The sequence below is a fragment of the Numenius arquata genome, chromosome 1 (genome assembly GCF_964106895.1).
Source record: "Numenius arquata chromosome 1, bNumArq3.hap1.1, whole genome shotgun sequence".
Classification (NCBI taxonomy): domain Eukaryota; kingdom Metazoa; phylum Chordata; class Aves; order Charadriiformes; family Scolopacidae; genus Numenius; species Numenius arquata.
In genome coordinates this window covers 8,411,676-8,700,033 of record NC_133576.1, presented here as the reverse complement: position 1 = coordinate 8,700,033, position 288,358 = coordinate 8,411,676, and the positions used below count along the sequence as shown (strand labels likewise).

At 40.6% G+C, this 288,358-nt stretch overlaps 3 protein-coding genes across 5 annotated transcripts; 1 reads left to right on the top strand and 2 right to left on the bottom strand.

The window, feature by feature from the left end:
• The first annotated feature begins 20,034 nt into the window (after nt 1-20,034).
• MPPED1 (metallophosphoesterase domain containing 1) lies at nt 20,035-86,403 on the top strand. 3 transcript variants are annotated; one of them, XM_074147502.1, is made up of 7 exons: nt 20,035-20,152; nt 34,652-34,917; nt 40,090-40,275; nt 56,741-56,962; nt 75,210-75,325; nt 79,946-80,059; nt 83,651-86,402. In XM_074147502.1, exons 2-7 carry the CDS (start codon nt 34,766-34,768, stop codon nt 83,767-83,769), a joined length of 909 nt encoding a protein of 302 aa, XP_074003603.1. In that variant the 5' UTR covers nt 20,035-20,152; nt 34,652-34,765; the 3' UTR covers nt 83,770-86,402. The 3 variants fall into 3 exon arrangements, with proteins under 3 accessions (XP_074003603.1, XP_074003596.1, XP_074003612.1); XM_074147495.1 differs by lacking the exon at nt 20,035-20,152 and adding an exon at nt 20,589-20,756 and having other exon boundaries at nt 83,651-86,403; XM_074147511.1 differs by lacking the exon at nt 20,035-20,152 and having other exon boundaries at nt 34,658-34,917; nt 40,090-40,271; nt 56,737-56,962; nt 83,651-84,618.
• A 17,540-nt stretch (nt 86,404-103,943) lies between these two features.
• On the bottom strand, nt 103,944-221,547 carry EFCAB6 (EF-hand calcium binding domain 6). Its single transcript, XM_074157980.1, is given in 26 exon segments — nt 103,944-104,066; nt 106,483-106,632; nt 110,180-110,364; nt 111,205-111,382; nt 113,283-113,510; nt 116,917-116,957; nt 116,960-117,125; nt 127,713-127,908; nt 140,237-140,464; nt 142,058-142,119; nt 142,122-142,178; nt 143,211-143,307; nt 145,296-145,532; nt 145,807-146,039; nt 147,102-147,235; nt 148,494-148,598; nt 149,589-149,703; nt 156,173-156,338; nt 166,174-166,334; nt 168,761-168,924; nt 177,730-177,749; nt 182,884-183,032; nt 184,719-184,873; nt 187,807-187,925; nt 211,094-211,358; nt 221,118-221,547. Coding segments are annotated over 26 exon segments (4,164 nt in total).
• Nucleotides 221,548-228,824: 7,277 nt separating this feature from the next.
• On the bottom strand, nt 228,825-258,033 carry SULT4A1 (sulfotransferase family 4A member 1). Its single transcript, XM_074153276.1, has 7 exons — nt 257,756-258,033; nt 240,258-240,388; nt 238,764-238,844; nt 238,511-238,637; nt 235,096-235,190; nt 233,491-233,629; nt 228,825-228,937 (listed from the first exon to the last, which is right to left on the bottom strand). The coding sequence occupies exons 1-7, from the start codon at nt 257,922-257,924 to the stop codon at nt 228,825-228,827; spliced, it is 855 nt and encodes a 284-aa protein (XP_074009377.1). The 5' UTR covers nt 257,925-258,033.
• Between the last annotated feature and the right edge of the window lie 30,325 nt (nt 258,034-288,358).

Below are 288,358 nucleotides of genomic sequence, written 5' to 3'. Positions count from 1 at the left end.
CCTGTGGCTTCCTGAAGGAGCCTGTACCCGCGGGCCGCGGCCTGCTCCCTCGATCCGGGGGTTGCCGTCAGGGCACGGCCGCCGCTGGGGTCGCCCTTCCCCTTCACGTTGGTCGCAACGAGCCCAGAGGCGCCTGTCCGGAAGGGCCCACCTCCCCCGCTGCCGCCGACAAAACACGCGAAGGTGCCTTCGTGAGAAGCGCGGGGGCCGCTGGCGAAGGGTACGGGCGGCCTGGCACGGCCCGGCGGCCTAACGGCCTCGGGCTCTGCCGCCGGCGGCGGGCTGAGGGGAGCGCGGCGGCCCCCGCAGTGCGCCACCAGGGGGCGCCGCCGCCCGCCTCTCGCCTCAGCCCCGCGGCCGGGCCGGGCCGGGCCGGGCCGGGCCGGGGAGCCCGCGGCGTAAAAAAAGCTGCCGCGTTACCTCGAGTTTTGGGGTGAGGTTGTGGGTTTTGGTGTTTTTTCCTTTGTAAATCCTCACGGCGAGGCGGGAGGGGGCCTCCTCTGCCCCCGCACCGCGTAGGGCGAGCTGCCCGTTGGGGTCTTCCCGCCGGTAGAGGAGGAGCGATCCCTCTGCCTCCGTGGAGCATCCTCAGCTGTCACCAGAGATGAGAGTTTGTATTTGCAAGAGTTTTTTTACTTTTTCTCCACCCCGTTAAGGGTCAGAGTAAAACCAGGTATTTTCAGGACCTCACAGGAAATGCCTTCCAGTGCCCCTCTCCTGACTAAATATCTCGAAGAGCCTATTTAAAAAACAAAACAAAACCCAAAAAACCCCCCAAAAACCCCCCCAAAAAACCCCAACCCACCAAACAAAAAAAAACCCCAAAATCCCAAAAAACCCAAACAAAAAAAAACCCCAAAACCTAAACCAAACACAAACCAGTTTTGAGTGGAACTGTCTTAATCAAACACACTTTATTTACGTATTTTTCTTATTTCTACCTTGGTTCCAGGCATTAGGAAGAATGCATGAACGCTCACCGAGTCATCACCGTGGCACAGGAGACAAACAACTCTTTTGCTTCGAAAATAATTAAGAGTAGCTATTTCTAAATTCTGATTGAAACAGTTTTTTGTTTATATTTTAATGAAAAAAAACACCAAACCTGACATTTTGACACTTCAGTCTAAAAGAGGATTTCTGTGAAAACTACTAGCTTGCTTTGGAATAATAAAAGAATAATACATAGAAAAATGGAAAGGCTGATAAACAAAGCCTGCGAAGCAGATCCTTCATTTTTTTTTCCCCAAAGTGAAAATGGGGAGTACACTCGCTGAGTATTGATTTAAATGAAATTGCTTTTAATTTAATGAACAAAATTAGATTTTTTTGAAGCAGTTTTTAAATGGCAAATTTCTGGCCAGTTCTGTCAGTTTTGCTATATCTGTGATAGTCTGCAAATTTCTCAGTTTCAGGGAATGTTCCTTTATTTCTTAACACTTTTGAAAGTCTGTTTCTCTCTACCTAAATAAGAATGCATTAATTAGGGTTATGCTGAAGAGAGTGGTGGAATACGGGCTTCCAAGCTGTTTCTGTTTTAGCTCTATACGTTTCCATCCATAGGTTCACACATCTAAACATATAGATGTGTTCGGAGCAGTTAAGACTACATGGAGTTTCATTGAAACGGGCAGATTAAAAAGTCAGGGCTCCCACTTCACCTCTCTACTGGAATAAGTCTATGCTTCCATCTCCAGGTAGTGAAACATGCCTGTACCCACACTTGATCTCAGCATCGCTGCTTTTAATGACCTGAAGTGACTCTACATAGAGTAACCACTATATTCTACATAAAACTGTTTGGAATTTTTGTTCCAAACCTTCCCTGAAATAAAAAAAAATGGTATTTCAGAGAGAAAAACGGTGCCAGAAAACTGATTTTTCAGCACAATCCTAAAGAATTTTCCAAGAGGTTAAAACCACTGAGTTGAATGAGTTTCTTATCTTCCCCTATTCCTTTTAAATAAACACATACCTAAAACAAAAGAGTATCTGCCTAAAGGACGATATGAAAGAAAAAGCCTTACCTTTGATTTTCAAACGTTTAGAATTTCTATATTCAAACTACTCTCTGCAATCAAAGAAGCTGAAAACCAGCCATTTTTGAGGGGGGTGTAATGATGATTCCAGCAACAGTGGCTGGAGAAGCAAAAATCAACCGGGGTCCACCGAGTGAGCCCCTGCACAGGGTGCCCTGGGCTGGCAGCGGGACAAAGCCCACGATGGGCAACTTTGTTCATCACCAGCCATTTTGCACAGAGCGCTATACTGAGGGAGGTGGCCGTAACGCTTTTTGCTTTTTAGCTACCATTTGCTAAGCTACCCTCAAACTTTGTAGGTATTTATAAGTACCGTTGTTTTCAAGTGGGGCTGGGGACCTCTGCTCGGAAGAAATTAATACATTGTTTAATTTGGAGAGCATACTAAATCCCTTTTTTAGTTTATTACACTTCACTCCCCAGTGAAAGCAGCTCTGTCATTACAAGTAAGACTGCTTTGATATTTACCTGAGCGCAAAGAATGCCATTTCTCAATCTTACTAAAGAAGACAAGTAATAATTATGAGGGGGAACACTGTCTGAGGAATAAAGGATAATAACAAAGGCAGCATTGCATCTGTTGTTAAAATACTGAAATAAAATAAGACTAGGCTTGTGCCATCCCCTTTTCTTTTCCAAATGGTATGGATTTAAGGCTGATTAATCTCTTGGATGGCGTTATCACCAGCTTCTTTAAATGAATGTTCTTGCCAGGTCAGGTTTGGGAGATGAAAGGAATACAATTTATTTTTAAGTGTCTGTCACAACAAAGTTAAAATAACATGGGTACCTTTGTGTGCACCTTCTAGTGAATCATGCATCACACTCATCCACTGCCTCTGCTGAAATCTGTGGATGGAAAAGATGATACTTTTACTGGGGTCATGAGCTGTTGGGAGGGTAATTCCAGAGGAACACAGCATGTTTCAAGAGAATAAGGAACAGCGGAGGCAGCAGACCAGAACCCAAGCACTGGGTTTGTTACGTTCCAGGTACAAGGTAAACACAGAGTTACTCCTCTGTGACTCTGTTCACTCCTCATCCTGTGGCATAACTATTTTATCATAAATGCTTCGGAGGCAGACACTGTTCCTCCCCATGAGTACACAGAGTGCCTAGGATGGCAGAGTTTTACTATCAGCCTAGGCTTCTATGCTGTACTGTAATGCAAATAACAAATGAAAACCTTATTGTGCCTTCATACTAAAGACAGTGCCTCAAACACAATCATGATAAATGCAAAACAATATTTCTCATTTTACCTAGGTCTCTTTTTGTTCTGCCAAAACCACAAAGCAAGCAGGAAAGAAAAAGAAGGTAAAAATAGCACATTTAGTCTTGCATTCCTGGTAGGGCTTTGATGACAGCCACACACAGTGGATTATATATACTTCACTTCCCAGCTAATAACATGAACCATTCATTCCTTTCCAACAGACTATACATTCCAAAAATATTTCATGTATGTTTAATATACTGATTATTTCCTCCACCATGTTACTAAAGGCAAATTAAATATACCTAATAATCCCTTCCAGTTCTATAGTCCCTTTCATCCAAAGGTCCCAAAGCATACTACAGTTGTTAATTTGCCATGAAAAACACCCTGCCATGAAGCTGTGTGAATAAATGATTTTGGTAGCTGAATCCAATATACTTTTCGGTTTCAGTATGACCCACAGTAAAACTTTTGGCTTTAGGGAAAGGGAAAACATTCCTTTTCAAGTGAAAGGAAACATTCTGTTTGACCTGAAGTGTTTTATTTCTGGAAAATGAAAATTTCAAAAGAAGTGGCCAGATTAATAAGGAAAGTTGTTCAAATAAAATGGAGGCTATTATTTGCCCTTGCGCAGTCTAGTAGCTAGGACAGTTTTGGAGAAAAAGGAAAAATAAGATCCATATTCAAATCCCCGTTCTATTTAATAAATTATCTTTAGTTATGGCTTTTCCATGAAAGTGGAGAATCCATTGACTTCCCAAGAGTCAGGCATCAGAGGTATGAACTCAGGTTTGCCCCACAAATACGTTAGGTACAAGACAGAAGGTTTAAGGGCACATCTGAACATTGCTTAGAAGTCCTTTATGTTGCAACCCGAATCACTCAACTTCTCTTCTATTTAGATATATTTTGGCCTGTACCAGTAGTTTGTTTATTCCCCTTTTTCCTCCTCCCCCTAGAAAATGTTTTTGCAGGGGAAAAAAAATTCACTCTGTTTTATTCTTCATTTATTTCCTTTTTGGTCAAAGTAAATCAAGGCATAAGAAGATTGCATGACTTGAAACAAGTCACTAAACTCAGTGCGAGTTTTAACATCAACATCAGTGAAAGCTGGATGGCATCCAGAATCGCTTACTGGCAGACCCAAGACTAGACCCAGGAGTCCTCCCTTGCAGCCTTCTGCTGTGGCCTCGCTACAGCACAGATGCCTCAGCACAGTTGCAGAATTAACGGGTCTAGGTTTTGTTACACTTTCATTTGGATAGTGATAAGTACTATTCACTTTGTAGATGTTCTTTTATGTGGTTTAACAATGTGGGAAGCAATGAAATGAAATTAAGGATAGTAATTAGGAAAAATACAAACAAATACCAAATTAAGGAAGCTGGAAATTATTGCCTAATATACATACAGAATATAATACGAATTTTGTACACAAAGCCCCCAACTTTGTAAAATCTGCTGACTAAGCATCCCTTTAGTGGATTTAATTTTAGTATGTACCATGTATGCAGCATGTTTAATGACATCCTCTCTCAGATGCTACCACTTTGTGATTTAGGTGTCTTGAAGATTCATTTATCTTCTAGTTCTAGTTGCTCCAGATCCATAATCAGGGTCCTTCTATTAATCTGGACATGGTGCAAATGCTGAGAGAATCAGACCCTGCCCCGTGGAGCTTACATGGACACTGTAACTCCATCCTCTTGTTTTCTTCTTTAACCCCGAATTTTAAATACTTCTCTCGATACTGTCCATATTTAGACAAAGGTAGTTCTGTAATTCATTACATTCACAGTAAAATCCCAACAACACCAAGGTTACAATGTGTGCACAGACCTATGTTATGTTTTACAGTGTCTCATTACGAGTCATGTTTTGATAGTGTAATTACATTTTCGCTAAAGCCCTAACACAATCAGATATTGGAAAGATGTTTCTTTGCCACTGTCACTTCACCCACTTCAGAGAAATCACTAAAATCTTTTTACCTGCCACAGCTTTGGAAAGTTGCAGTTCACGGAGTTCTTGGCTTTGAAAGGATTTACATTAGTGAAACTAAGCGGAGATTCTTCCAACTTCCAGCTCTATTTCAACAGCTACCAGTTGTACTGCCCTGCACCCATTTTGCTTTGTGGTTTGAATAACGTCCAAATTTCCATGTCTCAAGTGAGTCTTTTTTTTAAAAAAAAAATATTTCTTTTTGTTTAGTCTTGCTTTTATAAAGTGCCCAACATTATTGCCAAATTGATTCAAACTGTGTGAGCCCTGGAGGACCTTAATAAGAGTGCCCAAGTTCTGTGTTTAGACATGTTATTAAAGCACCCCTATTTGCAAATTGGCCTGCCAGTGTATCAATGACCATGTGTTGAGTGCTTGCCACTGTACAAAATGCAGACACAGATGTGACCTCTGCCACCAGAGCTCTTTGTTCTTTCAACAAAAACAATAAAACTGAGAAAAGAAGTATCCAGCTTCTCCCTCCATACACACTGGTACAGAATTTTTTCAATTGCCTTGTGCTAAGTTACAAAATCCTCAAATCTACAAACTAGAAAGCAGCTCACATACATAATTTTATATGTTTAAAGGATACATGCACTAGTTTCTTTGCAGACCTATTGTGGCAGGTGATGGTCTTAACAACAACACAAAAGAGAGGGAAACCCCTGATGCCACCTATAATCTTATACCCATGTAAACTTAATCATGGCACTGCTTATATTAGAATGTGTTACAGCTAATAAAAGGTGTAGTAGGTGAGACAACACTACCAGCACTGACAGTGTGAGAAGATAAAGAGCTAGCTCTGCAACAATAAAACAGCTTGAGATTAATACTGTGCCTACAAACATTTGAAGCTTCTTTCTAGGGTTTTAACTTGTGCAAACATGTTCTCGGTGTGCACATGCACATCTGTCCCTCCCAGAGTACCCCTACAAGTCATTAACAGCTTTTAACCAAATTTGCCAGACAGCACGGGTTCCAAATTGAGTAACTGAATTCTTACAACATTAGTGAATTCAAGTGACCAGAACCCCTACAATTGCCTCTGCTGAGGAGAAGAATGTAATTTAGATTAAGGTACTTTTAGACATGAAGTACCCATGTGTGGGCAAGTGACCATACAAACATCTCAATCATGAAAAAAGTTTCAGTCAGAGATTGCTCTTCCTTAGGCACAATAGTCAGTGAATGACAAGATGTACATCTCTATAAAGCACCAGAGTAGTTTGGATATTTAAGGAATGGATTCTTTCCTTTGAACATTTAATATCACTAATGGCAAAGTTCAGAAGAAAGGAGAGGTTACTGTAGTGCATCTGAGGGGTAAACCAAGGGTAAGTGAGGCTGCAGGGCACAACATCCAGCACATGAGTTTGGTTAAAGGAAAGATAGCAGGGAAGAAGATGGTCCTTACCAGTTTGTAAAAGTAGGGCATTTGCTGGGTTCAACCTGATGGATATGTCAGCAGGCAGGTACCGAGTCTTGAAAGGTAAACAGTAATGAGTTTCTGCTTGGTGTGAAAAGCCAATGTAGTGCTTTAAAGTGGGGAGGGGAAAAGGGATTGGACTATGAGACTAGCATGCAAGGACTGTGGCTTCTAATGGTTTAGCTAGAATAAGTAAGGTTACTGTTATAAAAGCCAGAAGAGAGCAGATTGTAGTATCTATGACAAAAGATACAGCATGGCAAGGGCCACTATTTTAGCAAGAGAAGAAACCAATGTCATGTTTTGCAGAAATATTTGGCAGAGTGGGGAGGAGGAGGAATGAGGCGTCAGACCATGCTTCTCAAGTTGTGAACCCCTTGGACTAGTTTGGCTCCAGTTTGCTTGTTATCCTATCTCTGCATATAATATCACCTTTTGCATGATTAGCAAAAGCAGCTACATCACCTCTGCTTGAAGGGGAGAAAGTCAAGCATATGGCATCCCTCTCAGAAACAGGAAGGTGCTTAAAGATTCATTAATCGTCTAGAAATACTACCAAGCCTACCTTTGCTGGGGGGCAAAGGGCAGTTACAAGATTTTAGTTGCATGGGATGACTACGTTTATTCTATCAATACCAAGGAGGGAGGACAAAAATAAATTAATATAAAGGCAGAGAAAGATGAGAAATTCTCCCTCTATATCAAGAAAAGCGACACAAAAAGTAAAGTGGAGCTGAGAAGATTAATGCATGAAGCAGAAAAGGGACAGATATTTTAGAGTCAGCAAGAAAAGGTATCTTGGGGCCTCATTCTGAGAGAATTTTTGTAGGAAAGATGGACCAATATCTAGTGTGAGAGCAGTTTAAGCAAAGTAATGAGAGCCAAACAAACTTTTCAGTGAAACTGCAACACCGCAGGGAGGATTCCCCGTCCGTCTCTTCTTTGTTGAAGCCATTCTTTTAAGAAACAGTATTCTCACACCTGCCTGTGTGTTGTAACTCTGAAAAAAGGATGTGTGGTATTTTCTGTTTGAAGAAATACAGTTTTCAAGAGTCCAAAAGTGAGTGTAGTTAGCATTCTCCCTTGTAATACTATATAAATAAGGTTAGCTTACCCGCCTACACATAGTACATTTAACGTGTTGAAGACAAATTGACTCAATAAATTCTCTTGTCATAGAAAATAGTGAGAACAACATGTTGATGACATTGAAACAGTAAAAGATTGTATTCTAAATGTTCCAACATCTTTGACACATTATTTCTGAGGTTCTAACACCACTGGCATGAGATTCCTATTTTCTAAGCTCAATAGTATCATCTTTCATGCTTTTTCTTGGCACCACGAACAAAATGTTCCTACTGTGGACTTTCCACTGTGCTTGTCCCAATTCCTTAACTTTAGCGTGCAGGATTCACTTCTCCCTGTGTCACTTTATTTTTCCCCCTACTGTCCATTTGCAAATGATGAGATGACAGACTGGATCCATATGCTGAACAAAGGAGAGAAACTATTTTCTAAACCATCATAACTATTCTAGCAAGTAATGCATATGTGTTGTAACCCCTCTTACCTGCCGAGTCACAACTTTGGGCATTGCAGATTGTTCCAGTTAAGAGGAGAAACTGGTTGGTGAGGGAGTCAGCTATTTCTCTGATGCTATCCTGTTTGCCTGAACAGAAGAGGACTCAATAGCAGGAGACTGTCTCTGCTGACAATGCCAGTCATCTGACAGTTCAGCCCCAAACCCTCTCATTTGGCTTTCTGTTAGGACCATACTCCCAATACTTGTTCGTTTTGAGTACTTAGCTTTCTCTTTATTTTTCATACACACATACTGCATTCCCTTCAAAGGGATTCCAACTAAGATTCTGTGGCCAAATACTGTAAATTCCTGAACAGCTTCTTCTATCTTTGGTTCTGGACAATGAGCTTTGGATTGAAATCTCCATCACTTCTGTTGCAGTGTTTCACGAGGGAGCTTTACAGCTTCTTATCACTTAGTAGCAGTATAAGGCAGCAATTAGGATCAGATTCAAGGTAGCTCATAGCCACATCTTAGTTAACCTCACTTATTCACCACTGCAGCTCAGGACAGAAGGTTAACACCTATAAGTCACCCCCAAGAGGAAATAAAAATAAAAGACTCTTTATAGAAGATTCATTACAAATTATATAATTTTAAGCAGCTGTATCCTATCTTTCTATTAGGAGGTTTTCCAAGTGCTACTCCAAACCAATTGCACCTCATCGCATCTGTCTTTGGAGTTCTCCACTCCCCCCACAGATTTCTCTTCAGGCTACTTTCAGGCTAAGACCCCTTACAACAGGCCCCTGAAGACTGTTTGCTGTATGAGTGGAAATCGCTGGCTGAGGCACCCCACACATTGTGTCCTAATGGAGGGGGCTTGTTACTGAAACAGCTTTTGCAATTTCAAGATTGACAGGTATTCTCTCCATTTTTAGAACGAGAAAGGGAGGGGAATAATCTTAACCCTGGAAATGCTCTCAGTTGGACATGACAATTTATTTCCAAGACTGACCCCCAAACTATCTTCAGTGACACTGCTTGTGTTCACATCAGTTCTATGTAGGGTCCTATCCAAGGTCTACCCAGTTTAAGGTTTGCAGTCAGATCTGGCTCGAAAGCAAGATTTGCAGTTCAATGGAAATTTGAGGGGGCTTTTCAGATTTGATTTCAGTCCAAATCAAATCTAAGTGAGATATTTTCAGGAATTCTTCTGAACTGGAAGTTCCCCAAACTATTCAGCTGCTCAGTGATTATCACAGCTAAAATGAGCATTGACTTCACAAAGCAGTGATAGGGACTCAAACTCCCAGTTCCAAGTAGTTCCATCTGTGATTTGCTGTGTGGGGAGGACACGATAGTCTCCAAAGTTTGCCAGAAACTCAGGAACCGTCTTAGATCCAGTGAAACCGAACAGGGCTTGAGATGTTTCTAACAAATCATCTCTGTTTCAGGAGTGGCACTGTTGCTACTGAAAAAGTGTCATCTGCGGCACACTCTGCAGTCCTGATCTCTCCAGTTGTGAAACTCCAAGCTTCCTTTGAATCTCTCAGTGGGTATGTAAAGGGCTGGTGTACTCTGGGTCTTGTCCCAGCAGAGCACCCATACCCAAGAGCAGGGACGTACTCCTGGCTCACACGCTAGGAGCATCAGTAGTAGATAGTTCCATTTATCAGGGGTTGTCTTTAAATATATTCCAGCAAGCATAGGACACTTCAGTTTCTCCTTTTGGAATTAAAAACTTCTGAATGACCTCTACAAGAATGCCATGTAGAAGATTTCCAAAAGTCTCCAGCCCCCAACCAAGAGTGAGGAGCACTAGCCTACACTTCTACAAGTTTAAAAGGAGTACTAAATGCTAATTCTTGCCTCTTGTTGATAATGAAGCCAGCTGAACTGCCAGCATCCACTCTGAATTCCTCTACTATCTCCTCAGAAGTTGGTGCCCTGAGATGGAAGTTATTTGATAGATTTCCTATAGTTTCACAAATCTACAGAAACACTTTCGAGTCAAAATTTCTTCCCTTACCTGCGTATGACCCACCCCAAAAATTCCAAATATAATTAATCATCTCTGCTACAGCCTGCTCTATTTTGTGCCTGTAAGGAAGCACACAGGGCAGGACTATTCCCTAAAGGAAGGTGAGCCAAGGGGAATACTGGTGCCTCACTAGTCAGGGCCCATCCCACAGAACTCAAGGGATGTAGTAGGACAAACCCAGAGATCATGGCCAGGTCCAACCAAGAATCCAGATCTTAAGGCCATACCATGGTGATGAGGAAGGTCTCAGGGTAAGCTAGAAAGTCAGTCCATAGATCAGGGTTAAGATCAGGTCCAATGGTCACCAGAGAGGTCCACAGCAACAACCTGCAGTCCCAGGTCAAGCCAGGAAGTCAGCCCACGGGTTGAGATCCAGATCAAGAGGCAGCACAGCACTGCTATAACCCCTTGCTTCTCCAGCAAAGCTCAGGGAGAGATTGAAGGGCCAGGCTGAGCTAGATAGAGCTCCTGTGGCCATGACTGTGGGTGGAGGCTTCAGATGAGCCTGGTCAGGGTCATTAAGACCTAGTGCACTCAGGGCCCAGACAATGCCTTCCCAAGTAATCTTTATGCCATTTTGTGAACTAGTTCCAAAACCCCAAGCAAACAATAATGACTTGTCCTTATTAAAAAATATCAGAAATATCTGCTTAGCAAAATACTGCCCAACAGAGGCTTTCCCTGTCTCTTAACAGTTCCTAGCCACTTTTTCTACATCTATTTTGTAACTTATGCAAGAGAAATCATACCACTTTGCAACCCCTCAAATATCCAGCAGTTTTTAAATTACGACATTACACTGCAGTCTTCAATGGATCTATAGCCAGCTAATAAAGCTTATAATCTACTGCTTTCTTCCCATCTTTTATACAGAACTTGATCCTAAACCTCAAGCCATTCCACTGTGAGCAGAGTTTTCACTGAGGTATGCTAAGGGAGAGACTGTATTCCAGGATAGCTGTTGCCAGTATCACAATACTCTGTTACTGGGTTCTCTTTGTGGGAATCACTTGGTTTCTTGGGAATCCCTGTAGCTACTGTTCCACTGGATTTTCACTTCTGCGAGATACAGGAAGGGAGGAAACAGTTGCCTCTTCCCAAACATTCTCATTCCCCTGAACAATCAATTCTTCGCTCCTTGCTTGTTTAGAATTGCATTTGCAATCAACCCCACAATGAAGCTATCTGGACAAAACATCAATAGCAGTCAATGCTAAGCCTGACCCTGTGCTTTTGGGTTACTACAAAACCATAGCATCACCGTTATTCCAGTCTGCAGTTAGTGTAAGTAGCCCCTCTGGTTTTGAATCTGAACAACCACTGCCAGTTCGTTCCCATCACAAGCTTCTTTCCATACAAGTAGTTGTGAGCATGTTCTATAGTTTTAATCACTGGCAGAGCATACAATAATTTTTCCCAGGAGAGTTAGCATTGACTCTTAATAAACTGTCATCCTCTCAAGTCATTTACATTCCTGTATCAATACCCAGTCCATAAACACTAGCATCTGTGTCTAATTGAAAATGAGGTTTGAAGCCCTGGTCAGTTAACAGAGAAAAAGTCAGAAGAACCTTTTCATCTCTGAATACTAAATCACACACTGACTGCTGAAATAACATTCTTTTCCTACCCTTTTTATGCAAATATTATGTAATATTGTGAAACACAGAAATAAACCTCCTCTGGTAGGATTAAAATCCCACAAAACTGCACATCTGGGAGTCTCTGGGGAGCTGGCTGGTGTTCAAAGATCTTAAGAGTAGAATTTCCCTCCTCACTGTTCTGCGTGCCAGACCTAAATTCATTCTTTTAAACACAATTCCTATTGCTTTGGGTAGTTTCAGACCAGCAGCCTTGAGCAGATCGGAGCTGTTTGTAAATATATCTAATTTTGTTCAAAGATACTAGCATGTGCTCAGGGTTTTATCTAGGTGTAGTGAACAGGCCAGGAGAAACTCTGGACCAAAGCCTCCTCTGGTGGTCCCTCAAATGTAGCTGCCCACTATGAAAATCAAAGGCCATCACATTGAAATGCTGCAAACCTTGCTTGCAATAAAAGCCTTTTTTTCTCATCTTTAGGGCCAATTTCTATTGCCAAACTTTGCTTAATATTCAGTCTGAAAAAGCAGATTAAATTGTTACAGGGTCTGGGGAATCATCTATTCATGGTCACTCAGAGAAAGCCTTTTAAAGTGTTCAAGGTAGTTTCTACACAGGAATCAAATCTGCTATAATTTTTTTTTCTAACCAGAATTGTGCTTGATGCACAAGAACAGCTGACAGCTCAGTTATGCTCTTCTGATTTGTTTTCTCCATGGCTTTTGTGGCCTCTTCTTTCTTTGCTTGAAGGCAAAACCAGATGAGGTGGGTGTTTGAAGTGCCGGTTCTCCCTCTGGTGGCCTGGAGCTGGCTTGGAACACTACAGCCTCAGTCTTTGCTGAATCAAGGAGAAAATCACCAAAACCAAAAGGTCTTTTGGGCCATTTTGCAACTGCCTGTTTGAAGCAACAATACAATATCAGAACAATTCTAACAGAAAACTTCAAGTCCACCTCTTTAGTCTTCCTCCTATACACTATTCATTTACTCCAGTGGGTTTGCATTTACACATTTTACATACATCCCTTTTTTCCTTTTTACTGTACACTACATTAGCCACATTATCAAACGTATAAAAATTCACCCCTGCTCCAGATCTACTAGAAATATAACATGTGAGCTCCTGCTGTAAACTTTGCCTAAAAACTGGTTTCAGCCCAACGTTTCTTCCTCTGGAAGACTACCAGAATACTGAGCTGCATTTAGTGTTGCAGGACAGTTTGTTCACACTGGTAGATTACTTTCTCCACACTAACAGATCTTCAGAGAATTTGGCACAGGCTGGATTTATAAGGTACCACCTGTCAACTAACAGTCACTATTAGTCACCAAAATTGCACAAGCAGACAGGCTCATTTAGAGTCTGTTTAGCTGGGCTGGCCTAATAACTGTCATGTTTGAAGCTGTGTCTACTTTGGTCAGTCACCAAGCTCCCATTCTTGTTGCTCAAGTATATGCTGGGGATGGCCCTGGCTCTTCCATGCTTTCCCCATAGAGAAAGGGGATTCTCCATAAACAAGTGCCCCTTGTTTATGGAGAGCTGTGTATTTTCTTCTGTCTGAATTTAGTCAAACTATTTATTTGCGTTACTGTAAATTTACTTTGTCTTTTAAGCCAACTGTATTCATTTTATTGATAGCTTGAAAAATGAGGCAGGCTATTGTGCCAGCATGTATGCTAGCCTCAGAGCTGTGCTTACAGAGATCACGGCAGTGAGTTCTCAGCCTCCTTATGAGTGCTTGCTTCCTGTCCTAGAGCACTGCTGCAAGGAATGACAGGTTTATGGGTAAATTCCATTGCCTTTCTGAGGGGCCAGTAGTTTCTTTGCTTGCCTTGGTCCAGAGAAACATACATAAATTCATCTACTGACAATTTACCTACCCCCAAAATATTCAGTGGTATCTGTGCATTCTACAAGCCCCCACAGTCCTCTGCAAGTGAGGTGAGGACTCTGGTTTCTCCTTCTTCCTGACTCTTGGCTATCCTCTAGCCCCTACAGACTTTAAAACAAAGGCACAGAACTTCTTCAAAGGTCAGGATAATGTCATCTCTTGCTGGTCCATAAAGCGTGCAATTCCAGTCAAACTGTATGTTACGAACCACATCCTTTCTGTTCCTTACCCAGCTGTCCCCTGCCAGGGAGATAACAGATCATTTGAAGGAGAAGCTAATTATTCCCTTTATGCTTAAACCAAAGATGCAACAGAAGAGGAAACACTCGAGGCCTTTCACCAGGCTGCAACAGAGTGGTTACTCAGATGTTGGCCATATTAGCTTGCTGAAGGTCAAACAGTGCGGTCACTGTAGTGCTAGGAAAGGAAATGAAGACTCTCTACTTCTGTTTTTCTCTAAATGGCAGATACACACTTCCCCTACCTCTGAATTTCCTTGTCATGATGGGTTTATTTGACTGTATTGTGTGCTTCTGTGATTTAATTGTTATGTTATTAGGGTGAGTAAAATAAAGCTGCAGCTTTTCTTTTGCTGTATTAGTGCAGTTTAATTACATTTGGGAAAGGCGAAAAGGAGAGTGGGAGCTTGCCAACATTAATGCTGTCTGTCATTCACAGCCCATTGATGACAAGGAGTTGAAAGCTTGGCAGTTACTCTGGTAATCAGCAACCTGGCTGATGACGAATGGAAAAGATTATGTGAAATTTCCTGAAAGGGGGGAAAAAAGAGTTCTCCAAAGAAATAAAATACAAAACAAGAACAAAGGGCAAAAACCCCCGAACCCCAACTTCTAAATCCAACATTAAATCCTTTTTATAACGTTTACATGAAAGACACTACACGGAACAGTTGTAAGAAATGAAAAATTTCTACTAGTAAACTACGTTTCATGTCTATAAAAGGGAATCTGTATTCCTAGAATAGGAGCAGAAATATGTCCACTCGATTGTTGAAATGGACTTTTTCCCCTGAGCTGAAGGATACGTATCACTGGTTAAAAAAAAAAGGAATAGCTTTCATTGCTATAGATGGCATCTCAGTTATATTTTTTTAATTTTCACTAAAAAGAAGCTAATCTTTAGAGCTGTTTCCAGTATGTAACTCCAGATCTTTCAAAATACAAATACTTTCTGCTTTCTTTATTTACTCTTTTTAATACAGGAGAATGCAGACATTTCATCTTACTATTAGTAACACGGGCAACTGCTATTCAGGCTTTAGTTATCTGTTGCACTCCAGCCCCCAACACAGTAGTAATTGTCAAGAAAAACTCCAGTTAAATGAAACTGGGAACTACATCAGTGTTTAAGACAGAGAAATTCTACAGTAGCTATGTGGTTTTGCTGTCACCTGTACAATGGATGATTTGTGACTTTTCTCATTTGTCTTAATTAAAAGCTGCATATAATTCTGAAGCCATTTTTGGCATCTTTGGTGTGAAACAATGCTGGCTTGTCTGAGGTTTTGTCCTGTCGCTTTTCTGTTAGCTGCTGGATATAACTACTCAGTTTCACAATTCACATAATTGTGCTTTGGGATTCCAGACTTCGGCTTTTCATTTTGCTTGTGACGAGCAAATTAAAAGAAAGGCCCTATGGTATCTATAGTATTACTAGACCATAGCTTTAACAATAAGAAAAACCTGTACAATTGAACAATGTACAATTGTTTGCTCGGTATGCAAGCAATCGTGAGACTTTTGTCTCTTCTATTTTGTCAAACACAACATAATACAAGAAGGAAACATACGGCTTTTAATCATGATGTTAAGCAATTCAGGCAATTTAAAGTTTACCAGCAGGTAATGTTGACGATGCAGGACTGTGAATAGGGAATTTCTCTTTCACACTGTTGAACAGATACATCACTATGTGGCTTCAGGCTTTTTCCCCACAGGCAGAGTACCGCAGTTCCATATTTCATGAGGAGTTGGAGGGAACACCTCACCACAGTTGAAAGCAGATGACTGAGGTTTACTGGAAAATTACATGAGACTGATTTGATTGATACATTTAGTGTTAAGAACTAGCTTTGTATTTATTAGATTAAAAATATAATGCACGTTAGAGACTTCCTCCCCACTAAAGAAATGACAATGGGATATTAGTCATGCATCAGATCCAGTTTTAAATGTCTGTGGAAAAGATGTAATATTTAGGGTAAAAATTCTGTAGCACATTTTTTGTGTTAGCAGAGAAGTTCCGCTGCCCAAGTAACAGGTCTCTGCATGCTATACAATGAAGAGGTAAGGCTATTTTATAGACAAAGCTTCCTATGTACGTCATTCTCTCTATATGGTAATTATGCCCAGGAACATGATGTTTTGCTGTATTTTTCCAGGTTCTGTGGACATACAGCAATGCATCAGAGCTCATGTACGCTAACTCTGACTTGCATGCTATATGTGCAGGTGTCCTGGCTAAGACCACACTGAATGTATAGATCAGCCGCTACTTGCACACGTGCATTAAATCTGATCCCTCAGGAAAGCATCATAGGAGCATAAGTCAGACAAGTTTAGGAAGTATCGACTTCAGTGCTTATGTATAGACTAGCTCTGTGGTGCATGTGCAGGAAGTCTGACATGTCAAAGAAGCACAGAGGATGGGAACTGGATAACGTAAGAGAGGATGGATTGCAGATTTCAGAGCTATAGGCTGTCACTCAGCAGTGGTCTACTGCTCCTCGTCTGCAGTGACACTGCGCTGACAGAAATCTGCACAAACTCTTATCTGTAAAAATCAAACTGCTCGAGAATAAAAAATCTTAAAGTAGACGATCTGTTCACTTAATGGGTAGTTTTGAAGTACAGATCTAAATTAGACTACACATAAATGGTTGTCAACCACCAAAAAGCCAAATTAAGTACAAAAATTCAGCAGAAATAAAGTGATGCACTGTTATACATGATTATATTTATTACCCATTTCTGCCTTCCCCAGTGATCTGAACTTCAATTGCCAAACTACCTTTCACTTTAGATAAGGGGATCATTTCCTCCTCTATCACTTTACATTAATTTTCATCCATTGCTATGTAAGTGAAGGTTCACATAGAACACTTTGTGTCACCAAAACTAATTATTCAAAAAATAAGATACATAAGCTCTTCCACCTTAATATACATCCCTTAAAATACAATCCCTTGTATTTGTACGTTTGTATGGTTCTACCTTGTACAACCACGGGTAACTATTTAGGGGTTCCTTGCTTTGTTATACCATGAATTTGATCAAAATCTGATTACAAGTACTGTCCCAACAGGACAACATTATTCCACACTATTTTCCCCCAAATTCATTATTTTAAAAAAAATCAAACAACATTTTGCTGTTATCTTATCTGCATCTCTTCAATTTTACTTGATATTGTGGCTAACTTAGGTTTTCTACTTGCTGCCCTGTACTGAGGTGAATGAAGACAGTCAATCAAGAAAGAAGCTTGCTGCTGAAGTTTTGAAGGTGATGCCACTTGAACTGACTGGAGACACCGGCTAAGCAGATGGAACATGAGGTAACTCCTGCAGGAAAGCAATTTTTGAAAGCTGCAGTTTCTTCTGCAGGCAGGACGAGTATCTTCTTTGTTTCAATCCATTCAAGTAGTTCATAGAATCATGGAATCATAGAATCGTTAAGAGTTGGAAGGTTAAGAACTATTTAACTCAAAGCTGAAAAATCAACACAAGAGTGGAAAAAGTAAGATTGCCTATTTTCCTCTGTCAATCTACAACTAAACCTAAGTATGAGAGGATAAGATCTACTTTCTCCAAGATTGTGAAGAAGATGGCTACCAGAAGCTTCCAATTTAATTCTCATTCTACAGGTCATTATTCCAGTTGTTTCATAAAATATTTTAAAATGCAAACATGCTTTTGAAATGCATCAAGCATATTTAAGGTAGTCTTAATGAACAATTTAAAATGACCTCATGTAAATTTTAATTGAATGTCAGTTTTCATACAAGCAGAACTTGACGCAAATCATAAATAACTAACTAAAAACGTAAAGTACCATTCACTATTTTGTAACAATAAGGGGCAAGAAATTAATATTCTGAATAAAAGATTTTAAAGCTAAAATAGATTAATTCAGTGTGTAGAGCTACAATACCATCTCTTAGTTGCAAAATAGCCAGATTTTGTAATACTTGCAAATTTACGTTTACATGTTCACCAAAAAAGGAAAATTAATTTCTCTTCAGACAACTAAAATTTTAAAAATAAAAAGAAAATCTAAATGACCAAGATCAATTTCTCTGCTTGTTCTTTTAAGCAATAGTTAAAGGATTTACATCCAACCACACTTACACTACCTGGAACATTTGATCAACAATTTTTAATATTAAGGACAAAAATAAATAAGGATAACAGCACATTTGCTTCTTTTTTTTGGTAGGAATTTATTACTCATATTTCCCACGGGGAAACTACGCAGCCTCAAGATTTCCAAAAAAAGGTGCCTGTAATTACTTTTCTAAGCTTGTATTCATGCATCTGAATAAGTGAATTGATTGTGAATATGTTCTGCAGCTTCTAATAGGTCCTAACCATTAGGCTGATCAAAAAATTTTCAAGCACATTTATATTGTTGGAGAAATGCTGACATGTCAAAATGCAAACTTTCGAAATAAATACATGTTTTGCCAGTAAGAGAAACTGTGCGGGAGGGTTCTCAGGTCCTGTTTTCGGATTTCCGACACACAACCAGCCCAACCTTATCTCCATCTGCACGAAGAACAGATAATAGCTCAGTGGGTAGCTGAGGTATTCTCCCTCCCTGTGTGGAGGCCTGTGTTCAAGTTTGGCCTCTGCTTCGGTAATACACTGGCTATGGGGCCAGGCTGAGATGCATTCCTTCATTTCCTCCAGAAAATTTCCTAACGCCGTCTATTTCATTCTGACATAGAACAAACGTCCAAATGGTAATTTTCTTTTATAGAGTGGATATTTTCCAGCTCCGGATTTTTAAAAAGACTGTTTGATCAGTGATAAAGTCACCATGTGCACTAAAAGCAGATGTAACTCCACTAATTGTTGCTAGATACCCAGCACGGTAGGCGATACGGGAACAAGCGTGCAGGAATTAAAATCATTCTTGGAAGGATTTTAAAACATTTCATTTTAGAATTGCTTTACAATTGTGCAGTAAGGCCCCTTTCTATGTAATTTGCCTCTCCTCGACGTATGCATTTAACTCGCCTGCTCTCTACTCATAATATCATAGGAGTGTAATATTATATATTTATGATTCTATCATGGCCTGATTTTGAAGCACAGGGAAGCTGTGCATGCTCAGTGCCTCTGAGAAACACAACCAGGCGCTGGCAGGGAAGGGGCCTTCCCTCACGACACCCCCAACTTCCTCGCTGCCCTACCAGTACCTCACATCGGACCTCACCTCCGCGGGACGATCCCCCCGTCACCCCCCCCCCTACTCCCCGAGTCCTTCTCGCCCACCGCCACCACCTGCACTCGCTGAAGCGACGGCTACCGCTTTCTCCGGCCCCATGGCGCTGGCCGGAGAGGAACATTTCTGCCGCGGCGGGGAGGCGTGCTCCGGGCGTGGGGACAGCTGGCCCTGACCCCAACGGGCCGCGTAACGGTCGCCAACCCGCCTAACGGTCGCCGACCCGCCTAACGGCCGGTGCGGCGCGGCGCGGCCTGGCTGCAGGCAGGCACCCCTGGGAGCCCTCCGCCCAAACTTCCCCCTGGATCTCTTGAGAGGAGCAGGAGGGCGACCGGGCACGGGAAGCCGGGACCCCCTCCCCCCGCCCCGCCACGGGCCGCCGCGGAGTTCCTGCCTGCCCCCTGTACACACACGCGCTCCCCCGGGTGCTGCCTCAACTCTGCCCCGGGGCGAGCAGCCCCGCCAGCGGGCTACGGCGGGCCCCTCAGGCGGAGGGCCGGGGGGCGCAGCCTCCCCCTCCCGCCGGAGGCGGCCCTGCGCCGCCCCCCGCTGACCCCCAACCCGAGGCGGGAGGGCGCCAACCCGCGCCTCCGCCGCAGCGCGGGCCGGCAACGCGTCCCGGCCCCGGCCGGGGGCAATGGAGCACCAGCGGGGCCCCGTACCCGGCCGGGCCGCTCTGGCCGTGGCCCGGCCGCAGCCCCGGCAGCTCACCGCTCCAGCGGTGCCAGGGCACGGCCCGCCGGCGGGGCTCCCCGGCCGGGCGGAGAAGAGGGGAGGGCCGGCAGTGGGGGATTCCTGGCCCCCCAAAGGAGGTGGGGGAGGCGGGGGAAGGGGAAGCGGGGGGGGGGGGGGGGGGGAGGGGAGGCTGGGCTCCCGGAGAAGGAGACGATCGGTCGCACAAAATCCTGCATCTTCAAAGCAGCCCCGGCGGGCAGGGTAAGTATTTTGGGGGAGCCCCCACCCCCCGCCGCCCCACTGCCCCTGTGCAGGGATGGGGAGCGGCGGAGGGATGCGTGCGGCCGCCCCGGGCGGGGTCTCCCCGCCGGCTCGGGGCGGAGGGGGGATTGTGCGCAGGGCCCGTTCCCTGCCTGGTGCGGGATCCGTTGGAGGCGGCGAGGTTCAAGCCTCAGCGCTGCCTTCTCCGGCTGGGGACTGAGGAGACAGGGGGGATGGGTCTGCCTGCCTTGCTGTGCGAGGGTCTGAAACCCCCCCAGCCGCACCCCCCCCCCCCCCCCCCCCACCTACCCACCCCCAAGCGCGTCAGGGCTTTGGCTCTCCCAACCAAGGTTCCCCGTGCCTTCTCTTCGCTCCTTTAAAAAAAAAAAAAAAAAAAAAGATATATATATATATATGCCCCAAAGCTAGAGAGAGTGAGGCGGTCGGGGGGTGGGGGGTGGTTGGGGGGGAAGGGCTTCTCCGAGGAGCGGGAGAGAGGCGGAGGGAGAAGCCGCCGAGATCCTGGCAGCTCCCCTCGCTCTGCCTCCGTGCTGCTCTGCCGGCGCTCGCCTGCCGCCGGGCGTGAGGAAGGGGCTGTGCGGAGGTAAGGGCTGTCACCGCGCTCCCGGGGAAAGGAAGGGCTGCCGCTGCCCTGCCCGCCTTGCCAAGGGGTGAGAGCAGCAGCCCCCCCCCCCCCCCCCCTTCCCTCCCCCCGGCCCCACGCGTGTCCGGCCGCCTCCCCGCCAGCCGGCCGGCAAGTTACTTTGTTCGCAGAGTTCCCGCGGAGGAGACTGGGCTGCTGCGGACGGGCGGGCGAGCGAGCGAGCGAGCGAGCGAGCGGGCGGCCACCCCCGGGCGCCCGGTACCGCTCTCATCCCCCCCCGTGTTCAGGTGTCACCAGCCGCCGCCGGAGTCTTCTCGGGAGGGAAGCCCCCCACCCACCCCGCCCCCCCGAGGAAAATCCGTGTGCGCCTTCCCCGATAGCTTCCTTCCCCTCGGGTAGCCGGGGTGGTGGAAATGGAAGAACTTTCCTTTGTCGTAGGAGAGGATTTAGTGACCTCCAAAGTTTTGTTCCGGGAGGAAACCGTTCGATAAGTTTTTCAGGATTCCTGCTAATTTTCGTCCAATTTACTGCGCTGTTCTTTGGTATCCAGCACGCTCGGAGCAGTGGGGCAGAAAAAAAGAAAGATTTGGGACGTTTAGGTAGGGATTTCACTGCTTTTAATACATTGCTTTTTTAATAAGTGCCTTTTATATTTTGCACGTTCAGATGTGTAGTGCGGAATACAGTTATAAATGCATATACTTGCCTGTGGATAACACAGAGGATAAAGATGACAAACATGCAGAAACTAGACAGATTTTAAACATTCCGTTCTCTTTGGCGGAAGATCAATAGTTGAAGATTTCTGCTTACACAGTCTATACCTTGACAATACCATAATTAAGAGATCTGCTGATAATGTACGGTATTGATAGTCATTTCAACTTCTGTTAATGCTTAAGAAATTTAGTAGGTAATGTAGACTAATATAAAGGAGTTTTGGATATTCTGGATAAACTGATAACTAGGCAAGATTATTAAACTTTGTGATTGGCTCCTGATGAAGCTCCAGACTCTCCGTTTTTCAGAATAATATCAGATATTTAAAATACACGACTACATTTTAAAGATGCGTGTCTGAAATTTGACTACCAAAAAAGAGTATATCTTTTGAGATGACCAATTAAGGAATCATTATGTAATGGTAATCTGTGTTGCACCCGTTCGTAATAAATAGTTTCATGATGCCAGGCACTGTAAATTTTCTGGTAGTGTACTACACAAATAGGGGGAGTTAATTTCTATTTTACATATGGATTTTTTTGAAATCATTAATTGTAGTGGCTATCCCATGCATGATACATACATGAACTGATTGATATTAATTATGAGCTATGAAATTTTAATGGTATGTTTAAACAGTTTTAGCTTGGCTCTTCCAGTTTATTTCATTGTCTCAAGCTATCTGAGACAGAAGAATCTTAGAATTTCTTGCATGTACATTATTCCCTCCATCTCTTCTTTCCCTGCTTTCCTTTGGTCTAATTTAAAGCAGAGTAGCCGCTGAGAATACCTGTACATTTTCGTGTGAAGAAAAATGCCCATTTTAAAGATATACAAATCTTCTTGGTAGATGAGAGCAAACCCCTCATGCCCTGTATGAAAACATATTGAGCTCATATTAATAAGATATTGGTTGTGGTATTAGTTCGTGTTGCCAAACAACAAACATGAGAGAGTGCAAAGATAAAGCTGGTGCTCTGATCTTTGTTTAAACAGGTCATGGTTTTTATTTAATGCTGTGTGCTCATTACAGGAACTGTCAGCGGGAATGTAAAGCGGACTGGAGTTCTGATTTGGCATACATAGCCAATTCTGACATTGATGTTTCTGCTTTTTGAGTTAGTGGTTCATAGAATATAGTGTTGTTTGTGATCCTATTTATTTAATTGAATTTATTATATGGAATTAGAAAGAAATGTCTGTATAGTGTTCTTTCAGGAACCACATATGATCAGATCTGCCTCAGGTATAGCCCTCCTCACCTGAAGAGTTACACAGGAGTGCGCTCTTCTACATAGTAGAACATGTAGAGGCGTATAAAAAGGTTACTGTTTTATAAGTCAGCTACAATTCTGCCACTGAATTACAAGGAAAGAGACTCAAATCCCCTGAAACCAAGTAACTGCCTAGTCGATTATCCAGGCAGTTTCTTTTTTCAGGCATATGGAAACAATATCAAATAGTAAATAAAAAATTGCATTTATAATTGAGAATTTTAATATTTTTGTCCACACTTTTAATCTCAAATGATTAATAAACACAGTAAAAATAAATCAGTGCAGTCCATTTGATTCTTACTGAACCTTCCTTCAAAGAACTTAAGAGACGATGTGTAAGGTAATCTGAAGGAAAAGTCTTTTCACACATTTTTGTTACATTAAGACATATTAGAATATTACAATGTACACTCTGAACTCTCAGAATAAGACTAAGTGTAGTGCTGGAAACTTTTAATTTGGGTGTTCTGGATCATACACCAGTTTAGATTCTGTGATCATTGTCCGTAGGTAAATTGGGTCTGTGTGAGAGTGTCTGAGAGCCAAGTGGTCTCTAATTGTTATTTCTAACTTAAATACATATTTCTGTTTAATTCTGGATATTCTAGGTTATGTTTCAAAATATAAGCAAGGTTAGTAATTTAAGAGGGTCCTTTAAGGTCACTGGACTGTTACCTTTTGACTTCCTATTAGAAAGTAATCTTTTCATACTGATGTTATTACAAATAAAATATCGTGAATGTAATGCTTGGGCAAGGTTGCAGAAAGACAGTCCCATATAAGATCTATTGCAAAAAGGAGTAGAGCTAATATGGTAATGGCTATTCACCTGCTTCTGCAGTGGCCACCTCTGGAGGGTAAAGCAGTTCATTCTTTGTGACTGCTCACTGCTTGACCTCATTGTTGAAACTGTCAACAAGTGTGACAGCTTTGCCGTGATTTGATACGACAGTGGAAATTGTATTAGAATTAGTAAATAATCATTGCGGCATATATGTAGTAACTTGCAGTCATAACTGATTTGGGATTCATTTCACTAACCTAGATACAAAATGCTTAGCGTTTTCCATTCAGTCACTATTTAAAATGCCATTATTTACCATGGAAGTAAGATTGGGTTCATAATGTCATTTAAATATGTTGTATTGTGTGTGACTGTGGAGAGCCATATTAGTGTAACCAGGACTTGTCTTCTTTTTTACACAGATTTGGAGGTGTAGTACATATGTATAATATATTTCAATTGCAAGTATTTGCCCTTATTTATTATATATTTTTAATTTATACATTTCTTCTAAACCCAAGATTTACCACGTTTAGCATATATCAGTTTTTTGAAAGCTATTTTTCAGTGGCATGCCCTCTCAACCTTTTAAATTCAGTTCCTTTGCCATGTAGCCAGTCCAGCTTCCCTTGTGGCAGGTGAGGGTCTTGCCATTCAACCAAAGACTGAAGCCAGCAGAGCAGCTGTACAAGCAGCATACGAAGGAGACCGATGGTTGCTGATATTTTTGACTGTTTTTTCTCTGCCTTTTGCTAATTGGCTGTTTTGCTCAAGCTCCCTCTTTGCCAAGCTCTCGCAGTCGCATCACTTAGCTTAACGTGCTGCATAGCTCAGACATCCTGCATGCCACTTTATTTCTTATCACCTTTTCCCTCCTCTCACTAGCTCTATCATATCCCATCTTCTTTCTGCTTATGTCTTTTGTGACGCTAATCCCACTTATTTTTAACTTCTCCATAAAAGAAAATGGAAGGAACGTAGTGCTCTGCCATTCCACTCATCATTTCTCTGCGTTGCTGTATTATTTTTCTCCCGTATACTTTGTTGAGTTTCTGTAGACTGTAAGCAGTTTGGGGCAGAGACTCTCTGTCACTGCTGGTTGTACAGTGCCTCCCATAGTTTGCTGCTGAATTTCATTTGGTCTGTGGATACTCATATAATAATGAATAGTAATTCTAGGATTATTTCAACTTTGTGGGACAGCCTTTCTTCTGGTTCATTGGTAGTAAACAAAAAATTTCTTACTCAGTGCTTATCTTCAGTGTATTTCTGTTCTAAGGCATATCTCAGTTTTCCCCCCCACCACTTTGTCCCTAGTGTATTTTTTGGTAAAGTTCAAGATACCTTGCCTATTGAAGCAGGGGTGGGATGGATTAAAACTCAGCTAGTGCCAGTAGTTAACAATGCAGTAGCTTGAACAAGAACCAAAACAACAAAAAAATGTCTACTTCAACATGTTTTCAACACATTTCAGTGGAAACTTCAGATTTGGCAACACCAAAAAACCCGTTCTGGTTTCACCAGGTTGATTAGGTAAGAGAGAAGGGAAAAGAAAATCAAAAAATGTATAGTGGGTCCATTTCACTGCTTTGATACGTTCCTCCTAAGTGTTTTTTCATTTTGATTTCCCTTTGCTTTTCACCCCTGACCTGTTTGGCTTTGTTTTAGCATTTTTAGCATCACATGAAAATTTGTAGTTGGTCCAAATAAAATTTTCAAAAGAGTCCTTCAAGCAGCCAGCGAATTAGCTGATGTACAGTGCGTGCGGCTCGGAGTCACAGTTCGGAGGCAGCCAGCCCAGTCGCTGACCAACTATTCCTGTCACTTGGCACAGCCTGTGCCGTGTCTTGCAGTGTGACAGCTTCCACCTGAGCTGGCCTGGCTGCCATGGAGTACCGTGAGTGCACTCTCCTCAGCTCTTCTCCTGAATCCCGCTTCTTTTATGAGTAGCCTCTTCAGCTTCAGGGAGAGCAGTGATTTGAAGCATCCCTGCGTGAGAAAGGCGCTGTAGGACTGGATGCTTTGCTAATCGGTAGGATCCATTTTAGGTCTGAAGAATATCCAGAGGTGTTTGACTTGAAACGCTCCACCTCAGGACTGTGTGTCTGGGACTTCCCCTGCACTGTCTTTCCTCTCTTCTTCTTTGAAGGAATGGGTTTAGCTGCCTTTGTCTCCGTTTCCTGTGGACCGTTATAGGGGGGGCTCTTTGTGGACATGACTTTATGGGTAGGAGGAGTGAGTGGGCCAAACAACTGTTGAGTATTTTTAGCTCTTATCAGTTCTGGGCAGGATACCTGGAAAAATAAACAGAACAAACCCAGTGACTCCCTCCCTGAACATTAATCAGACGACATGAAGGATTTCAATGGGATGGATGAAGCTAAGTGAGTGAAAAGTGGAAACAACGAAATTAATGGGACAGTATATTTAATTTTCAAAGTTTTGTGTCTAAGAGAAAAAAATGTAGCTGTTAAGGATTTGCTTGATTAGTTTTATAATTTAACTTCAGGCCTTAATAGAAAAAGATATCCTGAACTCAGAAGTAGCATCACTATAAATATATTTACAGGAAGCTGTGTTCTGCATTCCAGCTTATATATATTTGTGTGCTGGTACTTTGGCATTTCATTCATCTTGAACTACAGGAATAGGTTGGCCACTTTTATTTTCCGATCTTGTTTATTGACATAGAGATCAACAACCTTTCAAGAGGTGTTAGTGTTAGATTTCTTTCTCAAATTGGACGAGAATATTGGCAATAGAAATTTCACAGACTTAACGCTGCTGGTGACCAACACTGACTTTAAATGCTTACATGAAAACTACTTGAACTGTCTACTAAAATAATCCTCTGCTCAGTGTTAGGCTTTGACATATTCTGATGTAATTGCGGTACCGGAGCGAACATGCTAAACCAGATGGGATGTATTCTGCCCTCAGATATGCATGAATGATCACATTGGTCAAATTCTGTATATTTATACACAATTTCCATTAAAATCGGTTTGACTAAAATATGTGTCGCAGGAAAGTGGGATTTTACCCAGCAGGACTTGTACAGATGTAGGCTAGGAAATGAGTGTGACACCACTTGTCACAAAAGAGTGAAGAAAAAGAACATTCTTCAGTTAAAAATGAAACCAAACTGTTTCTTAAATATATAATGTTTCAGTACTTACATAGTGTTCTTCTCAGTAAATAATATTTTAAGAGATTCAAGAGCTTAATCAGATGACGTTCCCAAATTGCAGGCTGAAATGTAGAATCAAATTCCCACAGCCCTAATTTACTCCTGTTGGAGTGTCCATTTTGGATCGTTTTCCCACATAACCTGTATTTTTAGTTATTTTCCCATAGAATGAGTATTATCATTTTGGGACTTGTAATTTGTCTTCTATGAATGTACACTCATGATTTTCAGTAATGTAGATTTTGAAATACTGCCAGAGATGAAGGCAAAATTTTAGAGTGAAGAATCAGTTTTCTGGCTTTTAGATATTTATTTAAAACTTCCTTCCCTAGAGGTAATTACTTAAATAGATTAGCTACCTCTGCAGATATTTAGGGATAAATACAGGTAATATTGAGCCAAACCAGTTTATTTTCAGGGAAGAGATTTAGTTTTACTTAAGAAAAATCTATCCATTTAAATGTTTTATCCAAATATGATAATATTTTATACATTTAGGCAAGATTGTATGTAGGATTACAATAATGCATTTAGCCTTGACAAATGTTCAGGCTATTTCTAAGTCTCAGAGTGTTGCGGTGTTTAAATCTAAAATGTATTGAATATATTGCAAAGTGGAAGTTTAAGGTGAAAACAAAGCAATATTATTAGGTTGTGTTTATTTTTAAAATGGAATAAATAAATGGTTATTTGTATGGATGAGAATTTGATTCAGAAAATGATACTGCTGAAAAGCCAAAATAAAATTAAATCTTCATAAATAGAATATTCAGTTACTTTAGTTTTCGGAACCTACATAGATAAATGAGAAAAAGTAATTTAAAATCATACAATCATCATTCAAAATAAGACTAGCTAAGAAGGTTTCTAAGTGGTAACCACTTTAAATATATACAGAATTAGATTTCATAGGCAAATGTGTAATTTTTTTGTGTCTTCTGGACTCATTCTTCTGTCTCTTTTTCTGAATGTCAGGTCAGAACTTTGGCATGTAGTAGGTACAGTATATTTTTGGAGGGAACTCTGCAGAAGTGGATGTTAGGGCATAGTTCCAAAAGACAGATAATTTATCTAATTTCCTACTTGATATGTCTATAATTTTTTTATGACAGTTAAAACTAACAAGTACGCTAGTGTTCTTTGTAAATAGAGTAATGAGAGAAACGTATATAATATTTGTGTTTGAGAGCAATGGAAGAAAGCTAATTTGAAGAAAAAAAAATTCAGTGAAGAATGTTTGACAGGTCATAATCAGCTAAGGAGAACAATGATGTGTTTTAGCATGGTGAGAAATAGCTTGGGGGATTTTGTTGGTTCTTTTTTGCTTCTAATGCAGGTTAAGGTAATGGTAATTAGAAATACAAGGTCTTATTTAAGTTGCTGAATTTTTTCATGTTACAAAGCGCATTGCTCAGTGCCTTGTAGATCTGCAGTTATCAAATATGTGATATATAATGATGAGGGACTGAAGTATTCATTGATAGGTGAAATAGGAGATTCTACACAGAAGCGGATAGATCTTGCATTTCTTCTCTTCGAAGTCAGTAAGATTTTGAGGCACACAAGTAACTCAGAACTGTGCCCCCTGGTTTTGGTTATATGGGTGGGAATAGCTCTGACTTCCAGGGAAAAGGTAGTGTCATGGAACTGAGTGTTATTTAACTGATAACAGTTAGCAAATTCAGATTTCCTGGCACAGAAAACCATCTCAGATGTATTTTAAAATGACTGCCCAAAGAGTCTCCTTAATAAATCAGGGGGATGGTATAACTTCTTTCAGCAGAAGCCGGTGAAGAGAGCAGAGACTGAAAAATGGGGCGCTTAAGATCTCTTTCAATTAAAGATACACCATAGGCAAAGGTTTTTGAAAATACTGTAGTGAAGCATATGTGCTTTAGTTACCAGATGTGGACTGTGAAATCCATGGTAAGAACCATGGTAAGGAGCCATATGTAAAGGTTTTATTCCCATTTTCAACCTTAAGAGAACTTTACAAACTTGCACAGTGACATACCTACATGCTATGACCGAGGAGCAGATGGAGCAGTGTATGTTGCCATCTCATGGTACTCACAGAATGGATCGGTTAAGCACATTCTGTTGTAGTTTTTTTTGGTTTTGGCGGAGATAAATCTGCATTACAAAACCTGCCCCCATTTGTACATCTATTTGCTGCTTAAACCCGGGGATTTCTTAACCTGTGTGGATATGAAGTTAGAGCCGCCCCTTGGCGGTGGTCTTGATGGTGGTGGCTTGAGGCAGAGAGGCGGCCAGGGCCGGGTGCCAGCCCTCTGCACGCTCGTCCAGTGCCAGGGATGGAGGGCTGCGGGCGTGAAGGCTGTCACCCTGGCATGTTTCACCAGGGCTAAACTGGCATTTAGAAAAACTAATAATGTGCTCAAATGCCGTACTGCTTCTGTAGCTGAAGTAGGGTGAGGTTTCCTAGCAGGATTTCTAGGTCACTGCATTGATCATGAAGAGCTCTGGGAAGTTTGTAAGGGTGGTAAACACCTGAAATGGCACCACAGGTTATGAGATTGTAATTCAGTTATTCTTGAGGAGTCTTTTGGTTTTTTAATGCTGTTGTGTAGTTCTCATTGGCACAGACTGCAGGTAGGTAAGGTCTTTGCTGTGGGAGAAAGGGGCTCATAAGTGCATATTTCGCTTCAATACGTTGCAGTTTTATTTGTTTATTTTTTAAATGCAATGGGAAATGTTTGTCCAGCAAATTGTATTCATTTAGGAAGCCTGATGATTCCATCAGTAGAAATGTGCATGATCGACCTTAAAATCTACAAGTGTCTCAATGACATGTGATGATGCTGCCTTCCCTTTAAGGTCCTCCTTTCTCAAGTGGGTCCAAACCAGTCTGGTAAGGGGAGACTCGGTGGTTTTGGTTTGCCAGGACTTGCATTCTGTTTCAGAAAATGAAGAGGAGGAAGAGGGGAGTGTATCCCTCTGGAAGAGCTTTCATCTGCAGAGTGGTTTGCCTGGCTCATCCTTTTCCACAGAATAATGCCTTTTTAGGATTATTTCAGTATTCATTTCCTGATGGCAGAACTGAACAAAGATAGCAGGCTAATTCCATTGATTGGCTTCTATCTGGAGTATCTGAAATGGGTATTTTAGACAGCAAAAAACCTTTAGCATTTTCAGCCTATTTCTCATAGTGAGCGATTGCCTTGCTGATTCCAGTATGTTCGCTTATCGCTTATAAGTCTATAACAAGCTTTTTGCAGGAGGGTTAAAACAAAAGTAGTAATTTGTGGTAATGAAGCCAGTCACTGGCGGTTATAGGAATGTTACTATGACAATTGGGACCATTGCTGCACAATACTCTGTAGCACTTTTTTAGGGTTTAAATAACGGGTTTACTTCCCCGGGTAAAGGATTACCTGACAGTTTATGAAGAGCACTGTAGTGCAGTGTAGGAGAAGACCTGAACCTTTGATGAAGCTCTTGGAAGGGCTTCTGGTTAACAGTATCCAAGGTTTGCACAAGAAGCAACTGTGTCACTATGTGGTCTATCACAAACTCTCACGTGCTACTTCAAGGTATTTTACTGCTGTTGTCTTACTTGCTTTCCCTGAAAAAATACAGCTTTGAAGTTTTATAGCTGCATGAAAACGCCTTTTTTTCATACTACATTTCATTTTTCATTCCTCCCCAAATCCCAGCTTGTCAGACTCGGAACAAAATCAACACTTTTTCTGTAGCTACCTCTTTGCCACCGATCTTGGTACTGCCTAAAGTCCCAGAATCCTCTTCTTTTTTTATGTTATCTCACTGTTATTAGTGCAAAATCTGGCAACTGCCTCTCTTCAACTCTTGCTGGGGCATGCTATTGCCACGTTGTGCTTCTTGACTACCAGATTTTTTGTAACCTAGTGAAGTTTATTGCTCAACAGATAACTCCTTCCCAGTTTTCTCTCTCTTTTTATAACTTCTTTTTTATTATCATCGTCAGTAATTCATCTTGATTTCTAATTATTATTTCAGTGACATCTGCTTGGGCCATGTTGTTTTCAAGTCTAGATTCAAATTTTTTTATTGCTGGAATAATTTTCAAGAAATCTTAGTGTTATTTTTAGTCTTGAGACAAAGGGTAGATGATGGAGGGAACCATGGGGACAATGGAGTGAGATATAGCAAGAATGGACATGAGAGTGAACTGAAGGATGAGCATAGAATAAAGCAGAATCTGTGAGTGAAAAAGCGAGATTAAAAGAAAACATTGGCTTGAAAATGGAAAAAAAGAGAAATCAGATGTATAGATAGGCTGGAAAATTCATGTAAAAGAGGGAAATAATTGTGCTGGCTATACAAGAAGGCTGTGAGATGAAAATACCAGAAATTTCAGGCTGAAAAAGTAAAAAAAATATTTGAGGACCTCATCAAAGTAGTTAAATATAAATCTGGGTTCAAGCACCTGCCTTGTCCACCTCAGGAGAGGTGTTGCAGTCCACATAGTTTATGGCCTGATGCAGAGCCTTCTGAAGACGATGGAGCAGTGTCCGTTGTACACAGTGGGCTTTGGGTCTGAGCTCTGGGAACATTTGAACACACGCTGGAGAAAGCAGCAGAAAAATAATGTATGGAGAACATTCCTGCCATCGGTAAGAAGATGGCTTAGCTGATTTAATAGCTTTTTCTCAGTCTGTGATTCTAACAGCCAGGTTTGTGATATTTATTTTAGTATTCATGTTCTTGCAGTCCTTTTTACATTTCTCTGTTTTTCCCTGGCAGACATCCCGCAGCTCCATAAGTCTGGGGGAAGAGGATGGTTAGCATGTTGTTGCTGTGGGGATTTGAGTCTTAATGCTCTGTGTTGTTAATGCTGGGCATATAATTTTAAAACTTGCATGCTATAGAAGCAGATAATTATTTCCCTGCTGCATTTTATCCTCTGGTTTGGGAAAGGAAGAAATTTCAGAATATTTAAAGAAAGAAAAAGTTACGATTTGGGGGACTATTGAAAATGGAAACAGAAACAGGGGAGTAATGGGTGTCAGTCTGGTTATCAGTCAAGCTGGAAAGAGACAGCTTGTTCTGTCGAACACCAAGAATGTTAGTAGTCAGCCAGCCACTTATGCAGGAAGAAAACCCTAGACTGAAAGGTAAGGTTCAAAGACATCTGTGTGTGTTTCTGAAATGAGCTTGAATTAAGCTTGCTTTTGAATTATGCTTACTGATTATGTGTGTTACATGTCTGATTTTTGTTTAGCACAGGCTATTCATATGGTTGCTAGTTATTTTATTTTTATTGCAGGATCTGGCTCTTTCTTTTCCAGTCTTGACTGCTTTTCATGTGTCCAGGGTTGACGTTGGTGATTGTCATTTGGCAGAAGGCTTAGTAGTGCTGTGGCATCTTTTTTTCTTTTTTTTTTTTTCCTTTTCTTTTTCCTTGCCTCAAATGAAATACGTTGTCTTCCCGTTTTCTACATGTTTATATGGTGAACTTCTTGCTGAATGCCTGTGGTCAGCATCATCTCAAGCTGGCCTAATAGTGTGATTCACACACTCTCCCATGTGCAAGGATTGATTCCTTTCTTAAAAGAACTCTTCAGCACTAAGAGGTGTATAAGCAGTGTGCTGCTGGCAGTGGTTTGTTTCTGTTTGCAAACAAATTTGTTCTTTTGAGTTACTTTGTGTTGGTAAGTGATTCTTTCCACTTACCCAGAAAGAGGAAGCAGAGCTTAAGAGTGGTTTTGGGGGTACCTGCATCCATCATACATCTGCTGTTTCTGCAGCAGATTTGATGTGTAACTTGAGAGAAGTCATAAAAGACAGGACTCAAAGAGGAGGGTGACAGAAGGCATTTCCTCAGCTGCTGTGAGTTCCTGGGAACTTATTAAGGCCAAAGGGAGATTCTAGGTCCCTGAGGCAGTGCCTTAACTTCTTCATAACTGCAGTTCAGTTGTGTATAAAGTGGGCATAGTCCCTGAATTATAAAATAAATGCTGTGTTTTTCAGGTAGTTTGAAATCCTTATGTAGAGCTGTGGAATTATAAATTATTAATCTTACTGGAGAGTGTTTCTAGAGGTCACCAGTTCTGATAGTTTCTTTCAAACAGAAGTAGGTTCACTTAGAACAGTTTGCCCCCTATAAAATCTCTGACCTTGCCTATTCAAACTTCTTTACAAATGCATCATTTAATATAGGAAGCTCCTCAGGGAGGGTTCTTCACATCTGCCGTCATAATTTCTTATTTCGTAAATGCAGCAATTTGTACTTGATTATTCTTACAAGGATCGTGCCTCCCATCCCTCCCCCTGCTCTGGCACATTCCTTTGTGCTGCTGCTTGTTCCGTAGCCTGAACGCGGCATCTGAGAGTGTTTAAAATCCCAAATCTTCTTTGTTGTTATTCTAGCATTTCCTTACTACTCAATTCGAGGGGAGGGCATGAAGGAATCTGCTCTTTTATTCTCAGACTGTTTTCCAGCGGGTTGTTAGTGACAGCAAGTTGTCATCATTTTACAGCCATTCAGCAAGTAACAAAACTGAGCTGAATCTCTCATTTCAGTTTCCTAAGGACAAGATTTCCCAAAACAAAAATGCACCACCACTTCTTGGAGCTCTTAACATCTGTAGTAGTTAAGCAAAGGACTGAAGCCCAGATTTTTAAAGATGCTTAGGTGCTTGACTGCACTAGAACTGAATTGGAGGGAAGTACCTGTAAATAGCTTTAAAAATCTGAGTGACTATGAAGACCTCCCTCATCCATCACTCTTGGCAGTGGTCCCTTCAGAATGGAAGTAAGGCACATCAGCAAGGTCACATAAAATACTTGCAGTCTTGCTTTCCAGAAACTGCACATACTAAGAAGATTGCTGCATTCTAGCATGGCTTTTCATGAAACACATCTTCTGAAGCAGATTACTTATATTCCCTAGAAGAAAAGAGCCCTTGCTTGCATGAAAGTAAATATTTAAGGCAGACAACTTTTAAAAAGGATGCAGGATTATACTGTAAAAATACCCACCTTTATAGCTTATAATCCATTTTTTATTAAAACTGGGAAATAAAAGTAAAATTCACATTTAAATTACTTTTTGCTGTTTCTAGGGGATACTCTTTGCATTCCACTTGGTTTCACTTTGCTGTTGCTCTGCCCATTTTCAGGCTGCTGTCCTAGGCTTGCGTAACCTTCAGGGAAAAATTTATTCCCAAACATAAAACCTGTATGGATTTTACTTTTTTAATATTTAGTAACATTTAACTCTGTGTTAGCCTTTGAATCACTTTCTTTTCCAGTGAATCCAGACTGTTGGACGAGTGCTGACTGAGAAGAGAGCGTGTTTGAAGAGGGTGTTTGTGTCAGGAGTTCCTTCAGTGGATACTATAAAACCAGGAGCAAGTGCGGAGAAGGCCGTTTGCTCTGTATCTTAGGATGTAAAGAACAACCACTTGCAATGCTTCCCCGTAATAAATGGCACAGACTTTCTGAAGAATTGGTTAAACTGGTTCTTGTTTAATTAACTCGCATTTTAATTGTGCACACCTGTATATATTAAATTTCAGGTTTGGTGGGGGAGGGTTTTGAATGAGGGTGGGGAACAAACATTCAGCAATGCAATAAAAAAAGAAAGTAAATGACTGTGTTGAAGAAACATTATTATTTGACATGCCATTCTGAAGAATGACTGCCTTGTCTGTTAGATTTGTATTAAATGTCTGAAATATTTTAGCAAGTTGCCCCTGTGTTCTTTAGTTAGTTTACTTCCACTCCCTGCTTCCCACCCCCAATGAAAGTACGTTCATCAAATTGCTGAGTTGGAAAGATTTGTGGTGAGTTCTTTGAGCTGTGTGTCTTCTTCCCTCCATATCCCCCTTTCGTGTTCATCTGATATTAAATAAAGTGAATTCCAAACAGGTTAACTGTCAAACAGTTATGCTCTGTCTCTTCGATCTGCTTTTAGGTTTTTCGGAGGGGAGTGTGCTGATGAGGTAAGGAGATGTCATGGTCTTCTTCCGTCGATGTAGGAAGATAGCAGATATGATTGCCTGAAAAAGCCGAACTACCCAGTGCAAGCATGGCTTTCTCCCAGTCGCACATTATGGCAGCTAGAAGGCATCAGCACAGTAGACTCATAATTGAAGTGGATGAGTACAGCTCCAACCCCACACAGGCTTTCACGTTCTACAACATTAACCAGGGACGTTTTCAGCCCCCACATGTGCAAATGTAAGTATTATAGTTTTGTTATTGCTCTAGCACAGCCTTCTGAATTGTTATTGCCTTGTCGATGTCGTATTTGATGGACCAGTCAAAAAGGATTCAAAGAGCACTGTTTTGCTGCCTTTCTAATAATAATTACTATAATGATACAAAATCAGTCCATTTGGAGAGTGTAAGTACTTTGTTAAAGAATGGGAGAAAGATCACTAGCATAACTTTAATACATAATACTTACATATTAAAAAGAGAAACAAACAACAAACAGTGGTAATAAAATAAGAGATGCTACAAGGATGATACTTTCTGCAATCTAAATAATGTTTGTTTGCATTTTGCACTTGCTTATTGATGTAAATAGCTGTTGAAAATACCAAGCCTATATCTGTACAACACATATTGTTTGGTTAGTTATATTACGGCTACATACAAGGGAAAAATCACTTCAATAAATAAAATAGTGTGGGCACCCATCCGACAACTTACTTCCATACTGATGTGCCGAGGATGCCAAGTGCTTAAAGAGTAATTAAAATAATGTGTTTGTTTCTGACTTCTTATATAATGACAACATCAGTAAAATTAACTGCTCTGAATGATTTACTTGTAATGTAAAGTGGAGAATTATAATTACAAAATGAAAACTGCCATAAAGTTTAAAGCCAGAAGAAAGAGCTAAACAGTAAAGCTATTACAAATAAATTAAGTATAAAATTCTACTGTAAAATATTTTTATAGGGAATAAAAATGTCTGCACCATTTTATTGTGTTTTTTAAAGAGAGAAGCAGCCTTATCTTTAGATCAGAAGGCTGGTTTTCGTTTTTTTAAAGGAAACTTTTTTTCCTTTTAGGAAGACCGAATAAATAATCAACTCATTCACATTTTTGGTATTTAATATGATTTGGTAATTTACAAACATAGGCCATTATTTCTTCAGTTAAAACACTCGGCAGTTATGACTGGTTGAATGCTATGTGTCTATTCAGTGAATGCTTTCATACATTCTTTGGCATGAATTAGATACTAGACTAAAAAAGTCTGAAAACTAACAGATATACCAGGGTGGTGATCAAACACTCAGGTTTTGGGGGCAGTGTATTAGCTTATGGTCTGTGTTGGGTGTTTTTAGGTACTATTGAAATGCAAACAGTAAAATGAGTTGAGTGTTAGCCCTGGAAAACATCTTTTGTTTATAGAGCTGGCAAATGGTAACAAAAGTACAAACAAACAAATGTGGGTTCAGAAATACTTTTACAAATGAAAATGCCAAATGCAGGTTGCTTTATTTATCGTGGCTTAGCCATTCTTTGTGAATATTCAGACAGTTCCTGGGCACTCATGAATTTGTTCACTGGTCTTAAAAGCTGAATGTTTTTAGTGGGCTGAAAATAAGTTATTTATTAGTATCCACTTGGTACTCAACAATATGCTGTTTAAACTTCTAACCAGTAACAAATCATATTACTGGAGGGCTTAGACAGTCAACCGGCTGATAGAAGTTCAGCATCTAAGCAAGTAGTTGAAAATAAGCTATCCTTAGAAAATGGTTCCTCAGAAGAGTTTAGCAATCTCTTATCAATGATTAATACTGCTGAAGAAGCTTGTGCAAATAGAAAAACAGGCTAAATCAATTGAAACATTTACCACAATCTGACCTATTCTTTCTCTTGGTACAGAAATTGTAAACAATGTTTCTGAATACTAGCAGGATTGCTTTTGCCCTCTACCACTGAATAGAATAATAACAAAGAAGGAAAAAGTAGACGTAAAAAGTGTAACAAAAGCACCTTTTATTCACATCACTGTTATGGGTGAAATCTTAGCCCTGCTTTAGTCCATGCAAGTTTTGTCATTAACTTCAGGGAGGTGAGGGCTTTGCCTTGTCTTTGTGTGTAGTTCAGAATACTACATTAGGGTTGTCGCAGGCATCATAAACACATTTCACATAGACCTGTTAACATTGAACTCGTAATAAACTACTTTAACCACAGGGGTTTTATTTGTGCTCTTTTTCTTCTGAATTCAATCTGGCAGCTCTTCCCTGGTATTCCATGCAGTTTTATATTTCTTATTTCGCTTTTTAGCACCCATAACATGCTGACAGCCCTTCCTAGCCCCATCTTAGCCTGGCATTCCTATGCTTATGAGATGATTGGGTTGCCACTGACAAGAAGGGTGGTAATTTCTAATAGTGTTTTCAAGTCCATCAGTTGTTTCTGGGAAGTTCCTGTCTTGCTCCTTTGTGAAACCACTGAAATCTAGTGTGTAAGCGAACCTCTATAAGTGTTTTTGCTCTGAAATTTTTTAACTTTGCCTTTCAGTTTCTCTGCAAGTTTTCATACTGCTTTCAAAGAAACCAAATTCATTTGCACAAAAATAATCAGCAGATCTTTACTCCTCTGCTCACGCTGCAAGCAGTGCATTGGGTGTTGGTGTGACAGCTGCTGTGGGAACGTGTTACACAAGAATATGGGGATCGAGCCTTCAGAAATTATTTCCAGTAATACAACTTAGATGCGTTTGTGAAACTTGACATATGTTTTTACCTATATCCGGCCCCAGTGTGTGCTTATCACGTCAATCTGAAAATCTGCATCTCATTTTTTTTTTTTTTTTTTTGTGTGTATTGATACCTTTTTCCCATGAAAATTCTCTGGCCCATTGCACAGGATTTAAAAGTTACACATACCTCAGCAACCAGGAAAATGCTGTCCACATCTTCCCTGTCCCCATCCAAACTAAGAAAAAGCACGTATATTATGTGCTGCATGGGTTGCCATGGTAAGTCTGTTGTTTTTTCCATTCAGCTTCAGAGGAGCAACATGTGAAATGCATGCTACTCCCCAACACCCAACTTACTGCTGTGCTGAGATTTAAAAGATTTCTGAAGGAGAAGAAGCACCTGCTTTAAAGGCTACCCTATCACAAAAAGTCAAAAAGTGGTATTTTAGACCAGTCCGTATCCTTATGTTGTGCCAGGGTAGTATGTGTAATTTAAAGCTGGCTTACTAATATGACCTGTAACTCACTTTGGGAAGTGCTGGGCAGGGAGAACAATAATCAGAAATTTGTTTACTGAACTGATGTTTAAACTTTTTAGCTTGAACGGCTGCAACAATAGCCAGCGTCAGCTCCCCATCATTTTTATTCAGCCATCCCAGTTAATTTTGAGGAGGAACTCCATGAGCTGAACACATTACACTTCACATAGCTTGCATCTTATGACAAGCCTCACTCACTAGTCTAAAACCCACCATTCACCATCCATATTCCTTTGCACCCCTGTTACCTCCACTCACCACCCACGGAACTCACTCTGTGGCAGCTCTCTTCCCTCCGAAACAAGCATTTTTAACACGCGATGGCAGTCATGCAGCTGCACTGTTTGAAGTTGTGACCTCCCATGCCTAACTCCCTCTGCATCTATCTCTTAATTTTGTCATCTGCCCTTCTACATGTGTCTATGGTCCTCCCGCAACACGCGTGCTCCCTCAGCCCTACACGCAGTGTTTGCAGCTGCTCTCGCTCAGGGTCCAAATGTTCCGCTCTTTGTCAGCCAAGTTTTACAATTTCCAGTACGTGCGTGCTTACATATCCCACTAGCATGTACATACTGCTGGGTATTCATTACATATGATTTGATCACAGCTGATTTTACTCCTTACCTCTTGTTTGGTTACTTTCTGCTCAAAAATTGGAACTTCAGAAAGATGACTACAAGGTACTTGTACTGAAAGGCTGTTTCTCCAGTACTGCCGTAAAACCCCCAACATTTCTTCATCCTAAAAAAGTATAGGAAAGATGGGTACAAAATAATTTGTTCATACTCTAGTTTTGTAGTTACATCGTATGTTTTAGAAAATGCTGAGAACTTTTTCTAGATTTAACAAGATTTGAATTTTTTAGATTTATTCTTCACTCTCTCAGTAATCTTGTGAAGTTCTTAAAAACACCTCAGTTTACCTGCCTATAAATTTCATAGAATTCTTCTTAGGGAAAAGATTGTGTGATTAAAGATTATTATCGTGTATCTTTCAAGACCCTGGTAAACAGGGGTAGTATTATTAATAGCAAAGACATCTAACTTTTTTTCTGAGCTTATATAAAAGTAAGCTGCTGAATTGAAGCACAGCCAGCAAGGCTTAGGAATATGTATTACATATTGCAACAGTGAACAAAACTAATTTTATTTGTCCTTTCAAAATAAATGTTGTAAAAGTAAAATAATTTGTAACAATTCTGTATATATCTCTGGTTTCTAGTGACATAAATATAACTCTTGCATCTCTGGCTCTTTGATTTTATTCCAGCAGAATTCCCTAACTGGAATAGCAGATAGGGTATAGCTGAATATAGGTACATTTGCATCTATATATCCGAACAAAATATGGATTGAGGGTAAAAAGATTGAGTTGAAAATAAGTATTCCTCATATAGCAGAGTGGTGTTCTCTGCTTTCCTCTTCTAAATTTTAAGTTAAGTCTCATCAAACTGGGTCAAATCTTTTCGTTTCCTCAGTTTTGAATACTGAGATTGGGCTCTGAACAATGCAGCCTCACCCCTCACAGCATCTGATTTCATTTAGTATAATTAAGCCCAGAAAGTTGCCACATTTGTCCTGACAATAGTCAGGCTTGAATGTACATTTACAGCTGTTGTCAGGAGAGTTCTTATCTTGCTTTGCATTAACACGCTGAAACATATCTCCAAAATGTGTTAATTAAATTTGCTGGAATTATATAACTTGCAGAAAAAAAGTTATAATTAGAAAAAATGCATTTAAATGTATTTATGTATCTAAAATAAATCTTTTCCCTGTGTACCGTGTAATAATATTTAAACAATGAAACGGGATAGTACTGTTCCTTTGAAAATGGCAATGCCTTTGATTTATTTGTAAGTATTTGTTTCAGAGTTACTGCCATAGTTCAATCTCTTTTCCTTAATCTCTTTAAATTAATCCATCTACCCAACAAATACTGAAAATGTTGCGATGTGAACATCAAGAATTTTTACACCTCCCATTAGTGTTAGTTTTGTTTTAATAAATCCCTTCCATCAGACAGATCTAGAAGTCTGTGTAGTCTTTTGTAAAGGTAAAAAATAGTATTAGAATTGCAAAACAGACACTAAGAAGTACATAAGTACTTTATAACCTTGTTATGATGCATTTCCTACAGGGTTGATCCAGTGCCCCATGATGCTCCCAAACCTCCAGGATATACACGATTTGTCTGTATTTCTGATACTCACTCAAGAACTGATCCTATCCAAATGCCATATGGAGATGTGTTAATACATGCTGGTGATTTTACTGAGCTGGGACTTCCTAGTGAAGTAAAAAAATTCAACGAGTGGCTAGGTAGGTATTGAATTCTGTGTGGATTTGAAAGTAAATTTGTTTACTGATTGTATCTGCCCCTTCTGCCTCCCAGTAAAAACCATCATGCACTCAGAAATGATGAATATTAATTTGGCTTTTAAATTTGAATGGCAATGAGCAGGAATCAGATTTTTTTTTCTTTTTTTTTACAAATATTTTTGCATTTTTCCAACTGAGCAAGTAAGATTTGTGAGACTATTCATCTGTTCTGCCTTCACACTCTCAAGTGTACATTAAGCAACTTCTTGGTGTTAGCAACAATTTAAGTCAGTAGGCCTTTAATGATTTACATAAAACCTCTTACATACATTGTTATGGCTTTGCTTCCCTGCAAAAAAAAAGTTGTTGTGACTGAAAACATTTGTCTGTTTAACCCCGGAGGCTCATAGTTTTTTTATCTGAGGCTCAGCTGCACCACAGTGATGAATTCCAAACAAAGCGAAACGTGTGCCCGTGGTTGCTGTCTTGGATGTAGCAGACCAGATGTAGATGCCTTCTGTAGGCAACTGTTGGCATTGGTAACTGAAATTCTGTTCCACTGGGCAAGAGAGTGGTGATTTACATGTGCTTCGGCAATGTTTTGTATATGCTAAAAAAAAAAGACAGTGAAAATTGGAAAGCATACGCTGTATCCAGACAAAACCCCTGATCGGTATTGTTCCTGCAGCAGTGTGGATACCTTAATTTTGAATAAAAACGGATTCTGGATTCTGATACTTCATTAGCCAACAAAAGAAAAAAAGGTGAGAGGAAAAGAAGGAGTTGAAGGGAGAAAGGACACAGTTTAAGGGTAACGGATTTCAGTTTTTAGGTTGATTTTCTTTCCTGTGGTTGATATTTTTGCATCTTTTCATGTCTTTTTTGCTACATATTACAGCATTCCACACTGGGAAGGCACAAAGCAGACAGATGCATGTAGGTTGAAATGGAATATAAAAAAAAGCCAGGACTTCACGACTTAAACAAATATTTACTAGCAAATAATTATTAGCAAGGCTGTTAAATATTTATTTGAGCTTGAGAACCCAATAATGTGTTCCACGTGGAACAATTGCATTGTTCTGTGAGTATTAAGGTAGGCACAGCACGTGGAAGTCACATACTCTGTTACAGTGCCCTCACCTCTGTCTCTGTACCCGAATGGAACAGGTTGGTTGTAAAACAGAAAGCAAATTTTAATCCTATTTTGTAGGTCTTTACCACGTATTATAATTATGTAGTGAAAATAGCATATAAAGATTATACAAACCATATGGTTATCGCTTCTAAATAATACCCATTTTATTTATCTGCTATTGAAGGAAGAAAAGTGCTTTGGGATATTGCTAGCAAGCAAGGATGGGGGCTGCAGACATTACTTGCCTGCGCAGTTTTTGTCTCCCTAGTTCTCCATCTGCCTCCCTGCTGGCCACAGCTGTACAGTGTTCTGAAGAAGTCCTTAAGCTGAAATCCTCTCAGTATGGTAGGGAGATTTCCCAGGGCATTTCTGTGATGGTCTTTTCATCATTTTTATTCCAAAAGGAGGCTTAATTTTCCGACTTTTCAGGCATGCGTCCAATTTCATGGTAGTGTGCGGTTTGGGAAAAGGTGATCTTTGTGATTTGAGTTATATTTTTGCAAAAGGATCTTTGAGATATGCAAATTCAGCAAGTTAAAGATTTTTTTTTTTTAGTTATTTGGCAACGTTAAAAAATGCAAAATTTAAATGATTTTTTTCTGGAAAATCCAACAGAAAAATAAAAATAATTTGGGGTCACTATATAGGTTTCATTCCACTAGCATTTAAAGTTTTTTTCCAGTTCAAAATTGTAAGCTTTTTTTTTAAATTACAGTCAGTGAAATTTCAAAATGGAAACCTTAGCTTTCTTTGAAAGGTTTTTTTGTTTTGTTTTGTTTTAAATGAGTGATTTACCAGCTCTTGAATACCATGAGTGTTTGCAAAATCTATAGTAAATGGTTGAATAGTTGTAAGTGTTCTCCTTGAGAAGAAGAAATTTCAAAAGTTTTTGATGATTGTCCGTTTTGTTGTGAAAGGCACTTGTCTCCAGCAGTTCTGATTTTTCTGTCTAGCTGCTTCCAATACCTGCCATGATTTTGCAACTCCCACAGCCGACCCAACCTTCTCCTCCTTCCTTGTCTTAACTTTTTACAAGTTTCTTTAGAAAGTAATTGACAGGCTCTGGCACAGACTTTTACATCCACTGTCATTCTTACCTGCTGCCACCAAATTTCCCTGCCCATTCCTTCATCCCGTAGCACAGGGCTCATCTTCCCACTTAGTTATTTTGCTCTGTGTCAAATCTGTGCCTTCTGCCGTTATTAGGCTATAACTTCATTTATGTCTTGGAATAAACACTAGAATGTTTGTTTGTTACACCTTCCCTTGATCTTAGCTTCCTCTTAGGCACTGGATCCATGTCCTACTCCTGCTTTTGCACCCTATATTTATGTGTAGCATTGATTCCTACCTTTTAGCTTTCTTTTCTGTCATACCCTCTTTAGTCTGCACCACTGTGGTCTATCAGCCTGTTTTGTCTTTTCAAGGGGCACTTCAGCAACTTTAGTTTTTATCTTCTGTTCTACATAAAATTTCTGTGCCTGTCTGATGCAAAGTATATTTTACATTAACATCATTAACTTCCATGGACCTTATGGTTATATTGAGCACATGCTCAAGTGTGGTGCTAATAGAGGCATGTTGGCTTGCTGAGTCATACCCTAAAATATGTTCTCTCTTTTTTGGGCTAGCTGTATGTGGGTACAAAGGAAGGCCTGTACCAGCTCAGATAATACATCTCTCTAGCCCAGTATTGTCTTTGAGTGTGGCTAGCAGTCCAAGGTGCTCTGCTTTGTCTGTCCCTTTAGTCACCTAGTTTTATACTTCTTATACTTCTTATACCTCTGGCCCCTAAAGCTCTCCACTTAATTTCATTTCACTTAGTTTTTTTGGTAATGAGTTGTTTACTTTCACTTTTCTTTTTCTCAAAGCCCTCTCCCTGCTTCCCAGGGAGGAATTTGAGGTTTTACTAGGGCTATGTTGATGCCTAACTCTATGGAGGAGATTAAATGCTGGTGATAACTGGATGTGCATATTTTCTCAGCTTTCTCTGGTAGGCAGTCCACGGACTTCTTGAGCCGCAGCATTACTTTGAATTTAATATATACATTTTTCTTCTCTGAGGTTTTTTTTATTGCCTTTTGGGTCTATGCAAATTTTGAGCACCAACACAATCTTGCATCACAGCTCCACAATGTGATAGGGATTGTGTGAAGAAATTTGCTTATTTTGAACCTGTCATCTACTAGTTTCATTTGTTATTTCCTAATACTGGCAGAGGCAAGTGAACAATTTCATTCTTAATTCTGCTTAAGAATTTATAGGCTCTTCCCGTATCTGCCCTTAGGATATTTTTCAGGCTGAAGACTGTTTAGAAGTCCTTAAACGCCTTTGATCATCTGTGTCACTCTTTGTACCTCTTTGTTCTATATCATTTTAAAAATGGTGAGACCAGAACTGCACATGATCTGAGCACACCACAGATTTATCCCCTGGCATGGTGAGATCTCCTAGTTTGTTCTCTTTTCCTTTCTAGTGCTGTGGATTATTCTGTTTTTGACTCTGACTGAAAAATGAGATGGCGTTTTCATAAAATTGCCGATTATAACTCTATGAACTCTTTCCTGAATGGTAATACCTAGTTCAGAACTCATCAGTGTGTATCTATAGTTGGTATATTTTTTCCAGCACTTGAATTATTCTGCATAAATTTATATTCAGTTTCATCTGTCCTCTTATTGCCCAGTCATGCAGTATCACGATGTACTTTTGCAAGTCAGATTTCTACTTTGCTACCCTTAGTCAGGGTAGCTTTGAAAAAGAAGGGAAAAAGGGATGAATAGTCAGTTTACAAAGCTTGCCAGTGGTGCCAACCTGGTCACTTCCCTCCCTTCTTGTCCCGAATTGACCCTTCTCCTGTTTTTATATTTTGTCTTCTTGGGTTTTTTACCTAGTTTCTTCTCTGACTGTAATTTTCTTCCAAATTTGAAAATTTTGGAGAATCAGAAAAAATGAAGTACAAAATATGTATTACAGTAAGGACAAATGGAAGGCCATGAGGCCAGTGAAGCTTTCTAATGACATTACAAGGATGCATGGTATGACAGCTTTGAACATATGCTAATTTTCCAGTATGTCCAGGAGATTTTAAGAGATCACTTTAAACATCTGGAAATAATTCGGGGAAATTGTTTCTAAATACATGGGCCTGTTGGAGCGGGCCCAGAGGAGGGCCACGAAAATGATCAGAGGGCTGGAGCACCTCTCCTATGAAGAAATGCTGAGAGAGTTGGGGTTGTTCCGCCTGGAGAGGAGGAGGCTCTGGGGAGACCTTATTGCGGCCTTTTAGTATATAAAGAGGGCTTATAAGAAAGATGAAGAAAGACTTTTGACCAGGGCCTGTAATGACAGGACAAGGGGCAGCAGTTTTTAACTGAAAGAAGGTAGATTTCAATTAGATATAAGGAAATAGTTTTTTACAATGAGGGTGGTGAGACACTGGAACAGGTTGCCCAGAGAGGTTGTGGATGCTCCATCATTGAAAATGTTCAAAATCAGGTTGGGTAGGGCTTTGAGCTATCTGATCTGGTGAAAAATGTTGCTGCCCATGGCAGGGGAACTACATGATCTTTAAAGGTCCCTTCCAACCCAAACCATTCTATTATGTAATCAAGGCTAGATAAGGTAGATTATATCATAAGATATATCAAGCACTATGCACTGTAGTTATCCTTGTCCTCAGCTATTTCATTATTTTTGTTTTTGTTATTTATTCCCTACCTGCATATAAATCAAATGTGTTGTAGGACAAATGCAAAGACACATGTCCTGCTTTAATGCATTCATCAAATGACTCCAAAACCATCTCTATTTTTTATCACCCATATTGTTGGCACTGGAAATTGCCTGCTTGGCTCAGTTGCCCTTGTAATTGCCTTTGCTCAAGTCTGTAACATCGTTTCCAAATTGTGTATGCTCCAGGATCCACTGTTACTTTGAGCTTCTGGGTTCCTTTCCTGGAAATTTAACTAAATAGCCGGTCTGTGATAGAAGTTGCAACACGCTTCCATATTCTGGCTTCTCTTCTGTGCGTGGATTGGAAAGATTACCTAAAGTAACACATTTTATAATATCCGTTGTTACATGTGTTTGCTTGAGATTTTCCAATGTCAAAGACAGTCTTCCTATTTGAAATTCAAGTTCAAGCTAAAGTTGAAATTAAAAAAAAAAAATAGGAGGTGGCTTTGCATTGTAGTGAAAAACAATAATTAGCTCTTCAGAGCACTTTCCTGAAAACGTTAATCTTACTTCCATATTGTGTACACACAAAAAAAATGGATTAAATAATTTGCCATGCACTTCAGGAATTGACCTGGGCAGATTCAGCTCAGAAGATAAAATTTTTATTTCAGATAAAAAATATTTTAGAGTGAAGATGCCTTCCCAGCTATTGTAACTAACACTACTAAAATCACCTGTTTCTAGTATTAGATTGTAGAACAAAACCAGCTAATTTTGGTCAATAAACGTCATCCCTACTTTTAAGTTTTTACTGAAAAATAAAAGATCTTCAGAAAAGACTGAAACACTAGGCTTAGCTTGGCTTTTGCTTTACTGTTCAATCTTGCAAAACGAAGTTAGTTACTTTTCTTCCTCTCTTAACAGGTATTCTATATTTTTTAGGTTCAACAATACTCACATTTAAATCAGATTAAAATTGTGTTGAAGAAAGAAAATCAGCCTCAGAGCAGCAAAAGAAATTAGAATTTATAAACTGTAGTCATGCCATTTTGACCATCGGTAATTACACTATTTTTATGTTAATGTAGAAACCCCTTGAAAGAAGTATTTAAGCACTAATTATCTATTTACAAAAGAATGGCTTTGGAAATGCAGTGAAAAACATTGAGCTGTGTAGGGATTTAGAACAGATGTCATTTTTAAAAGACTGGGCATACTAAAAAAAATGTTGGTTTTTATTGCATTTCTTAAATGTGTGATGGCTCAGATCCATTTGTACATCTAAGGCTCAGACCATACAGCACAGAACAGTGCACTGCAACACACTCTTCTGGTATTTCTCCAGTTCTGGGGAGTTAGTGTGTCCTGAAGATTTCTGAATGTTAACTGGCTGCTGAGAGCCTCAAGGAATTTTTAAGCTGCATCCCTGTACTGGGAAGATGACCCAGAACATCTGTTTTCCAGATATGCCTCCCATGCTAGAGGTGAGAAGTTGTGGAAGCTATAGGAGTGATAGGTGCTAAAGGATTTTTCCTTCATTCCCTCCTTCCAAACACATGTATGCTCTTGGGGGATTTCTTGCACTTTGTACAAATACCGAGGTTGCTTTTTTCCACTGATGGAGTGGAAAGTAGCCAAACATAAAGATTCTGAGTCTCTGGGATGACTCACCTAAAAACATCCTGTGATTTTCATAAATATTGAGATCCCTGACCCCCAAAATAAGCAAAAATACCCAGACTTATTCCAGACTAACAGACGAGCATAGCTTTAGGAAGGTGGTGCAGTCCAGAAGTGCAAAGAGCAACCAGGGAACTGAAAGATCTGGAATATGATTCTGTGAACTGTCATTGCCTCTGGTGGAGATACTTTAAAAAGCCTGAGGAAGACAGGCAACCAAATTCTAGTTGGTCCTCTTCAGATTTGACAGCCTCTTTATTGTTCCCCCTTGTAAAATTGTGAAAATGATACTTGATCCACCTAGCACATGACTGTGTTGAAGGATTAATTATTCTCAGTACAGCACTTTGAACACCTATTGCAAAGCACTATACACAAACATTAGACGTTATTAGTGCAGTGCACCTCGTACGGTGACATGACATGCAGCTCTTTGTAGCCTTCCCTTCCAGAAGGTGACAGCTGGGAGGTACTAAAAGCACCTTTGTGGGATCTGAAGATCTGGATAGGAATCTGTGTCAGTGTGCAGAGAGATCCATGTAGGAAGTCTAAAGTATTTTTTAATTGTTACTTTTTAATACAGTTCTCTATGTCCTTTGCTTTCATTGTCCCCAGATACCTGTTGTAAACCAAAACCAGAATATTCTAAAGGGCAGAAAAGCTGTTGTAGAAATTTATGTCCTCAGAAAGTTATATTATTCTATAACTATTCCAGGAAGTAAAAAAGAAAAAATATGAAAATGGACCCTGTGGCTTAGGTAGTTGGGGATTTTCAAACCTTTAATTGCCATAATCTAAGGGGACATATCAAAGGAAAGCTAAATCTAGGCAAACAGTCCAGTTGTACAATTTTCTAGGCGTCTGTTACTCATCACGAGTGGACAGAAGAGCTACATAATCTTCTGGTTTGACTCACTACAGCTACTCTAATGGCCTAGTTTGCAGCATGCATTGGGTTGGTTCTGCATAATTACAGGGTAATTAAATAAACCAGGGTAAAAGGAAAACACTTTTCCTTTAGAAGTAATTTGGGCCAATTATTATACATGTGTGTGGATGCGTATAAAACACAGTATATCAAAGAGCCTAAGTTGGACTATTACCAGTTATTTTTTATTTTGATTTGCCTTTATTTATTTTAAGAAATCCTGTTTTGCAAATATGAGCAGTATTGTATATGTTTGCTGTTTTAGTGTTTGATACAATTACTGGCTTTTATAACGCAAGAATGTCTAGAGCTAGCGGGTTACAGATGACTTAGGAGGGAGTGTTCATTTACAATGTTATTCCAGATTACACACCATACAAAAAGTATGTTAATGTGAATTTCCCAGACATCAGCCCCAGTGTTTAAACACAGAACTGTCAAAGAGATGCTAAAAAAGCAATCTGAGACAGTTATGCAGTCTTTTTACTATATCACTCACTGCTGTATTCTTAAAGGTTGAAATGAGAGGGAAAAAGCATTAAGTGGGCACTTATATGATTGCCACTGCTTTTAATGAATACTAAAAATTCTGCTCAGTACAATACCAGGAAGGAAGCACAGCACATCTGCTGGTACAAGTTTGCATTTATCTTGGTGAGGTTGCAAGTTGATAACAATTGTAAGCTGCAAAGAAGGTCACTGATTGATACAGATGCCTAACCTCTTAGTACAAGAGGAGCCTGGAGTATAAACATCATGCATTTGCCTTTGAATTATTTGCAGTGTTGATCTAATTTACAGAGAAGACGACTTGCTGATAGAACAGGATGAACATTTAAGCACACAGAATTCTACTTTGAACAAACTCAGATGCAGAGAAATAGCAAACAAAGGCACATTGTTCAGTGCTTTGCATTATGCAGTTTGTAGTTCAAGTAATGGTTCCCCAGCATTTCAAGTTATTTTGTAAAAATTATGTTCACCATAAAAAGGACCTACTGTAGTTTAGAAGTTAAGAATTGCTGTAATAATTTTGTAATTGGTGCATAAACATGCAAAAAATTAGATGTTCAGTTGATTTTCTTAATTAGTAATCTACAGTAATGAAAGGAATAAACAAAGCTGTTACTAGCTAAACAATATATATACTCTTAAAAACATTATGTTACCAGAACTACTATCAGATTCTTACACTAAGAAAACAAAGTTTCTTAGCGTTTGTTTGCTTAGTGTAAGAATCTGATAGTACTTTCTGAGGCAGGCTTGGCACAGCTGACAAAAACTACGTGTGTCTAGTTAAGAAGTTACTAAGTTGATAATCTTACCCTGGAGATATTCAAGGTCAGGCTTGATGAGGCTCTGAGCAATCAGATCTAGTTAAAGGTGTCCCTTCTTACTGCAGGGAGGTTGGACTAGATGACCTTGAAAGGTCCTTCCAACCCAACACATTCTATGATTCTATAATACCATCTGGCTATGTATAAACTGAATGTGATATCCCAGGCTTTTTGATAGTAGAATAATCTCAAAGAATAATAAGTTACATTGATTTAGGAGATCTAGGGCAGAATTCTTTGTGTGATGAGTTGTTCTGGAAACAGAACCACTGCTGCTTGACTTCTTGGGTTTTGTCTTATAGACCTTCTGTGGGTTCTTAGGTATCTCATAGGATGAGACCTAAGCTGTCTCATTCCTTTGAAGCCTGTCCTTCAGACTGGGCATTAGTCTACTTAGATGCTTTCAGGAAACTCAAGGGAACATAATTATCTTTGAGGCGTTTACTCCTCTGCTGAATATAGTGACTTTTGAATCTGTTGGCCAGTTTCAGAGGGATGTTGAGAGACGAGCATGCAGAAGTATAAAGCATCATACTTCTATGTTTTGTTTCTGTGAGAAAAAGATACCCATTGCTAAAACTGCTAAATTAAGTGCAAGATAATGTGTCTCCAGCACTTTCTGCATACAGGGGGAGATTACAAAAATGAAAGGAGAGGGAAAAATGAAGATCAACGATGTAGCAGAGAGGAAGGAGAAGGAAGGAAAAAATCTCTCATCCCATGTTAAGATAGAAGCTGAAAGAGTGGATGGTGGCTTGGAGCCCCATTCCAAAGTGGCAGAAAGCAAAAGTTGGATGTGGCCTGAATGAGAAAGCCCTGAAGCCCAGGACGCAACTGGAGCCAGTGTGTTTCTGACAGAATTTTGGTCTGTGAACATTTCTGTTGATTCCAAATCCAAATAGGATGAAGTGGCTAGAGGTTGGTTATGAAGAAAAATAATTTTAATTTCTTGCAAGTTAGACATTGTGGGAGGAAAAAAGCCCCACTTATTTTAGAATAAAAATGTGAAATTTTGCTTAGAAATGAAATTTTTATTCACCCCAAAATATTTTAAACTGACATTTTGCTTCATTTTGTTTCCTTGGTAATGTCAGAATCACTACATGAATTTCCAAATATATCCCATTCCATCGAAGCGGTATTTTAATAATTTTAATGCAGAAAACTGTTTAGGTAAAATTTTTCCAACCAATTCTAGTTCTAGCTCGTCTCCAGGTTATAGGGATATTTTAGAGGAAGCTTCTCAGGTGCCAAGAACAGGGGGATCCCTGGTCTTTTGGGCAAAACACTTGTTTTGGCTAATCAAAATAAAAGATCAGGAAAAAATATAGTTTTCCCCCAAATTCATAACTTTTCTGGGTTTTTTTTGTTTGAAAATACATCTTTGATTCCCATAGCATATGTTCTTGCATGTGTTTCTTGGCACTCCTGAAGGGCAGATCTATTTCTCACATGCTTGCTGCCTTAATTTTACTGGGGAATGAATTTTGTCCTGGGTGTGTGTGCAGAATTCCTGTGACAGCCATAAATTTTCTTTAATATCTTTTTATACATAGAGATTCTCTATTAATACTAAGTTTGCTACCTGCCCACCAGCAAAGCCATATGCTAGCATCAAATGTTAATTGGTTATCAGTTGGGTATTTAGTCCTACTCATCTGCTAAATGGATAGTACGAGAAACTTATACCAAAGTTAATGGAACATAATCTCTAGTCCTGTTAAATTGCTTGCCTACCATAGACTTGTTCCATTAGAATCACAACACAAAATGAGTTTTTAATTTCTTTCAGCATTGCAGGCAGTTTAAAATTCTTGTTTGTTTTCCAGTGGAAACTTACAGAAACCTAGAATCACACAGGGTGAAGAGGACTTCTGGAGGTCATTTTGCTCCTCTTCAAAGCAGATCTGTTTAGACCAGGCTGCTCAGAACCTTGTCCAGTTGAATTCTGAATATCTCCAAGGATGGAGATGTTACAGCTGCTCTGGGTGCATATTACACTTTTTGATCATCCTCATGGTAAAATTCTTTCCTTATACCATGTTCCCACTTGTGTCTGTTGCCTCTTGTCATATCTGTGTGCACTTCTGAGAAGAACCTAGCCCTGCCTTCTCTTTATCCTGAGATCAGGTAGTTGCAGACAGTAGTAAGGTCTTCCCTTCATCTTCTCTGGGCTGAACAGACTCAGATCTCAGCCTCCCCTCATATGCCACATTCCCCAACCATCTTGGCGTCCCTCTGCTGGACTTGCTTCAGTTTGTAAGTATTTTTCTTTTACTGAGGAACCCATAATTGGACACCACACTCCAGATGTGGTCTCATAAGCACTGCATAGACGAGAAGCATCACTCCCCTTGTTCAGCTGGTTTCACTGTTACTAATACAGGCCAGAATGTGGTTTGCTGTACCACAAAGACACACTGCTAAGTCTTGTTGACTTGTTGACTTCTAGGTGCAAGAGTTTGCATTTGTTTTTGATTAAGATTATGAGGTTCCTGTCAGCCCATTTTTCCAGCCTTTGGAGGTTCCTCCGAACAGCAGATGCCCTCCTTAGTGGGTCAGCAGATCCCTACCCCTAATTTGCTGTTGTCTGCAAATTTGCTGAAGATGCGCTCCATCAGATCATCCAGGCTGTTAGTAAATATGGGAAGCAATATTGGCCCCAACATCACGAGCTGAGGGATACCTCTAGTGACTGACTGCCAGGTGAGCTTTGTACCACTAGGCCTTTGAGCCCAGTATTCCAAGTGATATTCAACCCACCTTATCATCCATTATTGCCTCACCAATTTGGCTATAAGGATGCTGTGGGAGATGGTGTCAAAGGCTAAAATCAAGGCGAACAACATCCAGCACTCTCCCTTATCCACAGAGCCAGTCATCTTCTCATACAAGGTAATTACATTAGTCAGGTATGATTTACCCATGTTAAACCAATGGTGGCTGTTCCAAATCACTTTTCTGACCTTCTTGTGCTTGGAAAATTACTTTGTGGGAGATTTGTTCCGGAATTTTCCCAGACCTGATGTAAGGCTTGCTGATCTGTAGTTCCCAAGATTCCACTTCTTGCCTTTCTTGAGGATAGGTGGGACATTTGCCTTTTTCCAGCTATTGGGAACTTCTCCTATCCTTTTCAAAGGTGATAGACCTGTGATGATAGACACGTGATAGCCCTGTGTCCATCCATTGCAGCACTCCAGTCAGGTGAGCTATCCCACCATGTCTCCATAATCTCAAGAGATGTCATAGCTCTCCACTGTGCATGTAATTCTCTTTCCTTCTGGTTGTACCCCATGCTGTGCCTGAGAAGAGCCCCGGTGGGGCTCCTTTTAAATGGGTAATGCAAGAGCCTTTGTCATCCTGTTGTCCCCCAGCTGCTTCCTCACTGCCTCCATGCCTTCACTTCTCTTCACAGCATGACAACCTTTTGCCAACACACCTAATTTAAAACTCTTCCCACTATATTAGTGAACCTGTTGGCAAGGTCACTCTTGCCCCAGTGTGCCAGGGGAATGCCATCCCTGTGCAGCAGTCTTCATTCTTCAGAAAGGGTCCTGTGGTCACAGAAGCTGGAGCCCTGCTTGCAGCACCAGCCATGCAGCGTCGTGTTGACTATGGGATGTATCCACTCCCACCTGAGCAGTGAGACCCCTCACTGGGAGGACTGAGGAGGTACCACCAGGGCTGCATCCCCCTCACTGTTATCTCAGGGCTGTTAGTCAGCCTTGATACGCTCAAGGTCACTCTAGTGATGCCATTGGTGCCCACACGGATGAGCAGTCAGGGAACTTAATGTTTAGCATATGGCTATTTTGGAAAAGAAGAATTAAAAAAAAAAAAAAGGAAAACTTAGCAAATGAAAATTTTAGCCAGTGCCTTTACAAAGGCTTGTTTTCATGGAGTTTGTAAATGGAAGACAAAAGGAACCCACTGCAATGGGTACGTTGTAGCCACTGCTGTATTTGGTAGAAATCTTTCTTGGCAAAATGCAATTGTTATAAGAAGCCATGAAAACCTGCACGAGTGGGAGTTCAACATTCTCAGCTCAGTTTGTTTACCAAGGGACAAGAAATGTGCCTAGTGTCCTTTCTAGGAAGGACATTGAAGTGCTGGAGCATGTCCAGAGGAGAGCCACCAAGCTGGTGAGGGGTCTAGAGAACAAGTCATATGAGGAGAGGCTGAGGGAACTGGGCATGTTTAGTTTGGAGAAGAGGAGGCTGAGGGGGGGACCTCATTGCCCTCTACAACTACCTGAAAGGAGGTTGTAGAGAGGTGGGTGTTGGCCTCTTCTCCCAAGGGAATAATGGCAGGACCAGAGGAAATGGTGTAAAGTTGGGGCAGGGGAGGTTTAGATTAGGTATTAGGAAGAATGACTTTACTGAGAGAGTGGTCAGGCCCTGGAACAGCCTGCCCAGGGAGGTGGTGGAGTCACCATCCCTGGAGGTATTTAAGAAACGTGTAGACATGGCACTTCAGGGCGTGCTCTAGTGCCCGAGATTGTTGGTTTGTGTCTGTTTGTGGGTGGGGTGGGGTGTGGTTGTGGGCATTTGTTTTGGTTTGGTTTTGGTGTTGGTGTTCTGGGATTTTTTGGGTGTGGGTTTTTTTGGGGTTTTTTTGTTGGTTGGACTCGATTATCTCAAAGGTCCCATCCAACCAAAAATATTCTATGATTCTGTGATTCTGTGATTCTACCCAGCTTATCATTAGCACCCACTAGCAGATATGGGAATAAACTGGTCAACCTGGGAGTGTTTGAATTATCTCTGATCAAGAGCTGGTGGCACAAAAAATAATAGATGGGAAAGTGGTTGTTCTAAAGCTGTGGACACATGTAGAAACATAGCTATGTGCTCTTAGGGAGGTTTTGGTCCTAGCCAAGGACTGAACCAAGGCTACAAGTTGTGCAGTAGCCTGTGCCTAGGGATGGAAAAACATGTATTTGTGTTGGAAGGACACAATGAAATAGAAAATACAGAACAGTTTAAATCATAACATCTAAAAAGGAGAAGTAAGAAGTTGTAGGTCAGAAGTAGGAAAGAGTTGCTGCTTTAAGGTAGTTTTCAGGTAAATACTGATCAGATATTGCTAAAGTTTAGTGGATCTTAATGCTATAAAAGGCACTTGAAACATTCAGCATTTCTCAGTATCGTGCTGACACACCATGTTGGACTGTGGTCCTGCTGCAATAAGGTGGGGTTAGTCCCTCTGAGGCCCGTGGTAGGAGGACCATGCTTTAGTGCAAAGAGATGTTTAGCATTCAGTGTTGATTTCTGCATGTGGACTAGAGTGAGCATCGGTAAGTATGGATCACAGTGGAAGCAGGGAAGATGGGAAATGTGTAATCAGTATTGTGGTCTGATAGCTGAGGGGCTTTGTCTGTAGCCACTCAAGTGGCATCTTATACATATAGTTCATGACAGTGGTGCCCAGCCAAGAGCAAGGTTTCAAAGATTTATACCTAAGGTTGACTCTGCACTTCGAGAACACTTGAACTAAAGAGTTTAGCATGAACTAAAGAGTTTAGCATCTCTAGTATAGCATAGACTAAAGCCTTCTAAGGAACAAAGTTTAAACAAAATATTGTTAAAATTATATGCAAGCAGCAAAAAATACCCCTTATACACACACAAAAAAAAAAAGATTCAAAGGGTAAAGAGGGCTTGTGGAGACAAAGAGAGTTTTAGCAAGTTGCCACCTAGTATGGAATGAAAGGAAAAAACCTGAGCTGCAAACTCATCAAAAACACAGTTGTTAATTGAAAAGCTGACAGACCTGTAACTACAGCAGTGCTTCTGGCCGCCACTATAATAAATGTAACTGTACATTTAGAGTAATTTGCTAATTTGCCTAAGTAACACCCACAGACAGCAACATGACATAAATACATTAGTGAAAGCAACAACTATAACCAGCTCGTACAGGTTCTTGGCTGCTAGATGGATGGATCAGATGAGCTGGAAAAGATTTACAAAACAGAATAGAAATGGAATTGTTAACAATATTGTGGTATAGAGGATTTCTTTATTTTCCTATTTCCCAAGAATTCTTTAAGCCCTGTAGATGCCCATACATGTTGTAGCATGTAAGTAAGGTTTTCAACTTGTGTGTGTATGTGTGCACACACCCGGAAAACTTGTAGGTATGGTGTACACATCTGCAAAATGCTAAACATTTCAGAAGCAAAAATGAAAAAATTTACATCTCAAGTAGTCTTTCAGGTAAATAATTGAATCTCAACATTTAACTTGTAATTATAAATATCTGAAAAGAGTTTCTGTTAATAAATATTCTAAGGACACTTATGTGTTGGGTCCACAGGAAAGACTGGAACCTGTACAATCAATTTCCTAATACAGGTGTTAGAAGTGTCTGAAAATAATACTTCAGAGTTACCCATATCTTTTCATTTGGCAAATAATGAGTTCAGCCACGTGGCATCTCCTCTGGGCCAGCACTGTTCTCTGTCTTCTGTTTCCATAACTCTGGATCACGCCGTTGCATTTTATTCTTAAGTCCTACTCCTGCCAACTTTTGCCACTGCATACTGACTGGTGGTTTACATTCTTTAAATATCCTACTTCTAGGTTAGGCTTGGGGTCATCACTAAAGGTTTCTATGTTATCAACAATACATTTTTAAAATAAAAAAATGACAAGACTGCAGCTGTGCAAGGTGGGTCTCATTTTCAGTAAAATATTTCTTTCTGCTCCCAGTCTGCTGTTCTGACTGTCTTCATCCTGATGCAAATTAACAGTGCCGAAGCAAAGCTAATGAATGCAGCTTTGCACAGTTTCTGTCTTTGTTTCCTCTCAGATATACTTAGAAGGTTTCTATTGAGCCTTTTGAGGCAGGTGTTGCCTGCTCTCAAGGGCAGAATCCAGTTGATAACTAAATGTGGAGTCAGGTGGAAAGTTTCTGTTGCAGTACTGCTCTCAGGAAGAACCCTCATGTGTGGGCATATATATTCTTGCCTTCAGCAGGAGGTTGTTGTAAGGTTTTTCACTAAATACGGGTTGTAAAATATTCTTGAACATGAGTCATTTTAAATTATAGTCCACGGATCTAAGGAAGTCACTGAGAAAATGAAGCAGCAAAAAACATGGGTTAGAGGCAAACTGCGAGACTTCTCTGTGGGATGTGGAATTTTGACAGGTAAAGCCAATCCCTGTCTTGCTTGAAGGCTTGATCTTAATGTTAGGGCAAAGAGGGCAGCAGACCCCTTTGGCTGATCCAAGTTCTGAGTCTAAGACCTTCTCAGTAGTAGCTGATAAAGACCACAGCTCTGGGAGAAGAGAGCTGACATTATTTTATGAAGTGTTACGGCCGATCTTCTTTGAACCCTAATTTCTGTCAGAGAGTTATCATCCCTGTCACAGTAAGTGATACTTTCAGCACAAATGGCAATTAACTAGAAGTAAATAGTAGAGCAGAAGTCTGCAGACTGGTTTTTAAGGTTGATGAGTTGAAAGTAGTTTCAACACATTAATGCTAAGCATGCTAAATCATAGTGTGCCCTGAAAAAGACAGTAATGTCATTTACCTGAAATCACCAGGAATTACAGTAACGCGTAGTAGGGATGTGCTCGATTGTTTCAAATATGTGAGCATATTACAAGAATCAATAACAGTTTGTGAGTCTGTCTGTTTTCTTTTATCAGGTTTTCCATAAAACAAGTAATTTGTTTGTTTTCACTGTTTTAGGTAGCCTGCCCTATGAATACAAGATTGTGATAGCAGGAAATCATGAATTGACCTTTGACCAGGAATTCATGGCTGACTTAATCAAGCAGGACTTTTACTATTTCCCCTCTGTTTCTAAGCTGAAGCCAGAGAGCTATGAAAATGTACAGTCTCTCCTAACAAACTGCATCTATCTTCAAGACTCTGAAGTGACGGTGAGGGGATTCAGAATATATGGCTCCCCTTGGTAAGCAGGTTTTTAAGCTTACATAAAAAAAATACTGTTGATTGCTATCACATCAGCCATTTTGTATGCATCAGCTATATTTGGATTGCTGTGTTAGGAAGAAAAGTAATACTCAGTTTGATAAAGTTTTTGTATTTTCTTATAATGAATCATTCCTGTGACAAAATAATGTACTTGTACTATGGGTATTGTTAACCAAATAACGATGGGAAAAGGATAGTGTGCTTTTTAAACTCTCAGCCAGGAGCAGTTCTCTAACATAGTCCATGTAGGGGGGTTTTGTGTCATAAAATATGTTTTCTATACTTAGTCAGTTTATATAATTACAGGTTAACGTTATTGCAAGGTACATTCTTTTGACAATTTCCATCCTACAGGTAATATTTAAGGTTCATTAGTGTATACAGTAGTCGTTTAATGCCACAAGCTCATTTCAGTATTTGTTTAGGCTTTTTTTTTCTTTTTAATATCCCTCAGAATCTTACCTTTTTTTATACAGTAATAGCTTTCCTCAAGGTATAGTTGTGCTTCTAAAATGAAGTGAAAAAATCAGTATGTCATGGATTTTGCTGTACTGCATAGAGTGAACACTTAGAACTCCTTGACAGTATCGGAGACAGATGGGCTTTGGCTTCCTGACCTCCACCTTGGACCTCGTATATGCTGCTTCTGCATCTCCTACTTATGTTGCATTACTACTATATTATTTCTGCCAACAGAACTGTAAATTGGGTCTTTTATGAGTATTTGGTATACATTTAAAGTAAGTAAAAATCTATTTTAAAAGGCAGGTTTTCAAGGGAATCTGTTATTCTTCCTTTTAAAATCACATCAGGCTGGAATGTAGCAAACAAGTTGTCAAACCTGATGCATATACCCCCAATGTGAATTTTCAGTGTGAATAAACTGTGAAATCTCTGGGATTTTTTTTTTTTTTAATGAAAATTGGCATTTTCCCATTTGGTTACTTGAGATGGGTGTTAATTTTCTCTGAGCTTATTCTACATTTGTCTACATTAAATAGCTTTCCTCTTAAATGCACCCTTCTCTCTCTCCCTCTTAGATCTCCAGATCTTTCTGGGTTTTTTCAACCTACCCACCTGCTGTGTTGTAGTTTGTCTTCCTCTTGTGTCTACTGTGTATTCAATCAATGTACAATTTACTTAATTTTCCAAATTATTAGGGAAGATATTAGATGGTATCAGTCCCAATATTAACTTCTGAGAAATGCCACTTGGCATCTCTTCCCATTTTGATGTTCAACTGTAAATACTGTAATTATGCTCTGTTTACAATATGTCTGGCAACTTCATATCTTCATTGCAATATTCGTAACCAGGCACCATATTTCCAGTGTCAGTAATAATTTTCCGGGCAGTAAAGTACCAAAAGTCTCATTAAAGTCTAGATAAATTAAATTAAAGCAAAACACTATCTATAAAGTAGCACTAAGTAGAAACCAAAGGAAACCATTTGAACTTTCTGTGTATGATTAGATCTGTAAAAATCTGTTGAGAAAACTTTTGTCCACCCACTAACCCATAAATAATGTTTCTGTAAAATCATATCTGCCACATTCCCTTTGTGCGCTAATCCTGTCATTTTGCACAAGTTTTCTAAGCTATCTGGCATGACCTATTCTTCATGAAAAAAGATTGCTTTCCATCTTTTATGCATCTTCAGGTTATATCTAAGCTTCTGCACTACATGTTTCACAGTGTTGCTAACTCATCTCCCACCCCCTTATGGTCCTGGAAGATGAGTGTTGTGAGGTCTTTTGAAGATCTTTGCTTACTCCATATGGGAGAAAGTCTTGATGAAAGTCTTCCAGCCAAACTGTTTGTTTTTTTTTGCTTGTTATTATGCAATGCTGAATGAAGTTTCCATGCTAATTGATGTCATGTCCAGTGGAAACAGCAGCAACAACAACAATAGCATTAATAAGTTGTTCTTCATTAGTCTATCAGAACAGCAGATGCAAAAGTAACCAAGTCATATCAGCCAGCCCACCAGTCAGAAAACTTAGGAAGAGAAACAGCTATTCTGTGTGGGTTAAACTAGCTGCCTGCTAGATTGAAGGCAGTAGTACAAGTCTGTGCCTACTGATCACTACTGTTCTTTAGGATTTCTTTTTGTTTCTATACTTCATTCACCCTGAAAAGAGAGGTTTGTCATAGCCTCTCTGGGAAATCAGTCTCAGTTTCTTTCTACATCATAGTAATGTAATCTCTAAAAAACTACAGAACTTTGCTGAACTTTCCATGGCGAATCTTTTTTTGCCCTTGCATCATGGAGCCAGTCCTTTAGAAAATCCTTATGAACCTACTCAAGACTTCAAAATTTAGAGTTCTTCAAGATCTCAGAACTTAGTAAGAAAACTACATTTCATGCAGTTGCTTGTTTAGTATCCTAAAATAATTTTCTTTTCCGGCCTTGAAAATATGCATCTAGCTTTTCAAATGGGTTTGTTTAGTTGGAGAACTCCCAATTACAGTTTATGTTTGTTGTCCATACATGACTCTATTTAATGATAAGGTGAACTATCTAGAAATTGAAAGACTGGGACCCAGGTCCTGTCTTTCCATTTCTGGTTACAGCCCTGACCTTCTGTCTTACTTCACCGTTTGTAAAATTAAGTACAAGCTAGAGATAGCCCTCCTTTATAAAACAGGTTAATCAATAGTTGCAAAGTGCTTGGAGAATGCTAGGGTAAGGTCTGAGTGAATGCTAATTAGCATTAACTTAGTGTGTTTCCCTGTAGCCATCTGCATTTTTATATATGACCTGTACACAATTACTTACTGCTTAAGATGTTTTAGTTGCAAAATCAACCATGAGAGCCTGATTGGTTTGCGTAACATGCCAATCTCAAAGGCCTTTTAAATATTTACCATTTGTGTGTGGTTAAATATTTTCAGTAGCATTTGGGTATTTTGTCCTCTATTATTATCTAAACCTCAATGGTTATATTTAATTGCATAGAAGAAATGGGAGACTGTTTCGTGTCAGAAACCCATGCTCTAGCTCTCTTGGGCTCCAAGGGCAAGACTTCAAGTGCCAGATTGAGCCTCTACTCACTAGCAAAAAATTAACTGCCTTAAATGTTAATTACACTAGTATTAACATCAAGCAGAGAGCAACCATTTTGAAATGCAAGCTGCAAAGCACAAAAGCTGCTGTTTAGGAATTAGTATTTGCAACACCAGCATCTTGAACCACAGATTATCAGTATAGATGATGAGGGAGAGGAGTATAAAATATTGGATGCTTAATGAGAAACTTGGGAATATCAAGATGTTAAATGTGTCCAGAGCAATCTTCAATTTTAAGGGTGGCTATGTTTGGCCTAGGGGGCTGATGCTTTTGGGAGTGCACTGTACAGTGTTGGTTGCCAGATCTGAATGAGCAGGGCATCAGAGTGCAATGTGCTTCCTTACAGTGTAGCCCAGATGCTGGGAGCCTTTGTGTTTTTTTCCAATATAAAGCCTGAACACCAAGAGGGTTTTTTTCATAAAAAGCTAGGCTCTCTGGTTTCATCCCAGTGAAACCCTGGGTGTGGCCAGAACATATTCACAGACCTGGAAGCAATCTTGTGTAGAGAATAGCCATGAAGGTAAAGCACTTGTTGTAAATTAGAAGGTACTTTTAAACACCCTAGTTTATTCTGGGCTGCTATGAGAAAAGTCAAACTGGCAGATAGAATAATCCAAATAATTCTATATAATAATTCTATATAATGTATTTTTGACTGCTGAGCCTTCCCAAAGATTAAGCCATCTTCCAGAGGGTTTTAATTTGTTTTTCAGTAATGTACAAAACCATAACGTAGAAGTAAAAATACAGCAAGCAGGAACACCAAAGAGGCGACAGAGAATCCATCCTTAGGTGTTTTCAAGACTTGGCAAGACAGTCATGGCTGACCAGATCTAGTGGTGGTTTGTGGTAGGTTGGACTGAAGATCTCCAAAGGTCCCTTTTGAGCAATGTTTCTGTGATTCTCTCAGTCCCACTATGGAGCTTAAGCTAGGTGTCAGTGTTGGTACCTGAAATGAACAGGTATCAACAAAGTCCTTATATAATAGGGAGCTTTGCTGTTAATATCAAATTCCTTACAAGCAGTAGATAGTCCCGGCAGGTGGTTTGGAAGTCAGGAAGCTGAAATAATAGTGGAAATTTGAATTTAAATTTGAAGCGGAAGGTCTTTTCTGTGTCATCAGATGTCATTCATGGAATCATATTAATAAATGATTAGTGACTGTTTCAGTTATAGATTTCAGCCTTCTATTATAGTTCATTACCACCACAATGTGTTATTATTTTGCAGGTAAGAGTTTTAGTGTTAAATGTAGCTGGGTTGAAGATAGGCTATGCAATCCACTTGTACCTCTGCATTGCTGAAGATTTTAATTGCACAATTACACACTGTATTTGCACAAAAACCCCTGATGCATTCAGTGCACAAGATTTGCTGTGCTTGCTGAATGAGTCAACTGTATATTATTCCTTTTATAATCATTATTCAGCATTGCCACGTAAAAATAACTGCCTGTGAAGGTGCATGTACATTTTTGTATCAATGTGAGAGCACCTCTCTGAGGTTCATTCTTGAATGTGTGATCCTGAGTGTTGTTACATCTGCTTCTCTGCTGTGCGAGGTTCCAGTAATGGACTCTTGTCCTACTGCATGTTTTTTGCATTGAGTTTTTTACAACTCAATGAGTAAGTAACTCGCCTCACTGTTCTGTTGCATGCAATAACTACAGAAGACATGCAATAACTGTGTAAGACCTGAAGACTAGTGAATTGATCCCTGATCAATAATCAGAAGCTGTTTGTGCCTGGCAAAGATTGTACTGGCTGTTCTGCCAATGTCTAAAATTGCACCCTTGCCTCAAATTTCTAGAAAAGATGTGCGTCTGCAGAAGAAGAGGTGTTCTGTGTGTATGCTCTGATCTTGTGGAAAATGGCAGGAATTCCAGTGGCATTTTTTAGTAAAAGGTGGATTATTGTGCATTAACGGCAGGGTAAGAGTATACATTTTACTTGACATAGGAAAAGGAATGCAAGTGGCAGAAAGAAAACATCTTCCTAGCCACTGAATTTCCATAATGCTTTTAAGCATCTGTACACAAATGCAGGAGAAACTTTGGTCCTCCTGCTTTCAAACAGGCATACAAGGTGGCAGGAGACCATTTTATCTCTTTCAGTGTTTTTTTTTTTAATTTTCCACAATGTGGGAAAGGAAGGGATAATCAAAGCCCTCTTGCCAAACATATGACACTTTCATTACTCTAAATGACATATTGACCTGGATAGCTTAAAGAAGCCCTTTAGGATGAGATTGCCTCCAGACTCATTATCCAGAGAGTGGATTTTTGCTTGACTTTGATTATCTGGAGGGATCTATTTCTGTGAAACAGAACCTCATTTTTCTTTTTGCAGAATTAGTTTTTTCTAGTGTCTATGTATTCTCATTTCCTCCTTCATTCTTTTGTTATAGGCCATCTGGAACTTCAGAAACTCTCATTTCCCAGTCAGGGAAAGTGGGAGAGCAAAGATTAATATCAGCCTAGAAAGACATTTATGACCATTTGTCCTGAAGTGACAGACTCCCAGGCTGGACTCCTGGGTTTTTGTAGCTTCTCTCCAATGGAACGTTGATTAGATATGGCCCTTGCGTGTTTACACACAGGCCAACAGCTCTCCTATAACATTGTTGTTCAGATAATGGGAACTGAGTGAAGAAAGTTAGGGGTGTGTATGTGGGCAGTGGGTTTTTTCTGTTTGAGTATTGTTTTTACTAAGCTTAGCATTCTGGGTCAAGGCCATTCAGTGAACTCTGGCTATGGCAGAGAAGATGGCCGAGTTCCTTCCAGTGTAAAAGACATCAGCCTGTAGGTTGCATTAGTGAGTAGCACCCACCAGCTCGGCCCAAAGCAACCTTGACAGGGGTTTTATGCTCCAAATCACCATCCCACTTTGGTGTGAGGGCTGGAAATTTGTTCCAACCTGTTGGCCCTTTTCTTGGTGCACCGCAGCTATCTGTACTATTCCAGTACGCAGCCCAGTGTCTTTACTCAAGCTGTATACTCCAGTGTGATCGTAGTGCTTAGCTATGGGTGTGTAACTCTCATCTGATTTGTTACTTTCTTGTCTGATTTGTTTTTTCATCACTATGTAGGTGACTTTGTTACACTCCTCAAATGTTTTCTCTCTTTGTGAGTGTATGTGCGCGCGCGTGCAAAATGAGACAGACTTATTTTTGTTCCACACAGACTCCAGGTCACCCATACCTTAGGTCTCCGTTTCAGTGCCTTCCTCCTCCATCTTTTCAAGAACATCTGTAATAGTCTCTTTCATTCCTCACTGAACTCAGTTTCCATCAGTAAAATAATGTAGCAAAGATTTATAGATTCATTTCATGAGAGGGACACGCTTTCATTTTGCCAGTGATGAATCATCTAATGTTTACTTTCCCAGACCTTGTACAAATCTTTACAGTCATTCAGGTGAACATCAATTAAAATGAAACTGTATTAAAATAAAATATTGACTTCATTTAACATAATATACCTCCCAAGCTGGGAGTGTGGCTTCCAGATAGAGCAGCAGCAGCAGCAGTGCAAGATGTCATACTGCAGGTTTCATTCCCTGTAAAATTCACAGAAAATAGTAACTTCTGCCTCAAAGTGACCACTCTGATTCTCAGTTCTTATGCTCCCTTTCAAATCTGCAAAAAAACTATTCAGTACCTTGCACATGACTAAAATACTTAGGGACTCAAAAATTTGTGTTACTGGACAAAACCATACTAGAAGTTTTTGTAAGTAGAATAGCTCATCCTCCTATGTTCTCTTCTTTCTGCACCCTCACTTGGTCAAAAGACCAAAATACAAATAACTGAAGTGGAATTACTTCTGTACTGTTTTCTAAAGCAATAAAATACAACTCTAAAATTCTCGCAAACCTCAGATTAAGTAGATTTTTGAGAAAGTGGCTTGTTTTCATGTCCAGCTCTGTTAGTGCTACAGTTTTGGATGGATGGATGTGGAAATGTTGGATGGGGACATATTACAGAGTGCTTGGTTTTGTTTGCTCAGAAATATGTTTTAAAAATGGTAGATGTTCCCTGATTTTTAAAGTTGGGAACTATTTGGAGCTTTTTTAAATTATTGACTTGCAGACAGACAATCAGTATAAGTGAGTAATTTATGTAGACTGACATGGTACTTGAAGAAAATTAAAATCATGAGTGGGAATAATAGAGTCCACTCGTTATTTAGAAGTGGGCATCTCAAGTTTCAGAAATTCTGGGGAGAAGGTTGGCATCTAAGCCTGCCTGATGTGGCTGAATTACTGTGGTTAGAATGCTGAAGATGTTTTATTTCAGACATTCAGTAAAAGGTAGGTGAGATGTGACAGATGTGTAAGAAATAGCAACATGTTTAAAAGAGAGAAAGCAAAATTCATCATCCTGTTGAAATACATTAATTAACAGTCTGAGGCACATAGATACAGGTTTAATTGTATTTTAATAGAATGCTGCAGTGATATTTTTATTTCCTCTTCCATACTTACCAGAAACCATTTTCCATTTTCGAAAGTACTACTTCTAAAAACACTTAAAACCACAATACACTGTAGTTTAGTTTGCAGCATATGGAAGATCATAAATGTTTTTTCCTGCAAAATGATTTTGATCTATTAAATTCAACTGTTCAGGGAAGGTAGTGGAGAGAAATGTAAGATATTGAACTCCTGAAGTGTGAAAGGTTTTCCAGTGGCAGAAAGTGAGACTTAAAAGTGCATTCTGGCTGTTTCAACATTAGAAACAGATCACTGGATCGTTTTTCTCCTTGTTTTTTTCTTTTTTTTTTTTTTTTTACCAATGGCACTTTGCTAAAATTGGTGCATTTCATGTGATAAACATGTCTTGGAAAGTGTTTTTTTACATGATTTGGAAATTTGAGTCCCATTCAGTAGGCACTAGGTATACAGGTGCTATTGCTCATGTGAGCAATCATGAACACTGCAGTACAAATTAAATGTCTGAAATGAATTAGCGAGAATCATTAACATTCCTGAAAAAAAATGTGTATGTAACACAATAAAAATTTCTGAGATTCCAAGTGAATTTTCTATAGCATGTTAAAGGAACACAGTTATTATTAACCGATTCAACTCTGCAATAGGTATGTGAGCAAATGAAAATTTAAACTAAACTACACCTATGGCCCCTAAATATCATCAAAGTTAGACTGGCGTGGTAAATCCTAGTTGTTAACATGCTCCTGAGAAATTTTATTTTTTGGTTTCCCACAAGATTTTTTTAAAGTCACAGCAGTTTAGAATATCCCTTTTCTCTTTTCTTGTTAATGGTAGTTCCAGAAAATGTTTTCTCTCGAATAAAATTTCTTCCCAACATTGCCCAGGGCTGAGGAGTCTGGAACAGTTCAATCCTAGAATAGTCACAATAGAGGAAAACCAGTAAGTCAAACACCTTTGCATGCTGCTTGCTTGTACATGTTTGTGTGCTAGGGGTGTGGATCAATTCTCTAACACGTTTCACAGTGACCCCTTGCAGAGTGAGCTTAACCAGTTACTGAAGCCAAAGATGCTTTGCATCCACTTTGCAGTTATGTTGCTCCACGGTGTCTGTACAAGCGTGCAGGACGTTACACTGCCCATGTGGGCATGTATGCTGAATGTAGACCAGAAATTGTGGTGATTTCGCCTAACATTTTTGAGCAAGTCCCGTTTCTTGTAATGTCTGAACGCATTGTGTGGCTTTATATTTCTGTATGTGATTGGGGATTTGAATTTACTTGTTTCGTTGCAATGCTTCTAGCTTTAGTTAAATTTGAGAGCAGGCAAAGAATATATTGCTTCAGTTTAATTAGCTTGGTAGAAAAAAGTCCTTTCTTGGGCAGTAATTATTAGTTGTATATTATTAAAAGGAAGTAGTTCACATTCAGTTACTTAGCAGAAATAATTGAATCTTCTGATCCAGTAAACTAGCTCACTTTGGATTCAGCTCGTTTTTAATTTAAGACCTATAGAAGAGGAGACCTGTAATCTCACTACAGGGAATTGGCTTCACTTTCCTGCAGTTCATAAACCACAAGAGTGAAACTGCAATCCCCCACAGCAGTTTTCTCTTTATTTTTCACATTTGCTTGAAAGTTTAATTTTATGAGACAGAGCTGATTTTAAAGTTTAAAGTGCTTTTTTTGTTGTTGTTTTGGTGCTTTTTTCCCCGTTTTTTCTTGAACAAAAGGACTATCAGCTCTATCTGTAGTCTGGGCTGTAGTCTCAGACAGCAGCAATTTCAGGATGTTTCAAAGATGTAAACACAGTTGGGTACTGTGATGAGCCCTTTGGCGATATTCCAAGAGAAACACAAATAGCTAACTAGTTTGGAGCGGATCTACATGGAGCTGATTCTCAGCTGGAGTAAATTGGCAGAGCTCCACCAGTTTTCGAGCTGTTTACACCTGGTGAGAATCAGCTTCCCTACTTCACGGTAGCTTGCGTATATGCTTTTCCCTAGGTTTTTACACAGTAGATGTGTTATTACATCAAGAAGTAGATGGTGACTTTCCATTGTGCTCTATGTGAAGAACTGTAAATAGAGCCACCATCACAAGAACTAATTGTAACGCAGTTATCTGAGTTCTTTTTCTTTTCCCTGACCAGATTTTAAGGGAAGAAGTAATTTACCACTTGTTGTGAAGCTGTTTAACATCAGAACACTTCCTTTGGATTTGTTCCTCATAAATTAATTTTATTTAATAAATTAGCATTGTTTAATATGAGGATTTTCTTCCCCAGTAAGAAATCAGAATAAATTGGAACCAATATTAAAACAGAGGGCTGCACCTGTGTTTGTCAGATCTTTCTAATCACATAATTTACATCAAATAAGTATATGATTTTTTTAATATTCTCTCAGAATTCCTAGCTACCTGAATGAGCATCCAGGTGTTAAAGCTGTACCTTTTTGGTACAGAGAGTTATATTGCAGCAGTTGATTTCTACCACTGTACTGTGGGGTGAATTTAGGACTGCAGCAAACATGAATTTGGAATTTAGGATTGCTTGGGTGTTGTTCACTTCAGGTAGAAACATGACATACGAAGTATCAGTATGTGCTTTTTTAAACAAGAAGTAAGTTCATCTGTTGCTAAATTGAAAATGTTAAAAATAATACACTTTATGCATATATGCACATGTGCTGTATTAATTTATTAGTTTTGGAAGCATTTTCATGCTTCCTTAACTCAAAATGGCTTTGAATTTTCTAAGGAAAACAAGGTAAAAAAACAAAAAGGAAGGAAAAAAAGAACTGGCAGACAGTTAGTCCATATGGCCTAATTACTCCTGATATTTTGCGAAAAGAATGCAAACCTGGTGAGTTACTAAACTGAGAAGTGGCTAGTGTGAGGGCCATTTTTATCAATTCTCAGTGCACCTATTACACATCCTACCTATTTTAGTGATGCTTCATCTAGAAGAGTCCCTCCAGGAGCTGCATCATAAAAACCCCCCCAAATGTAGCGTCTCCATTTGAAGGGATATTCCATCTCCTCAGTTAGCAAACTTCTGCGAAGTCTTAGAGGACTACAGTAAGCACTAACTAGCTGGATGTGTGGAAGGACATTCTTTTTCTTTAGCTGTCTGGTCATTTGATAGTGAGAAACCGTAAAGATGCCATGCATACATGGGCCTCAAATTACTTTTCCTTACTGATTGGCCTGTTCACGGCAAGTTTTACGTTTAAAATGAGATGGTGACTGTAATGTTGACAGAGGGGCTGTTAACTCCTCTCTCTTAGCCCTTCTTCTTTCTCTGACTATCAGCTATTAGCATCTGAAGTACAGTCTGCATAGCCTGGCTGTACCTATATTTTTACATATTGAGAATCAGAGAGACTGAGGGAACGGACCCCAAGACGTCAGGAGGTCAACACCTTAGCCCTGCATTAAACCCGTAAGATTGTACTGAAAGTCTGTACAGTTCTACATCTGTACTCTCAGCACTGAGTCTCTTGGTTAATTATTCCAAATTAGCTTTTAAGTTTGTTTGTTGGGTTTATTTTATTATTTAAAAAAAATATCAGATGGGATATTATCAGTTGGCTTCCAGCAGAATTAAATAAACTATTTGCATTTGGTGTTGGCATGTTTTAAATTCAGTCTTTCATTAACTTTTCTCCTTACCTGTTATCTTTTGTTTTCTTGTTATGAAGATAAAGTAGATTTCATTTTATTTTTCATTGTTTTCTAACAGATTAATGTGTAGAAATGATCAGTTCCTATTAGTCACAGCTCATCCTTTCTTCTCTCCAGTCAGAGATGTATGAAATCCTTTACTAAATAAAGGATGAATGATTTCTTGTGTTACTCAAATTGCAAAAGAAATAATTACTGAGAAAAGGCCATATTCTGATTTTTACCCTCCTTTTCTTTTGTGAAGACAATGATTTAGTTTGATTCAGTGTTCCAAGAATGACAACCGTGGATGCAAAGCAAGCAAGGCAAAAAAGCAAGAACATAGCGAACTTCCCCATGGAAGAAATGTTGTCTGTTGAGGCCAGCAGACTGATAGAAGATCTGGGTTCAGTTTGCTGCTCACTACAGCCTCCCAAATAATGCTGTGCAAGCCTTCTAGTGTCTTAGCACCTACATTCCCTTCCCTTCTGTTTTCTCCTTTCCACCTGCTGAGCTGTACTTTGTGGCCATGTGTTCCAGGGGGTAATCTTATATGAGATTAACCATCATTTGCATTTATTAATTTTAAGTATAAGGCCTTAGCTTCCATTAAAAAAAAAAAGCCCTGGTTCCAATATTATGAATGAGTGAACCTAAGTTTCTTGTTTTGTGTAATTTAATTCTTTTGTACACTGCTTTCCTACCTCTTCTCTAAAATCATACTAGCCTTGTCTCTCTCACATTGAAGCTAGTCATAATATGTCTCCTCATACGCCTCAAAACTTTTTTCTAGAAATCTCAGTTATGCTCTTAAAATGCTTGAGTGCCAAGATGTTGAACGGTATTTCAAAACCTCTAAACAAACAGTGCCCTGCCAGTCCTTTTTGGCACTAATGGCCTAATAGCTAGTTTCCTGCCTGCTTTGGATGGTCCTCTTGAATGTGAGGAGGAAAAGACGGAAAGGTGAGTGTTATTTCACAACTACTTTCAATGCAGAAACAGATAACACCCCACAAAAAAACCTTAGTATCCTTAGTAAAGGATAAGGTAAATCCTTAAATCCTTAGTAAACTGGTTAGTTAGTTACTGCGGAAAGGCTGAAAAGGCAATTACAGAGATTGGGTAAATTCAACTAACACAGTGATGGGGAACGTGAAAATATGAAAACCTGAAGGGTGTGAACACAAGGCAAACAAGGAAGCTATACAGTGTATATAGTAGTGTATACCCATGTTCACATGACTGCAGCTAGTTATAATAGTAAGATGAAATCAAGACCAGGAAAAATTAGTCTTAAATGTCCAAAAGTGAGATTTCTTGGGCTAGGAATCAGGATGTGTTGGAATTTTACCTGTGATTGCTACTGCTGAATCTAACTGCTTTTTGGTGCTCTGTGACCGGTCCCGTATACCAGTATGACTTTCAGCATGCATAGGCCAATCTTCTAAACATTGAATGTATGCGACCCTGTAATTGTCATGAAGGGGAGCAGAAATGAGAAGACTGATTAGAACCATTTTTTTCCCACTGAGGTTCTTTACAGTCACCAGCCAATATCTGTTTATTTTCCAATCACAGAAAAATGACAACTGTCGTGGAAGAAAGACTGGAGCAAGTTATATGTGTTTGTGAACCTTTGAAATTTATTTTGTAAGCAAAGGAATTCTAGTGAGAGCACTTGCCTTTCAGCTGCAAAAATTACTTCTCTGGGAAACTTCATAGAAATGAGGAGGTACAATGATCTCTGCATTGTGTTTCAGTTCTGTATTTTTTGCTACCAAGGTGTTTGCGAGATGCTCCCCACCTGTCCCTTTGATACGCTAATGGCCATTCAGTCAGTAACCATCCATAGCTCTCTGCAGGTATTGGATTATGCAAGGGAGTTTTCCCTTCAGGTCAACGGGAATAGTTGCGTGCCTACTGGTGGCAGGAATTGCTTTATTCAACAGGACAACCTAGATGCAGCTGATGCAGTAAATCCTGCAGTCCTGAAGTTCTCCTGAAGGGAGCCTACAGGAGAGCCGGAGAGGGACTCTTTGTCAGGAAATGTAGTGACAGGACAAGGGGTAATGGTTTTAATTTGGAAGAGGGGAGATTTAGATTAGCTATTAGGAGGAAATTCTTTACTGTGTGGGTGGTGAAGCACTGGAACAGGTTGCCCAGAGAAGCCGTGGCTGCCCCATCCCTGGAAGTGTTCAAGGCCAGGCTGGATGGGGCTTTGAGCAACCTGCTCTAGTGGGAGGTGTCCCTGCGCATGGCAGGGGGGTTGGAACTGGATGATCTTTAAGGTCCCTTCCAACTCTAACCATCCTATGATTCTATGAGTCTATGATTCTTGAGGTAGCTGGCACCTGGCAAGCACTACAGGCAGTGCTGTGGTGGGAATATTTCTTTGACTGCCTGCTGGCTGCCTGCCGTGTTCATCTGTAGCCAATGACCAAGTACTGGGGAGGGTCCCCTTGAGCTGGTAAGCGTACAGAGAGGAAAGAATCCATTCTTTAACTTAAAATGTTTAAATTGAATCAAGGTAATGGAGAATCAGATTTCACTCTTTCATTGCTTGTAATAGGAAAATCCATGCACATTGATAGTTTTCCCCAGTCAAGTGTTCTTTTTTGTGTCCCCTTCTTGTCCGTCTGCTAAGCAGATTGAGACGGGTACCAGTGGTTTGAAAATTGAAAACCTTCAATTTTCACGTAAATTACAGGTCAAATCTGTGTGGTGCGTCACCGCCCTTTACAGCAAATCACATGTAAAACTAAGTTATGCCTCATTTGAATGACAAAAGAATTCTTGGACTACATGGTAGCTCTTTCCAGTAGTAGCTGAATAGAAGAAGAAAAACTAATAAATAATTAAGGCAGTAATATGTTTGACCACTTTTTTTTTAGTATGACTTTTTTCTGTTATTATCGTAACAGAAATGCTCCTTTCAAAGACAACTAACGCACTAATGATAGCTAAGAAGGTCATTCCTAGGAGGTTAAACTGGTTTAATTAGAATTTATGAGAAGGTTACTATAAGAGTGCAGAAAGATGTTAAGGGGTTAACCTATAAGAGATTACATTGTAGTCAGTGTTCTGTTAAAGTTTGAATTAATTTTTCCCATGGGTTTTTCACATTCTAATTTTCAACTAAATGAGACATCTGTTTCAGAAAAGGAAAATTTGCTATGGTTGTCATAGCAACTATCATTCTGTAAGAAAATTATTCCAATGGTTACTTTAGAACAGAAAGATAGAAATTCAGTACATAAAGCAACATCCGATTGCTAGCACAAATTCTGATAATTCAGCCCTTTTTGTATGGTAGATTATTTGACCTGCAAAACTTGTTCATATGTTTTTAACATAAGGTTAATTGTGCTGTAAACAAATTCACTTCCAATATATTTTCCCCCAGAGTCTTATATGTAGACAATCATTATTCTTATCATAATAATACCGTTGAATTTCAGTACTATGTGGAGACACTGAAACTGTTCGCTTTAAGAAGATAAGACCTAAATCAAAGTACATTTCTACACATGAGCGCTTCTCTTCAGAGGTGAAATACATTCATGATGTATGTCTTTAATTGCCAAATACATTTTTATTGGGGTATTTTGAGAACAGCAGATTTTTCTCTTATAGAACATACATGGCAGTATTTCCTTTGTAAAATGTAAAATGTTATTGAAAAGTAATTTATAAAAAATTACACTTTCCCTGAACAAGCAGTAACTGGGGATCAGAAATTTGATGCTTGATATGAAGACTTCAGCTTTGCTTTCAGGTTCCATTGTAAATGGATATTTTAGACAAAGTTGTGTTTGCATGATATCCAGGGCACAGACTTGTTACTCGGTATTAGAGAAGATTTTTTTTTTCCCCCCTACTTGGAAACTTTGATGGCTGTTTTGCAATAAATTTTCAGAACAAGGGACTTGGGGATTTGTAAAATCCCTGTGTGCGTATAAAGATGGTTTTGCTTTGGGGGTGGGGGCACTGAAGTGTATGATTTGTCTTTCTTGTCTCAGATGTAAAGCACACCAACATCCTCCGCTGAATCCTTTCTTGGACTTCAGATTTGATTTTTTTTTTTTTTTTTTGCCAGAAATATTCCAGACATTTCTTTCGATCTCGGGATTGTCACAAAAGACAGCATAATGGCAAATCACACAAGTTGTAACATCTCCCCTTCACAAAAGAACAGCTCCAGCATGCATAACTTACCAGCCCTGCGCTCAGGCGGCTACGCGCTGCAGTCACCACAAAAGAGGGAGGGAGGGAGGGAGGGAGGGAGGGACGGGGGGAAACTGCTTCTTGTCTTAATAAGCAGATCATGCCTATTCATAAGGGGAAACGGGCTTTTTAAGAAGTGGCCAGCCCTAGTAGAGGCAGGCAGAGACTCTCACAGCTGCGTATGCCATTTGTGGTCATTTGGATTTCAACAGGATTAAGCTGACTTCTGGTGAGACCTGTGACAGTCATGTTTATTTCTCTTTATAAATGCTAATTTGTATCCTTAAAATAATTATTCCACAGGGTTCTGTCCTTTTCTTCTTGGGCAAATATTGATCTTTCCCCTTGGTTTCTTTCTTGGGGCATGGAGTGGCCATGGCCCATTCTGCTGTGTCTGGCACACCTATGGAGTGCAGGACGGCATCTCGCCTCGCTTCCCACCAAGGACCTGGGGACAATCCTCTCCATGCCCAGCAGCACCAGGGCGAGTGACAGGTGGCCTCTATTCACTGAATCTGTCAGTGGCTTTAAAAGCGTGATTTACTATGTCTACACTTCGTTTGCCTCCTCTTTGCCCTTGCCAATATTTTCTGTCGATGAGATCTTGCTCCTGGAAAACTTGCTCTGGGCCTAAAGACAATTTTCCAAACAATTGAATATTTTCATCTTGGTGAAGAAAGAGACTTGGCATATAAGGTGTGGGATGCAATCCCAAGGCAAGGATGGGATGAGAGTTTAGAAAAGGCCTGACCTCTGTGTATTCTTATAAAGCCTCCCACTTCTGTAATGTCTGAGTACCTCGCGGACTTCAGTTTGTTTATTTTCAGGACATTCCTGTGAGATAAAAATATTCTCATTCTGTCAATGGTGAGCTGAACGTAAAGGCAGACTGATCAAACTCCACAGGCTGTGGTTTGGTTCTGTGTAACAGTGTTATACAAGAACATGGCTGGTAGCTGACCGCAAAATAAGCCAGTAAGTAGACCGTGAGTTACCACCCCAGCAGTCGGAAGGTGAGGAGACACGTACCTTTGAGCCGGGTGCTGTTCTTCCCATTAGAAAAGGCTGCTAGGAGATGAACAGGTAACCAGAAAAGCATTTCGTATCCCTAATATAGGGATATGTCTTTTTCTCAGCCAGCTGCCCTGGCCTGAGCAACCTCACTCAGAAAAAGGTTCCCGCTTCATTGCTCCTGCTATTAGCATCTCTTCTTCACACACCTTCCTCACCTCCCTCATCACAGCTTCTGGAGGCTGGGGTATATTTCTGGTCCCAGTGGCAGATGTACAAAGTTTCACCTTTTTTTTTTTTTTTTTTTCTCTCTGGGACACCTGTTTATCCAGACCCTCGTTATCCAGGGCGCTGTGTGATGAAGAGCAAGGAAATGAGCTCTTAACCATGGACACAGAAAGCCTTTCAGTCATCTGTCTAGAAAAGTTGAGGCTTTTTTTTATCTGTGGAAGAAAGGCAGGAAACATTCTGTAAAGCCCCCTTTTCCCTTTCCTTGTAGCAGAATTTTCTTTTCTTGCCTCGGGTAAGCCACATCCCTTTATATTTTAGCAAGCTCTATTTCTTAAGCTGTTTTCAATAGATGTGTTTCTTTACAGCATTCCAAAAGGAAAAGTGGGAAACGTATCATCATGAAGATTGCAGACGTGCTAATTTTTGAAATGTTAGTCAAGCATCAGTAATGGAAGAGGACGAATAATAGCTTTATGGGCATTTTCTTTTGTCTTTGCCATACATGATGTAAAGTGGAATTCAGAGAATTTGTTTGAAAGAATTCTTTCTGTCTTTTGATGCGGTGAGGGAGTGTAAAGCTTTCCTCAACAAAGTAACATCTCGAAGGGTACTCTGGTTGATGTGTATGAATTTATAAACACTGAAGCTGCAATTATCATAAACCTTATTAAATCATAGCAGCCTACTTGCGGTTCTCCAAATATGGATATGGCCAGAACATGTCACTCAAAAAATTATTAAAAAATTCCGACCTAAAACTAACCCATCAATTTTATGACCTAGAATTAGAGCATAGTCAGCAAGACATAATTTACCACTGTGATATAATTGCTGTAAAATACAGTTTTTTAATCAATGGGACAGCAAGATATGGATAAATTGTGTTCTGACTGGCAGTGTTACAGTCCCACTGCTCCATGATGAGCTGCTCCATAAATATGTTTTAAAAAATGTCTGTCTGATAAGAAATCCTGAATATGGAAAGTCTTACTTAAAAGCAAGTCAACGCACCAGAGGACAGAAGAAAATTATATGTAAGAAAAGAAGCAGTATTCTTGTTCTGATGGGATGCTTCCAATTAGGGAACAAAACAGCATAGATGATATCTCCAACTTTGGAGCGGGATCTGTCATTGTGCCAGGGTCTGTCCTTGCCCAGCTGGTCATAGGCTAAGGGCCAAATGTGATGGGAGCCAATGTGAAACATATATCCATACCAAGGTACCTGAGACAAGTGTTCTTCTAGATGTTGTGGGAGTCCGGCATGCTAATCCACATATGGAGATCTTGGTATCCAGGTCTTGTTAAAGTTACTTTTCATGTAGTTAGAGGAATACTGTGAGTATTTTACTGTGTGCTGCCTACTGAAAGTGGTAAGGACCGCACTGATTTACCACACAAATTAAACAACACTGGTTGCATGGAAAGAAGGTTTTACTGTGCACAGAAAGAAGAAAATGAATGCTATTTGTATCTCCAAATTCCATGCTAGTAGAGAGTCAATCTCTGTATTTTAATTAGATAACCAGTACATGGAAGTAGCACTGAAGACATTCTCCTCCTCTCTTGGCAGGCAACCTTGGTTTTATGGCTGGGGCTTTAATCTTCCACGAGGCCAAGCACTATTAGAGAAATGGAACCTTATTCCAGATGGAATAGATATTCTTATAACACATGGACCACCTCTCGGTAAGAAAATACTAGTGCTCCTAGCTGTCTATGTCAGGTGATTATACGGTAACTGATGGCTCTCCTTAGACAAAGAGTGTAATCCCGATTTAGAAAAGTCAAAAGTAACATCAGTACTGATTTCAGCAGCACCAGGTCTTCAGCTCAGTTTTGTTTCATGATTACCTGTGCTCAATGGTAGGGAATTAAATAATGCCTTAAAAAATAAAGCCTTAATACGTAAAGCCTTAATGAGCTTTATAAATAAGCAAAGTCTAGTTTTCCTGTGCATCTGTCCACTCTGCCACTGGTGAAATTAGGAATTTTAAAGCATGGAGCCTGCTTGAAAAGAAATGCAGGATTGGGATCTTACTTTTTGAGCACTGTCTTTCTCCCTTACTTGCAGTAACATTTCCCCACCACCAAGTGCCCACTCTGTATTTTTCCTCATCATGCTGACCTGGTGCATCTTCTGCCTTACAAACCCAAATGCTGCCATTGTTTGCCTGTTCTTTGGACAGTGTGAGTGAATTGCCTATTTTTAATACAATCTGGCAACACTAACAGACCAACAAGAAATAGTTTTGCATTTGAGTTTTACAAATATTATTATAGGTGATATAAAAGCCAGGAGAGATTTCTTGTATTCCTAGATAATAGTGAAATTATCTGTGTTACGGAAGTAATATAATCGCAGAAACCTGTCCAGATTCGGTCAAGGCTTAAGGCTTTTAACATGTTTTTCAAAGTATTTAACAGATAGGAAGCTATATTTAATGTAACTATGTGTTTAACTCTGATTTAATAAATGGACACGAAAGTGAAGCATGTATTTAAGTGTTCTGCTGAATCTTAGAGCAGAGGAGTGATTTGTGTGAAACGGGGGGAGTTGGTTTCTTTAAACCTTTAGATTCCCCGATTTCCTGAGGCTAAAACCCTCTTGTGTTCCACCCTTTCTTCTCTTCTTTCAGAGCTTGGAGGAGGAAGTATCTAAAGGGTTTGTGTTTTGTTGTTTTCTTTAGAAAGACATGTTTGCATTCCACTGGTCACTAATCCTGGGGGAAAGGGCTTCTTTGTGAGCGTGGTTTCTCACAGTAAGGGCGTGTGTTTTGATACTTCAGCTAAGTGGAGTCTCATGCCATGCTATAGGCTGGTTTTAATATGGACCTGTATCATAAAAGTGGATGGCAGAAATTAATTGTTTAGACCTTGAGATATCAGCTCCAAATGGTTAGTAGTGGGGATAATCGATGTTAGGATCCAAGGCGTGACACTGGGTCTTTGATACAGTTTTAGTTACAAGTCGCATTTAAAACTCTTTCAGAAGCTTTATTCAGCACTTCTAAAGCTCTTTTAAAAACCAGCTGATGAACTGTAAAGAAATCCAACCTTCCACTGATCCAAAGAATATCCCTGTATGTAGCACTTGGAATCCAGTGTTGGAAGGTGGAGAGAGGGGTTCACACCACCCAGTTTCAGCCACTTTTGCTAGTTTAGCCACCAGGCCTCTCCAGGCAGCAGAAGAGCAGAAGAGGGAGGTGAACCTCTAGTGAGCACTGCAGAGCTGGCACTCAACAGACATGCTTTAATAATAAATTTAATAGTAAATTTAATAATTGAAAACTAATTTAATAATTGCAGTAATTCTGAGGAAGAGCTGCTCATCTCTACTGACTGTAATGGGGTAATGTGAATTCCCCCCATCCTCATGTCTCAGTATTTGTTCTCTTTTTTTTGAATTTTTGAACTCCTACCATCCTCCGGGGATTTTCTTTTTTGAAAGTTCCTGTTTCTTTGTCTTTTTCTTATTGATGCATTAATAGATGGCTCAAGCACAGAACCCTCTGCCTGAGGGCATCAGCTGTTGGTCTCCCTGACACCCATGGCAAAAAATATATGACAATTCAAAAGAAATGAGCACTCTGCCTAACTTACAGAACCTCCTTATTGTGTAGCTCTGTCCACAGACATTTTGGGAGACAGGATCCTCCTTGACCCTCCCAGGCAATTATTTTAACCGGAAAGCTGATTACTGTTGTTCTGATCTTGGACAGCATCACTAGAGCTGTTCCTAATGATCATAAATAGCAATCAGCGCTCTTGCAAATTCCTCTTTTTTCTCCAGCATGGCTGCCTAAATTCTGTCCATCATCCATTTTCTGTGCTTTTTCTCATTCCCTCACTTCAAAAGAGTGCACATCCTCCTAAGCTAATTAATACTACATTATTAGATAGATCTATAATTGCCTGCATGATTTAGGTGCAGAAGCACCATTAAGAGTTAATGGACTTTGTGTTTCTAAGTCAGCTAGGCACGTAACAAAAATCTGAGGAATTGTTTTTTTTTCTGTTTTAGAGTAGTGCTTTGGGATGAAACCAGGGCAGGGATACACAGCATGTTCACACGGGATGAGAAAACAAAGGTTAAAACAGCTATTATTGACAATTTAATGAGTCACTGGTTTATTATTAATAAAGATATGCCATATATTTAATAGCCTGTGTATAGTGTAACTTTTAAAGTCTTTTCCCTGGTTCCTAGAGATCTGCATTTATGGTTCTTTTATTTCTCTTCAAAACGTTCACTATTCTTTTCTTTGTTTGTGTTTAATTTAATTTCACCTTTAAGTCTTCATTTGTAGCTGTCTGCTTGATTGTCTATGACAAAGATTTATACTTTCCTGACAGCTGCAGGAACCTGTTTCAAGTAACCAAACATTAAAAAAACCCTAAGATGAACTCTAATTGTTAGCTAGGTGTAATCAATTATTCTTAGTTTGTGTAGTCAGGTGTACATAATAAGCTGCAAACATATGGGAAAGCTTCAGAAGGGTGATAATGCATGTAAACAAAAACATGTTCAACATAAATAATGCTTAATTTAATGGAGAAGTTAATTTTACGGATTTTTGTTTGTGAAGTTTTTGAAGTGGAAATACTTTTGGCTTTATGTTCACCACAGACATTTTGACAATTAACTGTTTCAAATCACTGAAGTAACAAACCCTATGGTTATAACCCGTTTGCTCTGAAAAAAAAAAAAAAAAGGCATGACTGGATTCCAGAGAAGTTGCTGGCTGCACTTTGACATCTTAAATACTTACTATTTCCTACAATGAATTTTGACCTGCGTTGGCTACCAAGAGTGACTGGAAAAATCAGTTACCAGACCTGAGCATTGCTCTGCTCCCTCTGTAATTCAGCGGGGCTTTGTCTTTGTGCATTCCCCCGACAGGAGTCGAGCAGCATCTTCAGAGGCGTCTGAATGACTTAGGAGTCTATGGTCATTATCAGAATTTCCTCTTTTTTAGGATGCCTCATTCCTCACTCATTTCTGAATGAGAAACCATGATCCAAGGGCAAATTTTTACTATTTTCATACAACCCCACAGTATAATGAGCTCAGTTTTCAAACTATGGCATCTGAAAAGGTATTTCTCAGTGTGTGAACCTACCCTGAAGCTCTAACAAATCTGAGAGCTTTTCCAAAGCTCGGATAGCACAGTTCTGGTCTTTTAAGTCAGTTGGTTAGCTGTTATTTAGCCATGCTTGAGTGGACCTCAAAAGTAAATGTATGAAAACTAGGTCCAGACTCTCTACCTCTCTGGCTGACTACTGCTTTCTCAAAGGCACAATATATTCATGCTATCGCAGCAATCTAAGTCAGAGATACAAAGTTATGAAAGGCACACAGGGCAAGTACCAGAACAACTAAAGAAAAACAGAATGATTATATCTTTTAGGTTTCCAAATATGAGCCTGATGAAAGTGGCAGAACAATAGAAGGAAAACAAGATTGGTTGTTGCAAACCCTCTAATACAACAACATCTTTCTTATACTACTACTTTGAAGGAAACACGAGACTTCAGTTGGCAGTAAGCATCCCCCGGCAGTATGTTTTTAGACATATAAGCAAGTTGGTGTACATTTTTGTCTGTGTTCATAAAAAATGCATTTTTATACAGCCTTCATGCAAGTAAATGTAGCACTTAAAAACATCTACTGCAGAAGGGCTGAGTTTCTCTTCCTGTCTGAGGTCCATAGATCTAGGCTAGTGGGGCTTGCTCTATCATGAAGTGCTTAGACCAGTTTTAGCTGAGGGTGTTGGTTTTAGGCATGCTGTGTGTTCCTTACCTGAGTTGCACTACTGTAAGATTCAATGTGGTACCAATATAGTTTTATTATTAGCAACACAGATTCCATTACATCAGTTAAAGTGTTCAATTTTAAAATCTAGATCCCAGGACTAGATTTAAATAGCTAGGTGGCGATTTAGATTCTTTAGACATACTGCTTTTTATACCTTACTCTCTTAAAGGAAGAAGAACAGATAAGGCATTGAATTTTCCCTTTAACAGCAGTGCAAAAATAACTTTAATTGTTAGGACGCTTTTTCCTTGAAAAAAAACTGGCAAGATTTATCATAGTCCTTTTTCTTTGGATGAGCTTTTATGGTTTTCCTCAAATATTTTTCCTTCCTTCCTCTTCTACTTACCAAGGCAAACACTGTTTTTTCCGTGTCAGCTCTTCTGTGGCTGCTTATGAGAAATCATGAGACATGAAATCTTAGAAGCACTGTATAGCAGTACAGCTTTGCCGATAACCTATCTTCTTTTAAAGCTTTCCTTTCTTTTCCAAAGGTTTTCTAGACTGGGTTCCTAAGAAAATGCAACGGGTAGGATGTGTTGAGCTGCTGAACACAGTCCAGAGACGAATACAGCCAAGGCTTCATGTTTTTGGACATATCCATGAAGGTCAGAACACATTTCTTTCTAGATATATTTAAAAACCACAAACACAGAAGTTGTCTGGTTTAACTAGCATTTTCAAACTTGAATGTCTGAAATGAAGCACTTCTGGAATTCAGATACTTATTTGGCTGCATATAGATGAAATGGGCTGTTACTCACATTTCAATATTTGTACTTCAACTTCCCTTTCAGTTTCTACATCTATAAAACAGGGTGATGCCTCCTTCACAGAAAGGATTACTGTGAATTTTAAGATAAGAACATGAGTCCAGTAGGTATAGAAAGTGACTAAATATTAGGATTGATGGATTATATTTTCCTCTGCTGAATCTCTGTGACTGAAAATAATTCATGTAAGCTCTCTGTGTCTCAGTTTCTGTGTTTGTAAAATGGGTAAGAATGCATTGGGCGTTGCTTCTAAGGCTTAATCTTCAAGATTGTACAATAAAGGTTGTCTCTCCCCATTAGTGTGTATATGAAGTTAAAATCAAGAGGGAGGTCACCACTGACTTGTGTAGATGTTCAAGATATTTATTCATGTATTTATTTGCTTTGGCAGGGGAAACATTTTGTACCCAGATAAAACAAAGTGGTTCTTTTGACTATCTGATTTTTAACTGGAAAAAAATTAGTTCCCTTCACATAAGTCAGTAAGTGGTGACACATATGCTCCACTGAAGTCAATGACAGTAGGAATTCATCTCCAGGCAAAGGGAAAGGTAGATGCTGTCTGCTATAGAGAAATCCGTCCTGTTCACATATCATGGCAGCAAGACTTCAAGCAGTGCCCCTACCAAAAGAAACCCCTGGGCTGTGCAGAAGTGTACCATTGGCATGTAAGCATGTACTATCAGCTGCTTAGTTCTTGGCAGTATTAACTTACTGGCAGGAAAGGGTGCTTCACAACTGCCAGTTTTCTGCTTCTGGGACTGCTCCAGCCTTTGAAGGATACCTGTGGGTCTCACCAGGGTAGAAATGAACAAACAGAAAAACTGGAGTAGCTGGCATTCAGATACTTCTCTTTCTGTGAAGAACTATTACCCTTCCTGAGAAATCCTGCTCTGACTTGCTGCTGGGCGCTTTCACTATGCTAGGTTAGGAGTCACATTGGTGAGAGGTGTGCTGGTTTAAAATTGATGGAGAAGCCACTCAGATCATTATTTTACAGCTCAGGGATTAAGTCTGTTCTCCTCATGTATCTCATTTGCATTGACCTGTTAATGCCTAGTTAATGTCCAAGGTGCTCTTACATCACAGAGTAAACAAACAATGCATAGGCAGTATTTTTTCCTAACCCTTTGCTATTATAGCAGTCTTTGAGATTCCATACAAGAGAGCTAGTGAATGTGGTTCAAACTCATTGTCTTTTCAGAAACCATAAGCCAAGTGGGTTGCAGGGGATATAAGCAAACACTTAGCAAGCCATGAAGCTTCAGGCAGGTAAACAAAATCACATCTGCTAAGACCAAGCCCAGCTTTGGCTCCCAAGGGAAAAGAATGGCACCTCCACAGAATGGTAAATCTTGTGAATTAATACAGTTGGCACAGTAGGTATCAGAACACAGAAACAAGGTACTCTTCTTGTTAACTATCATAATTTAGAGAAAACAAATGGGGAACTGCATAGCCTGTTTTGCAGTGGGATGCTAAATCTCTGCAGAGGAGAATTCCCATTGCAGACAGCCTGTGCAAACGAAGCTGCTCTTTGTAGAGAGAATGCATGATTTGAACAGATGAGTTCTTCCCCTGACTGAGCATAGCTACATCTGCAGCAGTCATTTACTGAACATCCAGGAGGAAGAGACGCTTAGATGAGATGTTTCTTCCCTATTCCCCCTCTGCACTTCTGTCTCTGCCAAAAAATACTTACACACATGGACTTGCTGCTGGTCGACCCATGGAAGTGACAAGGAGCATGGCAGGGACTCCAGCAAAAATCCTGGTTTGCCCCTTACAGCCTGTACTTGGCTGAGGTCATGGCCGAGGAAACTGTTGGCAGTAGGGTAGGACTGAAAACTGTAGTGTTAGGAATCTTCCAGCAAAAGGAACGCATTAGCAAGCTGATGCTGTTCTCTCCAAACGTGTAGCCGAGGAGACAGAAAGTCCCAGCAGCAATGCTGACTGTCCTCCGTGCAGTTTGTGTTTTACACAGAACAATTGTTCTGTGGCAAACAGCAAATGATTTAAAGAAATGTCTGTGACAGGAACCTGACAGAGTTTTCTTCCCTCCCTAGTCCCTAATTAGAGTGTGGTTTTTCCATGGGGAGTCCAGGAATCCCTGCATTATTCAGGGTATTTTAAGGAACAAAAAAGAGAGGAATTTGGCTACTGTTTCTTTGTTTGTAAGTTCTGCAACTGACAATGCTTCTATAAGACATGAAATTGCACTCAGAGAAACTATAGGATCCTAGGTACCTAGGATTTCAATAGCCGAAACTTTGTGTATGTAGCAATGAATATATTTCACTATTAACTTCATTAATGGTGAGATTGAGTCTTAGTACAAATGCTTCTACCAGGTGATTTCCCCCAGTCATATATTTCTTATTGTGAATATATTTCTTCATATTGATCTTAATATTTCAGTGCAAGTTTCCAACATGAAGCTTTTAGTTTTACTGTAATCAAGCTTATGCTTTTTCTTAGTCATTAATGAAAAGATTTGTGATAATGGGGAGCGTGTCTACTTTTTCATACCACCAGGGCAGTTAAAGGGCTTTTTCTTTACTTTCTGAAACAGCATTTCACTGTATTTCTACAGGCATTCGAGCTAGAAGTTTGATTTTCTGCTGATTTAGCTCTGGAATTGTTTGGCTTGGGTGTCTAGTCAGACAGTTAAAGATTTTTTGCCCTGGTGAGACATATAGAAGGGTGTTTTCTCCCATGGAAATGTTAGGGCGTCTTAGGGTGTGGATTCACCTTGTGTGTCAGAGAATGCATTAATGAAGCCGTGTTTTCTCTGCCTGGGCAGGCATTTTAGTATCTTCCCATCAAATTTGGTTAAAATTGGTCAACAAGTTCAAACACGTGGGAAGAAGTTCCTAGTAGACAAATCCTGCCCAGGTGCACATGTGCACGTACTCCCCTTAGCCAGGCAATGCTGTTTCTTCATTGGTTGCTTAAAAGATGTACATGACAGGACAAAAAAAAAGGTGGAAAGATGAAAATTGCCCAGAGTTTGCTGACAATGGCAAACCAAAATGACCAGAAGTATGGTTTTTTCAGTGCTGCAATTGTCTAAGCTCTATCTTCTCAACCGTTCCAAAACTGAGAAGGTTTTAAGAAAAAAACTTTGCAGACAAAAATATCTTTCTAAGGAGGTTTTGCTAGCTGACTGCCAGAGATTGTAGCCACTAGCTTGTGAGGGTCCATTTTGCTTTTCTTACACAATTTAAAAGATGGTAAAAAGTTCTGCTGTAGGACAAAGATGGTATTAATTCAGGAGACCTTTATGTTTTGGATGAAGAGAATTTTTAAATTCCTTCTGAGTAATAAATGTGGCATTTACTGTTGCGTGATAAAGGTGAATAATTAAAAAAAAAAAAAAGATAATAAAGACTAATGAGAGTAACCAGAATTTTTCTTTCTTTGTAGGTTATGGTGTCATGGCTGATGGAACTACTACCTATGTGAATGCATCTGTATGCACTGTGAATTACCAGCCACTTAATCCACCTATAGTTATTGACTTACCTACTCCAAGGAACACATGATTATAACAAGGATTTAAAGTTGTGCCCAACACATTAGCAACTTTCTATTGCTGGCTGAGAATCCCAATAGGGAACCATTCAACAAAAAGCAAAAACCTTCTTCTTTTTTTCCTGCTAGCTCTTCACAGATAAATTTCAAGTGACAAAAGTGGATGGGGAACAAAGACATTTTGGTGCCAGAAACAGATTAAAGACTTTAACATTTCACCATTAAAATATTTGTGAACACAGAAAAGTGAATGCATCCCACATATATATATACATATACATATATATATCTCAAGTAGGGACTTTTGTATATACCGTACATTATATTGGACTTATTAAAAGAGCAATGTCTTTCAAAGGGGTGTTTCTTTAAGAAAGTTTGCAGTTTAAACTTAAGTGTTTAGACTAGGATTTCCTCATTTCAGATGTTTCCCAGTGAGCTCTTGGTAAAAGAAAAATGATGGTAAAGATGTTTTCCCTTAATTAACATGGCAAATGTAAAAGACGGTGCATGAATGACCAGTCACAGGAGGAAAGCTATTACTTCAAGTCCTCCAGGTCTAAGTCTTTGCATCTATTCAAAACCAATGCAATAGAGGCCCTAATTCACTGTACTGAAATGAAGTTTTACTACATCTGGCATTACAGATGGTAAGGGAAATGGTGCATATTGCCGGCATGCTGTAAACAGCTCAACATTCTAGAAGGGAGACTGCGTTAAGTGCAGTATAAACTCAGGAATTTGTAACCTGGACTCGCCTGTGAAAAAAAGGATGACATTTCCCTTAAAAAAAAAAAAAAAAAAAGAAGAAAAAAACTTAACTGTGTTTTCATATGGTAAGGCGATACGTGATTGTATGTAAAAAGCAAAAAAAAACCCACAAAAATTATGTAGTGGTATTTTAAATAAACCACTGTGCAGTGGTGGTATTTTAAATAAAACCCACTGGGACTATCTGTTTAAAACCTGTTAATGGGACATGCAGCCAGTGATGAGATTACTGGTTTGAATTTGGCCCCAGTCCGAAGTGATTAAATGTCATGGTGATCCTTGTGTCCTTGGGGAACGCTGTGGATGTCACGGGGAAGGGGTCACCTCAAGGTGGAGTTTGGGCGTTCACTTTTGGGTAGCTATGTGGTAGCCTAAGTGCGATGAGTGATGAGTACACGCCAATGGGTACAGAGCAGGGTCACCTCACAAAACCTGTCACTGCTGTTTGCCCGCTCATGGACACTACTGAGAGAGGCCCAAGACAAAATCATCAACCGAGTTGAAATCCATCTGTTGTCTTGCATGTGCCGCCAGGCAACGCAGGGGACATGTCAGGAGCTGGTTGGGATGGCCAACGCTAGCGCTGCCCATGCGGCTTTCCTGCAGGTTAACAGAGGTGTTGAAGCTGCTGGGATTTCAGTCCCATCCCAGGCAGAAGCAAGTCCTTCAAACATGCCCTACAAAAATTGGGTTTCTGCCTTGAACTAGAAAACTTCTCCATGCTCGAAGAGAAGCCTTTTTGCCTTGATGGAGATAATTTCACAGCCATATTCTAAACGTGGACATCCTGAATCTGGGGCTGACGGCACCTAGACATTAATCTTGTTCACACGCATTGGGCAGCTCATCGCGCTACCAACACAGGGTTGTTTGCAGGTCTGTGCATGGCCCACATCTGCGCACATACATTGGATAATTGTGCGTGTTACTTTTTTGGCTGATACATGGATGTAAACGTGAGCTTCAGGTGGCAGCTGCATGTACATTCTATGCATACACAATTTAAAATACCTGTGGCGCAAAACCAGGCTGTGTCAGCTTCAGCTCTAAGCGAGGTAGGCAGAAACATTGCACGCTCCTGGCTTCCCATGGGCAGCAGCTCTTCCCGCTGCTACTGGGAGCAGTGACGTTCCAGCCCAGTCACTAACTCGTGCTGTGGGCCCACCAGAAACCACCAGAAAACAGGACAAGTCACGGGTCTGTCATTTCGTGCAAGCTGTTGGGTGACTTAGGGCCTAAACTAACTTGCTGCTTTTTTCCTGAAACGAAACCCGAGACGATGGGTGGCACCTGCCACTGGTTTTTTGGGTGAATAGTTCCCAGGCGCGTGAGCAGCCTGCCATGAATTCAGATGGGGCCACTTTTTGTCAAAACTATTTATTGGCGTAGAAATTGCAGGATCAGCTCCTAAATCAGCAAGGGCTGAAATTCATAGTTGAATATGAACTCCCGCCATCACGGGGAAGATGAGCAATAGCGTGTAGTTAGAATAAAAGTGTCTTAGCTAGTCACAATTCAAGCAGTTTGAAACAAATGTGGCAGGAAATTGGCTGTATGTTAAAGAAGTCTGAAATGTTTACATTCACTCATGGCACTTAAGAGACGAAAATGTTAAAGTGGGGGGAAGAGGTCCTTTTATTAGCCTCAACAAAATTTCTATGTCGACCATAAACTATTCTCTTAAAAATAATTTTTCCTAAGGTATCTTCAAAATACTGTGTATTTTTATGTGGGAAGGATACGAAAGCAGCTGTTACTTCAAAATATCATTTAAAGTACTTGAGGTATGAAAGCTTAAAGGTTATTTAATCATTTTGGCATAACTTGATTGTTGTTGTAATTTTTGGTCAAGCATGTTAGACAAATAAAGTCTTAAAAAAAAAAAAAACCACAACAAAAAATAAGGCCTCTTTATATCCATCTCATGCATTCAGCTTCATGTGGGAAAGGCTGCCTGTCTTCTCCAGGTGTAGGAGCTGACCTGTGGGATATTAAAGTTGTTCTCGTGACAGGCTGTGGATCAGCTTGGGGGGGCAGAAGGTGCCCTGCCAGCTTCAGGCTGCCACATCTCCTGCAGAAGGCAGCGAGTTGGGGTTGCAGAGGGGAAAACAGCACCCGCTTCCTTTAACTGATGTATTTTGGTGGGGGAATATGCCAGCTGTGGCTGTGAGGTGGGGAAGAGCTAGCGTGAGGGAGTGCTGCAATGGAGCGGTGAGCAGTCGGGAATTGGGATGCCGTCCTTTGGGAGCAGGCGGCAGTCAGGGGAGGAATGGTTCATGCTCTGGGTTGAGCGTAAGGACATGAACCTCACAGAGAGGGAAGTTAAGGTGAGCTGACTATTATTTTTATTTTAATTTTGTGGGCGCATTTCAAGGCTTGCACTTCTTGCCTCAAATCTGATCTACCTTAGATTACGAAGGCCATGAAAAGGAAGGTTTCCACAAATGCAGTTTTGCAATTGTCAGCTCTATTTAAATTCAGGGATGCTCTCTCGAGTCATTTCCTGCCCCACCTCCCCACCAATGACCTTCACTGATATCCAAATAGCATTGCTCCCGAAGGTGTGCTGATGTGTATCACTAATACGTGCGTTCCCGTCACCAGGCAGAATTGTTACCGAGATTAATTTCAGTTCATTTTGACGACGAATACGGGAGATATCACTGCATGTCAATGAAAAAAAAAAAAAAAAAAGACGATTATTTTTACCTCCTTCAGTCACATATGGCTGAGGATGTGAAATGTTCTTGGCTACAAGGAACGAGCAAGCTGGGACTCAGCACCCATCTGAGCAGCTGCCTTTTCCCAGGCAGCCCCCACCCACTGCAGCTGCACCCCAGGCTGGGCAACCGGCTTCAGGCTTTCAGATGATACTATTTGGGAACCCCTGAAGCCGGAGACTCCAAAACTACGACAGTCTTCAAGGAGGTTGCTGGTGGCAACCAGGCAAGCCAGAGTGGCTCTGCTGGGTGCTCCACCGGCGAGATGGCCATGCGGAGGGAAGTGGGTGTCTGTCTCTGTCTCTGGGTGATGCACGGTGACAGTGAGGGTGGGAAGGTGCTTTGGCCTTAGTGCAGGAGAGAGCCAGAGGGGATAAGGAAAGTAGTTCGTCTTCCCCCATGGCTGATTGCTGCCAATAGCCAACGTAAATGCTTCAGAAGAAGGAGGAACAAGACATTCCTTAGAAGGCAATTTTTGGACTAATCTGCCTATGGGGATCTTTGTCCCCCTCCCATTTATTCTTTTTTGTATGAGAATTTCTCTCTTAAAAACATATTATTGCTCACTGCTAATGTAACTCACATATAGTGAATATAGCTGCACATGTTCTTTTCTTTCAGGTACATTCCTGTCCCTTTCTTGCAAGTCTCTCTGCATCTGAGATTTTAGCGATATTTTGGAACAGTGAGGTCCCCAGGTGATTATGCACAGTGCATTAGAACAACAGTATCTCGCTTATCCTTGTACGTGTGCTGCCGTTTGGGTTTATTGACTGTCCCTTTGTTCTCTTTTTATGTGAAAAGTGTAAATAGGAGTACTTATATGTATGTTCTTTGTGCCATTTGTTATTTTGTATACTGCCATTATGTTGCTTTTTACTCACTTCATCTAGAAATTCAAATAATCTCAATTCTAGCTAGACTCTATTTCTAACCCTCTTACTTTCCCATCTCAGAAACGCTCCGCTCCTCTCTTTTTGATGTGCCCTTTGGGAGTTGGTGAGAGGCAGCCATGCCAGAAAAGGACCTCCTCTTCCTTCCTTTCCGAGCATTTGGACATGGTTCCCTGCTACTTTCTCTCCTGATCTTTGTCCACTTCTGTTCTTCATTTGTGTAGGATTTTTTTGGATAATAATATGTATTTGCAGCCCCCAGTGGAGGACTGTGGTGAGCTGCCCATGGCCCTAGCTGAGTTTTCTCTTCAAGAGGTGACAGCTGATCTGGACCTACCTGGTTTTCACAACCACCACCTCTTTCCTCCCAGGGAGCCCTTTCCGGGCTGTCTCCATGGGGGAAACCTTTTCCCCTACTCTGGCCCATTCCCCTGGCTTTGGTGGTGCCTTTTGCAAGCCTCGTTCCCTGGGGTCGGGCTTTGCTGTCAGGGACACCTCGTCTGCCGTGTGTAGTGAGCAACCCTGGGGCTGGGGGTGCTGCTGGGTGGGGTACAGAGCCGTGCGACATCAGCCCGGTCCTCATAGTGCTTTTGGGGTTTTTGTTTCTTGATTAGTGCTTAACCCAGGACCCTTCTTTGCCTCTCACAAATAGCTCTTTTGCAAAGGTCTTTATCAAAACCTTTACAAGTGTCCACACCAATTATATCCGAGATATCTTTTCTTGCCAGGACTTTGATGTATCAAAAGCTTTCAAATAGATTAAAGGAACGGGCTTTTCTTTTCCACAAACTGGTCGGCTTTGTTTCCTCCCCACCACCACCCACCCCACCCCCCACCCAGTGAAGCGTGTTCCCCTTCTTCAGCGCGATGGGCTAAAAGTGAGCAGAGTAATTAACCTGGCTAACCTGCCACCGCACCAGCGCACAACGTGCCCTCGCACTCGTGCCGTTTGCTCCGATGGTTTGTGGGCAAACCGCTGCCTGCCACTGGAGAAGGTGCTTCTTCCCTCTTTTTGCCCGGGGAGCATCACTGCCCGGGGAGGTTGCGCTGCCGGCTTGCAGTGAGCCTCAGGGAAGGAGAGGACAACCGCAGGAAACAACCACCCAGACGGGTTTGCCGTTTCACTTAACTCTCATTGCATTTTATTTTTTTGTAATGCTTTCTGCTTTCTGGATGGGATGAGCACCTTGGGGAGGGCCAGATGGGAAAATGCTGGATGCTATAAACACGCTGCAATGGATTACGGTAGCGTTGAACTGCAAAATCAGGGTAAGGATAATGCTCTGCCCCACCAGCTGAGCTACTCAATACCCAGGAAAGGCGGAGGAGAGGCCAAGGTGACAGTGAAGCACCCTCCCACCAGCCCAGCCCCAGCTCCCCTCCCCACCACAATTTGAGCCAGGCTGCGGGTCCCGGTTGGATGCCAGGGCTGGCCCCGCTTCCTGACGAGTGCAAACTGGGAATATTAGAGGCTATTGGGGTTGGCGGTATGAACCTTTCCACAGAGGCCACCAGAGCGATGGGAAGGGGTCACAGAGGGCCCTGGGTTACTGTCCCCCAGCAAGTGCCCCCTTGTTTGGGGGGGAATGTCTGGGGATGATGCAGCATGAGCCCCAGTGGGGACCCTGCCTGGAGGTGCGTGGGGCTGAAGCCGATGGTGTGGGGTAGGTTACTCTGTCCGCACCGCTGCATGGCGTGGAGCCAGGCGCCCCCCAATATGGTATGCAGTGGATTTCAGGGAGGGGCTTGCCCCCTCTCCTTTCGAGTTTCTGCTTCAGGCCAGTGGTACTGGCCCTCCACCGAGACACAAGGCGGGCGAAGAAGCAGTGGTGGGGCTCGCAGATGCACAGCACCATGTCTCGCCTCACCGCCGATGTGCTGACGGAGGGCTTTGTGCAGGCAGAAGCCCTCTCCTCTGCGCCGTGCAATCACCCGCCCTGGCAGGTGGCTGCTGCTGCTGCTGCAGTGGGAAATTTCATAGCCCTCCTGCAAACTTCACCCCCCACCATAATGGCCTGGGCCAAATTTTCTAGAAATAATGAAGTTACGCAGGATAAAGCAATTTAAGTGTAGTGGGCAATTAAACCCCTATTTATATTTCTTCTACTGTTTTATAAGGCTGTTGCACGGCGCAGCCATTCTGATTGCATCTGTTACCTGATATTTTAAAATGAGCAGGGAGCTGCTTCACACAGACGTGTCTCGGCTGCCGATTACCTTTCTTTTGTCACGGACTCCTCTGCTTCCCACTGCTGGTCCTGTCTACCCCTGCCACTTTGTACTACTTGCAGTGGGGCTTCCCAAGCTGCCTCTTGCCGTGGGCATCCCTTCCCTGGATACCTCTGTGGTCTCCCCAGGGACCTCTTTGCCCCATCTGGGTCCTGCTTTTGAGCCCACAGACAAACGCTGCAACCTTCCTCAAGGTCCTTCTCCAAGGACCTTTAACAAGCCAGGAGTGGTGTAGGACAAGGGGGCATTCCTTCTGCTTGGGGTGAGCCTAGGGACATCTCCCTCCATCACCCTGTCTCTCTCCAGGTGAGTGGGTACACCCGTACAGGGGGAGTTCACTCTGCAGGGCGGGAAGAGCCCTGCTCCTTAGGTAACAAATGCCAATGCCAGCCAGAGCAAAGGTGACTCCTGGCCAGGGTGGACAAGGTGAAGCACAGCAGAGCAGGGCAAGCCTCCAGAGACATGTGCCCAGTAGGGTTCCCCAGTCTCCCAGAATCGGGGTCCCATCTGTTTGTGAAACAGTGCAGACATTTGGCACCTCAATAATGTTGTGGATCGGACCCCAGAATCGAGGTCCCATCTGTTTGTGAAACAGTGCAGACATTTGGCACCTCAATAACGTCGTGGCCTGCCCTCAGTGCACTGACGGAGATTTCCGCCCCTCATTCACACACCGAGTGATGCAGCGCCTCTACTCTCATTTGCAGTCCTCTGTAACTACATACACAGGAAAGAAGAGCCCCAAAAGCCAACCGTATCCTGGGCTGCATCAAGAGAAGTGTGGCCAGCAGGTCACAGGAGGTGATTCTACCCCTCTACTCTGCACTCGTGAGACCCCACCTGGAATACTGTGTCCAGCTTTGGAGTCCTCAACACAGGAAGGACATGGACCTGTTGGAACAGGTCCAGCGGAGGGCCACGAAGATGATCAGAGGAATGGAGCACCTCTCCTATGAAGACAGGCTGAGAGAGCTGAGGTTGTTCAGCCTGGAGAAGAGAAGGCTCTGGTGACATCTTATAATGGCCTTCCAGTACCTGGAGGGGGTCTACAGGAGAGATGGGGAAGGACCCTTTATCAGGGGGTGTAGCAATAGAATGAGAGTTAATGGTTTTAAACTGAAAGAAGGGAGATTTAGATTAGATATTAGGAAGAAATTCTTTACTGTGAGGGTGGTGAGGCACTGGAACAGGTTGCCCAGAGAAGCCGTGGATGCCCCATCCCTGGAAGTGTTCAAGCCCAGGCTGGATGGGGCTTTGAGCAACCTGCTCTAGTGGTACATGTCCCTGCGCATGGTAGGAGGCTTGGAACTGGATGATCTTTAAGGTCCCTTCCAACCCAAACCATTCTATGATTCTATGAAAAGCTGCTCTGAAGCCATCGAAGCACCAAGAGAAGTAACTGCTTCAAACCTGCCGCCCCATTATTTCAGCCTGTGCCCCCTGGGTACCCATCACTGGGGAGCGATGGTTTACACATACACCTTCAAAAGCACCTTCTTTCCCCGCCTGTTATGCTTGTAACAGAGTGTGTACATAATTATGTTTATTGCTTGTTCAGAAAGAAATAATAGCTCTGAAGTGTTACCTATCGGGTTTGTTTCTGTGGATGCCCATAACAATAATTAATCATACATATTAACATGCGGTCAAGAGACTTGTCAAAACTGGAGCTCTCGAGCGGCAAACAGAGCTCATGCAATTAGCAGTCCCTGCTCTGAAAACGCTTGGATTGATTCATTGTTCCTCCCAACACCTAAGAAAGTCGGGGAAGTAATAAATCATGAAAATATAGACAAGGCACTCAGCAAACTATGATGAAGACACTTCATCAGCTGCCTTTAGCTCCTGCGTCAGTGCGTCGCACTGGAGTCGACACTGGCTGAGCTGGTTGCGTGACGAGTGCTCACTAACACCACGGTAAACTTGGAAATACTGCGCTAAGTCAAAAGTAGAGGATTTCTTAATCGCTTTTAATCCACCTGCTGCCAAACGTGTGTCGTCTCTTCAAATAAAGGTATAGGAACTTTTAGTGCGCAGATTTTAATCTGAAGAGTAGGACTTTCTCTGCCAAGCCCACAAGGTCAGGTAAATGGCGTGGCAAAGGGTGCAGCTGCATTTGCTGGTCAGGAAAGGGTCGTGTCCCCCCCGCCCCCCTCCATGAGCTCAGGATGCTGCAGCTCGAGACACCTGGCTCTCCTGGATCCTGGGTGTGCTCTGTTAAAGCAGCTCCTTTTAACTTGCAAAAAAAATCAACATTTGCTAAAGGAATAAAAGAAAAAAGGACAACAGCGGCAGAAGAGGAACGGTTCCTCCAAACTTTGAAGCTGGTGTTATCTATTAGAAACAACAAAAGGAATTCAAAGCTGGGAGATGGAAAGCAACAAAATGTATGAAAGCAAATGACTTGAATGGGACTCTCAGAAGTGACGGTGACGTTTTGTGCTCCCTATTGGCTTCTTTTCTGTTTCTGAGTGAAAAAGGAGAGCGTCCTTTAAAGAACAGTATTGTCTCAGTAGTCGCTGCACTGGCGTTATTAACAGCAGTTGTGTTCAGCAGTCGTGGTGTTGGTCTGAAAAATCATCAGGAACCCACAGCCCACATGTAGAGCTGCAATTGGAAGGTGGTATGTGCGTTGTTTTTTTAATAAAGAGAAAAAAATCCTGGTTTTATTCTTTAAAAGCTCCTTTTAGATGTAAAAGGCAGTTACTTCTCTTGACTCCTCAGTGGCTTCACAGCAGCTTTTCCTTTTCTTACATGGCTACAGAGGACCGCAAAGCTGTTCCCACAAGAAGAGGATGCTAATGCCAGTGGGAGAGCAAAGCTGAGCTGAATCTGTGCAAGACTCTGTCAGAAGCCCAAGGCCAATTGAATCTGGAAACCAAATTACCCTGTGAGGAGCAAAATGACCCAAATCTGGTTTCTGAGTTGCTCAGGTTGGAGCACTTCTGACCATACCCAGCCCAACGTCCCACTCCAAGCATGTCCAGCCAGGTGGCGCATGTCTGCTCAGGGGTCCTGCAGCTGAGTTTTGAGTATTTCCAAAGATGAGGAGTTCATTACCCCTCTGGGCATCTGTGCCCGAGTTTGACCACCCTCATAGTGTAAAATGGTCCTCCTTGTAGAAGGGAAAGCTCGTGTCCTGCCTTCCCAAGGGAAGCCACCTGTACTGCTCCCTGTCCCCAGTGCCCACCAGCCCACATGGTTATGCAGTGATGTCCAGCGTGGTGGCTGGCTCAGAGTTGGCATGTGGCCTGCGGGCAGCTGGCATGTCTATCTGGCTGCCCCGGCCACTCCAAAACTTGATGTACATGGGGAGCCACAGCAAAACCCTGGAGCCTGTTGCTTTTCTTTCTTCTGCTCTGATGTCTTCAGTGCAACAACTTGATTTGCTTTGGTTGTTTTGGGAGAGCAGAAAGAAAGCCTACTCTGAAGAAATGTGTGCTGGAAAATGTCTTGGTCCCACTGAAGTCAGCAAAAGTATGAGCACTGACCTCAGCAAAATGAGCATCTAAATAAGTTTAAGCCAATAGCATCCTCATATGACCACACACTATGGCTTACGCAATTTTTCAGGATGTTTTCAAGAGTAGCCATGTTTATCTCTGCCCTGTGCCCTTTCCTAGCTAAGCCGGACTTGAGATACCCGCTGTGCTGGACCTTCACTTTGCCTGGCCACATGAGAGCAGCCTCCTTCCCAGGGCAAACACCCTGGTCATGTTTTAATGGAAGATTGTGCTCATTATGGCTGAATTTACAACCCACTTGCTCTTTATCTTTGTGACCGTTTTCCACAGGACATTTCAGCTTTTTGAGGGAATACATCTTCGAAGTGGAATGACTCCTCAGCAGGGCACAGATACGTGCCCCTGTGTCAACCAGAGTTTTATCCCTGTAAGAGTTAGATGCTCAGCGTGCTGGGCTATGTAGTCATTTGCAAACCGTGGCGGTTTGGTTCAGGTTTAGCTGGGATATGAGACTTCAAATACAGGAACTTGAGCTACAGCAAGCAAAAAGGTTCGTTCTTTGGGGAAGGATTTTGCTTTAGAAGTTGTTCAATTGATGGTTGCCTTTGATAAATAAATATGGCTCACAGCCTTTACTATTTCCACAAGAAATTTCTAAGAAATTTCATGTACTGGGACAGTGAAATGCAGAGAGCATCCCCTCATTGGGTACTGGGAAGAGGCAGGGAAAGACAAAACCAGGGAGGCAGACTGACTCCTGTTGCACAGAGAAGAGGCAGGAAGAAATATTCTCAAAGGGACAGGCTGGCAGCAGGGTGAAAAACTGACACAGAGTCATAACACAAAGGATGACACTTTGTGAAACCAGAGGACACCACTGCACTGAGTCGTGATGCAGCTCAGTAAACGTTATGCTCTGAAAGGAGCTGAGGGAGTGGGACGTCCGAGGTACCCTCTGGGAAGTAAATAAAGGAAATCAGAAGATGCATGGACCTGACAGTGAAAAATCTGCTTAACTAGGAGGTATAAGTTAAAGAATTTGGGTTTTTAAGACACCAGAAAAACTGCAAACTGGTTTGGAAGAGCTCCTGTTCTGCAGAAGACCAGGCTGTCTGGAGCTGCAAGGAGGCGTTTCAATTAACAGAGGTGTGTGAAAAGAAGGGACCAAATAACTCTCAGACTGTACAAAATCTTTGTGTTGGCAACGTTTAATGGAGACAAAGACTGCTGTGCAGAAATTCATAAATTGATTATGTATCAAGATTAAAAGCCCAGGTAATAAATGCAAGGAATAGAAATTGCTTGTTTAGAAACATGCATTTGAACTAGCTGATATTAATGAAACCTAATAGGATGACACATGACAGGAATGTTGATTAAGTTGTTTATAATCTCTTTAGAAAAGATCAACTCGGCAAAAGGGAAATAAAACTGGTTTACAGAATAAAATCGTGACACTGGTAACTACGAGTCAGTCAACTGGAATATTTATTCAGCGACTAGACCTAAGAAGTAAAGCTTGTGGTGTCCCTCCAGGTGACATGCACTTGACACCGTTAAATTCAGTTGAGCTTTATGAGCCACCCCTGCAGAGGACGACTACTACTTAAACACGTACCAATAATGATTGCACCATACTCCACACTCGTCGTTGTGAGGCAGTTCATTCTGAATGGTATAAAGTGGAGATTTCACTCTGGTGGAATTTCTAAAACCCCCAGATGACAGTTTTCTCACAAAAAGGCTACTTCCAGCAGGAACAACATCTACATCACGTCTCATCTTGATAGACAAGAACTGGTTCACAGAACAAGGACGCTGAAGCAGCTTGAGGTATCAGCAGCCATGACTTTGATCACATCCACGGTGTGAACGTAAAATAAGGAGATAGGACAGGTCAGCTAAATGCTTTCTCTTTCAAAAGGGCAATTTCACAAAGCCAAATACTAACACATCAGTTAGGAAAAAAAACCAAAAACATTTAAGCAGGAAAATATAGATGGTATTTGCAAACCATTTAATCTAGTGTGCCAAAGAACAGTCCCAGAATCCAGAAAGTCCCAAACTTGTTTAAAAAAATTGCCAGTGCTGTTTTGGAGGGTAAATAAAAGCAGACTGGGAAAGAAAAAAAAACAACAAACAGATGCATATCAAACTGATGAAAGGAGAAATTTGTGTTAAAAACTGAGGAGGAAAGCAAAAGCACAGGAGTATCAATGGCTTGAAATGGTAATGATAAGAATACAAAGGCAAATGGGAATGGGAGTCATCAACAGTATTACGAAAAAGGTGGAATTTTTAAATAAATGTCTTTGCTGTGTGCAGACAAAATAGTTGTAGCGGGACATTACACACTGCTGGTGACCAGGAACTTTTAAGCCTAGCAGTCCTTAAACTGTGTTAAACAGCAATTACCAAATTTTTTGAAGCGAGAGCTTTTTTCTGAGAAGTCGGCTGAGGAGCTTTTTAAAACGCTAATAATGAGTTTTCAGACACACTAGGACATGAGGGAAGTCTCAGCAGTCCAGAGAAAGATGAAATTGTGCCAATATTTTAAAAAGGGAAAGATGATGGCCAAAGTGAGAGAGCGTTAGCCTGACTTTGATCCCCGGAAAAAAAGCAGTGATGGGATTGATTGTGCAAGGCTTGAGTAATAAAGAATTAAAAGGCTAATAAAATTAAATGCTAATCAAGGTGGGTTTAAGTAAAATGGATCTTATCAAACTAATTTGATATCTTTTTACGAGATTACAAGTTTGGATGACAAATGAAATAGTGTTAAGGTAATAGACTTCTGTAAGGCACATGACTTGGCACCATTGCTGAGTATTTTGAGGAGGAAACTGGAATGATATAATTTCGCCATGGCACACGTTAAATGAATTAAAAACCACCTAACCGCTGTAATTAAATGAAGAATCATCTTTAAGAGGCTATATGTTTTGGAGGGTCCTCCAGGTAGTTGTTCCTGTCCCGACATGATTTAACTGCTAGGTCTTGACCGGGAAACCTGCCTCCCCCCTAGAAAAAAGGTGTTACTGAAAGTTTTTATAGATGAACCAAGTGTTGGACTGCAGGAAATACTGAACAGGAGAGCTCACAGCTACGCTCTGATCTAGATATTTTTTTTTTAGAACGTGAGGTACAGCAAATTGCTCTATATTTCAGTATGTCCACCTATGAAGTTCTATCCCTAAACACAAGGACATGGGCCAGAGTGACTTTGCCTCAGGAAGAAGCGTTCTAAAAAAAAAAAGGACTTGGATATGGGTTTGGCTGACATAAAGCACCTGGTGTGCCCAGCCAGTGCCACGGCCAGAAGAGCAAATGCAGCATTGAGTGGGCAAAGCTGGCAGGAGGAGGTTACACATCCTCAGCATTTGGCATCCCTACGACTGAAATGTGAAAACACCCCAGTTCGGACACCTCCAACTCTAGCGTGGTTTCAAGAAGTTGGAATTGGCAGCAGGAGGACCCAAGAAAATGGGAAAAGGACTGGAAAATTTGGCCTAAGAGGTGAAAACCTGGGGAGCGCTCTCTGTCTTGCTGAAAAAAGAAGAGGCTCAGGATGATTTCACCGTGACTTTTCTGTAACTGCAGGGTGCACAAGCTGGAAGCTGCTTACAGGCAAATTCATATCTGAAATAACATAATCTTAAAAATACATATGTATGTATTTATATGTATGGTGTTTTCTTTACAAAGAGAGCAATTAGCCACAGAACAACCTTCGAATGATTGCACTGATTCTTTGCAACTGGCAATTTTAAAATCAAGATCTGATGTGTATCTTCAGACAAAAATTAATTATGGGAGTTCCATTCATTAAAAATAAACAAACAAACACCCATGCGAAGCCTTTCAGCTTAACTATTGGGCTTTGGATCAGGCCCTGCCTTAATTATGGGGAATTCTGCAAAATGACCAGTGGCCAGGGTGCTTCTGCTTCCGTTGCCTTGCTGGGACTGTGCAAACCACTGGCACTAAGAAAAACGCTCCTTTACCCAGACATGTCATTTCACACCCTGGCAGGCAATTAAAATGCAAATTAAAAATGTTAATTAGAACTGTTTCAACATCTATTCTAATGCACAAGATGGGAATTCTGTACAGTGTATGGAGAAGGATGCATTGTTCCTCGGGCAAAACCCTCCCGCCAGTCTTGCCCTGGAGCGAGCAGAAATAGCTGCTACTTTTTTGAAAATCTGATTGCAGCAGAAAGAAAATAAAATAAAGTGCTGTGTTCTGATCCTGATCTCAAGTGCTGGGGTAAATCCACCACTCTCAGGGGAGTCACGGTACGCTGTTGATTTAACGAGATCAGAATCAAGCCCTGTAAAAGTGCTTACACTGAAAGAAGGTGTGGAAGGGTATCCACCTCACAATGAAACTTCAGTCTTACAGTCTTTTTACTATTTCCCCCTCCTTTTGTTAAAAAAAATCACAGCCAACTTATGTGTAGTGATAATGACAGACACTAGCTAACATACGGTTCAACTGCAATGGATGGCAGCCTGGGGATAACCCTGTTTCAGTGGGCATTTGGGAAGGGAGGAGGAGGTTGTGCCACGGCCCTCAGCCCTAGTAGCTGAGCCTGCACAGTATCAAAACCAGGTTTTTATTAGAACAATGGCTCTATAAACGCACGCCGACAGGTCTACTTTCCATGTTAAATATTCAGTTGCTCCACTAAGGCTCATCCCAATACACTCTGATGTTTAGGACAACTTTCTTCCCCTTCCTACTTAAAATCTACCTACATCAAAGATGAAATGTGGATGCTCCCAGAGCTGTGACGAGGTTGTTTTTACAGCTATTTGAGCAGCATGTTATACCTGCTTATTTGAAGATGATGATATTTGTATTGTTGCTAAGAATTCATGCCAAGCATAATTTTGGGGCGTTGTGAAGGTATCATATTTGCATATTTTAAGTATTGATATAATACAAAATTCTTTTTATGACTCTTTTCACAGCATAATAATGCTCTTTCCATTGCATGACAGCCTTTAGCATAGAAAAATTCAAAAACAGAAGAAAATTATTTTTTAGAAAATGGATTTTTTTAATCTGATTTTCATTTTCCCATGTTTGGAGCATCCCTTACTGCTCATGACCTGCTGCATATCATCCAGATAAAAACAGTAATTGCACAGAGATATAGGCACTTCACACAGTAATGCCTTAATCAAACAAATGAAATGACTGCATTCTGAAGAAGTTTGATTTTTTTTTTTTCTGAAGCATGTGCTATTTCTAGCCTTGCAGGCTTTATGCCAGTTGCTGGTGTAGAAGATGGCCCATATGAATCTCTTCCTTCTTTCCTTTCTCTTCTGTTCCTTTGCCTAGCCCCAGTCCCCTCTCTGCCCTCCCCTACTTCTTTATCCTTTGAGCACAGAGAGACTCTATTTCTGCTCTCGTAGGCTCCATGCCAAGCCCTGGAGATAGAAATAGCTGGTACAGAGTCTACAGACCTCTTCTTCCTTCCCTCCTCTGACTGTTTCCCATCTTTCATTCCCCTTGCCCTGCTTCTTCGTGCTTCCAGCAAACAGCTTTTGTGCCTTTCTGCCCTGCTCCAAAAGGGCTGCCCCTTCCCCCAAACCAGCCCCTGCTTCTTGGCAATAGCAGCAGGCTGGCCTCAGGGCAGAGGATTTGGAGAGGCCAAGTAGCTCAGGTGGGCTTAAGGATGTGCTAATGAGCAGCACATGTTACTGGTGAGCATCCATATTTACAGGGACTTCGAAGTGAGAAAAACCCTGAAAGATAGAGGAAGGAAAAAATCCAGGGGCAGATGCTGTCTCTTCTTCTATAGTCTGATTATACATGAAATTCACTTTCTGGGCATTGAGGGATAATTATATTGTTTTTTAATTGCCTGGAAGACCTATTATGAATCTTGGCTGGTGTGAGCTTTCTTGTGGTGCAGGGTGGTGTGTGCTGGTGGTGACCTGGTTCTTCTGGACAGCCTGTGGCTCTGAGAGGCTTCTCCTCAAGCTGGTGGCCAGTGCTGAGTTGCCTCTACCACTGAGCACTTCTTTGTGGCATTTTCTTTCTGTAAGAGGGTTTTCTGAACAGTCAGAGTATGTCATTTGGCAGCGGCGAGCTAGAGATGCCTGCTCTCCAGCCCCTGTTAGAGGTACCGTGTGGCTGTGGGTGAGTAGCTGCTTTGTTGAGGGCTGTAGCAATGAAGGAAACTTATCTATGCAGGTGGGGAAATAGGAGGGGTCTGGTGGATGGGTGACCTGGCGGCGATGGGTGACCTGGCAGCGATGGGAGGCTCCTGCGCATTAGTGCAGGCTCCTCCTGCACTAATGTCTCTTCCATTAGTTTATTCTGCTCTGGATTGAAGGTAACAACACTTGTAATGATGTTAAAATGCAGCTGGAGGACCTGCTTTCCTTTAGCCTTAGCAAAAAACCTTTTGTCTCTAGCTCAGAAGAGGCACACAGGCAGTCACAGGGACTGCTGGTTTTTGGGGCAGAGCGGCAGGGAAATGCTGGGGCTGGGTGGAGGTGTCTGGCAACACCCTCAAAGGGAGCAGGTTGTTGTCTGCAGCTGAGTGGACCCTGGAGATCCTCGTCAGCCGTTCTCCAGGCTTTGCTGGAGGGGATGCCGAAGGCAGACACCTCCCCTGTGATTATGGGGTGTGCTTGGCCTCCCTTCATGCCCTGCAGGATGCTTGACAGCGTTAAGCTTGATTAACCCAGTCAGACGGCGCTTGACGGCCGCCCATCGCAAAGCCACGTGCAAGGGCTGGGCTGCAGCCAGGAGGCCATACCCCAGCTCCAGCGCGTGAGGGCAAACACCTCCTGTCCCAACGCCTGCGGTGGGACCCTCTGGGAGGGAGGTGAGAGACCTTGTTTAAGGGCTTTTCGCTACTGAGCCCAGAAGAGGCAGGACTGGAGGGATCAGCCAAGCTATGGCTCCCTGTGGCTTGATGGCCGGCGAGGGGCAGGGAGGTGGCCATCACCTGCTGCTGCGTTTCGGTGGCAGCAGACGCTGCCTCTCAGGGAGCGCTGGCAGGGACGCACGCTGCCGAAACCCCTCCGAGGTGTTTGTGCTCCTCGCCTCCTGCCCAAAGCGGGGGGGGCCATGTGCCTGTGCCGCTGCCCCCAGGGGCCACAGAGCAAACGGCGATCCTGCCAGAGCAGACACAGCATCGCTGTCCTCCACTTGGAAATGAAATTTCTGAGATTCGCATTGTTTTTATTTTCATAACCGCCTCAGCTTTGCCGCAGCGTTTACATACAGCAGCGGGGGGACCGTTACCCTGGGACAGCGCTCAGTCCCACTGCCACTATCCGCCTCGCGGTGGGAACGCAGGGGGTCTCTGCCAGCCCCTCCTGGCCGGGTGACTGACCCTCGGCTAGGGGGAACGGCTGCAAAAACACAAAGCCCTCTTCTATCGCAAAGTTTATCCATCCAGCAGTTGCAATTTTAATATGAAAAATTACCTTGCTTATTTCAAAATGCTGCCAGTCGAAATTCAGTTTGGTGGTTTGGTTTTTGGTTTTTTTTGAGGTTGGATAAACAGTTGGTAAGTGCCATCCCTGCCTTTAAGAACTCACTACAAAAAAAAAAACCAGCAGGATTTGATTTGTTTGTACAGCGAAAAGATTGTTCTTTAATCCCTCCGGAGTTGTTGGATTTGATACTCCTGCCAGTCGAACTAATGAAAAATCCTCTGGCAGGATGTGTCAGGAAAACCGGAGACATCCATCGCCTCGCCTCTCCTGAAGACGGTGGGTATCTTGAAGGTGGTGGAGCAAGGGACACAACTCCTGCACCCCTTCGTGAAACATGGTAGCCACGCTCCATGCCAGAAAGCAGCACAGGGATGGAAGTCTCATTGTATTTGATATCAAATTGGATCTAATTATAAAACAGGAGGTATAGGGGATTTCTGGGGGTAAAAAAAACAACCCCAAAACACAAACAACACTACCCAATAACCAGTTAAGTAGTTTATTTTTTTTCTTCTCCTTGGCTAGATCAGCATAGTGAAATCCACTATTTTAAAAATTATTTTAAAAATAATTAATGTAATATTTGTGCTAAAATCATAGGTATTCCAAATAGCTATTAATTCTTTAATTAATATGAATGATTAATTTGGTACATAAACTATATGAAATAAGAACAGAAATTAAATCAGGCATGTTGCACCTGACTGGGGAGGAGGAAAGAAGTTGCCATCAAGGAACAGAGCAGTTTGAGGCTTCACACCAGTTACAAGGATAAAATTAAACAAAACCAGACTAATTGGATCTTAAGTGGGGCTAAACGGAATGTCCCTTGGGCTCGGCTCAGTTACCTATTGCATTTTGAGATGCCCTCTGACACTGGAGACATCCCCGTGGGGCTGGCTGCTGTTAACACAGGACCTGCTGGTGTGGACACGTGGGAATAGCCTACACGCGCCTGTGTTCAGGCAACTGAACCAGAACCAGCCCTTTTTAGTCCCTTGCTGATATATGCATGTGTGTTCTTAAAACCCACTGTTTTCTATTAATGGAACTAGGAAATTTTGTATTGATTTAGTGTGGGAGAACATCCTTAAATAACAGTAGTTCCAGTCTCTGTTAATCAAATGAGCTAAGCAGTGATTTCAGGGACTTAGATAGCCGTCAGTTTTGGAAAAAAGTCTAGCAAGTATATTTTATCTTGCTATTTCAAATATATCCAATTCCAAATGTATTTATTTCATACTAGAGCACAAATTACACAAATCTTAGAAATGGAAATAAAACAATACAGAGCATCCAACCTGAAACATCCCCAATGCTTTTTACTCAAAATCTACAAAATATCTCCTGAAAAGCTCCAAATGCAATGCAACATTTTATCAGAAAAAAAAAAACCAAACCCATGCATTAAAGTGTTCTGTACTGGGAATCTTTCAGACTCATCTCAATGGTTGACATGTTCACTAGAAATAATAAGAAAACCAGGATTATGTTCCTCTGCCTTTTCCCATTCCAAAGACTTCCCTTGATATGCATGTATGTGTGTTTGTATACGCATAACTTGCTCTCTTTTTTGTTTTATTAATTTTTGTTGACTTATCTTTATATATTACCTGGGAGAAGGAAATGTACCAAATCAGTTCAGGTGATGAGGACAGGGCTCTTTGGTGTACCAATGAGTACTAATTCAGGAATCAGACAGAGAAGTATTTATCTAACAGTTCTTCAGAGTAGGTAAGTGTTTAATTGTTGCTATAATCCCAGCAAGCAGCATCTGATGATTATATTATCCTTTAATTATCAAAAGAGTTCCACAGTCAAACAATTATCTCTTAATTTTCTCACCAAGATGTAGGTATCTCACAAGGTATTCAAACAGAACTTTTCTAGAAAGGGGAAATCTAACCAGAGGTTTTACTTGCAGTTTACTCTTTGTATAAATATATATAAATATACCATCCTTAAAAAGATACACCTCAAGGCTAACACTGGGAATATTACGCAGCTAAGAAGCCAATGCTTATTGGTAAAGTAGCTTCTTTTCTAAGCTGTGCTGAAGGATGCAGAAGAACAGTTTTAACAGAAAAAGGTGTGGTGTCCACACGCAATTGGCATCTGCTCAGATTTCAATGGCCAGTCCATATTAACATGTCTTTGACAATACAAACAGGGCACTGCAAGTAGGGGAAAAAGATGTCCTGAGAAATGGGATGATTTTTTTTTTTTGAATAATGAAGGATAACATGAAAACTAATACACTTGGAAAATGACAATTGAGGAAATTGAATAGTATGCCTCGTAAACCTTTTTACTGAAGTTAAGAGTATGTCATTAATAAAACGCGTAAAATTAGAAAAAGAATTTCCTTAAATGAATTGCTTTTGGAGATGTCTTAGGAAGCATTATTTTGACAATGTTAATTGTTGTCTTTTTCTTTTTTGATAAATGGATTATGCAAAATTAATTCCCTTGCTATGTAGATTTAATCCACAACACAGGACTGCTGTCAGAATTTTAAAGTATTTTGAGTTTTTGAATAAATAGATACAAAAAAGACATACTCAATTAATTTATTAGTTTGAAATCTGAAATTATAAATCGGTCACTGTCTTTATCTGCAGTTTCCTGCATTTGACCAAATCCTACTGTATGAATGCCTGGAGAAAATCATTATAGGATATTTTTGAAGACAAATTTTTATCATAATATTCAAAAATGTTGAATAACTCCTCTTCAGTTAGGTTGATGCCATACTCCTGAAGAACCTACAAAAGACAGAGACAACTTTAAAATTGATTCCAGTACTTTGGGTGAGCAAAAAGTAAAAACGGTAGTTTACCTTGCTAAAATGTCTTTACGAAATAATTTGATGATTGAGCTCTGCTCTGTCCTAGGATTCTCAGAAATCAAACCCTCCTTTATTATCTCTTTCTCTTCCCATGCCAATAGTGGCTCCCTGCGAAGCATACCTGAAAACCTGCCTAGGCAGGGGTTTAGTCCGCTAGCCCAACTAGCACTTGCCTGCAGAAGCATTGGGAAATAGATAGCACCCATGTGCACAGAAGCTAATTTACAAAAAGTATATGTTTAAAAGGCTTTTGCTACCATCTCGAGATGAGATGAAGAGGTGGAATTTCTTCCTTTCTGCCGTCCTTAGATGGTCTGCAACTTTTGCATCTGGAGAAACAGAAGGAATAATCCGGTCCCTCAAACTGTGGGATCAAACAAACAAAACCCCTATGTATATAATAATGCCCATGATGCACTCAGTGCTTTTAATGTTCATGGGGCAAATTCTCAGCCTGTAAGCATGCCTTCCTAACACTTCAGTGAAAACCTACTTTGACCAGGACGCGTCGGATTCACCTGACACTAAAAGCCAGGTTAAATACCTGCCTCTTTCAAATATTTTACCTGGTGCATTTTTTCAGCACTTCAACAGTTTTAAGTGTTCTCAATGCCCTACCATGAAAGAAAATAATATGTTAATTTCTAAGGCTTACTTCTGGATTTAGATGCACTTGGGAACTTAAACCCTGAAAGTGTGTCCTTGTGTGCTATGCCAGTTGTCATTAGTTTTCTGGCAAACTCAGTCTCCCCCTTTCCCTCTTAACAGCTCAGCATCAGAAATCGCTAATGACCCCTTGCAGATAGTACAGCCATAAATAGCAGTGTTACTGATGTTAGTAGAGAGCTAATTTCCCCGTTTCAGTAAATTAAGTTACCTAGGAGATAAAGGGATCTGTACCTCCACAAATCACTTGATATCTTGTTAAACAGCAGATTAACACCTTTGTAGTAGGGTTTTGGAATCAAGGATTTCTTCTTGATCTAGATCCATGAGGAGTTTGGGTTTTGGTTGGGTGGGTTTTTTGGGGTTTGTTTTTTTTTTTGCTTAGCTTATATCATGTTAGGAAGCTTGATCTGAAAGTTGTTGACATTGCTTTAACTAGAAATGGAAATCATCACATGTCCTAGAGGAACATGACAAATTAAAATCAAATGCAACGGGCTTGATGTTCACTCCTCCTCCCTTGAGCCTGGTCTGCTGAGGCTGTGCCCAAGCACTCAGAAAGCTGCAGTGATAGACAGGGAGCCTCAGACATGAGGCTTGATACAGCCACACGGAGACATCTTGCTCCTCAGCCTTCACAGAGGGGCAGGCAGGGACTCAGGTTTCAGCTACGTGGCATTGCCAGAATACATCACGTTCCCACCAGTCCTAAATAAGTAAAGATTTAACACAGCACTTCTGTGACTGGTATAACTGACCAGGTTTATAGTCTACCAGGCAACGAGCTGGCTTCCTGCAGCTCCAGGGGAAAGGGAGCGTTAGAAGCACACCTTATTGTTGCTTATTGCAGCCAAGCATTTGTTTACTGTCATTGAGCATCACGTCCGCTAGTTGACCAGTTCTTTCAAATAGTGATGCCAAGGGGTGTCCTAATGCACACAGCCTTAAATGGGTTTAGGGCCCCATGTTATTTTTCTTTTCCTTGCAGTTGAATGGCAAATATTCAGAATTACTCCAGAACAGATAGTGATGATTATTCCTAGCTAAAACAATATAAAAGATTTTGAAACCAGTACAGCTAAGCACAAATCAAACTCCCCACGGATCTACATGAAGAATCACTGATATCCAGTATACACAGACGTACATTTGAGGACGTACAAAGTACTAAAATATTTGCAGAGAATACGGATCCCTTGCCTAGTACAAAGCGGAACAAAACCCCAGAAAAGCAGAGAGTGGAACCAGAAACAGAGACTCCCAAGTCCTGTTTGATTGTTTGAGCCCATTTACATTTAGAAGGGTCCACACCATTTGGAGGGTCACAGGAACCTACAGCTGCAGCAGTGCCTGAAGGGAGACCTACCAGAAGGTACGCTTCCTTTCCCATGCTTTTGTGAAAGATACACACTGAAACTTTGTATAGGGACTAAGGTTTTTCTCTGTTTTATCTATTTAGGACCTCACCAAGATCTCAGACCTCAAGGAAGTGTAATCGCATCCAGAGAAAGATTACCATGACTAATGGTCAGAGGTAAAGTCTCAAAGAGGGGCCAAGGTGAGTTTATGCATTCTGGTTCAGCGCCATGTTTCAGAAAATTTTCAGTCAGGAAGCTCAGATGAGGCTACTGTAATTTTCTGACTGTTAATTGCTAAATGCAACTTACTTGTCTGAAATCTGCAACGTGTAACAGTCCAGTATGACTTTCATCATAGGATTTAAAAGTTCGCTTCATTGGTCTCCAGCAGTGCAGGATCTGGGGCTGAATTCTCAGCATTGCGCTGAAGAACGATGTGGTTTGTGGTCCAGGACTCAGCTAACAAAGTTGGATGAGAAAGACTCGCATTTAGTAACAGCATCATGAGCACAACTGGGCACGACTATAACGCAGAATGAAAAGGTGTTGGACTGTAATGCTGCCTTAGTCTGCGACTGGCTGCTGAATACTTGTTTACAAATTATTGCAAGATACTGTTTACACTAGATTATTTTAACCTATAACATTTTGATATTCTTGGGAAGTGCAGATGGTATATTTACTTAATGAAAAGTTAGGGCTTTGACAGTGATTATTTGAAGCTGATTCTGAAGTCAGTGTTACTTCTGCTCAGATCTCTGTTTTCACATATATTATGCTTGTCCTTGTTTCAACTCCCTCGTTCAGTCATTTTTAATTCTCTGCAGTGTTCATTTTTCAGAGAGAAATTTTTGCTTAAAAGTGACTGAATGCATAAGTCATCTGTGGGAGTGGTACGATATTTAAGAAAAAACAAGACCCTACTGTACACTTTCCCAAGAACATAAAATACCTTGCAACCAGGTTTTGAACCTTTCTGAGTTCCATGGCTGGACCATAGGGTTAACTTTCTGTGGGACACGTCGGGGCCTGTTGTTTTAGCCTGGCTAAACGTGTTGCATTGATGCACCCTGAACACAGGCGAACTGCAGAACTATTCATTAAGGCAGAATTAATTCCGCTTGTACAAAGCTTTAACACTGGAGTGATGAGTAAGGGACTTTGGGAAAAATCAGCAAGTCCCAGTCCACTTGCAGGCTCTGGAGCTGCTCTACTATTTCCTTAAAATACAGCTCCATCTCGGCTTTCCGTGACACTCTCCTGGTATTTATTATTGTAATTGGGTAAGTGGCTAGTGCCCCATTTGTGCCAGTTGCACGTGTCACTGCAGTCTCTCCGAGCGTCTCCTTGTGAAAGAAGGGCACAGTTGGCTTTATACATCTGCTGTGTGGACATGGAGGCCCTGGCGCACCTACACAAGTTATAAGAGGTCTGGGAGGCAGCTGCACCTTCTTTCTGTGCTCTTGGGGTATTCCTCCTTCAGACTACATAGCTGAGAAATGAGCGGGCACATGAATAATGCAGTTTCCAACTACTGAGTATCCTTGTGGGTTGAAGGGAGGGAAAGGCCACTTTACGATGACATCAGCTTGGATTATTTTCATAGCTCAGAGCCTGGATGCTCCCATGAAGCCCTAGGCCATTGGTTCTCTCAGGCTTTTGAGAAAGAAAAGAAATTGTGCCTGCCACCCCCCCGAAAAGGTTTTATTTGTGGGTTTGTTTTTTTTTTTAAAGTTGTTCCATTTGATGTGTATCTGTACACTTACTAGGCTGAATGAGCTGAGTGATCCATGAGGAAATTTAACTTTGAATATGACATTACATAAAGGTGCTCAGAACATTGACTGAGACCTTCATTATTTTTTTCTGAATAGAATAAATAAAAATTATTCGAGACATAGGCACTAAAAAATTACTGCTTTATCTACTCCAGAATACTCGGATGGAATTTTACAGCATCAAATTTGTGTATAAAAGAAACCTTCTGTAAGATAATGAAGTTCTTTGATGCTAAACTTAATAGTTTTACCTTACCCTCCCTACTGGTAGTGAATACTTGATAATTCCTAATGATACTCTCTTCATACCTTGGTAGCAATCTGTTCGTTCCACATCTGAAAACAATTCAGTAATGTAATTTCTCCATAAAATGCTGCTACTAACCATATCTAAACTAATTAGGCACAGTCAGAAAAAACCTAAAAATGTAGCAGGCTCGCTGAATGAGCAGATTTGGAATTTGGCACTGTTCCTACTACATAACTTGATTGGGATGCTGTTACCGATGCCTTCCTTTCCGGGCCACAAGAGCCAGATTTCTGTGTCTCTTCTGATCTTTTCTGCCCTAGAGCGGTACCGTGGGCAGAGGGGAACAGCCTGTGTGTCGCTGCCTTGCTGGGACTCTTTTGCCTCTTTGTCGCAGCTGGGGAAGCCGGTATGTGTGGCAGGGAGAGCTGCAAGGGCATGATGTGTGCTGACCAGTCCTGGCTACTAGATGTTTTCAGTGACCATTAGCAGCGGTGCAAGTGAGAGCTTCCTCGGGGCTTTTCATACAGTGCTGGCTGCGGAGCAGAGGCACTAGCTTGCTGGCAAGACCTCTAGTCAGGGCCATCGCATCCACTTTTTATTTCTAGCTTGATTTTTATGTAGTTCAACAAAAGCTCTTAAACTGTTGGCTCCCGTGTTTTCTATTCGGAATTATTATCCAAATTTTAGCAAATTTAGCCACTTTACCATATAACCCGGATACATAGAGCATGATCCCCAGGAATTAAATCCTCCAACTGAAGGAGACATCAAATGAATACTAGGCAATTAATATCATGGGATTAAATAAGAGAATGCTGGAAAGTCCTTGCATAAGATGACTATAGAAATAGGCCACGAAATATCCTGTCAGTACGGCAGAAACTGAAAAAAACCCTGTCATTTTGGTTTTTATAAGCTTGTATTGGGTTTGTGTGGCAAGGTTTTGGTAGCGGGGGGTGGGAGGGCCACAGGGGTGGCTTCTGTCAGAAGCTGCTAGAAGCTTCCCCCATATCCGATGAGCCAATGCCAGCTCGCTCCAAGACAGACCCACTGCTGGCCAAGGCTGAGCCCATCAGTGATGGTGGCAGCGCCTTTGTGATAACATAGTTAAGAAGCGGAGGGGGAAATCCTATGTGGCAGCAACCAGAAGAAAGGAGTGAGAATGTGTGAGAGGAGCAACTCTGCAGACACCAAGGTCAGTAAAGAAGGAGGGGGAGGATGTGCTCCAGACACCACAGCAGATATTCCCCTCCAGCCCATGCTGAAGACCATGGTCAGGCAGGCTGTCCCCCTGTAGCGCATGGAGGTTAACGGTAGAGCAGGTGGATGCCTGAAGGAGGCTGTGACCCCATGGGAAGCCCATGCCGGACCAGGCTTCTGGTAGGACCTGTTGCCCCATAGAGAGAGGAGCCCACACAGGAGTGGGTTTGCTGGCAGGACTTCTGACCCCACTGGGGGTGGGTCTGTTCCTGAAGGACTGCACCCTGTGGAAGGCTCTCACACTGGAGCAGTTCGTGAAGAACTGCAGCCCATGGGGAGAATGTTGGGGAAGTTAATGGAGAACTGTCTCCCACAGGAGGGACCCCACACTAGAGCAGGGGAAGAGTGTGAGGAGTCCTCCCCTGAGGATGAAGGAGCAGCAGAGACAGCAACGCCTGCACCACTTGGGGGGAGCAGGCAGAGAAACTCAGGAGTGAAGTTGAGCCCAGGAAGAAGAGAGAGGTGGGAGGAAGGTGTTTCAAGATTTGGTTTTATTTCTCATTACCCTACTCTGACTTCTAATTGGCAATAAATAAATTTCCTCGAGTCGAGTCTGTTTTGCCCATGACGGTAATTGGTGAGTGATCTCTCCCTGTCCTTATCTCACCCTTGAGACTTTCATTGTATTTTGTCCCCCCTGTCCAGCTGAGGAGGGAGCGATAGAGCGGCTTTGGTGAGCACCAGCCAGGGTCAACCCACCACAAAGCTTTGTACCTACCGGCTTTGGTGGCTTCTGTATAATTACCCTCTGTAGCAGTGATCTTTCCTGTGGTTTTAACAACAAGATACAACTCTGAAGGAAGTCACAGTATGCAAACCTTCCATTTTTCTTTAAATCGTATTTTGTTGTTAATTGGTTAATTTCCCCTTCACTTAAATCCAAATTGAACTTCTCTGCTATATCTGAAATGCAAAGAAAGAATATTCATTTTGTTATTTTTAAAAATAGCCAATCATTGTCCTGTGTTCCCAAGTTTTAGCAGGGATATGAGACAGGCCATCAGTTACAGTGACTGCTGCACTAGTATGTTATGCAGATCTTGCTATATGCAGGTATATGCATATGCCTCTACTTACGGCGTGGCAGTTCACATTTTACAGAATTTCAGGGGACTGATAACATGTCATTTTGATTTTAAATGCACAAGAAGTACTCCTTAACTGAGATAAAAGATCTGATAAGCTAACAGCTTCTTATAGCCAGGACTTTACATTTGATTATACAGGTGCATACTGTCTTATCACACATGCAAACGTCCTAACAAAGGCATAGAAAATCCTCTCTCTACAAGAGAACACAACAGAAGCTCAGCATAGGTCAGCTCTTGTAAGAGTAAAATCCAGGGTCCTTTCAAATCAGTGGGCATTCAACCATCAAGACCAGTGCAACCAGAAGCACACATAAGGAAAAGACTGATGAATCTATTTACTCAAATATCCCCAGGCACAAGTAAGAGTAGTGTATTGGGAAGGTGATGAGATAACTTGTGTACATACCATAAGTACCCACAAGCAAAGCCACGTGCTCCTTTTCCAAGGAATGGTTAATTCTGAATAGGGATGTGAATGTATTGCACCCAAGGCTAATGTAAGCTATTCGCTCTGCAATAGCAGGGTGGTACCTGAAGCAATTATGCAGTGGTTGACTCTTACTAGAGGCCAGATGTTCCTATGGCTGGGACACCAGAAAGAAAACAGAACACATCTGTGAATAAATAATGCACTTTTCAGATGGCAACAAACCTAGGAAGTCTGACACTGGGATTTCTCCTAGCCTGCTGACATCCTTCTCTTTGCACACTTTCAGTATGTCTCTCCAGGAACGTTGGATGTTCTTTGTTATCTTATTTTCTATTGTTTCACAGTTAAGAATAGGTGCAGAACAAGTTGTTGTTGTCTGTGGACGACTGGATGCTGGTATCTAAAAGTGAGAGACAATGTTAGTTTTTTTTCTATTGAGTTTTACTGGTTGTGTAGACAAACCACCAGATTAAAAATCCAGTTTCTGGTCTTCCAGACTTGAGGTTAATTTGAACCACTTCTAAGTCTGATTTGAATTGTATCTGCAAAACTGTAGGTAAAAATGTGAGAACACTCTTAGTGTCAAGATGACGCTGTTCATTTAATGGGCCTTGACCTCTTTTTCTTTATTTGGTTTAATTTGTAAATCATTTTATGTTTCTCCAAACTGCTTCTTATAAAGAGACAGATACCATGCTCAAAAAAAGCTATGTAGTGCCATCTTAGAACAAAGAAACCAACCAGTGGAAAGACACTGAATTACAAAATAACATTGCTTTGATTTGTTACTGGCAGAACTCCTGGTCCTATGCCGAGCCACAGAAGGAATAACATGAGAGGACCCTGGTGCTCAGTGTCTTTTTCATTGCTGCCTCAGCAGTACTGTGGTTGAGCTGGAAGCAAAGCCTCAGCCTACCACTGTACGATACCTGCACAAGTGGCATTTATCCTTGTAGATCCAATGTATAATCTCATATTTAGTGAGACTTCCCAGTGCTCTCTTGAGGGTCTCACTGGTGCAGACTTGCTGAGGCCTCGTACACATTTCCATGCAATGAATGCTGCAGGAACACTCATCCTGATCGGTGTTCAGGCTAGTCGGGGTCTTTCCAACAGCCGTAAGTTTGGGGAGTCTTAAGTTCCCTTCCTACTGTCTTACGCTGTCCCATTTAACGTTTACAGGCAGTAATGAGGAATTGTCCCTTGCTTTCTCTGGGACTGGATCAAAGCATGAAGGATGTATGCAGCTAATTGTCTGGGCTTTTCAAGAAAGAACCTATAGTTAATGTGATAATTGAGCTAGCAATGGGCCAATGTTTAGATTTACCAGCCCTGACAAGTTGTTTGCATCTTTAATTTGCTCAATCTGTTATTTCTTTTTCAGTAGCTAAACATCTCCATATAGAAGTAGTCAGAAAATCCAAGCATGTTCCAGGCACTGAATAACTCTAAATATTTTATTTTTCTGTTGAAGGTTCGGTTGTAGCCAGAGAATGTGGACTAGGTAGGTGCAGCTCCACAAAGGGGATGTTTAATTTTTCTGCTTGTAATCATTCACCTTTCTGTGAATTCTAGCACTAGGGTAAGAGGCCAGCATGGCAGTGGAGAGGACCAAAGTGTGGTATTGACATGAAGTATAGGTACGGATGCAAAAATGAATCAAAACTACTGCATTCCTCATCCACTTCTCTTACCTCTCTTAGATCACTGGCCTTCATGGCAGGTCTATCAGTTAGACCATCAGGCATTAACAGCTGTAATCTGGCATCCACCAGAAAGTACACAAGACCACCAGAATGTTTTTGGACAGGCCAGCAAACACCTATCAGAAAATTGCAACTGCCAATCCTGCCTAGCTTTGTCAGATGACCGCAGATAAGCCATCTTTTTCTCTTTTCTTTCTTTTTTTCTCTTTTTTTTTTTTTTTAATGCTGCTTTTGCAGCTATTGGGCCTTTGTAATTTAGGCTGTTTACTTTGTTCTCAGAACTCTGATTGATTGTACTTAAACACAGAAATTTTAGTTGCTGTACAGCTCGGGTGGATATGTGTAAGGTAACAACAGGGAATGCTCTTGGTTTAAATTGATATCTATCCTTTGCCTTCAGTGGAGGTACTATCTGGCTAAATTTTTGTCATTGTTACACAGTTTTGCAAATTGCCTCATTTGCTTATTGACAGGTGGTTGTGCCTGATTTCATGGGCCATCAGTAAGAATACCCTCACTGAGTTCCACAGATATTATTTGCAGCTTATGCACAGAAATGAAAATCCAGAAAATTCATAAAACAACCATACTTACGCTCTTTTGCCCTACTAGAGAAGATGATGTCTTGGGATGTTCAGGCTGAGAAGACACGCGTGGGTCCTGCATGGTATGGGCAGCTGGCTTGGTAGAAGTTGCAGAGCTAGTTACACCAAGAGTCCTTGATGGTACCATTACAACTTCTGAGCTGAACTTCTTCAAAAAGTCATCATACTTCAGTTGTCCACCAGCACTGAAATTCACTGTGTTCCAAAGATTTTCAAACTAATGAAGAAGCAAAAGATGACTTTTGTAAACGCTATTTTTACAACAGAATCCCCTTATCTACTAAGAACATGACAAAACGTATCAAAAAGAAAGGAAGAGGACGCCGTGGAATAGAAGGAATCCTAGAGCCCATCTTACTAAAAAAAAATCACAGCTTCTCTGCAGAAGCCTGCACAAGACTGGGAAAACAATGAAAAAAAGATTTCTGCAGGACATTTTTTAATTGAATTGGGCCCTTTGTGTGCTATTTAAACTACTAAACCCTGTGATTAGACACAGTGATTGAGCTGCAGTATAGAAGAATAACGCTTTAACATGAGATGTAAATCAAATACATGGTGCACCTGTATCCTGGCTGAGTACCATTGAGGCAAATTTCTCATGCTATCAGGTGCACCTAAGTTATACCACCATCTCAAGAGGCCATTAAGGCTCCTCAGTTATTGTATTTGCATAAACAAATTATTTCACCCTGAGGGCAAATGTGAATGAGCACAAAAAAACATAGCAGGAAATGTTTACAGCCTTTAGAATCACATAGAGTTACATACGTAATATGTATGGTCAGGAACTGTATCTCTACAATACAGCCAGCCTACAGAAGACCTGGTTGCAGCTGCTGATACCCTTGCTTCTTCTGCCTGTGGAGGTCCATGGGGGTGCTTGGGCCAACACAGGGCAAGTAGCCCACTGTCTGGGCTACATATGGAATCATAAGGACAACGCTGGCCTGATTTCCTGCTGAACAGCACTTTATTCAGTAAGTTGCTGCACTGAATTTAATGGGACTACTCATGATATAAGTAACTAATCAAAGGAAGGATTATCACAGCCTACCCTTAAATGAGCTGCACTCATTTTGTGAATGTTTCAAGAGTCATCAGAATGCCTTTTTAGGGTCTTCATTATTGATTTTTAATATAAATCTAATTGGGAACCTCAGATTGCTTTTGATTTGATCTTTTTCGGCAGAGACTTAAACCCTAAAGGAAACTAGTCACCTCTTTGATGCATGTGCCAAGTTGCAGTCAAACTTCAAAGGGCAAAGGATACATTTTGATTTTCCTTTCAACTTTCCCCCATTGGCCTGGCTGCTACCACATTATGAATTATAAACAATTCTATTTTGCGCTTGTGATTATACTTCACACTTCATACAAGGATCTCAAAGTGCATTACAAACTTCAATTAAATAGAACAATACCCTGATGAGCTGGGTTAGCTATAGTTAGAAACTATTTCAACAGCCACCAAAGTTTAGCCATTTGGAGGATTGCAGATAGTTCAAGCAAGTCAAAGGAGTTCAAGCAGAGAAAACTGCCTGTGATAAAAAGGGGGATGTCAGTGGGCAAGATATTAATCAACACCTTGCTTGCAGTGTGTTTACCATCCTTAGCCTTTTATGAAAAAGGTCACAGAATCAGAAATTCAGAAGACCAAGAGGCCAAACGTCAGGAAGAAATTCTTCATCCACTGCTTGATACAGACTCCAGCTGAGCCTTGCTAATAGCAAACAGTAAGTGGCCATCATCCAGAAATGGATAAAAGAAGACATTTTCTGTGAAGTCATCCAGACTATGACTACTAGTAACACTTCTGTAACAACTCTGAGCAGTGACAACAGCCAGAATGGCAGGGGTTTGGATTAGCAGTGGCAAACCCTGTACCCAGATTGGAAGGCTCTCCTGGGGCATCTTCATATAGATATACGTAGGCATATCTTTGAGAGGCCTGTCAAAATCAAAATATCTCTGGAGATACAGGGCTTGAGTCTCACTCACACAAAGGCTGCTGCTTATATAAATGAGGCTCCTCAGGCCTGCTTCTCGTTGCTATTATGGATGACAGTTTCTATCAAGATTTTTTTTCTTCACTTGTCTGAGGTTCTTTTAAGTATAAAATAGCTCCAGTGTCCCTTTGCTGCTTCTTGAGCGTAAAGTAGACAGGATCTAGTCTGGAGGACTCTTCAGCTGGAGATGCCTGCCTTACTGCTTCCAAAAAAAGAAAGAAACCGAGGGATTTTTCACAGCTCAGGAAGGTATGAGTTCTTCTGCCTCGGCCAGGGCTCAGCCACGAGCTCAACCTGTCACTTCTGCTCAGTTCACAGGGGTGAGGAAAGAGTATCACCACATTTTCACTTCTGCTTTCACCTGGTGTTGAGGCTCCAGGTTCAGATCTGGCACTTGCACTTGGTACCTCACCAGAGGTGTGGCTATGAGGAATAGAGCACACAGGTCATTGTGGTTTCTTTCTGCTATTTTCAAGGGGGAAATGGAAATTTTTATTCTTTTTTCCAGTGCTTACATCTGCAACTTTACACATGCGTAGCATCGCCTGATAACATGGCAGGCTGTTCAATCCCTTTGCTGTAATTACAAGCAGGCCCTGCTCCTGTCTGCAATTTATAGTCAAAAATGCTGGGCCAAGAACTCAGAGGGTATATCTGCAATGTGAAAAGTACGGAAATAATTTTCTGTAGTGCAGACATGCACACGAGATTGGAGGCTCTCTGTCTTGTCTTTCAGTTTGCTACCAAATGGCATTGACGCAATCATGAGCATGAAGGTTAGAGTGCTAAGTAAAATCTGAAATCTTTTAGTCAAGGTTCCCCCTGTTTTGTTATTTACCTAGTCTTTGGACAAGGAAAAATCACATTGAACTAGTGTTAGCAAAGACAAAAAAATGGCTCTTACAATTTAAGTTCAGCAGAAGCTGAATCTTATGACTGGCCTTTCAGGTTGCCCTGAGATTAGCACTGGGCTAATCAAATGGGTTGTACTGCCATATTCACACCATCACTTCAGTCACTCAAGCTAAATTCAAGGTTACATAAACTCTGCTAATGCTAATCTGGGGGAATCTTTAACATGGGGGGACCTTTAGCTGAGAGGTGCCCGGGAAATGTCAAATGCTTGCCCCTTTCTTTGTCCAAGGAGGGCAGGACAAAACAGCTACTGAGAAAAAGGAATTTGTATTAGCTCCCTATGGAAATACTTTTTATTTCATGCTGAGAAGGCTTTTTCCCCCATCAACTGGAAGTGGATTAACTTTAAAAACTGAAAAAAGAAACTTTTAAAATAGCAAATATACAGATAAAGAGCTAGTGAAAGAGAAGTACTGTGCTTTAAATTCACACCTTCGCTATTAGCAATAGCATCTCCATGACTTTGCTTTAGGAAGCCTGCAATTATTATAGTTCATAACCATACTCAGAGATAAGGAAAAAAATAAGCTTCCACAAATGTAGCAACAAATGTTCATGGAATGATAGTCTTAAACGTTTTCATTTCATCCAAATTTTTAAACTACTTGCCTATACACAACAGTATGCAAACACGTCTCTAACCATAGCCAATTTACCCAGTTGTACACTTAACAAGACAAAATAATATGGTTTTCTTACTTGTTCTTCAGTCAGCCGCTGATGTCGGGTACATATTCCCAGAACTCCTCTTTTGATACTGTATTATCTTTTGAAGAGGCAATATCTTTAAGCTCCTGTGTAATTGTGGCAAAGCCAGCAGTCACCACTTCTTGTACCTGTGAGAGGAGTCCTTTCTCTGACAGCTCCCAAGAAGATTTAGGTGGAATGACTTTTTGCCCTTCCTCAGTCTAGACAAAAAACATACACAGAGAATCAGTAATGGATCCATTGAATAAATTATGACATTATGGCATCGCGGTATGGCATTCAGCCAGCCGAAGAGGGAAATGTCCGTGGAGAAGGCAGCCTTCAAGATCCCGCAGGCAGTAAAACCTGCTTCCAGGAATTCTGGCTTGCACCACAAAAGAGAAAAGGGGCTATGCAAGTAGTTAAGGGAAAAAAATAGGCTGTCTATAAACGTGATCCAACTGGTGACAGGCCAACAAAAGCACAGGATTCCAAGACTGACCTAAACTTTTACAAAGGTCTAAAAAATTGGGTGATCTTACAAAGAGGGCTGTTCTGTTAATGCAGGAAAAAAGGGAAGTGAGAGCTAACTAGCCCAAATATCCCAAACGTATTCTTCTCATCTGAATAGTCTTTAGCAAGCAGTGGAAATCTCTTTGACTGAAAAGGCACTTCAGTCCTGAGATGAAAGAGAGGGCAATTATTTCCCTTTCCTTTCTAAATTCCAGGTATATTTACAGCGGGACTTTTTAATCTGGTCATCCACAGTAGAGATACTGCAGCTAAATGATGCAGTGGAAGGCTGCAAAGGTACAGAATCTGTAAGAGGAAAGCAGAGATGGGGTTGGGTACAAATGTGTTAATGCTAGCACAAGATGTGCACAACCCCTTTTTTTTTCAGTGTGCTGCTTTCAAATCTAACACCAGTGTATGGCTTGAAAAACCTATCATGGGAGCTTACTGCTAACTAAACCCGCATTATACATCATTCTGCAGGGTGGAAATCGACACTTTGAGTAAATGCAGTAGAAGGTCATATAACAAGCAGGAGTAAAAAGGACAAAATAGAGTTTGTTGGAATAAACTGCAAAGTAAAGCACTCTAGGCTCTGGTATGGGCATACCTGAGAATACCAGAAGACTCACTATGCATGCAAAAAGCTACATTTCATAAAATTAAATAGCAATGAAGTCTATTCAACATCTACATTCAACCTCCAGCAAACTTCAATTTTTAAAATGAAACCAAATTTTAGTTATAAAATTAGTCTCAAGAATGGCACAATGTGGAATAATAATAAAAAAACACAGTATCAAAATTTTGAAGAAGAAACTACTTATTTTCTGACTTTCCACCCACTGCACTTTCTAAACTAAAGATATAAAATGTCTTGAAAGCAAAGTTTTCACAAACACAAGTGGCAGCCAGTTTTACTGTAGCTGTGGTAAGAAGTCCTGGTAAAACAACAACAAAAAAATATCTGGTTTTGGTTCAAAGACATTTCTTTACAGCATGCTAAATGTTACTATCATATTTTATACCCCCATGTTTAAGCATATGAGCTTTGCCACCTTCTTGCTCCCTGCAATATGAAATACCAAAAAAGAAACAGATGGCTTTTGGTCCTGCACTCCTGTTTCCTTGTCACGTCTCACATGATCATTATAACTGGATGGAAAAGAAAATATGTTTCTTGCAGAACTGCAAGAAACCTGCCTCATAATCAGAAAAGGCTCCACTATCTTCAGATGCAAATAACACTTTTCAATATTAACCACGCTTTACATAAAACATACGTGTGGAATAGACATTACGGCTGCGTTATTACTAAGAGAAGAAATACGAGAAGTGGAATCACGCACGCAGACGGGGAAGCTGGTCCGTGCTGTAGTCAGGAAATGAAGATTGCCAGGCACGGTCCAGCGCAGGGTGCCCCTTCTGTCTGCCTGCCATTACTGCAACTAAAAAACACTGCACCGCTGCTTTTAATTATTGTAATGAAGCCAAAGACTTAGGGAAAGTGTTACTGCACTGCAACCTTTTAAAGAAACATATTTTGTAAGTGCAAGCTTTCCTAATATATTTCATTTCAAGAACTTTTTGTTTATGTCACAAGACCTAAAGCCCTTTGATCTTAAAATGGATAGAGTCAATAAATAAATAAATAAATAAATCACTTATTCTTCTTGTAAACCATAGCCTGAAACTAGAAACCTTTTGTATTCAGTTATAGTGTTATATTCATCTACCACTGAATGCAGTTAGTACATTCAGTGTATATCTGTAACTCTATCATCTGCAGCCAAAATAATCACCTTCAGCTAAAATAATGGAGCTGGAACCTAAATTCTCAGACTCTGTCTTGGGCATATGGACATTTAAGTGCCATTTCTCCATTTGAAACTAACCCTATACACAGTGCAGGTACTTTTCTTAGCTTTGCTGTGTCTCACTTCAGCCTCGAAAGGGAGCAACAGGAATGAAGCTGCCTCAGAGCTGTGTATCCTGTCTCCTTGTAGTGTTTACAGATCATTTGTAGAAGAGCTTTTTGTTGGATGAAAAAGGGGTTACTTCTCTTTTAGCTGATTTCCTGATATTTACTGCCGTGTGCTCCACTCATCCCTCCAAGCTCTGTATGTATATCACTTAGGAATTCAGGGGCCAGGACTCTGCAGCCTGCTCTGTAGCTTCTCAGACTACTGCATGGTCTCTGAGCAGTACCTGCCCCACACCATGCCCAAGTGCCAGCTACCACAGTAGGCTGTAAAATCCAGACTACTTAACTGTCCTGCTCAGCTCCTCACAGGCTTTCTTGCCCTTCCTAACAGAATTTGGGAGTACCTTGGGAGGACCATGTAAATCCACTTTCACCTCCTACTTTCACCAAGGGAGGGAGAGCATTATTACGAGGCTTTTCTTATGGGCTACCCTATGTAGCTCGCTTGCTGTTCAAAGCAGGGCTGTATTTTTCCTCTTTAGAAAGTTCCCCGCACAGCCTCATGTCCTTTTCTATAAATGGCATAACTATGCTGATTAGTAATAAAAGAAGGCTCCGCCACCCACACCTGCTCAGCGAAGCCCCGTTCTTGCAGCTCCTTCTTATTTCTGGAAGATTTTTTCTATTAAGAGGAATTCTTAATTAAAAAGTAAATCGGTACATCAAGATAAATTACAATTTCTCTGGTCCTCTTCCCTGCCCTGTCACAAGTCTGACCTCTCTCCCTTTCTGGGGAGACTCAGAAAGCAAAGGTCTTGGGAAACTGCTTACACAAGAATGCCCTTGTATCTCCCCCTGAAAAAGGATGCTTTCTGCTCTTTGTACATGAGAATGACCTTTGCCAGAAGTAATCATCCTTTTGACAGTTTACACAGTTTTAGAGGCTTCTGTGCTTAGACCATGGGCACTCCTTTACCCTAACAACACATATCTTCAAGTTGTTTTCCATAAATGCTCTTCCCTAAAGATGTGTGGAAGCAGCAGAGTTAGTTGTCTGAGTGTGGCTTGGGGTGGAAATGCATTTTCTTCTCGTGTTCGGATAACCAGTAATTCACCAGCCAGCCAGTTTTAGCTTTCAGTCCCAGCACTACAGAGAAGCTTGTATTTTATCTCTGGGTTACAAGTAGAGCTGTATCCTCATCTGGCAGTGATCAGTCTAGCTCCATTAACCTGACTGCTGATTTACGCCTGCTGAGGATTTGATAGCTGGTGTGCAACAGGAGCTTGCAATAATAAACCCAATTATAAATAAAAGATGAAAACTCTATTGAGGGTCATTCTGCAATGTACCATTTTCCTTTTGACCAATGGTTTGCAGCAGACAGATTCAAGTTTGGAGGTCACATTTGCAGGATAAAATACCCTTGGTAGTGTTTAGAATATGTAATGGCATTCGATGGTTTGACACAATTTGACACAATGAGTCAAAGGTGGCCCACGTGCCAAGCTCTGCCTTGTTTAGAAAAAAGCCACGTTCCTCTAAATGTAATTAAAATGACTATTGTATTAAATAAAGATGAAATATGAAGCCTAGGTAGGACTGGGTAGAGAAGCCGAGTGCATTTTGAGGCTTCCCTGCTTCTGCCTTCCCAGCACTCTCTAGCCCATCAGCGGTACATCTGATGGCCTAATACTATATTCCCTACTTTCCATAATCCCTACTTTCTCCTTTTCCACCTCTCTTAGTAAACATAGAGTGAAATAAAGGCTTCCTTCCAAAGCAACAATTTGCCATTTTAAAATTCCATTGGACCCTTTTCTTCATTACTAAGGAGAAGGAAGGAGAGGTACAGCTTTGGTAGGCATTGTCAATGGGGAAAGACACCAAAACAGATATCCCAGCACAACGAGGGACAGCACATTGTAGTCATGGGGAGGGCACTGAGCAGCACAGCAGGGGTAAGGAAGGTGAATTTTCAAACCATTTTCATCATGGATAAGGAGAAACATAGCATTAGGTCATGGCATAAGGAAAGCTTTAACATTTCTCAGCCTGAGGCAGATGTAATACTGGAAAATAGACGCACACATGCAGGTGTCCCAGAATGGGTATTTCCCTGGAACACAGCTGTTCTACACGAGGACAGACAAAGTCTGTGGTGCTGCTGGCTGAGAGTATGGACATAACCAGCAGGCCAGCTAATCTCTGCTGCTGGTGAAATGGGTCATGACTGATGACAGTCAGTTGTCTGGTCAAATCAGTGGCCCAGAACAGGAGGCCCTAGATGTTCAACAAATGAGGAGAGCGAATAATGAATAAACCTATAAAATTCGTGCCCCCAGGACAGGCAAAAGCACCACCTTTGTAGAGCAGGTCCTTATGTATTCCTGGTGTAATTTCACAGGTAGGTCATGGCACTAAAACAAACTTCAGCTCCCCACACCTGGATGCAGTGCACAAGGACTGGGTTAGTAACAGTGCTGAATCTAGGAAGCAAGGCTGTGGAAAAACTGAGGATGTCACTTCTCTGTTGCCTGGGTTTTTTGAGCTCTGAAACTGTACAGTTACAACAGACACACCATAGCCTTGCACTCAGTGCATTTCATCACTTGCAGGTAAATCAGTTATCTCAATTCCTGCCCTTGAATGAGCACAAATGATGATCTGTCCCTTCTCTCCATCATCTCCTCAAACTGACCTGATCTCTTTCTACTCACTGCTGGATTTGACAGGTGACTAAGCTTACAGCAAATCACTCAGCACACTCAGCTCCAGAAAGGCTAAACAACAAATTATTTGGCCCTGATCATAATCCCTCCTTTTCCCGTATACTCCCCACTATAGTGCTGCTGTGCTGATCCTGTGGTCCTGTATGGACAACTTGCTGTTCTAGACCTGATCAATATACCCTGAACTATCACTTTTAATACATTCTTTACTTTTTTTTCACCTTCCACATCTCAAAAAGCTCACAGTGAATACATTTTCTTTTGGGGGGCGTGGGGTGTGTGTATGTGTGTGCCTGATTCCCAAGTGCAGCTTTCATTAGGCTGGACTGCATTAGCCACTTATTCTAATGCAGAGGAGCTCCACTCAGGCCTTATCAATCACAAGACTGGCAGGTCAGTCAAGAAAAGTTCACGATGCATATTCCCATCTCCATGGTCTAGACTTTTCCAAATATCCTCAGAGAGTCCACTGGTGGTTAATAACACCCCACCTAAGAAAACATCCTCTCTGTCTCCTTCCTCAACTCTTCTGCACTTGCTTAGCAACATCCAAGCAACATGCCATAACTTTGGTTCTTTCTTATTTGAATATTAAGATGCAATCATATTGCTTAAAATACTTTATATTTCTTTAATTCTATTTTTGTATAGACCCAGAGCTCTACAGGGCTGTATTTCTGTGAGCATCCTGCTCATATACAGCTGCTGTAGCGTGTATTCTAGAAGAGTTAATCAGAATGTAAAGCTCATCAACATATGTCAAAGACATCAAAAGATCCACGTGACACATAAAACATTTAGAAATAATTTCCACAAGATTTTTTTCAGCTCCCCTTATTCAGCTGTCTTCTAAGGAAAAAAAAATACAACTTAAACCTCTATGGCTTTTGGGTTTGTGAATGTTTGCCTTTGTGGTTGTGGGTTTTATTTATGAGGTGCCATTCGAGACAAAAGTCATCCCAGGCTCATACTTTACTAGTTCAGTAAATTTTCCATACTTTAATGATCAAGCTACATACTTTACTTGTTACTTTTTTAATATACTTCAGTGATCAAATTGTATAGCGTAATGATCAGTTTTCCTAACGTGCCTGAATGAGTTGCATACCTCATTAATTTAGATACATACTTTACAGGCCAAAACTGCAGCGTGTTTGGATGAAGTGAATTATTTAACAACCAGCCTTCTCTCAGAACCTGCACGGGAGCCCAGGAATACGTGTGAACCCAGGGTGGGATGAAATTGCAAAGGCGTGGGAAATTTTGGGTTGAACCCAAAATGAAAACATGAGATTTGAGAGCATCTGGAAGCTGAACCAGCACTGTGAACCTGGTTCACATTTGTTTTGTCTTTTCAAAAATGTTCCCTTGTGGATTAATTTGGGAGCTTAATGATGGATTTATCCCTTCTGACCCTAACACAGCACAGAAAGCTGTTCAAGGTGAATGCTCAATATTGAAAAAAAAAAGCAGTACAGGCTCCAGTCCTGTCATGGACCGAGTACCTCCTGAAAGATGTAGAGGTAGCTTATTTTTTTGCTAAGTTGAGGTGGAAAGTATTCAGCATCTTGAAGGACTAACTATTAAAGAGTCTTCATGTTAAAACATACAGCCTTGTGGAGTTTGATCCCAGGAGTGTGCAGCTTGTCAAGTTGTTACGGAGGCTTAGCACCTACTTGAAGGATGAGAAGACATTACAGCAAACCCTTTCCTAACAAAAGCAGCTACCTATTCTAAAGTTAACAGGAAAGCTTCCTGGTGGGTAAATATTACAGCACACAAATTTTTAAAATAAATTATATGGATATGTTGTATTTATACAATTGGTCTTTGGGCTGATATGACTCAATTGAAACTTAGCAAATTTATATTAGCATAAAAGCAGGAAAAGAGGAAATGCAGCATTTTCTAACCTATACAATGTATTCCACTGTGTTACACTTGAGAACCATGCAATCTATTATATCTGTTAAGACTGCATTTTAATTTTAATAAGCTGAAAATATAAATATTTAAAAATACCCAACTATTTTAAAAATAACTATAATTAAATGTAGTCCTGCCACTAAGGACAAAGTAACAGTTGCACAACTATAAATATTAATGCTAAATTTACAGAGAATAAAATACACTTAAGCAACCTTATAAAATTTTGAATAAAGCTACACTTATAATAAGCACTTTTGTAAAGCTATGCCTATTGCTATCTGACATGCATATATAAACTCTCTAACCCGCTACAAAGCCTGTAACAGATTACAAACATTTGGAGCTGTTTATGGGTCCTCCTTCATTTGAAACCTGGGCTCCATCCTCCTCCTCCTCCTCTGAAATTATTTGAAGCCTTACAGACTTTGACTCGGGACTTGAAGAGGCTGAGACAGATCTCACTGGTTTTCCTGCTCCTACTTTACGACACAAGATGTAATCACCATATAGCTCTGTACGGATTTGTTTAGCACAACATTCTATTATCACCATGGCGATAAAGTGGTAGGCTTTTTATATGGTTTTCCATTGGGTGATGATTATTATTTTTCTCATTTTATTTGTGCTTCGAGCATATACTTTTGGAAATGAAACATAGTTACTTCTTAGAACATAAGATGCAAGTTAATACTTACTTATTTTTTTGGTTTTCTTAGAACTGTGTTTTATCCAGCTAGTAACCAGCTTTCACATCCTTGGCCAAGTTCAGAAATGAGCTGTAAGGCAATGTCATTTGGACTCCTGCACCCTCAGGTCTTCTTATACCCACTTCCTGCCGGGTAAGGCAGACAAAGAAGCCAGAGGAAAGGGAAGGACTGTGAAATGAAAATAGGACAGAGATGTCTTCGTGTCTTTTACTTACACCTTTTGATAATGTTCCTGTTATTTACAAACACAGTAAGACAAAATGCCTGAGAAGGAAGAATTCAAGTTATTTAAACAGACCTAAACATTCCAAAAAAGAAGCTGTTTTTAGGGATCATTTAGCAGTTTGCATGGAAATGCCTGAGACCCATATGCCTTTTACTTTTAGGTATTTTACACATGAAGAAACAAACCACATTTCTCAGAATCCCACTTATTTTGAAGCTTTCATTTCTTTTAAAAATGTGATGCAATTGTTGAAATAAGCCCAAAATAGCCTGTATTTCTGCACCACATGTAAATATAAATATGGAAACAAACAACAACCTGCAGTAAAAGCAAAAAGGCATTATATCAAGTATCCAAACATTCCAGAAAAAGTAGTGGTTAAGACAAGAGAGGAAACAAAAATATTTGAGGGCTGACTTAAATGATTTAAATTAAAATATTTTAAATTAAACTCACCTGAGCATATTTAATCTTCCTTTTGTTCCCCTCTCTCCCACACCCCACCCCAGTAGACAGAACTGTGTTGACTGGCAAAACCTATGCTACCATATCCAAAGGATATTGGAAAGGAATCCCTTGAACACTAACAAGGATTCTATTTATTTCGTTCTGTAATATGAAAGTTTGATCTGTGTTACAAACTGAAAGTCTTATGGGAAAACAAAGCATTGAGTATATAGTATGTATTGCACTGAGTCTGGTGGAAATACGTGGGAAATGATTATACTGACAGAGAGGACCCACCTAACCCTTAAACTATTTGTTATGAAACTTCAAAGGTCTGTATTCAATTGTAGAAATGTCATGGATGGGATGTGATGGGTTTGTGGTTTTTTCAACCAGCTGGACTCTAGGAACTGTGCTTTCAGATCTGCCTCTTTCTAACAAAATATTTTATTATAGGCTTATGTCGTTAGGGTCTCCCACCGCATAGGTGGCAGCAACTATTATCAAAAAAATGCCTCAGAAAAATTTGAGAACTTCCTTATTTTCTCATGTAAGGGAAATAAGAAAAAGTTCTGCTTTTCCACAGCGTGGTGGACAGAGTTTGGCTCTCCATGGAGAAAACCCATTGGTTCCTGAAAATATATTAAGCACCAAATGGTATCCTAAAGGACTAAATGGACGATTTTTTCATGCTAAAAGTAATTTTCAAATCATACCCTCAGAAGACAAAACTGTGACCTTCTCCATTCCCAAGACACACAGATATGAGAAGACAGATATTGTCTTCTATAAAAATTTAACGAACGCTAACCTGTGCTATTGAATTTATCTTTTTTTTTTTTAAATAATGCAGAGCACAGGAAGGATTTTTTTTCCTCTTACTATGAAAAATGTAAAATGATTGTATAAATATTTCAGTATCCTGTTCAATAGTTAGCCGATGTGGCCAAAAATGGCAATGTGGCCCCAACAAGTTTACAAACATCACAGGAGTCTCCAAGGAGTGTGAAAAGAGATTTCTGTCAAGAAACAGCGTCTCCCATGGTAATACTTTTTTTTTTTTGGGTGCTTGTACCAGTGACATCACTAGCGATGTCTCTGTTGGAAGTCTGTGTTCTTTTTAACTGCTGGACAGAGTCCACAAATTGAGATTTCAGAAATGCAACCATTGATGACAGGGAATTTCTACCCCCATCGCCTTCCCAGCCACTGTTCCCCTCCCTTGTGTGGGCAGCAGCTCTTCCATGGCCACACGCAGCTGATCGGGCTTTTGTCAGGTTGAAATTCCCTGCCCAGGGTCATTGGGCAGGGAGACAAAAACTGGTTTTGATGCAAGGCAGGCAGGAGGACCACATTGCTGGAGATACAGGGGTAGCGAGACCATCTTTGCAGTCATAAGCCTGCCTCTAAAGCCATTAGCTTAAACTGGACCTGAAACTGCCAGTGCGGATGAGATGGCTCTATATTTCTCTGTGATAGCAATGTTTCCTTCAAGGTCTTTTTGATTATTATTTCCCATGCATGAAAACAATCTTACTGCGGCACCAAGAATTATTTATTCTTAGAGGCTGCTGCATTTCAGTAGACTCCAACACAACAGTCTAGGACTACTTAATATACAGCATTTTTTCACTCAGGGCTTTCAAAATTTTAGAGAGAAGTGGTTCTTTTTATTGTTCTCATTTTACAGGTGGGAAAACCAGGAAACATGCTGCTCGACAGCTAATGCACCTTATCTGTCTGTGTCGGAATCAGAAGCGACCAAAAGCATAAATGCAGACAGTTGCAGAGGCCCAGCTGACAGGTGCTAACTTCTGCAGCCACTATAATGTGCTCACATCTGATCATGTGTCTTTATCTTCCGTTGCTACATGATCCTTTCATCTGATTAAACCGTAACGCCTACCTCAAGTAGCACATTATATCTACTTATAATAAGTCTCAGCTTAGGAAACTCAGAGCTATTTGAAAGACATGATATTTACATGCTCGGGACACAATTTACAGATGACTGGAGGAGGAAAAGGGGTTTGGGGAAGACAGGAAGGTCCTGATAAATTGCTATTCACTTTTTCCTTTCCCATCCTTACCTTCACAAAACTTCTAGGCTTGATTTGATACTCTTGTTTTGTGGAGTTACCAGAATACGATCAATTAAAAAGTCTGCAGTTGTCAGAAGATGTTATTTCTACATGGGCCAAGGTTGTTGGTAGAGATCAATTAAGAGTAGAAAAGTTTTGAAGCCTTTGGGTTAGTCCCCAGCCAGGCAGAAAAAAAAAAAAAAAAAAAAAAAAAGACATTAAATTAGATGCAGTGACCACATGAAACTTACCTTGTACAACAAATCATAAGATGATGGAACTATTTCTTTTATCTTAATTAGGGCCTGTTCTAAGCTGAGCGCTGCAAAGCTTGCAGGTGGTGCGGTCTGCTTTTGTCTCTGTTGGTATTTAGATGCTCTGCCATCATCAATTGCTCTCAGGAAATCTAAATAAGAGAGCTTGCTGTCATGAATGCTGATTCCTAAGCTGAGGGAAAAACACAGAATGAGATATCAATGATTTTAAATAATTATCTCACTGTTGTCTGTGCTGATTAATTATTATGATGTATTATTTGTACTGCAGCAGTGCTTCAGGATACGCTTGTGCCGTCAGTGTAGAAATTCTGCTAGCTGCAGCCCAAGCTCTTTCTCAGGTCTAAGCCACCAAAATCCTGTCATTTAAATGCAACCACGCTCTCAGATGCAGGTCCAGGCCAATCTCCAGATGCTCAAGAGGAGATGTGCTGTAGCCTGGGCTTAAGCGCACAACCTTCCAGTACACCAGCACTAACTTTGTGCTTTTTAAACACAGCACACTATTTTGATCACAATCTACTGCTGTTTACTATCCCCAATGAAGCTGGAGGACATGTAGGCTCCCAACCTTGCCCTTGAATCTCCTTTTCAGGTCACAGTGTAAACACAGTCTAATTGACTCTGTTGAGGAGTAGGTGTTCAGTGTGCTAAGTGCTGGTACTTTCCTTTGACTTTCTGCTTTACAAAAATACCTTTGACTCACAGACGCTGGAGTGTTGCTTAAGCCTCCCAATATATCACGATCATGACAGTTTTGAGAGAAAGAAGCAGAACCACATACAACCTGGTAAGCTGTTACCAGACACAAGCTAGGACATCCAGTACCGCTCTGTGATACATCTCATGGATGTACCAGCACATGTCTGTACTCACTCATGATTTATCTACCATGTGAGGAACCAAACCAGGTTCCATACGAGGCTTCTCCTTATGTTTGTGCTAGAAAGGCTTACCTTCCCTCTCACCCTGTACTTCACTCTGTGTGGTTTCATGGGCCACTAGAGCACTATTTCACCGGTTCTTGGCAGGACTCAGCCTGACTGTGTCTAAGGCAATGGTCCTCCCTCCTTTGGTGTGTCCACTGAGATGCACAGAAGGCTGGCACATTTGGCCCAGCAGCTGCTGCCATGGACTCGTGGTACACTGTGTCCAGTGAGGGTTTCTCTCCTGACCACTCGTGGTCAGGCTGTACCTGGGAGCCCAGCCCACGGGCTCTGCAGGCTGCACTCACAACTTGCCGAATTTCTGTCTGTCAGCTGAAACATCTGCTGGATCACAGGAACTGGGGAATTTCATGTTCTGTCACATCGGAAATTCAGTGGGTTACAGAGCTGACTACAGATAGCTCCAGGTAACAACAGTGAATATATTTTTGCATCAAATATCAGCATGGGGAAAGAGGAGCTCTTGCATATGATCTGGGGATATTTTTTTTTTTTGCATAGGACTTTGTTACCAAACTAAATTAATTTTTATTCAAAGGTGTTTTACCATAAAAAGACTGGAATTAAGGCAAGCTTTAGATATGCAGAAAATACGTGAAAGTAAAAGTTATTTAGCATGGAAGACTAAGACAAAACAAATAGCACTAACCGTTACATGAAGAGCTATTTTCTTCCAATGTCCTGTGACTTGTGACCACTTAAGGAAAAGACACCTGGTATATGTTAAACAAGGACTTCAAAACTGTCTAATGAGCCTGTAGGGTTCATCACCACAAGGGTTACAATAGCAGGGGCTTGCTCTGCTCCTGCTTAGCTAGTATAAAGCCAGTGCAGTCAGATTACGGAATTTCCTACCGTTGAAAGACAATCAGAGAGTCTCCAAAGTACAGTATACAGATCCAGTGGCTCCCATGGAATTATTCTAGGTTGACCTTACAGTTACTATCTATGGACAGGATTTTAATAGACTGATAATTTTACAGTCAATTATCAGAACTATGGATTCTTTATACCCATGTATTAGGTAGACAATTCCTATGCTGCAGGGGAAAGGCTGGACTTTTTTCAATCTTGCATTCAGCTTTTTTATTAGAATTATGGTCAAAGCAAGCCCTAGAGAGCCAAGATTTGACAGAGGAGATGGACCCACTACACAACCCTGATTTTCTTGTTTAAAACTGAATTACTGTAATGTACTTTTATAATCTGTTTCCACAGTAAATCACTGGGGACCAATGCCTCAGCTACCAATCACCAGAATATCCAGTTACAAGAATGTCTAATTAATGGGGAGAGCCAGTAAAACAAAGAGGAAGCTTTATAAAACAGGCTGGAAAAGAAATTAACTATAGACCCCATATCTGCTAGTAAGAAAAAAAAAAAAATATTCAAGAGCCCTGATTTTGCATCTTGCAGCTGCACAGCACTCCCACATACTACCCGTGTCAAGCTGGCTCCAATATTGGAGACAGTGTGTGGAAAAGGAAATAATCAACACCATTTCAGCAGAGAAATAAATTGCCAAGTGGGCATTAAAATTTTAGTAATAAAACTAAATGCATATGCTAATCTACTCTGTATTATTTAGAAAAGACTATTTTGGATCAAGAAAGGAATAATCTGCACAAAATTACAATGAATAGAGGTGTTTATCATCAAGAGGTCTTTGAGAAAGAAACAAGCAGCAGATTCCTATCAAGGTTGCAATTCATAAAGAGTTGATCACCTAATTAAAGGTGAACTGTGAAAAGACTTTATTAATTTTATTTAAAAAAAAAAAAGTCCAGTCTCACAGGCTCTGGAGAACAAAACGCAGTGCTGCCAGGCATACAACCTTTGGGGGACTGTTTGGTGTAAAGAACTCCAGCCTACCTAATGTTGGAGCAGGTCCTTTGTGTTTTTTCACCCTCTACAGAAGAGATTTTTCGTCTTACACATATTAACACAAAGAATTAAAAGCATAGTTTTGCATGGCAGCAGCACTGAATCTTTGAAAGTTATTGCTATTTTATAAAATTATTTAATTTTGTTTCTGTTTTGAACAGTATCTGTTTCACACACTTGCTCTATTAAATTAAAATTAAATAAATAAACAAACTAGCAAAGAAACACACCTACTCAAAACATACCTTTTTATGTAAGAAGTCATTTCACTCTCATTATCTGCAGAATTACCTAAAAAGATTTTTCACCTATATGCAGTTTTAAGCATGTTGGGATCTCCACCAGTTTTAACAGACCTTCTTGTATGCTTAACACTAGGTAGAAGCTTATAGGCTTTGCTGGGTGTGACCACAGAGGTGCTCAGGAGATAACCATACAAACCTGTTTAGAAGACTACAGAACTGATCATGGTCAATGTAATAGTTGAATTCTTGTAGTATCCTGAGTAGGTCACATAGCCATCTCTATTTTTATCCACTTTACGAAAGGCCTTATTGAAATCTTGGAAGTAATCCCTAAATTTATCTCTGAAAGAGAGCAGATGTTTATTTTAGCTCCTTTGTTAAATCAGATAAAAAGGATACAAACAAATATACAAAATAGGGGTGGAGGGTCAGAGAAAGATTTTGAGCTTATTTGTGTGTGGTAAGTTCATATAATTTATTCAAAGACTGCCAAATTGTTCACAAACAAACCTCAAACCCAACATCCCCCCACTTAATTTGCACATGGAATTGCATGGCTCAAGCCTTCCATTGTAAACAAATGCTCCTTGGGTGATTAACTGGCTACTCTCCCCATTCAGAACTGCAGCTACAAAACACAGTGCTCTCTGTTAAAGCTTGTCCTGATTTCAGTTACAAAATATTTAGTACAGCTGTTAAAACGATAACGGTTTGGCAGCATACTTTCTGCAATTTGAGGCTCCCGAAACTTTGACATAGTAAAGAGGAGCTATTTCAACAAAAAGTGTTAGATCTGAGCAAAACCTGGAGTAGTGCAGGGCCTGACCCATGGCCAAAGGAAGAAGAGCAGAACTTCTGCTGACTGATGTGGGCTTTGGATCAGCACCTTAAAACCTCTGTGAGGTATTTATCAGTTCTTACACATGAACAAATTCAGGCCTCAAAATCTTTACTCTTTCTCCCAATTTATTTTGTCACTTCACTGACATCAGAGTCCTTTTGATCAAACTTTGGAAACCCGAGCAATATCCCTCTCTGCCTCTCGATTCAACAAAAGCCTCTGTATTTTGCCTCAAGAGGACAAAGCAGGTACAGTAACTTCTATTTACTGCATGTTTTCAACTAGCAAAGTTGCTTAAGGTTAACATAAGTTAAAATAGTTGTGAATTGTGTCTTGATGCAGATTATGAAGTATACGTTAAATTATCTACGTGTATTTGGCACTTACAAGATGATATCCTTATGGCAAAAAAACCAGTTTGGATCTGGGCTAATACCTACAGCCACACACCATTCACTTTGGGATTGTTCTTTCTGACAGCCCTAGGGTACAGAACGCGGAGGCTGAGTCTTTACAGAGTCAGGATTTGTAGTATAAAAGGTTTATTACAGAGATAACACAGATCAATGGTGTAACCCACATAATCAAGCACGATTGCCTCAGCCTCTCACCGAGCCTGTCTGTGGATCTAACAGCTCAGACCAGTTCTCTCTGCTCCTTGTTAAGCCACCGTCAATCAGCCAGCACCTGAGCCTTACACTGTCTCCTTCATATGAATACCATTGCAATCAGTTGTTATAAGGCTAACATAGGACATGCTAAACTCTGTATGCATTTTAGCAATACTAAGTCTTTTCAGAGCTCTCATAGATCTACTCGGAGGCATCTGGTCTCAGCTGCAGTTACTGGTGCTGTCTTTCCTCTTGAAGCATTGCAGAATCCTTGGTTTTCCACCTGTTTTCAAGAAGCTGTAAGTTCAGTACAGCCTTTACAAGAAAATACGTTTTCCTTGGCAATTTTTTCTCCTAAGAATCTGTCCTTTTGGACTTTGCACTTCGTATGAACAAAGAGTAATTTCCCCACAGCTCTCATTGTCCAGATAACACTGTTGTCTATGCAAACAGCATCACCTACCTTAAAAAATCAGAATTATAATATGACTTACATGGGTTGTTAGCAATTTATTACATGTTTCAGACCCATCATATCTTCCACTGTTATATGGACTAATTTGGGAGCACTGGGAGTCTCTGCTTAACCAAGTTTCAGCTGGCAAGAAACCCTTTTTCAATGACATGTCTCTCAAGTTTAGTGAAAGTATGGATCACTTCTCAGGTTCACAAGCTTTGCTTGAATCATCTTTTAACAGTTTTAACTCAGCTCACCATTGTATTCAGGATATCTGGATATCCTTCATTCCTTACAAATAATTTCAGGTCTGAGCTTCTGAACAAGGCACCATTGCTAGGCAAAATTTCTGGGACTCCATAACCAAACAAACAGAGCATCAGTGTGTGCCATAACATGTTCTGAGGCTAAATTAAATCCAAATGCAATTCCAGGCTAATGCCCGAGTCAGATACTTACAACAGGTTCAGATGAATCAAGGTGTGGTCTTTTCTTTCACATTTTTCAGCAGCCTTCTGAGTATCCTGCGCTCTGTTAGGCATGTCAGGTTGACACCTACATTGACACCACTGCTGTTAACTCTGAAGTGCGTGCTGCCAAACACAGAAAACTCTCATCTGAATTGGTCATATGGACTTGGTATGAGATGCCCTCACTATCCAACAGGTGGTAACCTTCATGACTTCCTGCATTGTGTCATCTGTACAGCCTCTCCAAACGCAGCCCACTTTCTTCTCAAATAGGATAATTCTTTTTTTAGTGGTACTTCCAGGTGTTATGTCATTCTCTGTGTTTTCAAGAGTAGACTCCTCAAATGCTCTAGAAAGTATCTTTGATCAGTAATTATTTATCCGATTTAAACTTTATTGTCAAATTGAATGGTTTTACCTTAAAAAAAAACTGCTAAAAGTCACACTATTTTTATATTCTTGAATCTGGTCTCTATTTTGCCTACAAAGTTACTTGTGTCAGCTCTGATCATAACAGATCAATAAACAAGTATGTGACACTTCTTACAATCACAGAGCTGAGCCAGAGCTCTGCTCTCTCAGTTTGTGCCTTGAATTGTGGTGTTGACAAGCGCCCTAGAAACACAGGCCACACACTTCTATTGATTATTTTTTCAATAATACTGCCTCTAAACCATCTTTTGAATACTTTTTCTTCCAGTGCCAACATACATAAGGCCAGGAGTTGTCTTTGCTAATGCCTTTGATTTGGTAATTCTTTTCCCAGGTTTACAGCCTAGTACGTTCATTTTGTGTAGTAACTCAAAAACTACTTTCACAGACTGCCCATGTGATATGATCTCTCATGGAACACTCACGTGCTAACAGGCCTCTGGACACCCTCATTATCTTTGTGGATGGCATAGTTGTAATGACTCTGTTTTATCTTGTGTCCAGTTAATCTTTTATATTATTTCTCTGCCCTTACATTTGCATTTCTGTCTAATCCTACTTCTCAGGCCGTCTTGGATCCATTTTTCAGATTCCCTACTGGTTTTCTCCCTACTCAACATCTTCAGTATCTATTTAAGTAGCCACAGTTGCTTCAAGTAAATGGACTTTCCCGTGAAAACTCAAGAATGAACTTTAAGCCCAAAGGAAGTCTTTGAAAGCAGAATCTCCTGTACTGTGGTCTAAACATGCACAATGTTAAACTCATGTCATGCAAAGAAGTTTCTTTGGATCCAGCAGAAGAATATGAACTTGCAATTTGTGTAAAAATTTATTAACATTTTAAAAAACATATGCAGTCCTTCTACCTGAAAATATCTTGTATAGGACAGTGTCTGTCAAGAAACATATACTTAACCCCATTGGAGGTAAGGACAATCTCAGTGACTTGCTTTTTTATTTTCCTGTTCCTAACTGCCCCTTCCACTTTTAAACTTCCCACCATTTCTCCTACGTAATCTAGTTCCTTTACAAGCTTCTCTTCCACGACCAGAGGATTGTTCCTACCAGCACACATTGCTGTGAAAACACAGCTTTATATTCTGGATCTACTTTATCTTTAACACTAAAGATTTCTGGGTACTGATCTCCTGTGTTTATGTTTTTTTCATCAGACTCATTGCTTTAACCAAGCCCAGGGCTAGGCTTATATTAGACTGAATATTAGCTCTTTCTGCCTATAAACTTAAACTACTGTTTTTATCTTCACTTTTCAATTTAAGTTCATACAATCCTTTAGTAGGAATTAGATTCTTGGTAGACACCCTCAGTTTCAATAGTCTTTCTTTGTATGTAGAGATTACTCAGCCAAATTTTTTACAGTATGCTTGGAGGTAACACTGAGCACCAGTTTTCAACTTATATGTGTTTATTCTTAGTCTGCAGCATCCTTCTTCAGCTTTTGCACAGAATTACTCTGTGGTGTTTTGTTGTATTGCTGGTTTGTGCATCTTCACATAGATCTGGGGGTATGGAAGGTATTTTCTTTTGCTTTTGCTTTTCCAGTCGCAAGGTCTTGCAAAATAACTGTATTCCTATAGCTGCTGCAGAATTTCTAAACTCCTGGACATAATGTGAATCTGAGAATTTTTTTTGTCCTAGATAGACTAAACACATTTTCCTATCTTTTTTTTTCTTTTTTTTTTTTTTCAGATCCTACCTTACTGGGATCTTTACTGTATCTTTGGATCTTTGATTCCAATCACTATCTGATCCCTTAAAATGGAATCTCTCAAAATGTCATAGCTACTTGACTGATCCTTTATTTTAAGATGAGCCAAAAATTCTTCAAAGAATTCCTCCTTCTGCATTCTCATATGAAACCCGTGTCTTTCAAAAGTTCAAGCTTCCTTGGGAGTGCAATATTCCTTCAACTTTCTCTCTGTAGCTGCATGGATTGCCCTCTCACCCTGGCTTGGTTTCATGCCATTAAACACTTTGATAGCTCCTACTCCTGTAATATTCCAGAAAATAGTTGAGCTTCCTTATGATTAATCTAGCCACTGTATATAGGTTTCAAAGCATGATGTGAAACTTTTCAAAGACACTGCAATATTGCCAGTGTGTTTTAGAGTATCTAAAAACCCCTAAAGAGCTATTAACTTTTCTCTCACTTTCAGGTGTCATTTTTCTAGTTAATTCCTTCCTCTTTTTGACATTTGCTTCTGTTACCATGTGGTACTTGGTTTACACTCAAAGCAAGACTTGTATTGGAAAGAGCATAGAAGTAGGCTGCTGAGGGTGCACGTCGGTCAGAGTGCTCTTGCGTTGCACTCAAGTTGGCTTTACTCTCTTGAATCTCCATGATTCTAATTACCGACTAACCAGCTCAGACTCCTTCAACCTCCTCTTAGATATGAGACCCTAGAGATCCAACATCTGCTAATTACATCTCTGGGTTTTAACTTGTATTATGTTTAGAAGTTTATAGACTTTCCAGCAGTGACACAAATTTAAAATCTCCTGACAGAGTGTTTGCTTTTTTTAGAGTTACTGTAATATGCCACAGCTTAAAACCCACAGCTTTCCAGTGATTGCAAATGGGCAATGGCAGAGGAGGATGGGTGCTGAGGCCTAGCAAGATACCAAAAGAATCAGCCCTAGGAAGAAGGATAGAGCAGCCTAAAAGCCAAAATCATCCTGAAGGCAGTTTGCGATTTCACTGCAGATTGATCTCCTCCAGCCCCAGAAGACTATTTAGCACTGCTCCTTCCATCTTGCAAGGGTAAGCTTTTAAGGTCTAATATAGTCCACCTTGTATCCCTCATTGCAGAAAAATTCTGGAACCCTTTTCAACTATACATTACTTGCAGTGCCACTCTTCATCACCACTATTCTCTTCCATTTAAATCTTCCTAATGAAAGTAAAGGCTGGAGCACAATCAAAACAGTTTTTGAGATTCATATTTTTGGAAAATTGAGGCATTCAACAGTTTTGGACTGATAAAAGATTTCCAAGCAGTAATTATTCCACTCACAGCAGTAAATATGCGTGTGGAGAAAATGGGGATTAAAACCATAGATCAAGCTACGTTGCCAAAAAATAATATTTTCTTGCAATTGTTTTGCATTTTTCTTGAAGAGCTGGAGAGCCACTGTTCAATGTCTGTTTCTAATTTAGGCGATTTGTTCCTGTGAGTTACAACAAAAGCAAAAGAAAAAAAAAGAGCGCACAGCAGTATGTTTTGAATTGTAAGATGTCCAGAGCTTTTGTCTGCCTCACAGTGTGCAATCACAGGGCACTGAAACTGCTCCAGAGCTGTTAGGGTGAGCTTCACAGCCCTTGCAGAAAGCCAGAAGAAAGGACACAGGCTGGATGCAGCCACTGCGCAAATAGAAACAAGAGGGCTTAAGCAAGATCACAGAAGGGGGAGTGGGTGCTGCTCCCAGTGCTGCTGAAGTGGGTCCTATAACCAGCAAATTTACATCTCGGGCAACTGCTTCCTCCCAGTCCGAATCTGACAGGTGAAAGGAATCAATTTTCCCACTCATTGAGAATGGAGGCTAAAACCCACATGGATCACCAAAGTTAGGTTTTGCAGCCACTGCATCCGTTTTCCCGACCAAGAGCAGATCTCCTTACACTGACCTTTATGGTAGCAGGGCACCGTGCTCACCTGTGCTTCCTGTATCTCAGCTGTCTTATGTGGTCCTGGAGTGGAAGGCTGACACTTGGCTGGATCGCTGCTTTCACAGCCACCGTGTGGGCGGATTTCATCTGTCAGACAATGACTCTGGCTTAAGAGTTATTTATGGCTTTCCAGGGCCTTATGTGAAACCTGAGGAGTTCAGAGGCCTGGATTAAACTCCTTTTACACTTCCAGCTTTCTGAGAGAGAAAGCCAGACAGGAACTGCTACCATAGGACTGCTCCCACCAGCCAGGAGGTGGGTGAGAAAGTGTGGGAGACAAGATGAGAACATTCAGCTGGAACTGATAGGTGGCAATATTTGATAACGACATACTTTTGCAGACCACAAACTATTAAGCTGTGAACTCATTCCCAGAGGAAGCTGCAGATGCCAGAAATTTCAATAGATTAAGGGCAGAACTGGATGTCTTATGTATATAAATCAAGAAAAGCCAGAATCTAACAAATAATTAAAACATAGTTTCTGAAAGGGGTATAAAAGTCCCAGTCCCAGGCTTAAACAAACCCCGTCATTGCCCAGGATGAGATGGCCCTAGTGCAGGGGGCAGAATATTCCACATCCATCTAATAGAAGGCCGCTCCACCTCAACGAGAAACATCTGGCTCTGGTTACCTGCAATTCAGGTACCTGAATCCAGTTATACTTGATCCAGTCTGTCAATTTCTGTTTTCCTCCAAATTGCAGTTAAGCGATTGCTCTGTGCTCCTATGTATGTATTTGTGTGCATAGTTGCCATATACATAGTGCTATACATAGTCATTATTATGGTAGGTTCTGAAAAGTAAATAATTCTAAATGATGTGGACCTGCCAGCATGTCACATCATGGCTATTTTATTTTTACTCATCATGTCTTCCCCATTGATTTAATTACTCTCCAGCTGCTTCGGGATGAGTATTTGCATCTTTGAGCCACACTGCATAATTTCTGCTTGCAGCACAGCATCTTCCCTACTTGCAGAGCTGCTTCTTATTTATAGCATTGGAGGCAGGGCTGCCTTACACTTGGCATTGACCTAACAGGAAAGAGGTAGAAGGTTCCTGACCAAAAGAGCTCTTCGTCCATGTGTAAGACTAGAGATAATGGGCTGGTAAAAGAAATGGAGCAGAAGAGCCCAGTATAAGACTGTTAGGGCCTAAGTTTCAGATCAGACAGTAATGAGCAATGCCTGCAACACAGCAGCTGCCTAACCATCTCCGTTGTATATTATGCAGTTTTTTACAGGTGGAACACTCCTTGATACCTGTGGGTGCCATAAATGCAGTTTATGCCAGAGGCCTGCAATGCAGGTGGGAGAGTTGTGCTGCTGAAAAGAGTTTTGCCTTTGATTCCTTCAGCCTATTTGGGATACTGAAAAACAGAATTTAAAAAAGCAAGGTAAAAAGCAAAAGCCTTAGCTTACAGGCTTCTCTGTGTTTTGCGGGGTTTTTTGTCTAATGATTTCCCAAGCTGCCTCTTTATCTGCAAGACAAGGATGCTTTTCTTTGTTTATGAGTGTATCACCTTTACCAACAATGTCATGGGGAATTATCATTCTTATCAATAATAATTTATTAGGTCCTACAACTTCCAGACACTTTCTGAGCACAAAAGAAAGGAAATCTGTGCTCTTGAGGGTATATTTTTACATGTTTTTTTGCTCCTGAGGGTTTATACTCCCAAATAAATAAATAAAAACAGTCCAGGAGAAGAGTGAAAACACAAGCAGAAAACATTATAAGTATCCAGGTGGTGTCTATCCACAACCTGGAAATATAAAGTTTTAACAGCACTGTACTGGGGCAGAGGATTCTCCTGCTACCTTAATCCACTGGCAGGTGCAGGAATCCAATAGCAGTAGCCAGCTAATCACTGCTGACTCACTAGGGCAAGCATGGATCATTAGACTCCAGTCTGAGAAGGATATCATTTTGTCATTTGTTTGTCAAACGCTCTTCTCAGGAGCAGTGACCTATTAACTCTGTAAGTGTTGATTTTTGTTTGAGGCAGAGGCTCCTCTTGCTTGGAGAGAAGGTGCTTATTTCTGTCATATGGAGCCAAGGTCCATCCTTGTCAAGGCTGTTTTTTGCTGAATCTACAAAGCCATTTACTAACAATTTATCTGGCTGCTAGAGGGATGTGAAACCAACTGTGATTGCTAGTTGGCCCTCATCCAAGGGACAGGGTAGGCTATTGGACCACAGTGTCCTATATGCCCAACCATTCCAGCTGCAAGAAGAGCCCCTGTTAAGCATAATCAGGTAGGTCTAAGTTTACCTTGCCTGAAGTAGTCTGAGAAGAAGAGGCCTGCAGGGCGGCACAACTGCACTTGCTCTTCTCACTCAGTCTGAGCTGACAGCAGTGTTAGGACTGGAATCACAAGCTGAGATGATACCAATAAACAGGCCCAGGAGTGCTCCGGGCACAGAGGCCAGCTGGCACATCTCTGCTAGTGAACCTTCTTAGCCGCCGAAAAGGTGCAGCTGCCTGCAAACTGCCTATTAGGAACCGTCCTTGAAGCATTCTTGCTCCCAAACAGTGCTGGGAGCGATCAGGGAAAACATTAGCTGACACAGGCCAGAGCATGATGAGGACTCTTTTGGCAGTCTAGCAGCATTGATGGCTGTGTCGGGGAATGCCTCTGGACATTCTGATTTGTCAGTATAGATATTGCCATAAAGTCTGTAAAATAAGAAATAATAAGCCATGGACAATATCTATGAAAAAAAGTCTCAGTGCACACTGAGCTAGAATTATCTCCAGCAAATCAAGGGAATAACACTATGTATAAGGTTGGTCCAGTACCTTCTGAAACTCCTTTTCAGAGCCTTTTATGGTAAAATTACATTTTTATTGTACACAGTGTCATCTTAACAAACTAAATACAAACACATAAAGTTATATGCTAGCTCATAAATAACTTACTTGATCTGCTTTTTAATTTCTCTTACATGCAGAGGTTTAGTTTGCTGTTTCTGCTGCTCTTCCAGCTTTGAATGTTTCTTTTGTTGATTATTATAATGCATTTGTAAATGTGCATAGCTGTCTTCCGTGATGTGTTTGCTGAGCCCTGTGTCAGCGGGTGCAAACTCTATCCCCAGTTTCTGTAAAAATTCTTGGTGAGTAAGATATCCTTTTGCATCTGTATCATACCTTGAAAAAGAAATGCTCTTGTTAAATATTCATGTGTTCTTCACATAAAGGCATTACAGATGTCCTTAAGTGACTTAACAACTTAAATCTTACTGACTTCCTTTCCTTATAGAGGTGCCATACCACACTGAGAGTGAGCAAGTGACTTTATATGAGACTCGAAAGATAGGGCTTATGCATTGTAATCACGGAGTCGATTCTGAAAAGACTACCCTGAGGACCAAATTATCAGGACTATTCTCCAGCTCTCAGTACTTCTGCCTTTCAGCATTTGACTTGAGATGCAGAGAACTGGGCCCCCAAAAATTGAGTCTCAAGTGTCTCAAACTGGTCACACAAGTCTGAGATGCCCAGAACTGTAATCATCCCTCAGAAACGTAGGTTTATCTTCATAAACACTTTTCATATTTTCTTAAGTATAAACCATTCCATAGGCTTTTTCCCCTGCAGTTTCTCCCCCTGCTAGTGCTCTGATGCATGGTAATGCCTAATTTAGCCTCAGCTTCACTCTAATTCCTTTATTCAAGTTACAGACATACCAGGCACATAAGAGATTTTAGCTATTCTATAAAAGGAGTGGCTGATGGGAGTGAAGTTGTGCAGCAGATAACTGCATGAAAAGGATACTCTTCAATGTGCCATGGCATCCATAAGGAATAAGAATGGAAAGTAAAATCTAATGGAGTAGAAAATAATTCAGAGATGAATCAGCGCTAAGAAAAAAATGTATAGTTAATGCAGTTTGAAACCAAAATGCAATCCACTCAGGTTCTATATGTTAGAGAGAGTGATTATTTTTTTAAATAGACCCGTAATGAAGGTAGCTTTTTATATAATGTCATATACACCTGACATCTATGCCATTTCAAATGCAGTTTATAGCACAGCTTCTCTTTGTTGAAGGCAGACAAGTATTTTCCCCCACTTCACAACAAATTACTTGTCTATAAAAACATTTCATGATATTACTTGCCATCTTTACACAGCATGAAATTACCTTACTTTCTTTTGTTATGTATTTGGTATGTAGCATTTTTTCTTTTGATTGAATCACTTTTATTTAGGTTGAAAATATAGTAAGTAAATTTAGTTCTCTGAAAAGCAGAGGCTGGTAGCACTGCCTTCAGACAGGTAGACAATGTAAATTGTCCATAGAGCTCCTCGACAGAAGCTTTGTCTGCAGTTCCCACCTGACCCAAAACACCTGGAACTGACCTTCAGCCCTCACAAACTGAGGTAGGCATTTGTGTGTATAAACAAAATTGATGAAAACCAAGTTAATTTAACCAGTGACCTAAGGTGCCATCCAAGAAGAAAAAGCGTCTTAAATTAAAGGGATGAGTAATACTGAAGTCAAGAGAAAGTTCTGTCTTTGAGTTCATTGGAAATGGATGGATCTAATTGCATTCTTGAGCTTAGTATGATAAGACATAGGGTCCTGTAACCCAGTGTCATTATCTGAGGTCACAATTGTAACAAAATAAAAGATTTCTCATGCAGTGTAATCTATTGTCATTCGCTGCACTACCAAAGCCTCTGTAATCCTATAAAAGATGCATTATTGCACGAGCTAATCATTTACAGTTGTCATACCTTGCTCAAAGCTGCTTAAATTCTTCCGGGGTGACTGGAATGACAAATCTGAACAAGACCTTTTCTTCAAGTCCCTTGGCTGTATAATGCCATTTCCTTCACTGTCAAATTCCTGAAAATTCTGGAATGTAAAAGAAATCATCACTAACAAGAACCAACAAGTGTGACAAAATGTTTGATCTCTCTATAAGCTTAATGAATAATGGGAATTGAGAAAGAAATGGAAAATCATGCACATCTCTATTTCATCTTTTAGTACTTTTTCATTTGATTTTTACTGTTTCCTACTTTTTGCTTTGGATGCATAACTCTCAAAAGCTTGAATTGGGATTGACATCACAGGTGCTTAGATGATGTAGTCTGTGTGGAAAGTTTCTTACTGATGGCAAACACAGGGGATATGAGCACGAGAAGCGTGCATACAGCTGTGGGTATGCCCACTGCTGAAGCATGCCAGTGGAAGATGATGGCACTGGAAAATGGCAGACCTGCAGATTTTCTCCCCAACTTGTTCTATACATAATATGAATTAGATTTTGCTTTGGGTTTTGGTTGGTTTGTTGGGTTTTTTTACCATTCATCTTGCAAACTGAGACTACCAGTACTATTATCTGATTTACACACTTAGTGAAAAAATAATATTAATTTTTCCTTCTGCTACTCTTTTGCCCAAATATTGCAACTATTCAACAGGTTAAAAAAGATTAAAAGGTGGAAATAATTTCTATAGGACAGTTTTGTGAGAGTCTCTTTAGATGATGTAAGCATCACAATCAAAGATTCGCTGTGCTGGGCAATGCTGGTGTCAGCATATGAGTAGGTGTGTGTTTGTGTACTGCACATAGTCAAAGAGGCCTCACTCAGATGAAGCCCATTACTACTAGCAGAAACATTAAATAAAACCAACAATATTAAAATATGAAAAAAAGTTTTAGAGATAACTGTAACAACATCTATTACATAATCAACATTAAAAATATTGAATATTATTCAAACTGTTGATTTTTTTTTAATCATATAGTAAGTTTTTATCATTAATGAGCTATTTTGCAAGGGTCTCTTTGAATATTTATAGAATCTGAAGATCAACATTGCATAATGTTCTGAAATCTACTAGTGCCGCTTATTTATTTAAGGAAAACATTCTTCTTACCCTTGCTAGGTCATGCCATCTGGTTCTTGCTTTGATAACAAGGTAGTAATGAGCGTGATCACAAGCTAGCTCTGCATCCCTTATCATCTGGTTTTTTCTCAGGCAAGAAAAAAAATAAAATAATAACTATCTGTGTTTTACATTAGTGGGATCTTTAATCTCCACAAGTTTCCTTCTCTTTTGTTGTTCTTCACGGTAGTGGTGGTTTTTTCCTAGTTTCTAAGATACCCATTAAAGACTGTTACTTCACATCTGTGTAAACTTAATTCTTTAAATACTGCCTTATTTCCCTAGCTGCAGGTTAGCGAAGATGTTTTAAATTTTGTAATTCCCTATTTATTTTCAAATCAGTGTTGTTCAATCCTTCCTCAAACTCAAGAGCCAGCATGGATTGTTTATACGCATAGAAGGAAATGTTAATTATCTCAGAAACAATTATATATTGGAGTGACTCCAGGAAGATTATCCTTGATTTACATCAATAACGTAGATCAAAATGAGTCACCAAGGCATGGCTAGTAAGTCTGGGGAGTAAGACCCACATTTGCAAATTCATCCACCATTATATGTGCTTAACTTTAAGGGGCCTGGTGCTTCTCGTTGAATCCAAGCATGCAGAGGAATATGGGTGTCTCAGATTAGGATCCCAGATAACTGTCACACTACACAGAAAGCTGCCTAAATCCATGTGCTACACAAGGACACACAGTTACCTGAGAACTGAGGAGACCTTATGTCTCACCGTTCTTTGAAACAGTGCATCTTCCTTCACCTGAGAAGAGCAGCCCTTCTTTTGGTGCCCAATTCTCTTTAGCTTTTCTAAGCACTTCCAGTTAGAAAACTGAGGAGAGGCTGTTAATTTATCTTAACGCACAGTTGCCCACCTCATGCTACATCCTAGCACCTATTCTTCCTCCAGCTGTTGCTTTGTAAGGTAATGTTGCAGACATATGGCTTCAGAGCCTGGTTCAGCCACGCTCCAGGAATATGTTCCCTGGACCAAGATTCTCAAACGAAAGGCAGAGGAATATTGCGTCTGCAGACCAGGCGAGATGTGGTGACTACATCTGACCTACCCACTGAGCTCCTGTACCACCCATGGCACGTAGAGACCAGAACTTAGGTCCTGGAGAACAGCAGCACTGTAGACTCGGCCACTTCTGGGCTCCTGGGGCTCTGGGCCTTGACAGCCTTTGCTGAGGCCCCCATTTGGATTTAGAAACGTGAATGCCACATTAATTTCACTGAATTTCACTGAATTTTTAGAGTTGGAAGGGACCATAAAGATCATCTAGTCCAACTCCCCTGCTGAAGCAGGATTGCCCAGAGCAATCTGCTTTAGGTGCCTGGGAACCTTCTGAGTTTTCCCCACTCCCACCGCTTGAGATAAGATTCCGTAAACCTAAACAATCAACCAACAAAAACAGTCTAAACACTTAGCTGGGAAAATGCTCAATCACTCTATTTTCCTTGCTGGGCTTCTGAAACTGTAAAAGTGTTTGAAACGAGGAAATTCTGGAGCTCAATTCAAAATGCTTCAATTTCTAGCTGAGTCCAAACTTAAACAGAAATGAGAGCGCGACAGTAATTGGTCTCAGACTCCAACTGTTAGCAAGACTCAATCATCATCAGTTTCCTTCCTTGTTTTAGACTCATGTCGTTGATTCACTCAGTTGTCCAATTCAGGAAAAAAAAAGAAAAACAAACGAAGCAGATAAATATTAATAACAACAGAGCCAACAGTAATGCTGTAAGAGACAAATAAAAACTGGGAAATAAGCCTATGTGTATATATCACATCTTCACTGCCACAATGAAGATGAGTTGCTGATCAGGAGCTTTTTCAGTCCTGCTGTATCTTGTCATTACTTTTATGAATTTATCTCTGCTTGCATAGTTAAACAGAGTTTCACACTGAGATTTTAGAATGAATTTTTTAGGGCCTAAATGCTATTTATCATTAAAGTAAAGCTCAAACTTTAAAATTCCAGACGTTTTAAGCAGCATCACTTCTCACAGGAAGGGAGGCTGCAGCGCTATTCTCCCTATCCTGCACCCGCTCCATAGTGCTTCTGTGCACCTCACCTGATCTTGTCTACTCTTGGTGCCCTGGCAGCATAGAGGTCTAGAGCATGGTGTTTCAGACTACTGTAATGTACACTGACGACAATATTAGTCTCAGAACTGACAGACACTGTGCCAGACAGGTAATATCCTGGCTGCTCCTCAATCCAAAATGACATCTGATTCCCAATCCACGTCCTCAGTTCTGCATGCTTGGAAGATGCAGCAAAGTTGTCCAGTTTGGAGGCTAGCTCAGCTCTAAGGCTCCAATTCAGGCACCAGTATGTTTGACCTTACAGATTTGAGCAGTCTCCAGGGGTAGTTTTGGCATTTTAACCTAGTGCTGGATTCAGTATCTGATTTAATGGAATCATAAACCACTGAGAACTTGGTAAAGCTACCCAACTTCAGCTTGATAAAGACATAATACTATCTTTTTTCAATTGTACCCAATACAAATTTTCACACAGTATATTCATTTCTGTAAACAGATCAGATTACTATAGGTACTACACAACTTTTTCTTTCTTACTTGTAAGATGGTACAACCCAAGGAGCTACCTCCTTAGTTTCTTGGGTGTGGAACAGTTGACAGAATTCTTGGTAATTTAACATGGAGGTGAGGTTCATTCCCAACAAACCAAGTAGGCACAAAAATTCCTCTTCTCCAAGATGAAGCAGAAAGATTTCCAATAGCTGAAAGTCAGGCATGTTGATGATACCGTTACGGTTACTGTCTGTTTCATGGAAGGCAGAATAGGTGTCCTAACAAGGAATATTTAACATGTCAACTACATATATTTAAACATAAATACCAAATGTTTGCTCTAGACTTGTTTTGACAACAGGCAAATATTTTAACGCAGTTCAAGAATGTGAAGCATTTATAGTACTGCCTTACTAAACACTTGGGATAGTCCACAGTAAATTTCAGTCTTATTGCTTTCATCTTAAGCATGTACAGAACTGAGCAAAAGTAGGGACCATCAAAAAGCCATCCCCACACGAATTTACAAATTAACCTCCACTTTCCATCAGTGCTATACTGAGAGGTACCTCATTTCTACGCTTGCCTACCCTTAGAAAACCTGTAATGAAGACAGACTTTACAGCAATTGATCTACCAGCTGAACAGCTTCTCCCATTAAAATAGACGCAAAGTGTTCAAACACCTTTCAAATGGTGCAGTTCTTCAGAAATCTGAAGTAAGGCTGATCAATATGATCACCTTTGCTAGAGGTGTCCAATGGGGATGGGATGAACTGAGCAAAAGGGTAACAACTGCAGCTTCTCTTCTTTGTAAAAAGTGATCTCTCTTACTCTGTGCATGTCCATGGTGGGAATTCAAGGAGTACCTGCTAATGGCAACTACAGAAAATAATAAGGAAATGTAGAAAAGCTGGAAAACATCTCTTGATTAAGATCACTGTATTGCAAACTTTAGGGACTAAGAACATCTTGAAAGATCATTCTCATGAATAGATGGTCTGTTCCATGAATGAGTAGTACAGAGTTATTCTTTTCTAATTGCAGAATCTTTAATAGCTATGCTCACAAAAGGATGGGAAAAAATAACTCAGATCTTATTTTCCTGGCAGAGGCTGCAGAGAAGACAATTAGGAAAAAAAAAAGAAAAAAAGTTTTTGCCTTGAAAGCTGAATGTATTTGAACTGGAAGTTTCTGAGAACACAGAAGACATGAAATCCAACATAATTTTTAGAGTCACTTTCCTGACAGCTCCCACAAACCAACTTTTAAGACAAATATTTGTATCAAAATAACAACCAGCTTCACTGCCAAAAGCAAACCATGGATTGAAACGTTTACCCCATAGACTTTCATCAGCTTATCATTAAGTTGATTGAGACATTCTTCAGCAGTCATGTAATGATATTTAACATCATTTACTCTGTGGTTTGGGCTGTTACATAATGTAGGTCCTGGCCTGTTCAATCTGGCATCTGCAATAATGAAATCAAAGTATAGCAAACATTGAAAAGATGGTATTAAACGTATTTGATAAATAGCACAGTAATATAACATAAACGAAACAAGAAACTCTGCAATCATATTCTTTACAGCCCAAACATGACAAAGTCCAGGATCTGTATGCAGTATTAGTGGTGTCCACCCAAATTACAGTAATGGCCTCAGCTGCTAGTGCTGAAGAAAGCACGGCTGAGACAAGGGTGGTTTTTTTGGTTTTGTTTTGTTTTGGGTTTTTTTGTTTGTTTTTTTTGCTTTAGCCTTCTCTTGTGCCTGTTTGGTTTACTCTCAGGAAGGGAGGTATCAGACTGGAGGAGGAGAAAAGGAGCACTGTGAAAGCCATGGCTCGCTGTCATACTACCCGCCTGTCTCAGTGAGGGAACACAGGAGCTGCAGACAGTGTCAGAGAAAGTAATTTGTTACATCTTTGTGTAGCACAACCACTGCACACTAGACCACTAGACCTGCACACTAAAGGAATGTTTCTTTTCTTTTTAAAAGATTTACATACACCAACACACAAGAGCCTGTACAACTACTCTGAAGAATCACTAAGTAGTATTCACTGCATCATTTTAACTTCTGATTTTACCCTTTAAGTCCTACTCCCTTCTACAGACATGCACTGTCCTTCCCCTTTTTCAATTCCAGTTTCTATTGAAGTCTAGTCAAGAAAATTTGTACTCGTGTTATCTTCCCACTAAAGCTTATAAGAAGAAAATCAGGCCTCTTTTTCTGTAGCTACAGACCGCCCTCCACCACAGTAAATCACAAATCGTTGAAAAATAAAAGTTAAGAGGGATTTTTCTCTGCCTTCTGATTTCTGAGACTTGATGTTAAATGTGAGTCGCAATTTCTTTTACAACTATGAGATAAAGTACCGTATGGAAAGAAAAGCTGTGATTTTCATAATTGGCAAAAGCAAAAACTTTAAATACAGACAAAACACTGTTGATTCTTGATTTAAATCAAAGAGCTGGCACACTCATTTTCCTTAAGGTTAACCTATTTCAGACATCTTTTATTTGGCTACTGGATGAAGGCACACATATTTTGGTGGGCAGATGATTAGCTGGCTGTATTCACAAACTTCTAAATTTATAGGACTGAATGAACTAAACCCTGAATATTATATCAGCCAGCTACAAGTCAGCTCTTCTCCTTGTCTTAGTTCTAAATGAGAAATAACGACAGCAGAAAATAATAGTAACTGCGAAAAAAGTAAATGCGCACCTCTGAGAATAATGAGAGGCATAATACGGAAGTTAAAACGGGCCTTGAAGCCAATGGCAAAACTACCAGCATAAAATTCTGTCATCAGAATTTTACTCACAAAATCTAGATGTATAAAAGAAATAAGAAATGAATAATTACTTATTAGCTTTACCTTGCACTTAGGGTTCCATCCTAAGAAATCAGATTCCATCAGTTTCATTTTTAGGAGGTGGAAATCGAAACCCTTACTTACAGTGCCTTGAAATCAGTGAAATTACTGATGGGGTAAGGCAAGAAGCTGAAGTAAAAAAACGTGCTCCCAGATTACAAATATATTCCTCTGGTATTCCTTCCTCAGCAACAGTAAATCAATGAAGACAACATCCTCATTATATGAGTGGACAATACATCTATATCTAAACAAACAGTAAACCTCACTGTCTCCCTGGGATTCTTGGTAGTCCAATAATACTATCAATTATGTTATAGATGATAACCACATTTCAGCATTGTCTAGTACCAATGTCCCTTAGCAGCTTTAACATTCAAAACCAATACTTTAAATTAAAACCATAAACCAGTAAGTAACCAGGTCACACCACAGATCTCCAGTTGTATATAGAGCCACTAAGACTCATCACGTACAGATCTTTCATTCCTGAAAGGAGTGGTTACTGTCTTCTCACTTTTTACGCAGAACAGAAAATATTGCTGGACACAAGTACTATAAAATCATCCACTGTAATTTTGGATACAACATAATCCTAAAACTGTGAATAAGAGTTAGAAATGCTAAGGACAAGAATCTACTCGAAGCAGAGAAATCAGTCAGTTACTTTTTGCATTCTGTTAGTGAGAACTCCATCACACACCTTTCTGTGGACCTTTAGTTAGGTCACATCCCATGTGTTCCAGTTTCCTTCTAGACCTGAGTTAGATACTCAGCAGCTTAGCTAGGTAAGGAGTCAAAGAACTACAGACAAGAAGGTCATCCAGGTGCTAAAAATCATATAAGTGATCATTTTCACCATTACCCTTTCATCAAAAAAGAAAAATTCTGGATCTTCCAGGAAAGGTTTGTTTCATGCTCTGTTTGTGTTAAAATTCCTTTACCTTCCCATATTGCCACAAAATCCAGAAAACTCAACCCTCCATCTGGTAACCCTAGCTTTTCTGTTTGTAGATTAAATTGACTGTCATCCATTGGCATACCATGATCTTCCAACACCTGTTAGAAGAGAAATAAAATAAGTTATATAATGGCCTATTTTCTTGCTTAATATGTCATTTTGAATACTAAGTATCTGGGTCTTTTATCCTATGGCTCAACTTGAAATTACTCTGAAAATTGATCTCTCTCCCTTACATTTACAGTAAGCCATTTAAATATAGTTCTATTCTCTACAACTTCAATTCTATACAGAAAGACAGAGAGCAAAATTTGACTATATTTTTGAGACTGGCATTTTAAGCAAAAGCACCAAGTGACAGGCTAAGATTAAACTTCACCTGGAAAGTAAAAAGTGCCAGAGGAAATGATGTTACCTCATTTAGCAGACTGCAGAAAAACTGTCATTTGTAGAATTTGCTGCTACCACTTTTCCCCACAAGTCTGCCACAAGTACCTCCTGGACAAGAAATGTTACAGATTGGATTCAGGCCCCTGAACCCCAGCTAGGTGGAAGGCAGGATTCCTTCTGCATTGCTGCTCTTCAAAGCAGATTTGGGAATCCATTTTAGGTAATCTGTTTTGGCAAAGAACTTTCTGATCTTTCTATATTCCTCCCATGTCCCTTTCTCTCTTTTTTTTTTTTTTTCCTTTTTGCGGACTCTCTACCTCTCTCTCTCCATCTAGGAGGTACAGTAGTCCAGAGTGGTGGCAGTCTCCCATTGTGCCCTTCTTAATGGTACCTGCAGTTGACTGTAGAGGGATCCCTCATTTTTTAATCCTGTTTCCACCTCCTGTTTCCCTGAAAAGTTGTAGTTGCAGCCCCTGCAGCCCCTCAGAGGGGGCTTTCTCCAAAGCCTTTCATTTCCTTCAGCTGCTTTGTAACTCCTGCTATGGGTGTATTCCTTTATAACTATCCTGCACAGCTCTGTCCTGACTTTCCAAGTGTTCCTGCAGCAATTACTCTTGCCATTATATTTTAGTTAATTGTACAGATTAAAAGAAAGAGATCATTAAATAGCTGAACAGCATAAGGAGTGTTAAAAAAGTGAGAATAATTAGCAAATTATCATTCCTTTCTGTGAATGTAAAGCTTCTGGATAAGCAAACACATTTCATGTTCAGTTGAACAAGTATTTACCATCAGATCAAATGCTTAATAGTAGCGATAAGGAAATCTGGCTGCACAAATCCAATCAAAGCTGGAGAGAATCAGTCACAATAGTAATGTTGGTGACTACAGCCTCAACTATTAGCACTTTCATTTAGAGAAAAAAAAAAAGTGATAAAACTCTGCCAAAACTGCATGCAAGATTAAGTCATATTAAATTGTAAGAGTAGGCCATTGTCCTGTGCTGAATGGCTCACAAAAGGCATAGTTTCTAAGTCTTATTTAAAGGAAGAGGATCGATGACAACCTTACAGGGAGGAGATAGATACATTAATCTTTCGCAAAAGCGAAGGCACACATACAAATTCTGGTTGTTACTCCAGAGCTTCAGTTGCCATCTTCCTGATTTTGAACTACATTAAAAATCAGACAAGTGTGAAGGTGCAAAGGTGGGATCTGTGCCTAGTTGCCCAATTCCTAAGAGAGCCAGGCCAGTGAAGCCTCTTTGGTAAAGGAGGTGAAGTTCGGCACCCCCCTTCACTAACCCTCCTTACACCTTTGGTACTCCACAGGCAAGCAGCTAAAAGGTGTGCTTATGCTGTAAGCTGTAAAGAAAAACACAGAATGGCAGTGTTGGTATAACCCTGCAGAGGTTAATTGGTGATTTTATGCCTGCAGTTCTGGGTTATTCAGGCATACTAAGATCAATTACCCTTCAGAGGAATATAAGGGTGCATTCTGCCCACTCCCTTAATGCCACTGTAGCATAATGATATACAAATAAAGAGAGCTTATCCACTTCCAAGTTGGACAGACAACTTTTGCCCACTTCTATGGTTTTGCCTGGAATAACGAATCAGAAAACAAGTATGCTTTTATGTTTACCACTACCACACTATGCCTCTGCTGTTTGAGTAACCTATTCCACCTCTGAGGACAAGCAATTCATAGATTCATAGATTGGTCCAGGCCGGAAGGGACCTCCAAAGGTCATCTAGTCCAACCTCCCCGCAGTCAGCAGGGACACCCCCAACTAGACCAGGTTGCCCAGGGCCTCGTCGAGCTTCACCTTGAATATCTCAAGGGAAGGGGCCTCAACCACCTCCCTGGGCAACCTGTTCCAGTGTTCCACCACCCTCATGGTAAAGAATTTTTTCCTAATATCCAATCTAAATCTCCCCTTCTCCAACTTAAAACCATTGCCCCTTGTCCTGTCACTGCAGGCCTTTGTAAACAGACCTTCCCCAGCCTTCCTGTAGGCCCCCCTCAGGTACTGGAAGGCCACTATGAGGTCTCCCCGGAGCCTCCTTTTCTCCAAGCTAAACAACCCCAGCTCCCTCAGTCTGTCCTCATAGGAGAGGTGCTCCAGCCCCCTGATCATTTTAGTGGCCCTCCTCTGGACCCGCTCCATCAGGTCCATGTCCTTTCTATATTGAGGGCTCCAGACCTGCACACAGTACTCCAGGTGAGGTCTCACCAGAGCAGAGTAAAGTGGCAGAATCACCTCTCTGGATCTGCTGGCAACACTTCTTTTAATGCAGCCCAGGATGGGATTGGCCTTCTGGGCTGCGAGTGCACATTGCCTGCTCATGTCCAGCTTCTCGTCCATCAGCACCCCCAAGTCCCTTTCCTCAGGGCTGCTTTCTAATACCTCATCCCCCAGTCTGTATTGATAGCGAGGATTGTTTCTTCCCAGGTGCAGAATCCTGCACTTGCTTTTGTTGAACCTCATGACGTTCAACTGGGCCCACCTCTCCAGCCTGTCCAGGTCCCTCTGAATGACATCCCGTCCCTCTGGTGTATCGACAACACCACACAGCTTGGTGTCATCTGCAAACTTGCTGATGGTGCTCTCAATCCCTCTGTCTATGTCTTTGATAAAAATGTTAAACAGTACTGGTCCCAGCACGGACCCTTGAGGGACACCACTAGTCACTGCTCTCCATCTGGACTTAAAGCCATTGAGTACCACCCTCTGGGTGCGACCATTCAGCCAATTCCTTATCCACCGAACCGTCCACCCATCAAATCTGTATCCCTCCAATTTGGCAAGCAGGAACTGTTCCTGCCTGCTGTTCCTGTTCACTTGTTGTGAGGAACTGTGTCAAAGGCCTTACAGAAGTCCAGATAGATCACATCCATAGGTCGCCCCTTGTCTACTGACCTAGTCACTTCATCATAGAAGGCCACTAGGTTAGTCAGGCAGGACTTGCCCCTAGTAAAGCCAATTCTGCCTGGCTGCTCTAGAAACTGCTCTAGCAGTTTCAAACTTGATGCTAAGTGTGGCCAGCAGGTCGAGGGAGGCCATACGCCCCCTCTGCTCTGCCCTGGTGAGGCCACATCTGGAGTTCTGAGTCCAGTTCTGGGCCCCCCTGTTCAAGATGTACAGGGAAGTACAGGAGCAAGTCCAGCAGAGGGCTACAAAGATGAAAAAGGGAATGGAGCACCTCTCTGATGAGGAAAGGCTGAGAGATGTGGGTCTGTTTAGCCTGGAGAAGGCTGAGAGGGGATCTCATCAATGCTTATAAATATCTAAAGGGCGGATGTCAAGAGGATCAGGTCAAACTCTTCTCAGTGGAGCTCAGTGACAGGACAAGGGGCAATGGGCACAAACAGGAACACTGGAAATTCTGTCTCAACATGAGGAAAGACTTTACTTTGAGGGTGACGGAGCACTGGAACAGGCTACCCAGAGAGGTTGTGGAGTCTCCTTCTCTGGAGATACTCAAAACCCGTCTGGATGCGTTCCTGTCCAACCTGCTCTAGGTGGACCTGCTTCGGCAGGGGGGTGGACTAGGTGATCTCTGAAGGTCTCTTCCAACCCCTACCATTCTGTGATTCTGTGAAAATCAGCTGTGCTCCCAAACAATTCAGAGCAGGGGTTGATGAACGTCTTGGTAGAAGTGTCAAGAAAATCAAAGCAGGAGGAATGTGAAAACTCTGAGTTGGAATTCTACCTAGACAATGAGGTGAAAAAACCTTTCTTTTGCAAAAGGTGCAGTGATCTTTATAGACCACAAGTGATGGAGAATCAGTTTCAGTCTACATTTCACCTGAAAACACACATGCCCAGGCAGTTCCCAGAGACATAAGGCAGTCTGTCACTTCAGTTCTGACGAGGAATCCCTTTTAATCACCATTATTCACACAGAGCTCCCATCCTCATTCATTCCAGGATAGGCTTATTTCACTAAGCACAAGGCAGGGTGGAACAGGATTATTGCAGGGAAATATGCCCCTTTTGAATGATCATAATCAGCAGCAGCAGGGCAGAGTTCCTGGGCAGTATTCCACCCAGCTGGACTCTGCTGAGCTTGCAGGGTCCAAGAACATCACAGTGCAGTGATGCGTACACCTGGCTGCAGGTACTTGACATTTTTTCATCCTTTGCGCATTGCCAAAACTTGAGAAATGCATCATCTATAGTGTAATGAAAGAACAATAATATCACAAAGACTAACTGTTCAATAGCTTCTGGTGCTGTACAAATATCGTAGATGCGAGTTGTATACAGACAGCTAATGCAGGAGAGAAAGCAGCAGGTAGAATGAGCTTGTTCTGCCTAGCAGTGACAAAGTTACTGCATTAGCTGCAGGCAACATATAAGCCTCTTAGGTATCACATTGTACTGTAAATCACAGCAACCAAAGTCAATGTCCCAAAGGTATGTGTCACAGATGTCATACCTGTATGGGGGGAAGGGTTGCAGCTTAACACATTCTTAGTAAGTGTATTATTAACAAGAAAATATTAAGAAAAAAAAGAAAATATTTTGTGTTTTGTCCTTCCTCTTTCCCTCCCCTTCATTTCAAAGCAATTTCACTTCCTGCACACAATTGCAAAATGATATCCACCTGAGGGTAAGACGATGTGTGGCTGGATGCAGCTACATCTTTCACAGGAGAAGGCTCTATAGTAACAGCCTTCATCCCGTCATATGATGTGGAGGACCCACCACATGTGCCTATGTTAAGAAGGAGAGAAAAGAAAGCAACAGCTCTGTCAGACCCTTACAGTCAGTATATTTGCCCCTGCAACAGTAGCTGGGGAAAACATGGACAGTCTGTGGTACTTGGGTGGGAAGATGATGTTTGTTACTGAACCAGAATAAAATCAGATAGGGACAAATTTTCCCAAGGGACAATGCAGGCCATTTTCAAATGTACAGTTCTGGTTTGACCCTTGTTGACTCTTACTTTACTTTAGTACCCAGACAAAGGGCAGAGTATGCATTACTGTCGTAACACTATTCAGCAACAGCTCTTGCTTAAATCTAGGTAGACTAGGGAAATATTACTGCCATCATGTCTCTTTTCCTGTCCAGTCTCAACTTTCAGGAAAGCATTTTGCTTTGAAATGTGAAAAGAAAGAAATGTACAGCTGGATGCCATCAGCACCACAGCTACAATCCCAAATCCATGACTTCACAAGTCTGTCCAAAGCACAATGTGCAGTCAGATAAGCAATCGTGGCTGTGATGGGTCCGGGGAACACCACAGAAAACTCTACCTCAAAAAAGACACCTACAGAAGTCTTGGCAAGTGAAAACTGTACAATTTCAATACATTCTTATAATTGTGGATCCTCTTAGCACTGAGATGCTGTACCCAAATCAGCTAACCCAGTATTAAAAGCCACCCAATATCAAATAATTACACTGGAAAACTGCAACATGAAAAAATCAACTGAATTCAAAGAGCTACAGAAAGGCCCTCCTCTCCTGTTGGGGACCAGTCTATGCCCTGAAATGCTATTAGACATCCAGAGGAGATTTCCCTCACATAATAACTGCAGGCTCCTTTGAAAGTAGAGCAAGAGTGAGCAAGGGAGAGACACAGGCACCTCAGAGGGTGCCCCCTAGTTCCAGTGTGATTCCAAGCTACGCTACAGTCCAAGAGTGGTTCAGAGGAGACTGGGGCTCAGAAATCTGAAAGATGGTATAAAATTGCTTTGGTCATCCTGCCTAAAGTGTCATACTGTACCTGTTAATAGTCTTATTCTTCACCTAACTATACCCAGCTCTTATCACTGTGGAGTTGCAAAGAGGGCTTAAATACTCTGAGTTAAGGTTTAGGTGATTCTTTAAGGTATGCCCACTCACTTCGCATTAAGAGATGTGCTGTTGGTTGACATTACACCTCCAAGTCCCAACTTGGGGACATTCATACATATTCTTTTTGAAAATCGGGAGCCATTGAAGCTTTCAAGGTGTAGTGCTGCTACAGGATGACAATTTTATGTCTTTAAAGTCAAGTTGAGATTCTTTCTCATACAATAAGCTGCATGAGACCTACATCAGTGACTGAAACAGTCCTGGAGGATTTAACTCTAGCTGTGTGAGCAGGCACATCGCTAAGACAATAAGGATCTTTTTGGGAAAAGTACAAGAGAGAGAAAAAGAGCTAACATTTTTCCTACCTTCCACAAGCCAGATTTATTAATATTCCCATGCTTGTTGTAGGCAAAAAAGCTGTCTTTAGTAGTGGCTGCCTGTTGTATCACTCTGTCCTTCAACCTTTTAATTACTTCATCAACAGTTCTATTCTGGGCATATTTGTTAGCTTGATCTTCAATCTGCTTGATTCTAAAATTGAAAGATTGTGGATGAAGACAAGTTGCTTAGTTTTGTAGTTTCAAACATTTGATCCAGCAATAACAAGCAAGAGTGCTTTAATGATAAAGAAGACATAGACATGGAAGAAACTTCTTTGATGCAAAACAAAATGATAGGTTGATCACGTTAGAGCACACATTGATTCCAAGGCCTATATTGTGTAAACATTTATTATGTATGGGAAGGGAAAGGAAGGGAAGGGAAGGGAAGGGAAGGGAAGGGAAGGGAAGGGAAGGGAAGGGAAGGGAAGGGAAGGGAAGGGAAGGGAAGGGAAGGGAAGGGAAGGGAAGGGAAGGGAAGGGAAGGGAAGGGAAGGGAAGGGAAGGGAAGGGAAGGGAAGGGAAGGGAAGGGAAGGGAAGGGAAGGGAAGGGAAGGGAAGGGAAGGGAAGGGAAGGGAAGGGAAGGGAAAATTGACTGGTACTGCTCTGAAGTATTTATTTTGAAAACGGATATCTTAGACCTCCAAATCACAGGCTTAGTTTCTAATGAGCCCAAGTTTCTACATCAGCTAAGGAGCCACCTTTATCCTTTAATACCTCCTCAGTTAACATGAGATGGCTAAGCTAACATGAAAGAAGTTAATGAAAGTTTTCCTATTGATTTTAAAAGGAAAAAATATCTCTTATGATGTTTTCTCTCTTCCTGGATCCCAAGTAAATCCCTTCCATGCTTTTTCCCTTTGAAGAATGGCCAAAATACCCTTCTTTCTCAGGCCCAATAAGAAAGTCCATAGATATGGACTACATACTCTTTTTGCTGAAATACCACGACCTTCATCAATAAGCCATTAAAATAAATAACAATTAAATATTTAATAACTTTTAAAGACAGAAAAGAAATTAAATTATATTAAATAATGTGTCCCACTTGTACCTATTTTACATCCTTTATGGATTTATTATAACCCATGAAAAGGAAAGCTAGAACAATTATTTTTGTTAAATTTTAGAGCATGTATTTCCATATAAGCAAAATGCAGAAATATTCAGCAGTCTTATTTTACAGATTTATTAAGTGTGTTTTATAGTATTCCCTAAATTTAAAGATAATCTTAACATTTTAACTCTTATTCTAAAAATATGCTAATGAAAGAGTTTTACTTTGATCTGAGAAGCACACAGAAGATTAACTCTAAGCCTCCCAAAAGGGATCAAAAGATGACTGTGACTGGTGACTCCCTCCTGAGGATCTCAGATGGGGGCTCATCTGCTGAAGGCACCTGGTCTTCTGAGATATCTGCTGTCTTGCCTGAATGCAAGAAGTTGCCACAACTTTACCCGCCTCATCCCATTAATTATTATATTCTCCTGTCTGTAAACATAATGAAAAAATGAACAAAATGAAAAAGTAATTTCAGGACAGGTGATGAATGTAAACTCAAATGTTCTTTATATGCTTTCTCCTTATTGAAGTTCAAGACTGAAGCAAAGGCTGAATTTGTCCTGGAAATAAATGAATTAATACTTGCAGAATCTCATCTAAAAGACCATCTTTCCTGTCAGGGGCTTATTCACAAAAAGCTGTCTTTACCTACCAGCTTTATAACCTTGTAGGGAAGTCTTAAACTAGACTGAAGGAAGAAGCTGACATAAAAGCTCACAGGAAGGTATTAACTACCGCCACTTAGCTGAGGACCTCAAACTACTTGGAATAGGGTTATACATTACAGGACGCTGCAAAATCCAGTGAAGGGAAAGTCTTTCTAAACTTTATCCTAATTAACACAGACAAACTGTTTGAAAAGGTGAAATACAGCTTTGGCAGGAATGATGATGGAATGACAGAGTTTATGACACTTGCAAAAGGAAGGAAGGAGAATAGTGAAAAAAAAGTAGATTTATACCTTCTCATGGAACTAAAGTTTTATGGGAAATGGGTCTAAAGGGAAAATAACTTAAGGAGAGCTGGCAGTGCATCAGTGAAACATGCCATCATAGTATAAGAGAAACATGAGTATATATGATCAAAATCTGAAAGGCCAAAACACAGTGTGAGATTCAAGATCAAAAATATCAAGAGTAACGAGAACTCACTCTATAAATGCTTCAGTAATATAAGAGGGATCAAGAAAATACTTGCCTTTCTACTCAACAGAGAAAGAAAACTACTAATGGATTGCATTAAGGGGATGAAGCACTTGAAGCCTCTTTTTGTATCAGTCTTTGGTAGAGTCAAATATAAGCAGGCTTCTTGAACAATGAGTACTAATAAGGAAAGAACAAATTACAGAATATTGTTATGTATCCATATTGGTTCTTAAAGAACCAGCAAAAATTGTTTCCCAAATTTATGCAGAAAACAAACACACTACCTAGTTTTAAAAAGAGGAAAGGAGGAGAATTGGAGAGTTACTGACATATTTCTAAGAAATCTATTCCTGCTTTCAGGCAGTAATTACAGAGTCACAATGAGTTCAAAGCCTGTTAAGAGACACAAGAGCCACTAGGGATCCTTGAGGTCTACCCTGATTTCAGGCAAGCTTATATTTTAAATTATACTCCCCTCCACCAGCACCACTTTTACCTTGGTTTCCTAGGGAAATAAGAATAATGCAATCAGTCTTTTCATCTGCATCTGTCAGACTTTTCCTTAAATTTGGAGTCCATCCACCAATTTCAGTCAAACTTGAGAGGTGTAGGGGTCTTCAGCTGCAGCAGCTACAAGTTTTGTGAAATTGTCATTCATGAAAAGGAGAGACAGTCTTCACTTCTCCTAGTTGGGAAGGCAGGGACATTATCTTTTCCATTTGTCAGCAGCTAGCCAAGCAATCAGCATATGTGCTTCTCTGGCCTAGCCACGTACTGTTTCTTGCCCAGCTGCCAGCTTGAAGTACTCAATGAGAAGTATGTTCTTTTCCTATCTTCAAATAATAAGCCACAAGTACATTTACCAACTGTGTGAGACACCAATCCCTACTCTCTCCATGTTCTCATCTCACTGGGGCTGGATCTTAAAGTTCTCCATTCAGGCCTGACAAACCTAATCTAACCATCTACTCTAACACATCAGTTCCGGGGGCCAGAATGCTTGATGAAGATATGGATAAAATGGTGGCTCACCCAGATGGTGGCTCAGCAGAAGTTAGAGACATTTATTAGTGAGGCTACTGATCTATCTTGAGTTTAGTGTACTGTGTCCTATTGACACAACTGTATTCCCTGTTGATGAGTCGTCTTTTTTTTTTTATCTCGCCAGCTCTCTGCTTTGACAGTCTATTGGTAGAAATGGCATTGGACCTTAGTAAAAATAACCTTGGGGAATCTCTGAAAGATCTGTTCTTATCAATACAAAAAGAAAGCTCTTTTGACCTCAAGAACAAGAGGGACAAACTCAGCTTGCAGAAAACAGGTTGATTTCTTGATTGAAGTACAGCTCGTATTCTGCTTTGGGGACAATCTTGAAATGCAGCTGCAGGAGTGCTCTGTTCACAGAAAAATATTACGTAGAAGGAGCCAACCATAATATTTTATGTATTTCCTAGTGTCTTGCAAAAGCAAATTAGGAAAGAACTTCAGAGACAGAGGCAGTCTGCTAAAAGTCCTGGGGATTAAGATGAAGGCCATTCTGGACCAGGATCTTTCACTGGAAAGGATGCCTTAACCACCCCAATGTGTTACAGACCTTACAGGCAGAAAGATATGGAAATATCAAGATTCCACCCATTGTAGACCTTTGGTCCAAAATCACTATCTCGGTAAGAAAGAGGCCAGGGTTGCTATCCTGGAGACTTCAGGTAATATTTCTTTTCTGTTATTGGTCATGAATTCCTGCTAAAGAGAGGAGCAGAAATAATGTGGCAAACAAAAGCCATACAGCACCCATTATATAACAAGGAAAGAGGTAACATTAAGATCCATAAGGATACCTAAGCTTCATTTTAGCAATTTCAGGAGGAGGGACAGAAACCTTGAACTCCAGGCTGGGAGGCTTAGGTGGTGTTGGTAGCAGAACTGACTTGGCCACCACAGGACATTACTGGGGCAAGAAGAACTGAAGGGAAGATGTAAATCACTGCTTATTCTTACAGAAGGAGCAGTTCATCTGACATAGCTCCAAGACACTTACCAATTCAGGAATGAAACATCAAAAGGTTCTGTTTAAAATTTGTCAGAATGCCTAAACCTAGAGTTCTGATCAACATCATAAATAAAAAGTCAGACTTGGTACGTTCACAGCATGGCCCCAGCTTTCCCAGGGTTTGACTCACTCCTGTGCTGGCCTCACATAGTAAAGTGACTCAAGCCATGTGCCTGAGAACTTCTCTCATGTGGGTGGTTGACAGGTAGTCAGGTAACACTTCCAAACAGTTGACATCTGCCCAATAGCTAGTAATTGACCACACCATATAAAGCAGTTCAAAGGCCTCATAGCCATCAGTCACCCTGGCAAGAAGTTAAAGGAGATTGTGGTCTTTTTAAAAATATCCCAGAAGGCTTGTATCATTCCAAGACCCTGCTAGGAGAGAAAGAAGGATGTCCTGGTGCCTGAGAGGCCTTCAGAAGACAGACAGCATGCTCCTCCTCTGCTTTGCCCTTCTACAGCAGAGCCTGGCAAAGAGCAGTAAGTGAATTCTAGTGAGCGCAAGCTGTCCTTTGGCAAGGTCCTTCAGCAGGGATTTGAATCCTCATATTGCTGATTGAAATGCCAAATATCCACTGCCAATTTCTCTATGCTCATGACAGAAACATGAAGGTCCTGCTGGGCCTACAAACCATTTTGTGAGAACATTGCTGAAGGTTGCATTAAGAGTGGCATTGAAATTGGCATTGAGGGTCAGAGCTCGGAGGTCTTCATACCTATGTTTGGTGTCCCTGCAACATTTGGCCTCCTTTGAAAAGTTTGCAGGGATCCTGTGGCAAGGCTCTGAGACAACAGAACAGAGGTGAGAGAACAGGGCTTTTTGAGACGTAGGAATAAGCTGTCAGTTCTGATGTGTGAATGCGCAGACGGGGCAATCTCTAGAGGTGCCCTGACGGCCATTCAGATGGGGACTTGAGAAACACAAAAAGGTCAGATTGTTGAAGAGGAAACAAAGAAGTCTGAGGAGAATATGGGGCAAGAAAAGGCATAGTCCTGTCTTGAGAGCTGTTGACAGAAATGTGAGCTTTGCATAGGGCATTCTGTTTTATGGAATACCAATCTGAAAATGAGGGAAGATAGGCAGTGAGCATGCCACAATGAACATATTAGAGTAATGCATTATCTGGGTTCAAGTGAAAGGAAATACATGTGTCCTGGGTCAGACCATACATGTAGATTATCACGCAAATATAAGAAAATAAAAATTTTTAAGAGAAGCTCATTACAAGGGAAAGTTTATTGTTTCCCCTCCAGATTATGCAGGCATTTACATATATTCAAAAGTAAAAAGTGAGCAGAAACAACAGATCATACATCTCTGTAACCTGGATGCCAATATCAATGATGCTGGTTCAGTTGGAAACTGTAGCTGTGGCCTGCAGTAGTCACTGCAGTCACTGCATCCCAAGTCACATCAGGTGTGCCGGAGTTCCTGATCCTCTGAGAATGTTAAAATCCAGTTCCTGAATAACGAGCTGCACTGATTCTACAGAGGATCACAAGCTTACTCTTCAAATGTTATCTAGAGGGCAAAACCCCAATTTTTGAGTCATGCAGTGAGATATAATCCTTGTGGACCCTGTAAAGGGGGATCAACAATTTTTACCTGAATCCTAAAGTCTTTGATGAATGATCCATGTGTGTTTGCTCTCCTGATGCAATGCTTTCAGTGTTGCACAATTCTGAATGTATCTCTGTGAAATGAGAGATCAGCTCAGGACTGTACTTACCATTAGAAAAACAGCATGTATCCTCAGTCTGAGAGTCTTCTTTCTATACATATTTTTTCTTTACATTAAATACAAAAATGTCTGTAATAACAGTATCTTTTTGAAAGCTCTGTTTGCCTTTTTTCTTCTCTTTGTTGTTTTTCCTTTGATATACGTGAGCTGATATCATTTAAGTCACCAGAAAGAACAGCAACTTTTAAGTTATCCAAAAGCATCTTGTAAAAGATTCCATCAGAAGAGCTATCCTTGTATTTATAGCATAACCTGGATAAAATATGAATTTAAAATAATTTGGGAGGTTGAGAACAATGCATAATACAAATGTCTTAAGGCAAAGACAATCAAAGTAACATATTTCCTTTCCATATACAGTTAAGGGCATTACTCAGAAGGCTATCCTTAGGCACTGGAAACTAGCCTTCCAGGCTCCTTCTGTAGCCTACAGAGAAAGCAGGAGCCTAACTTAAACACTGTATCATTACATGGAAGAATTCCATTGACTCTAGAAGGAACCTGAGGACACAAGCCTCCCTTACTTACAGTTACCCTTTGTGAATACCCTGTGTAATTAATGCTTGAATTATATGGTGGACACTTGGAAGGAACACCCAACACTGACCTGTCAAATTCAGCTGCACTGCTGGAAGAGAGAGCTAAGATCACAGCCACTGCACAATTAAATCTGTCAGAAACCATGAATGAAAGCCCTTATTTACCTTAACACGCTGCCTGGCATATGAATATGAAAAATAATTAGCAGCCTAAGTTAGTACTCCTCTATGTGAACTTTAGCAACCCAGGAGCAGACGCACTGTTTGTTCAGCACCTTCTGTTATTCTGAGGGTAGCTTCCAGGGAAGAGGTCGAGTTGCTAGTTCTCTGGGTCTGTTAAATTACCCTCTTAAATCACTCCCTTATAAATTAGCAGAGCTCGTGAATCAGAGCCCTTGTCATCACTGAGTTGCTGCTTCACTGATCTCTTCAGCCTTCCAAGATTTCATTCATGTTCGTGAAGCTTTGGGATATTCCTGGATGAAAGCAGAAGGCTCCTGTCCTTGTGCAGGGGACACATGGCATTCTCTGCACTCCACTTATCCCAACTGCCTGTTCCATTTAGAATGACGTTAAAAAATTACCTTTGGTAGAAACTACTTATAACTTAACATATCAAGTACCTTTTTTCTGAAATAAATAAATAAAAAAAAAAAAATAAAAGCTTTAATTCTTTTGAGAAAACTAATCCACACCATATACGCTGCAGAAGAAAGTGTCAGGGGGATGAGAAGAAGGGGAAAGAGTCTCCATTTTCTAGTATTTGTGAAGCCCTGCTCAGCTAAAACAAGTGCAGACTTCACATAGAAAATGGCTGTGAGCACTACAGAGCAACATCTGCTTTGTGAGTGTAATCCATAAAAGGCTTCCAAATGCCCTTAAAAATTGTTCCCTCTTTTCCCCAGTCTGAATGTCATCTCACAGGAAGCCATCTGGGACAAGCATGCCAGCTATTCTGCTGCAGCGATAGCAGTATTGTCCTCAAGTGCCTCAGGATGAGTCACATCATTGCAAAAGTCCAATTATAGTAGAAGCCCCCCAAAGCAGAAGTATCATTTCAAATAAATAAGACTGATGTAGCTGAACCACTGGAATCCAGAATGTAATTCAGTCACTTCATCACCTTTTACTCAAAACTTCTGCACCCCTTAAAGCACCCGTGCTAAATCCCCAATCTGGTTATGACATTCCCAGCACAGATGTGATAGTCTTAAGCCCAGTGTGTATGCATTTAGAGGAGTCAATTACTTTTCTTTTTTGCTTATTATTTTAAAATACAGCCTTTTTAAACCTGGCATTTCTTACCACTTTAGAGCAGCGAATGAACAGTGCCATCCACTGTTTCTTTGCATAATCCACAACATTTTCCTAGGACAGTCTTAAATAAGATCTAACATAAAAAATAATGCCACATTTGAAACAAGGAGATATAGACTAGTAAAAAGATGCGAGTCAAAACATATTTTTAAGAAGTCAGGCTAAATCATAGAATGACAACTCTGAAAGCAGATTACAACAAAGCAGGTTTTTCAAAATATCTCCTCACCTGTGGATGAGCCCTTCTAACTTAATTAGCTATATTGTTACTCATTTATCCTAAACCCAAGTAGTTCTCCAATTAAGTAGGCCATCTATTGTATTGTTGAGCATAAGTTCTCTTCATCTTATTACAAGAACTACACTTCTTCCTCAGCATGGTCCTCAACTCTCTAGAACATGACCCTGACGAATGATACTGCTAAGAACAGGTGCCTTTAGAAATGATTACTACAAAATAAGTAATAACATGGTGTGAATGGGACCCTGTTTTCATACACTGAGCATGGCCAAGGCAAGACTATATGTCCCTGAATGTCTTTGATAATGGAAACCAAACCTTATCTTTTAGACATATATTTCAGATGCTATTCCTATATAAAGATTGCAAACTTATCCCATCTATGGTGTTGCACATCCCTCTGCTAAACACAGAAACCTGCACTTTTTAACAGTGCCACGGCTCAAAAATGCAGATACGCAGACGTGTTCACTGTTCACCGTAACAGAAATGCTAACAGTATTATGCTCACTTCTTCCTGTGCTTTGCTAGAACACAGCCTCAGTGTTCATCATTCTGCTACACTGATCTCATAAGACTTATCTTGCATCCTTTTAAAACAAAAGCAAAAGAGCCATTAACCACAATGATGAATGAATTAAACCTTAACAGTTTGCCTCTTATTGCTTTACTCTCTATTATTTTCTTATAGGGAATGTTTAGAATTTCAAGTAAAGGCCACTTTCCAATTCAAAGTGGCTGTAATTTCTGACTTTTCTTATAGTAAAGATCTCTCATTGACACAAATAATGGTACAAACATTATTTAGAAAATTGTAGAACTGCTGAGTCCCAGGTAATTCAAAGGATAATTACTTGTTCATGATCAATGACCACTGATTACATACTACAAAACACAGAGCTATAAAACTGACAGATGATGAAAGCATACAGTTCTAACACACTGTGCTGGGAACATGACTTTTATGAACCCAATGCATAGCACCCAAAGTTTTCTCTAAGACATTTATAGAAAGGAAAATGCATACAGTAGAATTGGTTTTACTGATCACGCTCATGCTCATTCATATTTCAGGATCAAAGATTATTTTCCAAAAGCCATTTCCTATTGATGCTGTTGTGTTTGCTCCTCACACACAATGATCAGCAGGACACTGGGTTGTAAGGGTCAGAATGGAACTGATTTCTTTGATTTTCCTATTATGTTTTCAAAGGTAGGAAAGAATTCCACATCTTTCTGAAAGTCACTGGCTGTAAGCAGAGAAAACTAGAGCTCCTGAGAGAGTAGATTAGACCCGATTATAACCTGACTGAAATGTTATTGCAATAAAATGCCTAATACAATTCCCTTTTCTTTGGACATAGATATTTTGACCCCATGCTCCCCATGCTTGTAACTCTTTTGACTCCCCACTTTGGGGAGCCTGCTTGTATTGAAAATGAGATTTCATGTTGACAGTATTAAATTTCAATTCCTTATTCTTTACAATAATAGTCTACTGAGGAAACACATAACATTAATTTAATTAATTTTGTATTACATTGTGTTTGGAAATACTAAATAATGTTTGATAATGTCTTGGATCTCCAGCAAGTCAGTTGTTCCTTTGTAGAAAAGGCTTTTTCACCTTTGAAATGCTGAAATAATGTAAAGCCCACAAGAATTTCCAACATGGAATTGTTGTGAAAATAAATAAGGGATTTACAAGCTGATTACATGAGGAAGGGGGTATCTCTTCCATCGACCTTTTCTTTTCTATATGCTTAAGGAAACCAAAATACCTAATGCTTCCAGCTATAGCTGTCATATTAAAAGACAGGAAGAAAGATATGGTAAGAAAAGAAATTACATTAAATCTGTTGCAACTCACACATCATCAACTTACTTCATAAACTGTTGATCTGACAAAGAGGAACAACACAGCTGCAGGAGTTTTCTTCGATGACTTCTGTTAATAGTTCCAGTACTCTTAGGATCATAGGACTGCAAAGCCTTATGAAAATCTTTCCAATTTTCTTTGATTTTATCTGAAAGGATCTCCTCCACCTAACAATCAAGTGAATTAGTAATGCAAGAAAGAAAAGAAAAAAAAAAAAAGGTCCCTGAGGTTAAATTATAATAGCATTACATGAAATTTCATTACATGAAAAAATGTACTAAAATGACAAATCTGATGTTGAAAAACCAACATTTACTGAAAATTAACTACGTTATCACTTACAGTATTACAAACTAGAACAAGAAGATCAGGCTTCTTTATTTGGTTTGTTCCATTAAGCTATTAGTGAACCGCCTAATTTAAAACAATTCAACTAAATCAATTTTACTGTACTAATTTCAAAGCATGATGCAACATCAGGCCCAAAATATACCTTTGAAAACATTTATTCTGAAAACTGACTGAAAAGCGATTGTAAGAAAGCGTAAACCTCACTGCATAGATCTGCTTCTTCAAGTGACTGAGGAGGCATGTATACTTACTGATAACAATGCAACGCTTTTACCATTGTTTCTCCCCTCAGTCCTGTAAAACTAAATCCACTAGGACTGAATGAATTGCAAGTGGCACTCAACTTACTCAGGGCATAATTTGAAGACAATGGGCTTGCACAAAGGGAAAATAATGACAAAATCTGGCTTACTGAACCTGCTTTAGGGTCTGTCTGTAGCACTAGCAGTTAGAACAAAAGTGTTTTTCACTTGTAAATTGAGTACACTAAAAACAGAAGGTTCTCAGAAGAAACAAACACAAGATCACATTTTGACAGAAAATCTTAGCATAATTGCAGATCTGACCAAGCACTGTACTGTGCAAAATTTCAGGTGAAAGGAAGGAGGTGGAGATGTCCCTTGGCTTGTCTTTGCTGGCTGGGGCTCTAGATTGCTTCTCTAGGTTCTGCTTCTGCCCATTGCAGCTTTTAAGATTCCTCTGACAAAATCATTTCTGAGAAATTATAAAAATGAAGATATTTCTTGAAAAAGTTGTCTTCTTTCATTTGTACAACCTGTACTCTCTGCCTTTTCTACAGGATGAGCCACATTGATGGAACTGGCATTACCATTCAGGACACAAAACAAAAGGATTCCCAGACACTCAGGCTTCCTTGCAGCTGCTTTTCATCCAGATCTGGGTACAAACCCAGCCACAGAGTCCAGAACAAACCTACTGCTCAGGCCAGAATCACTCTCCAAGTGTCATGTGTGACTACTGTGTCATCCCTGGTGGTATTTCATCCCGAGGTGATGGTGTTCTATGATGTTTAACATTTCCTTTACCTGCCTTCCCTCATGCTAGCACTTACTTCATTTGGGCTGCTTATTTTAAATGACAAAAATGGGCAATTATCTTTGTTCATCTCTAATATGAGCCTAACCAGCTTAATTTGTAAATCCAACTTCATGTGCACATCAGTTGCATACGTAGGCGCTGTCAGCATTTGCATTTTCCCTAGCATGCTAATTTCACAACCATTAAAGTTTGCCCCACAATTTCAGCCAGACCATTATTCTACTCAAAACCAGCTGGAAGGGACTTGAGCTGCAGCATCAAATGTTGCTATTGTTGGAGCCATCAGAGTGGAAAGCATCCTGTTTCAGCTCCTAACATCAAAGCATTTGAAAGCAATGCACACCATTTGGGCCTGTTCAATGGGGACCTTTTTTTTGTGTGTCTAGTATCTCTCTTGACACTACTGGTCTCCTTTGATATCTCTCAAGAATACTATCCAGACTACGTATGACAAAATTAAATATGGAGTTAGTCAGTTGACATACTAACACAAACCTAGAAGAGATTTGATATTGAAAATTATGAAAAATTTTTAACAGCTCCTTAATATTACGAAGTAAATTTACAAACCGCAGCTTATGTTATTTCTTAGAATAATTTGGTAAGCAAAAAAGTATTGACTTATTTCTCTCAAAGGAAACGGAAATACTGCACAGAAATATTGACGGTGGGTTTCAAGATATAACCTCTCTGTACCTTCAGTGAATGATTCTAAAGGAAAACATTATAAGACAACTACAAATTCAGAAGGTGTCAAAGCTGTACCCTAGAAAATATGCAATGTCTGTGTAGTATATAGCATATATTTTGAACCAATGTATATTACAAAGAATAATAGATAAAACAAGAAACAGCAAAATATCAGCAAAACAGATCTGACAGCTGAAAGCTAAGAAGTACTACTGTCGTTCGTCCTCTGCTGTACACACACGAGTGAGCCAGTGATTCTGCTGGAGTTTTCAAAAATCTCTAGTAACCGTGAGATTGCTTTCCAATCGATGCATCAGAAAGAAGAGTCTAGAAGAGCTGGTTATGAATATTCCATTGCTGGAAAGAATGTGAACTTACTAACTTAGATAAAAACTGTATGCAGAGCATAACATTTTACCAAAACACAATCCAGCATTTTGCCGCAGCCATTGTAACAGAGACTATGATTACAGAATTAGAAGTAAACACTTACTAGTGATTCTTTTTCTTCATGCAAGTCTGAAAATTCATGGTAGTCAAGGTATCCAGTCTGTTCTGGATCTATTATCTCAGTTAACTCCTGGAAGTCTTTATCTTTCATTTGAAATACCAAGTTACATAAAACACGATGAAGGTAATTTCTCGTGATCTTTCCATCTCGGTTCCAAAACATAAAAAGGAAGTATGCATAAACAAGAATGAGCATTTACTAAAGCAATGCTGATTCCAACATGTCATTCTACACTGCCAGATCATCCTGACCTATAATAACTGAGACCTCTGTAGCTGTTTCAGTATTCTATGTATACTGAATCTAGTACTTTTACTCCGGTTTCCAGTGAAGATACAACTGCAGTATTTACTGTATGGAAGACTAAAACTATGGGAATGAAACTACAATGACCTTCCCATTACCTTGGGATAGATTACCCAGTTTGATGGTAAACTCTGCCACAAGTGAATGGATATGTAAACTTGTGTTGCACAGACCAGCTCACACTCAGGGCAGTTTATTAGCTGTATTTTGTTCCTTGCCTGGTCAGGAATCAATGTTCACAAAAAGTTGTATCTGACTGAATAGTTGCTGGGTCTGAAAGGACTTGACTCAGTTGAGTCAAGTTGAGTCTGAGCTGCTGTTACCATGTACCCCAACCATTGCCTTAAGTCCATGCAAAAGTCCATCAAGTGATGTCTGGTTTTAGACCCTAATGTAGCTCTCAGCATATTCATAGCATATGAGCCTACCTTTATCAGTGCTCACTCATCTGCAGCAGGATTTTCTTCATGATTTTCTTCAGAACAACAACCAATAACTCAACTAAATATTTTATGCTTAAGCATAGCTTTTTCTAGGGCTCTAGTTTTGAGATGTGGTCCACAGCCATGATGGTCCATAAGGCCAGAGTAAATGCAAAGTCTTGGGTCATTACTGAGATTTCAGTTACAGATGCAACTTTAAGCACATGGTGAGCCTTGGGAAATTCTGACTGTTGACAGTGGTGTGTTAATCCAATACATTTGAGACCTACCATCATTGGACTTCCTCTTTCTTTTCTCATGCATCCTTTGCATCTTAGTATGAATCCTTTAAATCAGCTATGCTGCTGGGCTGGCTCTATTGGCATTCTTGACCTGGCTACTGGGGGTGAATCAGCTCTCAGGGAGAATCTTTATCAAGGGCCTGATGCCCAGTCACATTGTCATGCCAATGGGTACTCACTTGGATTATAAGGTAATAGGCAACGGATGTGTTCATGCAACAGAATCAGAATATTTTTATTTGACTACACTTAAGGCATAGTTTTTTTCTCAGTTCCCATGGCAAGCAATTTCCATAATTTAGGTAGGAGAGTTTTAAATACGGGTTTATACTAACTCTTTTCTATGACTGTCTATTGCATTTTATAATTTTAAATTTGTTCCTGAACTTTTACTCTTTTTTAATTTGTTGTTTGTTTCTTTTTTTTTTTATTATTTTCTCTGAAGAAATCTGAGAAAAGATAACGGGGGGAAAGAAGAAGAAAGAGTGAAATAAAGGCTTTGGAACAATAACAGAAAAATTAGGAGTAAATAGTTCCTTCAGTGATTCAGTTTTCCTGGCTAAGCACTAGACAAATATCTTTCTGTTCATAAAATTCACCCTAAGAAAATTCTGTTTCCCTTTAGTCCCCCACAGAGATCCAGGGTGGCAGTAATAATACAGAGGATGAGCAATTATTTACTTCATCAGTTGGTCTGGGAAATACTTTAAAGTTTTGCAATCAAAAGATAATGGTCTTGTGAAACTACTATCTGGTATTTGAATTTTCTTTAGAGACTGTTGTCACTGCATTAAATCATATGGAAGCAAAACCTGATAATATACCTACCTCCCCCAGTAAATAAGTTAGGGAATCTGGTACTGAACCTACAAAGATAGCTTGTACTTCACAAGAAACAATTGTGCAGAATGTCTCGGTTTTACCCATGAAGATGAAATATCTGTTATGATAAAAATAAATTACAATTTGTTCAAATCTTAGATAATATGGGAAAGTTAAGATATACTACATCAGGATTTATTAAGCAGATTGCAATTGCTTATTTGGCTACCTTGCAACTTTAATTTTATTTATTCAAAAGGATTTCATTTTAACTCATTCCAGCATCAGTGATATGACTGGGGATGTACTGGTCAACAAAAAAATCATGATGTTATGTATAAATATAAACAATTCTTACAAGTATTTCTTTCACTGTGGGAGCCTCTAGGTGCTGGGGATTAAATAGTTCTTTCTTCAGCCTGTCTTTCACCATCTCAAATACCTCTGCCTTTGTTACCAATTTCATTCAGTAATGCTCCAGTTCAGTAAATGAATTAAAATCATGTAGTAAAGTGCCTTACTGACTCATGGCCTAAGTGCTGTAGGCGTTATTATTAGCTACCGCAATGTACGAAACTGATCTCTTTTTCCTATAAATTGCTAGGTAAATTCTTTCTTTTTGTGGTCATATATGTATATATATAGAGATGAAATATTGCAGAGCTAAAAAGAGCAGGTTTTATGTAATTATATTAGAAAGGAATTGTGATATATCATCTATATAAAATCACCTAATAAAAAATGCCAATACTACTTCTGAAGATATGCCCAGCGCTCCTTTTGCTTGTGTCAACCAGACTGAGAGCTTTAATTTTTTCAGTCTATTATTTGCTCATTCAATTCAGAAATACAGAGTGTACAATTTAAGAAGTGCAATATGTAGCAAATCAAAGTAATAAAGAAATCCAGCTCGTCCACTAAAGGGATGATCACACAATCTGCTGCACGGGACATACATATCATGACATTCCATCAAAACTGACAGAAAGGCATTTTAGCATAGTTCTGTACATCATGAGGGCCACAGAGCTAGTACTGATAGACAGCTCTTTATCAAAAGCTCATATTCCAGAACTAAACATTAAAGGCTAATCCAAAATCCAGAAAAAGTCAGATGAAGTTACTTTTGAAACTGGAGTGAACTATGCAACAGCAGGCTCAACACAACACCGCCAGTGTCACACATAAATTACAGTCTACCTGTCAGATGATAAACTGCAAACATAAACCTTTTACAAATATATGATAACATTCTCTGTTTCTATTATATAATATGAGCTTATAATAATTACTGCACAGTTCTGATTCTCATTAATTTCACCTATCCTACTGTTTTTATCCCTTCATCAAAAGAGATCTGCCTTGTCTGTAATTTCTCTTGTGTGCACAGGGACCATGGGGATGTATATTCAGTGCTAGGCAGTGTATTTGGACATACACTCTTATGACATCTCCCTTCTTTTCCAAAATGCTGTATATCAGATTAGGGTGTAGCCTTATCCTGCACATATTAATGCCTAATGACAAGCACAACAAGCTGCTCTCCTTTCGCATGTAACGTTAAATAGGTATTCATGTTCTGTGGTATTTTTATAGTATTTTATGTCTTCTGTATAACATTAAAACCATTATCTATGTTCCTTTAAACCTTTTACAATTCTGGGAACACTGAAGTTTATTTGATGCCAAGTTTCAGCAAAGGACACAAAACATTTTAGTCTCTCTTATGAATCCATTGCATTTAAGTAAGAACTTGAGTTAGGAGACTTTCCAATACTACTTGAATTCCTTGCCCTAAGATAAACAATCTCTTTTTAAAAGAGACTAAAATAAAAACAATGAAACAATGCAGATGAAAAATTACAACTTGATATTGCAATTCTAAATTTCTAAATTTGCAGGAGATGAGAGAGTTGGGGCTGTTCAGCCTGGAGGAGAGAAGGCTCCAGGGACATCTTATAGAAGCCTTCAAGTACCTAAAGGGCACCAACAGGAGAGTTGGGAAGGGACTCTTTATCAGGGAGTATAGTGATAGGACAAGGGGTAATGGTTCTAAACTGAAAGAGGGGAGATTTAGGTTAGATCTTAGGGAGAAATTCTTTATTATAAGTGTGGTGAGGCACTGGAACAGGTTGCCCAGAGAAGTTGTGGATGCCTCATCTCAGGAAGCGTTCAAGGCCAGCTTGGATGGGGCTTTGAGCAACCTGGTCTAGTGGGAGGTGTCCCTGACCATGGCAGGGGGATTGGAACTGCATGACCTTTAAGTTCCCTTCCAACCCAAAACTCTATGGTTCTATGCAACAATAAGACTCTGAAAGAACTATATGATGTCACGTCTTCAAATGACTCAAATGCCAATGCTTTAGGTGACTGGGACAGCACATGTGATCAAGAACAAGAACTATCAAACAATACACTCCACATAATGGAATGTATAAAAATAATATAGTAATAATATTTTAGTAATATAGTAATATATAAAAATATAGTAATAATAGTTTTTATTGTAAAAAAAAAAGCTCAACTAATTTATACTGAAAAATGCCTGCTCAGATTATTTTAAATGCCTTTTTGTTTCTGTGTTTCAGAATATATGGAGAAACTTTTCTGAAAAGATTCTAGGAGGCTAGAGAAGTTGTTTTATTGTTAATTCCTTGGTGTTGAAACACTTGTATAACTATTTTTTTCTAGGATTTGGGTTTTAAAGTAAATCACAGAATATTGCAAGATTCACAAAAAACATCAAAGGGTGCCTCACTCATGCTTTTATAAAACATCAATCTGATTCAACATTTTAAAGTCAAATTTGTAGAATAGTTACAGGGAACATTATATTTCTAGCATGCACATTCGAAAGCACTGCTACTAGGTTGGGATTTTGTTTTCAGAATATGGATTTACAGGGACCAGTAGCATTTTAGACTCTAACACATCAAGAACAATTCAGAAAAAATAATCAGTTGGAAGAAAAAGGGAGCAGGCACTTGCTTGTGTGCTGGGCAGTGATGTGATGACGAATAGAAGTATGCTGCATGAACCTATTAAAAACTTTTAGATAAGAACATGAATGTATTTCAGTCCTGGAACAGAAGACATTCAAGTTCAAATCTATTTCTATCTCCTGAAAAAAAGGAGCAAGAAACTTACTTTTGCTACCTCTAAGACATGAAGAAATGTCTTTACTTGGTTTACATGTTTTTTTCATAATAGCAGAACACCCACTCGCACGGTTATATAAATATTTAGGAATGTTACAAATTCACATGTTTAGACATTAATAATGAGTTCACTGGTGAGATCACTGCTCTGTTCAACTATCGCATACAGCAGCTGAGCAGAACAGTATTTGCTAAATGTTATTATTCAGACCCTAGTGTGAAAAGAAAATATGACATCCAAGAAGATTTTTCTTGTGTTGATCACATGAGACTGAACATTTTTCATAGTATTCCTCCTACATTGTGTCAAAGTCAGTAGGTATTGCATTTCATTTTATCAATAAGAAAATCAGCTTTTCTGGGAGGTATCACACTTGATAGACTTGATAGACTGTGGTAGGAAGCGATCCACTTGTGCCCAGAGACAGCCCTGAACAGGTGGAAGAGTGGACAGAGGGAAAGCAGACCAGGTTTGGAGATGAACCCTGAATAATCAGGATATAGAATCAAAGAATCATATAAACCTTCAGGTTGGAAAAGACCTTTTAGATCACCAAGTCCAACTGTTAACCTGAGCACTGAACCACGTCCCTCAGCACCACATCTACATGTCTTTTAAATACCTCCACGGATGGGGACTCAACCATTTCCCTGGGCAGCCTGTTCCGGTGCTTCATAACCCTTTGGGTGAAGAATTTTTTCCTAATATCCAATCTAAATCTCCCCTGGCACAACTTGAGGTCATTTCCTCTTGTTCTATCACTTGTTACTTTGGAAAAGAGACCATTCACCACCTTGCTACAGCCTCCTTTCAGGTAGTTGTAGAGAGCAATATGGTCTCCCCTCAGCCTCTTTTTCTCTAGGCTAAACAATCCCAGTTCCCTCAGCCCCTCCTCATAACACTTGTGTTCCAGATGCCTCACCAGCTTTGTTGCCCTTCTCTGGACGTGCTCCAGCACTTCAATGTCCTTCTTGTAGTGAGGAGCCCAAAACTGGACACAGTATTCAACGTGGGGCCTCACCAGTGCCGCGTACAGCGGGACAATCACTTCCCTAGTACTGCTGGCCACACTATTTCTGATACAGGCCAGGATGCTGTTGGCTTTCTTGGCCACATGGGCACACTGCTGGCTCATACTCAGCCAGCTGTCAACCAACACCCCCAGGTCCTTTTCCATCCAATGACTTTCCAGCCACTGTTCCCCAAGCCTGTAGCGCTGCATAGGGTTGTTGTGACCCAAGTGCAGGACCCGGCACTTGGCCTTGTTGAACCTCATACCATTGGCCTCGGCCTGTCCAGATCCGGCCTGTCCAGATCCAGACTCTCCAGATCCTTCTGTAGAGCCTTCCTACCCTTAAGCAGATCAACACTCCTGCCCTACTTGGTGCTGTTTGCAAACTTACTAAGGGTGCACTCAATCCCCTTGTCCATATCATTGATAAAGATATTAAGCAGAACCAGCACCAATACCAAGCCCTGGGGAACGCCACTTGTGACCGGCTGCCAACTGGACTTAACTCCATTCAACACAACTCTTTAGCTCCCCCATCCAGCCAGCTTTTTACCCAGTGAAGAGCAGAGTACACCCAGCCAAGCCATGAGTAGCCAGTTTCTCTGGGAGAATGCTGTGGGAAACAGTGTCATAGTCTCTACTATGTCTAGGTAAACAAAGTCTGCAGCCTTTTCCTTGTCCACTAGGCAGGTCACCTTGTCATAGAAGGAGATCAGGTTAGTCAAGCAGGACCTGCCTTTCATAAACCCACGCCCTGATTGTCTGGTTGTCCTGTACATACCGCATGATGGCACTCAAGAAGAATCTGTTCCACAACCTTCCATGGCACTGAGGTCAGACTGACAGGCCTGTAGTTCTCCAGATCCTCCTTCTGGCCCTTATTGTAGATGGACATCAGATTTGCTAACTTCCAGTCAACTGGTTCTCCCCCGGTTAGACAACACTACTGATAAATGATGGAAAGCAACTTGGTGAGCACTTCCGCCAGCTCCCTCAGTACCCTTGGGTGGATCCTATCCAGTCCCATAGACTTTTGTGTGTCTAAGTGGTGTAGCAGGGCACTCACCATTTCCCTTGGATTATGGGGGCTCCCTTCTACTCCCCATCCCTGTCTTCCAGCTCAGGGGACTGGGTACCCAGAGAACAACTGGTCTTACTATTAAAGACTGAGGGAAAGAAGGTGTTAAGTACCTCAGCCTTTTCCTCATCCTTTGTCACTGTGTTTCCCACTGCATCCCGAGACAGCCAATGTTACCAGTCAACACAGGGATGTCAACAGCTGAAAATTAACACACCTGGATCCCTCTCTTGGAAGCAGCAACTATCAGGGATGTCCAGGACCCTGGCAGAGGCAAAATGGGCATTGGGACCCTGCCTGCGCTGCTCTCCTGGGGCAGTTTGCTGCCCAAGGCAACGGAATGTCTTTTGACTAAGAAATGAGAACACTACAGATGCAAATGGCAGATATCAAACAAGTGTGATAGATAACAGAACGAGATAACAGAAACTTTCAAATGGAATTGTAGATACTAACCCATTCTCAAGCAGGTTTTTTCCTAATGAGGTCTTGCAGGGGCTGATTTTTAGCCCTGTGCTATACATCCTTTTTATGCACACACATACACATACATATACATGTGTCTGCGTGTGTATAAACAGAGTAAACACAGGTCTCTCTCTCGTTCTGTATATATATTTTTATACATATATACCTACACATGTGTACATATAACCTAGAAAAAACCCCAAAACTTTAAAATGTCAGATGACCATAGATAATTGAAAGGCAGATAGAATGGTAAAATGACAAAGAGAACAAACCACTGACAAAGCATGGCTGGGAAGAATAAGCACAAGCAAAGAACAAACTTTCTAATAAAGTCCTGCATTGAGAAATGGAGAAAATATGCCAGAATAGAATCTTAATTATAAGAAGCAGTTACTCTTAAAGATTTGCAGGTCATAGTGTATAATCAAAGCATAAATAAATTGCCAGTCTGATGTAAGGCATAAGGGACTCAGGCAATCCATGGATGTAGAAACAGGGGAACCCTTAGCAGTATCTGGAAAGTTATATTCTTTATTTTTCTGGTATGAGTGCAACTTCTATGAAAGCACCAATTCTCATTTCTGTCATAACATTTCATGAAATATACAGAAAAACTAGCAGGGGTTCAAAGGCAGCCACAGGGATTATTAAAGAACTGGCCAACATGACTTCCAGTGAAATTGTAGGGTGGCAATAATTTTTGTTTATCAGAGAGGTTGTTACAGATTATTTAGTCCCTGGTTGCACATATCTATGTTAAAGAAACTTGAAAAACAGACTCTGTGTGCTGCAGTAACAGAAAACAAAGACCGGCAGCCACCAGATTACTTTGAAGCAGATATGAGACACAAATGTTTAGCTGTAAGAGTAATTAACAGAGGCAACACCTAAAAATAATTGCTCTTACTTCATCAAGCACAAGGAATGCCTGCTTTAAAGGGGGATAAGCATCTTGGATGTATCTGTGCAGCTTCTGAAGAACAGTGTCACTGGAGAAAGCTTCATCTCCTCCGGCTGGATTTACTCTGCAAGAGGAAAAAAGACAATCTTTGCAATGCTTTCATGTCTCACCCTCTTTTTCTCACTGTTCTCCTCAGAGCAGGAAGAATAAATCACCTCATTAAGACTCGGGTTTGATAGGCTTCAAAATAAGAGTGCACTTACCATTGCCAAAAGACTTTTTAACTGAATTTATTCAAGGGTGACCATCAAGTCAATGCACTACTCATTTTCAAGAAATACGTAGACACAGGTTACTCACATCAAAAATGAACTTCCTACTTACTTATGTTTTTTTCTCATAGGAATTGTCTGCCTGTTTTCAAAGGTGCTTCCAGGATCCTGGAATTTTTCTAAAAATTGTTGCCAAGCAATTTTACCTGTGGCTCTCAGTCCAAATCTAATTTTTAAAAGAGAAAAGAGTTCTAAAAGATTTTCTTACAAAAAACCTCTATGTTCCAAGAAGAATTTTGAATTAGAACATCACATCATGATTATAATATCAACGTGGGCAACATTCATAATTAGAATAAGCTTGCAGAGCTTTTTTTTGTTACTAAATAAGTAAACTGGGCCAACTTATTTTCTTAATTCCAAATGTCTAGCTGTGGAAGAAATAGATCCCAAGTGAGAATTCATCTAACCAAATGTACATGCCTGCACCTGAGCAAGTCACTCTAAGTTCCCTTTATAGTCACTGGGGAGAAACAGGCACTTTCAGGACAGGATTCATCTCATTCTAAAGTAGACATATCAAACTGGTTAGATGAATCCTGCCCGTTGTTTCTCTCCGGTGACTATAAAATGGAGCCTAGGAGGAGCAGTTCAGGCATAGACATTCACATTACAGATGTCTAGAATAAGATAGTACTTAATGCATCCTTTCTCATTATTTACACATAACAGTAGACAAACTAACTAAGGGGGATGGTATGTTGATTTTTTAAAATGTTATCATGTTCACTGTATCCAAATTTGAAAACTTCGATAGTAGTGGAAGTGCTAAATTATGTTAAAAATCCTGGGAAGTTAACTAGTATCATATTCCATGAACAGTTACTTTAAAATCAATAAGGACCGGATCCCATGGCTCCCCAAACCATTGGCATATCTCCTATTCAGTTTCAGGTACTCCAGAAAGCTCCAATGAGCATGGCTAAATGCACTCCTGCTTCAAATGGTGTTTTGTAGGCAATTATATCCCTCAGATATTATCAGAAACATGCTGACTTGCTACTCTAGTCATCTCAGAAAAGCTTTTAAAACTCCTGATGCTCCTTAAAATGGTGGCAGATGGTGTTTAGAGCATTTGTTAATCCAGGATGCATAGGACAAAGCTAAAAAATTACCAAATGCAGTCAGAGGTATGCAAGAATTCCTTTTTGGACTATCCAGCAATTTCTCAAGCTCAACAAGGCTTGAGAAAACAAAGCTAAAAACCAAAAGTTACAAGAGTCACAGCATTCGGGTTTTGGTCAACCGCAACCTGACATCACCGGGTATTTAATGGACAAGGAGGGAACCTGACTTTTTACAGTGGTCCTGCCTGTGAGTAACACACACAGAGCAAGGTTCAGTGGGTCAAGAGCTGAGCATCTCCCACTGCACAAATAGCACAATTCCAGTAGAGCCCAGAAGAGGGACTGGGAAGGGCCAAGCACCAAAGACTCAAGGTAAATGAAGACAGAGGCAGTGCTGGCATTGAAATTTCACCAGGGAAGCCATTTCCTTCCCTGCAGGGAAGGGCTTTGCCAACAATACTATTGAGGGATAGGTTATTAAAAAAAAGCTGTGGGAAGGATAGATATTTCATATCTGATTATTGTCTTGGATAAATGAATATGAAACAAACAGTATGAGATAACAGATGATCTTTAAAATGAAGGCCAAGATAACAACTGTTATTTTGAACCCCCAACAGAGATCTCTTCACATTCAAATGTCTGTGGTCTACTAAATCACTCAGATCGCACTGTAGAGAGTAATTCTGCACTGAAAACAAGCAACCAGCCAAAGCTACGTCAGTCAGAGCAACAGACCTCCCCACTTCCACCTCCTTGCTCAGAAGCCCTACAATCGCCTCTCAGACTTCGGCGGTGACAATTGCCAAAATCCTGGGAGCTGAAGGGAACTGAGGCAGAAATACTAATGCGGATGTGTGAAGGTCTGGCATTACTAGTTATGATGGGTGGTGGCATTGATCAGTTCACAAGGTGCAGCGGTCTTTCCCTGTTCTGTAAATGGGTAACGGATTGTGGAGCTCTTCCAGTTCTGCCTGTGGCTGGCAAACATAGCACTTTTCTCTTGCAGGTTTTATCATGGAAAGGGATGTATCAGGCCCTCACAGGGGCTGGGGCTGGGGAGAGGAGGCAGGGGGTGCGCGGAACTTCCCAGCAATAAGTTTTGTGGATCAAACGGAAAAAAGCCCTATTTAGACAAGACTAAGTCAGTGGGAATTAAAACTGAGGAAGGACTTTGGAGCATTTTTTAAATTTCAAAACAATGTCTCTTTATAGTTAGAATACTGGCCCTCAGCTTTCAAGTGCTGCTAGAAGGGCAGTAAATACAATATTTACATGCAATAGGTAGAATGACTGAGGCACAGAAAGATCGTTCCACGGTAGGGCCAGAAAAAATGTGCATTTTTTGTGAGTGGAAATCCAGCATTTTATCTACTATTGTAGGCCAGCCAGTTTATTAAACTAATAAAAATAAATTCTGCATGGCTTTTCGGAAGTATGCTTATGGTATTGTACAAGTACAAAAAAGTACACTTCCCAAAGAATTGACTGCTAAGAGCTGTGACAACACAGATACCTGGTAAAACCATGTGATATCTCATAGTGATCCTTTACAAAACACTGCCCATTGAGAAATTTTTAACCATCAGTGCCTTAGCATCTGATACTTTTATACAAATCATAAATTAAAGGAATGAAGCATGAGGGTAACACAAAAAGTTTAAAACTACCTCTGCTGCTGAAAACTGTCCTAGTGTTTTTAACTGATGTTATGTTCGCCAAAGTCCTGACCAACCTAGCATGATGATTTACCTCACATCACAAATAAAAGTCACCAATTAGAAATCCTGGCAGCCACCAGAAAAGAGTCTTAGAAGTTAGATTCTCCATCGGCAAAGCCTTCATTCTGGGCATGTATAATTTGCCCTCAACTGTCAACAAGAATACCTTTCACTCGCACCCCTCAACCTGTGAAGGGACACAACCCACAGCAAAGCTCCAAAACAAAACCAAAATATTTCTGATGTGGGAATGACGAAACAGTGTGAAATTAATTCCTTCATTTTATGCAACTCTTTATATAAACTCAAGTTCACGATGTTTTACTTCTAAGTGAAAGAATTTTCAAGAGTAGAAGTGAAGGAATGCAGGGTATTCAGGACTCAGATGAGTGATGTCCTTTGATTGAAGTACACCTCAATGGTCTGCCTCTGATGTGTTTGATCTTGCTGCAGTGGGGACATATACCGAGAGATAAGTGTATGGGTAATCTGGTCCTAAACCAGTCAAGGATGAAATCCTAGCTGAAGTCTAAAGCAAAATTGCATAGACTTCAATGGGCCCTGAATTTTATATCAGGAGCCCATGAGATGTAAATACCTCAAGCAACCATAAAATGCTGTCATGTATTATTTCTTATAAACAGCTCCCTGGCACATCTCATGTCATATTATTTAAATAGAATCTTAAAAACCTTGAAATCATGTCCCTTGCCCATCAATTACTATTACATTTATTATCAGCTACAATGAAGTTACTTCATTATTAGAATTAGATGACTATGAGGAACTTTTGCTGTTGTTCCATTCACCCGGTGGAGCTTTTGAATTACATCATCTGAGAAATATCACCTAAGAGATATGGCATACATAGGCTTGAACATTTCTGTTTACAGCATCATTAAAATGTCACTATATTTTTCAAATGCTAGAGAATGCTCCAGTGGAAGAATACATGCAGAAATCTTTCCATTATGCAACTGCTCTTAGGAGGAAGATTTACTTTAAGATTTAAACTAGCAAGTGACATGAATTGAAAAAAAAACTGTAATAGCAATTTTTTGACAAAGTAATAGTTGATCATTGTTATATCACACTGTGAATGACTAGAAGCAAATCAGATTTATCTGCTGAATGCACAAAGCAATATGGTTAGTGCAGATGACACTCTCATACAGCACCTGCTGCTGTAAAACGTATATCCGCACTGAGCTTTCAGCTAACTAGTGCATATAAAGAAAAAAATAACTCAACTGATTATTTACACAGATGATTCTATTCTTCCAACAATTTACACAGATAGACTATAAATTGTGGAATTATTAAGCAGTAATGCATGATCTGGTTACTGACTTCCTCACACTGTATGATTTGGGTGCCTTGTCCTGTTGTTGTAAGCTTAAGCAATATTTTGGAGTAAAAATGCTGTGTAAGAGTTAAGTTGTTCTTCCTTTCTCTTTGACTGGCCATATGCCCTTGGCACTATTGCCAACAAGTATAAAGTATATTCTGGCAGTTTTCTTCTCACAGTTTTTGGTTTCTGAGTACAAAAGATTAATCATGAGAGATCCTAGACTAGATTTAACCAAAAGCCACAAAAACATCCATTCCTGTGATATTTTGACTTTGAAAAGGACATACAAGTTAGGAAGCTAGTCAACATATGCTGAAGTGATCATATCCAGGAAATCACATTTTGGAAAATGTCCTGTGGCCTAAACTGTATGCTGAGATTCTTGAGGCTGGGCAAGAAAATGTTTTCTGTCTATCTTCTGGACACTGTACTGCCCACAAGATGATTTGAATTTTGGTCGTAATACTACAAAGATGCCTGGTTAAAGTAAAATAGTACATTGACTTGAATCCAGTAGTTGGCATGATTTCTCAACCTTCATAGTAGTTTTAATAAAAATATTTACAATGTCAAAGCCTCATTCAAAAGATTTTTGCCTCATTTTAGTTTAAATTCAAATTTCCATGTATGAAATTTTTATTATTATGTAGCACAGAAATGTCCCTTCAGTTACCTTTTTCAGTGACTAAGTGAAAGCTTTCAGCATTAGTTCATTCATCCAATTCAGTTTCACTTCTGCCTTTCTTTTCATTGCCACACCAGCATATTTAAAAAGGACAGGCTTGTAGACTCACACTGTCACCATGCGAATATGGTGGTAAGTCATGAAGCTGCTCTTCCAGCAAATTCACACCATCCCACATCACTAGTCATTTGAATGCAAGAGAATAATGCTCCCTTTAGGAAATTAAACACAAATTTGTGACCAAATAGAAGTAAGAAAGCAGTAAGTTAAAGCTTCTACTCCATTAAACCTATATTCCTTACTGAAAAAAACTTTGTTTTATACCCAGCTATATCAGGTTTTACATCCTGTGCCATATACACTGCAACACAGGCACAAGTAAGATGAATTAATGATGATAGTCTCAAAAAGCAATAATAAAGTTATAAGGCAGCAGTGCTAAAAAATGTCCCCTAAGAAAATAATATGATTCTTACCTATTCATTAGCTCTTGAAAAGTTTCATTTGGCAAAGGAAATATAAAGCCATTTATAACTGAATTCAAGTAATCCAAAGACACAAATCCACTCTGACTGACATCAATTGCTCTGAAGGCTTTTTCAGTGTCCTCATAGGCTGAACACAGCTGTAATGAATACAATTTATAGTGTTTTGTTCAGAAAAATCAAGTTCATAAAGCTTTTAAGATAATAATGCATTTTTTACAAGACCTTTTCAAATGTTCTTCTTTGTGAACTGATCAAATAGGTTACCCTGGCATGCTCTGACCGTCAGATGTTTAATTAATAAGCTCACTACAAAACAGTATTCCCAATCACACACTCTCAAATGACAAGTCAGACAAGTTTCTCAAATAATAACTCTGCCTCAAAATTCAGAGCTAAAAATACTTGGTGGATCAGCCTGTTTGATAACACCTGTCTTAACTTAACTTTAAAACCATCCATGGCATAACCTAGTATCAAAGTTCCCTTTTTTAAAACGGGTCGTTAGCACAATGAATACTGGAAAATGTGGGAAGACACAGAATAGTTAACATAGCTGTTGTATAAACATATCACACATTTCTTTGGTTATTTTTTTAATTCATGGGATGTTGCAAAGGAGCTGTGTGGATGTGTTTTGCTTATGGGACTTGTAAAATGCCTGAAAGTTGACTTACTGCAGATTTTGATAAGGCTCATGAAACAATAGGAAGACTGGTTTGTTTTTCTGAAATTGTAGCTCACACTGGGTTGTTGAATACTGCAAGCATCCCTAAGGCTTTTCTCCCCCCCGCCATTTTTTGACAAGTATCCCATCTGCTTCTAAGCTGATTATTGTTCATTCAAAACTGCCGAAATCACAGTGTAAAGATAATGTATAGAGAGACTTTAGAAAGCCCAAAATAAACATCAAGGACTGGGAGGGCTTGTAAGGTGAGATGTACTGTGCTTCCAATCCAGGCCTTGACCTCCATATCAAAGATATAGAAGATGAAAAAGGGTCAAGATGTTGAATGTCCCTATAGCCTTGTTTGTCCCTCCTCTCCTGTCTTTTCAAGGCCGAGAAAGCACAATTACAGATCTGTGCAATTGAGTTTGTAGTAGAATATACAGTCTTGATGCACAGTATCAACTTCTCTTTTCTTAGAGAGTCAGGATTTTCATGACATGAAGGCACAAGAGTGAGTGTTGGAAAATTTTCTTTCTTTTCACCTTCCCATAAAGCAGCTGGAACACAGTCATTTTCCACCATCACGTTCCCCAACTCTCTTCAGTTAAGATCACATCTAAGAGCATGTGGAGAGGTCATTTCCCATGTCTATTCCAGCTCCACTCTCTATTCTAAGCTCGCCACCACATATAAAGAAATGTGTTTCTGCAGTAGCACCTGTCCAATAATAATTTATTTCATGCAGGTCAGAAAATAATTGTCTGACAATGATAACTAGTCATTACTCAGTGTAAGTCATTACTTACTTTGATCTGACAGAGTGATCTAGCAATTCACATTATGAAACACCTTACCCATCAAGCTTTGATGCACTCTCATTTTGTTTTAGCCGAAGGAATCTGGGAGTTCTAATATGTACATTTTTAATGCTGTGAATCTAATAAGCAAGACTGGAACACACAAAATAAAACAGAGCTGCTACTTCTGCTAACCAGCTTTAAAAGCAAACAAGAAACCCTGTGCATGGAATTTGTTCATAAAAGAAGTTGGTATAATTAACTGGCCTCAAAGCTTGGCAATTTTGTTTTCCTGTGATGGTTTGCCTCAGCTTCTCCACCTGACAAAGTATTCTGAGGTATTAATGGCACTCTCTTACCTTTTCTCTAAATGCCCTCTCGGTGCTATCCAGACTGCGCTCTGTCACAGCACGCTCAGCTGGTGAAGACTGTAGGAAAACTTTTTCTGGTGAAGACTGGAGAAAACGTTTTTTCTGCTTCTGTTCCCTCTCTTTTATTTTCTGGCAGATTAGTGCTGTTAGAAAAAAAAAATGATTTAGCAAGGTCTGCAGCTTTGTCAGCTTCAAAGAAATAAAGCCATCTAAAACTCTTAAAGACTGTTTTTGTTAACTGGATAAATCTTTACATACAAACAGACTAATTCAAACCTGAACTACAACTTTCTTGTATTTTCTTGTATTTCAGACTTCATCAGTAGTTCAAAGTTATGTTAACTAATCTGTGCATTTGTTATAGTAGTTTTTCATTTTATATTTCTTCTAAAACGTTATACACATAACCTACAATCTTAACAGGTAACTTTATTACATTTTGTATCTGAAGGTACTACTAGAAACTAGCTCTCTCTGTCATTATGTGTCCAGAATGGTCCTCTACCAAAAATATGTTTTCAGAAAATGGAAGACAATGTCCTTATAGGCCTTTGATAAAAAACATGCCTATTGACCTTGAAAAGCCTCTTGTCTTTTCCATTTCCTTCACATACTCCTGTCTCACTGTCCCGTCTTAGCTCCCACAGTCCTTGGAAGAGCTTCCAATTACTGGAAGTCAAACAGTCCTCCTCGATGATTCCCCATCAAAAAAAAAACCACCACAACAAACCAATAGCAAAACCAAACCAATTCTGTGGAATATTTATTTCAGCTGGCCTGAGCAGCTCATTTTACGATGGTGGTTTGTTGTATACTGCTCTACCTAGTGTGTTGTTGGCATGTGTACTCTTTGGGATAACGGTTCTGCTGCAAATGTGTTATATTTGATTCAGAGCACAGCAGCAACCACTGTGACAGGCAAGACACAGGCATTTTGAGAGCCTTATGCACAAAGAGTATGTGCACGAAACTCTTTCAAAGGTTATTCCAGTGGGGCTACATAGGAAACAAAATGTTGTTGTGTATGGAAAAGGAAACCAAAGTGTGACTACGCTGTGCTTAGGGCATGCTCTCCACTATTCCCTGGGCCCGCTCAGTGGCCTGCTGAACACAGACTTTCCTTCCTATGTAAATAAAGCTATACTTTTTATTACTTAAACTTTTGAAAATAATTTGTCTGAATGCTCAATTCCATTTAGAACTGCCCTATTTTGATTTAGTTTCAGTTGGGTACTAATATTGATTAAACAAATATCACTCAGTTTTCACCTCAGATATGAACCAGAGAGGTTACCACTAATTTATCTGGATGATTCTAAAATCTGTTTTTAGACCAATGTTGAGTGGGTGAAAAATAAAGTGGGGGGGTGAAAGAGATGGAACTGGGAATCAGAGGGCAAGAGGTGAATTCAAGACACGTGAGCACAATAAGGCTGCAGGAACACCCCATAAGCAAGGTCTCTGAATGTGTGAGGTATCCTATGGTGGAATGAGAGGGGAGGTTGTGTTCCATGCCCCATTAACTTTATGGATTAATTAAGAGGGTTAATCATGCACAATACAACATTTACTGGGAAAGAGGAGGAACCTTAATTTGTAAGATTATTTCTCCACAATTTCAGTACCCCACATGGGAAAAAAATCCTTCTATTTTTGATAGTTCTATTTACTTCTAGTAATGGTTTCAAAGCAATCTTTGATGGTACTGCACAAACTTACAAACCTATATAGTCACACCGTGGTCGTGTAAAATGGTGAGGAGAAAAAGTATTATTAAAATACTAGGTATTCTGACTTCAGGATTTCAAAAGAGTTCAGCTTCTTCTGATCCTACTGAAGCCAATGGGAACTGTTGGTATTCATGGCCTTTGAACATCAGGCCATCTATTCAAAAACTGATTTAAAAATAATTCCTACCACCCAAGGGAAGACTTTTTGTCAGGAAGAGGATAATCATAATTCAGACTTCTGGACTGCTGGCTTCGCTTTTCTAGACCAGGATAGGTTTTTTTTTTATTCTTCTGTAATTCTCTTTGTGAAGTGCTAAATTTTGAGTAGTAAAACATGAAAGAGACCATGTTTGAAGCTAATGCTCTTTAGCCTGCAAAGTACAGGTAAGACTTTACTGGCATTCTTCAGCAAAGGTAAGTTTAAATACTTTTTTTTTTTAAACAAAAATAAATGAAAAATTAATTAGCAGTTAGTCTCACACTTGTGAAAAATCCAACTGCCAAAATATCATATGTGTACATGTGTGACGGAGAAAATATCTTTGTAAATACACTAAATTGAATTTCAAGATATGCAAACAGATTTAAATTATTTTTAAATGTACTGGAAGGGCCTTTCTCAGTATCTTAATTTGAGCACCTTCCTAAACTCACATCTCCATAGACACCAATCACCTTTCACTCAGGAACAACCCCTTGTGCCACCTTGGACTGTCTTGCAAATATTCAAACCAATATGTTCTGTATCTACTGTTATGCTGACCCTTATATTTGACAGGACCTGCCCATACACATTCACAAACTGACTTAATTACTGTCCATGAATCCTTCTTAAACATCCTTAAGGTTGATGCCTACAACAAAGACATTCCCAACACTCCAATAAGTTAGGTTGCTGCTATGCTTGAAAATACTGTCATGCTGACAAAAAATGTCTTACAGTCACCTTGACCTCCCCAACTTGTCCAAGTTCACCGTTTTGTTGCTGTCTTAGAATATAAGTTCTTTGTTACGAAGATAACCTCTGAAGTTCAGTATGATCGAATACTTGGTGAAAACTGAGTTTTCTAAATGCTACAAGATTCCAAGTTGCAGCGACAAATTATTTATGAAAGTTTATGAGCTTGCACTGGTGATTTTATTTTTGGACCATGTAATATGTAACCTTTTGATTTTAAATGCAGTTTTCACACACACTTGGTAGAATTTCCCAGGCCAAAGGAAACTGGCTTTCTTTTCCTCCCTGCCCTAGTTGTATCTGCTGAAAATCAGTGTCTACCAATGTCCTAAAAAACTGCAAACTGGATCCATCAAGTACAGTTTCCACTCCTTTTCTGAGCACTTACCCAGAACTTCACTTTCTGCACTTTTCTCTTTAACTGTGTCTGCACTTATGCCAAAATTCTTCAGAAATTCTTTATAATCAGTGACATTAGAGTTTCTAACACAGTAATAGTTCCACAGCCTAGAGAAAGAGAGACATTTTTTTAGAGCACAGCTATTCTAGATTATACTTGTAGTGAACTGAAGAAATAGGAAATTTATCAAATCTTTAGACACACAATATGTAAAAAGATTGTGAAAAATAAAGCAGCAGTGAATTACTTTTTTCTACCTTCCCACTACTTTTTTCTCTGGTCTCTTTCCTCTGTCCAAGATTGCCTATAGTATGTGAGTTGTCTGCATAATATCATTTAAATCCTAAATACAAGTGCCATTTTCTTGGCCATCTACATGAACGTGAATTTTAATATATCTGCACAAGGACTTTTCTCTTCTAATAATATAAGAATATTATGATAGTCTTAAGCAAATTCCAGTGTAACTTATGATAAGTCACACCTAAACTCTGTAGCAAGTTGTCTGGATTTTGTAGCAGGCTGGAAAATTTGCAGCAGCTTCATCTGGATTAAATGGGAACCTCACTTCACAATTAGAACTCATTTCCACATGGTATTAACTTCTACAGCTTTGAAATTAATCTTAGATTGCAAGCGTTCATTTTTTAGATATCTCCCCTGATTGGCAGCAGAGTTGTTAATACCGTATACACTTGTCATCCTCAGATTGTATCCAAATGCTTGGAAAAAATGAGCAGTTTTCACCTTTCAGAACAAGTTTGTTAGAGAATCCAGGACCACTTTATCACAAGTTACTGTGGGATTTATCTCCAATCCCCTTTAGAAAACACTGCTGTGACTCATGGTCATGCTTTATCTTCCTAATCATGAAACTTAGAAAGATGTAGTTTTTAAGATTAAAATTAAAATTCTGTTGCATAAAGAGGATCCATAAAGTTTAAAGCTAAAACAGTACCATTGGAACACCTTGTGTATCACAGACAACTAAGTTTCTCTCAATTTCCTTCGCATTTAGCCCCATAATTATTCTCTAAATACAATAAAACTTGTTTCTGATTAAAGAGTGTCTGACAAAAATGCATCTAGTTAGTCCTGATGAATTTGTTCTGATGACTAATAACGGAAGAATTGATTGCCTTATTTTTTCATTTGAATTTGTCTGTCTAGTGAAGATACTACACCATATGATGTAGTCACCTCTTAACCTCCCCTTTCAGGGGCTAAACAGATTGTCTGCTAACATTAAGCTCTAAAGCATCCACACCATCCTTTGAATCATGATTGTGGCTTTTTATTTTTTTTGCACAATTTTCCAACATCCTCGGAATGAGAGCGCCTTATGTGAAGCTGTGTTCTGGCTTTGACTTTGACAATATATGAAAATAAAAGTCTTATTTCTGTTCAATACTGTTCCCAGACATATTTGGGTTATTAACCCTTTCAGAGAGCCTCATAGTAGAAACTAATATCTTACAAAAAAAAAGACAAACACCACCCTTTTATAACCCACTACTTGCATCAGCATGGGAGGCAAGGAGGGAAATTCCACTTGCAATTTGTGGGACCATTTAAGTGATAAAGAGAAGAGAATGTAGTTAGCCATTTGGAAAATTCCATCTGGGACAAAAAAGAGACTTGCAGTGTAACATACACCATTTTCCTCTCTATTCTTTGGGCTGTGTGGCAAAGTGTGAAGGCATGATTAGCTGATAAGATCATCATCATCATCCCATCATTTTTGTGAGGTACTGAAAGACAGAAATTCCCAATCACAATATTAAATTTACTTAATAAACTTGGCAAGTCATTGACTTGTCTCTTTCCTAAATTTCCCAAATGTAACAATGAATTGTAACCCTGCCCAATCCATGAGGCTGTCCTGGTTATCACAATAAACCACACACCTGTTTTTGATGCATGTAAGACATGGATATATGCATAATTCATGGAGGACTTCACTTCTCTTCCCCAACAATTCCCTCAAGTCCTATTTCCCCTCGAGCCTTTTCTTTGTGTCTTACTAGAGGGTGAGGATTATCTGTGAATTTATTTTCAAGGAAATTTTAAAGGGATTAAGATTATGTTAGTTGTGAGTTGTACATATGGAAATATAGAATGACTGTACAGACAGGACTGTGACATATATGAAGTGCAATAGAAACATATATAATAAAATGGATAGATTCAGATCCACTTCGAACAAACTGTCGATGCATACATCCAAAATAAAAGGAATGCTTCAAAAATGTTTGTGTGATTGCATTATTTGAGGACTGACAGTTCTATTTTATGAAAATGCCATTAGAAAGATCAGGTTAATAGTAAATCTCAGCATCAGAAACGATACTTTGGCACACTTTAGAAATGTCTGAAATTCTCCCTTGTTTATAGCTCAGTTTTTGATCTACCAAAACCCTCCAATCTAAAACAAAAAACAGATACATACACAAATTACCATGGCCTTAGTACAGAACAGGAACGCTCTTCAGTCATTATCCTACATTAGTGACAGTTTTCAGCAATGCATTGGGTACTCTGTTTTCTGTCACATGAAAACAGTTGCATTCCTTCCCCTAGGAACTTCCTACTGTTACTCTCAGGCAATTTCTGCTGTTTTGAACAAAATGGCTTATTATCATGGATCTGCATATATCAAGGCTGGAAAGTCAATCCCATTTAATAAACAAATAGAAATACAGAACTAATTACTGTTTCAGAATTGCACTTTTGCCCTCTGTTCATTATACTCCAGCTTCTTACACAGGATCCCCATGAATAGGCAAGGATCACCATCATGCTTAGCACACCATTAACAACATCCTTACAGCAGGGGCAGGACATAATCTAGACATGTCACAGCTGGAGGTTGAGTTGGTTTTTGCAGCAGCCATTACAATTGGGCCAGAGCCTAATTTCGTGACAAAAATCAATAGGAGACTTGTTATTGCCCTCACCTGGGCAGATAAAGAGAACACAAATTATGTAGCATCATTCTTGATTGATCTATGTTAATATGCCTTAAAAAACAAATTATTGGCCCTAATCATCACAATGATTAGTTTTCTTTCATAAATTTATTGACCAAGGAATGTATTCCCAAAGACTAGTTTTAAACGCTAACACCAGACTCTACCATACTCCTCTATAGAGGGAAGGAGGAAAACAAGTACTACTGCAGGGTCATTCGGAAATCCTACATTATGGTCCTCATCTGCTTGCTCTCTGGATATACTGATACCTTTTCACTTACTAGAAAGGGCAACAAGTCTTGAGTATTTTAAGTCAGCCTTTGAATTGCCTTGCCCTTCCTGTCATTAAATGATTTCCCTATTTATTTCTATGACTTCCCTATTTATTTCCTTATTTATATAACCTAAACCAACTCATAGGTTATCATCTGAAAGAAATACTCCATTACCTGCTTATGTTCTATGCCTGCTTAAATTTAATCATTATCAAGATGGAAGGACTGGATTGAAACCAGTTGAAAACAATGAAAATATGGTAATTACATTCAAGGGGCACTGGACCAGACCCTCTCTAAAGTCCTGTTCTTGCAAACACACCATCTTTCAGAGCACACAGATCCAAACTACATTAACTTTAGCACTAGTTTTGACTCTGATAGGTTGAAGCATCCAGCCCTGTGCAGCCTTGAATCGGTGCTGTGAATATAGCTGGACTACCCAGATCCACAATGGGAGATCTGTGCACGAGTTTTGCTTAAAAGTTAGAAGGCTAGCACCTATCATCTCAGTGCTGATAAGACTATTATGCAAACAAGCTTGTAAGATCTTATGGATCTTACAAGAAAGATGGAGAGAGACTTTTTACCAGGGCCTGCAATGACAGAACAAGGGGTAATGTCTTTAAACTGAAAGAAGGTAGATTCAGACTAGATATAAGGAAGACATTTTTTATGATGAGGGTGATGAAACACAGGAACAGAGTGCCCAGAGAGGTGGTAGATGCCCCATCCCTGGAAACATTCAAGGTCAGGTTGAACGAGGCTCTGAGCCACGTGATCTAGTTGAAGATGTCCCTGCTTATTGCAGGGAGGGTGGACTAAATGACCTTTAAAGGTCCCGTCAAATCCCAACCATTGTATGATTCTAAGCACAAGAAAGCTGAGTGGTGTTCTACACATTTTAAAGTCTAGGTTTACTTTTAATTTCAGTATATATTCTTTATGCAACACTTCATCTGAAATTATTTTTTTAGTTAGTAATTTTCAAAAAATTGAAGCTGACAATGCACATTTAATAAGCATAGAAATGACTTCTGGTTTCCTAAGTACCAAAATATGCTAATTATAAGTACAACTATTCATTATTTTCCTACTTTCTATTTTTACACACATATGAATACCTCCTAATTGTTAAAACTAGAAAACAAACAAATGTACCCATTATACTTTTTATGAATCCAGCCCATTGTTCAAGGAAAAGAAATCATTCTTTACACAAAGATTTGCTCTGAAATTGCTGCCAAAGAAAATAACCTTGAGTTATTTGCTGCATAACTGCCACATGAGTACATTAAAGGTGCCTAGGGACAGCTTCGTCTTGAGCATGTGACTTATAAGAAAAAGCTTTTAAGTTCAATATTTAAAAATTGCTGCCATATCCCTTTTCTTCCTCTGATTTTTAAATTAAATCCAGTTATCTCATATAGGAAGAAGTCAGACATTTTTTGTTTCTGTGTTTTCAGTCATTTATCTAATAATGAAGGTTTGTATTGCTGGCTGCAATGAATTCAGGATATCATTGGGATGTTAAAGAAATAGATAGAGATACATATATATTTCATGGGTGGTTTTTCCCACAAACCTGAAGAATGTCACCCTGATATGAAACCTGAATAATTTTTCTGACCATTAGGACTAGATGATCTAGACTGCCCAACTGTGAAAGCCTAAAATGTGAAGTCCTGGGATCAGGTCTTAAGGAGAGTTATATTTTTCACATAATACAGTAAATCTTTAGATGGGAGGTCCATCCAAAAAGGCTTTACTTCTTCCTAGCAGAGACTGCTTTTCAGAACTGTTAGACTTCTGGGTTTTTTTCAGAAAAATTTTAATATCCTTTTGGTGAGGTAATACAATTTCTCTGTCTCTCTAGAGTTGGGCCAGCCTATCTGAAAGAAATGCTATGAGTGCAAATAGGGCGCTCTGGCAGAGTTTGTGGATCCAAAACACATCTCTGAAAATGAATATTTTCCCCTGACTACATAGTAAGTGTCCCCAGTCCAAAAGACATGTATGGGCAGTACCTTATGTCAGGATCTTGACAGAAAAAGCCCTCTTAATAATTACAGGACTGGTCCAAAGTCCATTAAAGTTAATTGAGAGACTCGACACTGTGTCCCAGAACAACCATAACAGGATTATGGAGAAAAATATTTGTTAATCAATCCAAGGCAAATATTCAGCAGGCTCTGGCTTGAATCAGAAACAGCTGCAGAATCCAAAAGCAGAAATCAATTCAGGAGACTAAATTGTGAAGGGACTGCAGGAAGAAAAGTGGCGGCAGAACTAAGTCCAAAGAACAATATTGTTTTGGGGTTTTTTTCCTAGATCAATGCAGAAAGAAGCATTTTAAGTGGATTGTATTATACTATAATTCAAAACTAGAAACTTGAAGGACAGCAAGAGCTCAGGCCCTATCAAATAAGATGCATTTGCTACGAAAGGCACAGCCACAGGTCCATGCTATGAAAGATATACTGTCCAGAGAAATGTGATAGACATTCATATCAAAGAAACACAGCTTAGCAGCTAGCTGAGCATCCAGTGCCCTAGAGCATCCCTGGACCCACAGCTTTGAAGCAGAGACTCTTTAGTTATACAGAAACCTCACCGGGAACCTCAAAAATAGAAGAAAATTTATTTCTGATGAAACAATCTTTTTAAGCTACTGGGTTTGGAATACAACACTCCAATCTTTTGCCTAAGAAGGGGAGCTGAGTGGGAAGAAAAGGGGATAGATACGTCTAAACAGTCTAAAAAGACTGTTAGCATTTACTTTGCCAGCCTGCTTATCTGTCTTAAAAAAATGCTAAAAAAACCCCCACCTTAGAAGCCTAGGTATTATTGATTTTTATCAAGGAATTTCATGGCTGGTGAGTTTGGAGAACCTAACTATTCTGTGGGAGACCAGTTTTGGTCATGTTTTTTTTCTGTTTGCTTTGGATTTTTCCACTTTCTCAGTCATTATTGCTACTGTCAGGAGTGCAAATTTTTTGAGTGGTCAAGTGACTCAATAAGGTTCCCACCATGCAAAAAAAAAAAGTATTGTGCTTGCCCTCTTCAGAGGGAGACACTGATATACTTGAAATAGCAGAGGACATTTAGATTCAAATTTCTTGGGCTGCCCATGGCTTCCCAACCACCTATGTATGGTAAAGATAAAATAAATCCAGTCAGTATGACCTAAGTCACTTAGTTGGACAATGTTGTTTTAGGGCATGATGATTATAGGACATTTATTAGTGAACAAAAGCTATATGTGCAGACAGAGGAGCAGAGTATGCTCATCTGTTTTATGTTCTTGAGATTTAACTGTATCAGTGCCAAATTACCAGCACAGAAGCGAATTTGACCCATTATTTTAACCACACTTTCAAAAGAAAAGCATTTTATTCCTTTGACTAGGGCATTAATATCCTTCGCTAAACATATTAACATTATTAACTTGAAACTTGTACTTTGAGAAAAGAATACATGTTCAGCTGCTTTAAGGTTCATCCATAGTAAGAAATTCAGGTATAATCTGGGTATATTTAAACATTCTCAAATGTAATAGGCTTCTACAAAAGTAATTTGTGTGATATTCCATCAGTATGAAAATAAAATAAATGTTACATTTTATCTCTTTATTATTTCTGATATTCTGTTGTTTCATATAGAGGTGACTTGGTATCATTATTTTTATTTGTTAAGCTTCAGAAGTTTTTCTCATGAAACTTCATCATTTTGGAGCTTTAAACACCCAAAATGAAAATTTGTGTTCTTTTTTATTGTTCAGTACTTATGAGATGTAGTAATGTTTTTATAGATTTATTACCTTTCAGATTGCAATGCCAAACACAAGGTTTATTGTCAAATAAAGGATCTTTTTGGTTTTTTGATTGCCTGCTTTAGAAGAGTATTGCTTCTGTTCTATAATTGCCTGTACCAAATTATTTAATTGGTTTTGTTGATATCTAAGTCTGGAAAGTATCCCAACCAGAAAAAATACACAAAGTGAAATAGCGCAGCCAGGCAATATGAACTGACAAAAATTATTTTGGAAGTTGCTCGCAATGAAAAAAATATCCAAATGAAAAATCCAACCAAAAATCCTCAAGCAATAAAGTACCATCCTAATTTGCTTCATTTTTTTTAGGTCCCTATCCAGCAAATAGCATCTCCAGTGGTATTTCCTGATGGATTTCATAGACTCCAAAATCCACAGAAAGTAATTCAAAATCAGAAGAAACTAAACATTCTTTGGAAACAGAGCATGTAGAATCATAGAATAATTTGGGCTGGAAGGGACCTTTAAAGTCATCTAGTCCAACCCCCCTGCAATAAGCAGGGACATCTTCAACTAGATCAGGTTGCTCAGAGCCTTGTCCAACCTGACCTGACCTTGAATGTTTCCACAGATGAGGCATCTACCACCTCTATGGGCAACACGTTCCAGTGTTTCACCACCCTCATTGTAAAAAATTTCTTCCCTATATCTAGTTTGAATCTACCTTTTTTTAGTTTACGCCATTACCCTTTGTCCTATCACTGCAGACCCTGGTAAAAAGTCTCTCCTCATTTTCCTTATAAGCACCCTTTAAGTATTGTAAGGCCACGATAAGGTCTCCCTGGAGCCTTCTCTTCTCCACGCTGAACAACCCAAACTCTCTCAGTCTGTCTTCATAGGAGATGTGTTCCAGCCCTCTGATCATTTTTGTGGCCCTCCTCTGGACCTGCTCCAACAGGTCCATGTCTTTTCTGTGCCCAGAGCTGGATGCAGTTCTCCAGGTGGGGTCTTAAGAGCGTGGGGTAGAGGGGCAGAATCACCTCCCTCGACCTGCTGGCCACATTTCTTTTAATGTAGCCCAGGATGTGGTTTGCTGTCTGGGCTGTGAGCACACATTGTCAGGTCATGTCCAACTTTTCATCCACCAGTACCCCCAAGTCCTTCTCTGCAGGGCTGCTCTCTATTCCTTCATCCCCCTGTCTGTATGGATACCAGGAGTTGCCCCAACCCAGGTTAGAGGACTTCATGAAGTTCACTTCTCGAGCCTGTCTGCGTCCCTCTGGATGGCATCCCATCTCTCAGGCATGTCAACCTCACTACTTAGCTTGGTGTTATCTGCAAACTTGATGAGCGTGCACTCAAACCCACTATGTGATTGATGAAGATATTAAACAGTACTGGTACCAATATGGACCCCTGAGGGACACCACTTGTCACTGATCTCCATCTGGACACTGAGCCATTGACCCCTACCCTCTGGATGCAACCATCCAACCAATTCCTCATCTAACAAACAGTCCACTCATCAAAACCTTATCTCTCCAATTTAGAGAGCAGGATGTTGTGGGGGAATGTGTCAAAGGCCTTACAGAATTCCAAATACACAACAATCTGTAGCTCTTCCCTTGTCCACTGATGTAGTCACTTCATCATAGAAGGTCATTAGGTTGGTCAGGCAGGACTTCCCCTTGGTGAAGCCATGGTGGCTGTCTTGAATCACCTTCCTGTCCTCCACGTGCCTTAGCGTAGCTTCTAGGAGGATCTGTTACATGATCTTCCCAGGCACAGAGGTGAGGCTGACAGGTTGGTAGTTCCCAGAGTCCTCCTTTCTACCCTTTTTAAATGAGTGCAATGTTTCCCTTTTTCCAGTCACTGGAGACTTCACCTGACTGCCACGACTTTTCAAAATCACAGAGAATGGCTTGGCAACTACATCAGCCAATTCCCTCAGGACTCTGGGATGCATCTCATCAGGTCCCATAGACTTATGTATATTCAAATTCCTCAGGTGGTCACAAACCTGATCTCTTACAGTGAGACGGACTTTGCTCATTCCAGTCCCTGTCTTGCAGTCCATCGACTCAAGAAGTGTGGGGAGAGAGGTTGCTGGTGAAGACTAAGGTAAAAAAGTTGTTGAATACCTCAGCCTTCTCCTCGTTCATCATTACCAGTTTGTCCGTCTTGCTCATCAAGGGCCATGCTTTCTTTGACCTTCCTTTTCTGGCTGACATACCTGTAGAAGCCGTACTTACTATTCTTTGCATCTCTTGCCAAGTTCAGCTCCAACTGCACCTTGGCCTTCCTGACCCCATCCCTACACAACCAGGCAGCATCCCTATGCTCTTCCCAGGATACCTGTCCCTGCTTCCACTGCCTGTTCATTTCCTTCTTGCCCTTTAGTTTGACCAGCAGGTCTCAACTCCACCACGCCAGTCTCTTGCTTTCCTTTCCTGATTTCTTACACCTGGGGATCAAGATATCTTGCACTCTGTTGAAAGAGTCTTTAAAAATCTGCCAGCTCTGTTCTTCTCCCTTGTCCCCGAGGGCAGTTTCCCAGGGGGTCCTATTGACTAACTCCTTGAAGAGCTAGAATTTTGCTTTCCTAAAATTCAGGGTCCTGACTTTACTCTTTGTCTGACTCATGTCCTTCAGGACTGTGAACTCTACCACTGCACAATCAGTGCAGCCCAGGCTGCCTCCAATTAGTTCACTTGTGTTGGTGACCATCAGGTCCAGTATTGCATCGCCTCTGGTAGGGCTGTCTATTACCTGGCTTAAGAAGTTATCCTCAATGCATTCCAGGAGTCTCCTGGATTGCCTACTGCTTCTTTTCCAGCAGATGATGGGGTGGTTGAAGTCCCCCAGCAGGACAAGAGCCTGCAAGCACAATGCATCCTCTAGCCAGGATAAGAAGGCATCATCAATAGGCTCCCCTTGATTGGGTGGCCTCTAGTAGACAACAATCACAACGTTCCCTTTGCTGCCTCGGTCTCTTATTCTTACCCATAGGCTTGCAACCTTCTTGTGGCTATTCTTCAGAGGCAGCTCTTCACACTCCATCCATTTCTTGATGTAGAGGGCAATGCCTCTGCCCCGCCTTCCTCAGCTGTCCCTTCTGAACAGTGGCACTCAAGTCAAGAACTCATCCCGCCAGGTTTCAGTAATGGCAAGTAGGTTGTAGCTTTCCAGCAGCACAGTGGCTTCCAGATCCTCCTCTTTGTTGCCCGTGCTGCGTGCATTGGTGTAGAGGCAGTTCAGCTGGACTGTCAGCCATGCCACCTTCTTAGAGGAACACCCCTTAATTGCTTTGGGGTAATTCAGTGGTGTTTCCCTGTGGGCTCCTATTAACTCGGGAGCTCATGGCCCATTTCTGTAAGACTTCAAGTGGACTCCAGCGTAGCCAGCACATCTCAGAGCAACAGGCTGAGGGACCTCGCTAACATCCCATCCCTCTAACTGTTGCCTGTCATGCCATAGTTTGCACAGGCAAGCCTGATATTATCCCCCTCCCCCTTCAACTCTAGTGTAAAGCTCTATCAATAAGCCCCACTAACTTGTGAGCAAAGACCCTCTTCCCCCTTTAAGAAAGGTGATCCCATCTGATGTCAGCAAGCCTAGTGCTGTGTAGGCCATCCCATTATTGAAAAACCCAAAATTGTGGGGATGACACCAGCCATGGAGCCATAGATTAATAGCTTGGGCCTGTCTGTTCTTCCGATGTCACTGCCCACAACTGGAAGGAGGGGAAAAAAATAACCTGTGCTCCAGATTCCCTTAGCAACCAGCCCAAGGCCCTGAAGTCTCTTTTGGTCACCTTTGAACTATGTGTTGCAGCTATCAGTCATGTTTGTTTAAGGCAGTTCGTAGCTGATCTCCCTGCATGTCATTGGCATCAATTCACAGGCACTGTTTTCACTTGATCTCTTTCAACATTTCCATCATAGTGCCTTATAAGCATAATTTTACAGCAGCTTCTCAGTAAAGATACTAAGGAACTATTCCAGGTGTTCTTTGGCTATGTACGCTCCTACCCCATCAGGCTTAGACCATCCTTCTTCCTGCAATTCCTACTGCAGATAAGCTCTGGCCACTTCCCATCCCCACATCTCTGCTCTGAGAAAGCAGGCTCTGCTACAGCTTCTGCCAGCACAAAGTAGTAGGGGCACTGTATCTGTCATATCTGAAGCACATATGGACTGCCAATGTTAATACTTAGACATTTTTATGCCACTGAAGTGCAGAGCAATTTAGTTTCTAAATGCTATACAAACAGTAATCAATCTTCACATCATACCTCTGAGGTAGGCAAGTATAATTCCCTCATGTAGCTGTGCAAACTACAGCCCTAAAAGGTTAAGTGTTTCTTCTGAGGTTCCTGGTGAACCACCTTCCAGGCCTAGAGGACTAGGTCACTGAATCAAGCCACTCCTTGCTTTCTGGCTTCACGCTACTTGAGACAGCCTCTGAGTTTCCATTTCACCGTATCACTTCACATGAAAACCATGCTAAGGGGTGAGGAAAGAGATCGTAGTATCCATGATACAACACTTCTCTGTTCACCTACACAAGCTGCACAGGATGTGAAGATGTGCCATGGTACCATTTTATTTAAATAACAACGTTCCTCTACCCCATGGGCAAAAAAACCCCAGTCATAGTCAAACCACTTGCAGGAATTCAGTAAAAGCATGAAATGGAGCTGATGAAAGCTGTTGCCTTTTTCAAAGGGGAGATTTCGCTAGTCACCTGGTTATCAGGATCTCTTTTCCAGTGAGAGGCAATGGCTCTTGGCTTTCTCCACTCACTGATCTCAGCAGGAGTGGAGAGCCACTTTCTCATTCAGAAGCCAACAATTTTAAATCAGCTGTGAAAGGGAGGGGCTCCTGGATCTTACAGCTATGTCCTGCACACACATTTTGTCCTCTTGATACATTGGTTCTGCTCAATAATATTTCAGAAAGATCTTATGTATATTCTATGTCAGCCGACGAAACCAAAGGGGTTAAGCAACAGGCTGTCCCAGCATCTCTTATAAGCAGAGTATGAAAATCCTTCCCTCTTTTCACTGCTTCTTCCTTTGGAAGTGCCTCTGGGGTTCTCACTATCTCTTCTGTTCAGCTTTCAGAGTGGAGTAAGCACTGGCATCTCCATGCAGACTCCTGAACCCTGTCCTGGGTCTGAGGCCACGAACGTCCATCCCCAAAGTCAGTCAGAGACTGCAGGCAAGGGTAGTCCCACGTTGTCCCTCTAGTACCTTAACCCCCATCCTGAAAATCAAGTTGATTGGGATAATTCTGATGCAGGACACAACCCTCTGGAATGAATTAACAACATATTTATCTTTGCACGCTATTACATCCATTTAGTCAGAGAAAGGCTGAAGGCTGCAACTTGCATACAGAAGATAAACTGGCAAATTAGCCTGCTGCAAGCAGCCCACAGCCACTGTCATTCAGAAGATCACAAAGGCCCCATCATTTATTATTATTATTACTCTCACAGAAAAATTATGTCTGTCTCTTTACTTACTTTTCAAATTCTGAGTCCTTCATCCTGAAACATGTGGTCTCAAGAATTTGCTTTAGTGTGTGCCTCTGTATCCATCCTCCACGGCCGTAGTCAAAAAGTCTGCAGCATCTGATAATGTTTTTCACGTTCTTTGCGGTCTACAAATTACAGATGATTTCAATGGACAAGAAACCAATACTGACACAACTGACACAAATGCAAACACTGGAAAGTTTTGCTACCATATAATACAAAATGCCATTTTATGACAATTTTGATAATACAGGACAATCTTCCGTGGCACAGTAGAAAATGTTATAATAACACTCCACGAGAAATTAATATTTTGCACTTACTCAATGTCTACGGCAATTTCCTTGTTAAATGACACTGGTAAACTTCAAAACTCTTTTAGGCAAAGCAATGGATTTCAGACACAATTCATGGATTTTAAACAGTAGGCAGAGCATGATCTTCTTTCAATGCCTGAAACCTAGAGATTTGCTGGAAACTAGATATCAAAGATCAAGACATGTATTCAGTTCATAAGTATCAGTGAACTCCAGAATATCAGCGAATTATTTGTTCTATGTGTACCAAAGCATTCTTTTTTTCACTTCACTTCAGAAATTACCAAAACCAAGAAGATTTAGGGGTTGGCAGAAAATGTATACATGCAACAAACTGACAAATACATTAACATTCTCACAATTGCAACTGTCTCCTGCAAGTTTTTTAAAAATCTCAGCAACCTGGACCTTAAAGTAAGCTTACAGACTGAAAACTGACAATAAAAGTAGCACTGAAGTCTTCCATGCTTGGTCTGTTCTGTGTTGAATTGTTCAGCTTACAAGAATAAAGCCTTGTTTAAAAATATCATTCTTTTTAACTGCTATTTCTGCAAATGCAACTGGGGAATTGAGTCAGGCTGTGTTCTTTCTGGCTCACATAATAGCAGCAATAAGGATTCTGCCACTGCTCCTTATTCACTCATTCGAATGCAGCTGCCTGAGACAGAATTAAATCCAGCTTGGTTGCATATGCCCTGTGGTGCTACCAGGAGTAAGAAGGAGGAAAGTCCTTGGAGGGAATCCTGATCAGAGTGAAGTTAGTACTTCAATGGAGCCAAGATTTCTTATCTTGTTTGTTTTCACCAAGAGTCAAGATTCCAAGTCCAGTACTCCCACAGCATAGCATTTACGCAGAGTGAATAGGCCTGTTTGTGGCTATAAGCATCCACTGATGTAAGCACAGGTTGCCCAAAGTAAGTAGCTATGAATGAGGCAGATTTGACTACTCCTTGGCAACTCTGCCTGGCAAAAAAGGGTGGAAGAGGATGAAGCTTTGTAGCTGGCTGAAGACATGAAGAAGGAAAAACAGTTTTTATTCATTTAAAAAAAGTCTTTTCCTATAGCAATAGATACAAAACAACAAAGGAAATTCAAACTCAAAGAAAGGATAAGACTTCACCAGAGTAGGCTAGGATTTCTCTCCTTGCCATGACTGGCAAAAAATTTTCACCACAACTCCAAGCTTTTCAGGGAAAAAGAAACACGGCAATATTGATTCATTTCTCCCTGTAATCAGATTTAACTGAAATGTATTATTTAATGAGTGAAGCACAGGTTTGGATACTGTGGTGCCTGGCACCAGCAGTACATTTTTCTGCCAGTTCGATAGGACCATTTGTCCTTACAGGTTAGATAAGCTACGTACCAACCAGTTTATGCTATCAGAATCTTTCAGCAGGGACACTAGAAGCAATGTTCCTGTTTGTCCTCTGGAGTATTAGTGATATCACAGCGTTTTTAGTAACCACAGGGCCTTGCCATAGCGTTTTTGGCATAATGCGCTTTGTTGTCACTGACACATGCCAGCTGGCTGCTGCTCCCCACCCCAGCAGTGACTGCATTTCAGCAGCATTTATGTATGTGAAGTGTTTGGGGATCCCTTGGGAAGAAGGGAGACAATGAATATTTTAAATATTATACTTCAGCAGCACAAAGGATATCCATTGAAAACACGTCCTCCGCAGGCATTGCAACAGGAGGAACTTCAAGACACACCCTTATGCAGACTGCAGCTTACTTTGAGATGATTTCCTGCCACTAATCACTGAAGTTCATTTTGCTACCCAGACAAGTGTTGCTAGTCACTGTATATCAAGGCATTTTCTTCAGCAACTGTCCCCCATAGATCTGGGCTCGTAAGATGCCACGTGTCATGCGCTGCTTCCCTCTCCCAGCCTTTATGGAACTTGCTTGGTGGCTCAGGGTATTTGGCAAGGGTGGGAAAGAGATCTGGAAAGGGGCTTTCATGCATTCCCATTCTTTCTGATGTTGAATTAGTCTGAAAGAGGTTTTAGGGAATCCCTGAGACAAATAGGCCCCCAGCATTATGGTTAGGAGAATTGTGCTTTGCAGAGAAGGCAGCTGGCTGGATGGGGAGGCAGAGAAGTTCTGCACAGACGCACTGGGATGTCTTGCCTATCTAGGGGGATCTGCACGGAGGAGACTGGGACAGACCAAGTGTTTCTTCTGCAAGAAACAAAGGCTGCTTGCCCTTGACATGAGGATCAGAAGCAAAAATCTGTGTTCAAACTTGTAGTTGCTGCCCCTCATTAGAGCTGTACAGTCACCCTAATAAACAACATATGGGAAATCTGGGGTTATTATTTGCCAAGAAAGCAAAAATAGCAAAATTTTAATGGCAGCATTAAGAAATATGCTGCAAGGAATAAGTTGGGGACAGAGTGGTAAAACATGCTGCCTTCTTCCATTTTTGTGAAAACGTGTCAAAAATGCATAAATTAGTAAAGAAAAACCCATGCTATAACACCTGGCACTCTCTCTGGCAAAAGGACTAGAGCTCAGATGTGCTTTCAAGGCAAACCCTGTAACACAGGACAGCTTGGAAGCTTACCACCCCACTAACTGTCCCTGAAGGGACTGTGTATCAGATCCACGCTCTCTAAAACACCCTTCTCGAGAGTGGAGGAGGTGCACGTGAGGCAAGCTGGCCAGGGCAGGAAAAGGAAGACCCTCATTCTATCTCTCTGCTTCCAGTCTGCCTCAGGACAGACTGACAGCAGTCAGTAGCAGTCTCTCTGTCTGACTGTCCCCTTCCCTTCAGCCAGCACACCCATGCAGAGACATACACTTAGATTTCCTCCCCTTCATGGCACCTTGTTGTAACAGGCACTTGGGGAAGAAACGGGATGATGGGGAAGCTTTTAGAGGTATGGTTATATACCTTATCGCCAAATGGAAGACTGCAATCTGCAAAGATCAATCCATCTAGCATATTACACGCAGAGAGATACACACATCAGATTTTGTTTTGTTAAAAAAGAAAGAAAGAAAGAAAGAAAGAAAGAAAGAAAGAAAGAAAGAAAGAAAGAAAGAAAGAAAGAAAGAAAGAAAGAAAGAAAGAAAGAAAGAAAGGAGGAAAATAAGTGCCTGAAAAATACTCTTCTCTTGCTATAAACACATCAGTGCTCATTTTCCCTATATTCTACTTTGGGCCATTTTGTGTAAAATCTTTAATTAAAGTTTTTCTTTGAAATTGTCATCATCAAACCAGAAGAAAGAAAGTAAAAAACGGAAGGACACAGCTGTGCATATATGAAGTGCTATTCAGTACCAAATGAATTGGAACAAAATAAGTATCGTGACTGTTATGCTCTTAGTTTTGGCTCTGTATTCTCAGTAGCACAGTCTAACTTGTCACTTTATATTGATTCCATCTGTTTACACTCTGCAGAGTATTGGCTTCCTACAGTGAACATTTCCTATTTACCAGCTGGTAAAGATAGGCCCAAACCAGATAGAAAAGAATTAGACTATTTTCAGATCCTCATAAATATAAAATCAAAAATTAATGGGGGAGGGGAAATAAGAGTAGAGGGAGTGAAGAAAATACATGGGCCTGATGCTTGTTCATATTGATAGCCCTTTACAAACAATTAGCAATTTTTAGAGGCCTTGAAAATTGTGCAATGAGTACACAAAATAAATCAATTTTCAGTCCTCTTTACATTCTGCTTTACATAAACAGCCTTATTGTAAATGTGAATCAGTCTCAGCACTTCAGCAATCTTTAAAGGGAAACAGTTGGGGTCTGAACTTAGCTAATATAATATTCCCACTTCCACCAGCCAGCTATAAGTGAAAGACCTCCATATAAAATGGATGTGCACATACAGCACAGAGCCATCCTCGCGCTTTGACAACCTGAGCTGTAGTTATTTCTTTTTCATACTTGCTGGATTTCTTTCTTAAGGAGACTATTATTTGGAGGGGCTGACTCACTTCAGGGGAGTCCTTTTACTGTCATTAGAAAAACTGTTTCAGGTTGCAAGCTTTTCTTGAACAAAGTTTTATTTTTTAACATTCAGGAACACTGTGACATTGAAGTTGAGGCTCCTTTCTATGGTGCCATGTCCTTTTGCAAGTATTGCTGGGGAACAAATCCTGTCCCTATTTTTGGAGTCCTAGCAGCCAAGTCAGTGAAATTGTGCTCTATAAAGAAAAAGAAGGCAGATTTGGGTGCTTAGAAGACAAGCTGCCCTTTATTTAACTGCACCAGGTGCTGCCCTGGTGCATGCAGCCAGAGCACCAGCAAGTCAGGAGCATGGAAGAGTCTGGGCTTCTGGTATGGTATGAATGTTCTGGTTCTTGTTACTCACAGCACATAAAGAAGTGCATAAGTATCCCAACTACACTGCTGCCTTACTACCTTGAACGCTCCCTGAGTCAGTAGAAAAGAGCTCTTGCATGCACCATCATTTATATTCCCAGGCACACATCTGTTCAGCATTTGGCCCTCCTTCTCAGGCTGTCTTTTCTTAGGAGGCAGCGCTGTGGATCCTGCACGCTGTGGCCATTTTCCTACAATTTGCCGTTACTTTTCTTTCTTCATCAGTTGGGTGGGGTGGTTTTTTTTCACCTTCTCTTTAAACTTGCTTCTCCCAAGACCTTCAGGAGAAACATTTTATTGTATTTGACTAGAAATGATAGAAGGACTCCTATGGTCAAAACTAAACTTAGAGTTTTGCCCTGACGTTTGAAATACTTAAAATCTTTTCCTAGCTTCTCTATGCTTTACTGAGCAGGTAAGAATGACTATGAAGGCAGTAAGACTTACTTCCAACAAATAAATATGGTGTCATAAAAACAGGCAAGGTCAGCCCTGGATCACTTGATTAAGTGAACTGTCAGCATGGGTAGAATTTCTAATTGCAGAACAGTGATGAGAAATCCAAGGCCACTTGTCAGGTCTTTGTTCCCCTATGTCTTTTCACTGACTAGAAGATGCTCTGAACCACCTGCTGTTTTTCTTTATCTTGGCCATTATGCTAGTTATGATGTCTAAATACAGGTACATGTGGTGGGTGGTCCAAATGTGGCTTTCTGCCTATACAAGGAGAAAATTACTATTCCATATTTTACTGAGGACGTTAGGAACTTTTTCTTTTGGGGTTGATTTTGTTTTGTTTTGCTTTTTTTAAACAAGCACATGTAAGTTCAAAACCCAATTAGAGTTATGAATATAAACGTATCCTTGACTGATGATGTGCCTCCAAACAGATGCAGAATAAGGTTTGGCTTGGGAACAACCACTGTGATATGTTACAGATAAATATTTAAAAGAGTATGTGAACTCAAAAGTGTATCTGAATAATTATCTATGTACATCATGCATTTACATATCTTGCAGTACTTCTTTAACTGAATTGTTCCTGGGATATATATGCAGCAGTAACCTTGCCTTAAGTTAATGATGTTTTCTGTTAATGTATTAAAATATACGTAACAGCTCTATTTTACAAAGCTGTTAAAAAAAAATAACATAGAATCTTGTAAATTAAATATACCTCTAATTAGGACTTTGGAGGATATTTTCAATTCATAAATTCTATAATAAGAAGATATTTCAGCAGTTTCTTTTGTGATAGGAAACGCTTAACACAAAAACGTAAACGTTACTCTTCAGTTAGCTGCATAAAGCCAAATGAATAAAAGCTATGACATTAATAACAACTATACCAAGTTATGATTGATAGGCTTTTCTACAGCGAGAAAAGATTGTCTTGGATACAATCTGTCCCAACAGCCTTGCGATATGTTAATATTTTATTCAGACTAGCGTGAGGATATATTCAGATGTCCTACTCAGTGGAAGGGAAGCAAATGGGTTGCAAATACTACTGCAGCCCTGAGGTGCAATAACAGCTGTGAAATCAGAAAGATTTTTATTCCCCCCTCCCAAATTACAAGCCAAGCCCATGCCAAGCACAGCAGGAGGTTGGATTTTCCTTGGAATTTACATCAGGTTATGTTTAATGTATTTCTTCTTCTATGAACAGTCTTAGGGTAGAGCCAACAGACTGTCACACAGTGGTCTAGAGGCATGGAATAATTTTCTGTGTCCTTGTAAATAATAACTATTATTAGGCGTGATATGTGACATTAGGTTAACTTTCAAATGCCCAAATATAATAAAATATCGTGACGTTGATAGACAGATTTTCCTGGCTCAGTTTGTGCAACAATAAAATAACACAGTCATATCATCACTTCATCCTCGATTTAAAAAAGTGGATTTGTGCTGTTCAAATTTCTGTTGAGATTAAAGTAGACTGAGCTCTCAGGTGGCCGGATACTTCCATGTAAAAAGATTACAAAATGCCTAAAACACTAAAGTGACAGAACGTTTTGCATCAGTCTTGCAAAGGGCTAAACAATTACAGAAATCACACTGCCATGAAGAATCTAGTTTCTTTAAAAAGTCAAGTGTTGTTACTCAAGCCACAAGCATCTAGTAAGTAAGAAATAAAATCGCGATGGGACTATGACAGTCCTACACCAGAGATTTGTTGCAAGACTACTTGAAAGAGAGAGTGCTTAGTTTTTTGATGCTAAAAGGGAATTCACTTTGTGGATTAGAGAGGCTTTTAAAATACTACTTAGTACTTTAGCATAATAAAAGCCCCAAAACAATAACAACAGAACCCCTAAGCATACAAGTATCACCAGATTTTCATGATACAACAAGGCAACATCCTTTTAAACAAGTTACTAAAATGATATCAGTATATCAAGAGCAACATCTACTTATCTGAAATGAATTGCTACCCCAGCATGTGGTTTCTGTTACCACCGTGGTCAACATACCTTCTCCTTGAGCAGGGTTTCAAGCTGACTTAATGTCATTGTTTGGCAACTGTGGCTGTTTAACCTGAAAATAAATATAATAAAAAGGATTAGATGAACATAAACCAGAAGTGTATCAATCAACATAAACCACAAGTGCATCACAGTACTGTTGAAGACCATTGTAGGGACATCAGTGGGAGAGTTTTGTTTTGGCATGTGAACAACTACAAATGCAAGAAAGTGGCTTGATCCTGCCTTCATCACGGCTGTTCTTCAGAGCTCTGCACTGCTCTTGGAGAAAATCAACACAAATCTGGATCCCTGAGCAGAACAGAGATGTGGCAACTGCTCTTCTACCACCACAAGCATGATGACTGTTAGTATAAAATATTTTCTCTTGAAGGAATTTTTTTGGCTGCCATAACCGACACAAAGGGATTTTAGCAGCTTGATCTGGCCTTTGGGATGACAGAGTACTTGGGTGTCCCAAGGTCAAGAAAATTACAGTGCCAGTTCTCCTCTCCCCTCTGCTCCCATCAAGTGTTCTTCGCTCATCTGTTCAAGCTCGTCTCTTCCTCCCCTTCTCCCTCAGCACAAATCTGAGATCCATTTGTCACTTTTAAATTTCTTTCAAAAATTAAAAATACATTGCCTTGCTTTTGCTTTTGTTTTCTCATCTTATTCACCTGCGTCAAGCACCAGAGCAGGTCATTTTCAGAGTCAACTACCAGCCAAGTTTACTTTCACTAGTGGGTTCTGCAGGTGCAAAATTCCTCTCTCTGCAGGTCCTTCTGTGGTTTCAGCCATAAATAACTGCTTCTGAAAAGCCTTGTGCAGTTTTACTGATATCTGTATTTGTGGGATGAAGTCCTAGAAGCCAACCTCTGCCATCATTTCAGCCGCTAAATTTAATGCAATTGCTTGAGTTTTAGACAGGGAGAGAAAGTAGCTCAGATAATGCCTTCTAGCAAAACTCCTGGAAAAGAGCACCTGTACTGCCCTCCAGTGGTAAAATTACATCGACCTCTGCCTGATAGCTCTAACAAACCTCCCATTATTTTTGTTTCCGTGCATTGCAGTCTCAGAGCAGTTCTCTAACAAACTAGCTGGCCAAAAGACAAGATTGTCTAAGCATGATCTTTACTTTCCACATTTTAGTGAGTTTAAAAGGAAATAAAGAGTAACATCTTATGTATCCTCCTCGAACACTGGAAGAAAACCCAACCCAAAGCATACAAAAAGCTTTACCATTTTATTATATTGCATGTAATAAAGAAAAGATTAACCTTTTATTCCAGGAAAGGTCCTTCATTTGTTATTTAATTAGTTTTCACTAATTAATTAGAATTTTTTAAGCTCCCCTGTCTCTCTGGGAGAAAGTGGCTTAGGTCCCTCCCTTTTTCTTCTTTTCTTTTGCTGCTCCTCTTCTTCTTCCTGCTTCCTTTCAAAGTCCTAATCCCATTTTTGTATCCTCAGTATTACACTCCTTCATTCTCTCTTTGTCTGAAAGTTTTCTTAGCTTTGCACTTGCTGGGAACAAAGTTGGACTGGAATTTACAGAATAATTTTTGAGGCAACTCTTTATTGAAGGCCAGATCATAGAAACCCACAGGACAAACCGAAGGAAAAGGAATTTCCCTGCAGATCCCCTTGCAGAAATTCACCCTTTATATTTCACTGGAGTAGGGGAGAGGGGGAGGGGTGTGGTGTGGTGTGAAAAACATTCAGTGCTCCGCTAAGAAAGCTACTGTGAGAGCACAGATTTGGTTTGGTTTGGGTTTTGGGTTTTTTATTTTACATAGTGCATGGCTCTACTTTCCATTTTACTTCATTGATGTTAAGAATCCAAACTTAATCCCAGGTCACACACAGCTGGTGTCTTCTCAACTTTATTGTTGAAAAATTACTTGCACTGGAAACGAAGACGAATGTGAGAATTCAATCCTACTCCTAAAGGACTGAATTCCGAAACATAACAACTTTCCCATTACTGAGTCCCTTGGCTTAGCTTCTGTGTTTCATTTAAAGACATGTCAAGCTAAGTGGCATGTTTTTAAATCCCTATTAAACTGAAGCAGTTATAATTTCTTTCATACACAACAACTTTCAGTGTTAATTCAGACAACAGACTGATTAGTCATGAAGGTTCGTATTTTTCAAGTAGCAGATCAGTGGCTTAGCAGACCATTCCCTTGCCTTTGGCAATCAGGTAACATTCCTATGGCAACTACGCCAATTACACATACAGAAAAAGGGATTTTAGAAATAAAAGTGTATCTTATCTCCATGTCACTAGAAGGTCACATTAGCAGCTACATTCTGCCTTGAGAGCTAGACAACTCGCAAGAGGTTCATGATTACAATTCAGGAGCAATTTGACTGCATAATATGGAACACTTGCCTTTTGAGCGTGCTGGGACTTCTAGCACTTTTAGTGAACTTTGACAGGAAGTCCAGATATGGCACAGTAACTTTGCCAATATTTCAATATACATGGATCATCCTACATTGACATCATATTTTTTAAATACTTCATTTGCATTATTCTTTTCTTAAACAGCAAAAATAAATTTATCTTATCATTTTGGTTTTGTTTTGTTTATTATGCATTACTACTACTCAGCAACTTGCCTAGAATTAGGCAGAGCATTAATTTAATATCTAGTAAATCCTTCCCTAAAAAGTTACAACCTACAGGTCTTTCCAACATGTAAGATAATGATTTCTTGACTCTCTAGCTCTATGATCTTTCACGTGTATATTTTAAAGTATATTCGTTCTTATCAGCCTCACTGATGCATCTTGCTCCTATTCCAAAAGACTATTTAATGCGTTTCAGGTGTGTATGTGTCCCCCTAATGACAATTTAGTATTAGCAAAGAATTTAACATCAATCTTAGCTGCAATGCACTTAACCCATTACAGACTGATTAGTTTAAAATGCATATGTAATAGATCAGTTCACCCAAATTAAACAAACAAACAAGAATCAAGTACACTAGGAAAAAAAAACCAAACCAAACCACAAAACAACCACAACTTAGTCACCTACACTATCAGAACAGAAATTTAAATGTACAATAACACTGATTGTGCATCAGAATCCTTTTTGATAAGTATCAGTCATGATATCAGACAAACACCCAATGTTCCTTCAAGTGCAATCTGACAATGGTTTGTAAGGTAGCAAATACCAGAAGTAAGCTGAGAAACTCCCCTTTTGCAGACAAAATAGAGCTAGTCTCAGACTCAGAGTTCACAACCTAATATATGCATATTCATAACATCATGTGTATATAAATACAAGCTATAAGATCAGTTTTTTTTAAATCAAAAAATCTGCTAGTAAATTACAACTCTTTCAAATAGAGAGATACACTATAGAGACAAAATTCTCATATAAACATACCAATCGTCAAATTTAGTTCACATCACTTTTACAAGTTTTCTATGACTTTCATTTGAACAGAAGGTTTTGACTATTTCTAGCATCTTTTTAATAATATTGGTCCAGAACCTGCTCCCACTGAAATTTTGCTTTTGGCATAAAAAGGAACCACCTCTAAATGATTATAAACAGCAATGATGTACCATAACTCTGCAAGCACAGCATCAAATTCAGCTTCTGTTGAATGGAAGAGAAAGGTTTCAATCACTCTCCTGAATTCACCCTTTGTGCCTGTCAGGGTCCAACCAACATCAAGCATCTGAAATGCTTTTTTCAGTTCATCTTCCTTTTCAGCTATCTTTTGAAGTAAGATCTGTCCAATGTCCCAGGAGAATAATGTGGGATCTAGGACAGAGTTTGCAGGTGGAGCTGTAAAATTTATTAGGCAGTCATCAGATACTCCCAAGTCTGGAAAAATCACATATTTTTCTGAGAATTCAATACAAATCAGTTCATTTCTAGAAATATATAATAAAGCTGTTACTGTTTGTCCACTGATTTGAAAGCAGTAAATAACCAAACACATCACAGAATCACAGAATATTTTTGGTTGGATGGGACCTTTGAGATCATCGAGTCCAACCACAAAAAAAAACCAAACAAAAAAACCCCACCAAACAAAAAAAAAAAAACCCACACCCAAAAAATCCCAGAACACCAACACCAAAACCAAACCAAACGCCCACAACCACACACCACACCCACCCACAAACAGACACAAACCAACAATCTCAGGCACTAGAGCATGCCCTGAAGGGCCATGTCTACACGTTCCTTAAATACCTCCAGGGATGGCGACTCCACCACCTCCCTGGGCAGGCTGTTCCCGTGCCTGACCACTCACTCAGTAAAGTAATTCTTCCTAATACCTAATCTAAACCTCCACCACCGCAACTTCAGACCATTTCCTCTGGTCCTGTCATTATTCCCTTGGGAGAAGAGGCCAACACCCACCTCTCTACAACCTCCTTTCAGGTAGTTGTAGAGGGCAATGAGGTCCCCCCTCAGCCTCCTCTTCTCCAAACTAAACATGCCCAGTTCCCTCAGCCTCTCCTCATGTGACTTGTTCTCTAGACCCCTCACCAGCTTGGTGGCTCTCCTCTGGACACGCTCCAGCACTTCAATGTCCTTCCTGTACTGAGGAGCCCAGAACTGAACACAGCACTCGAGGTGAGGCCTCACCAGCGTCGAGTACAGAGGCACCATCACTTCCCTGCTCCTGCTGGCCACGTTATTCCTGATACAGGCCAGGATGCCATTGGCTTTCTTGGCCACCTGGGCACACTGCTGGCTCATGTTAAACCGGCTGTCCACCAACACCCCCAGGTCCTTTTCTGCTGGGCAGCTTTCCAGCCACTCTTCCCCCAGCCTGTAGCGTTGCCTGGGGTTGTTGTGACTGAAATGCAGGACCCGGCACTTGGCCTTATTAAACCTTATCCCATTGGCCTTGACCCATTGATCCAACCTGTCCAGGTCCCTCTGTAGAGCCTTCCGATCCTCAAGCAGATCAACACTCCCACCTAGCTTGGTGTCATCTGCAAACTTATTTTCTTATTTTCAAACATATTTTCTTATCGAAAAATTTTCTTATTTAAAATATTTTCTGATTTAAATAAAAGATTCCGGGTTTACTCTTTTGGCTGTAGTAGCAGAAAGAGAAAGTTGGAATATACACTTAAGTTTTAAAAGTTCAAAACCAATAAATAAAGTTACAGACAGATGTGTTCCATGACAGCAGCCCTCCCACTTCAAACTACAGAGGGGATATCTTTATCCTGCAAAATTTAGAGCCTTTATTCAATTATTGAGCTTTGGGCAAAGATAACATGTAGTAGTGGGGTCAACATTCATTTTCTGTATATGGAGTCTATGACTGGTAAGTATTTTAGCACATCCCAGCCCTGTTCCCTCTAAACCCACAACCAATGGAGAGTGGAAGTACTTGACAGTGCCTTACATTACTTAAGACACCTCTGGCTCTCATTAGACTTGAATAAGAACTAAAGAAGGACCGAAAGATTTGGCCTGATTCTTCTTTTGGATTCATAACGAGCCAAATTCAGCCACAGCTATGAGCATTTAACTACATTCTACTTGAATCAAAAGGGGCTTTGTACACAAATCTGAACACTGGGGCTAGTTCACAGGCAAACTTCAATCTAGGATCTGCTCTTAAAATATAAATGCCTTCAGAAGGAGATTTGTTTACAAAAAGTAAGATGGCAAAATACAGATTTTTGTTATTTAAAGCTTTGCTGTGGTTTTATGAGAGCCAAATTTTTCTTATGCTCATCCCTTCCTTACAATGAAAGTATACAATCACGGACACCTTGCACATTTCATTTCAATTTCAAGCCATTCCAATGAAAGAAAACATTCAAATTCACAGCTGGATACAGCTTCGGTGAAATCAATAGAGCCGTCACAGCTTACTCCTACAATGAACCTGACCCTAAATCTGAAACTACACGGCAAGGAGTAGAGGAAAAGTGACATGAACCATGGTGGAGGAAGCCTCTCATGACAATAATTAAAAATTACTTGCAAGAAGAAAGTCCACATTGGGACTAACAGCAAATTCATATTTGATTGGTACAAACTATAAATCTTACTGCTCCAGAAAATGAGCTTTCTGTGGTAAGCGTATAGTAATTTAAAATGAGTTCCCAAAGGATAAGATGCATATCAAATCTAGTAATGTGTTATAATTGGAAACAGTGCTCTTGTAGTGACTTCAAAACAGAAGTGAGACAGTGGGCCAAAGAAGGCATCTCTCAAGTTCCAATGAACTTCAGAGAAGGGAAGAAAATAAAGACTCTGTTTCCTCACATACAAGCAGGAGGAACAAGAGTTGGGTGAGAAGGGCCATGGCCTCTTCCACCCTCTCTCCATCAGTAGAATTAGATTGATTTTGTTCAGTTCCACAGGATCCGGCAAACATGGTGTATCTGTGACAGACAGCTTCTCTCAAAGTAGGGAGGTAAATGTGGCCCAAACCCTAAACAGCACAAGGGTTCCTTGGCTGCCGCAACCTGCTACATTGAAAGGCACCACTGAACCCCAAGCAAACAGCAGGACAGAAAGGACTGAGAGGATGATGCCATCTGCAAGTTATACAGTGCTTGTCCTCTGAGCAATAGAAGGATTTTGATTTAAAGTCCCAAGACTGTGTACACTTAGACTTCAGAACAAACCTACAGCTGGTTTAATTGAGTGCTGCCTGCTGCCACACAATGATGCTCTGTTTCGTGTAGGATGAGATCCTGGGGTAAATATGACACCTTGAGAGGAGGCGTGCAAGGCACTGAGGTCTTCTGCAGTTGTCACTCCGGCCATGGTCTCCCCCTGGGTTTAAAACAGGATTATGAGAATATACCAGAACACAGGACACAAAAAGAAGCAGTGCGGCTGGCAACAGAAACAAGAGAGACAAAAACTGATTTCTTGACATGACACCTAATTTGCTGATAAAAATATTGACTGAGACAGTTCTTGCTGACTAGCAGTGACCAGATGAAAGTAGTTCACAATTTCTGTGGTTGTGCTGGATACTATCACCTATGTCAGCACTCCTGACTAGTAAACTAAGTCCTTTACTAAATAACACAGGTCTATCTCTGAAAATGTTTTTGGCCATTATCTTGAAGGCTAAGCACATTAAAGTACTCTAAAAATCTTTAAAAACCTTTTAGTTCAGAAAGCCTATTATTTTATTAAGCCGTACAGTTGCTTAGATGTTTATTTAGACTTTTAGACTTCTGCAGGAGAAAAATGCATGTATCAGACACCAGCTCATTACACTAATTACTCTGTTTTATGAAGAGCTATTATTAATTTTCCACACCAGGAAATCTGAGGCAAACTACACCATAAGTATAAACAGAAGAGCTAACTGGGAAAACAACAATCAGACAGAGATGGTATTGCGCGGCATATGCAACAGTTTCCTAAGGGTGGCTCACTGGTGACCCGCTAGGCAATGTTAAACGGTCTGCATCTGCTCTGTGCAACTATACAGCTTGAACAGCGCCTGCGATTGCAAACACCACTAGCTCCCAGTAAGAATACTGAGAGCTGACGATGCTCCACCGCTTATTCAGGTATGCTGAGGCATTTGTCTTTGCCCATGTGCAATGTGCTTTGAGCGTTAATAAAACAAGGGTGATCCAGGTGATGGTGTTATCACCCAATTTTTTCCATGCCATTTTACAGTCATTAGTCACAAAAATACTTTCAAATATTGGCAGTCTTATGCACTGGATCACAGGGTAATTCTATGGATACTTATGTAGTTAACCCAATCAGACTCTTCAAAGGAAATATTTTTAAAGGCCCTGTTTCCTCTATTACAAACATAATTCAAAATGAGAAATTTGATTTCTCCCCAAACTGAGTGGCAGTCAGAGAGCATAATGTATTTCCTCCTCTCTCTGATACGTGCCAATCAATTGCACCTTGCTCCTGCCATTAAACTACCACAGCATAGAAAGCAAATGTTAGCCCAGGGAATTCTATGAGTTCTGTAGCCTTCTGAAACTCCAGCATGCTATGCACAAATAACAAAAGCCATATAAGGAGGCTCAGTCAATTCTCTGTAAGGGGAGATGAGAAGTAAAAATCAAGCAGACATTGCACGGCCAAGTGAAAACAGCAGGACGAGAGCAAGGCGTACTAGTCCTCTCACAAAAACGTAACACTGTACAGCATTTTACACAGGTAGGAATACTCTTCTGGCCCTCTTCCCCCCCACCCCCCGGCAAAGAAAAACAAAAAAAAAAACAAACCAAAACAAAACAAAAACCAAACCAACCAAATAAAAAAACCCCACCACTAAACCATCCAAAATGAATAAACAAACAAACAATCACAGTTCAGACACCTCAAGTTTTCATTACCTACCTCAGTACTCTGGACTACTAAGGAGAATGAGAGGAAAAAAATAAAAAAAAAAAACCAAACAGAAAAAAAAACCCCAAACAACCAACAACTTAAGCAATCTTATATTTATCAAACAGAAAATAAGTAGATCTGAGTACACCATCACCATTGCTTAACATGCAGCAATTTAAGGAGTTGCTGGGTACTGTTGCTGGGCACTGCATCTTCATCCTCTATACACTCAAATTGTTAGAATAATCTCTGATTGGGTTTTGACTCAAGCTTGGGTCAAGTGGCTTCTTGGGCACATTTCAGGAGTTAGCTTGGTCAGGAACCATTCCCAATGGGCAGTTTGTGTGCAACCATCCCTTTTCAAAGGGTGAGAAGTGTTTAACAGTCTGGACGTGGGCTATTCTATGCCAGTTCACCTCAGTGCCAAGAAAGAGTCACAAGCACAATTAATTTACTAGCATAGCCGATCTACAGCAGTAACCCCTGGCAGATGTCCTAGCTCTGTAGCCGTTCCATTAAAAAAAATTAGCCTCCAAGCATTCTTTCTGCACCATTCAGGTGGAAAACCACCTTTTCTTCTTCATCTGATACATGGCTAAGTGTCATCATTACTACAGTCACTCGGCTGCTAAACTTGCAGTGGCACCAATGCAAGTTTGACTCCCTAGAAACTGTTAACAGGGAGGGTCCATTTCTCAGAGGCCAAGAGCTCAAATGAATGGGTTCCGGCTGCAAGATCTACCCCATCATAAATACGGGCAGACAATAAGTGTATTTGAAACAAACAAACGCAAGCCAATTTTGCTGTTGCCCCCTCAGGCACCACCAAGCTCTCTCTCAGGTATTGGGGGGTTGATACTAAAGAGGCTGTGCCAGCTATTTGTACCATGCCCAAGCCAAAGGGAAACCCACAGAGTCTTCAACACCGCTCTGCCCTTTTCACAGGGTCAGCAGACAAATCAATTTGTTAGCAAAGAGGACTGTTCAAATAGCTAAGGCAGCAACAGCCATGTGGCTCAGTGACTAGGCTACAACAAAAAGACGGTAAGTAGAAGCACATCCTGCTGCTGCTGAAGTCATTGGCAAAGCTGTCTTTGCCTTCAGAAAATCAGGACGGAGCCCTAAACTACTCTTGTAAAAATCAAACGCAACTGCTATTTTTCTGCACCCCTAAACATTTTCTGGTGAAAGTATATATCCATCTGCTCTACCAACAGTCAGCTTGCCTTAGCTATCTTTCACAAATCCTTCAGAAACAGTTCACGGCCTATAAGAAGTCCATATACTGAAAGTCGAAGATTACTGATACTAAGCAAACAAATTTAAAGTTTCATCAGATACTGAGCCTATATTCTCTTCTCACTTACATTGCCTTTACACCTGCAAAATATTAGTGCATGAATCAAGAATAACTTACCTGCACTGAATAGGTCCTGATTTATATGTTACTTGGAATTCACATTGGTGCATAAAAGGTCATAAATCAGACTCTTCGCTTGTATTTTTAAGTGCGCTCCTACTAGTACAAGGGCAAGATCCTCAGTTACTATAAATCAGAATAGCTCTTCTTGCTTTCCTATCTCCAGAAGAATTTCAGCATTTAGAGCCACTAAGGGATTTGGCCCTCATTTCAATAATTTAATTGATAAGAGTTTCCCAAGTGTCTACATGCAAAGTTGCGCCATCTGAGGCATGTTTCACTATAGTCACAAGATGGATGGATCTTGCAAATGGTATAAACATATTTCTGGCCAGTTTAGATACAAACGTAGAAGACAGTTTCTAACTAATAGAATAATGAGGATCTGTTACAGTGTTTCGGTTAGAACCGTGCGACCATGTCCTTTTCTTTTCTTAGAAGAATAAACAAAGCTTTAGAATAGAATGATTTTTCTATTTGTGAAAGCTTTGCTATTTTGATTGTGTTTGGCAAGACAGATAGCAAGTCTCACCTTCGTTTTCTCTTAGATGTTTTTTTTTTTTTAAGCCTAACACTTTTTATGTAACCTAAAATAGAAGGATCTCAGTAACCTTGTCCTTTCTTTTGTTTTATTCTGCTTGAAAGAATGCCAGTCTCTGCAACTGTCAGAGGACAATTAAGGCTATGAATTCCCCCCATGCAGATCAAGGGTGAACAGTTTGTTGTTCTAGCACAATTTGTTGTTCTCATGATGAGGTTATAGCAAACAACCAGCAGCAAAGCCACATCAGACTATAAGCTCCTGCGTGATCTGAAATGGGCTACCAGAGCCTTCCACAGTATGATGGGTTGGCCTGCACTGGCTGCCGGATGCCCACCCAGTTTGTCTCTTATTCCCTCTCCTCAACAGGACAGGGGGAGAAAATCAGATGGAAAAGCTCGTGTGTTCAGACAAAGACAGGGAAATCACTCATCAGTTAACCATCACAGGCAAACAGACTCCATCTGGGGAAAATTAATTTAATTTATTGCCAATGAAAAATAGAATAGGATGGTGAGAAACAAAGAGCCTAAAACACCTTCCCCCCCACCCTCCCCTTCTTCCCAAGCTCAACTTCACTCCTTCATTCCCAACTCTTCTACTTCCTCCCTCCAAACGTTGCAGAGGGATGGGGTTATGGGGGGCTGCAGTCAGTCTAACCATTACTTCTCTGCCATTCCTTCCTCCTCACGCAATTCCCCCTACTTCAGTGTGGGTCCTTCCCACAGGCTACAGTCCTTCATCAATTGCTCCACCATGGGCTCTCCACAGGCTGCATCTTCCTTCAGGCCATGCCCAGCCACTCTGATGCGGGGTCCTCTGTGGGCTGCAGTATGGATATCTGCTCCACCATGGTCCACTGCAGGGAAATACCATCTTCACCATGGTCTCCTGCAGGGGAAACTCTCCCCCAGTGCCTGGAGCACCTCCCCCTCCACTCCTTTCGCTCATACTTTAGTGCCTGCAGGACAGTTTTTCACTTCTTTCCCCTTGCTCCTCTCTCTCACACAGCTGTGCTGTATTTACCCTTTCTTAAATATATTTTCACAGATGCACGACAGCTGATGGGCTCACCTGTGCCCTACAGTGGGTGTACTGGAGCCAGCTGGCAGCAGCTGCATCTGCACAGGCAGCCCTTGCCCTCTTCTTACAGAGGCTGCCCCAGAAGCCCCCCATTACCAACACCTTGACACCTACACCCAGTACACAGGGCAAGTCACCCTGAGATCCAAACGGAGGATGAAGCAGGGGCTTCCTGGGAAGTCACTGTTACCTTCCGCCTCAGACCTCTTCCTGGAGCTCTCTGTCTCTGAGGCATGCAGCATCTCTGCCAGTGTTTGTCAGCCATAGAAAAGATTCTGATGTGCAAATCACAATCTATCCACTGTAAAGATGGTGTTTCCTCATTCTCTTTCTTTTCTTACCTCCCCAAATCCAATTATTAAATCCTTAATATATTTTCAGTCTGCAGTTGCTACTTCTTCCTATTCTCTCCCTATGCCTTGAGAGGGAAAGGCTGATTCTAGAAATATCAACTTCTCAGAGCCAGATTCTGCCCTACTCAAAGGATTACCAAAGAAGCGTTCTTCTCACTTCATACAATCCAGGAGAAACAGTAGGAGCACTTCCTTTGTAGGAAATCCAAAAGAGAAGCAAATAAACACAAAATCTCTCTCTAGAAAGAATGAATAATCACTTAGATACCGTATCCTCTCCTGCATGTAGGCTGTCCCTGTGTGACACTAAAGCAGAGCTTTCTAGACTCCAGCACGTGTATTTCACACAGACAAACCACCTCTAAGGGCCCTGCTCCTTAAAAAGATCTAGTGGTATTCAAGCAGCTGATCATGTTCACTTATTCCTGTGTTTATCAAACAAGGTGGTACTGCTAGAAATTATCTCCAATTACATATCTCCAACTGATCAGGCAGGGACCTGGCATCACTCTAATCTGTGGTGATAACCTTGCTATAGCAGACGAAGACTTTTCAGCAAATACAGAAATTTCCACTCCAAGATTCAGTTCTGATGAGTCATGCAAAACACTGAGATAACCTACAGGGTGTGCATTTTATTTTGCAAAGAGAATTTTATATATTATGAGCTCAGGGACTGCGTAATTTGGTGTCCCAGAGGCACAATTTCCCCAAAGTTAAACTCAACCCGCAACACATCAAAAAAAGAAAGTTGAATAGCACACAGGCTGCCTCCTGTACTGCCCTGTACTTCCTCAGTATGGAGCATGTATTCCGATTATCAGGGCATGCTCTAAGTTGGGCTATAGTGACAGATTACTGGCCCATAAAGGTCTTGAACTATAAAGCCTCTCCGTTTCAGGTACTTCAGAGAAAAGGTGAAAGAACTCCTGGCAAACAGAACTATGGAATAAACACCACATAAACCAGATTCTTCTTTAGCAGGGGTGGGTAGGGATGGCCTTCCTCCTAAGATAGTTCCTTTTCTTTCTTTACTACCAGTGAATATAACAGCGGAGGACCTCAGCTGCCACACTGCCTTGCCTTCAGTCCAAACCTGCAGCCCTCGCCCTGACGGGGCACAAAGCTCTGAGGCACCTTTCCCTCCACCCTTGCATCGAGCTCCTGTGCCAGCAGAGTCTCCAGAGCAAGCAAAAAGCCCTCCCTCGCTGTTATGGTTTGAGAGAACCCATAACGATCTATTGTCGTTAGACAATTATTCTATCACCCGATGACCCCTCCCCACCCGGAAAGGGGAATGGGGGAACACAAAGAAACACAAGGGTTGAAATATAAATAGATTTAATAGACCAAGGCTAAATAATTAACTATAATACTAAAGAACCAATATTAATCCCGATACTGATATAAGATATACAGGAATTATACTCAGCCAGTTCTATCGGTAGGAAGCTGTGCACTCCCAGCAGTCGATAGCAAATGGTGGACACTGGGAGTGCAACGGCTTCAGGAGGAAGGGAAGGCCTCAGGGCTCCGGCACCGGGGCAAGGAGTTGTCTGGACCCACCGCCATCAGGGAGAGAGCCAGCTACGCAGCAAACTTTTCTAATTTATATTGAATGTGACATTCATGGTATGAAATAATCCTGTTGGCCAGCCTGGGTCAAATGCCCAGGCCTTGCTCCTCCTTGTCCCTGCACCTGGCAAGGCTCGAAAACACTAACCTTGAATCCCACAGAGCCTGGCTGGCTATAAAGAAAATATTTTCACAAATTCAGACACTAGAGTCTTCTAAAAGTGCAATTTTCCCCAGCGTTAGAAGAAAAGTTAGTCCTGTGTCTCTCAACCCAGGACACTCGCGTAGGGAGGCAGGCGCCTCACCAGAGGCCGGCCGCCGTGCCAGGCCCTGCTCGGTGTCGCAGCGGTGCAACGCCGCTGTCGCGCCCCGGCCGGCCCCCGCCGCTCCCGACCACGTCCCCGCACCGATCTGCGGCGGCCTCCGGGCTCCCCAGCCCCGGCTCGTTACCTGCGCGGGGCCCGCCTCTACCGGCAAGCGTTCCGCCCCGCTTCGAGGTCCTCCCGTTGCCGGGACGCTGTTGCCATAGTAACAACGGCCTGATTGGGTAGAAGAGGTGCCGCCGTTCGCATGGCAACAGTAAGGTCCGTCCCTATTGGGTGCGGGGCTGGGGTCGTGCTGAGGCGCGCCCTGCCCTGCCCTGCCCTGCCCTGCCCTGCCCTGCCCGGGCCGCCTTCTGAGGCGACCGGGCCGGGCCTGGTACTGCCGATTGAAGGCGGGCCACACGCTGGCCATGAGCGACTAACGGGAGCCGCAGAGCCGCGTTGTACCATCTCCTGGAGCCGCAGCATCTAGTACTACTACCTCCTGCTGAGAGACGGTGGGCTAGTGGGAGTCCAGAGCCCACCTCAGCCCTCGGGAGGAGGCTGGGCCCAGAGCTCGGGACCCGACCCTCATGTAGGGAAGTGGGGATCACCCCGGACCCCGACCCTCACATAGGGAAGTGGGGATCACCCCTAGACGCGGCTGTGGTGGCCTTGGTGGTGGTGTGCCCACTGACTGGGTCCACAACTGAGGAGCAGCCGAGGGGGAGTGATAGTGCCTGCTCGCCCCAGTTGGTGTGTGAGTGCTTTTGGTTTAAGATTTCACTGAGGATTTCAATGAGAAATTTGGCACTTTAAGGTTTAATTCAGTATATAATAAATACTTTTTCATGGTGTGGTGATCCGTGTGAAGGATTGGTAGGGTGTTACTGTCTTGATTTAAGCCCTTTTTGTTCATTCCAAAAGGACTGCATAAATTACTGCAGTCTGACATGAGAAAAGAGTCTTTATTCTATGGCCTTCCCTAAGCTTTGGTGTATTTTTTTTTAATAAATTGAATGAGATTTTTTGAAAACTATATTGTAGCCATCATCTGGAAAAAATAGTGTCTCTTGCAGAGTCCAGACACACTGGCCACACATCAGCAATTAACCAATAATGCTTTTTCTTTTCAAAAGTTCAGGAACAAGTTCAGTATTTCAGTATTTCTTGATATAGACTAATGCCCTACAGGGCATGCTAAAGCTTCGATTCCCACTAATATTTTGTGTACGTAACTTAACTTTCATGTGGACCCTTTGAATTCAGTTATAATACTCATTTAGAGACAATAACTTCAGCAGAAGTATGTAAGATTGCAGAATGTAATGACTGTACATAGCATCATAGTTATTGCTAGGGGAGAAAAAAAAAAGAATAGTTTTGAAATTATTTCTTCATTTCAAAGACTTCATGTAAATTGTTCCAGATTAGTGAGTAAAAAAGTGATCAAATGATCCATACTTGCGTGGTTAAAAATCAAATGTTTACAGCTTGAATTGGGCTATATTGTATTTTTGTTTATATTTCTTTTTCATCCTGTTTAGAATACACAGGCTTACACAGATCTTTAATAGTAAAAACCAAGTCAGAACTAGTTTTAGTCTCTAATCTCACTGGGATTTACTGAGAGAACAACGAACATGTCCAAAAGGGTCTGGCTGTTAAAAGAGAGCCCGACCCCTAAGCATGTGTGGCTGAAGCAGGGTGGTTAAAGAACTGAACTGGAAACCCATCGTGGATCTTCCTCTGTGGGTTTAAATCCTACCAACTATGGAGTGGTGGCAGTCCCAGGAACTGAAAGTCTCCTGCAGCATTTTCAGGATTATCTGTTTCAGTAGGGTTAGAACCGCCTTTCTGGGGGGGTTGCAGCACCAGAAACAGTTAAAGTGCAGAAACAAAGAAGAGTGGTGCATGAATAACCTGGGAAAAGTTAAAATCTGCAGTGGTGCGAGCTTTGAGTAGGGAATATTCATCACCACCTATGTTTCCTCTGGTAAATTTTCATGTATTTATTAAGCCCCAACCATTTCATTGGGTGATATATGGAAAAAATAAAATACTGTCTTCCCGGTGGAGCTTGAAATCTAAACGTTTTCCTTGGTTCTTGTTTTGTTCTAACTGGTTCACAAGTTCTTAGAGCTCTCACATATTTTATGGGTGACTCTTTTCCAAAGCTGTAAGAAAGCAGATGTAAGGCCTGCGAGGGCTGAAGTCTTAGCACACTGTTACACCAGCTGTGTTACTGTTATCTGCGTGTGAGGATTAAATTGTCATCTTATGTTCAGTGCTGGCAAAAGCTGAGTATGTGACAGAGATGGTGACAGTGGATTTAACGTCTGGGTGGCAGTTACTTTGAATATCACTCGTACCACACATATCAGGCAAGTTGGCATATTAGTGGTTGTGATTGGAATCGGTCTGAGCAGTCAGCTGCCATTACGTTACCGTTCTTTCTGCATCTTGCGTGCTGTCACACAGCATGTCTTATTGCAGCACTCCCTCCTACAAAACAGTATTCCTTCCAAAAGTGGGTTTGAGTTAATTCACTCCATGTGGTAGTGTGAATCTGTCTCCCCTTATTGCTGAAGGACACGATTCCATCTTTATAGACCCTCTTTCACAGGTGACACTCCGTCCGTATGTGAAAGGGACTGTTCTCAAGTAAGGACTGCATTTAGCCGATTGCGGAGCTCTTTCAGAAGAGCTCTGACAAGGACTTGGGAAATCGCCTCCAAGCCGGGGCAGCACTGGAGGACATGCTTTAGGTCCTTGCGGCTGTGCTTCACAAATCAGCCTATTATCTGAAACCACCATCCACATCGGTTTAAGTTAATATGTCAGCCTGTAAATTACAGCAGCTGAGGAGCCAGCACACATTTGCTTCTGCTGTCTCTCCTCCATGGTGGCCATTTCTGGCAGAGAGACAGAGTGGACAGCTGGAGGTGGTAGCTCCTAAAACTACTCCAGCGTGCGTTGCCAGGGCTTGTCATCTGTGCACAGTGAGAACTCCAGCAAAAGTTGTTGCATGGCTTTACAGTTTTAATCATTGATGAGGTGGCAAAATCCAGTAAAGTGGTACTGGCACAGCACAGTTTACCAAAGGAACCTCCTTTAGGTTCCTGCATTAGCAGGGAGTACAAAGGCTTCTTCTTTCTCTAGTTGATTGGTGTAAACAGCTTCACTGTTTCTAAAACCAGTGTAGGGGAAGGAATCTGACACCGCTAATAGTAATTCCCACACATTGGGGTCCTAAAGTACAGAAAATTGCCCTGCATTTTTGTAAACTTTTCTTGCATTCATGTTTAAAGACCCCACAGCTCAGATGTTTTCAGAAGGATACTGGATGTTACATGCACCTATGTATGGTTCAAGCCTCAGAGCTGGAAAGAGGTGTTGTTCCAGCCTGCCTGCAGGATTTGCAATTGCTCTCCCATCTTTTAGAGGAGAGATTTATATGCAGGTAGACCAGGGCAGAATGGCATCAGTGTTGTTGACTTCCCTGCCACTCCCTGAAGATAGAACAGCAGTTTTTGCTGGAGTATGACTCGGCACTTGAGGTCGAAAACTCAAAAATGCCAAAATCTTGGTAAGTTTTATTTTAAAATGAAGGTGTTCCTTTTTGCAGACTCCCTTAATGTTGCTAGAACAAAGCTGATTATTGGTTGCAATTATTTCTGTTCTATCTGTGTGATATGCAGCCTGACAGGTAGCAGAAAATACTTATCTACATACGTTTTATAATTCAAACACTAGAGGACACCAGTCTGCAGATCATGAGGTAAAGAAATCATATGGATTAAGTAGTGAGCACAACCAGCAGCTGAGAAGGATGCAGTGAGATTAGATATCATCGTTTCTGTACTGTGTCCTTCCCCTTAGTGTGGTCTCTGTCTTTGGGATGTTTTTTTATTAGTATTGTTTGATTCAGCTGAATCTCTGTTTAGCTTTTTGTTTTGACTGGAGAGGCAAATGCTGTTCCTTAATCCTCCCTCTAAACCTTTGCTGGTAGCTACGGAGTGGTGTTATTTATAGCCCGAGCAAGACTGAATGGCTTATAATAATGGTGACTCAAGCCTATAAATCTTTATAATTATCGCCAGAACTCTTGGTGCTGTGTTGTGCTGTGATGCTGAGAATCTTTAATCGTTACTCATTAGCTTTCTTGTCCTTCCTCTTTGCTGCCCAGCTTCACTGCAACGAACACTTAAACCTTTTGTATACAAAACCATGCAAAAATTTCTTACCTAGATTAGTTTCCCCTCAGTTCTTTCGTGTTAACGTTTTGGAGGGTTCTTACTGGGGGAAGCCATTTAACGATGCTGGCATTTGAGGTGCCCCACCAACAGGAGCTGCAGGGGTGGATAGCCAGGAGCCATGGGGGCGCTCAGCACAGCCATGGGGCTCTCTGGGGTGCTTACAGCCAAGGCCTTTCAAGTTCTTGGTGTGCACATGCTTTGTGATGGAATGATCCAGGAAGGTGGTATATTTGGTATATCCACGAAGGTATATGGCCAATGATGGCTGGTTTGAACAAATGTTGAGGGCACTCGTTGCGTTACGGGAAACGGGGTTGCCTCTTGGTGATCTGAGATACCATTGAAATGAAGCCATCCAAACCTGCCCCGTGTCTTCCAGATTTCTATCACTAAGTGGGCTACCAGCTGCGTAACTATGATAAATCTCACTAGAGTTAACTTTGCAGCAGTTACCTCAGCAGAAGCAGCTTACCAAATTTGAAAGCTGAAGGGAGAAAAAGTCATTGTCTTGGTTTTCTGGTATTTTTGTTCTTCATTTGCAGTGCATTTGTCTCAACGAGGCATTCTCTTCAGAGACAATCTGGGGCACTTGGCCAGCGGGTGTCTCTTTGGGTGGAGAGAATCATGGTGACATTTGGTCAAGTCCTGAAAGTTCAAGTTGTCAAAATAGGAAGGAGCTTATTACCTGCGGATTTTAACAGGAAGACTGAAATTCTTCAAAGACCAGAGATCCAAAGGCAGAATTTCAGCATGGCTTATATGGGAACGGACTTTGACCAGGCACGTAATAGCACAGAAGGCAACAGAGCTAAGCAGCAGGAAAGAATAGCTCTGGCTGAGGACAGTCTTTCTGGTCCTAGAAAGCAGATTCCTGCCACACGACAACTTTGTTGTCAAAAACAAGGAGCACCAGCATAGCACTAGGTGCACAAGAGATTGTCACAGAAGTTATTACTCTTTGTGCTAAGGAAATGCTTTTTTGGCCAAACTGGCTGTTCCCTCTCCAGCCTGGTAGCTGGTGGCCCTCTGCACAGGCTCACTTTGGCAGTGGTATGTGTGTACACCTGGCTGTTAAAAATGTGGCCTTAGAACGTTTTTAGCTTTGGGGACTGGTCATCTGCCTGTAGCAAAGGAGACAGGCTGTCCCTGGGAACAGGAGGAGGATTCCTCGCTGTCTTCAGATCTGCAAGAACCCTTTTAGGTAGCCAGTAAGGATGTATTCCTCATATATCCTCAGGATTAAGTGATTTAAGTAGCTTTTTGGTGCTAATGAAATTTTCTTCTGACTCTAATCTGCAGGAACTGTGGGGAGATTTTTGTCTTCCTCTGTAGCAAGAAGAAATCCTCCTACTCCCGTCTTCTTGCGGGTTGTTGTAGTATGTGGGTTTTGGTCTCCTGTATGACAGAGACTCATAGGACCCTCAGCAAGGAGATGCCTGAGAGGTGTAAGATAAAAGCGTGTAAAATAGCACATGGATTCAACAGTGACTGTGTTTCATCTGTCATAATGCAAGAACAAAGGAACATCAAATTACACTATCTAGTGGCAGTCTCTAAGCAAACAAATCCTTTTTCACACAGTGTATTTAGATGAATAACTCACCGCCACGAGATGCTGTCAATGCCAGCATGAGAGGAAGAAAACCCTGTGGAGCGCTATTAAAGACAAAGATGCTCACAGAGTCCTGTGCTCTCTATTGTACTCTCACGTAAGAGACAGCTCGTTCAGTCAGATGATGGTTTGAGTTGACACCACCCTTCTGTGGTTCTTCTGCCATAACTTAGGAGGTGTGGGCAGGGGAGAGGATCTGTGGCTTGTACAAAGACTACCTGACCTGACAAGGAGGTCTAGAAAATGAGCAAACCACAATGCACGGAACACATCTTTTATTCAATAAGCAAGCAAGCACAGAAGTATAATATGTGTAGTGCTTAATATTCATACAGTACTAAAAATATAAAAATAGAAATAAAATTTCACTGAAAGCATTTTCACTCACAAATATACAAGGAAAAGTGCTGTCAAGCCACATCATGCTACACCACTTGCCAGTTGCTGAACTGACAGTTTGTTTCCCAACAGAACTGAAACACTAAAAATCTGCTAGTCCTTCCTCATGGCTTTCAGTGAGCCTGAACATTTGACTAGCAAAAATGGGCCTCCTGCCGCTCAGAACCTAAAAAGCATAGATGTCATTACCTAACGGAACAAAAAAATAATTCTGGAGAGGTTTATAATGATAGTAGCCTGCTTCAGGCTGTTTGTGTACCTGTCGTAGAGAATAAAAAAATACAGAAATAAATTTGAATGCTGATTATAATTCAGACCAGTCATGGCTAACACTTACTGAAACCGTATTCTGCATGAATATTTGTGCAACACTCCCACCTGGTGGCATATTTTTAAACTCTCTTCCTTGTGCTCCCGTTTCCTCTGCCTGCTTATACTGGCACGTATATTCATCTTCCACTTAAGTCTGGTGGAGTCCAGTAGCACAAACTGTAAACAGTGCTAAGTGCCCTTAACTTTTAGTGGAACTAGAGGACATCCAGCACTTTATCTTCTCTTACTGTATCTAACAGGTGAAATACGCGTCTCCACAGGAAAGTGATACGGGTCAGAGACTCCAATTCCTCAAGAAAGGAGGAATCCTGCACCAGATGCCTTGGTTTTTAGTCCCATTTTGAGGGACTGAAATAGAGTTGGGGGCTTAAGAAGCTTCTGTTTGCTGACCTTTGGGATGGAGCTGAACTTCATCCCTCAGGAAAACAGGTATGTGCCATCAACCATGAAAGCACGGGTGGGTTTGGGGATTATTAGTGACAATTGCAGCTATATTTCATAACAAGGCCTGACTTGCAGAGTATGCCAGTGCACAGAACCTACTCAAATTATACAGGTAAGGGTGTGCAGAACCTAATATGAACCCCACTTTGATCAGTTACTATTTTGGAATGGGATTTATTTATACTTGATATACCTGCTATAAAAATAAATGTGACAATTAACCCCTGAGATCATTCTAGCATACAGTTTTGGCCTGTTCCTTGTTTCCCTCTGAAATATTTTTTTTATTTGGTTTACGGACATTTATTTAGGTTCTAGTGAAAAGCTTTTATAAAACACATTAAATAATCAATGTGGGGCTGAAAAGGTGTACATTCTAGTTGCATATATGATACATACCTTATACGTATATAATACATTCCATAACAGCTGAATATTCTAGTATTGTCTAAGAAGTTCTTGCATGTGGAACAAAGGATTAAAATACTAGAAGATAAACAGCTGTTTAGGATCAAAGATAATTGTATCTGATATGGTTTACTTAGATTGTTTTTCTTTCTTTAAATCTTGTTACACATAATAGCTACAGTAGTTTGTCCAGCAGGTAATAAATGAATGCATAAAGCACTTCTAGCTATATTTGGATATCATATGCATGCATTTTTATAAATAAAAATCAAATGTGAGGTCACATTTTCCCATCTTCTGTTTATAAACTAAATCAAATTTCTCATTCATTGAAACAGTGAAGATGTCTTTCCATAGCCCAACTCGCCCTGAAACACAGAGAAGGAACACAAGTCAGAGAGTGGGCATAACAGGACACCATATTCTACAGTCTAATTATGCATGGCACATATCATCCATGAGATGCTAATCAGTCTTAGCTTTCACTGAAAGCTCAATTAGAGGCTGTTCGTTGTCTTACCCAATTCCCCTGCTACAAAGCCTTAAAATAAGTACCATACACCTTGTCACCTGCACCAGCCAAGTATTATACAAAAATAATTCAGATTTTTTGCAAGATTTTGCTCTGGCCTTAATAAGAAATGATACAGATTTTGGGTTGGATATTCATTTAGAAGTGGATTTCTGGTTTCAGTGCAAACTATGGCTGTTTAATAATTCCAACAGCTAACAACAATACTAACAAGTTACCATGCCTTCAGCATACACTGGTTACAGAACTATTAAAAAGGTACATGGAATACCAAGTATTAACCCAATTACTGAATTCTGATTATTGAGGTGTAATATTATCATTACTAATTTCTATTGTTTTATGTGTAAAGATAAGGTCAACAGATGAATTTATGTTTCTCAATATGGAGATACCTCTTAAATATTTGAGTGCCTAGATTGTATCTACAGAAGAGAACAAGTGCCATGCACCCACTTTGCACAATTTAAATTTTAGTTTTGTATAAATACAAAATACAAAGCTTTTGGTGGATACAATATGGAGACTGAACACTTTTTCCTTGTATGGAGTATTCGTCTACTCCGCTGAACCCAACTAGTAACATAATCCGATGACGCTGCTGAAGCCACCAGTCAAAGCTGCAGACCCTTAAGCAGTGTTTCACTGCAGTCCAAAATCCATTTAGCTCAGTCAGCCAGGGTTACTTGTTGGTGAATGAACCCCATGGAGTAATGAGACTGAGAGGCCCAATTCTCTTCTCATTTATGCTGGATATAAACGAAGACAAAATCCAGGCTTGTTCAAGTGGAATAAATGAAAGGAGAATTGGGACTGTGCTACCAGAGAGTTTAATCATAACAGCAAGAACAAAACTACATGCAGGGAGCTTAATTATGCATTTGATGCATAAGAAGAATACCCATTTAATTTAATTACCATTGCTTTTATGCAGCAACTCTATAATTGAATCCAAAGACAAAACTGTCTGAAACATCTACAAATTACATATTAACATGATGGTGTAGTATGTGTGGCAAGGGCTGTTTTATGAAATCAGGATTTCCTATAACTCCTGAAGGTATGATAGTGTTCTGGTTTCTTTTCAGGATCCAAAGATCAAAAGAACCTGAAACTGACTGAAAATGCATCATTTATTGTTTTTACCAAATTTTTCCTGTATTAAAAAAAAAAAAAAAAATTAAGAAAATGCTTGCAATCATAAATTGAAATCAGTATCAGATGTTTTGCTCTGGCAACTACAATTGCATAAAGTACAGCATGAATCATAAAAGCCTGTATTTCCCTTTCAATAACAATAATAAAACCTTTTCTTCCTCTGCTTGGGAAAGATAAGCGTTTTATTTCTGAACGTCCCTAATAACATGTATGAACAAATGGCAAGTTTTATAAAGGACATATGCAGTGGATTATTTGTAACATTTTTATTTTTTTTTACCATACGAATTGATAGCTTGTCAAATAGTCACCCACCTGGTTTATGATTTGAATCATGCAACTGTGTAAATTATGATGTGATAAGAGTCAAAGATAAGTAACATATCTAATCATTGTTCTGCTTTCACAGCAGCTCAGGGTTATCTTCAGAGTAAAGATCAATGTGCTAAAAGAAAAAAAAAATGAAGAACTAAAATAAAGCAAAATAAGAAAGTAAATGTAACTGACAAATTAAAAATATTTGAAACAAATTACAATAAGCTGTCATGTTATTGCCACCATTCTTTGTCACAGAAATGAACAGAGAAGGAACAAAGCACTGTTAATGAAGCTGCATTCTGAAGTAACAAAATATTGTAAAAGCCAGAGACAGCAAACAAAAGAAATTCAAAATAAGGGTATTTTTAATAAAAAGCACACAGTGAACAAATGACAAAATATTACATTAACTGCTGTAGCTCCCTTCCTTCTCTATTACAAAATGGAGGCTTCTTTTTGAAAGATTTGTAGATGTTATACTGACCCTTGACTGGGGGTTTGTGGGCTCCGCTGCAGAACGACAAACACTAACACCATGTACGGAACAGTGCATGCAGCAAGAGTGGGCATCATCCTGTTCATCTGGATGGAGATGATACGGCCAGCAGAGACAGTAGTTGACCTTTCTGCCCATGGAAGGTCTCGCCAGAGGGTCTGTTCTCTCTTGTCTCAAATTACCACCTCACCTTTCTTTCACAACTGCCTTTCTGGCTTTCACTGGATGAGAAGCAGGGATGTGGGCTGTGCATAGTATGTAGCAGTGCTGCTGCTCCACAGATCTCCAGATCGTGAAGGTTAGGAACAAACCTAGGGTTTTGTGTTACATACAAGTCAATGGAGGAGAACGCAGCTCTCTTGTTTATAAAATCTTGCACTGCCACAGAACGCTTTATCCAATGCCCTCAGAATGTCTTACCAGACTTATTATTTTGTCATCTTGTCTTTATAGCAGAGAAGTGGGCTGCTAATCAATTAGGCAATGTGCCGTAAAATCCTACTGCAAATGAGATCGTCTATTGTTTTCACACAAGATACAAGTCGTATTACATGCTCAATTTTCAGTTTGAAGTAGTAAGGGGAGGGTAGGATTGGAGTTGAAAGCAAGATAACTAAGGGCAGAAAAACGCACCATTCGGTGGAGACCTCTACCAGAAACCACAGGGAATATATTAGGTCTTTCAGCAAAACTATGAACTCTCTTGTCTTCACCAGAATTTTACCTCAAGCCAGCAAACTTGAGATATTTATTTCAAGAAGTCATCATTTACCGTAACATAAATGAACTGGGGCAAAGAGAGATACCATATCACGGTTATGACAGACAACTGCCCATGGGAATCTGGTTTCCAGGTCCTACTGTGATAACAGAAGTGTATAGCCCCTACACAATGTACTTAGGAGCCTTTCCATACCAGGTGTGCCAAGTCACAGATAAAAGCAAGGAGGTGTGAGCAATGGCTTTTTTCCAAGTCTGACATTCTGAAATGTTTGTGCCAACATACAAACAGGACAAGTTACTCTGACGATAGTCTGAGCTGAGCAATGGAAAACTGGCATAAGACGCTGCCAAGAAAGACATAAAGGTAGTATAGAATACCAGTGAACCTGCTTTCATGGGAAAGAAACTTGCTCAAAAAAACCACGTGACTGAGTGTTGGTAAGACTGCAGTTTGACTGATTAAAGGTGAAATAAAAAATACAGTAGACTTTGGTAAGGCATTTGATTTTAGTGTTTTTAATAGAACCATATAAGGTCAACAAAATGCATGATAAATTAATAAAAAACTGGCTAACTAAAAATTAGTAGTCAAGAAGGACTGACAATATTTGGTATTTTTATCAGAGATTTGAAAAGAATTATAAAAATTACAGCTGAGAAAATCTGCAGATAACAAGAAGGTTGTCAGAGGCATAGTATGGAAAGGGGTCCTACACAGAAACCTAAGAACAAAGTATTCAGGTCATGCTCTCTGAGTAAGGGACAGGAACCTGCAAATTAGTTCATCTGAAAAGACTTTGTGATAAACGGCACATGCTTCATGTACGATGCTGTAGCAAAAAGTGCTAATATGGCCATGGATGGACAAACAAGGGAGACGGGGAGAGAAAGTTCCAGTTAAAACTGGATTAAATCAGTGGATAAAGTGATTTTATGTCTGGGTAAGGCATTTGTGAAGCTGACATAGGAATTCTCCACCTTCATCTTATGCCCTCATTTTTAAAAAGAGCTGTTAAGTGCTGTAAAGCAGCCTGCAGAAAATAATTAGAGGGAGACTTACTAAGGTTACTCTTTTAGGCTTATCAGAAGGAAGACTGAGAAAGGACTTGATTTCTTGACATTATCAAAGGACAGATCTATCAGCAGTTTAAAGGACACTTCAGGTTCCTAGAGAAAGATCTCACCAGAATAAACACCTAGAAGCTAAACACATTTTAAACAGCTGAGGTATATAATGAAAAGAAAAAACTCATAAGGAAAACTACAGTTCCTTGTCATTTGATACCTTCAAATTAGAATTATCTGCTACTCTAGAAAATCTGATATAAACACAAGGGCTTAGGCCAGAATAAACTGTATGAAATTGTGTGGTCTTTGACATGCCAAAGGTCAGAAGGAACAGTGCAGTCTTCTCAGCATCAATAGCTCATCCGTTGAAGCCAGAGATTCTCTAACCAAGTGGTTTACATGGTGTTGAATGTACACTGTTGATCTTGGACATCTCCATCCTTTTTAGTCACTTCTACCTAACTTCAAAACAAAGAAACCCCCAAATTGCACCAACAGTCAGTTACCTCCTGTCATTTACATAGCAATATTTTGCCAACATCTTAACACATCCTGGAGGTTACCAGGTTGTCGGTCCCTTCTTGCAACTTCCACAATAAGAGTTTTACTGTGGGTTTTAAACATACCCCTGCCAACGGGAAGTGCTTCTGCATTACAGCACTGATCAATGAGTTGATGGCAGTGTTCCACCATGGTTTCCAACTGTGCTTTGTCATAAGAAACTCCTAAGAACCTCACCAGTTGCTCAACCATTGTTGCTAGGTCCTGCAAGAGAGTATTTAAAAAATAGTTTATTTTACAATATTTTAAATGACCTTTTTAAAACGAGGTTAAATATTTCAAAATAAGTTATATCCTGATGAATGTGAAAAATACAAATGCAGTTGTAGAAACGCCACTGTCTTAAAATTTTGCCGCCTTCCAATTTGCTGAAGACAAACACATTCCAAGTAATTAGGGTAAGACAGATTGGCAGAGGACACGGCCATGTAAGCTCACCTATTCAAACATTACAACGGGGAACTGCAAAGTATTTGCGATGCTTCCCACTTCAGACAACACCACAACCTTAACTGATCACTTTGGAATACCAGTTTATTTCGGAAGAATTCAGTTACTTTGATTTTGATCTTGGTAAAATAAATGACTACAAATGTTAGAAAAGCCCTTCCTTCATTGTTAGCTTCTGGGACTGTATTCACGTAGATGGAAAAGGATCTAGTGAGGTGGCCTCTGAGAATAAGCAGTCATTAATTTATAGATCCAGAACTCCAGGGTTCCTCAGTATGAGTAAGACTTGTGGAGCTGCAAGGACAAAATAGCAATGTTTATCAGGAAGCAGAAAGATAATATGATGCCACCAGCTTTCAGCAGCAGCCATCAGTGAGCACAGCTAAGAATTTATCATTATTCAAAACCATGAGTTTGAAATAATTTCTACTGAAATTTTTTACTTATTCGGATTGCATTACATCATCTTTTAGCACCCCACTCCACCAGAAGGCTCAGTAAAGCTGAAATTATAATTTACTCAGCTTTACTGAGTTCTACTCTGATTTTGCCTTTATGTAGGTTTAGAGATAGGAGCTGGGTTTTTCCTATGTTTGCATTAGTTTTCCAGTCAAATAAACATTTTGAAGTATTTTCATTCATTCTCAAAAATATATTATTGCAATAGGAAATGGAAACCAATGAGCTATGTAATATTTCCACTAAATTTCTGATTTAAAAGGAAGTGGATTTATTAGCCAGCATACAGTAAGGACCCATTAATTATGTTCACCTTATGCTATACTAACATCCCTAATTGCTTTCAACATTGTTTCACAGAAGACAGTAAGAACAACCAAATAATCAGAATTAATGCCAAATATATAGGGCAAAACACTGATGATATACTTTTTTTTCCTCATTGATACAGCACACACAGTAAGACGTTTCTTTTAGATGCATGCCCAGGGCTGACTGTAGCAAGGACTGAAGAGTTCACACCTCTGCCTTCTCTGTGAGTAGTTTAGTGCCTATGGATGCAGGCAGATTCTTGAGTAAATTAACAGCTTTATGAAACTGCTGATGCCCGATAGAAGCTATTGAATGCTAGTGCTTTAAAAATGGTATCAGACTTTAGGGAGCCCAAATATGGACACAGGAATCAAATTTTGTACTTTATGTATTTCAAACACTACAACGCTAAATATAATTAAAATACCTTTTTACTACATCTAACCTACCTTATGCATATCTTCATACTTGAGAAAAAGTACATTGGCATCCATGTGATGTTCCCAAAACTCTTGCACATGTTCAAACCACGAACCATATCCTACTACAAAGACATGATTGGCATGAGGAATATGAACACTTTTGTTATTAAGCTCTTTTCAAAAAGGAAAAAAAAAAAAAAAGAAAAGAGAAAAAAACCTGGAGTGGTTCATAGTCCCAGGAGAACAGCATCTGGTTTTGACCCATTGCCATGCACAGCAAGGAACTTCATTTAAAAACAAGTTTTTCTATCAGTTTGGAATATTCAAAAGAACTAACTTAGCATAAAGATAAAAGCGTTCAACTGAAAATGTTACCATATTTCATGATGGACCTCTTAGAGCTCTGTATTAATCACACCTGACTATTGAACAGAAATTGAGCCAAAATAAAAGTTACACAGATAGCTTTGCAGAAGGCAAATTTCCAGTGGCTCCAACCTATGTGAATTCCTGCGATTAAGCTATCACTCTGCAGCTTCCTTCACTTCGAAGCTAGATAGAGCATTTGTGGAAATTTCCATAGAGCATCCTCTATTATAGACAAGGAATTGCTAACAACCATCGTCCTTTCTTAATTAAACAAGTATTGAGGAAACAGACCTATAAAAATGTTTCATGGTCATTCCCAGAAAATTAGGATGTACTGACAGAATATTCTATTTATCATTGCATCTTTTGCCCCCTGCCAAAATCTAAGACCTATTCTCTTCTGTTGTTTTTTTCTGAACACTTCCAAACAACTTCTGTAGTTATGCCGGTACAGAGTTTCAGTTACACTGTTATCAGTTATCTCAACCACACAATAAATCCAGACTACAACCAGATGCCCATGAGGTGTTGAGCGCTCCCGAAAACTTAAAAGCGATGCGACGAGGTACTTCCCATATATCACAAGTTGTGAGCAGGCCCAGCGTGCAGGATTGCCAATGATGAAAAGCTTACGCCTCCTACCTCCTGCATTCCACCAGCAGCTTGTCTTCAGTTCCCGTATCTGCTGTGTGGGGTTGAGGACTTGAAGAGAAGCTGAGGTGCTACGCTGGGGGGGGGCTGTGCTCCCAGCACTGCTGAGGCAGTGGTTACTAGAAGCCTTAACCCTCCCCCCAAAACTTTCCTCCTTTGTTTTTCGCTTCTCTGATGAAGTCCACATTTGCTCTCATTTCAGTCAATTTCTGTGTCTAGCAGAGGTTCAGACACCGGTATTTATTATCTAGAGAATGCCTTTTGCTGCAAATATTACCAGAAAGGCAACCCGAAGAGAAATGCATCCTGAGTATTTCTTCGTTACTAGTGATAAATTCCCCCAAAGCACTTCAGATAATCAAGGCAGGAGTTAAGCAAATATGGTGAGCAGTTTTTCACGTACCCGGTATTTTTTTTTGTCAATTTTTTCTTTACAGCAAAGTAGCTATAGAAAAACATTGAGCTTTTCAGTTTTATTTTTTGAAGCCACCTTTTCCCTTTGAAAAAGAATTGTTTAATTTTGGTAACTGGAACATTTTCAATGGACAAAGAAATCCGTTTCAGAAGAAAATTATTTAATCTGCTGACTAATCTTCAATTTTTATAAAGGTACTGGAAAAATTCCATTTTTGTTCTTCCCATTCCATACACCCCTAAATAAATTCACGCGTGAAGCTAACACATCAGGCAAGCAAAAAGTGTTCCCAGCTGCTCTTAATGGTACAGGGCAAGAATCCATTAAGCTTATCTTAGCAGAGTTTACCTATACTTTATGTAAGAAACTCCTTTAAGCTTTAGAGGATAATGCCAAAGAATTAGAACATTCAAGACCGATCCCTATCCAACCGTATGCTTTCAAACAATATAGCTAAATTGCACTGAATTTGTTTCAAGATAGTCAGATATAAGGAGGGGTAAAAAGAGTGGGATTGTGTCACTTGGTCTCAGTGCTTCTCCCTCTAAAAGTACTTTGCCTTCTTATGAAAGTTTTTTTGCTGCTGCATTGCTTCCCTGAGATGCAAACATTCAGCTAAATGCTAAATTTACTGTATTACAAAACAGTCCATTTGCACAATTATGGACACAGAACATGCTGTGATGTTTTACTGACTCTGGGAGGCTGTGATAGAACAGCTAGCTGGATGAAGATATAAATAACTCTTGGGATATTTATATGAAAAAGAGTACAGAACCTTCCTCCTATCTTAGAAGACCTTCTAATGGATCTTTCATATGTCTCCAGTCTAGAAGTTCCTGGTCATGGGCTACAGACAAACATCAGGCAATGCAAAAGAAAAAGCTAAAGGTGGGCTAGAATGGAAGGAGAGCATTTACCTGCCCTGCACAAACTTGCAGGAGAAAGCAGCAAAGGTTTTTAAGGCCTGTTAAATAACCTCCACTGGTAGGCTTTTACTTTTTTCTTGCCTTTAGTGAATTATACAGCTCCTTTAGCATCAACTCCTCCAAATTCCAGATTGAAGGAAAGTTTGCTGGACTGGATCTAGAAGAGATCCTACTTTCAGAGCACAAGGTACGCGGTGAATTCCTAGTGTCACATTAAGGTATCACAGAGAATTTGTAGAGAAATAGAAGGCAGTAAAATTTTTTTCTCTTCCTAGCTAGGAAGTGTGGCAATCCATTGGCAAAAAGCCTATTGCCAGCCAGTTACGTGAGAACACAGGGTTTGTCCACCCTGTAAGTTTACGGTGCTAGTGCAATGGAGCTACTTAAGGTAGGACAGCCTGACTGGGAACAGAGTGGGTGTGTGTCATGAAACAGCGCTCGCTCCAAGGGGTTACTGGGTGAGCAGCTGAGGAGCTGTTGTAAAGCAGGTTATTGTGTATTCTCATCATAGAGGTGTATTTTTCAGACAGCAGCAGCCCGCAACTGCCTTCCTACAGGGGCTCACTTCAACTTACAGATGTACTCCAGATCAATCTCATGCAAGCTAGAGATTTTTATGTGTTAACTGGTATCTTGCAAAGGACAAACCTTGAGTTTTTGGACAAAATAAAAATATGAAAGGAATTACTAGAAAAAACCCTTAAGGAACAGAGAGACTCCTCCAAAGTAGCTAACAGGGAGATACAACTGAAATCAAACGACGCTGGGAGCATTCACCACTTTTCACAAGATGCCTGATACCTCACAAATGGAATTTTAAAAGAGTAGACCAGAGTTTTGCCTGAGCTAGGTGGAACGCTGCTGAGCCCATGAGGTCAAATATCATAAGGCAATTATTTACAATGCATGGCCATAGTTTGCGTGGACAAATCTAAGTCCAGGCAGCACTCTGTAGCAACCTCCTTGCTGTATATGCAAAACAAATGCACCTTTATCCAGTTCATTTCTGTACTTGCAGAAGGAATGCAGAGATGAAAATAAATGTGTAACAGCGTGTGCAGAGAGAACAGCTCCTTACACTTGTCATTCATAAACCTTCTGCAGAACTCCTGAAATGTTCCTCTGTAGCTCATGGTCCTTAGGGAGCGGTGAAACTGGTAATAAGACACCACCAGGTCTTTGGGGTTGCGAGCCATGTATATTACCTATGATGTGGGGGAAAAAAAACCCAAACATCTTATTGAAAGCCTTCCCCCAGCCCAAGTTTCCCAAAGCACTTAAACAACTGCTGCTGATATAGTTAAACAAACATGATTTCATTTAATTTTTACCTTTGAATTGCCATTATGGAGGTCCGAAGGCAAAAACCGATACGGTAGGTGGCTTTTTATGAGGCGAGGAGATGTCAGTTCCTACAATAAAGCAGACAGAAACATTTCTTACTGTGCATTAGTTTTTGGCACATCTTGAGCTGTCCTGAAGTGTCATACTTGAAGTCCTTTACTGTACTGAGTCACATTCACAAATTCACTTCTTAAATTTAGAGGAATCTGGGACAGGGAGTTACATCTGCTTTTAGATATCAATAGGCTAGATAATATGTTGGGGTTTTTTGTTGTTTCCCCCCACCTCCCTTCTGTTTTCAAAGTACTTCCGTTTGTAGGACCTTCTCAAGAATAGAGTGTCATAGTTAAGGTTCCTAACATCAAACTAACTTTGTTCCCAGTGATGCTTCCACTAAAATTCCTTGGAAAAGATTAGAAGCTCTGAAAACCCTACCCATAACTTCTTCACTTTGAAATTTTACTCTTGCAATTTATTTTATCCTCAGAATTATACCAAACCAATCCAAAGGTTTATCTGAGTGTGTGAACATCTTTCAAACAGAGTATTTTTCTACAACTTGACACAAAATCATCTTATGACACAAGTCATCTTCCAGTAGTTAAAAACTGCATAAATCCATATTGGATCAAGTTGCTAGCACACAGTATAGATAACGTGTAATCTCAAACTAAGCCTCTCACTATTGCCACTGCCTGTTCGCATCAAGGTAGCACTGAGGTCTCATTGGACTAGGCGTCACACAGATGAAAAAGAAAAGCAACCTCTGCCCAGCAAATACACTCAGCCTAAAGTAGACTGATGCTGCAGTTGTCGTGGACCAGAAGCAGCTTAAATATATCTGTGCCAGCCTTAGCTAGCTCAATTCAACAAGCACTGTGGCTGTTCTAGGATGGAGCCCAGTATCTTGCCTAATCATTCTAAGACATGCCTGTACCAGAAGTAGTTAACAGCAATGACAAGATCACAATTATATGCCCTGCCACTAGTCTCTGAGCAATTCTTGATAATGTGGAAGTAATTTCATGCAGAATAATCCAAACTCATCAAAACTACACCTACAGAGTCTGGGTCTCTAAAAATTTACACATGTAAATCCAGAGTAGTGGGTCTACAGATCCATAGATCTCTGTATTTGTAGTTCCTCTGTCACAAATTCAGGGAAGGGATCAAAGCAAATTTTCCCCAGTTGGGCAGTTTCTGTTTACATAAGCAAGGGAGGCCTGGAACTTTTATTCAGGAAACCCGTTGCCAAGATATTTAGGACATGGAGAATCATCTCCTAAAGCATTAAACAGAGTACAATAAAACTTCATAAAAGCAATTTTAAAGTAACCTAATAATACTCTCAATCATTCCAACAAACTGAGCAAGTCCAGTGATGAAAAGGACAAGGACAGAGGATGAAACGAAGTGACAAACATGGAACCAAGGGAAAACATACCCAAATGCTGAAAGAGTTTCTTTGCAATAAATTGTACCTTGATGATGTCCAGACCAGGCTGAGGGTACTCTAGGACTGGAAGTTGTTCATCTATATTCATTAGTCCAATCTCATCTGGATCAGCTCCCTGACTCACTAGATACACCACTTCCTGTAGTAAGCCTGTGCCTGCATAAACCAAACAATGAAAGAGAACACATTGCATTACAGTTCTTATCTAAACAAAAGCATATGGAGACCTAGACATAGAAATAATGATAACTTTTATCCTTAACAGTCTGCTATGAACTGTCTGCAACTACAGTATTAATGTAGTTTAAAAAAAAGTTCCCTTAGTTTTATTTTAAACACATGAAGATCTCCTTTCACATAAAAGACCTAAGATTTTTCTTCAGTTATAATTTAAATACGTTAGTGTCTCCCAATCATTTTGCCTGTTAATTGGAAAGCATTGAAAAAAAGTTTTTCCACTGTGGGTGCTAGCTAGGCAAATACTACTATTTCCATTTTAGAAATGAAAAAAAATGAGGCGGACAGAGATCATCCAAGTTCACAAAATGCATTAGCAGTCATACTGGGAGACTGCCAGTGTCCTCTATTTTAAATTGTAGGCAATTCTACTGTTATGCAATGATTTCAGAGTCTATTTATACCTCTATGTTATGGACTGGATAAACCACTGGACGCATCAATGCATAGCGAGCTAGTCATAAGCTTTAGAGGCCCCAATTACGTATCTCTCTCCAGTCCAAGGACATTTACAAAGCAACCATTAGATGATATAGCCTTAATGATTGCACTTTGGAAAATTAATAGGTATTCCAAATAGAAGTTTGAACAGGGAAACTATTTCCAATGACTTTACCGTCAGGCAGTTAGGAAACCCTCAAAACAGGCAAACGAAGGTTCAGAGATATTTGACAGAGGCTTATGAAGAGAAAGCCATGAGGTTCTGGTGAGATGGAGGAACAAAATGAGGAGAGATCAAAGTGAGCTAGCAGGGAAGAGGCCGCACAGTTTCGATGACAAGTCACACGGGCATGGGACATCCTGGCTACTGCAATAGATTGACCAATTATTTAAGAGTTGTGAGAGGTAAGGAAAATGAGACCGGGATTTATTCTCTCTCTCGTGCTGCCTAAAGAAACAAGTAATTGTTCCAGAACCCTTTAGAAAGCACAAGCCTGGTCAACATCCCATGTCCTTGGAAAGACGAGCTGCAAACTCTGAGACGATGCCTTTCGCTCCTGTTTTAACTTGAAAATAACTTGTAAGTTGCAAGTAACTTGAAACAGTTACCACTTAATTCTTGTTAACTAGCATGACTGTACACACTATCAGACATTTTGTACGAATTCTGTATGTTGTTCCAACACTAGGAAAACCAGTGTATCATTATTCAGATGATTTTTTTTTTTTTTTAATCAGAGCTAGGAAGAGTTAAAAAAGCTTATGTACTTTAGAGGATGGGTAAAGCGAACACAGTCTGGATACAACATGAAAGAACACACGTTTCCAAGTATTGCTTTGGAGAGCAAGTACTTTAAGATTCCTCTGTTTCCTGACTGATTGGTGGGTAAATTAAAATGGCTTGGAAGGAAAGCAACTTTTCCATTATCATCACCCACAGAGACAGCTGTCACAGACAATACACATTTGTCGTTAAGGCTGTTCACTCTGAATTTTTAAGTCCAAGCATATATTTTATACAATAAAATTAACATACATATGGTACTTCAGTATCAGTCCTTGTGACTCTGAATGAGCACAACCCTTGTTTCTCATTAAATATTTATTCTGACAGGAGACACCCTGGTTCTCCATAATTTATTTCTGTATTTCCAATTCCGCCTTCAAAGAAAAATGCTATTATAGCAACCTTGTTCCATGAAAGGAAAAGGAATAACTGCATGGAGATAAACAACACCACCAGGACTTCCTAATTTTTCATTACTCAGCTGCTCTCTAGGCAAAAAGAAGCCATCTCCATTGTGTCTCTGAATACAGAAGGGCTGCAGAGTTGAGGCAGATCTATGCTGAAACTTTAGGAGAGCAGCATGTTCCCTACCAGGTCTCCACAAAGTCCACCAGGTAAGTTGGAGGCGAGGGCCAGGAAGCAAAGCCCCCATGGCTTTATTAGTTCTGCTCAGACCCGTGGCTATGCACTAGACTCGGCTTGATTACTGCCAGATCCATGGAGCACTGCAGAGATAGGAAATGACATATTAAGGTAGGAGGCATGGGGAAGAAGGGTGCCGATTCAGAAGGAAGTGGGCCTTTGGAAGCTCAGAAGTTTTCATCTAAATGTGCTTCTATCAAAAACAGTAATTCATTGAAAGAGTAATGCTGGGCACATGGCAGGTACTCAAGGCAGAAAATTAAAAATCTCCATCAAATACAGGTTCTTTAAAACAGTGCTTTAAATCTGTGAACCTCAGTGCTAATTAGAATGGGCATAAACAAGTTACTGTAGTTACGTATGTAGTGATGCACGTGTTCCAGCGTCCTATTCCAATTCACACAGCAAGCGGTATTTCTGCAATATCTCTTCTATAAAGGGGAGGTTTGCAAGCTGACAGTTTAGACGTCTGGCTTCTGGCCATCCAGCAGGCTAGAATTTCTACTCCCTAGACCTGCAATAGAACCACTGACCCTGCATTCTCCCATCCATGATCTCTGTGCTAGTTTGCACTTTTGCCACCCGCTACATTAGCACTCAAGTTACTCTGCATAGGATTTTCAGGGTCTTAATGCAAATAAAAACTAAAGATTTAACTTTTGAGGGAACTGTGATTTTTAAACTTGTCACCCTTAATCAATTATCATTTATCCCACACACACATTCCCAAGAGCCCCATATAAAAATTATCATTGACCTGCTCTGTTTTAAAAAAAAACACCACATGCTTATTTGTTTTAAAAGAAAAAAAAATAGCTAAAAGCCTTTATATATATAGATACATATAATCTCCCGACATCTCTATTAGGATTAAAACCAACTCAAGTTAAATTGCAGATAGCTCAGCTCAATGTTCTTTTGGTTTAAAAATAATGGCTTAACCTAGCAATAGACAAATGGCAGCCCAAATTCCAGACCTAGCTGCAAGACTTCCTAGTCCCTGGGAACACCAGCTGGCTGGAAAGCCAAACAGACAGGGCTACTGTACCTATGCATTTGATGAGAGGCCCAAGCCTAGACTGGAGCTAGCAGAATTTATTAAATCTGCCACTGTGGGAGGTGAATGTGAGTCTTCTGCTGTAGCCCCTGATTTCCCCATCTGCATATAAAGCATACAGAAATTGGCCATTTGAACCAACTGATTTAAACTGATGTCTGTGGAGATGTGCAAGAACCACCATTTTATGGGTGGAAGCTAGAGTAAATTGCTGAAACTGAGATTTTCAAAGGAGACTATGGGAATAACCTCTGATAATCCCAGTCTATCACAGAACTTGGCCAGATCTAAACGCCATCGAAACTTTCTTAGTAAAAGGGACAATGATGATACTTGTTGTAGAGAAGAAAAAGATGAAGGAAGCTAAAGGAAAGAAAAAAAAAGCACAGAACTTGCTTTTATACTCCCTAGATTTATAGCCTGTCTCAATAACAATTTATTGTTGCTTGAGGGTTACTCATTTTTTAAGTGAAATTAAAAGATTAAGTCATAAAGTGGAAAAGGTAGCAAGTGTACATATGAAGCAAAGGTTTTTCTTGGAGACAATCACTGGATCTTGAACGTCTCTAGTATTTTACATCATTTTCTCCTTCTGTTGCTGAATACCTGTGCATGTACATGCATGCCTCAGTTGGGATGGTACAAAAAGAGTAAACACTCACTGACAAACAGGATTAATCGTCAGCCTTTGGGCATGAGGCACCAGATGCAACATTCATAAGCATCCAGCAATTCTACCCTTTCTTCTTCCAACTGCAGCAGATCCACATTTTATCCTGGAGGAAGACTGCTGGCTCTGCTACCTCCAAGGTCATATTGCCAAAACAGATGTGGAATTAATTTATGCTTATCCAGTTCCAACTAAAATGGAGCCACTCAGCATCCAAGGAACTTCAGTGCACTGTACCTGAGAAATGTTCTCCCCTGACAAGTTCTTCTGTTATGTCAATACAACGCCTCAGGAGAAAACAGTGTTCCAGTTTATCACACAATATCTGGAAAGAGATGGGATGGGAAAGAGCTGTGATAAGCTACTGCCAGAATTTGCAGGTTTTTAGGAGAGCCTTTTAAATTATCTGTGAACCTGCATTTCTACTCCGCGTAACAGCATGTACAAAAGCAGCCCAGTCACAGCAGCTTGGAAGTGTGCTAGTTGGGCTGTACTGCCTTTTTCTGTGCTGCCTAATGATGCACAGAAATCAGGACTCATTAACAATCCTATCACGCCTACAGGAGCCTGTAAGATGACTGGGAACTCTTAATTTGTACCCCTTTTTCACAGCCAATGCCCCAGCAACGATAGCAAAGTCAGTTCATGGCCATACTGTCTCTGCTTATCAGTAACTGCTGCAGCAGCCGCCCGACAGCATAGCAAGATAGCCAAAACTTTGAAACACCACAGCTACTCCTGTCTGCTTCTATGCATTAGATGTCTTTTGACGTCAAATTTAGTCTCTGTAGGAGGTAAAAATATACTTTAGCGTAGCTGTTCTCTGGCTCCTCTCACTACTTTCTGGCCACTGGCACTCTCCCACACAGCTACTGAACCTCACAGATTTGTTCAAAGTGGCACGGCAGATATAAAAACAAACTTTCCTGTGAAATTTTGCTTCCCTACATGGCTTCTAATATAGTTTATTTCAGTTTTCCAAAAAATGAGGATAAATGAGTTAAAACTGAGGGCCGCTGAAGTTGTCAGATTGGCCTAGCAAGTGCTGTAAAGTGATTCCCCACATAGTTGTTCTAATTGCCTGCAAGCTCATTGCCCTTTCACCAGCTTCAGTGTATATCTGCAGGTAAGTATGACAGATTCATCTTCACCCTACAATAGTGGGGGGAAAATTAGATTTTTCCATTAGAGGAAAACAATTTCCAAACCATAAGAATATTTCCTCTTAAGGCCTGTATGTTCAAGTTCTCCCACATCTTGGAATTCCAACTGCCTTAAGAATAGGGATTTTCATTATCAATTAGGGCTTTAATAATAAAAATAATGTATACACCTTGATACCATGTTTTTCCAAGTCTTCAGTTCCTAGATGAGACTCAGGATTCAGAATAAAGGCTGAAACTGTGATGTTATATTGCCAATATTTTTGACTGACCAATTAAATACATATTAGAGGGCCCGATTTTCAGAAAGGACTGAACACTTATCCTCTAAGATTAATGTCCCTTTAACATGGCCTAAACACCCCTAAGTTCAATAGCGACCTATGAAGGGACTCTGTTGAACACGAGGAAAATGAATCCAGGTCTTCCAAAATTGATGGCAACAGCTTAAATAAGACTGGATTTAAAACAAGTCGTAACTGCGTGATTTCCAGTAACATTCAGTAAGCAGTCTTGGATTTTTAGACTTATTAATCAGTTTATTTTTCCACTTGAAGCTACTGGCTTTTGAAACAAAACCAACAGGCTAAGTTCTGCTTGTCTTTCACTAGATTTACATCAGAGAATGGAGATATGAGTCCATTAGGTCCAAGTTGCGTTTTGAATGTGTTTCACCAGAGGCTGTAAACAGCAAACTGTGAAAACTGCATTCCATTTAGGACAAAAATGTACTTTCTGTTTGGTAGAAAAGCTGTCACTGAACTGTTTACATACATGTATTATCCACAGAATTATTGTTATTATGTATACAGTATCCTAAAGCACTGCTTTAATGAACTGGTAACAAAACATTGTTATTTTCAGCTAATGCATTAGTACTATTTTTTTAAAAATGGCCTGAGTCCTAATTCTCCCTTACATTAGCGCACTAACTACTACTAGAGGACAGGATGAAAAGTGTGATTCTCATCGGTAACTGATATATCTTGGTACTAGATATTCAAAGGGGAAAGTATTTTACTCTTCTCCTTAAGCTTTAGCTGGGCTGATAACATATATCCATGTCTATGGATGCTCATCATGTCTGCACCAGATGTCATCACCAACGGAGCAGTTTGTGTGCAGTTTGTGTGTTCACTTAAAATTAAATCAGGCAAGTTAGCTTAAGGAGTTTCTATTTTTGGTATCAACTCACCTAGCAAATTTTGCCTGGGACAAGCTAGAATGCATCCACATAAAATACTCTGTGGGTGGTTCCTTAAAAGAAATGAAAAACAGGAGGCTAAGGACACTAACATCCTGCACTAGTGCAGATGCTTTTAAAAGAGAACATCTACCCATACTCTTAGATTATTTCTCTTTCAATTTCTACTCACCAACCAAACATGCTCCCATGGTATAAGAAAGCACAACAGCTATCATGCTAAAATAAAAAGAAAAAATGTATAGTATCATATGTCAGGAACGTGAAAAATAACAGATAAACTTGCTTGCTCTCTTACCAGCTATCTGATGGAATGACATCCCTTTTCACCCTTCCCACACTTATTCAAGGTTGACCAGGTGTAATGTCAACCCAGTACATTCAGTTGTTACCTTCTTTCCCCAGGCTCCTCCCTTGGATGGACATCCTCATGACCCAATTCAGAGACACCATGCCTTTCAGAACAATAGCGCGAGCACGCAGGGACATGCGGTCACACCAAAGCGTTGGTCAACAGGACAGTAATTCACAGGGGAAGAGTACTTTTATTGACTAATATATGCTACAGGGCAGATTTTGGCAAGCTTTGGCCATGTAAACTAATAGTGGTCCCTCCTCACAGCAATGGGCAAAAGGTGTATTAGAAAATTCTCAAATCTCACCTCCTCTCTGGACCATACATAAAAAGGTACATGCCCTTACCCCAACCTGACCTCAATTGTATCCTGCCTTCCCGCTTCCTCCATCAGTCCTGTTCTCCCAACCTTTTAGAGTCTATATAAAAAACATGCCTAAATTGCATCATACATTACCCCAGCAGGAGCTTACTTAATCTCCACCAGAAAGTCCCCCCACTGTGTCTAATTCCCCTTCATTTTCATACAGGTGACAACACTGTACCAAGAATAACAATGCAGAAAAGAACTTTGCTGATATCACCATTGCTGTTTTGTTTTGTTTTTTTTTTAAAAAATCACGCAAGGATTTCATTATGTTGAAGAGAAGTGCATACTTACCCTTAGCACCGCTGATTTCTAGGACAACTATATCACTTTCCGTGTTCTGTTTTACAGAGTCGTAATGTGGTCTGTGGCTAAATGCAGAGCCTTGTAGTGAGCTCTGCTGATCGAAATAGGATCAGAAGGCAGGAGACAATAGGGCACCTGTATTAGAAATCCATGTTGAGGTAGTTCCCATACCCTTTGCTGTGAACGTGGTCCTCTCCCCATATGGTAAACCTATTTCAGAAGATGTCTGTGTCGTGGTTTCGGCCTAATTTACCAAAACCAGACCGACAGATGACCCTTCCCCCCCTTCTCCCCCCGCAAAAGAGGAGAGAGGAGGAGAAAGAGATAAGGAGATTCAGAAGTTTAGAATGAACTAAACTACTTTAATGATGAATTAATATTAAAATAAAAATAAAGAAGAAAATAATGAAATAGATACAATATATACAAAACCGCATCGAGCTCCCAGGATGACAGTCATGTCACCGGCAGGCACTGGGGAAGTCCCAGACTGGACTCAGCGACGAATGGGAACTGGATTCCAGCTCTGGAGTCAGGAACACACGGATCGGGATCAAAGGCAGATGAACAGAGTCCTCTCTGGACGTCGGCCATCGCAGGAAGGGGGCTGACCCTTTGGTCCCTCAGCTTTTATACTGAGCATGGGGCAGATGGGATGGAATACCCCAGTTGGTCAGGTTTGGGTCACCTCTCCTGTCCACTCCTCCCCACCGATGTGACCCCTCTACGTTTTTTCCCGTTTCTGACCCTCTAAGGGGGCAAATAACGAAATTGGCTGCCCTTGGTTGTTATAGCAATAAGGATAAGCAAGGGCCTCCCTGCATACCATTCCTTGGCATGGAGCACAAACATTGGTCTGATCACTCTGAGAACGAGCAGTTTTCTCCACAATATGCCGTTAATTTCAGAGAGTTAGAGGAGGCCTAGCTGGGATGTAAAGTTACAGAACAGAAAATTGGTTCGGTTTTACTTCAAACCGGGACAGTCTGTCACTGCTCAAAAGTGCAATGCTATGCCTCCGTTTCAATCCCTCCCAGGAAAATCGTCAGGCAAAACCTGCCTACACATTAATGTGCATTTGCATATATTAGGTGGTTAAACTGCAAGACAGCACACCAACAGTATAATGCGAAACAACTGCAGATAAGAGTTACACATTAAAAAAGAAAAAAAGCAGCACATTTTCGTTGCAGGATTTCAGGAAACATTGTTTACCCTCTATGCATGAAACTACGCGGCCTGTTTAGTCAGCTATTGGTTGTCTAAGGTCAGGGAGAAAAGCATTTTGTCTCAAACATGAACCCCCTCAAATTATAGCTTCCCTAAACAAAACCAATTTTTGCAAGGTACCGGTGTCCCTCTGTCTGCTGAATTGCAGTTTTAGGTAAACTACAGCCATTTTTACTCTATTTCTGTCGTAGCTCTTCTGAATTAGAAATGGAAATAGATCTAATTGGCAGTATAAAAGGCGATCAACCAATCTATATCACCATGGCATTGCAGCAAAATCCTTGAAGAGAACACACTATTTCTGACAGAAAGCTCTGGTGATCCAACAGAAGCACTGACATTGATCATTATTAATGTGCACTTCAGCTATATATGCATAGAGCAATCCAATTTTAGCAATGTCTGTAGCCGTTCTGTGTTACTTCGGCAACCCTGCTCAGCAGTAAACAGGCTTTTAACTGGATGGTTAACAGTTTGTGATTGCCTCGCATCAACAGGACACTGCAAACCGCCAACATACTGCCAAATCTGGACCGCTGCACGTTTAGTCAGTGTGTGTCTTCTGAACGTGATCCCCATCTCACCTGCTTCACGCGTGTCTCATTTTGTTGGCTTAGATGAATTTATTACTCATGCAGCAAATGCAGTGAAGGGCTAATTCAGCACCATTATCTATATCCCATGATGTGATCTAATGTCATTACACATCATCTACAACTTGCAGCCTTATAAGGGAAGATGGCCTTCACATCCTGCACTATAAAAAGCAGGTGGGTGAAAGCATGTGCAATCAGCTTGCATTTTTTAAATTATAGATTGATGTTGGCCTTTAGTGACAAAAATCCCTCCTCAGTTGCTTCTGCAGCGCTCTCACTTTCATTTTTTATCCTTTATTACCTCAGCCACTGCCTCAGACTTAATTAGCTAAACCTCCCCTATGCACTTTCAGCCCCGTGATATGCTTCTTTCCTGATGTTCCTCAGTATCCCTTCGCTCCCCTCCCAGTGGCTTTCCTAAGCTTACAGCTCGCTTTGGCTGAGATGTTATGATGATGGATTGTTTCCTCTGCCATGTTGTTTTGCCTGCATGCACCCACAGAAAAACAATTCTCTTGCTTGTGATCTGCAATATATTACAGGACTAACACATGACATAAATGGTATATTTCTTTTGTAAGAGTCCGTAAAAGTCTTTGTTATACAGAACCATAATTACTTCAGCTCTTGTGCCCCACCTTCCTGGATTCTCCAAGGTGTTACAGTAACCCTGAACATGGTCAAAGTGATGAGATGTTGGATGCTTCACTTGATTAATCCTCTTCATTGCTCCCTCCCACTGAGAGGAAAAACACATTCCTACATACTAGCATTATTATGTGTTCAGCTTTAATATCTAGATGCTTAATTCAATTTGAGCCACAATTTGCTAGTTTCTCTATAAAAATATAGATGGTAAGTGACACCCCTTGTACAAGAGAATTTCTTGTCATCATACACGAAAAATTCTGGTAGAGAAGAAATACATCCACATGCCTCCAGTGGAAAATGTAGACAACAAGATTATATGGCTTATCCAAGGGCACAGAATCTCTAACCAAAAAGTCCTATCACATGACCAGTGCACCAAACCTTGCATCACTTCCAAAGCAGCACTGATGGGACAATACAAGGGGTAGTTCCGTTCCCTGAGCATAGCGTGTATGAATCCCTACTGTACCCAACAAGAGAAAAGTCTTCATTTAATAAAAGACTGCATAATAAGAATGAAAAATGATGTGCGCTTAATCTAATTCAGTCCAATGTTCAAGCATTTTGCTTCCTTTTATTAATATCTTCACTATGAAGGATGAACGTTAACACAAAATGAGAATGATTGGCTGTTGCGTTTGGCTCATTTACATAATTTTCTAATTCTTTAGTCTTTGAGGTCATTATCATCTAATCCAGTCAGTAGTGATTTCACATCTCCAGAATACAATTTTTACACAGGGTAAAACCTGTTTTCTTCCCCCCCCCTCCTTGAGCCTGCTTTCAAAAAGCAAGTTCCTTGAGTTTTGCACTACTTCACAGCAGGGAAGCAATTAAGCTACATTTGCAAAAGACCTAGCGAGACCCATTAGGTAGCTGGAGAATTCTTCGTCTTCTGAACTATTTGTTCTGTCTTTAGTAACATCTCTTCACTGGTTTGATAAAAGGCTCATGAGAGAAACACTGTCAGCTAGATAACAAAAACCAGCTTGCCTTAAAAACAGGTTTTTCTCCTCCACCTTTACTTCCTGTTTGAGGCACACAAGGACCTACTCAATTCTACTTGCACTGAAATCAAGTCAAATGCATCAGTGGCAAATTTAACATTGTCTTAAATTACTCATTATTTGATGCTTTCATTTATCAATTCTTTGCCTAGCAGTATTTAAGACTGAGTCAATACTGGAAGGTACTTTGAGCTATACATAAAACAAAAGGTACTCCCATTTCAAAGGCACTTTCAAAACACAAGAACCCAGTGGCCCTAACCCCTACAAACACTTGTCCACAGGTGTTACTTTCTGCATCTGAGTGGTCCTCAATGGAGTGAGTTTAAGCAGCAGAGTATTTACTCTTCTAATTGGTGGAAGGAACATGATTTCAGCCACCAAGAGCATGAAATCAGATACAAATATGGATCCCATAGGTGAGTCCCTAAAAGGACAGCTCACAAAACCTACCTCCATTCAGTTTGCTGTTTCCTTTCTGTTTGTGTAAGTCCATTCTTTCTGGCTAGATGGTATAAGAACTGATGAACATTATATCGCATTAAAACAGAACGATACCTGAGCTTCATAAATTACCTAAGATAAACAAACCAAGTAACTGTGATATTATTGTAAAAGAGAAAAAGTTAAATACCATACTTAATTTGAAAGACATTAACTAGTTTGTTCATCCACATTCATGAAATTAACAGAGGTTTCCTATTTTTCCATGTCACAGGGAAGAGCTTGGTAACTGTGCATAGTATTGCCTCAAAAAAATAAAAAAGGTCAAAGCAAAAGAATCCCAAATGTATTTTGTGTAAAAATCTCTTGATTTTTAAGACAACCTCATGATTTCTTAAGGCATGCCTCTGGGCCAGTAACATTTGCTTTCATTCTTTAAATGAAAATGGATTAAACTCAAGCCACCAAAATCCTGCAGAGAGAATAGGACTATAAATCATAGAATGGTTAGAGTTGGAAGGGACCTTAAAAATCATTGAGTTCCAACGCCCCTGCCATGGGCAGGGACACCTCCCATTAGACCAGGTTGCTCAAAGCCCCATTCTGCCTGGTCTTGAACACCTCCAGGGATGGGGCATCCACAACTTCTCTGCTCAGAAGAGCAGAATCTAGCTCTTTTGCAACTGCAAAACTGTTGTTAAAAAATAATACTAACAAAACTTTTGGGAGGAGTTCCATATAGAACACTGGAAATTAAGGCAAGTCAACTAATTTAAGACACAAACATCCATGTGGATGCTCGTGTTCCCTAAAGGGCCTTAGCTTCAATGGCATAAGACCATCTCTGACTTGCCGTTACCAGAGTGAACTTCTGCAATCCATCACAGCTGACTCGCATCACTGTCTGACAGCTCCCAGCCTAGGAACTCCCACAGTTTGGGCACATCCTTGGACAACCTTTCAGCCTGATTCTCCTCTCATGTATGACTGTGTGAATCAGGACTGACTGTCAGCAGCGTCGGACCCATGCATATATGGATAGGTGGGAAGAACTGTATTCCTTCTGCTCAGGCTTATCAGTTTGTCACATCATGTAGAGGCTCCTAGTACATGTTAGCCAGTTAGGCAGCAAGCCAGGGCACCGAAAAAGCACAACTTACCAAGCCATAACTGGGGTATGACAACAGGCAGGTAACAGAGGACACAGGCACAGCGATTCCCTGACATAATAATCAATGCAGCTCTGTGCAGACCTTTCACCTACTCACTGATTGCTACAGCAGGTAACTGCAAATATGTCAGCTGGTGGGTTGGATGACCGCAGGACGCTCTTGCAAGCATAGGTCATGTGAAACCACATAATCTTATTCAAGCGGTAATACTCTTTACATTGAATAATAAGGGTATTATTGTGCAGTACAATAATGCTTAAAAATCCAGAAACCGACTTTGCCGGTAAATGTAACATCCCTGCCAAGACAATTTTATAGTCTGAAGAAAACATGAAGTGTGGGATTGCACAAGACAAACAAAGCAAGATTTCATAGAAGCATAGCTATTTGGCACATTTTCTTTATGCTTTATTTCTTAAATCAAGACATTTTGCCAATACGTTTTTATAGCATGGTCCCACAGACAACTAAGACTGATTGGAAGGTTTAAGGGAAGAAACAAGAGGCCAGAGAGAAGAAATCCTTAAACCATTTTCACAAAGAAAAACTACATGTGTCTACATACCCAATGGTTCAAGTCTCCCTTTGCTTGAACTGTAGTAACTTTCGAGTGCTGTGTCTTACTCAAAGAACATTCCAGATGTTCACAACCAGAAGTCTATTAATTTTAGTGAAGAATCAAACAAGAAAAGTGAGGTTTACATTGTACCTTCTGTATCCGGTTCACAACCCAGCAGCTGTGATTGTCACTGCCATAATGGTCAATGGATCAAACAACTGTTTTCCCGTAACAGAATAAAACTCTGGGACACACAGTGTCCCTGGCATGCAAAGATTAACAGGGATTATGGCACAAGGGAAATGGACCATGGAAGAAATGCAGAGCCCCTGACATGTGGCGGAGAATGGGAAAAGACAGAACGATGAACAGAGCTCCTCCCATCAGTCAGTGGAGGGACTGGGGCATACCAGTGTTCCAGCAAGAGGAGGTTTTCGATTCAGGAGTGCTGGAAATAGAAGAGGATAGAGGAGGATAAGAGAACGGTATGCATGCAGTGGGAGAGGCACATAAAACAGGAGGAGCCAGAAAACTCACAGTGCATGCAATGCATTTTACCAACAGATACACTGAGAAGCGTGACCTTCTCGTGTACGTGCAGAACCTTTCAAACAAATAAAATAATGGACAACTCAATTTAACTTTCTCTGGTTGATTTCATACAACAATGGAGGTAAGTGTTAAAGAATTTGAAACAGGAGAATCCAGTAAAGGTACATACAGGAAAACTGTCCTTGAACTGATCTGTAAATTCACTGTTGGCACTTCATTAAGCCAAAGGCCTAGAGTCAGCCAACATATTCCCTACAAGCTAATGGGTAGTTAAAAAATCCAGTGCTGCAAGGAAAATCCAAAATGTGACCTATAAAAAATACTGACAAGTCCAGACAGATAAAAGCCATATCCAGCACTTGTTCCTCTGACCTGTTGTGGAGCACTAAATGCAAGAATTCTGGACTTGAAGCTGGTGTTTGCCCAACAACTGACATTTTCCCACACAGAACTCCAGAAAATTATTTGGCAAAATAATCAACATGGCAGCAACAGCTTCATTATTAATGTAAATAGCTCACTTTCTCAAATTACTAATTTTCCAAAACGCATTAATTTGTGGGCTTTGACCCAAGAATGCAAAATGCACATTCATTCAGAACAGATACAAGATGGGATTAAGAGAGCTATTGCACACCACTTATGAGTAAAACAAACGGACAGATCATGTTCTGTCAGGGGTTAGTATCATAAGACACAGCAAAATAGTAAGTGAACTGGACTCAATACTATGCTTTAGGGACTGATTTAATTCCACAGAAATCATTGACCTTAACAAACAGCTAATCTAGCTCTTGGCATGGTGACTGAGGGAATATCATGAAGTAATTTGCCTATTCATTAATTCTGTAGTTTAAGTTCATAGAGAAGAATTTTAATTTTCAAGTAAGGTACAGAAAGCTCACAGTATGAGAGAGTTCAAGGAAAGCTGTGACAGAGGCACAGTGTTTCCTATAACATTGCATCTGTATCTTATCTGTGAAGCAATCTGTTGCATGAGCTCCAATTATTTAATGCTACAGAGAATGGTATTCAATTTTACATTGGCAGCTACCATAAATCTCTGTGTTCCATTCAGCCTACCCATTCTATACCACAGTTACATGAAGGATGAAACTTGTGACTTCATTTCTTCAAAAGCAGTAGCACACCTGATTTTAAATTATGCATCATGATAAAAAGGTTTTCTGTAATTACAGTTCTACTGTATACATAAGCATAGATGCAGATTCACATATTTACATGCCTAAAGGAGTCTCTGGGTTTTAGGCATAAGCAGCTCCCAAAAGCTGTTACCATTGACTGGACACAGGTGCTAAGAATAATTAAAGATATAAGCAGTACCATTATTTAGGTATCCATCAGTGGAAATCACATTAAAGCAGATTCATTTTTCTTTAGGCTTATTACATTATTCCCAGTAAGGCCACCAATATATTCAATTTTCTACCATTATTGGGCCAGTTTTTCCTGGAGTCACTCCCAGTTTACCAATATCTGTAACTATTTCCAAGCACTATCTCCACTTCACTTGTTTAGAGCTGTATTGTCTAGTCTTGCGGGGTATAATGCCTTCAAAATGGCACACATATTACTTTATCAGTCCCCAGCATTACTGAACCAGTTCTGATCCTATAAGCCACTTGTGCATTTTCTTTGCCAGATAAACCAACATATGGTCAACAGGCACTGATGGAGCCTTCTGCTACTAGATTGAAACACAGGGCTCAGAAGAGCTAGAAGCTCTGGCCTCTCACACATCTAGCAGAAGGGCTTGCTTGTGTATTTTCCACAGTTCGAGCAGATGGACAGTTGGTGAAACACTGAACAAAACTGATTTCCAGAAGACAACAAAAAAGTTTTCCATTGAACCTATCTGACACTGGTGCATTTTTCCCTCTCCTAAAATTCTGTTGTCAAAAGCATTCTTGCTATTTTGTTCAAATGTAATTTATTAATAGAAACTAGCTAAGTGATCCCAACCACATTTTAAAGATTACAAAAAACCCAAAGTATTTCACCCCAAATAACTGCATTTTGTGCATGAAACCTGTTTTGCAAACCTATTTTTTTGATTACAGCAACATAATGAAAATTCTGATTAGCTCCACTAAATAGAAAAATCTTTGTCAATGCTACTGAGAGACAGGAAGATGAAATTGTAGTTAAGGTAATGCAGAGGAGCTCGGGGTCCTGGATTCAATTTCTGGCTTTGCTATAGACTTCCTGTATGACCTTGGCTAAATCAATGGGAACCATATTAGGGCAGCCTAATTTCTACTGACATGCCTGTCCCTAGCCAGCAGACCCTTTGATAATTGATTCAGAAGCCCTAAATAAGGCACTGAGTCGTAAGCCACATAGGATCAGCTGACAAAACAAGTTCCAAGGGTCTCAGTAGACCTCAGGCCTCCTAAAGCTGGAGCTTGCAGACATTTTTATTATCTAGAGCCTACTCCCATGACAAAGGCATCAGATTCCTCAAGACCTGAGTATCTTCTTTCCCGATAAGTAAAATGCTACAGCACCTATTTTGATCCCAAAGCTATTCCCCCCAGCTCCTCCACACAACACTGTACCTTCGGTTTTGGTGCCTCAGTTCTCAGTCTTCGTTTTCCTTCTTCCACAGCGACTATTAGCAAATCCTCTTGTAGTAAGCACTGCCACTAACTTTCTAAGTGGACCTCAGCTGGGGCCCCAAGAGACCTAATACGATTTTGCTGTACTCCCAAAATAATAGCAAATTTAAATATGATTACGCAAGCTGGCTTTCCACGGCCAACTGTACAGCCATCAAAACTAAGCTACTGCCAGCTGACATATTGGTTATGTTGAGTCCAGCTATTCCTTATCTAATGTATGCATCTATCAAGATCTAGCCAGTCTTCAACAGCCTCATTAGTAACGAAATCCCCAAAAAAGCCACGAAGAAAGATACTTGAAACTGCTTGAGAAATGATAACATAATAGACGCTGCATTGTAGAAAGTGTGTATGTGTTGGAAGCTGCACATCAAGAAGTAGCAAGATGTTAGCCAGTCATACAGAAAACAATGAAGTAAGTCAGAAACCTACAATACCGAAACATCATTTTACAAGGGTATTTACAGAGCTAACATCTGTTATCTCCAGCGGACTTTGAATTTTCTAGAAAGAGATCATCTTATTGCCAGGAAAAAAGTCACTCAAGAAAGAGTCCATCCATCCCCGTTCGCTTCTGGTTTTACCAGGGGTGTTACAAAGCTACCATATTGTCTGCCCCTCTGCAGGCAGCATTTTATCCATGTTAATTCCGTTTCAACCTTTTTTTTTTTTCCTTGGAAATGGACAGGATAAGAAATTGAGACACAGAATATTAAAAGCGGATACCTGAAAGGTACAAAACAGCCAAAGGATGCGTTTACCGGAGAAACGCATGCTTATACTGCTAACAGGAGGTATTTCTGGTAATTCAGGCAGTGCAGCAAGAACGTACTTTGAGCACATGTTCTCCCAGAAGGATCTGGGCGGCTGCCTTGGGAGCACAATACGGCGGCCTGTGGAGCTGACAGCAAACCTGTGTATGTCACATCAGAGATCTGTACGCACGCTACATACGTGCCCGCTTTTCTACGCATATGATGAGCAAGATCTCCTTTGCCTGGGGCAGCATCAGCTAGCGGGCACCGGGACCACCGAGGCGAGGACCACCAGCACCATCACCACCAGCACCACCACCGGCACCACCACCTGGCGCTGGCTTGTAGCTAAACTCGGTGGGTTGCCACAGGGGCAGGGAGCTGCACGCCCCCACCCGTGCCCGGCAGGCGGGGAGGGCCAGTCCCCTCAGCTCGGAGGGGCTTTCAGGAGCCACCGGCCTGAAGGGCAGCCCCTCTCCGCACAGGCGGCCGCAGGCCTCGCCCCGGCCTCCCGCGGGGACGCACCGCCCGCCAGGCGGGGACGGCAGCTGAGGGGGCGCCTCCCGCCCCTCTCCCGGGGGCGGCTTATCCTATCGCCCCCGCCACCCCACCTAAGGACGGCCCCAGCCCGGGCGGGGAAGGGAAGGGAAGGAAGGGGAGGGGACCCGACCCGACCGACCGCCTACCTGATTTGGGGTAGGTGACAATCCAGACGTCGCTGTCCCTCACCGGGAAATTGGCGATCTCCTCCATCTTGCCCCGGCAGAAGGGCGGCAGCCGCACCCCATTGTACTCGAAGTACTTGCTCTCGAACTCCCCCGGCGTGCTGGGGGTCTCGGCCTCACTCTCCGCCATCCTCTTCCCTGCCGGGGGCGGAGGAAGGAAGGGGCGAGGTGCGCTCCTGCGGGCGGGCGAGCTGAGCGGCGGGCGCGGTAGCCCCGGCCCCCGGCACGCCCCCACGCACGCACCGGCAGATGGGGGGGGGGGAAGGGGTGTGCGCGGGGCCGCGCGGTGATGTCATGCGCGGCAGCCGCAGCGCCAACGGCCGGCTCCACAGCAGCGGCCGCCCGGCGGGGAGAGGGGCTGAGGAGAGGGGAAGGCAGCCAGCTGGCTGCCTTCCCCTCTCCTCAGCCCCTCTCCCCGCCGGGCGGCCGCCTCACGCAGGGGGCTGGGGTAGAGGGAGGACCTGCCTTCCCCGCTTTCATCTCAGGGCTCCGTCCTGCGGCAGCGGCCCGGGGGCTGTTCCGCTGCCAAGGCCCGGCCTCAAAGAGGGTAGAGAGCTGGCTGGTGAGGTGTGCGGGGAGAGGGGGGACGAGCAGCAGCAGTCAGGTGCATCGGGGGCCCGTTGCTGTACCCTGTACTGAACCCAAGCATAACGCATAGGTGGTATAGAGGGTATAGAAAGGGGCACACTCCCACCTTTTTTTTTTTTTTTTTTAGCCGTAGAGATCATCTGCTCCTTGCAGTGCTCAGATTTAAACCTCTACTTGTTTACTTAACACAATATCCTGGTTCCCTCTTCCCAATCTCTTGGATGTCACCTCTCTGTATCTGGCAGGGTAACAGCTTTCATTACAGCATAGGGCATCTTGCAGGTGGGCTCAGGCCTGAGCACCCAGCCCATACCCTACCAATTCTGACTTGTTCCCTGAACTTCCTAGGCTGGTATCAGAGCTGAGTCATTAACTTAGCTTGCTTGGTAATCATTAGGCAGCAGAAAGCACCTGTATCCCAACACTGCTGAGGGCTGGTTAGTGAAGATGTAGCTCTGTCTGTGCTATAGCTGCTGTCTGCTCATCCTTCACCCTTCCTGTTAGAGCACCTCCAATCTCACTGCTCCTGGCAGCACAAATGAGAGAGGCCTAGGGCAGAACTCAAATAATACTCCCAAGTAGGCTTATGGGCAAGACAGCCCAGTTGCTGCTGTTCAGGGTATTTAAGGCCTATTCGTGGCTGATGGGAAGGTATAAATACTCTAACCTCCCTTAAGATCTGTTTGTGCTATGGAAATGAAGACTGGTTTGGCTGTTTGGTCTGGTATGAATGCGAAGCTAGCAGCAGTTCAACAAAATTAAGACTTCTATTAGTTCCAGAAAGGTTAGTGAAGAGTTTTGGTTTAATTTACTCTTATTAGCCTTACAGTAACTTTTTTTTTTAATGTTTAATTATGTATGCTTCTGTAACAGTCCTAAAATATAGAAGTTCTTTAAAAGCTTTAGATACAAAGTATCTGCAATAATGTACATTAGAAAGAATCAAAATAAGCATGTAAAGCAAGAGAAGAGAGTACAATGATTTGGAAAACACGTCTCTAAGTATTAGAGAGTAAATTATTGCTAATTTCAATTGAGTTTACTGAATCGTGAGCAGCAACCAGATGGAGGTTATGTGTCCTATCAAACTGTCCCTTCTACAGGAGCAATCTCAGGAAAAGCAACAGTGCAAACAGTTGAGGGCAGTCTGCTTTCAGCCTTTATAGTTCCATCTACCAACATACATAACTGAACAGTTTTACTTTACTGTAAGTAGTTTACTTACATTCATTCATATTAATAATAAACTACAGACACTAAAGCTATCATTAGAGTAGGTAGGAAAAGTCCACCAAAAACTAACACCGAAATACTGTTTCATTGAATGAAAATGGTTTGCAGGGAATGTGTTAGGAAAAAAAACAGCAACCACAAAACCAACCATAGAGAGAAAAATTCATACCAGAGTCAATGGCTGACTAGTAAGACTTGCCTGAGAAGTTAATAATGCAGGTTCAAGTCCCTGTGATACTAAGTTTAGTTTTGAGCCTGCTTCTTCAAGATGCTGAAATCAGAGTTATCCGTTGGTATCTAAAAGAACTTTTCCAATTTAAAAAAAAAAGTTAATAACAAGTGGGTTGACGAGAATAGCAGGCAGCTGGGCAGTTGGTATTCTGTATTTTAAGACAATATTGTGAACTCAGAAGTAACTGATGTTCTGGCACTGTTGTCTATTCTTTTATTTCCTATGGTGTTTTAAATGGTCTGATTTCTTCTTTTCCTTGCTTAACAAATTACTCAAAACTTCAATTTTCTATGGAAAGTAGAGTTGTGAGGTTTTCTAGTCAGCCTTTGAGGGAAAATTTATTAGATGTTTCTGATTAAAAACATTAAGCTATACTAGTAATAGATAACTTTAAAAGCCAACAAAATGGGCAGACTTGAATTATAATCTCTGTTACTTTTTTAATTTTAATTTAGTTTGTTAAATTCCTAATTTACTCCTCAGGGATGACCTCTGCTCCACACATCAAGTGTAGGGGGCCATATTGACAACAGAAAAACCTCTGTTTCTGTTTTCTCTTTAACTTAATAGGAGTTGTGCAAATATATCTCAGGGTAGAATATCAGCTTCTGTAGAGCAAAAAGCCAGGCAAGCATTACCACAAGGGACACAACAATAATTGGAGCTCTCTCTTTAGCAATGGATACTTTTCACTTACCTTACAATGTTTCAAATCAAAGAACAATTGCAGCCTGATGTGGCTGAGAAACCAGGTGCCCTGGATTAAGTGCATATGGAAAGATCATCCCTGTGTTACAGGTGCAGTAAATCCTAATGTAGGGATGTTGGACCTATAGTGCACAAATTGCACAGCTGATGTATGGGTGTGGATATTAAGCATATGGTATTTACGGGATGCATGCAGATCACCAGCCCAGTGCTTACTCAGATCTGACGTATCTGAGACACATCAGGTTTGCTTGGAATTCAAAGACAGATGAACTAAAAATCCTAAACAAACAGGTTTTGTGCAATTTCCTGTGAAAAAATGCTATAATCAGTATGTTGTGCTCAGAAGCAGTGCACCATTCACAAACAGGGTGGTCTACAACAAAAATGGTGAAGCTGGTAGACCATCATTCAGTTATCAAACGACCTGAGGATGATCCAGTATTAGAGCTAAATAAAAATCAAATATGCTGTAACAGACGAACCATGCTGGAGTCTTTCACTTACCCTCAAACTAGAGAGGAGTTGTAGAGGGAATCAGAATATATAGCCTTCAAAGTAAATTTTGGTAGATTGCTTTTTTGTTTAAAAGAAAAATTTTAGTGGTATCTTGGTCTATTTGAATGTGGTCCCAGCCTCTTCGGTAACATTTAGACCATTCTGTAATGTAACCGATCCCAGAACGTATAGCTATTCAGTGTCCCCATCAAGTAGCAGAAAGGAAGGTAGGTGAAAAAATTTGGATTCTCTCACAATGATGTAAACTGGGACCAACTTCACATAAGTCACTAGACTTCCCCTCTGAATAAAACTTGGGTAAGACATGGGAAAAGAAGATCTTAGAAAAAGAATGAAATGCTGATCTTAGGAAAATGTTGTCACTTTAAGATCTGTGAAGGTAGGTTTTAACCCTGGAAACAGACTGTCTGTTCCTATGCTGTTTAGGTACGTCTGTATTTCTGTGGTCTGTCCCTACAAAAGGCACCCCTATGCCTTTGTACTCCTGAAGAGTCAGAAGGTGTTTCCTTGTTTTTGCTGTCAGATCTGCTGAAGATACTGTAAAGAATGTCCCTGTCTTGAGGTGTGTCCTGCATTTAGTTGAGATGGAGTTAATTTTCTTCCTAGTAGCTGGTATAGTGCTGTGTTTTGGGTTTAGTATGAGAATAATGTTGATAACACACTGATGTTTAACTTGCTGCTAAGTAGTGATTACACTAAGTGAAGGACTTTTCAGCTTCTCATACTGCCCTTGCGATCGAGGAAGCTGGAAGTGCAGAAGGAGCTGGGAGGGGGCACAGCCAGGACAGCTGACCCAAACTGACCAAAGGAATATTCCATAGCGTATGACGTCATGCTCAGTTTATAAACTGGGGGAAGATAAGTGGCCACTGCTCAGGGACTCGCTGGGCATCAGTCAGCGGGTGGTGAGCAATTGCATTGTGCATCACTTGTTTTGTATATTCTATTATTATTACTATCATCTTTTCCTTTGCTGTCCTATTAAACTGTCTTTATCTATCTCAACCCATGAGTTTTACTTTTTTTTTTCCATTTTCCTCCCCATCCTACTGTGGGCAGGGAGGTGAGCTGTTTAGTTGTCAGCTGGGGTTAAACCACAACAATGTGTGTGCATGCTGTTACAAGCACAAAAATGGAGTTTCAGCTTTCAAAATCTTATCTGATGAAAAAGATAAATCTGGTAATGCTTTATCTTACCTTTTTATTAAATCATTACAACAACAACCTGTGTCAAGGTTGGAGGGGCATGTTCAGCAGAAGATAGACTTGTTGGGGTGCCAACTGCGGTTTAGTTCTAGACATGAAATCTGTAAATGCTACCACGGGTATTGCATGAAGCTGGTGTAGTGATACCCTAATAATAGCATGTGATATTGTATTAATGCAGTAAACAGCTGTGCAGTAGATTGATGTTCATAAAACACTGCTGTCTTCTAGTGGTTTCCATCTGTTCAGTGAGTACACATGATCTTTCAGGAATGTTTCTTACTGACTTGGCCCAAATATGAGCCGTAGCTGTGATCCCTTTTCTTCTAGGATTTCTATGTAACCCTAACTAACTTTGTCTCCCTGTGCTTGAGCTTCCACCTGTCAAAATAGTGCAATTACTGTAATCCCCCTCCCAAGGCTATCTGAAGATAGATCTCTTGCCTCTCATTACTCAAGCACAAGATTCAAGGTCTTTTTAGGAGGCAAAAATTGATGCAAATCATAATTTCTTTGGTGTGATCCTGATCAATATGGTCAGCATGCAAAGATTTGAATTTCTTCCTAGTGTTCATAATTAGTACTTGAAACAAGAGCCACTTACTCAGAGCTCAAAGCTGCAGAAGACCACTGTCCTGGTTTGAGTTTCACCGCTCAGCGCCAACTCTGAGACAGCTCCTTACCATATAATATTTTTCACAAATTTACAGTGCTTCTAAAATTATACCCTACAGTGTTTCAAATTCAGTGGACTTGCATCACGAGTACGTGTAGACATCATGTATCACCTTTATTCTTAGCACTACATTTCCCAGCAGGCCATCTAGGGAGAGACTTTCAGACAAGGTGAGCTTGCCTTACCATCAGCCTAAGCAGCATGAGGAAACATGAGGTCGCTTTGCCCATGAAACGAGGGCAGGAACATAAAAAGGCAAGTAACAAAAATAGTCAGCAAGCTGGGGTATCAGGTCAAAGGAAAAGTGCAAGAGGTGCACCAATGCTTTTGGTGAGTCAAAGCAAAGAACACAGGAGAGGAAGATGAGCAGCAAATAAGTCAGCACTGTAGATTTGCTTTCCTGAAAGGTCAGAATTGCAATTTTGTAAACTCCCACCACAAATTGTGCAATGATAATTCCACCAGACAAGACAGTATGAGATACCTTGCATAACTCCTCTAGCCACACTGTAAATATTTTCCTCAGTGGGTTGTAGATAGCTTTAGCTATCTGCACATTTCTATCTCCATGCATCATCCTCCCACAATTTTGAATTTTTGGTTATTTTTAACAGCAACTTTTATTCAAAAAAAAAAGGGATAATTTTTAATTGGGGATAATTTTAATAGCATAACTGGTTATGGCTGGGACTGAGCCATAAGGAAAGAAAACTTCTAACTTAATCTGCCCTAGGTTTCATTGGAAATGTTCACAGTGTGGCTCTGTAGGCACAGTGCTGGCCCAGTACGTAGAGTATCTGGATTCCATTGCAAACTCTTGCTACTGCCACAGGTAAAGCTGGGTGTGTTACTTCGCCACCCTTTGCTTCAGTTACCCTTCATTTTAAAGGGGGACGGAGACAGATGAACATATGTATGCATTCTTGGGAGAAAGTACAATTCAATATTGATATATAACAATGCTGTCAATTAATTATGCTTATTATTAGTCTTATGTTCATTATTTGTGTCACTATTAAAGCTGAAGACAAACAGTTTGGGAATAACTTAAATGGTCACTTAAGTAAGATCAGGGCACTAAAGGCAAATGATTGTTTCAAGGCAGTGTGGCTTTCACTGTATTCTTACAGTAACTGTTAGTTTTCAGTATGTTAGGAGAGGCAGACACCTGTGTGGCCTTTGGATATGCTAGTTTTATTATCTCTGCTTAATAAAGGTTGTGCAACTATCTCATAGAAAACTTGATTATTTTTGAGGGATCTGATTTGAACATCTTGGTGATTCAGTACCACAAAACCACATCAGTTCTACAGGAGTTTTTGTGATTGTTATGGTCGCAACACCATAGAAACTGAAGTCTAACAGGAGGTGAGCTGGATGTGGCTGCATTAGTGCTATGGGCTGGGCGGAGGGTTATTTTCCCCTCTAAATGCCTCTGATTTAATCTATCTCAAAGCAAGCTGCTATAGAAATAGCACAGATACAGTTGTTCCTGATGAGACTTAGTGAAAAAATGTTGATTTGTTTTATGCTTCTAAAAGTATATTAGTATTTTTTCTATCTAAACATGGGCATAGAGGTATGAGGATGGATAATCTTCAAGTCATGGGCCTTAAACCACACAAGACCCTGAGTTCCTGAATGGACTTTAAAGTGCATGCTTTTGTATCAGTTTTCCGCTGTTCAAACAGTTGCAGAATATCATGCCCATTAAATGGGAGCATGTGTACATGAAAAGACAGCTCTGAGCTGACTCTGCACGAGTCAGGCTGTTGTGTAGCCAGGTTTGTGTAGTGATGTAGGGAGGCTTCACTGCTTCCAGACAGCAGCTCAGCCTTCTGTGTGTGCCTGAGCAACTGCACGTGGATTTAAACTGGCATTGAACTAGGGACTCTGTGCTGTGCTTTGCAATGCCTACCCTTCAGGCACTTTTGTAAAACCACTCAGATACATGATCAGCATCTCCTAGCAATTTCAGCTTTATAAATGTGGCCTCTAGGCTTCAAATTTAAAAAAAAAAAAAAAAGTATTAAAGGAAATTAGCTACTATAGCTGTGGAGTCATTTTTACAATGAGGATGTAGATAGCAGTAAAAGTTCATAGCAAAGAAAGGAGCTGCTCAGCTGGACTTCTGAGGAGTGTCTGGAGTTGCTTTAATCATCAACAGGTGTTGATCATGGTTCTAGACTACTTGCCACAGAAGGCAGTAAATATGTCATCCTAGACAATCTTTTATGTGATTTCAGAAAGGTACAGAACAACAGTCTCTGATACACATTCATTACAAAAATTGCCTCGCATCAACACAAAAAAACAAATGGATATGAACAGCTGTGAGGCAGCTTTCTGCCTCATTTACTAATGAATTTCTGGGAGAGGAAAGGCCAGAAGGAAGGGATTAGGGAGATTGAGGGGAAACCATTAAAAAAAAGAGAAACATCTCTGCTACTGAAGTGAGCAAGCTAGAAAGTTAGGGAAGAGACAGGAGGATTGCAGAAAGGCAGCATGAGGGTAGTCAGTCTAGGAAGAGTGGAAGCGCTTACCAGATAGAGGTGGAAGGACCTACTAGCTGAAATGAATGTGCCAGGTTGCTTGCAAGAGTGGGTGATGGCTTGGCACTGAGCCTGCTGCAGTCAGGAGCATTAAAGGTTCCAGAAACATAAGACACAGAAATTGAGGGGGACGGGAAATGGAAAAACTACACAAGGGGCCTAAAAGAAGGTAAGAGTAGGTTTATATAGTAATGTGATCCATACTCAAGTATTGTAGATGTTGACTAGCACATAAGGTGCAGACATTGAAGAATACATGACTTGAATTACATGAATCCCATCAGTATGAATGTGCCTGTTCACATACTTATAATGACCATGTGCTTTATTGTATTGATGTGTCAATAATAAAGGTATAAAAATCTGCAAATTTTGAGTGGGAACTGGTAGCAGTGATGTCATTAGTGACACAACTGACACAATGTTGTGTATGTTCATGCATGTATATATCACATACATATGCACATAACTAGTCACCTACTACTTCAGAACAGATTTGAGTCAAGATAGCTATGATGATCAAGAAAATACTTGCTGTTGATCTCGGTCCTGACAATTCCTCTGTTAAGTTGTTCTTTCTATTCTGTCTGCATGTGAGCACATGCTTGTGACAGTTGTCAAGGTTAGACTCATTCTCAAAGGCATTCCCAGAGAATCCGGTATTGTGAGCTGTATCACCTGAGCTTCAAAACATACACCTCGGGAAGTGTGATGAGAAAACCTTTATCAGGGACAGTAAGCAACTGGCTCACGTGGCTCTCACAAATATGCCTGCTTTTTATTTTTAACTCCTGGGGAATCCTGGGTTAAAGACTACCTTCATTCTATATGAGACACTAAATAGCGACAAAATGTGCATATCATGTAGACAGTCTAAGAATATAATTCTTACAGACTAGAGTCAATGAAAAATCCTCCTTTCTTCTCTTTTGTCAGCATCTTTGGAGCAGGTGGTGCCTGATACATGTTATCTGTGAACTTGAGCTACAGTAGTACTGCCATCCAACACTGTCCTCAGCTGAACTTGTCTCACGCATTCTCAAGACAAAGTAGGTAGTATCATATAGGATTTATCATACAACTAGAGTGCTTCTTTTCAATCTTCAGAGGAAGCTTTGGAATTTTTGTTTTTTGAATCCAAAGTTTGTCTCCTGGTCTGTTTTCTAGTCACTTATTTGATTCCAAGGTGTGTGGTGGAGAAAGGGAAATTGTGAGGGACTATTTCCTCTTCTGTAATTGTAGACACTCCAGAATAACAGTGTCCATGGGGTAAATATCCTGTATACCTGCCAATTGCTGCTGCTGCAGCTACTCTGAGGAAAAGGGACTGCTAGATTTGAGCAGAATACTCAGCAGTGGGAAAGCATAGGGGTTGGAAAGAACTTGAAAAGGCAGAAGGAAGTGTGACAGATGCCTTGAGGAGGATAGTTACTCAAAGCATCAAAATGTCATTCCTACTGCTCCCGCTGTAGAGAGTACAAGTTGCAGGTGTGGACCATGATCTTGCTGCTTGGTGAACATGGGGCAAAGTAAATCCCCCTGACAATTATTCCAGACGTTGGTGCAGTAGCAGGCGTATACTGCTGAAAGGGAGGGAGATGCATTTTTCATACAAGTGCTCGAATAACATTTATTATGTAAAGGGAGTGCAGACAGAATGGCTATAAGCACTTGAGAAATTGCAGCCTAGACTTTCCTCATGTTTTGCTAGGGCTTCTTGTGTGAGTGGTAGCAGCTACTGTTCTGTTCTTCAGGACATATCTTCTTTCTGATCCTGCCTGTTGCTCCTTGTGCAACGTGCACTCCTTGAAGGCTTGTGTGGCACAGGAAGGGAGAAACCAGGGTCGTCTTCTATTCTTAATACAGAAAGTCTGTTCAGCAGAGAGCAGGAAGAGATGTGAGCAATGCCTACAGCATCACCTGTATGGATTGCGTAAGGCACAGGGAGGGAAAACAACCCTCAGGTACCCCAGAGCGAGTATTGACTGAACTGACTGAACCTTCCTTGTGTATAAGACAACATGACTGGTTCTGTGAGAATAGCAGTATCAATTCATAGTGACCTTTAAAAAAACCCATATTATTACTGTGCATTACTGTATACCAGGCTTCAAGGCCACTCTGCCCTGCAAATTCTGAAGTGATATAGAGATGGAAGAGCAGGCTCTTTTAGTGGTACTTGCTGTATTTGGAAATGAAGCAGTTCATCTCTCAGCTGCCCAATCGACATGTTGACTATTGCAAAGTTGAGACTTTTTGTTCCGGGTCACCTCCAGCTCCATCCTGATCCATATAGCTAGCAATATGGTTCTTCAGACAGTCACAAGGACTATGGTACAGTATCTGCTGGCATGTGGCGGTATCACGAAAGCACCCGTGAATAGTTCAGATGTAATGTGTCTTCTGCAAATGGCTGCAGTCATCTCCTGTGGGTGGACCTGTAATGATGATAGAGGTCACAATCTTTCAAGAGTGTGTCATATGTTCAGGTGTAATATGACTTGTCTTAACCAGACTCATTAATTAATCTGGCAAATAGCTCTGTATGTTTTTCTTACATGGTATGTTATACCTTCAGTAGCAAGCCTACCTGATTGCTAAATATAATTTGGAGCCTTTGGAATATAGTAACCTACTATTATTCCTAATTACCTTTATTATCATAGTTTAAGTACTCAGTGCTAAGAAAGCATAGGGGCTGGGTCAAAAAAAAAAAAGCCAACAAAACCATAAGACTGCAACTTAAATGCTCAATCCTGACTCTTACCTCACTAGTTTCTATGGGACTGATCATATGAATTAGGGATGTATGCCTAGTCTCTAAAAAGAGAAACAATACAAATCCGATGTACTCCAGGAGAGATAGTATTGTTCTGAAGTGTAGGTATGTGGATGGAAAATAGAAGTCTTCGTTTCTAACCCCAGCTTTGCTCTAATTTACTTGACATCCCCACTCAAGTCCTTAAACCTTCTCTTTCTGTACTTAAAAAAATGTATTGTCTTGGAGTCTTTATGACAGACTTACTAAAGCCTCCTCCCTTACAGCAGTCTCTTCTGAGTTAAATGTGAGAGTGTTTACCACGTGTCCAGTGCTGTGTTCTTCCCACCTCCAACTCCCAATACTTCATAGTTGTTCAGCCTTCAGCTACACGGCAGGGCAACTATGACTTTGCAAGACTATTAAAACTTACTCCTCTTATTTGTCTTCTGTTGCAAGCTTAGTAATTCTGCCACTGGGACATGTATGTGTGACCACCTAGTGAGATGAACAGTACGAATCAATGCAGGGAACACCTGATGCCCATACATTTAGTATAGTTTGTGTAAGGCAGGAAGGGACATCAGAGTAATAGGAGAAATTAAGGCACAGGGGAGCTACTTTTATGACTTAGGAAAGCTGAGCAAAGACTCATTCCTAGTTGAGAGGCAGCTGCAATGAGCACATTATTAAAATCTTCTGTGGGTATGATTGATAAAAATTTTATTTCTTCTATGACACTGACACAGAGAGAACAACTGTTAGGGAAAGAGGCTGTTAAAAAGAAGTTATTGCCCAAGTGGTGCTGCATGGACAGGCTTGGGAGTTTCTGACCTAGTACTGCAAGCTATTCTGGTTATGTCCAGTACTTTGCGTGGCTTGTGCAGGAAGCCATTCCAGGAGCAGAAGGCAAGGTGTCTGGGTCTGCCTATGTTCATGTGCCATCTGAACTGACTACAGTAAGCCTCAGAACCGTCTCATTTTCTCACAGATAAGCCTTTCTTGTGTTTACACCGAAGGACCCTGAATAAGGGCTTGGGCAAGCAAAGATGGAAAAGAAAATTTGTGAGAAAGCCTCAAGTGCTTTTGGTTTGCACTGCAATAAGCATTACCAGAGTCAGAATTGCTGTTTCAATATCAATACTTTTTTATTGTAAAAAATAATAAGGAAGTATCCACAAGTCATGTTTCATGTGGCAATATTTCCAGTGCTAGAGAATACACTTAATAGCAGCATAACTCCAGGCAATTTTTTTAAAAAAGTGTGCAATTTCAGACAATGCAATTTGTATTCACAGACCGAAACTGCAGTGACTGATGTAGCTGCAGATGCTTCTCTTTCAAGAGGGTGGTTTCCAATTGAGGGCTACAGCTGTGACTACCAGATGTCATCCCTCAATACTAGAGACACATTGGGCATAAACATTAACTGCATTTCTTTTCATCTTTCCTCTGTCACAGGGATGAAGCAGTCTTGGATTTAAAATAGATTTAAATGGATTTTGGTTAAAAAAGGACACCTCTTAGCCTAGGTAAATAATATATACAAGAAGAAAGCAAATAAACAGAAGAATGGCACTCTAGCTGTAATAGAAAGTCTGTTTCCCCCCAATTCTAGGTATGACATGACCTAACCTTTGTAATTCTTGTTTAACCTATCTTTTAATTATACTGTTGCATTTGAAAAAGCCAGGCACGTGTCCAATGGGCCTGTCAGAATTTAGCAAGAAATTCAGCCTGCCAGATTTTGAAAATCTGACCTGAGAGGGAGTGTTCCATCTTGCACAACAAACTAAATCCATTTCTAGTTCTCCTGCACCTGCCTTTTCTCCCACTTGATTTATATCAGCATTATGTTCTATGCTGTTATATGCAAATAAAACTGGAAAAAAATAAGAAAGTAAAATTTGGCTTAATAGGTCTGACTTTGGAATTGAGAAACCAGAACCCCCATTGCCTGTGTATGCGCCTTCCATCTCCTGAGACTGTAAACTCTGTGTTGAGAATAGAACTGCATTAATCTGTGCTAGACTTGGTTTCTAGATTACTGCTGTTGGCATTACAAAGGAAAAACTGTAGGATTGAGCTAAACAATAGTTACTGGACTACTTGTCACATATTTACTTGCAAATACTGTAACATCATTCACTTCTTGCTATATGGCAATTTATATCAGCTAAATACTTGAGCACTGTGGTTTTTTCTCCTGTAAATGTCACGGGATACATTGATCATTAGATCGAAACAAATCTTAGTTTTAAATGCAATGCCTCAACCAAAAAAGATCTGTTTGTATACATGATTCCTTGTGGTTGGCGAGAGGTGGGTGAGCTGTTAGGTCTTAGATCTGCTTTTTGTTCCTTCTCTGTAGAGGGAGGTAATAGAGTTAGAATGAGAAAAATAGGAGTTCTATTTTCTACATGTGATATGGCACTAATAATGAATACAGAGGTAATGTTCTGTGGTCCTTTCAGTCTGCTGTTACACAGAGAAGTCGAACTACTGAAATACAGAAAATGGACTAAAAGTTAAACAGCATTCAGAAATTTTAACTGGATCTTAGGAGCTGCAGCAAGGATTTTTTTTTTATTACTATGTAGATTGTACTTGCAAATTCATATGTACTTAAGCTGTATTCCTCAGAACTTACGAAAATGACATTACTGCAATGCCATGTTCTCCTCTGCTCCTTTCTGATCTTTTTGTTTTAAGAGTTGTTTCAAGATCTAAAGGTTGTTTTATACAGTCTTTCTCTGTATTGTACTTTTTTCTAATTGTGAAATTAACGTTTGACAAACTTGGTTGCATTGTCATACTTGCAGCATTGCTCTGAGGATCTAGCTTATTTTGTCATTCCAGGAAACTAGAAATTAATCAAGCTCACTTGACATCAGTAATATTTTTAAACAAAAGATAAAATCTTTAAATAGAATTAGGACTGTCTGCTAAACTCAATTAAAGCAGCTATTTTATGTGCACTAAACTTAACCATTCCTCTTATGAAGCAATGACAGCACATATCCCTGATCCCACAAAAATCTTAGCATACTAAAGAACAGTTTGGCTGCTGTTCCACCATACTTGCTCTTGACCGGTTCCTTCCCCATGTCCTTCTTTTCCCCATCCTCTGCTGTTCATCCTTGCTTATTTGCTTCTGTGCCAGCTTCTCAGTTGTGTTGTTTTGGCTGCTTCTTTTGCTGCTCGTTCATGTTGCAAAATAGACCACAATGAGAGACAATAAGCTGCAGTCTTCTGTAAATTCAGAGTTTTTATTCGAAGGATGAAATAAAAGGTGTGAGGGTGTTGACAGTAAGTGCTTAACTGAGACTGATTTTTCTATTAGGGAGTCAGGCCTCTTGTTGCCAGAGTATCAGTGAATGAGATACAGGATTTATACAGAATATTATTTTTCTTTACAACAAACCCAGAAATGTATATGTATGTGTGTATATATATGTATGTATATATATATTTAGCAATATTACAACACAGAACTATTCCCTATTGGTACTGCAGGGGACTGTTTCTTTGACCTAGAGTCTGTGCACTACTGACAGGCCACAGTAAATGAAAGAGAACAGAGGAATCTTGGCAGAAATGGAAATGCTCTCATGTGCATTCCATTCTAGAAAAAGAAAAGGATTTTATAGTCTATTTTATTGGTATTACATGGTGACCAGGATGGCAATACTGAACAAATTTCCTAAGGTTTATTTAGAAACAGCTAAGTGCTCATCCAGCTATCTCTTGCCCTTTTTAAAGGTGACATGGGGATCTGAGGAATTAGTCACTTAGCTGTAACTGGAAGATCACAATGAGATCTGGGGACAACTTCCTTTTTTCCACATTTTCTGTGGATGTTTCGTAGGCAGCTGAATTGGAAGTATGCAGACTTTCTTCAGAGCTAGGAAGCAGTATCTTATGGCTTCAGTCAGGAGACTTGGTAAATTTTGAGGACAGCTTTGGTCTGGTTCAATTTCTCAGGAAGGGAAAAGGAATAATGGTGTTGGTTTAAGACTGGGTCTGAAGTTCTGGATTCACTTAAGCCAGCAATAGATAACAAGGAAGGGAATGGATGCATCCCCTCAGTAGGGGACACATCACAGCCAATTTACAAGATATGGGGCTGTAGGAATGTGGGGGGTGGTTTATCAGTGTTGGTTGCATTTTGAAAGGCTGTTTGAGATCTTGGGCTGAGAGCTGACTGGGGTCTCTACAACTCAAGATGAATAAAGTGCTTGTGAGCAGTGTGGGATATTTACTGGGCTAGCTGTGTACAATAGGCCTCCATCTGGCATTGGACCTTTTGTACTCCTAGGATTCATCGATGAGTGATGAACAGCTTGACAGATGAACTTCTAGCCGGACCTTCGATCAAACTATGGGAAAAACCATTTCCCACATGCTGTGTCTGTCGGACAGTGGATTTGAATGTAGACCATATGGAATTGTGCTTTACAAAGTGACTGGTAACTTTAGAGCTGTCTAAAGACCCTTTCAAACTAGCTACAGCCCTACCCCACCAATTTAGAAACTGATCCAGGAGGAGTGGTTTGTTTCTACGTGCTCCTTGAAAGAATTATAGAATTATAACTAATCTCAGTTGACCCATCAGTGGTGACCTACATGAAAATATTTTTAGCTGTAGACTCAATAAACCTCTTAATCCCTCTTTAAGAAGGCATCTATGAAAAGTTTTTTTTCTGGATTTTTAATTTTCCATGGGGCAGACAGCCTGTGGAGTCTGGCTTTCACAGCTTATCCATTGGCAATAGATATTTTCTATGAAGAGAATAGATTGCTTGCACCTGACAACAGGAGAAAGTCCCATGTTTATCAGTGTTTCCACTTTGGAAAAGCCTTTTGGCCAGATTAATGGGGACAGAGCTGCAGCACGTGCTGGAGGAAGGCTGGAGCGCTGCCTGGTGTTACAGCAACAGAGCAAGGAGTCTGCTGCCTACAAAGGCAAAAAGGAAAAGGGCAAGGCAGAGGGGCATTCAAGGACAGGCAGAAGCACAAGTGGTAGCAGTTCTAATGCCAGGAAATGGTGGTTCTGGTAATGTAAACCCAGCTGGTGCCACCTTCTCTTCTAGCAGTTAGTTATTGTAGTGTGTCAGGGAGGAGCAGCTGATGACTCCTGAGCTGGTGCTGCAGCTTGTAGGGCTACCTGGGGTCATGAGGAGTCACCCTGCTTGGTTGCAACAGGCTTCCTAAGCCTAGAGGGCAGAGCCAAGCGTTTACAAAACATCGCTCCCAAGACTGATGTGTTTGTTTCCAGTCTGCCCTTCTTTTTGTCTTTCTCTCTGACCTTCACCCTGTCCCTTGACTAGCTTTCTTTAGCTAGACGTGCCCCGAGGCCAGCTTCCTGGCTCCCTACAGGCACCACTACGCCTTAACTCTCTGATGTCAGAGCACACAGCTCTCAAGTACCTCTTTAAGAAATAACCTCTCACCATGTCTGAATAGCAAGTGGAACCGGGAACCTTTACATCCGTTGTTCCCTTTTACACTCTTAATTGTAATGTTGCTAAACATACCTCAGCCTCAGTAACTTTGATGTGAAATGCAACCGTTAAAAGATGCCCGTAGAGCTTTGGGTATGGAAACGCTCACTGTAGGCTGCGGCAGGGTCTCCTATATGCTTGTCTGTGGCAAAGATTATGATCAGAGGTTTGCCAAAATTTAATGAACAGCCCAGTAACAGCCAATGGGCATGGACTGATCCCTTTGTGGCAGCTAATCATGAGTGACTCTTGGTATTTCTACGGACTGCACCCTGCTCTTTGGGACCAGGATTCCCACGCCCACACCCCGAACAGCATTCTCTTGGCAGTCATAAAAAGGCTGAAAAATGTGAGCAGATGGCAAGGTTAGGAAGTGTGTCTATAAGCATATATATGTCTATGTAGTTAAAGCATTTATGTTAATAGCTTGTGATCAAATAACACCTGAGTTCATAAACTTATGATGAATTGAAAGACCTTAAATTTTATTTCAGTGATTAGCTGTTAGTTGTTCTGTAGATATACGTATTATTTTTCATGGTCCAATGGAAGCAGGCAAATCCACATGGAAGGTCTTCTCTGAGTAGAGAGGTATCAAAGTGTGTACCTTAAATTATGCTGGAAAAACAGCTTACCCTGATGATAAACCAAAAGTTCCTGTGCATAAGGCATGATTATCTAATTGAACTTTGAAATGCCCCCATGAAATCATGCTGAGATTCTAGTTCTACTTGTCAAATTCAATGCAAGATAAAGATTAAAGCTACCAAGTTTGTTGTCTTTTTGTTTCCTGAATATGTAGAACTTGTGCTTATGTTGATCTTGGCAACGTATAAGATTAAAAGAGGTCATCTAAAGATAAGATTGCTAATCCGAACTACCTGTAGTCTTTCTTCCTCCTAGTCTCCCAGTTAATCTTCATTTGTACTGCTGTGTGCCTGGGGGGGCGAAAAAGCAATTGCATTTCTTCTGAGCTTGTCTAGAATTATCTCCCCCTTTCCACAGAGCATCTAGAAATGATGGAACACACTTGCTGTGGTATGAAAAAAGCTGCTGTTGTGGTTAGAGGAAAAAAACAAAAAGTGCGTGTTTGCTGTAGGAGAGTGAATCGTGTGCCTGGCACATGTTGCAGTCCTTATAAGCTTCCTGTGACCTTGCTGCATTTCCTGGGAATTATCAGTATTAGCTAATCTCTTGTGCAGTGAGATACATATTACCGCCTTTTAAAGGTGGCAAAGAAGGGGTTAACCTGCTAGCTATCAGGACTGCAGTGTCTTACTCAGAACATTGTCTTTTGCTGAAATGAGGAGCACAGTTCAGTTAAATGTCAGGGGTGTGGGACTGTGCTTTGCCCAGGTGTGTGTGCACACTGAGGAGGGCCGAGTGGGCAATCAGTGGGCAGCAGACTAGCAGACAGCGACAGCACTCTTTGGAAGAGGGGTGAAATAGGGAATTTCCTTATTCTGAACTTGACTACAGTGAGATTAAACTTTATTCTTTGTTTTTGAAATAGACTGAAGCAAACAAATGTTGTTTCTTGGGTTCACCAAAGTCAATATTTAGTTAAGGAAAGGACAGTCATTTTATTTACTCCTATTTTTGGGGTAATATAATTCATTCCACGTGACAAGTCAGGGCCAGATCTATCTCTGTGGTTAAAGTTGAAGTTAAGAGTTTCTCTGAACGCACAAGCTGGGAATTAAGATCAGAGTCCGGTTGTTTCACAACCTAATGGACATATCACTCCACAGCCAAATTCCCTGCAGCATGTCAACATTTGGCAGCTGGGAAAGAAGAGGGGGAGTGGTGACTATGGGGTGATGGTGTGACACAGTGGCCTAGATCAGTAAATTAGAATGGTTTAGTGAAGGGAAGGGGAGAAAAGGATTTTGTGCTTTCCCGGTACATGGACAAGAACTTAAGGCATGAGAAGGTGGCAATTACTGTTTTGTACACAACTTAACATGGTAATAAACGTAAACAGTGTGGTCCACTGCAGCATTTCTCAGAAGGCACATATACTGGCATCAGAAATACATCGGGGGCATCTATGTGTGCCTGGGGTAAATGGAGAACAGATTTGGGGATGAAAGGGGAGGACACACCAAAAATTCCACACACTTTTGTCACAGTAGAGATAGAAACTGCGAAAGCCTTCTGAAAGAACTGAAGGCAGATACAGCAGCAGTCTGGCTTCTGTGGCATGTTTTTGGGGGGAATGGCAAAGGAGGTGAAGGTCAGTCTCTTCCCATGCCAGAGGCAGCTGACTAACCCACTAACCAGCTTTGGTTGGCACTCTGCTGTGCCCTCTGTCTCGCAAGCCCCATGGGAGGGAAGCAAGGGCTGCCCACAAGTCACGAGATGATTATAAACATGCCTCAGTACCCACAACCTCACTGCAATGACCCCCATCTGAAGGTGAAGCTATGCTACAGACAGACCTGATCCACCAGCTGGCCCATGCCAAGAAAGGAAAGACTGCCTCTAGTACTTGCTTAGCTGCTCCTTGCTAAGCCAATTCAGCTTTCTTACCCAGCAAACTATTCACTTTTGTCTTTCTGAATTTAGCTAATTGAATTGGCTAAGCAGAGGATCAGAGAAGTGGTAGGAGAAGGAAAGGAAGATGGGGAGCATGCAAACATGGAAGCAACAGAGAAATCAGGAGTGGGACGAGAGGCAAAGGGATGGAAATATGAAAGCATCAAGGAAGTGAAGAGTCCTTGGTCTTGCAGTAGAACAGAGCCAGGAAAGATGCCAGTACTATCGGTCCAAAGGAATACCATAAGCTGCATAACTACTTATTTCAGAGTAAGAAATCTTATGCGTAAGGACAAAATGGTGACAAAGGTCCTAGAACATCGGGTGCCCCCCTACATGAGGGGTTTGTGCAAATCCGACCGAGAAAACGGACAAAGTAACTATTACAAAAAGGGACCACGAAGTGATAAGCAACCACCCATGTGTCCTAGGAATACATTCACATATTTCTATTGTGAAAACAATGGTAGTCTGTAGATGCCAACGGCTATTATTAGAGTGAGGAAAAGACAGTTGTTTAAGGTGAGTAAAGGCTGTGACTTGTTATATGTGGCTCTCAGTTTGTCACTGGCCTTGTCTATCAGCAAAAGTGGCCATCAAAGAGGATGACTATTCAAACCTTCGTGATTTAAAGTTTGGCCAAAGAAAGAATGAATGCAAATGAAGTTTTATATTACTTCCAACTAAATAACAGACAAAGAATGTAGAAAAGTTTCTTCCATCAGAAAAAACCTCATGGACATAATAAGTCACAGGAATGTGACAGTTCCAGCAATTTTCAATGAGAAAAGAACAAAAGAATTGCTACGACTCTTATATTTAACTTTAATAACCAATTCACTTCCAGTAAAGTAAAATATTTCATTTAAACTCATTTGGTTGTAGCTCCATACTAATATTAATAGTATTTATATAATATAACATTACCGAAACCACTTATTCAAAGGAAACATTTGAATTTTCACACTGAAATATTTCCAAATAACCATTTATTTTCTTCTCCATAGCAAAAGAAAAGTAATCTGCATTTAAATCCTAAATCAGAATCCAATCATAGTTGAAAATACTGTATTTTCTCAGAGGAAGGAAGCTGTAAAATCATAAAAAATGGAGTGCAAACCAGCTACAAGAATATGTATTGATTCTGTTCTCATTTTTCAGTTTCCCTTTTGGTGATAAAATAATTTATCAGATATGAGTATCAGGTCAAGAGGGAAAACATGCGTGGGGAAAGGTTGATATCAAACTAGCAAATATTTAAAGATCAGATGCTGCAATGAAACAAAAATTTAACATTCGCTGAGCATCAGCTCAGCGAATGAACTGACAGTGTTTGTTTGGGAAATCTGCATCAGTGTTCAGGAATTTAGGCAAAAGTCTCTGTATGAATCTATTTCTCTAATGACAAATTGAACATATATGCTTATCAAAGTAAAATCTGTATTATAAAATGTGCATTGCTATGAGTTATTCATTTAACACTAGACAATGAGCCCTACAGTATGAATTTGACTGAAGTAATTGACTCGAGTAGAAAAACAGTGAATGAACAATGAGAATGTGCATGCAATTTTTTCTTGAGAAACAACAACAACAAAACATTCTGTAGCAGTCACTACTGACCTATAAAAATAACTCTAAAATGAACTCACTCTACATACAAAGTCAAATTCCTGGATAAGCTTCATGAATTAGTTTCAGAGTGATGAAGTTATAATAGGAAAATCTTGAGATGGGCTGCAATTTAGACAACTTTGGTCACCACAGTGTTTCAAATTAGGCTTCAGTCTCCTCCTGTAATGATGCAAACCATGATGCTACTGTTGCTTATGCAAATTTCCTCTAGCTGAAGAAGTAAACCTTAGTTACATTTTAATTATAAATGTTAATGGCTGGAGGGTGTGTGTGGAATTCTATCTTTCAGTTGTCATCTTATGCGCTCTCAAATCCCTCATTAGTTTGTTCTGCTGAGTTGCCTATAAGATTGTTGCACAATGGTGAGAGAAGTGTCCCTGTTCCTCAACTGAAGTTCAGGCAGCCATACCACATAGGTGGCATATCTCCTTTCAGTTAGTCACTGCTATCCTATTTTATGGGTGTAGAACAACACTGTCTCTCTGGTACAAATTTTGTACTGTTTTTCTCACTGAAAAGCATCAGTGAAGTAAGGGGGACCACTCAAAGTAAAGGTGTTATTCAAGCAGAGCAGTTTACTGATGTCTAAAAGCAAATGCAAATTCCCCAGCAGGTTTGAAATGTGAATACAATGATTTACAGCAATTGAAGATCTGGACCTGGCATTTATTTTTAAATCCTAATACCAATGGATAGGGAGTTGTTGATTTATAACAGCCAGTGACACTGGAAGTCTACAGTAATATTCTTGCTGATTTTGAACTTCTGTAGGATTCCTGGTTAAGTTGGGAGCTTAACAGGCTTTCATTTTCTGCTGTATAGATCATTTGCGTACTAAACAACTAACCAGTTAGATTGTATCTAGTGCCATCTAGATGAAAATGACACAGTAATTAGACCAACAAAAGGAATTAGGTATTGTTATATTCAAAGTTTCAGCAGCTCTCTTGAAACACTTGATCCCCTGGGACAAAATTTACAGCCTGGATTTAAGGCTGTGCCTAAAGTTCCCGTGTAACACTTGGGAAGAATGGTGAGTTATTTGAAATGGTATTCACAACAGCCAGGACCTTGCACAGCTGGCTGCCTCAAATAACTGACAGGAGGATGATGAGGACAGATGTTTGCTTTAAGGCAATGAGAGATGCATAGCTTAGATGCCTTCCTCACTGACCTTAAATAACATCCTTCCTCTGTAAACAAAAAGTGCTGTATTCCAGTTAAAGCAGAGCTATAGGATAAAGATCCTTCCGCAAGTCCTCCTCCTTGCAGTGTAATTCAATGATTAAAGGAGAGGTTTGGCCTGAGGAAGGTTGTTTAGGACAACTCCTGTTATGAGGTGGTTGGCCTGTAGATGAAGCTGTAGCCAGCTGTGGTCTCAGACACTCTTCTCTATGTTCTCAAATACCTGCTCCAAACTTCCAGCTTCAGGAATGGTCCTCAGAGGCCTTTTGGGAAAATGCAGACTCCTTCAACTGTCTCTTCTTTCTTTCCTCTCCATTTTCAGAAATCCTAGATGCTACAGAATTAATGTAGTGTGACTCACCACAAAGGGCACTGTCTGCTTTTCCAACTTCTTCACAACACGGGGATAATTTTCATTGAGTCCCTCGGATCTCCAGTATAGCTGATTTGAACAGAAAGGTCCCTAAACACCGTGCAGCTTACAGTGTACATCACCCTCATCTAGGCTGCCTCTCCTCCCACCCCCAACCTCTCAGCTCCCCTCATCCTCTGTTATGTGCCAGTGAATGCTCTTCCCCAAGTCACCTGGCTAACATGAAGAGCAAGGAAGCTTGTTCACGGTGAGGCCACAGGTGGTTAGTTGTTCAGCAGCAGAACTGTTGCGAACACATCAAATAAAAGTTATTTCCTGGCAATGTAGTTCTTCCAGCTGGTCCACTATGCATGGATGCTTGTACGGGCACAGCAAAGGGTGGCAGAGGACAGGCAGTGACTGCTCAGGTTGGTATTGTTGCCCAGAAGCTCACTAGAAATTTTTTGCTTTGAAAGACAGACTGCATGAACTCCTTTGGGCTACCTTCTGTGGCACTTGTGAAGTCCCTGCTCCCGTTGTGCTGGCATTAGTGTGGTTCTGTCATCCAGCCTGTGGTTTAGTTTAGCCATCTCCAAGGTGCAACTGTTTGGTCTAATTTTCTTCCCCTCTCCAACTGGAAGGAAAAAAAGCCAAGAATATTAAATCTCTGGTACTTAAAGGATTGAGAGATCCAAGACTACTATAACAAAGGCCTATGTTTATGCATGGTGCATATGTTTATATCCCACCCACGCACTTTGCTGACAGTATCTTCACCTACGTGCAGGTCTGTAATCCCCTCTCCAGGGTTTGTTACCACATTTTCAAATGTTAAGAAGGGGCTAATGCACACTAAGCAGCTTACTTGTTACTATTTACACAAACAATAATTTCCTTTTATTACAAATGTTAATTCCACACTGTTCTCCCAGTTTCCACTTCTCAGGGTTGCTGAATGAAGGACCAGCTGTTTCTGTGTCCACATTTTTTTGCAGAATGGGAACTTTTGTAAGTAGGTGAATAGAAAATAATCTTAATGTGTATTTCTTGGCTGATGGATCATTGTGTTGTAAGACAAGATTCAAAGTGCATCATAACTCTTGGGAAATATTCTGCTAGAGAAATTGTGCCTTATGTACATATCTATCTCTAGAATAATTCCCTAAATATTTGTGGTCTTAGACTTGTGAAGACACATTTCTAGTCTTTGGAGCAGTAACAGGTTTGAAGTCTTTTCTTAGGTCAAGACCAGGGAGGAGGCTTTGCTGAGACTATGTCTCAGCAGCCATTGCAAGGTGCTAATTATGAGGCCTTTCTATAACAAGATATTAGGTCTTTAAGATGCAACATTATTTGCCACCCAGCAGTTACCAGATATACCAAAATCCATTATTGTAATTAAAAATAATAATATAGTTAATGTAGAAATGACACAGCTTAAGAGAGAAAACAGGTGCATTCTCATAGCTCCATTACAAACAGTAAAAGAAACTTGTGCTCTGCAAGACAAGATTTTGAAAATCTAACTCCAGTGACTATCTGAATTTCCCCGAGTTTGTTAGCCATACACTTTTTTCTTACTTTTCTGTCTTAAAGAATAACAAATCCTTCAAAAGTGACTAATCCAAAAAAGCTATGGTTGAGAGTTAGCAATGGGCATGGTCATTGCTGTGTCTCATTTGTAGGATATATAAAGCTGCATAGGATCTTTTGCAATAAAACTGTTGCCACATACATATCAGGCCACAAAGTTATGAAACAAAAATACTGTGAAAATACTAAAACAAATATGGACCATGTTCATGTGAAATAGTATTAGGCTATTTGTTCTATGCAATAGTTTTGAAATTATGAAGAGTAAAGGCAATGTTGATACCAGACCTGAAAAGCAAATTGTAACTCTCGGGATTTATCTATTGTACTATGAGAATGAAAAACACAGATCACACCAAGGAATTCAAGATATGAAAATTCATTGCTTCTCCTGTCAGAACCAGTTACACTGGTTTCTAGCCACCCTCCAATACGAAAATACGATAAGCACTAGAGGACTTGTATTGCTTTTAGAAATAAATTGACAAAGCAAGTATTGCTTTTAGAAATAAATTGACAAAGCAAGACTCTAGTCACAGAACTCAGTCACTGTTTTCTTTCCTTTAGCATGAGGTGGATAGCTCTTGATTATTGATGAGTAGATGCACTGTAGATGAACCTTGCCAGCAGCACAGTGATGCCGAGTGCAGGCTGCATAGCATGTGCCCCTTGCACCACACTCTTCTCTATCTGCTGTCACTTAAAAGGCGTTAAGTTCTTGAGAGAGACCTGTTTACAAACAAGTTGGTCAAAGGCAAATGCATTTAATATGTTTTGTTAGCTAACACATGTTTTGTATTATCTTTTCTAAATTTGGATTGCCCCATTTTTCCCTCCCACGTCACTTGGAGTAAGCAAATATCGGCAGCAGAATTAGCATGTCAACAGACAGAATTTTTAGGACATGAGATGCACCTAGACCTGAGGACCTCCTGTGTATTTTGAGATTCACCAATAGTTACAAAATAGTTTACACAATACCAACCAAAGTCACCAGAGGAAGTACTTCTGATACACATTCCAAAATGAAGTTCCCAGTTTTCTAAGAGCATACAGCTTGAAACGGGGCCTGAAAAGAGATTTTTCAAAAGCTAGACCTACTACCCCCATGCTTCAGCCATATTACAGAGAAAATAGGGATCTGCCTCTACAGAATGACTTAGCATTAGATCCTAGCAAAAGATATGTGAAATAGATACTTGATTTTTTTTTTCCCTTTAAAAAAGATTATGGCAGAAGCCTACAGAAAAATTCAGAGCTTGCCTTATCCATCTGGTTTTAGATTTTGTATTGCTCCTTTAAGATAGATCTTCATAGTTGATTTCCCTTTGCCCGAACTGGAGCCTGTTAGTCCACAGTCACAACTAAAACTCAGAGAACAGACTTCTTAGCTAAGTTCAAAGCAATCACAGAATGATATGGGGTTGGAAGAGACCTCTGGAGATCACCTAGTCAAACCCCCCTGCCAAAGCAGGTCCACCTAGGGCAGGTTGCACAGGAACGTGTCCAGGTGGGTTTTGAACGTCTCCACCACCTCTCTGGGCAGCCTGTTCCAGTGCTCTGCCACCCTCAAAGTAAGGAAGTTCCTCCTCATGTTTAGATGGAACTTCTTATGGTCAAGTTTGTGCCCATTACCTCTTGTCCTGTCACTTGTCCTGTCACTGGGCACCACTGAAAAAAGACTGGCCCCATCCTCTTGACACCATCCCCTCAAGTATTTATAGGCATTGATCAGATCCCCCTCAGTCTTCTCTTCTCCAGACTAAAAAGACCCAAGTCCCTCAGCCTTTCCTCATAAGAGAGATGTTCTAGGCCCCTAATCATCTTTGTAGCCAAAGGTTAGGGCTATAATAATCATTAGGATTATGTTGTGAAGCTTGGAAGCTGCAGTAAAATTGCTCGAACTGTCAGCATCTGCTGTATTAGACGTGTACAAACCAACTTTTGAGATCATACGCTTAAATTTCTACAGCTTTACTATGCGCTGCCATAGTCACTTAGGAACATAATCACCAGACTATTAACCCAAACCACAAAATCTTACTCAAACACTAAAAGATCAGGCCCAAGGGAAAAGCAGGTCAGTAGCTTTCACTAAAATGACCTACTTTCCATCTCTTGCCAAAGAAAGCTGAGAGTAGTTAACTTGAGACCTTTGCAAGGTTAATGGGCAATGATATGACATGCAAAGAGAAAAAAATCCCACAAAGTGCCTGTGCCTTTACTGGTTGATATCACTATTTTAAACAGAACTGGAAGCTGATAATGGAACAAGAATGATGCTTGTGCTAAGTGTTGTTGTTTCTCTGTGAAGGTTAGTACAGAGCGTGGTGAGGGTATTTCAGTTGGTGCTGCAAACAGATTAAAAACTCCGAAAACTCATTTTGGCCAGGAAAATGTAAATATCCTTTCTCCGTCCCTGCTCCCCAGCACACAGCCCTGTGGCAGAAGTCAGTGAAGAGAGCAGCGCAGTGTGCCTGTGGGGCCTTGGCACAAGGAACGCAATGGGATTCCTTCTCCAGGTTATGATCAGTATTTGTCCTCAGCTTACCTCCCTCTGTAACTCAACACTTCCCTGTCCTGTAGTTCCTTTTGCATTTTAAACAGTAAAGGCTGTTTAACGGTCTTCTGGCCACTGATCCAGTAGGATTTCCCTTGTCTGCCCAAGTAGGATGATCATACAAAAGGAGTAAAATTAATCTCCGTTACTGATTATAATTTCTGTGACAAATTGGCATCTTCATGGGAACATAAACAGGAGTTACCTGAATAATAAAGACAGCATAGCTTGTTCTCTTTCTCCCCTGCATGCATGGAAACAAGAGGGGTAAACTTGCAGCATCCCATAGAAGAGACCTCAAAGGGAGTGTAAGCAATCCCTTGGTTGTGCTCTTTAGATCCTTTCAGGAAGAGGAGAACAAGGTTTTCTATCATGAGACAAAGTTGCATCATTCACCAAAGGCACCTAAACTGGGTCAAAAAATGCTTTGTGGTTCTTCATAAAATGTTTACAGTAGAGCATTCCCAGAAAGGCGTTAGGCAGAGATGAGGCCTTGATGCTTTTAGATTAGGTAGATTATCACCTGATAAGGCCAGAGTGATGTCTCACGCACAACACATGACAGACTGGTACAAGCAAGTTAAGGCAATTTCCCTGGGCTCCAGAAATTCTAGTAGGTACTTTGTCATCCTGGAGAAGTGCTAGGCTATTGATCTGGCTTAGCACTCAGTAAATCAGGCTGCTTCTCCAACTTTGAAACTGGTCTTGCTGAGTGATATTGAGCCAATTTCACTACTGTATCCCTTTCCACCTCCTCCATGAAAATGGCTAGCATGATACAACAATCTTTTCTAAAATGCTTTATGAAATGTGCCATGTTGAGAGATCAATGATTACTAATGAATCCCTGAAAGTCAAGGAGATCATAGAAAATGTTGCTGTTTCCAAGCAGGGCTTAGCCATCGCCACCTTGAGTTCATATCCTTCTCTCTGTGACAGAATTTCTCATCAGATCTTCAAGGCTGGCTGAGATCTCAGTCCTGATAACCTGCCAGCTGTTCAGTAGTGCGCTTGTTACCTCCTGCTCCTGCTCTATCTGATGTGGTTCCCTTTCCTATAAATTATATGCCATCAGCTAGCCTAGTACTTAAATGGTTTCTTCTAAGGAGTTAAAAGCACTTTACAAGTGAACTATTGGTTTCTCTCTTCTTCTATGACAGACTTGATTTAATCTGTGTCCTAGGAAAATGGCAAGCCTATATCATAATTAACATGGTAGGTAAATGCAAAGGATTAAGGGAGAAGCTTTCAGTGGCTAAATAATGGACAGATGGCACACGTGTTGACTTTACGTGCCAGATACTGGGTTGGGCTGATGCCTGTTTACAGGAGTTTGCAAGCCGCATGCAGGTCTCCTGGTAGATTGTATCCCCATCAAATTATATTTGATTTCCACTACGTGGCCTTTCAGGCCATACTTAATATTCCTGGAGTTAGGGGTAAATGATTATAAACTGGATTCAGTGAAGGATTTAGGATAAGTCTGCAATACAGATTGCAGCATAGTAATGTAGTGATACTTGAGATAAACGCAACAATCTTGAAACTTCATATTGTACAACCACAGAGTAGGGTTAGCTGGTAGTGCTTCTGATGAGGTTGCGTCAGCTTTCTCAGATGGCCCAGATTTTAGAGCTAGCTCCATGATCTTTATCCTAAACAGTTACGTGCAGGGCAGCTAAACCTGTAATTGGAAGTAAAGGAATAAACTGAAAATGTGAATTTAAAAAAAAAAAAAAAAAAGAAATGAGGAAGGAGGAATGAGGAAGTTTTGTGAGGAAGGAAAATTATCTTTATAAGCCTGGAGATAAAAGGGAGATGAGATAGCCAGTGATTAGCCAAAGGTTCAGTGTGTCAAACTAATCTACCTTTTTGATGAGACAGCTGCTTTTTCTGGGAAGGGAAATGGGATCCATCCTGTCTCTATGCATCTCAGCTGATTTTTTTTTTTTTTTTTCCACATGAGAAGCTATTTGCTAAACTGGAGATGGTATTGTGAAGAAATTGCAACATCTGTTAGAGAGCAGCCCGAGGAGATAAAAACGGGCACTGAAAAAAGAGCAGGCATACACAGGGAGTACAGCGTTGGCGAGCAAACTTGGTGTTGCGTACTGGGGAATCACAACATATTTTTAAAAAAATTATCTGAGTTGAGATGGGGAAGGACCTGGATTTATCAGCTGGTCATAATATGGTTAGAAGCAATCAGAATCAGTGATTTAGCAAAGACTGTGTAAGGCTGTAGTGAAACCCCCTCTGAAGCACTGATTGCTGTACTGGTCGGGGAGCATTTGTAACCCCTTTCACAGAAAAGGAAGTTAGAGGAGCTCAGCTCCCCGAGTAACACAGAATGAGGGCCAGCAGGGAATAAGGCTTATCACTCCGAACACTGTCAGCGACATAAAGGACATACTTATGTAAAAGGATAAAGTACAAGAGTGGGTGGTTACGGACTAGCCATGTATCATTTTACAGTAGAAATAAGACTCCTAAATATTAAAGAAATGAGGTGACAGTTTAGGGATAAAAATTATTTTTAAATGGAGCTGATCTCTACCGGTAAAATTGAGATTAGCCCTGAAAAACCTATTGATGGGATAATGCTCTGAAAAATCCCCTCCTCCTCTGCCATTTAACTGGCTCTCCCTGACAAATTTCTGCAGATCTTCAGAAATGTCCCTCTCTGAACACCTCAGCGTCTCTTTTCCAAAAGCGTGGATTAAGAAACTACACTCTTCTGTACTTAAGATCTGAATAAATACCATGACAGCACACACGGAGAGAATACAAAATTACAGAGCAGGCTCTTTCCTTTAGAAGAGAGTGGAAAAAGGTAGTGGTCACAGTCACCTTTTTAATGAAATAGGTCTCTTCTAGGAAGCGTGGGATGTGGTTTCATCTCCGTTTCAGCTCCTTCCTTCTCTGTGAACTGAAAAGGGTTCAGTCTCACACTTTCCTCTTCCCTAAATGAAGGGAAATGCCTAAATGACAGATGGGATTGGGATTAGGACACTCTCTGCTCTGCTCACCGAAATGGTGAGACGATGAATAGATGAAGATGCATGGCCCAGTAAGACAGAGGTGGCTAGAGAGCTAAGTTAGAGGTGGGAAAATGGGAAGTATGGCCAGGGCTTGTGGTGCTCACTTAAAGGCAGAATCCCCAGTCTCTCATCATAGCGTTTTGTCTGAAGCTTGTTCAAAATCTCCCTGGTAGAACTATCTAGTGATTGCTCAGTATGGCTTCAAACCCACTCAAGATTGAAAAAGAGCTTGAATCCTGCTCTTACTGTCAGTGCACTTTCTATAAATAAAAAAAAAAAACAAACCACAACACAACCTCTCCTAGGTTTCTCCTAGGAAAGTATGAGCTCCTCTCAGACTCTTTTGAGATGTTTTTAAATCCCATTGTTAGAGTATGATGGTGCATGTGATCAGCTAAGGAGGTTTTCTGCAGCCCTGAGTGAGGCAATTAAATCCTAGAGGATTTCAGACATGCTGTTCTCTGTTTGTTTGTGTTTGGTTTTTTCTGGTTTTTTTTTTCATAGTCCAGCTCTGGGAAACTCCCTGCTGGGCAAGGTAATTGTTGTGAATCCCCTTCTGAGCCATTCAATCTCCACCAGCATTACAGCAGAAGCCTAATGGAACCTCTGGGATTTGTGGTCATGGAGAGGAGTCACATAAAAATACCAGTTCCTCTTAAAACTTTTAGAGGGAACCAGTACCTTTTCCAGCGAGCTAAACCGTGCCTGGATGTGCATTTAAATCTTCCAGAGGACTTGAGCGGAGAAACGTTTAGGGCACATCTCCGGTCTGCAGTGCAGCATTTGTCAGAAATACCTGAGCAAGCAGTGAGGAAAACAGTCCGCAGAGCTGAAAGCATGATGGTATCACTACGCTGATGCAGACAAGAGTTGGGGCTGGGTGACACCAACACGGCACCTTCGTTATAGGGGCGTATTACGTAGCAAGTAGATCTCGCACAGTGCTGGGCTAACAAACCTATGGGCCTGCTTGCAGCTAAGTCAGACGCTGTGATGCGGCACTGCATTAAGCAGCCCTGTAAAGACAATCGCAAGTGATCATATTAATCAGTTGGTGCCAATCACTCTGTCCGTGTCCTTCAGATTTTCTGGAGGTCTTCAGGTGCTCAAAAATGCCATTGTGAGACCTCCAAAAGCCCATCAGCTCCTGACACCTGGTTTTGATGGACGGGTCAGCTGGCTGCTATCGAAGCTCTGTTAGATGACACTGTTCTAGACTTCAAATGGTGTTTAGCTGCTTTGCTTGTACTTCTCTCTGTAAAACGTTGGTAGAACATGAACACAGAATTGTGTAAGTTAATGGTTTGAGATACTCAGGAAAAAAAGCAGATTATTCTATAATCTTCCCTTTGTAAGTCTAGTATTACCATTTTCTTAAGATTTATTACAGGATTATTAAACAGTGCTTGCTTTTACAGCGGGTCGTGAAGTACAAACGACTGTACGTGCTAGCAAGATAAATTCCTTCCAGCCTTGGATAATCAGGCTAATTGCTAAACTTGCCCCTGTATGGACTGTGGGAGCCGCGCCGTATCCCCCCCGCCACCACCCCGTGACTGGAAGCCGGGGCAGATCCCAGCGTTGCCTTCCTCTCTTACCGAAGACTCAAGGCCGCGTTTCGGCGTTACCACCGCTCGGCTGCCCGAGCCTCGCCTAACCCAGCCTGGGCCCTACTGCGCGGCGT

What these genes read in the sequence shown, in the direction of transcription:
- SULT4A1 (XM_074153276.1), bottom strand. Translation starts at nt 257,924, where the DNA reads ATGGCGGAGAGTGAGGCCGAGACCCCCAGCACGCCGGGGGAGTTCGAG. An exon ending in TGTCACCTACCCCAAATCAG is followed by an intron (nt 240,389 to 257,755) that starts GTAGGCGGTCGG and finishes TGGTTTATGCAG; the next exon opens with GCACAGGCTTACTACAGGAA. An exon ending in CTGGTCTGGACATCATCAAG is followed by an intron (nt 238,845 to 240,257) that starts GTACAATTTATT and finishes GCTTTATTGTAG; the next exon opens with GAACTGACATCTCCTCGCCT.
- MPPED1 (XM_074147495.1), top strand. Translation starts at nt 34,766, where the DNA reads ATGGCTTTCTCCCAGTCGCACATTATGGCAGCTAGAAGGCATCAGCAC. An exon ending in TTCAACGAGTGGCTAGGTAG is followed by an intron (nt 40,276 to 56,740) that starts GTATTGAATTCT and finishes TGTTTTAGGTAG; the next exon opens with CCTGCCCTATGAATACAAGA. An exon ending in AACACATGGACCACCTCTCG is followed by an intron (nt 75,326 to 79,945) that starts GTAAGAAAATAC and finishes TCTTTTCCAAAG; the next exon opens with GTTTTCTAGACTGGGTTCCT.